We start from the raw sequence: 288,358 nt of genomic DNA on the forward strand, positions 1-288,358 counted from the left end.
CAGAGGCACAATCCTCAATGCTGAGCTCTTTGGAGGTTGAAGACAATGATGACAGGTTAAGGGAAAATATTTTTATTTACAGTGTACCTGCTCTTAACTCTCATAGTAGCAAAACAGACGATGACAATATTGTGCTTTTGGATAATGGTCAAGTAATAGAAAATAATAGCAATGAGCATTCAGTCGAGTACAGCCTCTCCCCTACAGAAGTTCCTAACACATTTCTGCACAGTACCACTCAAGCAACATGGCCTGAGGAAACCCAAAACTTCAGTGAAACAAAGGGTTTTCAAGAATCAAATAACACCCATGTGGACTCAAAAGTAGATAAAGAATTAAATGCCACCCATGGAGACCCAAACTTTTTAGAGGAGAAAAATGAATTTAATAATACCCATGTGGACTCCAAATTCTCATCGAAAGAAAATCAAACATTAAATGCCACCCATGTGGACCCTGAGTTTTCAGTAGAGGAAAAAAAGGAATTAAATAGAACGCATGTGGACTCCATATTTGAAGTGGATAATAATAAGGAAGTGAATAATACCCATGATAATATCAAAGACATGAACATAGAAACTAACCTGGAAAAGTTCAGAGAACTTTCTAGCGCCCTAGACCAACCAAACGTAAATATTCAAGAGCCCAACAGCACCAAACTAGACTGCAATTTTTCCAACAATACTTTGAATGATTCTAATACATTCTTTGATAGTGAGAGCAGAAAGAGAACAAACTTGACTCAGAATGTTACATGTTCAGCCATAGTTGCTTTTATTGACAATGCCCATAATGAGACAAGCCTAAAAGTCAGCAACAACTGGACATCCTCAGAAGAGTTCAGTTCAGAGAGCATCAAGAATAATTCCTTTCCTAATGGCATTTTCAACATTTCATCTCCAGAAAGGAACAGCTCCTACAATAATATCCTACTGCCAAATAGCAGTTCAGAGCAAGTTTTACCAGATGTTGAAAAGACTCTTAATGAAGTGATCATCTATCTAAAGGGCAACAACAAGACTATGGCCATTCTCAGCACACCTTTGGATGCACAAGGAAAGAATTGGAGCTATGATGGTAAACATGAGATGGTGCCACTGGAGTTCCCAGATCACATGAACAAATACATAACAGACAAGCATCCAAACAGTGCAAAAAAAGAGAAGAAAAAAATACATCTAGAAAGGGTAACACCAAAGAAAGGGTATGGCATGAAGACAAAAAAGATGAGGGAGTACAAACCACAACAACGTGGTATCTTATCTCCACGTAGCTTTTCTTCACTAGGAGCCACTCCACCTCTGTTAACACCAAGGGGCCATAGGCCCATACTCAGTGAAGAAGACATGGGGCCAAAATCCATAGTCATCGGTGTTCCCAGGAATGACTTCAATGACTATGAAATATATGTTCCCCATGGTGAACATGATTTTGATACTGACGACACCCCAGATGACCTAGACGAATATGAATATGTTGAATACAAATACCCATATGGTAAGCGGCCTCAAACAGAAATGAATGCACTTGATGAAGTAACTAAATATTCATTGCAAATTGCTGGCCTCAAGTCCAGGGTTTACTTCATTACTGCTGAAGAAATTAACTGGGATTATGCAGGCTATGGACAAAGGTAATCAATATTTCATCTCTTATACGTAGTACCAGAAAAACTTTTCCTGCCCAGTTAAAAAGAATTGTTGTAGCAAATGTCCTGTTGCCTAGGAAAACTATATAGAAACTTTATTACATCTACAGGTCAATAAAGTGCAATAGTATAAAAATGTAGTACATGTCATTGTGTATATAATGATAAACAAACAAACAGGAAGTCACCCTGCACATTTTCCCTAGACATTTTTGGCCTCTACACTGTACCCCTTTATTCTGTAAAAACAGTTGAGTTTTTTTTAAACTTATTTATGATTACTTAGTTTTCAAAATAATACACGTGTCTATAAAATGCACAATCTTTTTTTTTATTTTTTTTATTCTCTCTAAAGGAGGGAAGATAAAGCCTCAGTGAAGGAGAGGCCTACGCTGTTCAAGAAAGTGCTGTTCAAGTCATATTTGGACAGCTCCTTTACAACCCCAGACACTCGTGGAGAGGTTGATGAGCATCTTGGAATTATGGGTCCAGTCATTAAGGCTGAAGTTGATGAAACCATATACGTAAGATATGTAACCATATATCTGATAGTTGAATGAAGTGTTTGGATTTTTAAGTAGATAATTGTCATTTAAATCTACAATTAAGTGTAATTTGAGCCTGTCTTTTTTTCTAGATTGTGTTTAAAAATCTTGCCAGCCGCCCATACTCACTGCATGCAAACGGGGTGTCATATAGCAAAAATATGGAGGGGCTGAAATATGATGATGGCTCACCTTACTGGTACCAGTACGATGATGCGGTGCAACCTAATACAACTTTTACATATATTTGGACAGTAAATGACAAGGTGGGACCGTTAAATGGTGAATCTGACTGCAGAATATGGACCTACTACTCTGGTGTAAATCCTGTAAGTTTAAATATGGGACTGCCTTGTTGGTACTATGTAAAGCATTTTGGCATGAAGATGATTTTTGGATTTTGTTTATGCAGGAGCGAGACATCCATTCTGGACTGATTGGGCCTCTTCTGATTTGTAAGAAAGGCACCCTGGCTAAAAATTCATTAGACAAACAAGAATTTATGCTACTTTTTATGACGTTTGATGAGAACAAGAGCTGGTACTATGAGCAAAACTATGAGATTCTCAAGAAGACAAACAAAAGAGCAACAATGGACCCAAATTTCAACAACAATATCAAATTTCATGGTATTTTATTAGAGTTTATTAGTATTTTGTCACAGTTTTTTTCTAAAAATCAGTGTTTCAGTAGAACCAAATCAGCTAGTACTTTAACAGCTATTCTTTTTTTCTGCTGGATTTTTAGCAATCAATGGAATTATATACAGCCTTAAAGGACTCCGCATGTATGCTAATCAGCTTGTAAACTGGCATCTCATAAACATGGGCTCTTCAAAAGATTTCCACAGCATTAACTTTCATGGCCAAACATTTTTAAACAAGCATAACGACCCTCATCGTCAGGGAGTATATCCACTTTTACCAGGTTTGTATTTTTTCATATTTTGTAATGTTTTTCATTCCTACAATGTGTTACTGAACTCTTTTTTTTATGCAGGAGGTTTTGCAACCCTGGAAATGTTTCCCTCAAAGCCAGGGCTCTGGATGTTGGAGTCTGAGGTCGGAATCTCCCATCAGAGAGGGATGCAGACCCTATTTTTAGTGTTAGGCAATGGTATCAAATTATTTGTGCATTGTTTTTTTTATAATAATTTTAAAGATTTTCAGCTAAAATGAAATTTATTTTGATAAGAGGAAGGCTAACATCTAATTCATTTAGTATTGGAACAACAAGACCAGATTAGATTTAGTTTTTGCTATACATTTAAGACATTTACAGTTTGATGTCAAAAGTGAATTATAAAACAGGAGACGGGACCTTGCATTACTACATCTGGAATAGGCTCACTAATCTTTATTAATAATCTTACTAATAATTGTAGAAAATTTGTAGTTACTTTTTATTGCAATCAAGGGATATGTAACCAAATAATGCTGTTTGCTATAATTTACTTTAGGACAAGAGGTTGCAATACTCTTTGCTCACCTAAAATGTGGTGTGTCTGCTAGGAAAGGTGCCATATCCAAGCTGTTTAACACACAGATAGAAATAGGAGGAAAGGAATGCTGAAATTCTGATGTATCATATTAAATTCATATGCTGATCTCAAATTCAAATGTCTGCAGTTTACAGAAATAAAAGTAATGAGAGGGGACTGTGTAAATGTGGTAAACAGGGTATAAGAAAGATTAAAATAGATTTTCTTCAAATTTCTCCTATCACTAGATTGTAAATGCATTTGTTCTCATCTTTATGTTCTTTTTGTTTGTTTGCAGTATGTGACCACCCTCTTGGTTTGACTTCTGGAGCGGTTAAGGACAGCCAAATTACAGCATCAGATTCTCGAGGTATTAACATATCCATTGCATAGTTAAATGTAATATGTGTAAATATTCTGTGAATACAATACAATAATCATGGTTAAAAATTCTATTTAAATTCATTCTTTATTGAAGGTTACTGGCTTCCCAATTTGGCTAGACTGCACAATACAGGAAAATACAATGCATGGAGTACAACAAATTCAGACCAGTGGATTCAGGTACCATCACACAATGACAGTCTACAAGTTATTATCCCATAAATTGCAAAGGACTGCTAAGTAATTACAATAAAATGGTTCGTCCTGCTGTTTAGGTAGACTTCCAACGGCCAGTGGTGATCAGTAAAATAGCCACACAGGGAGCCAAACAGATCTTCACCTCTAACTATGTTTTAAACTACACAATCTTCTATAGTACAGACCGCAAAAGATGGAGTTGGTATAAGGGGGATAGCAAAACGTCAAGAAAGGCAAGTGACTGCTTTAGTGTACATTGTAATACAAAGCAAAGAAAAAAATGTAAATGCTGACTAGTTTTCTTTTCCACTTCCTAAGACTTTTGATGGCAACAGGGATGCCCATGAAGTGAAGGAGAATATATTCTTCCCACCAATTATTAGCCGTTATGTGAGGCTTTTCCCCTCACATTCATATAATTATCCAACTCTTCGTATGGAGTTCTTTGGATGCGAGTTAGATGGTAGGTGTGAACTGTACTGGCATTGTTATTATTATAAGAAGAGTTATGTGCATATTACAGATATGCAATAATTAAGGACTGACATATTTTCATTAGAAAAAGCACAAAACAATCATGTGTAAATCAAAAATTCAAAGTAAGAGATCAGATATATGTCAGGCAAACATGCATCAATTAGCTAAAAACTTTCAAATTTTTAAAAACTGTTTCATGAGTAAATATAAGGCTTGATAATGACCTGGAATATCTCACCGAGCATACAGTTCACTGTGAATGTGTGTTCAGAGTCCTTAGATACTGTGTGTAATAGAGGTGTGCACAATCCCCTTATACAAGCAGTACTGCTTTAAGACAGCTTAAGAGACAACAGTACTCTTTTCTGTATCAATAATCAGAGTATTTGTCTGAACTAATGGTAGCAATATTTTTGACCAGATCAAGTACAGTGTTGGCTACCAGACATTTCCCTTCTTGGTTAAAATGTGCATGTTTTTCCAAAGCAGACTCTGTCTTAATAGACAGGCAGGCATCTGAATTCTTTCAGTGGGAGTTTTCTATTAGTCCTGCTTCTCCTTGGGCTAGGTTGATTAACTAAAAGATAACAAAACTGTTGCATGACTTTATTGATTCAAATATTTTTGAGATTCTGTGAGCAGACTTTTTTTTCGAACAGCATGGCAAAATTTCTATTACTTAGCTTTAGCCTTGAACCAGCCACTTCTCAGAAAATGTATGTTTAGTTCTTACAAATATATAAAAGAAAAAGTTTTATTTAAAAAAAATAATAATGCTCTATCGTCGCCTGCTAAATTATGCCTTTAAAAGATAATTATGCCTGCTAAAAGATAATAACACTGCACAAAAAAAAAGAAAATTAATAAAACATACCATAAATCACCTCATATACTATAGTTAATTCCACTGAAAACCTGTTATATGTCAAAATAGTTTTGTTTATGGCTCTCTTTTTATCTGTTCTATAATTTCATGCCTTTGTTTTCTGCAATCTAAATCTGCAACCTAAATAGACATGCATTTGCATAACTAAGAAGACATTTGCACAAAATAATTTGCCACTGGTGTTTTTGTTTCACTTGTGTCAACCCAGGCTACAATAACATTAATATGCATGTTTACAGGATGTTCTGTACCTTTGGGAATGCAGAGTGGAGAGATAAGTGATAAACAAATCACAGCCAGTTCTGTTGCTTCCAACTGGTATTCTAGCTTGTGGCAGCCTTGGTTGGCCCGTCTTGATAAACAAGGATCCGTCAATGCTTGGCAATCCAAGGTAGTAAACAAAAAAAATCATATTTTGCATGCATCCATACTAAAGCCATACCATCATCAGATTCTGCAATTTTTTTTTTCTCCACAGAGTAATGACATGCAGCCATGGCTCCAGATAGAACTAAAGGATGTAAAGAAGGTCACTGGAATTGTTACCCAGGGTGCAAAGTCACTGAAAACAGAAATGTTTGTAACCACTTATGTTTTAGAGTACAGTGATGATGGCAAGAAATGGACCAAGTACACAGATAATGAGGACTATGAAATAAAGGTACCTCATCCTACATGGGCAATCAAAAGTTATTGTACAGGACTTTATACAATTATAACATCCTTTTTTTTTTTTTTTTGCAGACATTTATGGGAAACTCTGATAACAATGGTCATGTGAAAAATTATATTTACCCTCCAATATTCTCCAAATATATTAAAATTATTCCTACAAAATGGCAGAATGCTGCCACCATGAGGATTGAACTACTGGGATGTGATTTTTGAATAATGACCTTTCATCGTTGTTTTATCCTGTTGTACTAAGCCCACATATTTTGGATAATAATTTTATATATTTATATTTCTAATGTTTGTGAGTTATAATTCTGTAATAAAATTAGCAATGCATAATAAAACAAAGTGTTATTTTTGTGATCTGAGGACACAACTGAACATAATGCAGTCAGTCATGTTTATATACGACCTTATATTTCAAGATAACTGATAAAATAGCTTAATCAAAATAAAAATGTATCATGTAACCATCTGAATCAGATTGGCATGATTGATGATTGCACTATTTTAATGAATTTTCAATCAGTGGTGTAAACCAGAAAATAGTATCCATGTTCAGTGGATCATCTTGTTAAAATGCCTACATTGGCTCACCAAAAAAGTGTCATGCTTTAATATTTAGTTCAACTGCCTTTTGCTTTGATTATGGTGTTCAATGTGGGGACCAGTTCATGTGTGAAAATTATTCCACCTGGCATTTATGTGATAACCTGGTCATTCAGTACATTCAGGTCGTTGGTGCATTTAATTGCACAATATCATTGCTGAGTTTAGACATGGCCAACTGAAGCCACCCCAGATCATAACACTGAGGCCTGTACAGTGACCACTATACATGATGTGTGCATTGTTCCATGTGCTTCACTTCTTACCCTGGAATAGAGTTAATCTGGATTCATAAGATCCCACGACCTTATCCATTGGTCCATATTCCAATATTTATGCTTCCTAGCGAAGCTTTTTTCTGATTAGTTTTTCTTATGGCCACATAGCTGTTTAGTCCCAATCCTGTGACTTTTGTGAAATTTCTTACTTTCACTATTAAACATAGCTGTGATGTCTACTGTCATTTCTTTATTGATACAACTTTATCAAATAATTACCTTCCACCACAAGTTTGTTTCAGCATTGTCATTCCAGGTTTTAATAATGTGTTGGATAATTATGACCCCAATTCAAGAAGTTTTAACGATCTCTTATAGTTTTATAATAATGATGATGAATAAATATTGCTCATGTGGGGCAGTGGTAGCTCACAGCGTTAATGATTGGAAGGTCAGCGGTTTGAGTCCCACCTCCACCAGGTTGACACTGTTGGGCCTTTGAGCAAGGCGCTTAACCCTATCTGCTCCAGGGGCTTGGCTAACCCTGTACCCCAGCCCCCAGTTATGCTGGGCTACACAAAAAAGGAATTTCACTGTGCAATAATGTACATGGGACAAATAAAGGCTTAATTTAATATGATGCAGCTTAGGTCATATCATAGTTCAGTGGTTTTTAATGTGACATCATTGGAGCCCTAGGGTGCATTAAACAGCTATAGGGTCAGTAGGTTTGGTTGCAGTAGTAAAAAAAAAAAAAAAACGTAAAAAAAAAAAAATTGACTCATAATTATTTCACTGGTCACTTAAAATGAATAAGTTTAATCCATACTCCAGTCAGCCTATAAATAATGTGACCTAAGACCTTTTGTGCTCCATCGTGGAAAGTTCAGGATTTAAGTTGTGTCTCTGGTAAATGGACAAACAATTTTATAAACGTTACAATAACGCCTGTAGAATATAATGTACAAGAGTTGAATAGGATGCCTGGCTGCAAAAAGTCTCAAGAACTCCTGCCTCAGGCTATGAATTTGCCTCCACTGCACCCTTTGTAGTGAACTTCACGATCAATGGGGAGCCGTTTAGGGTTGAACCATGACTGCTCCTCACGGGGGAAGGGGTGATCGGATTGGCTGTGATTCACACATGATCCCCGTGCAAAAAATAATGCGGGAATATTTTCAATAGTCTCCTTAATGATGCTGCGAATTTTTTGTTTTAAATAATAATGTTATTTTATTTAACACTGAACTAAATAGTTAATTCACTGATTTGACAACGTGGGATAAAACATTAGGCTTATATTTACAGCTAAGAATTTGGATACGTTAAAAGACATTATTTTCATTTTTTCACACGGGCACAAAAGCAGCAAAAGTGCTTATTAAAGTCAAATAAAGGATCAAACTAAGCGGGAGTCGGAGCGCCCACCCGGGTCTGGTTTTGGGAGTGTTACTCTGTGGAGTCTGTGGGAAGGGGAGAGGGATTGAGGGAAGTTTGCAACCCTGAGATTCAGACGCCATTATAACCCAAGGACTGCCCTCTTCTTTATCCGCACCGACCACCACAAAGAAAGATTTCTCTCATGGAAAATGCACTCAGATATGTTTGTAATTTCTCCTGGAAAAAAAGTACAAACCGGACTTCTGCCATGTTCTTACGGGACGTTGGGAGCCTGAAGCATCTCTCTAGAGGTGAGGAGACTTTATATGTGCTGACCCTACTGAGAAGAAACTTTAATTTCTTTATATACACAGTGCTGCTAGCTAACGTAGCTAACGTTACTTTAATCTGTACCTAACTTCTCACCTCTCCCTCTTTCTCCTTCTCTCTTTCCTTCTCTCTCTTTCTTGCGCCGAGAGGCGAGTGCTGTAAAGGAAGTAATTTATTGTTAATTAGTGGTTTTGCTTTTCTTATAAAACCAAACACAAAATTGTGTCTAAAGATTAATGCAAGAAGAAGCAGACGCAAACGTAAATAGCGTCCCCCCCTCCTCCTCCTGTTATACAGTGCCATCACAATGTTGCGCTAAAAAGCGCTAACCCGGCTAATTTGCTAACCCATTTATTTACACAGGATTTTCTCACTACACGCAAAAGTTAAAATGCTAGCAAACACTTTACACAGTATTTCTGTAAATTATAATATGTGCAGAATTAACCAGGCTACTTTACAGATAAATGAAATGACTCATATAATTTAAAACCATTTACATTAAATGACAGTTTTTATCCTTTACTTCTTGAGTTTATTCGCTGGAGCTGTAAGGCTTATTAAGTCGCTAATTAAATGGCCAACAGCAATGTTACATCATGCAAACAGCTTGCTGAAAACGATCACACCGTTCTCCAAAATGACATAATACTCCGCACTAGGTGATAGAGGAATTTCTGAATTTGTCCTTATTTTAAAATATTAGTTTAAAGTTACTTGTATAATACATCTTTTATTTCCTTATGGATAACTGTTACATGGACTCAAATCCATTTATTGTCTATACCAGAGGGCCTGGAGCCTATCCCAGGGAACTTGTGGCACAAGTCAGGGTACACTCTAAAAAGCATGGACACACATGCACATGTTGTTGGTCTTTCGGCTGCTCCTGGCAAGGGGTCACCACAACCGGCTATTAAGTCGGCACATACAAGCTCGGCACAGGTTTTTATGCCCTTCCTGACGCAAGCGTAATCTGGATGTCTTTGTACCATGGGAGGAAACCAGAGTACCTGGAGGAAACCCACAAAGCACAGGGAGAACATGGACATCCATGCAGACCTGATGCAAGAATTGAACCCAGACCCTGTAGGTGTGAGGCGACAGTGCTAAACACTAAGTGTGTGTGTGTGTGTGTGTATAAAAAATATATTTAAAAAAAGTTCTGTTTAGCCTGCCAGCTGGTGTTTTTTTTTTTTTTCATTCCTCACCGACTGTAACAGTAGGCATTATCAACTTTTATCTCATACTGTGAGCATATCACAAGCATTCCACATTAAATGTAACATTAGGTAGAGCATATGACGGGCAGAATTTGGGGCTGACAAAATGTTGGAGAAGCATGAGGAGTGTTAGCGAGTTGACCGCACACTCCTTTCGCAGGTAATGGTAGCATGCAGGTGTCAGGATCTGCATTTGGGCGGAGTGATATAAATTATTACTATTACTATTTATAAATATATAAAAGTTAATTTAAATAGGATAATGGAAATAAACAAGATCTGTAAATTTATGCACCTGATAACATGGATTTTGCTGTCCTTTTAAGGAAGTTAGACTATTAAGTATTTATAAAGAACAAAACAAAGAGAAACCAAACTTTTACAGCTTGTTCTTGTGTCCTAAAACTTTAACTGTTATCAGTAAAATTAAAAGAAAACAAACAAATTTTAAATTGAGATCAGGCTGCACATTGGCTTAGTGATTAGCACCGTCACCTCACACTTCCATAAAACTAAACAGGATAAGCGGAATGGAAGATGGATGGATATATATTACAATTAGATCGGGTTAGAGTTGTTCGTAGTAGGAACTTTGTTTTTGTGTGTGTGACTCTGTTCTGTAACCCTAAAAAGCTTTGAGATACAGGAGTAATTTTCGTGAGCTAATTGCCTCTTATTAGTCTGGGAACGAATGAGCACTATACAAGCAGAATATTAAAGCTTGGGGTTACAGAAAACAAAAGCAACTTTGTATAGCCATAAGTAATCCGCAGGGATTTTTAATAAACTGCATTGGCAGGCACTGTGAACTTATCATCTACTTGAATAATTTGGCATTTCATCTAAAACTCTAACACTAAATACAAAAGGCTTTCAAAGTTTAAGCGCTGGTCATTGCCTGATTGGATCTTTTTCTTTCAGGTGCATAACAACTTTCCACAATGAACAGCAGTAAGAATGGCACAGCGTTGGAGGGTTTGGGTGCGAGCGGGACCATGGTGCTTGAGTCAGCTTCAATCATTGTTATTTCTTTGCTCATCTGCTTGGGAAATCTGCTTATTGTGGTGACACTTTATAAGAAGCCTTACCTGCTGACACCCAGCAACAAGTTTGTGTTCAGCCTGACCTTGTCCAACCTGCTACTGTCAGTGCTTACTCTCCCTTTTGTCATAGCCAGCTCCCTGCAGCAAGAGTGGATTTTTGGGGTGGTGTGGTGTAACTTCACAGCCTTGCTTTATCTGCTTGTTAGCTCCGCAAGTATGCTGACACTAGGAGCCATTGCTATTGACAGGTGAGTTAATGTGTTTTTTTTAATAATAATGGCATTAGACATGTATGAATTCAGTGTACAGTGGAACCTTGGATTGTGTGTAACTTATTCTGCGAGACAAGCAAAATTTTAAAATAAACTTTAACTTGTTAAACGAATGAGGTCTTGATGTACAAGTATTATAGTTTGCATGCGCTTTGTCTGCCGAGTGTCACATAATCACAACTGAGCCAATGGTTCTTCTCTCTTGCTAGATGCAGGATTGTGGGTAATTGTCTCCCATGCTCAGCCTCAGTGCCTGCGTCACTGAGACTGTTTTATCTGAAAAATTAGCAAGGAACATCGCTATTGACACTTGCGTGAGTGCATACTAACGGAATCACTGCTGTAAAGTAAAAAACCTTTGAAAAGTATTGTGACAGAGCAGAGTTTTTGTAGTAAACTGAGAGGGGGTTTTGTAAAGGCGAGAGAGAGTGTGTTGGTGTATGTGAAAGAGCACGGTGTCAAATTACGCGCGCGCGCACACAACAACTAACGACTGGCTGATACAGGGAGGGAAAGATGAAATGGATCTTTAACCTTACTAATGAGACTTGTTTTTGCTTTATATGCGCGCACATACGTGTGCTATAAGAAACAGTACACCCGCGCTGTACAAACACGCGCGCACACACGTGGTCAGTGTTATAGTAAACAGTACATGCGCGCACGGACGTTGATTATACCAGTAAGAAACGAGCACTAAGACCGAGCAGGGGAGAGGATTACCCACAATTCCGCAGTGCAAGAGAGAGAAAAACCGTTCGCGTGACGCTCGGCGGCAAAACAAGAAGCGCATTCGTGATACATGATATTCAGTACTCGTAAACCAAGACTTGCTCGTTTTTTCAAGTCAAAATTTATTAAAAAAAAATTTGCTCGCCTTTGCGTTACTCGCAATCCGAGGTTCCACTGTATAATCATTTTGTTTAATGGCTCACTTTGTTCCTCGTGACATTTTATGTTTTCTGATACTACTGTACATTTTTAATCTTAGGTACTATGCTGTACTGTACCCTATGATCTACCCCATGAAGATAACAGGAAATAGGGCTACAGTGGCCATTGTCTACATTTGGCTTCACTCTTTAGTGGGCTGCCTGCCACCCCTCTTTGGTTGGTCATCATTTGAGTTTGATAACTTCAAGTGGACCTGCACAGCAGCCTGGCACAAGGATGTTTGGTATACATCTTTCTGGGTAACTTGGTGCTGTTTGCTTCCCCTGGCAGCTATGCTAGTGTGCTACAGTGTTATTTTCCGTGTGGCCCGTATCAAAGCACGTAAGGTGTATTGTGGGACCGTGGTGGTAGCCCAGGAAGAGCCTGGTATGCAGAAAAATGGTCGCAAGAACTCAAACACTTCCACCTCATCTAGCAGCAGCCGCAAGAGCCTTGTCTACTCAGGCAACCAGTGCAAAGCTTTCGTCACCATCCTGGTGGTGATGGGGACATTCTTGGCCACCTGGGGCCCTTATGTGGTGGTGATTGGAACTGAGGCATTATGGGGAAAAGGTAGTGTTTCTCCACAGCTGGAGACTCTAGCATCCTGGCTGTCTTTTACAAGTGCAGCATGCCACCCATTAATCTATGGGCTGTGGAACAAAACTGTGCGTAAGGAGCTGCTGGGGATGTGCTTTGGGGACCGCTACTACAGAGAGTCATTCGTCACCCGTCACAGGACATCACGACTCTTCAGCATCTCAAACCGGATCACTGGTCTGTCTTCATTAATGAAAACAATCTGTGCATGTGTTGCATTTTTCCTAGTGATGTAATGTATTTTAATTGCCCTACATTGTAGAAAACTTAAACCTGCTAATTATCTCAATTAAATGTCACCCTCAGACCTAGGGATGTCTCCTCACCTGACAGCCATGCTAGTTGGAGGAGGGCAGCTTTTAGGACCTGAAAGTAGCACTGGTGATACTGGGTTCAGTTATACTCAAGACTCAGGTATGTGCATGCAACACGCATATACTGTACTTGTTCACAAATCTCAAAGGGTTAGTCAACAGAACCTTTCTTTAGAGCACAACTAACACTGTAACCTATGATTACTGGTGACTCTTTTGACTTTTTTACACTGGAAATAGCACTTCCAGTGTATATATAATATGTATGTGCCCATGTGTGGGATTAAAATGATTCCTATACTTAATGCAGCTTGTAAAGATGTGATGAAACATTTAATGTATTTAGACATATGGCTGAATCCTCTGTTTTCTCTATCAGCTACAGACATCATGCTACTGGATAACTATTCATCTGACACCTCTCATTTCACACACTACAGTGGCTTTAAACGAAGAAGCTCTGTCACATTTGAGGACCAAGTGGAACAACCTCGTAAAAGTATTTAAACCATTTCTGCTTTCGTTTTAATGAGTCAAACATTAGTAGGACATAATGAGAGTGTCTCATAATTTTCTTTAAAATAGCATTTACATACTGCATAGCAACATTGAGAAACCATGCATATTTTTTTGCAAGCCATGTCTTACCCATAAATACATCTTTATCCAGGTGACTTCCCAACAGTTCAAGTTACTGCAGATGTCCATAAGTCCCTTGACAGCTTTGCATCCTGTCTGGCAAAGGCCATAGAGGATGATGCCAAGCTGCAGCTGTTTGGGGAGAGCACGCCAATTCCAAGCAGTTTATTTATAGTACGCAACGCACCGAGGGGACCACGGTATCTTGATGGGCAGAGACTTAGGATGGAGAGCATTGATGAAGGAATAGTCAGAGATGATGATGATGATGAAGAAAATGTCCATGATGAATCTGTGTGATTGTTTACAAACTGCACCTTAAGTACAGTATAGAGCTGGTACACTGTGCACTATGCAGCCTTCTTTGGTACATTGCCGTCTTAGGGTACATTTCTATCCAGTTAAAATTTTGCTTAGTGTTCATGTAATTGATAAACATAGGAACCACAAGCTGATTAAAGACTTGGATATACGAGACTGAGACCTATGCACACAAAGCTAAATGTACTGTAATGGAGATGCCTCTTTGTAGCAAAGTCAGGAGACATTTGGCTTTCGGTTAAGTAGGCAGTGCTCATGTACAGATGGCACTGAAAACAGGTACAAATGAGAAACTTGTAATCAGTACTTTGTCTATGTCCTTCCCAAAAGGAAACCACAACCACTGTACTAATTGTCTGTGCTGTCTATGAGGAACAGTTAGTGCCGAGGAGGCTTGTAACTTATGTTTAGTTCAAATATTAATCTATACTTATTGTGCTTTATATAAATGACTAATTTGTATGAAGATGGTGGGTCAAAACAAATGAATCTTGTATTCCTGTTTTGAGTTAGTCTGGTGGCAATATGGCATGACATTTCTAATGTAAACAAAAAAAAAGTTAATGGTGCCTTATAATCAGTATTATGGTCAATTGTTTATATGCTAGTATTCATTCTTAATCCATAAGTCCTGCTTTACTTAATGCCTCCTATGACATGATGCCTTCTTTGAAACAGCCCATGACCCATTGCTTCAAGAACGTCAGTAGAACTGAACTGCAAAAAAAAAAAGCAGTATTAAGTGTCTTAGTACAATTGCACTTAAAAATGCTATTTGCTGTCTTGAGGCCAGGTTCTTTTTCTACTGCTACTGTTAAAATAAGGAAACTTCAAATTGTCCAACTTAACATATATTTTTAATTTAGTTTGAGAATTCCTGTGGAATGTTTTATACCAAAGTTAATATTGATTGTACTGTATATTGTTTAAAAAAGCTATAAAAAAATACCATAAACCACAAGTTACAGGCATTTCTTGTAGTGGTTTATTACAATTCCACAGTTTGTTTATATATATTAAATCATTTAAAAGCTATTCCATGTCCATAATGATCACAGCACATTCAATACCATAAATATTCATATACTCCTCTATCCCTCTGTACTTTGAATGTAGGTAAACCTTTTGTGATTCTGAAACTAGTGGCTGAACAGGAGCTAGTGCACATTCCTGAATGGTGTGCAATGACTAGTTTAAAGCAACACAGTGTGGTGAGGGAGAGCCATTTTGTCTGATTCCCTGTAATCAGTGGCCTTTCATGAGAGCACACTGGCCACCAGCTGCCTAAACAAATATCATCTGTCCTGTTAGCAGAGAAACCTTTTTAGCATTGCTCTGCCATCTATCACTAAAGAGAACCACTTGAAAAGACAACAGTGGGCTAAACTATTCAAAAGGTCTTCTTTAAAAACCTACCCACTCACACTTCATTTTAAACAAATCCATGTATGCGTCTCTCAACAACAAAACCTTTCTCGTTTGAAAACTTATGAAGTATTTGATTCCATCAGAGGTGCATGAAGAAACAAATAAGGAAATCATATTTTAAAAAGCAATGTGATCTAGATAAATCAAACTAAGAAAATTGACAACTGATAGAGTAGCCTTGTTTTAAGGAATTGAAACTTAAAGCATGATTTTGTTTGACATGCAAAATACAAGGTTAACAAAACTATAAAATTTCACACAGAACACTGATCAAAGTTAGACCATTCGCACAACGGAAATATTGCATTTAAATATTCTCAAGCCCCCATCATCTAGCTGTCTCTGTCACAATATATATTATTATAGTTATATATTTTTATATACTGCAATTTATTCATCCTTTCTCACAGATATGATTTACTCCCATCTGAAGTAAATCAGTAGTATAGTCATCTTTTTTAAAAAAAACAAAAAAAAAACATGATTACTAGAAATGGATCTACCAAGGGAATATTCTACACATCCTGTACAAATCTTAAATATTCAACTATTTTAAAGCAAATGATGCTGTTTGATTCTGGAAAAATCTCAACAGAGCTACTGCTCATCTTCGTTCTCTTGTCCAGAACCCTCGGATCGGTCTGAGATGGAGAGACAAAATAAAACATCATGTTTCTTAATTACTTAAGCAAAATAAGATATGAATGTAATTACAGTAATTTGACCATTTGTATTTATACTGAAATGTTCTTTATCATAATTGTTAGGGCTGATTTAGACATCTATCTGCATGTCTGGGCATTGTTAGCAGATGCTCATACAAAGTGAAGTATTTATTCCTGCAAGTAATATGAGTGTGTCCTCTAGAAGGCGGTACCACAGAAACAACATCAGAATTCACTGAATTAGTGTGAAATCCTAATTCACCAAATTATTGTGAAAAACCACAAGTTCTGTATTTTACTGTAAGAATAATAAATAACCTAGAAGATAACATGGGCTAAGCACCTTAATATTATCAGTAAATGATTAAATGTTGCTTAGAGTTGCTGTGATTTACACCGATCAGCCATGATCAGTGTCCATGGACAATCCATGGACAAACAAGTCTGATTCATGGAGGCCACACCCTACAACTTACAGCACGTAAAGAATCTGCTGCTAATATCCCAGTGCCAGACACCACAGAACACCTAAGAGACCTTGTGGAGTCATGCTGTTTTGGTAGCACAGGGGGAACCTACATAGTATTGGCTTTTAATGTTATGACTGATCGATGTAGCTCACCCTAACTGTGTGTTTATTGATAGCTTCTTAGGAAAAAAAAGTAATAGGAATTATCCTGCAAGATTAAAGTGGCCATTAAAATGAACTAAAGCCATTATATAACCTCATACTTAATGCAGCAACCTGCTCAACAAATTAAGGGAACACTTTGTCTTCTTGTAAAAATGTGTTTTCATGTACAATCCTAATTCCGGAAATGTTGGGACGTTTTTTAAAATTTGAGTCAAATCAAAACTAAAAGACGTTCCAATCACATGAGCCAATATTTTATTCACAATAGAACATAGAGAACATAAATTTTTAAACGGAAAAAAATTTTATCCACTAAATAAGCTCATTTTAAATTTGATGCTTGCTACAAGTCCAAAAAAAGTTGGGACAGGGGCAACAAAGGGCTGAAAAATCAAGATATTTTGAAAAGATTTAGCTGGGAGAACATCCAGCATCAGGTCTCTAACATGATTAGCTATGAAAGGGATGTCTTAGAGATTCAGAGTCTCTCAGAAGTGAAGATGGGCAAAGGCTCTCCAATCTATGAAAGAGTGTATACAAAGATTGTGGAATTTATAATACGTTCCTCAATATCAAATTGCAAAGGCTTTGCAAATCTCATCATCTACAGTGCATATCATCATCAAAAGATTTAGAGAAACAGGCTAAATCTTTATGTGTAAAGGACAAGGCAGAGACCTTTGTTGGATGCCCAAAAAATTGTCTTCGGGGCCTCAGACAACAATGCATCACTCATCAGCATGACTGACATTACTAAATGGGGCTGGGAATACTTTTAGAAACCACTTTTGGTAAACACAATCCGCTGTGGCATCTGCAGATCCCAACTAAAACTCTATGATGCAAAAAGGAAGCCATATGTGAACATGGTCCAGAAGCTCTGTCATGTCCTGTGGGCCAAGGCTCATTTAAAATGGGCTGTCCAAATTTTACATCCTTGTTGGAAATCATGGACCCAGTGTCTCCGGGTTAAAGAGGACGGAGACCTTCCAGTGCATTATCAGCGTTCAGTTCAAAAGCCGTATGATGGTATGGGGTGCATTAGTGCATACAACAGGCAGAATGTTGTGGAAGGCACTATGAAAGCTGAAAGATACAGTGCATCCAGAAAGTATTCTCAGCGCATCACTTTTTCCACATTTTGTTATGTCACAGCCTTATTCTAAAATGGATTAAATAAATTTTTCCTTCAGAATTCTACACACAACCCCATAATGACAACATGAAAAACGTTTACTTGAGATTTTTGCAAATTTGTTAAAAAAATAAATAAAATGAGAAAGCTTGTGTACATAAGTATTCACAGCCTTTGCCATGAAGCTTAAAATTGAGCTCAAGCACATCCTGTTTCTCCTGATCATCCTTGAGATGTTTCTGCAGCTTAATTGGAGTCCATCTGTGGTAAGTTCAGTTAATTGGACATGATTTGGAAAGGCACACACCTGTCTATAGAAGGTCCCACAGTTGACAGTTTATGTCAGAGCACAAACCAAGCATGAAGTCAAAGGAATTGTCTGTAGACCTTCGAGACAGGCTTGTCTCGAGGCACAAATCTGGGGAAGGTTACAGAAACATTTCTGCTGCTTTAAAGGTCCCAATGAGCACAGTTGCCTCCATCATCTGTAAGTAGAAGAAGTGGAACCACCAGGACTCTTCCTAGATTTGGCCGGCCGTCTAAACTGAGCGATCGGGGGAGAAGGGCCTTAGTCAGGGAGGTGACCAAGAACCCAATGGTCACTCTGTCAGAGCTCCAAAGGTCCTCTGTGGAGAACCTTCCAGAAGGACAACCATCTTTGCAGCGATCCGCATATATGGTAGAGTGGCCAGAGAGTCTCATCAGACCTGAAAATTTTGTTTCTCATGGTCTGAGGGTCCTTCAGGTGCCTTTTGGGATGCCATGTGCATTTTTACTAAGGAGTGGCTTCCGTCTGGCCACTCTACCATATACTGTAGGCCTGATCACTTTTTTGAGACCTGTAGCGGGCATCAAATTTGAAATGAGCTCATTTTGTGCAGAAATGTGTAAAATTTCTCTGTTTAAACATTTCTTTCTGTTTTCTATGTCTATTGTGAACATTGGCTCTATATGTAAAGTCTTTTTGTTTTCATTTTATTCAAATTTTAAAAACGTCCAAACTTTTCTGGAATTCAGGTTGTATTTATATTAACACAATATTATGATTGTAGTTTTCTGTAATTCATCTGAGTGTACAGCAAATATGGGACATGGGAAGACTTACTTGTACTCATTTATAATTGCCCGTCAGTGCAGGAGTTTTATTATAGAGGGGACATTCTTATTAAATGGCACTAGCCAGAGGAACAAAAAAATAAGTAAAATCAATAAAATTTTTACAGAACGTTTTTCATCAGTTTCTCATGAGCTGTTTTAAAAAACGCCTACACCTTGATTATAGGAAATGAAGAGTACTGGAGCTGATGTGGGAAAAAATATTACTCCCCTAACTAACTAAAATATCACTGTTGCAAAGTGTCATCAAACCATTTCCCAGTACATGAACTGACACTACTCCACAAGTTGTGTTTCCCTGGTGCACAAAAAAATACACACAAAGCGGTCTGCAGGATAGATTTACCCATAATCCCCCCCAGACAATTGTACTCACCTGTTCGGAGATGATTGAGTGAGGCCAGCATTCGAAGCATGAAGGAGGCAGGGACAGTAATGGTGTTTCTTGTCTCTTCCAGCATCAGTTCATTACGAGCTATCACCTACAACAGAATCACACCACATATAAAGGATTCTTGCTATAGTGGGTAGCTGACTGCCTAGCAGTTTCTCTACCTTAGATACTAAAGTAAAGTAATACAGGAGAATAATACAGTTAAATAAAATTCTTATGCATCATGTGAGTGAGCATTTCTATTCAGTCATATATTAACAGCAGCATGGAAGGGAGACTCTCAAAGCTGTTAAAGCTGTACCTCATACAGTACTAGCTGAGAGCTTAGACACAGTCACTTAAAATTTGACTCCATTTGCCTTGGTCTCAGGCATAGAGCCAGGGAAGTGCCCTGCATTTCTCAACCTTTACCCAACCATGACATATCCTCAACCTGATAATATTTACTCGAAAGCTCTGCTGCCCCCTAGTGCACATAAAAATAGAGCAGTACACTGTGGAACAGTTCTTAATCATAATTAGCTTGTTCTGTGGTTAAAAATTTTCATTTTAGTAATAGTAAATAGATACATTTTGCGATTAAAATTACATTTATTTTAAATGTGCTTTTCTAATACTTTATATTTTAAATTGAATTGTGGTTGCACTTATATTGTGAAAACACATCAGACCTGTTGGACAGTCTACAAAATCTAAGGCTGATAATAAATACATTTAAAAATAATTTGTTTAAAAGCAGACAAAAAGTACTTTCCAGTGTGTCTCAAGGACATCACAAGCTATACTTTTGCCTCATTAACTTCTAAAGTGATAAGTAACTTCTAAAGAGTGAAGACAAGGCTTGTGATGGAGCAAATATTAATAGCTGCTACATTCCTTAACTTTTTATAACCATATAAGAACAGCTTATTAAAAAGTGCAATTCATTTAATGGCAAATTGTTGTGATATAAAAGCAATAAAACACACTGGTATGAAAAACTAATTCACTTTGAGGTTGCATCACACCACGATGGATAACATTCTTACATCAGCATATCCTGTCATTCTTTTACTTTATCCTTGCTGCTATGGTCTTAAAAACAATCAGCAAATAAGTTTTACTGTACCTCGTCAGCAAGGTCTCGGTTAAATGAAGGTGACTGCTCAAGTGGGGACCAGATTTTGATGTCATAGTCAATTCCAGATGAGGCAAGAACTGGCAAAAGACATAAGGTAGCTATAACATCTTTATTTCTATTGACTTTTTACTTTTTTTTGGGAAGAAAAGAATTGCAATACTTACTTGGGTCATAAGGATGAGGCTGCAGACAGTTAACTACATGATTATCAGCCTCCAGAAGCATCAAGTGCTCTCCGGTATGTCTGTCCCAGATAAAAATATGGCCACAGTCTGAGCCACTCATGACAAAGTTATTTCCCCAGAAACACGACTCTTTAATCTGCACTCATAAAAAAAGGTGATTTGCTTAATAAAGTTTGACACAATCTTGTCCATTTGAAAACACTATATAGCTTTTATCCCATTGGCAATTATTAGTTCTTCTTGCACAGCACTATAAAGTAGCACACCATAGTCCTGGAGTTGCGATGACCCTTGTACATCATCTTAATCGCTGGGCGTCTGATGTTCTGGGTCTCGTTCTCTTCCATCTCGCGCCTTTCCTTTCTCCTGCGCAAGAGCTCCTGGATACGGGCTGCCGCTGAGCGCCTGGACAAAGAATAACAAAGAACATAGACTTTATTGACAGCATGATGGCTAGCAGCATTCTGACTGCATGTAAACAGCAATCAAGCCTAAACTGCCCATCACTTAAATAAGTTGTAATGTGTTTTCACACTATTAGTACAATCGTGACTAAATAAACACTCTTTATGCTCATGCTGTAGAAGTATTTTTGCTCACTGTAACAAATGCAGTGATTACAAGAATACTTGATTATACACGAGGCTCATTTCCAAACACATGCATGCCACTCATTTGCTGAGTTAGTCACTGACTAAAGTACCATTAAAACCTACCCACACATTTTTTAGCACACTCAAGCAAACAAGGTTACGGTTTGTCCCTGTAAATAAAACATTTGCAATTCCACTTCACCATGAACACATTTGCAGGGTTAATATATGCATTAAAAAAAAAGAAAAGAAAAAGAAAAAGAAAAAAAACTTGTCACTTCTCGTAGTTAGATTATTTTAGAAATGAGCTCAGCACAATACCTGATCATCCTATCACCTATTGCAGAGCCTCTGAAATTAAACCTAATAAGAAAAACAACTTCAGACGTTTATCTAAAATCATACATATTCTCACTTTTACAATTATTTCTTAAGTGTTAAAATGAATAATACACAAATTCCTATAACTATTGCACACATGTACAAAGGGAAGGCTGGGCATTAGTATTATTATGTCACAGCATCGGCTTTACAAAAATTGTACTTTAATTTCTGAGTACCAAAAGCCCATACCTTTGTCCCTGAGCTCCTCTGTACCTGGCTGAGGGGATAAGAATTGGGTCATCATCACTGTCATCAGAGTCCTGGTTACTGCGAGAGGGCTGAGTGGACCCCTGTGCGCCCTCTCCTCCTGGTTCAGTCCTCTTGCTACCTTCTGCTGCAGGTGGATTCTCTGAAATGGCCGAGTCTTGAAGGGATGTGCTTCCCTGACAGCTTCCTGATGCCCTCTCTGTGCCACTCTCTGAGCTCTTGCTCTCCCTATGCACGGACCCTGCTAATGCTACAAAGGACATGCATGGGTAAAAACATGATGGTGAAAAGTTCATGTTTCCAGAAGGAACAAGACAACAGCATTTTGGTTTGAAAGTGTTTTTTAGTACAGACTTATGTTATGGTTGCTGAAATGGCTCACCTGAATGTTCTGCGCTTTCTTTTGCAGGCTCCTGATTCTCCCTTGCTTGTGCAGGCTTTTGTCCTCCCCCACCAGTTCTGGAGCCAGATGCTAGATTACTCCTGCAAATTAATGCAAAAAAATATTGAGATGACTCTGAGATGAACTAGTTGTGGGAATTACTGTTGCAAAACAAAGTAATTAGCAACTAATTTAACAATGTAATTAGCAAACTAATTATATCAGTTTAAAAATTCTATCTTTCTCCATCACAGCTGTATGCCAGTGTAGGCACGTGTGTTGTTTGATGATTTGAATCACATATTGTTGTCTTTACCAGATTGTTCTGAACTTAAATTGAACTGGAGACTCAATCCCATCCAGCCTGTTAAAACAAGTTGTTAATTTAGTTGAGACTAGCCTCCTTTGTCTTATTAATACCTGTATTAGTACAGAAAGAGTCCCACATGATTTTAAACATGCCGAGGTGGTTTAAAAAACAAAACAAAAACTTGCTCGGTCTTTAATCAACATCCATGTATGCGTGTACTGTTTACAACGAATTATGCTCGTAACTCTGTGATCATGTATGTGCCTGTAAAACATCTTTTATTTTGTGTTTGTACAGCGCATGTGTACTGTTTAATATAACACACGTTTGTGCGCACGTGTAAACCAAAAGCAAGTCTCGTTAAATTTTAAGATCCATTTTCTCTCTCTGTGTGTCAGCCTGCTGTTATGTGTGTGTGCGCATCATTGGACACCTTTCCCTTTCACACACACACCCCTCCTCTGGCCTTTACACACACACACACACACACACACACACATACACACACATACACACACATACACACACATACACACACAGGCTAATTTGTTTTATTCTTACTTTATATTTTGTATTAATTATTTTTATTTTTTTGGGCTGTGGAACAAATAATTTGAGTTTCCATTATCTCTTATGGGAAAATTAGCTTTGATTTACGAGTGTATATGAGGCAGCTCCCAGAACGAATTACACCCGTAATCCAAGATTTCACTGTATAGACTAATCTCTAACCTTGCTTTTATCTCTAGCATTCTGGAAAAATTCATAAATAATTACATTCTTATTTGGATGACATTGGTATTTACGATAATTTCCATCAGGTTTCAGAACACATCTCGAGTCTGCACTATTAAAAGTTTTTATTGACAGTGTAATTCAGTGGTTCTCAAACATTTTTTGTCATTCCCCTCTTATGGGGGTGGGTGAATTTTCAAGCTCCACTTGTCAACAAAATTATAATGAAAACGGCCAAGTGTACTATTTATTGAACCAATAAGATCAAATAACGGCAAGTTCAAAACAGATAAAATACACGTGCAATTGTTATAACAGGCTTACTTCGTCACTTATCTAGAGCTTTCTTTCAAAGAAGTCGAGTGGCTTATTAACGTGACTGGGGTGTGTTGTCTCTAAGTGTCTTCCTACTTTGTTGGGTCTCATGCTGTCCGCTGCCAGCGGTTTAAGACACAAAACACACACAGGTCTCTCCTCTGCCTTTACCATCACCACCATGAATCCAAGCGCAACATATAGGCTTCATCATAGACTTTTTGGTTGATTAGGCTGATGATGCTGAATCACCTGCTTTTTTGTGGTCCATGTAACAAATGTATCCATTGACGTTATTATGCTCACTACATACAGTACGCTACTGACCCGGTGTTATGCTCTAAAATGCCCCCTGCCACGGATTGCCTCCCCTACATAATCTCTTTCAAATAATATATTAGAACATAAATTCATAGGTTTATGGTTTACAAATTACAAATTATAACAAACTAATGTAATTATAAAATAAGCAATATAAAAAAAATTATAGGGGAAAATATATAAATTATATATATTTTTTCATTTACAACATGTATATTTTTATATTGCTTATTTTATAATAAAAATCGTTTTCTATAATTTTTCACCACAAACAAGATTTAGTGTAATTTGTGATAAATAATTTGTTATTTGTACATTGACAAATCCCTGCAAAATAAATGTGCCATAAAATAATCATTTTTGGGGATTTGTATTAATCGTCTTGGCTGTCACGTGCCTAGGGTTAATTATAATAGTAATAATATATTTGATAATAATAAACCTTTGAATGTATGTCCTAATATAATATTTGATGGAGACTTGTGCACTGCACAAGTCACTTTTAATATGTGGATTGCACAACCATGGATATAACCATTCATTCTTTTATTACCATTTATTCGGCTGCTCTTATTGTTTTACATTTTTTCATATATTTTCCATATATTTTCTATATTGTGTATTTTGTGTACAGATCTTTTATTTTTAACTTTTATTCGTATATTTTTATTTTATTCTTCTCTAGTTAAATTTACCCTTTATTTTAATTTTCATATTTATTTTCTATTCATATTCTTAGGTCACGAGCAGTTGTCTAAGCATTTCACTGCATATCGTACTGTGTATGACTGTGTATGTGACAAATAAAATTTGAATTTGAATTTGAGAGATTACGTGTGTATGTGTTGGGGGAGCGGCAATCCGTGGCAGGTGTGTGTCCGCGGTAAAGTTAGTTTGATATTCGCATCTCCGAATTCAATATCTGCGTAAATAAACCCGCGAATAAGATACCCAGATATATTTCCTTTCTACATTGTCTTTAAGCCACATCCGCCTTAAATTATACATGTTTAAAAGCATAAACACCATTATTCTCTACGGCGCAACGAATGATTTAGGGATCATCGCAAAATGCCGTACAGCAACAAAAAGCGTAGAACGATATTGATCTTCCCTTCTGTTCAGCGCCTGAAGGATCAAAAAGCTACTTTGTTCCCACACTGGAAACTAGAAATTCCAGACTAGTACTGCCTGATAAAATATTAATGTTTAACAAAAATAGAGAAACATCAGCATACACATGGGAATAAATGAAATTACATACATAATCACGAATGTTTCCTTATATACTGTTCCTCTGCAATTAACATGCAGACGTTAAACCGTTATTGTTGCACTATGGTTCCACTTTTTCTCTGATGTTATTTTAATTTACTTGTATTAATGATCCATTTCTTTGCATGTGATTGTTTAGTTTCGAGTGTCCGATGTTTATTGTCAATAAAGAAAAGCATGAATTAGAATAGGTACTTTCCTATTATTTTCCACTAATTCCCTCCCGTTCATTGCGCCCCACCTGTCATGTCTGTATTCCCCACTAGTGGGGCGCGCCCCACACTTTGAGAACCACTGGTGTAATTGCAGTAGATGCAGAAAATGATGTTGTTCTCGTACTTTTAAATTTGACAGCAGCTTTTGATTCTGTGGACCATCAAACCCCTATAAACTGATTGAAGCACTGTGTAGGCATCCAGTGGGTTGCACTCAGGTGGTTTAAATCTTATCTGGCTAATAGAATTTTCTCATTTAGTATAAATGAGCTCTTATCTCCATTCACTTGTAGTGTGTACTACTGGGGGTCCATATTGGGTCCTACTTTCTTCACACTATATCTGCTTCCATTATGGTCTATCTTTCAGAAAAAGGGCATTCTTTACCATCTCGTGGTAGTTGATCTACAGATCTATCTTTATATCAAGCAAAATATGAATAAATATGTATAGACTTGTAGAAACAGTCTTGTCTTGTAGAAATAAAATCATAACTAGCTTTAAACTGAGGTGATTACAATTAGACCTCCATTCTTTACTAAGACTATCGGCACTTACGTTGTTCCTAAAACTATGTCTAAAGAATTTGAAAGTAATATTTGATAGCAACCAACTTCTCTGAGTGATGATGGGAGAATAATTTTAAAGGTCTTGACTAAAACAACATGCATAAGGAATCACAAAGTAGTTTTCATTTTCTTTAATGGAAAAGTACTCTAACTAGTTACTTTTATCAGAAAGTAACGCTGTAATGTAACTGATTACTTTTTAATCAGTAATTTTGTAATGCAATTATTTACTTTAAAAAGTAGCATCCCCCATCACTGCACTGGCTTCCAGTTCATTTTAGAAGTAATGTTCTTATGCTTGTCTATAAAGCTTTAAATGATTCAGTTTCAAATACCTTGTTGACTTGCAACAGCCCCATTATGTGGGCAGATAACACCCACTTACTAAGATCCCTGCATCAGCATCTTTTTAATGTACCAAAAACTTAAGTACAAGGATAGTGGTGATCAAGCTTTTACTGCGGCTGCTTCAAAGCTGTGGAATCATTTGCTTTTTGATATTTTTATATTTGCCTTTTTTCCATTCGGCTTTAGATTTCTAAAGGAAGTCAAGTTTCAGTTGTTTTCTTATGTGCTTCCTGGCTGGTACTTGTTTGTAAATGGTATCTATTTGTTATTTTGGATTGTTCTAGTGGTTGAATTAGTAGTTTACATTAAAAGCTCTTTATAAAAGGTGCTACATAAATAAACTTTAATTAAAATAAACTTAGAAATAAACTTAAACTTATTACAATTATTAAAGCCAGATCATCACAATCATAACATTTATCCAAGCATTCTTCCTTGTACATCTATTTTAAATAACAAATCCTAAAATAATGAAATCATATCCTTCTTGATATATATACAATATATATCGGTTCCCTGGTTCGGTTTCCCGGTAAGGCTGTAACTTCCCAAAGCCGGAGGTCTAGAGCTCCGCTGATGCTGGTTCCCAAGTGCCGGATGAGAAAGGAGAAGGGTTGGGCATTGAGCTAGCAACCCACCCCGAAAAAAAAAACAACCGCTACAGAAACAGCGACGGTCCTCTACAATGGAGAACTCTCGTTTCCCTATGCACCGATCGGTGCTGGTGGCCTTAAGGATATACTGTATAATGCATTTACATACATATACACACAGACACACACACAAATATATACATATATATGTTGTTGTTGGTCTTTCGGCTGCTCCCGGCAAGGGGTCGCCACAGTGGAATACCCAGTCCGCACTACAACTTGGCACGGGTTTTACGCCGGATGCCCTTCCTGACCCAGTCCGCACTACAACTGACGCCGGATGCCCTTCCTGACCCAGTCCGCACTACAACTTGGCACGGGTTTTACGCCGGATGCCCTTCCTGACGCGAAACACCTACCACTGAGTTTATTTTATTTATATAGCGATTTTAACAATAGTCATTGTCTCAAAGCAGCTTCACAAAATAAGTAAAAAAAATAATAATTATGGACTTTATCATACCGTGTATTAGAGACACTCTGTGTGATGTGTGTGGTGATGATTAGCTCTCTCACCATTCATCTGTGAAATCTAATTTGATGGTGCTGGTGGTGGTGCCCTCCGTGCTGTAGTGTAGGCTCAGGACAGGCTCAGGTGTCCCTGCTGCCGTAGCTATGCGCCCAGTGCCAGAACCCACTCCTCCAGTCCCACTGCCACTGCCAGCTCTATCTTCAGCAGCTGGACTTGAAGAGCAGGCTCCACTGACCTCTTCAGAAGCAGGACCAGAGGAGATGTTTTTAATTCTATCTTCAACAGCAGTAGTTGGAGTATAGGCTCCACTGTCCTCTTCAGCAGCAGCAGTGGTGGAGATGCCTTCACTCTTCTTTTGGGCAGCAGGAGTTGAGGACCTGGTTCCAGTACTATCATCAGCACAAGCCCCGCCGATACTTGCACTCATATCACAGCAGACATTCCCTGATGCTTTAGTGCTTGCTGAAATAAAGAAAAGGAGACCAAAGAGAAATAAAAACATGCTCTAAGGATAATTGAAATCTTTTTAAAACTGAAGCCAAGAACACAAAGATTAATTAAACTGAAGTATGAATGTGCTGATTTGTAAAAAACAAATACTTATATCTGTTGTTAGCTAATAAATTCAGCAATTATGTAAAGACATTATTGTTAATGCATCAACAAATTTAATATAAACCACCTTACACTTTATGGTGAGTTAGACCACTGAAATGTTATGTTTGCATTACAATATAATATAGTAACAGCCACAAGCCATATGTGCAGTCCAAACTGTAAAGATTCAGAATTATGTTTGCAACAAACCACAAACGTCCCGGTTCGGATAGTATAATGGTTTTTGGTTATGAATCGGAAAAAAAGAACTACATTTATTACTAAAATAATTAAAAATTACATTTTGATTGCTGCCCATCATCCTAAATGAAAACAACATTCAAAAAGTTCAATATTTAGGGCATGATAATCCCCCTCATCTCCATTCAGATACTGATACCTTCTTAAATAGTGAATAAAATCATAATAGTTGGAAAACGTATTTATTACACCGGGAATATAAATAGGCTAAATGTATATGTGCACGTATAATTGAGCTACACTAAGTATTCTAACATGTTATTATTTTACCTGTTTTTCATCAAAGTGAGCAGGTTTTCAGCACTGAATTAAAGGATTTTGGTAATATGATCTGGCAACCCACACTTGTGGCAAGAACAAAGCTTTTCACTCAAAATCGGAAACAAGTATAACATCATATAGTGGCAGTAATATTTTCTTTGTGCACAATGGTTAATATTTTAAATGAATCCAAGGTTTATCTCTGTGCAGAACAATGGGGAGTGAGTGTACCGATCAACTGCAGTCCTTTACATCACGGTTAACCGTGGTTTCCCGGTAAACCCTTTAATCAACGGAACCACAGTGCAAGTTCGAAGGGGAGCTCACAGAGTGGGAGAAAACTTTTTTCAAACATCACAGAAAGGTTAAAAGTACAATCATGAAAAGCTCATCAGCTGTGAAGACATACAGTCATGTGAAAAAATTAGGACACCCTTTGAAAGCATGTGGTTTTTTGTAACATTTTTAATAAATGGTTATTTCATCTCCGTTTCAACAATACAGATAGATTAAAGTAATCCAACTAAACAAAGAAAACTGAAGAAAAGTCTTTTCAAGATCTTCTGTAAATGTCATTCTACAAAAATGCCTATTCTAACTGAGGAAAAAGATAGGACACCCTTGCCCCTAATAGCGAGTGTTACCTCCTTCGGCTGAAATAACTGCAGTGAGACGGTTCTTGTAGCCATCTACCAGTCTTCGACATCGGTCTGAGGAAATTTTACCCCACTCCTCAATGCAGAACTTTTTCAGCTGTGAGATGTTTGAGGGGTTTCTTGCGCGTACAGCCCTTTTCAAGTCACCCCACAGCATCTCAATGGGATTCAAATCTGGACTTTGACTTGGCCATTCCAGGACTCTCCATTTCTTCTTTTTCAGCCAATCTTTGGTTGATTTACTAGTATGTTTTGGGTCATTGTCATGTTGCATGGTCCAGTTCCGCTTCAGCTTTAATTTTCTAACTGATGGTCTCACATGTTCTTCAAGCACCTTCTGATACACAGTAGAATTCATCGTGGATTCTATGATGGTGAGCTGACCAGGTCCTGCTGCAGCAAAGCAGCCCCAAACCATGACACTTCCACCTCCATGCTTCACAGTTGGTATGAGGTTCTTTTCTTGGAATGCTGTGTTTGGTTTACGCCAAACATGTCCTCTGCTGTTGTGTCCAAATAATTCAATTTTGGACTCATCTGTCCAAAGAACATTATTCCAGAAGTCCTGGTCTTTGTCAACTTTATCTCTGGCAAATGTCAGTCTGGCCTCGATGTTTCTCTTGGAAAGCAAAGGTTTCCTCCTTGCACACCTCCCATGCAAGTTAAACTTGTACAGTCTCTTTCTGATTGTAGAGGCATGTACTTCTACATCAACAGTAGTCAGAGCCTGCTGTAGTTCTCGAGATGACACTTTAGGGTTTTTGGAGACCTCTTTTAGCATCTTGCGGTCTGCTCTTGGGGTGAACTTGCTGGGGCGACCAGTCCTGGGCATGTTGGCAGTTGTTTTGAAAGCCCTCCACTTGTAGACTATCTTCCGGACAGTGGAATGGCTGATTTCAAAATCTTTTGAGATCTTTTTAAATCCCTTCCCAGACTCATAGGCTGCTACAATCTTTTTTCTGAAGTCCTCTGACAGCTCTTTTGTTCTCACCATGGTGCTCACTCTCACTTCAACAGTCAGGAGCACACCAAACTAAATGTCTGTGGTTTAAATAGGGCAAGCCTCATTCAACATGCAGAGTAACGATCTACTAATTATGTGCACCTGGTGTGATATACCTGTGTGAGATCTGAGCCAATTTAAGAGGGAATACATGTGAGGGTGTCCTATCTTTTTCCTCAGTTAGAATAGGCATTTTTGTAGAATGACATTTACAGAAGATCTTGAAAAGACTTTTCTTCAGTTTTCTTTGTTTAGTTGGATTACTTTAATCTCTCTGTATTGTTGAAACGGAGATGAAATAACCATTTATTAAAAATGTTACAAAAAACCACATGCTTTCAAAGGGTGTCCTAATTTTTTCACATGACTGTACATGTCTTAAGAGGACAAGCATCTCAAAATTAGTTTTCTTCTGAAAACAGTTGACTGAACTAAGTGTGGTCACATTAACCAGACTAATAATTAAAACCTTAGATCCCAGGCATTTGACATCATGGGTGAGGTTTAAAGGCCATGTCTGCCCATGTGAATGGAAGAAAATGATACTTTAATCTTTCAGCCATTATTTACAAAATGGTTTTCAACAGAACAGCTGGACTGTACTAAAATGAAGAAATTATATAAACTTGCAAATTGACTGATGAGGATGTTAACGTATAAAGTGATATTGCTGTCCCAATGTGACAAAGAACACGGGGACAGAAAAAAAAAGTCAGCTGAATTAATGGAATGGAAGAGAAGGGACAATAGCAGAAGAGGTGAAGTGACGCACCAGGCTGCTCATCCAGAGTCATGGATCCAAGCTGTTTGTTTACCGCAGAAGAAGGAGAATCTGGAACACAAACAAAATGTACTAAATAAGCAAATAATAAAAAGAAATGAGAAAATAAACGATGAAACTGGGATCCATACTACCAGTCTATTACACATAGCCATCATACTGCAGCACAAGCAGATTCCAAATGACAAGAAAGAAAAAATCCTGTATGAAAACAGCAACTATGTTTAGAGCAAATACTTAGTCACTAATGTCATCTGCACAGGGGTGAAAGTAGCTAATAAATCAAATGCACCATTTCACAGGCACTGTGATTGGGCATATACGTCCTTCTTTTCTTCCTAATCTTGTAGCGTTTACAGACAGTCCCTGTTCCTCACTTCAAATACAACTTGTCTGAGCTACTGTCTGTGTTGTTAAAATAAGACAGTATTTCCTGAAACATCACAACTAGTTCTGCTACTCATGGCAGATTTTGCAACAAACTTTTGTGCAACAAACATTAGTGTTTTCTTGCTGAAAGTGCTACAATAACTGGTTCTGAATATGAGTTTTGGCAGGCAGTTGCTCTCCCGTCTTTCCAGTGAACGACCACTGAATTTTTTTAGTGGTATGCAATACCATACCATACCGGCCTACTTTCACCCATGCATCTGCAGCTTAGAATATGATGCATTATAACAGGCCATCAGTTGATGGCTATAAATAAGTCCTTAGTACAGTCAGAACAATGTACACCAATACATCGCAATTAGTTTTCATGCCTGAAATGCAAGGGTAAAAGTAAAAAAAAATTGTAAACATAACAAAATATAAGAAATAATCTGGCTCATTACTGCCAGGTAAATATTCATATTTTTTTAATCAGGCTCATTTCTTGCGGTTGCAATATTCTAATTGTCACAATTACAATTAAAATAACTTTAGAACTTAGAAACCTCACACACCAAATGAGATCCACAGACACCCTTCTACGTCAATTCAGATAGCATAAGATCTGCCACGCTCCTGCCAGATTCCACAATTAAAGTTATGTAGCACAACCACAAAAGAAACTTTGCTAAACATAGTGACACATGGATGACTTAAATAATCATTATCATCAGGTTTATTCTCTTCTAATTAATCTACGTCTGTTTTCTGTGTTTATGCACATAGCTTTTGGATGATGACAACAGCCTCACCACAACACCCTTACTGAAGCACTCGAGGCAGCAATAAAGTACAAACTGTATTTTTAGTGCACAATTTTATATCTGTGCTATTGAACACATATTTCCAGCCAGCTAAGTGGCTTAGTGCAAATGTGCTTTGTGCATCTCAGAGACTTCCATAAAATGCTCTGAGCCATTTTCAATTTAATTTAACCTGCACTAAAGCAGCAGACTGAAGCTGTAATCTTGTAAAAGGCATGGATGGTATAAGGCTTGACTCAGTTTATTTGCTCTGAAATCTTAGTACACCAGAAGCTTGTAACTGAGGGGAGTGCATTGAGGGGCAAAAAAAAAAAAAAAAGCTTCCCCCAAAGAGCTGCACATAACAAGCAGTGAAATACGAATATACCATGCAAAAAATGCAGAAGTAGGACAACTCATACTAAATGATCAGTCTAACCTGTTAACAGAGAACCATTACACTTTCATACAAATAAAATCAACCAATAGGTGGCAGTATTAACATATTAATGATCAAGTTAATCTCTAATACTTTGTTTGACTGTGTACTCAGTATGAAGTTACATGGAGTAGATGCAGTGCTCCACAATTATATAGTTAGGCAGCAAACCAATGCCATTAGAGTATAAAAAGCTAGCAGAGGTGGGAAAGGTTATGTGGTAAGGGGCTGAAGCTAGGCAGGTTCATGGCTAGCTAGTGCACATGGAATGTAACCTGCTGATGGGTGGGTCTGTGCATCAGGGCCCTGGGTTCGACTGTCCGAGGCCCGAGAGGCTGATCGGTGGCCTTGCCCAGGGGGGTCAGCCAGAAGCAGCAGTCTTTGCAAACGTCTACACACTAAACTTACCGGGAGCCTGCGGGGACCATATTCTGGCAGAAAAGCAGAGACAAAAAAATCAGGAAAAATTAAGAGAGAAAAAAAGATATGGCAAAGCAAAGGCAGCAAAAGGGTAAATTTGAGATAAAAAGCACAAGAGACTAGTAAAATGCTTTAAAAATACAGATGCAGCAGCCTTAAAGATGTCCTACAAACTGCATTGATGAACTAATCACTTTTTCTCTCTGCATATTTTGTAACTGTAACCTGCGATCCAGGCAGTCAAGCCATAAACTTGAGGACAAAAGCTTTTATTCACCCTAGGCAAAAAAATAATAATAATAAAAAACATTTGGATACTGGATTCATAACTTCACAGGTATCATGTAACCATACATTTTTATGGCAATGAGGACATTTACTTTATATTTAATCTGTATTTCAGTTTATTAAAACCAAGATGACTGTCTCTTTTAATATTCTCCAAGACTACCAATGATGATATAAACTATATGGATTTTTTAATTTAGGTGTTTGAATCAGGCCCCTTATCCCCACTGAAGGGCAATCTTAATGCTTCAGAATATCAAGACATCTTGGACACTGGCCTTTTCTATTCCAACATGTTGACTGATTTGTTCGTACTGGGGGGCGTTTGTGTATCGATGTTCCACTTTACGTCTTTGGATACAATGTCATTGCAGGTTTGGCCAAATACTGTTGTCCATGTAGTGTATATAGACATATCAGTGACATTTATAAGCTTCTTATTTGTCAACTGTCATAATGCCATTAATGTGAGTGCAACTTGGGCTTTTTGCCAATAACCCTGTGAGGAAATTTCAGAAAACTCAAGACACAAGACCTCTGAAACTAAACTGTGGACCTCCAAAGTCCAGTTCCACCTCAATTTCTAAATCAATGACGGTACCACAAGCATCCGTAAAAAATATGCTATACAAATATAAAAATTGTGAGCCCCCACAGACTGCATCATTTAGAAAAGAAGCAACAACAAGAGAAGAGCAAGGAACTGTTGAAGGAGTTGAAAGCAACACGTATTAAAGTATGTACAGCCACAATTAAGGGAGCCCTAAAAAGAGTACTCTTAAAAGGTAAAAAAGGTGATCATCAGCTTTTTCAGCTAAAACAAACATTGAACTGTTTGGGCATTATAATCAGTGGTATGTATGAGGAGGAAAAAGAGTGAAGCTTAGTCCAAAGAACACCATCCCAACTATTCTGCATGGGTGTGGTCGTATAAATGTTGTGGGGGTGTTTTTCTGAAAAAAAAATTGGTGCACTTCAGAAAATAGATGCCATCATGAGGAATGAGGATTATCTAGAAATACTGAGGCAAAACCTTAAAACATTTGCCAGAAAGGGTCAAACTTGGCCCACCTGGGTCTTCCAGCAGGATAATGATCCTTAACATACCTCCAAAGTAGTTATCAAATAGTTTAGGCAATGGAATGAAAGCAAAAATAAAGTAGCCATCACAAAGACCAGAGAAGATGTGTGGACTGAACTTTTAAGGGGACCCATGGTGGCTTAGTGGTTGGCATGGTCGCCTTGCACCTCCAGAGTCTGGGTTTGATTCCCAGCCATGTTTGGTTCCTGACTTTGTGTGCATGGAGTTTGCATGTTCTCCCCATGCTTGGTCCAAAGACACGCAGACTAGTCTAACTGGCGTTCAGTGTGTGAATGAGTGTGTGAGCGTGTTTATATGTGTGTGCCCTGCTATAGAGGTACACCCTGTCCAGGGTGTACCCCGCCTTGTAGGATGTGCTCCAGGTTATTTACAAAACCTCTTCTGCATGCCATTTCTTTGTAGATTGACAATGAGTCGTCTCTCACACTTGTGTTAACAGATCTGGTGTTATGCATTTAACTGCATTTCAGATCTGTTTCTTTAAATTATCTTCCTGCTGATCTAGCCACAAGAATATTTTAAACACAGTCCTGTTTTGGACATAGGTAAACAGTTTTTGGAACAAAAAAACTAAAATAAAATGTGTACATATATACATTTCTCTCCTTACATTTTGTAATGTATGGAGACGTTTGAAACACCCTGTAAAAAAATAAGCCAATAAAATCTGTTTTTTTGTTATAAGTTATTCATGAGAAATGACCCCTTATACTAATGAACATAACACCGGAATTATTTAGAAACTAGAAACATGAAATGTATGGAGTTTTGACACATTACATTTTTATATCTTTAGCCTAGACAGGTGTAAATCTTGCCCTAAACTGTAACTGCCCACAATAACATTTATAAATAGATGATGCATGGTAACTATTTTGCATTATGTATTATTTAGACTTATTTGAGAAAATAATCTTCATATTTAAAGGGAAAAACATCCAACCAAAAACCAAAATAAAAACATAACTAAAACTCTCTGTTCTATGACTTGACTGTGCTAAACTACTATTTACTATTATAGTGGGGCTGCCAGATCCCTGTCTGCATAAAATGTGGCCTTATCAATTTATATCAATGCAAATATTATTTGCATTAGTACATACATAAAATAATCAAGTCTTTAATCAATTAATTCCACATTACAAATCTGGTTATTATACTAATTGCACATGGACCCCACAGTCCTTTTTTTTTATTATTATGTCCAATGTAGTTGCACCAACAGAAAAATGTGGCTTTGTAACTCCAAAAAGCAACATAGAGCAACATAGTTCTGAACATCCATTCATTCAAAATGTATGTGAGGTTAATCAACCGTGTTTGTGTACCTTCACACATTTTAGATCTCAACTTCAGGTTATTAATACTAATATTTAGCAGTGATGAATTGTCAGTCATGGCATTCTTACCAGACAGAACAGCCTCTGTAGAAGGGGTAGGTGTGCCTGACCTGGTGGTCATCAACTCAGTCTGGCTCTTCTGCCCTGAGTCTGGAGAGGAGAGTAGGGAAGAGGACGAGGCAGTGTTGTTGACAGAGGATGAGGTGGATGGAGGCAGGACTGTCACAGTGGATGAAGAGCCTGAGGAGGAAACAGATTTGGAGTGGGGCTGGGCTGAGGCTAACACAGAGCCTGGGCCTGGGGCTGACACAGAGCCTGGGGATGGGCCTGGGGCCGAGGCTGAGGATGAGCCTGGGGCCGGGGCTGAGGATGGGCCTGGGGCCGGGGCTGAGGATGGGCCTGGGGCCGGGGCTGAGGATGGGCCTGGGGCCGGGGCTGAGGATGGGCCTGGGGCCGGGGCTGAGGATGGGCCTGGGGCCGGGGCTGAGGATGGGCCTGGGGCCGGGGCTGAGGATGGGCCTGGGGCCGGGGCCGAGGATGGGCCTGGGGCCGGGGCCGAGGATGGGCCTGGGGCCGGGGCCGAGGATGGGCCTGGGGCTTGGACTGAGGCTGAGGCTTGGGATTGGGATTGGACTGAGGCTAAGGCAGATGGGATGGAATGGGCAGAGGTAGCAGACTCCACCTCCATCGGTCCTTCTGCCCCCAAAGTCTCCTGAGAGAGGTTCTCTGAAGTTGTAGCAGCTCCCAGTGTCCGAGCTGCCACACCTGTGGAGAAAAGGCAAATATTTGCATTTATTTCCTTAAAGGGGGCTTGTAATGTGAATTAATAAAAAATAAAATAGATGTGAATGACATTATAATGACCTGAACTTCAGTAGGATCAAAAATAAGGTAACTTTTTCCCAACCTGCTTCTAGGTTCTATATTCTAACTAGTAGCAGATGTTTTCCTTCACCGTTGTTTCCTTGACATTTTCGGGATGATCAATCATCCCGTTGTTTTCAGTTTCCAAACCATCCTTCTAAATAACACTCTTTGAGGGTACGTCAGGAAGGAAAACCATATTAATTCCTAAACTCACTCCGACATCATTAAACGAATTAGTGACCCAATAGGTTTGCACTATGAAGACGTGCTGTACGCCACCATCCTGATGAGAGTCGAGTGACTGAGTGACGGGGTAGGGGGTAAAACAGCGCAACGGCTATCTGACGCCTACCTTATCGGTCTGACTCAGGGGAACCCTGGCGTATTTAATACTGAGAAGCGGATTATAAATTGGTTCGTTCAGATTGCTTCGTCTTAGTGAGAGTAATTACAGAACATTCAGGGCCTTTTTCAAATGAATCACCCTGTTGTAGTTTAGACAACAAAACTAACAAACAAAACAGATCTTTCCTGCATGTAATTACAAGTGTTTTCTCTATCATACTTATTGCTGGCCTTTTAAATCAATGTTGCTAGATACGCCTTAGCTAAAACAAAGACAAGTTAAAATCAAAAAGGTTTTTTTCACATGTTTAAAAAATTAAGCAGAACGAGGTATTTCACGGCTAAAACGAATAGTAAAATTGTGATGTGCGTCATACCTCTGGGCCGAGTTTGTGGACGAGTTCTACTGCTCTGGGCTTCGCTGGCTTCCTCAAACCATCGTGATAACATGTCAGACATTCTCTGCATCAGTGACACATTGGGGCTCTGTTCTCCTGAGGTGTAGAAAAAAATGCTTTATAACCTCAAAAATTTACCTCAGAGTCACCCTGGAAAAAAACAACAACTCTAAAAAGCTAGCTTTTATTAGAAGACAGCTCTAAGCCCTAGCTCACACAGAAAAACAAATGAGTTGGCTCTAAGCAGATTGTGCCATGGTCAAATTCATAACAAAAAAGGCAAGACAGATTAAAACATACTTAAAAAGACAGATGCCTATATCTCAATAACGGGTATATAAAATTTTATTCTCCATAATACAAAGCATAAATTGGATTGTAAACGAAGGTGTTTCACCCATTACAAGTCTAAAGGAAACATACATATAATGTACATATACTGTTGAAGTGAGTTGTAAATTACAATAATATAATTTGTCATACTTCATTTTTCCTCTGTATAATATCAATTTAGTGTTTTAATAAACAAAACATAACTGATTCAAGATAACACTACAAAACAAAAAGTAATAAATTCATATGGCTAAACATATTTGTAACTATTTATGACTAGCTTTACAGTGCTGGGACAGGCTCCAGGCCCCCCACCATATATGGATATAGGATAAAACGATATAAACGATGAGTGAGTAAGTTTCTTCCATTCTTCTTAACAGAATTGTTTATGCTCAACCAGGTTGAAGGAGCAGGGTCAGTGCACAGTCGTTTTAAGGTCTCAGAAAGGAGAGATGCTCGCTTGGGTTCAGGTCACTCCAGGACTGTCACAGAGTTGTTTTGAAGCCACCCCTGTGTTTCCTTGGTGATATGCTTTGGGTCAATTTTCTCTATACTAACTAATCTCTCTGCAGGAAAACATCCCCACAGCATGATACTGCCACCACCATGTTTAACTGTAGGGACGGTTTTACTAAAGTAATGTGCCGTGCCTAATTTTCTGATTCCGAATAGTTTAATCTTTGTGTCATCAGAGTAGAGGATTTTGTTTTTTATGGTCTGTTAGTACTTCAGGTGCTTTTTGGCAAACTCACAGCCGGCTGTCTGGTCTTTCAGTGAGGAATGGCTTCTGTCTGGCCACTGTATAGGCTTGATTGGTGGAGTGCTGCAGTGATGTCTATACTTCTGTGAGTCTCTCCCAAATCCACAAGGGAACTTAGGATCTTATTTATAATGATCCTTGGGTTCTTGGCTACCTGTCTGACCAAGGCCCTTCATTGTCGATTACTCAGTTCGGTTGGGCGGGCAGATCTGGAAAGACTGTGGGTTCTTTCAAATCTTTTCCATTTGAAAATGCTGGAGTTTTTTATTGTATCCTTCCCCAGATCTGTGTTTGACACAATCCTGTCTCACACTATACAGATAATTCTTTTCACCTTATGAATTATTTCACTCTGACATGCACAATCTACTGTGAGACCTTATAAAGACAGGTCCATGCCTTTCCTTATTATGTCCAGTGAAGTCATTTTGGCACAGGTCGACTCCAGTTAAGTTTTAGAGGCATCGAAAGGACCACTGACAGGAGTAGGATGCACCAAAGCTTAATTGCATGTCTCCTAACAAAGGGTCTGAGTACAACGGACAGCCCTAAATAGAAATTTCATTGAAAATATCTTTCACCTGTGCTAATACCATTATTCACAGACAGATTACTGTCTGTTGTGTATGCTGTGATTGTGATGGAGGAGACCACAGCTTTTTATCTTACCGTCTCGTTCTCTTTCACTCTCTGGTCGAGCACGGGGTCCAGTGTCTGACCAGTCTCCTCTAAGACGCAATCGTTTGACTGGTGGTTGTTTTAGCTACGAGAAACACACAAGAAAAGCCAATCATGGTCAAAATGGTCTTAAGCTTTTTGCATTAAAACAGACTTCAGACTTGACTTGTAACACACCCTTTATGACTCTTATCATGCTTTCCATGATTACCTGGATACAGTCTGGATGAGATTTTTTTTTTGTAACTGTTTAAATTAATTAATTTATTTTGTGATCAGAATCAATATTCACAATGGGGGAAAATGTGATCTCAGTTATCTGGATCATGGCATGATTGTTGACAAGCTGATCTTAGTAACTGGTGTTTTACTTGGATTTTCATGGACAACAGTCTCTAGAGTTTGCCTAAAGTGGTGTGAAAAACTAAACTAAACAAATAAAATGGACCACACTGGTTCAAGTTTCCAGGACTGAGGCATTCATTAATATAATCTCTCTTTAAATCTATAGTGAGCAAAAAATGTGATCTCAGAACAGACAAAATATGAAATCTTGTTTATGAATTGGCTACAAGAGCAGACAGTATCGCGTTCCACTTCTGTTTCTTTTCTGTCAGCCAAAAACAGAAATCTGAGGCTATAGTGGGCACAGACTCACTAAAACAGGACAGTTGAAGATTAGATAAGAATCCCTTGGTCTTTTTTCAGTCTTCATGGGTCCAGTTTCATGTTCCTATTCTTAGCTGACAAAAGCAGAACCCAATGTGGTCTTCTGATTTTCAGTTTTTTATTGTTTATTATTATTAGTATTATTATTGTTATATATATATTTTTTTTTTTCATTTAAAGACCAAGTATGTATTGCCATTATGAAACTGAACTTTTCTTTACATGTGTAGAAAAATGTGGAGTATCAAAGTGAAGGAATTTTTTTATGTCTCATGTAGCACGTGTAATTATATGGATACAGATACATAATATAAAAAAATGTTTATCTGTTTCTTTGGTTAAAAAAAGGGACTGTAAACAAGTATATTAAAGCTGCAACTAATGACCATTTTTTACAGTCAAATAATCTACTGATGGATGAAATTATTAATCCAGTATTCATATTATGATTTGCATGGTTACTCAATGGTCTTATTATCTTATATTTTAAATATAAACTGAGCTTGTTGTAAGCATGTGCTAACTAACAATGAAGACATTTAGGAAGAACTGATACATTTTGATGCTAATAAAAATATATCTATAATAGCTACACAATTAAGCACATACATATCTAAATCACAATCTGGACCTATGCATTTACTTAATCGCAAAAGGTTCTAAATAAATATGGACAACTTCCTTAATAACAGGCTTAACTTTTTAACTTTTTAACTTAACTTTTGCCACTATTTGCTGGTCATCTAGGTAAATTCCAATTGCAATATGGTACATTTCATAGTTACATACTGCAGTTTAAATCTCAATCACAAAGTGTCAAAATAATCACAAGAATAGGCAAAAGCAAAGTTTAGAGATGGCAGATGACAAGGCAACTATTCAAAAAAACAGGATGAAATCTGTGGTGATGGGGGTATGGTCAAGCGCTGCTATGTGAAAAGACTGAGAGTCAGGTAAGTGGGAAATTACACACTCCTGGGGAGAATGTAACTAATTAGTCTCTGTGTGTTGCTGTGAGCTGTGAAATAATAAAGAGAAGATCAAAGAGGGAGAATGGGAGACTAAATGCTCAGAAACCAGCCAAAGCGCATGTGTGTATGCTGTATGATCCACTTAAAACAGATTCACTGAGTAGAGCTGGAAATATAAAATCAGCTCACAGCAACACACAGACTTTAATTAGCCACTTTCTCCCCAGGTGTGCGTCCTTTTCTCACTTACCTGCTGCTCACTCCCTTTACAAAGTGGCATTTCAACATGTCCCTGCCACCACAAAGTCTCCATTTCCCCCCCATGGTTGTTTTTGGCTAAATTAAGAGTAAAATACTCCCACACTTTGTAGGTTTTTGGTTCTGAAGGAGTTGCTATCTTGTTATTGTTCACTCCACTCGAGTAACTGGTAATGCTTAGCCTTCATGTCAGTGCATTCAGTGCAAGTAAGTACAAAAAAAAAACATGTGCAATGTCCTTACCAACAAACTGACAAATAAATTTGTTGGCAACTAATTTCCAGTTTGATTATTTGTTGTACCTCCAGTTGATATATGGTTACAGTTACCATATACTTCTCATGTAGATTTCTAAATGCTCGAGCTGGGCCTTGGGACTTATTTGTCAACAAGTTAGGGCTTTTTAAAGGTAATCTGTAATGTTATCTTTAATATTGTGTAATAACTTCTACAATTTCTATGTTGCATAGCAATCGGCCCACAGGAAGAGAAGATTTTTGAAATTTAAACGGAAAACGCCCTTATATCATAAAAAAAAGACCTTGAAAAAAAAATCATTACTTCATCTCATAATTCAATAGATAGCGCTGTACATTTTTTTTATATGCTTATCAATGTGGAATTTAAATCAACTTAATAAATATGATTTTACACCTTCATTCTACGCAATTTACAGTAACACGTAAAAATTTTAGTTAATTCCAAAATTCTAGTTATACATTTTTTTAAATGTGCTTATGAGTGTGCAAATAAAATTCCAGACAAACAAAGTCGCAGGCACATTTTTTCTTGAAAATGAGGTGTGCAGATTGAGATGGTCATAGCAAAACTATTCTTATGGGATTTTTTGCAATTTTCTATTCATTTTACCTAACAATTTGTTAACAATTAGGCATGCTTATTGAAAAATACAAAACAAAACAATTGTACAGATACAAAAAAATAGAAAAGCTGTAAATGTGGGCTAAAATAAAGAAAATTATTTAAAACATGCTTATTATTCACATTGAATTAAATTTGATGAGAGACCTGTGGGTTTTTCCTCTTGACTCTAAAAGTCATTGTGTGCTAAATCTATTTCTGTCCCTGCAATGGAACATAGCCTGGGTCTGATGCTCTGTTTGGAAAGGAATGTGAGCATGGGAGAATCCAGACACTGCTAGATAGAAAGCCTGAGAGACCCTGTATCTGTGACCCAGCACATTTCTTCACCTCGCCCCTGAACGTTAATCCAACATGTACCACCAGGTTTAGTTGGCCCAGTCACATGGTCTAAAGGTCAGATCACATGTCATATGCTGGTAAGTTTGCAGACATCACAGTTTTTTAATTGTTTAATTAACAATGAAAATAATATATTAAAAATATTTTTACCTTAAAAAAATACAAAATCACCAAGATCATCAATAATCAGATCAGGAGGTTGAAATCTATTCCACCTATAAACTGAGACAGACTGAGGGAAGATACTCACTCTGGACTCCTCCTTACCTCCCATGTCTCCCATCCATGGAGGTGAAATACGTCCTTAGCAGATTATTATATTAAATTATTATACAGTTATGTCAGTTCTGCTACTCACCTCTTCTCTCCTCTCCTCAGATGGACCCTTCAGCTCTCTGGCCTGGTCATCTTTGGGGTCAAACAGGTAGATGTAGTCAGAGGAGTAGCTGACCAGAACCTCCTGTCCATCGCCACTGTAGCATAAGGATGTCACACGGCAGGACTTGCTGGTCAAGTGGGCAGGGACGAATCGCACACACATACCTGTTGTTCCTCGCCCCATGTAGTTACCTGTGCATGGGTGAAGTAAAAAGTAAACAAAATGCTGCAACTTTAGTGTTTAAGGTATAAACTTCTTTTTTTTGGAAACCTTATAAATTAATACTAATGATACTGAAAGGGGCAGGAATTTATAAGCACAGTGATCTCAAACATTAGCCATGTGGATCAAAAGGATCTTTTGGAAAGGTTTTAAAAAGTAAACTTAGGACAAAACTAAAGCGTCAAGGCACCTTGTTTAAAATGGGTTAAAATAGAAAAGCTACAGCGATTTATATAATCATGGACGGCTTGTTATATTTAATTACACTTTAATCCAAATTCATAATGCAGTCTGCAAGCATCATTATATACAGCACACATTTAAAATAATATACAGTGCTAAAAACAAAACCACACTTGACTAAGCTCAATGAGTAATTGCATTTGGCATTTATGTCATGATGCTGAATGAAATAAGCAACTGACAATAAATGGTTAGCGGAATTTTATATATTGCACAAAACAGAAATGAAAATAATTTAGGCTTAAAACAAAAGTTTAGCTCTCACCTGTAGCTCTAGTACCAAGCATTCGTCGGTCATAGATTCTTACTGAACTGTCTGAGCATCCCACAGCAAGGTAGTAGGGCACAAGGGGAGAAATGGCTATGGAGGTAGCAGCTCTCCGGCAATTAATCAAAATATCCTGATTACAAACAGCCAAAAAATAAAAAAAGAGCAAGAAATAAAAGAAGAAAATAAATAAATATGTATGCATATCAAGTAAGAAGAGCAGGAAGAAAGTTAAATATGCATAACAAGTAAAATATAAAATGAATAAGGTCTGGAATTTTTGGTAGAGAAGCCAAAATGTACATCATCAGCATGCTGAAAGACAGGAGTATGAAGAAGATCCATTATACTGTATATTTTTCCAAACTAAACTGTCCGCAATCTCATGAATTCTATATTGCATAAGAGTTTAAAAGTACTACATTTCCTAATTAATTATATATTTTGCCAAATATTTAGGTTTAGCCAAAACAGAGAGAATTTCGTAGCTCTTTGTGTGAGTGAGAATATGTTCAAGAACTATTTAAACTAATGCAAATGCACCCAAACAAAACAACCTTAACATCAGTCAAAGCACGCATCATAGCAGAGTGTGAAATACAGCGTAAAAGCTGTTGCCTCCTCACAAGATCTGGCAAAAAAAGTTTGGGTGCGTCTCTTTTATTTTGTAAAAAGAAAAAAGGTTAACGTGTGTTCAGAGCTGATCAGATCAGAGCTGCTCCCTGGGGCAATCTCACTAGATCAATTCTGATGTAAGATATTTAATGAGAAACAAAAATGCAGAAAGATGCAGTTACACTGGCTGCCAAAAAACTGAAAGATTTTTTTCCTCAGAAACGATTATATAATAAAAGTTTTAGCTAACATCATGGAAGAATTCTACATTTACAATTCCATAAAATGTTAGAAATAATGGAATATATTAAGTAATAACATGTTTAAACTTCTTACATCTTTACAGTCCTCTTTTGTGCAGCTTGTCTTCATGCGCAGGTCAAACCACCTGACAGTGCCATCCTCCCCACAGGACAAGAAGGTGTATGGGTCATTTGGAACTGTCATTATCTAGAGACAGAGTAAAAAGACAGACAGAGAACATTACACACTATGACAACAGATCTTCAGCATTGTTTATAAAGGTGGCTCATCGCCTCTAACTCTCTTATTTTGGAGCATCATTTAATAGTAATCACAAAAATCACATGTCCCGCATAGCCAGAGAAAAGCATGCAGTTGGTGTGAGTGCTTGCAGGGTATGTTTTTAAGAGCACTGTTGTTGTACTGCATCAAGAGTGAGCCTTCTAGTCTGAATGCTATTCCCCTGACAGTTTATTTTACCAGTTGCAACTCTGCAGAAACATACATTAACAGTCATTTTATTTTGGCACTCAGTATCTTTTTCAATAGTACATTACAGTACAGTGTACTGTATACCATTAAAAAATAAACTGAAAGAATAGTTGAGCATGTACTCCATAAAATGCCACAATTGTTACATTTACTATGTTCATTCATGTTTCACTCTTAGATTCTGAAACAGGTCTGAATAAGTAACTTTAGCCTTATTTAACATATATTTATGTGAGGACCTTGCTCAAGGACTCTACGATTGCAATTTGGTGGAGTTGGGGCTTGAAGTGCTGACTTTCTGATCAGTAACTCAGTGCCTTAAATGAGCGGTCACTACACAAAGTAAGTGCAATCCAATATTTGTCTGAAAGTTGTTTATAGGCAATGTTAACATCACCTATAAGACAAACGTATAAATGCTGTGCCCTAATAAAATCCAGAATGACCCCCACCCAAAAAAAAAACAAAACAAAAAAATTTTTTTTACTTACGTTTCGAATTATACAGCATTGAACATAATGCATTTTCTAAAGTTTGTGCCCAAAACCTTTTGACTGGCAGTCTACCTCATCTTATTTTCAAAAAGGCCTAAGAACCACTCTTGTCAGCATATCAGGGCATATCAGTCTCACTGCTAACCACAGCATATCAGTCTCACTGCTCACACGTCACCCTGCCCTATTTTTAGCACAGTATCACGGTGTACTGCAGCTTGTATCAGTAATTTAACATTATAAATTTGAGATTTGATTACAATTTAATTACAACTGCATATCCTAAAATCCAACTTGAGTCCACTTTCTCCCTAAATAAGGACTACAGTGTTATTCATAAACAGCACCCAGCCAACAAACGTGCTGCTATGGAAAGAGGACAGTTTATATCTCATCATCATTTTAAAGGTTGTGAAATGAAATGAAGTTCAAATGTGCAGTGTAATAGTGCACAGTATAAAATGTCTCTCTTTACAGCACCTGTTTTTCATAGCACCTACTGTAGCACCCTGTGTACCCACACAAACATATACTCCCACACATTCCATGATTTAAACCATCTGAAAAGATCTTTTATTTATATCTTCTGTAAGCGTTACTACAATATCACCTGCACCATCATCTTTATACCTCATATGCAGTTCCATAGTGGCAGGTCATCTGGCACTGCCTGTTGATATCAGCGCTCTTTTCGGTGTGTGTGTAGAAAATGATGCCATCCCCTGAACAGGACACAATCTGCTGGTCGTTAGTGTGTGGCATGAATTTTGCACTGAAAATGTTGGCCCGGTGACCTGACCGGATTGTTGTTTTGACCTGTTGAAAAATGGAAAGAGTGGTTAAATACATGTCACCAACCTGAAACACAGAAGTAGTTTGCTCATTGTGCCAGGACTAACTGGATTGAACAGAATTTCACTTACAACACAAGTAACTCTCTTTAATATAAGCACTGTTTAGGTGCACAGATCAATATTACTCACGCAATATTGCGCACATTATTCATATTGGACAACCAAAATTTTGGCTTAAGTTACATTTAAGTTATTTATGTAACTTTAGCTAAGTACATTACCTCATAGCTCTAAATAACACACAAGCCTAAAATTACCTTTCTGTTGTAGGGGTTCGTGATGACCAAATTAGTGTCATCAGATCCGGATAAGATGTACTCTCCTGTGTCACTCCACGATATGGTGTTAACCTATTTAAAATCAGAGAAGAAGATATCTGTTAAACTTATGGAGGATATTTGCCGTTGATGTCTATTCACTACTAATGTCAGTGTATTTTAAGACATGGAGCCACTCTTCCACAGTTCTGATTCTGCAGTCTAAACTGAGGTAAGATAGTCCACTTAGTGAATTCAAGTGGACAACTGAGCCCTAAACCTTGCCTCTACCTTGAAAGAAATCAATCAATATTTCATTACCTTAACCTCTAAAAGGCTGTGTCACTCGGGTCCCTTCCATTTCTCAGGCCTCACGCTGACAAACCATCACGCAAACCTTTTTCTTTAACCTCAATCCTTCAGATAAACTGTCAACTAAGCTTTAATTTCTCTTTCTCACTGCAAGATTGTGGAATTACATTGGTCACCGAAGCATAAGTGATATTTTGCTGAGCGTAGAGCTGTTCTACTGTAAATAAATGAAGCGAGTCTCTAATTAGAGACTATAGGGTTGTTTTCCATTGAAAAGAGAAACTGTATTTTCCTAGGAGGCACAATTTTTTTTATTATTTCAAAATGCATAATGCACAGTGCATGAAAAGGAAAATACAGCAAGTTTACTAAACTACTGGGAGTATATCAACTAGTTATAAGGTGTTGACATAGAACTGCTTGCAACAACCTTACAAAACATGTCAAGTTTTGCAACACAGAATCACAGCATGTAAAAATGAGAGGCTGATGACTCTTATCCGCTTGCTTCATGTCATTAAAAGATAATGGGGAAGAGAACATCAGACAGAGCTTTTTGTTGGAATAAAAAACAAACAAACAAACAAACCACATACACACACTCAAAGAAACCATAAGTATAATGAACAGAGTAAAATTTACTTACACAGCCATCGTGCACTTTAAGTATAGCTTCAAGCTTCAGACGCTGCACAAATTCTTTTCTGCCTGTAGAGGAAAGGTGTTCATAAAGTCAACCATGTTGCATATAAAAATAGGTCTGATTTGTACATACTGTAGGCTTGATGATGATCTGATTCGGTCCCAACTTGTTCAAACCAGCAAAACGATATACAAAAAACTATAAAAAAAAAAAAATTAAAAAAAACTTTCCGTTGCAGTTGATAATGAGTTTACCACAGATGCGATACTTAAACAATTAAAAGGTAATTATAAGTCTAAGTTGACACAGACGTGGTTTTCACTTGTTTCACAAGCCATTATTTGTCTTGGACTGAATAGTCTGTTCTACTTTTTTTTTTTCCTGTTGTCCTAAACACCCATAGTTCTGAACTGGATGCTTCTTTCACTAAATGCCTCTAATGCCTTGTATTAACTTGCTGTAGCCAAGTTAATCATATGCATCTCTAAACTCGAGCCTATCCTCAGCTACAGATGGACAGGAAGCTGAAAGCATGGTCTGTAAAGGAAGGACATTAGCAGAGGCTTTGTGTGTGCCATTTGTAAACATATAACAGCACATTTCAACAACACTTGTAGTGCTAATTATATTGACACCGTACTAACAAGTTGCACTCAAAAGAAAAGCAGAAGCTAGAAGACAGTTGTCTGTAGGTCGTGCCTTCCTGGTTCACACTATAGCTGAAAAGATCACATGCTGAAGATTGCAGCAGAATATTCCCCTACCTTGTACAACCAAGCAATGTTAAAATGATTGATAAACACACACACACACAGAGTCAAGTTAGTGGTTTTTGTGTTTACTTGGCTGTCCACCCAGGTCAGGATTTGGGTGGCAAATGTTTCCCCCCGTAGTCTGCTTTTAACTCATTTTCAAAAGATCACATTTGCTCTTTAAACACTTTTGATCATTTTAAAGTAGGTGTTACGTCTTCACTCATGTGCAACCACTGTTGCAATTTGTGTATATTCTACAGACACCATTTAAATGCCTTTTAATGCTCTTTTTTAATTTTTTATTTTCTTTTAAATTTCTGTAAATTCTCAATCAATCAAGACATGGTAGCTTAGCATGCACACACACAATATGCCTGAACACTACCCGATAACTAGGCTAATGTTTCTACTAGATCAGATGATGTGAACAAGATGTAACCTTATAGTTTGCCTGTTTGTAATGTTATAGTGAATATCTAGCTGACGAATTAGACCAACAAAATGTAAACACAGCTCACTCATGAGAAAACAAACATGCTAGCATGGAAATGGGGCGATTTTACCACTACTGCTGCTGCTGTTACTACCATTGTTACTACTATTATTATTATTATTGTTATTATTATTAATAAAACAACACTAAAAAATTCGCCTATCATACGTTCTTATTAAAACAAAGCATGAAGGAAGAAAAGATGAAAAAAAATTAGTAATGTAACAGGAAGTACCAAACGTCTTGTTTATTTTATATAAATATCTTTAAATATATTTTTTATTCATGTTTTATGTTCGGATACAAAATCCAGCTTAAGGTGGTTCACACGAGAATATGAAATAAAATAAGATAATGTAATAAAAGATAAAAATATGAGCAGCAAATAATAATAATAATAATAATAAAAATAACAGAATAATAATAAAATAAGAAATCGCGTAGATAAGTTTAAAGTAAAATGAAATAAATTATAATGCTGTGTATAATATATAAATACTGTCTTTAGATCCTTTTAAAATAGTTTATTTTAGGTGCATTAAAAGAGCAGGCTGTTGTACTGCTTTTTTTTATTGTTGGCTTTGGTTACATGTACCCCTTATAAAGTACTAGATCTTAATAAAATAGTTTGGAACATACAAAGATGATCTAGTAGCAGTACTATAAAACCGGGCAGCAACATAATGTCTCCAGAATTGGTGTAATATGATCTCATTTGCTTTTGCTGGTTAGAACCAGTGCTGCTGTGTTCAAGCTGCAGCCTGATTACTGGCAATGCAGGAAACAGTGAATTACATTACAAATATGAGACAAGAGAAAAGCATGTGCCAACTTTTTAGCATTGTGCAAGATAAAATAAGTCTTTTAAAATGACGTTTCTTAAATGAAAGAATGTTGAGTGAGTAATTTTATCAAATGTCTAGTGTAAAGACGGATCAGAATTAATGATTGTTTGCAAGTTTCCAGCTTGAGCTTTTTTTCAGTCTGAGTTTGTATCACAGGCAGAACTTTTGTTTGGTCTTTGTTATCTTTTAGGGCGTTTTTGTTCATACAGGTAATGTTTGTCAGCAGTTTGTCCAGGTGTAATACAGCTGTTTGAGGTAATGGATGTGTAATATGGTGCATCCACATATCTGTTAATGATTTGACCCAGTGGCAACATATACTTTAAATCAAATGCAGAAGAGGGCTGAGGATTGATCTATGTGGAACACCATAAAAAAAACACCATAAAAATGTCATGCTTTTCAAAAAAAAAAAAAAAAAAGGTTCCACCTTAAAGGACATTCCCCAACAGTCCAACCAACTTCAGACCATATGGAATGGCAAAGCAGGGTAAAAAATTAATGCTGTGGTTTGTGTACATGCTTCTTCCTCTTTTTCAGTTTTTAAATGATAAATCGATCAAATAAACTGTATTATATATACAATATATATAAAAAGCATATACAAATCTGAGGTGCTGTTAATTGTTGATTTTTGAGGCGGTAATCTCCTCTGCAGCAGAGATAAGTTTTGGTGTTGCTTTCCTGAGATGAGTCTTCATGAGAAAAAGTTTCATCATGATGCTTTAAGGGTTTTGCAAATGCACTTGACAATACTGTTCTTGCAAGAACTATTTCAGAACAGCTGAAATTTATGTCTTAAAATAACAACTGACTAATTTCCTAATACCATGTGTTATTTAATAGTTTTTCAACCTTGAGAATAAACAAAAAAAATATGAATTAGAAGGTGCCTCCAAACTCATCCTGGTGCCCCGCTTCTGGTTGGAGATCTTGTCGCATGAAGAATGGTCTTCTTGGGATGCGTGTGGTGACTAGGGAAAGTTTCACTTGACCATAAAGATGGTCTTGGACTAGGCTGATGCAGACAGATGTTCTCTCATGACTTCATAATGCAGGACTGTAATTGCCATGAAACATTTTGTACCCGAGGCTACGATAACGAAAGTGGACTCTATATTAAACTAAAAACCTTTCCTGTTATACTCAAGTATGACTGCTGATTAATCCCTCTATCTGATATGACCCAAAAGAGGATAAATTCCCTGATGAGTTTCAAGGTTTCTTCCCTTCTCAGTTTTTACTTGCCACCATCGCCCGTGGCTTGCTAATCGAGTATAATACTGATCTATAAATATTTTCTCACACATTTCATAATCATTTCACAAATTTTCTTTCGAAATTTTCTTTTAAAAATGCACACAGACCCAAGATGGGAACTGAACCGGGGCCCTGCAGGTGCAAATAAAAAATAAATCTAAGATTGGATGAATTTAATTTATCTTAAATGCTCACAATACCCACTAGGAAGCTGTAATTTAGGTACAGTCACTGATCATAGTGATGTGAACAATAACAACTGACAGCTATTTAATTAATCTGAGCAGTGAATAATGCTTAGGCAAAGAAAAAAAGAAAAAAGAGGGAGGACTCATAATTCCTGTAGTTATGTGAAACTGCTTTAGTAAGATAGAGAATAAGATTTTTAATGAAAGGGACAACTAAGGTTAAATTGAAATGTTTATTTCTAGGAACACCTAGAACATTTGCACTTATTGTTATAAAACCAGAAATTATGCATATGGAGTAAGGAGTATATACAAGTCGGCACCAAAAGTCTAGATCCATTGGCATTAAATGCAATATGATTTTTATTTTTTTTATTTAATTGGCTTTAAAACAAACAGTAAAAAATTTAACAGCCAGACCCAACACTGCTTGACTTTTTTTTCCACCCTTTATCATAACTGGCATAGAACAATTGCTGCACGGAAGGAGGAAATCGTTAGCATTTACCATCAGTCTAGAGACATTAAGAAGTGCTTATCGTTCTTGTATTCAGCATAAACATAAATACTGCAAACTCACAGGCTGTCAGTTTGCCCATTTGCCGTACATATTTTTGCTTGTGAATCCAAAATGTTTGCACTTCTGTACAACAGCAGACATTTAAACATCTAACAACATAAAGCGGAATTAGTAGTCTCTCTGTGCTCATCCGAAACTAATGTTTACATTGTACTAGATAGATTTATGAACAGCAAAGTATTTGCTAGATACATAACTTCAGATAGCCACTAGATGTGGTGAACATCATTTTGTCTATTTGAACATGCATATGGAGATCTTTCAACATCATTACAAACTGCTTTCATAACCATCACTATTGCCAGTCTTCCCTGGAACCATAGCACCAATCCCACCATATGGGCTATGAATAAAAAGGATCATCTGGCGTTTCCAAAACGACAGCCACTCCTAAGCATCAGGCATGGTAAGACTCTTGATAACATATACCACAATGTCATAAGAATTTTTTTATGGAATGTTTCATGATCCCCACATTTGATTATTCAGGGGTTTTATGGAGGGGTCCCTTCCTGACGCAACCCTTCCATATTACCTGGGCTTAGGAATGGCACCAAGTTTGCCCTGCAAGCCCACTGGCAGGGTCTGTGGTATTGGGTGAGAAGGCCTTCTGCATGGCAGGCAGGAAATCTACCACTGAGCCTTTATCGTCCTTGTAAAATTAATTAATATGCCTATTAAAAGTAGTACCTACTGACAGCCTGACCATGTCTTCATTCATGTGGACAGTGGCAAGACTTGGAAAAGAGTAGTATGTATTACAACATCAATAAATGTACATGAAACAATTAGGATGTTTTATACCTAACCAATTTTTATTTATTCAGCTGCAATAACTGCTTTATTTTTGTCAGACGGAATGTGCATCCTGAGGCAATCGCAGGAACACTAGACCTCTGGCATGGTCGGAATGGGATTCCAGTCAATCTCAGAGCACTACGAGCACACTTCACAGCTCAGGGGAGTTTAGTCCCTCAAATCCACCTTTTGATAATTTTTGGGAAACTGACATGAGAACTGGCAGACTAAACACAGACAATAATCCCAGCTTAGCACCAAACCAGGGAAACAGGTTTCCTTTCACTGGTTTTTATATGAGTGAATAAACAACAATTGCTGGCCACTGTTATATCAAGCAAAGAATATTGTCTAATGTGCTGTCTAATATGCCGAGCAACTGTGAAAGAAAACACAACTTGTGCCAAGCTTGTATGTGACGACCCCTTGCCGGGAGCAGCCGAAAGATGAACAACAACAACAGCACCATGAAGTGCACATGAGCTTTGATTAAATGTATTTGAGAAAAGTATTGAAAAAGATGGAAATATGACAATGGGATTTAAAATTAATATTATGGCAAATGATTTGGGATTTCATTGGCATGCATTTGTATGTGCACAAGATGGTATCCAGGAGGAATGAAATAATTGCTTTTACTTTCATAGCTGATATTGATTGTGCAGTAGCCTAGGTATTTGTTCAGTTCTTGGTTAAAGAAATTAGGAGTGCTTTAACTTTCTAACCTGAGTAAATCTGGGTAGTGATTGCAATGTTCATTACTTTTCTTTAAGTGTTTACAAAAACATAGCTGAGTTAAGCTCTCAATAATTAAAAATAGACCTTAAATAAAGTAATACATCTAATTTAGTAATTAGTTCAAAACATCTCTAAAAAGCTACGGTAATAAAGCATGCCTCTCAGTCCATGAATGATTACTGTACACCTGGGGATATTATATATTATATTACACCCTGGGAAGTAACAGCTAGCATGTTCTGTTCAACAACAAAAACAACAACAACAAACAGCATTAGGTCAACTTTTCTGGAAAAGCACAACAACTGATAAAGCTTAAACTTTGTCCCTAAAAAGAAACATCCTCATCTCTACACAGGTGACAGCTGTCAGCTCCCCTCGTTAATAAAGCGTAGAAAATGACGTCAATAGGAAAACATAAACACGGCTGTCTCCTTACCCAAATAGTTCGATCGGAAAACGTTAGGATCGCCGTACCCGATGGCTCGTTTCCTCACATCCCAAATCAAGTTCCCAGAGCAGGACATGGTGCTCTCAAAGCTCCCTCCGCCTGGGGACAAGCAGCATTGAGAGAACGGCAAGTAGAAAGCACTTCATTAGCTAGCTGTTAGCTCATAGCAGCACCTTCTCTTTTTTTTCTCGTTAAAACACTTATTTACTCCAGTGTTTCATCGCAGCAATAAAACAAAAAGAATACAATCGTAGGGACGATCATGCAAAATCTACACCGTTGCGACGAAACGACCTACTGCCTCCGAGTCATCATAAGCTAAATATATAACAGAAATGTTGTTTGGACAACTGCTTAAGATTCTGTTCTGTGCCCAGAGCTTACGCAACGGCCAATGAAACGCGAGCTGCGCGCATGTTTCTGTCCACAGCGCTGTGGGGAGCTTTCAGGAGCATCAAGTGAGCGCAGCCTTACGCAGACAGTGTTTTATTAGCGTTTACATTGTTTACTTTGTGTTTTCCATATTATCGAGAGAATAGAGTGCAGGCACCAGTGCAAACTGGTAAATTCCTTAAGAAACAGAAAATAATCAGTAAATAACTGACTACTAATTGAATGCAGGTTACTTTTTTTTTTTTTTTACCTTATATTTAAAATTTATTAAAAGCTCCTGTTAGGTTTCTAAACAGCCTCAACAATTTTCTTCAATCTTCTTACACATTTACAACATTTGGCTGACACATTTAATTAATTAAAAGCTCCTGTTAAGTTCCTAAACAACCTGAACAATTTTCTCACATATTAACAGCATTTGGCAGACATATTTATCCAGAGCAACTTACATTTTATCAATCAATAGTCCACTAAGCTACACCAGCCCAAATTACAGATAGATTTGGTTTTACATTACCACATTTACCAACTAACGTTTTTCGCTCGTTATTTGGGAAGTCGAGGATGGCAATCGAGTGGTGCTGGGATTTGAACCTAGGGCCTGCTAATCAGTAGTCTAACACCTAACTACTGAGCCACTCTCCTACAGACCCTCCTGGGCCATACCATGAAAATATAAAAGACCTTCCGAACTATTGCAAAGACGTTACATGTCCATTAATTTAAACTCAAGGCGAACTATAATTGTGTTGTTGTTATTGAAGTAACAAGTCTGAATGGCTCATCGTGTGCCAAACATTTAACACAACTACTTAATTGCTAAACAAATGGGTTTCTAGAACCGTTTTTATAAATAATGATTTTACATCTCCCTCTAGCGGTATAAATGTTTACTGCGCTGCTAAAATAATAAGTATAATGATGATAATAATAATGATAAATCTAGTTGCAAGCAATGATGAGCGGGCGCAATCTGATTATGCGTACGTAATGTTATTATTAATAATAATCCTTAGCAAAACAATAAGGCATTCACACCATGACAACATAGGACTGATGTCATAGCGCTTGGGCAATATAATAATAATAATAATAATAATAATCAGAAGAAGAGAACCCACAACACAGAAAGAAACATATACAGTATAGTATGATCAAATGTTTGTGCTGTTGACAGCTAACCATGTGCTTGAACATCCCACTGCAGCTTTAGTCTCCCTTTTAGTCTTGCCAAATTCTTTCTGGAAGGCTAAGAAGGCCTGGGGCACAGTCAGGATTTCATACCAAAGGGGTTCATTGAAGTTGAGGTTGCTTCCACTCCAACCTAACTGGTTTGGGATCAAAATTGTAAATTTGCATCAAATTGTAAATTGTACACTTTTATCCCCCTTTCCCTCCCCTTTATTTTCATTTACATTTCTCTCAAACCTTTTATCTTTGTGTTTTTCCATTCCACCCTACCTTTATTTATTTATTTATTTATTTATTTATTTATTATTTTTTAGCTGATTAACAGTTGTATAAGCAATTTACTGCATATCACACTGCATTGTCATGTATGTGACAAATAAAATTTTTATTTGGTTTTTATTTGTGTGATGTTCAATCATCTACAAGCTTTTGGTCGTGTAGTATACCACAACAATAAAAGCAAAAGAGCATGTGACAAATTTGAGCCTAACAATTAATTATCTTTTTAAAAGTAGCACAAAGAGATTTTGGGCAACCACTCAAAATCAAATAACCCAAAAGTAAAATACAAATATTAAAACCATAGTGGCAAAAATATTTAGGTTGTAACAACCTGCATGTATGACAATTATGCAGGTGTGTCATTTATGTAACTAATTAATTTCTGGAAAGACTAGATTCTTACTTTTAAAGTCCACCCTTTTTTTTGGGCAAAATCTCTAATATAATTCCATTAATTTGCTTTTAATTCCAGCTGATCAAGGCCTTAAGAAGAGGCAAAAGTACAGTGCAGACAGACGGTCTTTAGGTCCGGTTAGAGATGGTCTGGCAAAAAGAAGGTAAAAGCATTGTAGTCTAGCGCCTCCAGATGGTTAAACCTCCTACTGAATAGACCCGAAGGCCTGTACAATATTTTGTAAGTCACAAAACTCTACGTCAAAGGCTCAATCAATTAAAATTACAGTAGAGATACTTAGCAGATTGCCATCTATAATCTGTTACGGCAACAGTAATGGAAATTCATAAAGAGAAAATGAACCTATTATACATCCTAGGGACTATATACTATCGCATGGCACTCCTGGGAAGAAATCTTAACTTTCAAGCTGCCCTGCTCGTATTGTTTGGATAAACTCCCTCTCCATCAATGTATTTTAAGGACATTGATTACATTGATAAATTTAGTTTTGAGAGAGATCATTAATTTGTTTAAAGGATCTTCATTTAGTTGAATGAATGGGTGGCTTTGTTTAAAAAGTACATGCATAAATGGACCAATCCTGAAACAGTAGGCTAAGTTAGTTTAACCAATAGGATACTTCGTATGGTGGGTTGTGCCGATACCGTGATTTCCTGGTTTAGATTTTTTATCTTACCCACATTACGCCAAATCCCGCCCCTGTATTTTTATTGGTTAGTAGTTGAGAAACCCTGGCGTGATTACCTGTTTCCTGTTCTCTGATTGGCGGACTACATTGTGCTTCTGAACACCCCTCCCCTCCACAATGTCTTTGTTGTGCAGTGAGTTTCGTCACAAAACGGGTAGGAATACGGCGAAGAGATCTTGCTAACCCTACAGGCCTGTTCGTTTCAGACCGGCATGAAGGTCGAAAGTAGGGCGATACCGTAGACCTTTATTAGGGCAAGTTTATGACTGATTTGTTTGTCTAGACAGATACTTACCTCCAAGAGCTATCTCGGGGTGAGAAGTGCGAGCATTGTGCCGCTTAGTGCCTTAAACATTTGTGTTGTCTTTAGTCGCGGTTAAGGAGCAGAGAGAGAGATCATGGCTTTGGTAGGACTGAGAGCCTCCTATCACAGGGTGCTGGGCAAGATCGAGCATTTACTGCCTGCTAAACTGAGACCCTTGTACAACCACCCTGCAGGTAACGTAAAACTGTCGACGGATTCCACGTCACTGTTTTGGATGTGTCTTTATATACGTTTAAAAGCTTGGTGTAAAAGTTAACACGCTATTAGCTTTTAGCCAGGTAGAAGAAGTTCGATGGACCCGAAATTTTATTTAGGTTTGGACACAAATCTCGAGCAGTCTGAGCAGGACACAGGAGTGTCTGTGCTGTCATGTGAACAGCTAATGGCACAGAGCATAATTAATTTGTCGGGTAAAAGGACAACGACCTTGCTGCTCTACATGCTTTAACTTATATCAGGTAGATTTATTTAGCAGAGTGTATTTTTTTTTTTATAAAAGATTTATTTTATTTTCAACTGAATGGTTGAGGGTAAAACAACTTTGATTAACTTTGCTATGAAGATAACCCTTTGCAGTGCTTGGATTTCAACTCACGACCTTCCGAACAGGAGTCCAAAGTCTTAGCCATTCAGCTACTACTGCCCTTTAACACAGATAAGCCGTGCAGTCATTTATTGGGGTTTGAAAAATGTAAAATTAATTCCTCTATCTCTGTTTTTAGTGCAGTTCTTACCAGATGTGGTAACCTTAATCTCAGCCTGTCAGTCCTGTCGTGTTGACACTCGTTCCATAAAGCTGGATGTTAGCCATAAATGTGTTTATCTCACTCGAATAAACCTTTATGCATTAATGTTTACTAATCAAAATTCACAAATGTCAAATGTTTAAGATGCCCATCCTTTTTTTTTTGTTCTCTTGTTGAAACTCCCAACAGAAGTGTTTGAGTTTGTTGCTAGTTTAGATCTGTGTGTATTGCCCAACTTTTTATGAAAGAAATTATCAGCGCTGCAGCCCTGAGGGTTTGATGAAAAAGCTTTGTCAGTGATTCTGTTTGTAAAATAAGAAAAGGCACACATTATACAGAGAAAGTATTTCTAAAGAGAACACAGAACATTTTATACAGGGTGTTGTTCCACAGAATTGGGGTTAAGGTCATTTTAAGTACAGGACCAGTATTTCTCAATCCTGGTAATTAAGCTACCTTGCATTCCACAATTCTTTGTCTTGTTAAAAACACACCCAAAAGCAGGTAACAAGAAATTAAAAGATGTCCTGTATGCATGCTGTCTTGGGTATTGAGAATTTATGTTCTGTTCTACAGTAATTTCCAGTGATATTGGCATGCTTACTAAAATGTAAAAAAACAAAAACAAACATTTAACTGTTCAAAACATTAATTAAAATGAAAGGGAGAAATTTATATTGAATTTATGAAAAGGGTCGTTTTTCTCTCAGTCCGCTTTAAAAACGAGTCAGATGCATTAATATTTTGCTAAATTTTATGAAAGTTGCCAATGGTTATGAAAAGCACTGTATATCCACTATTGGTGTATTGTGTACACGTCCTTTATCATTATTCAGTATATAACAGTGTCACATATTTGGGGCAAAGATTTAGTTATTCGGTGTACAATGAGCACTGTAAGCAGGAATTTATTAATCTCTCTCTCTCTCTCTCTCTCTCTAGGTCCCAAAACGGTTTTCTTCTGGGCGCCAATGTTTAAATGGGTACATGTCATATTCCCTGATACGATGAATGTTGTCCATTATGTCGATGTATTTTTTTTCCCCATTTTTCTACTGATTCTTCTGTTTGTGTGCTTAAAATAATATGGCATCTTGATGGTCATTTTCAGTGTATCATGCAACAATGTCCCGTATTTCCTCTCAGGGCCTGGTTATAGCTGGTTTAGCAGACCTGACCAGACCAGCTGAAAAACTCAGCACATCACAGTCTGCAGTGCTGACAGCTACAGGTATAGTTTTCTCACTAATGTGGATGCTGACTGAATGATTTTTACAATGTTAAATCTAATATAATTAAATACCTATTCTTGTCTCTGTTCTTCGCCCTGTGTTTGTAGGTCTTATCTGGTCCAGGTACTCACTGGTTATTATTCCTAAGAACTGGAACCTGTTTGCTGTTAATTTCTTTGTGGGATCTGCAGGTGGATCTCAGCTCTACCGAATATGGAAGTGAGTTCATATTAATATAAATCTACTGCATCCTTTTTTTTTCTTTTTTTTTTAAATACTAGTAGCAGTCTTTCAAATAATATCTGGTTTATGTTTGGTGCACTTTCTTTTTTTTTTTTCAAGTGCCTGAACATGTTGTGCATTTTATAGCTTGGATTTAATGTTGTTAAATAGAAGCTGTTTTTCCCTGTTATCACTTACTTTTTAGTTGCAGTTAATCTATTACCCACATAGCCTGCTTTCTCTCCCTCTCTCTTTCATATCAGTATTTCTTTTTGTCCAAACAAGATCACTTTGTTAATCCATTTATTAGTCATAGATTATGCCAGTAGTCTGCAATACAAATCCCTGTATATATATATATTATTACTATAGGACTTGTATAGAATTCGATTGTGCATTAATATTTACCCATAAGTCATGTTTTAGTCAGAACATAAGTCCCAGCTGTGTATTTGCTTGAAAAAATCACGACCATTTCCGAATTAAGAATTTAAACAGTCTGGTAGTATAAGCAAAATTAACTGTATTAATATGTGTAAACATAAAATTTGAAGTCCTCAATCTGTAGCATCCAGAATCAGTGTAAACATCAATGAATTAAATCCTCAAACAATTACAATATATCAGTTATGCAATGCAGTCTTTATATACTACCCAGTATTAACAGTAAATAATTACATGTTGTTTGCCTGTACTAAATATTATACTGCTGAAACTTACATTGTTAAAATGAACTCATTTCTCCAGGTACAACCAAGAACAGAAAGCAAAGAAGACTGAAGAGGTTTAATACTGCTGATACATCAGTGCCATCTGGTGGACTGGAAGGAAATCCAGTTTAATGCTCAGAATAGTACAGCAACTTTTTTAATTTCACATTTTAGTTATCTATTTTGTCCATTGTTACATAGTAAGGCTCAAAATGCTATCATGAAAACTAATGTCATTTACGCACAGCACATACCATTATTAATATAAATAGGAAGTCTTCTGTACATTTAGCAACTTTTGTTAAAGGAAAGAGTTGATTTTCTCAATTCTTTAGAATCTACAATCTTAGTACTTCTTATAGATACCTCAAAATTGTAATGCAAGGGATAGCTAAAAAAATATTATTGGAAAATTATTTATTTAGCAGTTGTTCACATTTAAAACCATGTGTTTAAATTTGTTATTCATGTAAGTAATAACACTTTTGTTAATATCCATGCATTTCATCACAGTCAAGGAGTAGAACTGTCAAATTGAGGTCAACTGTAAGTTAAAAATAAAACCTACATTAAAATGAACATATTTCTAAATCACAGTGTATTCTTTTATAAGCTATAACTGGGAAGTGGTATTACTAGTAAAGCAAAGAAAGAAGGCCTGCATCCTAAAGGATTTGTTTATTCAAATCTTAGATGTCTGATGACAAAACAGACATTTTAGCAAACATTTTGTAGTCAGTCATGTGAATTTTAAATAAATTATTGTATAAAATTTGCAATTAAAGGCTTCCTTTAGAATGCAGAAGGTATTGTTTGACCGAATCTCCTGCTAAATTGTATCTGACTTTTAGTGCAGTTTTATGGTTAAATATAAAGATGGCAGTTAAAAAAAAATACAAGGTTTTAATTTTTTCCTTTCAACTTGTAATAAACACTGAAAACTGGATATGTGTCCAACATATCCAATCTATTATGTATTTCTGACACAATTTAATTGAATTCTTGCTCAGTTCATGTTTTTAACCAATATAACCATATGTGTTTTTGACATGTGTTGCATCACAGAGAAGGAATATATCACATAAGTAAAATATGTGCTCATTTTTTTTACAAAAAGTATAGATACAAGTAGATCTTGGCCTGGTTTGGAAGTTCGGAAACCAAGGTCACAGTGAGTCTTATTATGCATATGCTTTGAAGCCAACCTGCCTTGTTTTATACCTAATAAATCGGCACAATCAGCACTTGAAAGTTGTCTCAAAGGTCATGCCATTTCTTAAACAATTCAGTAAAGATCACTTGCATCTAGTCACCATATAGAACAAATGCATAACTGTGATAGTCTTGATCAAGTGGTTGCTTGCTTCTGTGTTTTGTTCTTATCTAATCACATTAATCAAAACACAAGCCTAATCACATTAGTGATTGATTGCAAATACTGTCAAGTGGTCATGTTTTCTGCAATGGTTCTGTTGCAACTAAAGAGCTGGAAAGAGTTGTATTGGTTAAATGCAAACCCTAAATGTGACCTGCTGAATATTTAGAATTTGGACAGTAACACCATTTTGGTATTTTTGCTCTTCTATCTATACATTCTATTTAAAAGAAAGCAATTAAATTGTGACTAAAGTATAGATTACAGACATATATAAAGACTTGGATTAAAAAACTTTCATTCAAGTCATTTTCTCAATAACTTCCTGAAGTCAGCTAAGCAGGGACATCAACAAGGGCTGAGTTTCTTCTTTTGAGATGGAGTTCAGAAGAGGATGTCAGGGACCTTTAGTTGAGCTTTTCTGTGGAAAGAGTGCGAAGGTTTATTCTCTCCTGTGGTCGGGTGGGGGGGAAAACAGCACAGCATTTGTTCAGGTTTTTTTTTTGTATATTTTTGAGGCAAACACAACCTCAAAATATAGCAGGTCTTGTTTCTGCATGTTATATGGAAAATGTCCTAAAAATCTGGGTTCATTTTTGAACTGACAATGTGGAGTAAATAACCAATAAAAATACGATTTATTTTAATCATAAAATTTTAAGCTAACTGAAGGTAAGAATTAAATGTAAAAAAAAAAAATACATACCACAAAACACAACTAACAAAATTGCCAAAATGCCTAAATGTAAATGTAAAAATTATACTACATAACTACAATCTAAATCAAACTACAAAAAAACAGCCTTATTCCTTATAATGTGCAGGTCAATCATGTTCAATGTTTTTAGTTTACTAAAACTTGTTTATGCCATAAATATCACATACATTCTAAACAATTACAAACAGACAACCACTTAAATCAGACAGATTGAAATTTGTTAAGTGTTATTGCATTAATTAGTTTTTATTAGACATAACGAGTCACACACCTTGAGTATAGTCCCATGGTCTCTCACTTAGCATATATAAAGACCATGCATTACCAAGTGCAAGAAAAAACAAAATTAATAATATAACAATAAATGTGAAGGACAGCAAAGGAAGAACCTTTACTCCTATGTGTAAATAATCTTATCTATAAATGGAAGAACTGGAATAAATACAAGTTAACAATGATTTGTGAGATAGTTTTGAGTTTTTCCTCAGATGCAAAGTTCCTCTCTGATGTCATGGCAAAAGTTACAGCCGTTGACACAAAACAAGGTAAACACTTGCTATACTGGACACATAAGTGACAACAAAATTTTCAGCTTTCTCTCTAAACAGCTCCTACAGTATCAGCGATCTAGCTTGTGCTGCAGTGTTTCCCCAACCTCCTTCTCCATGTCCCTCCTCCCTGCACTGAGTCACCTGTACCCCTAAATCTCAGTTTTGTGAAACCACCAACCAGCCAGTGCCCTGTGCAACAGACACCTATTAGCCAGGACCTACCGACTACCACCCTAAAAACCGATGTAGTGGGTGGTAACCCTTCAGGAGCCAGAAACCCATCCTCCGTCCAGATAGACCGCCCTGAATCACAAGGTGTGGCACCTAAGACTGGAAAAAAGATGCATGTGTTTGCAGTGGTAAAAAACTTCCTTTTCAGAAATTTACACACAAAATGACATTGCTACTTTTGGACCTTACAAAAACTTATCAGCAACTCTACTTCCGCAACAAAACTGCTTTTTATAAAAAGCTACAAACTACTTTTTCACAAAAAGGATACACCTTGTCAAGTGAAAAAATTTGAAAAAAGTTTACCAACATGTTAACTACTCACAAAAGAGTTAAGGATCGCCGCCGTGCAACTGGAGAGGGAAAGCAAACCTGGGAGTACTACACAGTAAGTCTAAGACTGCACTGTATAAGATAATTTTGCATCTTATTACAAAGTCACTTTCGTATTACATTGTGCTTTTTCTGCAGCAAATGGATGAGCTATTTGGGTCCTCTGGGATAGGAAGTGGCATGGGGAACCATGCAACGGATAGATTAAAAACACATACATGACTCTCACACGGTTCTTAACCTTTCATTTATGCAACTCTTCTCCCAAATACATACTCAGGTGCTTAATGTGAAGCAAAGATTCAATAATAAATAAAAGATAAAATATAAAGCATCAAGTACAAGATAAATCATTAAATGTTTAATGTAAAATATTTAATAGGCTACATGTATCAAACACGTGACTTATAAACCCTGTTATTTGAAATTGATTAGCAAATTATTTCCTACTTCTTTTTTTTTATAGTACCAAACGTCAAATGTAAACACACCCTTACTGTACTGGTCATTTGTGACTGTTTAAACATAGAAAATAAGAACTCTGGTGCAGGTGCTCTGTTAGTGCGGGTTACTTGAACGAATGTGAACGCTGCCATCTGAATCTTGGTACACATCAAGCAAGCGACTGAGATCACTTAAAAAGATGGGTCTTGGTCTGTTTCCGAAGAACTCTGGTTCGGTTCGATTGCAATGTGAATGACCCATAGATAAAAAAGTATGCAGACGAACCAAGTCATCAACCAAGTTAGCATTATCTGATAATGATGACTGTGCCTGAAAACTTTACCTGGTCCACACTGTAATATTCAATAAAGAGGCACCGGGTGAGAAAAATGTGAACTAGGTCCAACATTCCATTCACAAAACAAACTTTGTGGCAGTTTATGGCTCTTTTTTTTTTTTTTGTGTGTGTGTGGTGTGTGTGTGTGTGTGTGTGTGTAACGCACGGTTAGTTAGCAGGGCACTGGGTGAGTTTCAAAATCATGGAAAAATTTTAATACCTAGCATCATTAATACATTTTTACACATTAAATGTTAAATCTAATAAGCATTCAAAGACATTTACCATGGACAGCGCACAAGAGCACAGGTTCTGCTCATAATAGCCCAGTGGGGCTGCATTCAATGACAAGATTGCTTGTGAAACGTTCATTAAGGAAACAACAGTTGAATGGCATAGTAAGATGTGTTTTTGAGTGCTCTCGTTATTGAACGCAGCCCTGATATTCTATCTTGCTCCCTTGCCCTTGTACCAGGCAGTCTACTCAAAATGTTGAGTAGGAGGGACGTTATGAGCAGTTTTGTGCCAAATTATCTCACGGCAGCCATTTTTTCGAACAAACACCAAGCTTTTGCCCTGCAGGTGCACGTGGCTATATGCATCACTCAACATAGCCAATAAATGAGAAAGTTTACCGTAAATGGAGTAAACACACTATACGATCATAATGCTATTACAAAGTGTATAAATCCTTAAGAAACATAAACAAGGATGGCTTACTCCAAAAAAGGTATGTAACTTTTGTAAACTGAATCTTCAAACATACATATAACACTAGTATATGCTTTAACCACTGCAGGCAGTGGTGTTAAGGCACAAAAGTGGCTAAAGTCAGTGATCGATAATTGAAACTTTATAACGCATAGAAAAGCTTTTCATGTAACTGTTAAAATGAATTTTTTTTTGAGGTAATCAAAAAAGACTTGTATCATGAAAAAAAAAATTAGATCTCGAAATACTCATGCTTTAATAAACTTTTTGAAATATTTTTTTTGTTTTCTAGACGCTTAAATTTTGAACAAACTTCAGTACATACTCAGCTGCTAGGCCATCAACATATTAGGTGATCAGCTCGTATCGTATGCAGACGAACCAAGTCATCAACCAAGTTAGCATTATTAAGGCTATGATCTCAAAGCCTTAGACCATAGTCCTGGGACCTATTTTGTGTTGTGCTATGTTATATTATATGTTATGTTATATTTTTGTGTTAATTAATTACATTTATTTTATGATATAGTTATTATGTAAATTGCCATTTTCTTCCAGGCAGCTCTAACCATTCTGGCCTTATTGTTGTTCTGACTTCTCTCATCAACAAGGCATTTCTACACACTTCTCATTTATTTGTCTACACAATTCTATGTAAACTCTAGCTCTACTGTTGTGAAATTCCCATAAGATCAGCAACTTAGCAAGATACTTAAATATCTGACATACAACCATGATTTTTTTTTATCTTTGGTGTGGTCTGAAGTAAGTATCAGCCCAGCACTGGAGCTAAAGGAGGAAATTGCCTTTTTATGAACATAAGTTTGGATACGTTATGAAATGTTCACTGTTCTTCTATTCAGCCTATACAGAGGCCATCAATATAAGAACCTGCTGTAATTTATCCTTTTACATATTTGTCCATGAGTCCAGACCCTGTGTGTATGTATGTATGTATGTACGTACACTGTGTTTTTGTGTGTGTGAATGGCAATGGTTGTATGTTCAAAAACTTATCAAGCATTTATTCAAAAACTTCTGCAAATATAAATGCAAGACATCATGAATTGGATTCTAAATGCACAGTACTTGTTTAGTTCTAGTGTTACCAAACATAGCAGGTGGGTTAAACACCATTGATAACTGTGCCATACGCTGACCAGGCGTACCTTGCCTTGTGCTCAAACTCTCCTGTGATTCCCACTATCCTGTACAGGATAAGTAATATAGTAAACTATTGAATGTGCCATAGTAAACTGTATTATATGCTGATGTGAACAGAAGGATTAACAACAGTAACATCGCTCTGATGCTATGCAGACTGAACTATGAACTATGATGCTATGCAGACTGAACTATGAATTTAATTTAATATGAAATTTAATATGAAATCTGATCTCTGTAGTAGATTTCGCACATTTCCTACACTGGACAGAGTGCCAATCCATCACAGGCCACATACACACACTTAAAAGCTTATTCACACACTTCAGGTATTTTGAGAAGAGTTAGGGTAAGGTTATTTGCCTAATCTGCATGTTTTTGCACTGTGGGAGGAAACCACCGTACCCGGAGGAAACCCACCAAGAACGGGGAGAACACGCAAACTCCATGAGTAATTATAGAATGACTTATTGTTCTCAAGTTACTACTGAAGAAACCAAGTTGCATTAGAAATCATAAAGGATGAGCTGCAAGTCAAGTCTAAAGTCTGTTAAACTAAATCAACACAAGTGCTTATTTCTGTCATATTTATAAACGACTATACACGTACAATTAAATTAAACTTGTGAACTTTGTCTATTTTTGTAATTTGTCTAGCATTTTGTAAAGAAAGAATGATATTTTTTATTAAACATAAACCTGGAAATAGGCTTGGTTTGCATTACTTAGTTTACATACAGTAAATAGGAAGCCTGGTACTAGGCTGTTTAGAGTGAAACGAGTGCACACACACACACACACACACATGATAGACAAATTTGAACAACAACCCAAATGAAACTGGTTTTGTTGTTAGGTAATTAGGGTTATAGACACTGAAACTTTCCTGAACATTTCAAAACGACCAAGTTTCACAGCATAGTTGTTGATTTTTTGAGTCATGTTTCCATTAATTTTCTTGTGTGTATGGGCAGTTCTTACACACAAATTTCATACTTGTTTTATAAACACTTAATAAATAAGAGACTGGTACAAATAACATTTTATAGCTACAGAAATATTATTTTTAATGTTACACTACTGTATACGGATTCCAGATATTTTGCGTTCCAAATAGCCTCCGATTCTTTTGGGGCACGGCTTCTACAAGATGTTAAAAATATTTCTTTGTGATTCTGATCTATATTGACATGATTGAATCACGTATTTCTTGCAGATTTTTTAGGTGATTGGGATTTATAAACATAAAAGCAGTTAAATACAACATTTGCCCTGTGACATGGCACAAAAAGATGCACAAGGTCAGCAACACTACTCCAAAAGGCTATGGTGCTCAAGCGGTTATCGATTAGGATTATTATGTGCAAAGTCTGCCAAGAAAACATGCTCTGCACCATTACACCATCTCCAGGAGCCTGAATTGTTGACGCAAGTCAGGTTAGGTTGATGGATTCATGCTGTTAGCACCACATTCTGACCCTACTATCTGTATGTCTCAGCAGATATTGAGACTTATCAGATCAGTCCACATCAGCCTTTCTTGTTCAAGATATCACACTTATCACACTCAGTACCACACTAATACTCCTCTGGCTGAATGGGCAGAAATATCCACTAGCACATTCCAAAATCTCAGAGAAGACTTTGAATTCTTCTCTGTCCCCGCACTTAGGTGGTTGAAAGGACTCACATATCATTTAGATATGTCCTAGTTATCCAAATTTAGGTGTGTTCAAACATAAAACAAAGACCCATCTTTTTGTGGAATCTTTAAATTAGCACTTTATTTACATATTGTGTCATCTGTGTGTTTTTCATACCAAACTGTTTAAATAAGGGTGTAAGCTAAATGCCATACATGCAAATGTTAAGTGTTATTGTCACATACATAATAACACAGACATAACACACAAATATGGTAAATATAGCTGCCTTTTACACACCATTATAAGTAAGAGTGAAAATGACTGATTTGTCTTTTTTTTTCTTTTTTTGCATTTTTTGAGACTCTTCTAACGGCCCTCGAGCTCATCGTTTCTAGAATGAACGACAACAGGAAAAAAACACGGTAGTGTTTAGTAGTTCGCTTCCGCTAGTGAGTCGACTCACACGAGTCACTCAATAGAATCGTTTAAAGACCGAATCTTTGGAGAGTGGCTATTTCTGCCAACAAACAGTAAGATGGCAGATGAAATAATGTAGCCGTTCTGGAAGCGGTCACAGTTTACAGCGGTGCAGCTCCTGACACTATGGGAACCGAGTTTACCGACTGGGAGATGCGGGACATCGCGTCAGGTAGGAATAAACCACCCGGCTATTTCCGCTGAAGCCCGGTTGATTGTGATCATACAAGGCCGTGTGTAAAACCGTACTTCTGAGTAGTATCTCCACCAAAGCCTACTTAATCGCATAAAAAAAAAAAAAAAAAAACTCACGTGCTGAACGTGCATGAAAATATCACGCCTCCTGCGTCTAGTATTGGTGTTTGTCTGTTCAGCGTAACGGAAACGGGTCTGGTCAACAACGCGGTGTCCTTGTCCAATTGCAGCAGTATTAACGGTACAGCAGAGCAAAATCTAATCTCACACTGTCCAACTATGGAAACGTGGAACCAAGCTGTAGTTAGTGTATTTCTGAAACCGTTCATGTCAGCTTGCTGCTGAAACTAAATGGATATATAACCTCGGGATCTGTATAAATGCTCTGGCTAGCTTAAGGTGGGATTAAGGAAACTAATCATGTGAATCATGTGCTAAAGACAATTTACAAACAAAAATTCCGAAACTATTAGTATTTGTGTTAATAAGCCGAACTAAAGCAGCACTACAAAAATAGAATTTAAACATTTCTACAGCATTTAAACTGAAAAAATTGCAGTTGAATACAGTGGTAAACATCATCTTTGAGCAAGAAATGTGGTTGGAAAAAAATCCATAAAAAACTACCTGAATGACCACATTTTTTCATCAATGGATTTTTTTCCCCTAATGGCTTGGGTAAATTCCAAGATGATGATTGTAATGTTACAGTTCACAGATTAAAGAGTAACATAAGCAACATTTTATTGCTTAAAATTGAGACCAACATTGGCTATGACATCATAGCTATGTCTATGATGCCATGGCAAGCACCACTCACATTTTCTTCAGAAAATGTGCCTCTCTAGTTGTTCTTAAACTACTGAAGAGACCAAGAATCATAAAGGATGAGCTGCAAGTCTAGTCTGAAGCCTATTAGACTAAATCAACACAAGTGCTCATTTCTGTTATATTTATAAACGACTGTACACATACAATTAAATTAAACTTGTGAACTTTGTCTATTGTGGAAGCATTTTATAAAGAAAGAATTATATATTTTATTTAAACATAAACCTGGAAATAGGCTTGGTTTACATTACTTGGTTTACATACAGTACATTAGCCTGGTACAAGGCAAAATCTTAAGTATTTCCATGGCCAAATGATCACCAACAACCCAACGTCCAAATAAAATTGGTTTTTGTTGTTAGGTAATTAGGGTTATAGATAGGGATGCACCGAAATATAAATTCTGGGCCGAAAACGAAACCGAAATATTTGGATGCACTTGGCCGAAAACCGATACCGAAACCGAAAATGGCTTCATTAAAAAACATGTTTAAAATATTTTCTTTTTGTTTGTATTAAAAAAACTACAAATTAATTAAAATTATTGCAACTTTGCTGTCCTCATCTAAAACTTTGAAGTGCTTCCAAACCGCCGACATACTCCATGTTTGATGCGTAATGACAGCGCGAAGGGAGGGGAGGATGAGAGAGGCGTGGCGACAATTTCGGCTTTTATTTTCGGCGCTTTCTTACGTTTCGGCCGAAACCGATAATGCTATTTCGGCCGAAAATTTTCGGTGGCCGAAATTTCTGTGCATCCCTAGTTATAGACACTGAAACTTTCCTGAACATTTCAAAACAACCACGTTTCACAGCATAGTTGTTGATGTTTTGAGTCATGTTTCCATTAATTTTCTTGTGTGTATGGGCTGTTCTTACACACAAATTTCATACTTGTTTTATAAACACTTAATAAATAAGACCCTGGTACAAATAACATTTTATAGCTACAGAAATATTATTTTTAATGTTACATTATACGGATTCCAGATACTTTACTGAAAATTAAATCACAATGAGAAAAAGGGTAAAGATATTTAAAAAAACAAACTATACAGTGGAACCTCGGATTACGAGCATAATTCGGAAGTGGGCTCATATTCCAAAACACTCGTAAACCAAATTTAATTTTCCCATAAGAAATAATAGAAACTTAAATTATTCGTTATACAGCCCAAAAAAATAAATCCCGGCAGATAAGCGTTTCCCTTTAGACATGCAGGCGCTGTGTATGTGTGTGTGTGTGTGAGGCTAGAGTAAGTGGAGATTCTTGCTTTCAGACCCTCCTGTCTCCCCCTTCTCATCTTACACATTAAAACTTTCTTCTCTCGTTTAAACACACTCACACACGCACATTAACGGAAAGACTGTTGTTCTCCCCTAAATTATTAAAGCTTCTCCGCTTTTTTTTATGTTGCTCGCGACAGCGTAACAGCTTGTTAATCCATGCTCGTGTAATGATGAGATCTCATCTCATTAAGCTGATCTGATGTGTGTTGGTCTGCCTGACCCCTCTTTTTTTGGAATAATTTTAAGTTACTTTGTCTTATTTGGGAAAGATTTTCTACAGTAGCTTTAAGTTCTAATTTTCTAAAATAAACACTTGATGGTTCTTCAAGATCTTGACTGTAGCCTATTTCTACAGTTTTCTTTTTTCAATATAGTTAATTTAGAGTTAGTTTCATTTCTACAAATGGAGCAAACTCTGCTAGATTATAGATAAGATTCCCATTCCCCTGCCATTCTGTGATCGGCAGTGATCGGCAATCGGCAGATCATGATCTTGGATGCTGATCGGAGCATCTCTACCCGTGACAATTGCATTAACAAAGGCACTCACTCTCTGGTAACCTAGCAACGTAGGGAGTGATACGCTAACGGCAATCATGTAACAGTATCATGTTTGGTTGCGCCATATTGTTGTCTCATGCTGGTCTGCTGGATTCCTCTTCATAAGCAGAAAATGCACTTTGCACTATTTTATTATACTCTATTAAGCATTTCTTACATTTTCTTTCATTTTGCACCTTAAATGTTAAGAGATAATTATTAACATTGTGATAATTGTTAATATTGTGACTTTAGACTTATGTTTACATTTAAATTATTTTCCATGGTTATTGACATTTCTGTCTTAATAACTGAGGGGACTATGATCAGAGGAAGGTTAAGTTTAAAATAAAAATGTTTAAATGTAATATTTTTCTCCTGCTCCTTATTTTAAATGGGTCATAAAAAATATCAATAATTATCGATATCGACCGATATGAAACACTGATATCGTGATACAGTTTTCAGTCATATCGCCCTAATCTCACATTCGCGTTCACACACACTGGACTGCATTACCCACAATGCATCTCCCGCACTGGACTACACTTCCAGAAACAGCGGTCATAAATCAACGTCTTTCTCCCGCTACACTGTTTTATCAAAAAAAAAAGCAATAAACATCGCTAAAGACACTCGTGTGAGCGCAAACTAACAGAATCCCTGCTGTAAAGTAAAACAAACAAACAAATGACCCAGTACCTTACCTCTGAAAAGATTTGCGACAGAGTTTCTTCGGAAAGCAGAGTGTGTGTCTCTTGCCTTCATTTCTGTGCGCGCATGTGTGTGTTTGTGAATGAGGGTTTCACACACACACACACAGCCGGCACAGTGTCTAATTACACTTGCGCGCACACACACACACACACACACACACACACACAGAAAAACTGTTGGCTCAGTTGTGATCACGTGACCCTCTGCGTCAAAACAAGAAGCGCATGCGTGAAACATAATACTCGGTGCTCGCAAACCAAGAAAATGCTCGTTTTTCAAGTTAAATTTAATTAAAAATCTTTGTTCGTCTTGCGGAACACTCGTAAACCACGTTACTCGAATCAAATTTTTAGGTGCATTTAAGGTACATTTAAGGTAAAATGTTAAAAAATAAGAATATACTGTTTTTATGCACATGCATTGATCAGCCATAACATTATGACCACCCGTCTAATATTAAGGTCCCATCCTTTGAAATTGCAATGGCTAGACAACTGGTACAACTCCAAATCTGCAGTTTCTGTGGGATGTTTCCAGGTGGCAGTGGGCAGGACATATCAAAAGTAATCCAAGAAAGGAAAACTGGTGAACTGGCAACTGGAGCAATTGGTGGCAAAGGATCACTCATGCTGCGAAGGCTGTAGTCCGATCCAATTGAAGAGCTACTGTAGCTCCAGTTGAGAAAAAGGTTAATGCTGGTTTCAATAGAAAGATGTCAACACACAGTACATCACTGAACATATATGTTGTACATTTCTTCTTCTGTTTACATATAAATGAGGACCACTATTGCACTTTTACAGATGGACAATACCACTGTAATATCTTTTAATCTGTAATCGTTTTAGCCCGATCTGATTCTGGTGCAAAGGGCTGCTTAAATGCAACGGTGAGCAGCTGTTGCTGTAGTTGTTGCGGTTTGCATCCTGACAGCACACCAGGGTGATGTCGCTTCAGATGCGTGGCCATGCTCGATGTATTGCCGCTTTCATGCGACTTGCTGTGCCACAGTGCCTACACATTGTAACCGTTTTGTTCACCACCCTTCTTCCATCATTATTATATTTTATGGGGAAGCCAAAATGCTCCCATACATGCGATTTGAATGATGTGGGAGACTTTTCGAGTTCTTCTGTTCCACCGCTAGCCATTGTTGTTGACCGATGAACATGCCCTGTTCACATGAAAATGACTGCTTTGTCTAATTTATTTATTAAAAAGCAGTATAGGCAGAATAATGTCTTTCACGCTTTGGTCTTTAAAAATTAAAGATTAATCTGCAAGTTTAAAAAATCAACTGTGATCAGTTGCACCCTTACAATTTCCAAGGTGCTCCATTTTGCCGGCACTTATGCCAGGATGCTGTTTGTTGATTTGAGCTCAGCTTCTAGGAATGCAATTTAGCCATACAATCAGCCCAATCCTCCAACACGAAGCAAAACACACATAATTGTACTAGCTGATCCAGGAGGACCAAAAGAGTTAAACTGATTTTCACCTTTATTTAAAATTTTAAAAACGAGCGTTTAAAAGACAGGACATGTAATCAACCCCTAAGACAGTCAAAATGCACAGCAGCCTAGAGCGAGAAAGGGTACAGTCTGCATTGGGTCAACTTGCGCAAAAAAAAGTGTGACCGCTAGATGGAGACACTGACCTTTTCTTTGCTGGAAGCTTACAATTAAACTCTGTGACATTACATTTACATTTAGGCATTTGGCAGACGCTCTTATCCAGAGCGACTTACAAAAAGTGTTAAATGTTTACATCATTGGATACATACTTACACTGGCTTACCTAGTGCCATTAGTCCAACACAACTGGGAAGAGGTTTTTTTTTTTTTTTTGGGGGTGGGGGTTGGGGTGGTTAGTCCAAGTACTGGTACATTAAATACAAAAGCAAAGATTTTTAAGTACAAAAGCAAAGATTTTTAAGTACATTAAATACCAATGGCACACCAACTGTCAACATTGCCATAATAACAATGTCAAACAGGAAACTATTACATTTACACTTAATTTTGGGCTGGGGTTGCTGTGATGATCTCCATATAGACTACACGTATTAATGAGTATACTATATAATATATACTACTATTACATTGTATTATTACATTCCTTATTTGGGGTACACACTACTGTATGATACTCAACCTTACAAAATTTTATTTCTTTGTATTAATAAGTTAGGTGAACTGAACAAAGCTGAACAAAGCATGCAATGTGCTAGGTATGTGAGAAAGCTAAACAGAGGAAATGGATGAAAACCATCCGATGTAATCAAATCCCTCTGTCCCACAACATCATCTACCTCCATCATCCGAACCAGACAGCATGAAGCCTGGTCCATCAAAGAGCCTGCAAGCGAACGGTAAGTTTATGTTAAGTATTAACATTGTGTTAATCATAGTCCCATATTATCACGGCATCTCCTGATAATTGTCCGTGGATCTTTTGTTGACATTTTAATAGCATGTAATATAATACAGTGGAACCTCGGATTACGAGCATAATTCGTTCCGGAAGCGGGCTCGGATTTCAAAACACACTAGGAAATAATGGAAACTTAAATTATTCGTTCTACAGCCCAAAAAAATTAATACATAAAAATAATTAATACAAAATATAAAGTTAAAATAAAACAAATTTACCTGTACTTTACCTTAAATTTTTTTTAAATAAATCCCGACAGATAAGTGTTTCCGTTTGTGCACGCAGGGTGTGTGTGTAAAATGTGCGTGCACACACACACACATTAACGAATAGACCGTTTTTAAAACCGTTTAAAAATTAGCAAGGAACATCTCTAGTCACACTCGCGTGAGCGAATACTAACAGGATCACTGCTGTAAAGTAAAACAACAACAAAAAACAAATTAAACAGCTCCTCACCTTTGAAAACAATCACGACAGAGAGGAGTTTGTGTGATTGTTTGGCAACCTGAGAGAAGGGGGGCTGAAGGGGGGCTCGCTCGCGTTTACGGCCCCCTTCTCTCAGGTTGCCAAACAAACACACAAACTCTCTGCCTTACACAGACACAAACACACACACACGCACACTCAAAAACACACACACGCAAACTCTCTGCCTTACACAGACACAAACACACACACGCACACTCAAAAACACTGCAAGCACTAAGACCCAGCAGGGGAGATGATAGGTCTCGGCTTTACAGCTCCCCTCCTCTCAGCTTGCCAAACAAACACACAAACTCTTCTCTGTCGCGACTGTTTTCAAAGGTGAGGAGCTGTTTAATTTTTTTTGTTGTTGTTGATGTTTTACTTTACAGTAGTGATCCCGTTAGTACGCGCTCACGCGAATGTGACTAGCGATGTTCCTTGCTAATTTTTAAATAGTTTTAAAAACGGTCTCTCTGGTAATGTGTGTGTGTGTGTGTGTGTGTGCGCACGCACATTACACACACACACATACACACACACTGTGTCTGTGTATTCACCCAGCAGGAGAGATGATTACCTACAATTCCGCTGAAAGAGAGAGAAAAACCGTTGGCTCACTTGTGATAACGTGACGCTCGGTGTCAGAACAAGAAGCGCATGCGTGAAACATGATACTCGGTGTTCGTAAACTAAGACAATGCTCGTTTTTCAAGTAAAAAATTATAAAAAATCGTTGCTCGTCTTGCGAAACACTCATAAACCATGTTACTCGTAATCCGAGGTTCCACTGTATATAGGATAATCCTTTCACTTTAACTACAAAGTTAGCTTCAAATGCTCATCGTCTTTGCTTACTTTAAGGCCTCAGATCATTTCCTTGCTCAAAATGCAACAAGCTATTAGAGTTAGAGGTACTTTCCTACTCATTATTCATTTACTTATCATTCATACTGTACATTATTAATGTATAACCTTTTTGTAGAAGCTTTTTGTTTATACCCCAATACACCTTAGAAACACTTATAAAAAGTGAGATGCTGATGATCCACATAGGGTTCCACACACAATTTCAGGCTATCTGTGAATGCTGTGACAAAATTTGGATGTTGGAGGGATTTAATTTGTGAAAGCTATTATAGTTGTAACCTTCAGTTAATTTCTTGCTTATTGCCTTTTTACTTTCTTGCAGACAGGCAGTTTGGACCAGACACAGGCGGATACCTCTGATTGAAACTGAAAAAAAAAGGCAAAAATGTGTTGTGAAAGAGCAGGAGGATGTCTCATGATATCTGGAAGAAATCTAAAATTTAGATGAAGAAGCGCTGACTTCAGATGCAGAGGGAGGAACATACTGAAAAGAGATCAAATCAAATGTTGATGCAGATTGTGGACAAACTGTTTAATTTCATGTTGGCATGGTCTTCATTTCAGTAACACACACTATCTTGTAAATATAGAAATTACCTATATTTTAATGTTTATGTTTTTCTTGCATTTGATTATTTTTTTTTTTTTTGTATTACAATACTTACTATAAGAATATTTCATTTAAATTATTAAAAAATGGACTCTTTAACCAGTATTTTGTCACTGTTACAAGTCCCTAAGATCCACACTTATCTTGGATTTTACCGTACTGTAGAACCACGGATTGCAAGTAACCTGGATTGCAAGTATTCCGCAAGACAAGCAAAAATGTTTTATAAATTTTGGCTTGATAAACAAACGAGTCTGGATATACGTGGATATTGTGGAGTTTCATCTTGCACGCATACGCTTCTTGTTTTGACGTCAAATGGTTCTTCTCTCTTCTCTTTCTCGCGCTGTAGAACTGTGCGTAATTGTCTCCCATGCTCGGTCTCAGCACGCGTGGGTCACTCCTATAGTCAACATCCGCATGTCCTGTTTACTATAACACTGATGACTGTAAAGCATCTTTTTCTCAGTTTCTCTCTCTCTGTCATAAAGCACTGATTTCATTTGTGTATGTATGCACGTGAGTGTCATTAGAGACACATGCGATTCACAGTCCCTACAGGGCTACTCTGTAAGACGAGAGGAGGGAGGGAAGGAGTCATTCCTCCTCTCATCTTACTTTAGCTTTACACACACAAACACACATACAAATCTGTCGGGATTTATTTTTTACTTCTTTCGAAGGTAAAGTGCAGGTTTATTTGTTTTATTATTAACTTTTTATTTTGTATTAATTATTTATATATATTTTTGGGTTGTGGAACGAATAATCTGAGTTTTAATTATTTCTTATGGGGGAAATTTGCTTTAATATGCAAGTGTTTTGATATACAAGCAGGCTTCCAGAACCTGTTATGCTCGCAATCCAAGGTTTACAAAAATAAAATGCTATAACAAATGAATGTTTAATAAGAGCACTTTTTCAATTTCACTGTGGAAATGAGAAAAGAATCTAGACACAGCTTAAAGTATTTAACTCTTGTCTCATAAAGGAAATCATCCACACAGAGCATGAACAGATGTTGCACAGTTTATGATGCAAGCGGTTGCTTTTTTCCTCTTTCTTAGTCTTGGTGAAAGACAAATCAACAATGTATCTTACATCACTTTCTGTATCCGGTTGTGTTTTTTATAAAAAAAATAAATAAATAAATCGGAAATTCTGATCTCATTGTTATACCACAGTTGTCTTAAGCACAGTTCCTAGAACTTCAGTTTAAGCTCCAGTTACTCACAGTTCCAGTCTGATCTTGGGCCTAATATGGGAAGTGTTTCTCTTTTTACATAAACATAAAATGAGAAGTGGACTATGACGTGTGTGAGTCTTACTCTTATGCTCTTGAATATTTATTGTATTTTTCTCTTTCTCAGGTTGTAAAAGTTCTCCTCAATGAGTTTTACTGATGGCTAACTGGCACTGTATTCTGTAATGCTAAGAATGGCATCCAGCCATGAAGAGACAAATGCACAGATTTGTGACGCTCTTTTTTCTCTTGGCACTTTCTGGGTTTATAATACTCATCTGCAACATCACATCTCTAGAGGTAAGTAGTGTAGAGTAGAGGAAGCTCTCAGTGGTGGTTTGTATAAGTAGATGCTAAGTGCCATTTTCTATCTTACACAAGAGGATAGCAAAAAGGCTTTTTAGGTACACTCTCTACTGCTGATTAAAACACATAGTACAATAGTAGTTTACACAATCCAAACTTTGATGCACACTTCAGTAAACAGAAAATTGTGATGCTACATTTTATATTAATATGCTAAAGTTGTATCCCCAAATTCTTTTGCATTTGTTGATTTCATGTAAGTTATGATACATTATCTAATTATCAAATACTAATATACTAATATTTTCTAACGTGTATTACATTTCCTTTAGCCTAACATAAAAAATAAATGCATAGATGTTTAATTATTGATAATGTCACAGGAACTGATATGTCTGGAATTGTTTCAAAATTAGAAGACACTAATGTATAACGTTTAGTTTCTAAAAAAGAACACTAGCTCTATCAAGTCTTGATTTGTGACTATTGCTTTTATTGTGTGTTCAAATCTCCTTTATTTCTCTGTTTGCAGAAGTTGAGTGGACAAGTTATGTCTACCTTCTGCCAAATACAAAATAGTATCCACACAGCCTTTAAGTCCCCTGGAATCCTGTGGCCACTAGAGTTAAACCACACATACTGTGCACACTTTGGCCAGGAGCCTACAGCAGATGAGGCAAAAGAAGAGCGACATCTGCTTAATTCGATTGCATGGCCTGGCCCCTTGGTGCAAGGCTTGCCTGTGGAGTTTAGCAGTGACCCTTCAAAAAGCTACTTTCTGATTCAGGGACCAGCAGAGCAACGCATAGGCGGTCACCTTGTGGTTAATGTTCATATGCAGAACTTCCTCGGTCTGCCTAAGAAGCATGGTGGAGATTTCCTTATAGCACGACTACATACGCCTGAACTCGGTGCTGGCGTTGCAGGGAAGGTGCGCGACCATCATAATGGCAACTATACAGTGCTGTTCCCACTGCTGTGGACTGGCGTAGTGTGGGTGGAAATTGCCATGGTGCATCCAAGTGAGGCAGTGGTGGTGCTCAAGAGGTTGCAAGAGGAGCAACCCAACCGGGTGTTTTTTAAAAGCCTTTTTCGCTCCGGCTTCTTATCAGAGACTACTGTATGCAACCTGTGCCTACCACTCAACGAACAACCACTCTGCAACTACACTGACCCTGAGACTGGAGAGCCCTGGTACTGTTACAAACCCAAAATGCTGGGCTGTGACACACGAGTAAATCATTATAAAGGGGGATACAAGAAGAACCTCATTACTGAATATGAAGCACAATTCTTCCAGAGGTGAGATGTTAACTGTGGTCCTTTTGGACCGATCCTTTTAGATATAATACTATGTAAAAATGTAAAGAAATCCTGTAATGCAGATGTTCCTTTAAAATAATGTAATTAAACATTTCTAAACTATAAAACAATAAAACAACAATATAAAAAACAGAACTATTTTAGCAATACAGTGAAACCTTAGATTGCGAGTTTGCGAGTGCTCCGCAAGACGAGTAAACATTTGTAATAAATTTTTTTGCCTTGGAAAACAAACAAGTCTTGGTTTACCGAGTACCATGTATCACGCATGCGCCTCTTGTTTTGATGCCGAGCGTCACATGATCACAACTGAGCCAACGGTTTTTCTCTCTCTTGCGCTGCGGAATTGTGGGTAATCGTCTTCCCTGCTGGGTCTTAGTGGGCGTCTCTCACTGGTATAATCAACATCCGTGCATGCGTGTACTGTTCACTATAACACTGTGACCACGTGATGTGTGCGTAAAACATTTTATTTTGTGTCTGTATACGTGTGTGTACAGCGCGCGTGTAAAGCAAAAGCAAGGTTAAAGATCCATATTTTCTCTCTGCTCAAGGCTCAGCCTGCTCTTTGTGTCTGTGTGTGTGCGTCATTGAACACCGTGCCCACCTCCCCCCCCCCACACACACAGACCCCTCCAACTTTCGCCTTCACAGACACACATACACACACTCTTTCTCTCTGCACTACACAGAAACACTGCTGTCGCAATTCTTTTCAAAAGTAAAGTGCAGGTTTAATTTGTTTAATTTTTACTTTACAGCAGTGATTCCGTTAGTGTGACGCTCAATCGAGCACACACACAGATGTCGCCATTAAGACTGCATGTGTTTTCCCGCGAGATGCCGCAATTTGGCGCGCAGCGTGCCGCGACTTGCAGCAAGCAACATTCGGGAATTTAAATAAATGTTTTGTGCTTTACTAACTATCCGCCAGATGGCACATGGAAGGACTTTATCTAAAAGCCGGACCAAGTACAACAATGAATTGTGTATAATTAGTTAGCCTAAAACAATGTTGTTTCCAATGCTGAAGACATGAATTTTATTTTGTTTTACAACAGGTATTTTATAATGAACGTGTGTATATGTGCTTTATATTATTTTCATCATGATGAAATGAGATGCCCAAATTCGTGCTTTAAAAGTTTCTTATATAGTTTTTGCAATGTCTTAACAGGGACAAAACGATGAAAGACATGGCAATGCCTCAGTTTAAATGGTATTGAAATTAATTTAATTATCTGATAGTGTTAACTATGCAAATGTCCTGATTCGTGAATATGCCAACATATCTTACTTAAAACGTAAAAATCTGTCGCCATCATCAGAAGACATGAATGAACAATATATTACAAAAGGCAGCGTTTTTATCAAAAGGCCGATAAACGTGTGTTGTACAGTATATACAACGCGACAGCGCGCTCAGTTACAGTAATTCCCCTTCATGTAGATGTGAAGTTATCAAACAGGTTTCGCGGATGGGGGAATTGGCAGAATTGAGATGTTTAAAACGATTTAACAAGACCGAGCAGACGTCTCTGCCTAAAATGTGTTTTGCCAGCTATAGAATAAATAGAAATAAAATGTTTAATGGTACCAATTAAATCAGACTTCATAATTACTTTGAGTGTAATTCACAAATTTACTGAATATATTATGTTTTTATGCGTATACAGTATGTGTTTGTATGTGATTCTATTATATAAGTATGTTTTTGTGAGCGTGTCTCATGTAACATTCATATAAAATGCAATTCATGATAAGTGTATGTTGTTAAAGTAGTGTGGATATGTATGTAACGACGCGGCTCACGCGAGGGGCAGAGTGAGAAATGTAAAGGGGGCATCATGTGTACACATCATGTTCGAGCACTGTTTTTTTCCCTGTGCTTATAGTAACAGTATTATCCTTGCTGAATTGTGTTGTTTGCTGCATCAGAAGCCTGGAGAAGTGGAATGCACTTTGTCAGGCCTCTACCTTCAGACCTGTCAAACTTGGGTTTCCCACTTGAAGACTAAGCTCCTGCTGGTATAGCTCTTAAGGTCACTGAGGCACGCAAACCCCCTGACCACAATAAGGTGGCCATCCCTCAGGGGGGAGACAAAAAATTAAAATTAAATAAATTAAACTGAATAAAATAAAATATCCTTAATCCAGATTTTATCAATCAACGACATAACATTTATCTTAGCTGGATGTTCTAATTCCCAAAAACATTTAACCTAAAGTAAAAACTTAACTTAACACACTATATCTAGAATATTTACAAAACTGAAATGTTGTCTTATGAATAATAAAAAAACTAGATAAAAGCAGGCTATAAAACAGATCATATTATGTTTTTATATATTTTTTTATATTTTTAGTAATTTTTTTATAGTAAATAAACAGCTCTCTTCTCTCCAATCCACTTTAAAACAAGAGTCTCCTATTTCCCTAAGTGTGCGCTGCAGAATGTGAATGAATACACGCAGTGGAGGGACATGAGGGAAATCTAACTTTCCGCTATTTTTCCGCTACCGCAGATAATTTTATCAACTTGCAATATATTCATTTTGTGAGTATATTAACATGTGATTTCTTGGTTTGAGGGGGCAAGACATGTATTTGAGGGGGCGCTGCCTCCTCTTGCCCCTGCATAGAGTCGGCCTTGCTCACAACTCCTTTTTCACTGATCCCCTCTAAAGCCCTGCGTCAGGGCTCTTATAATCAGTAAAACATCTTTTGATGTGGATCTCCACACCGCACCCCCTAACAATATAATTAGGAGAAAAATGTAAATTAAGGATGTCTTGAAACATAAAGCAGGAAACTCTTTATTCATTTGAACATGGTAAAGATGTTATTGTTTTGTACATTCCTTTATTCATCCTTTCTGTTTGTGCTTAGGTTTCACTGTTTTGCACATACATACAACGTTTGGACAACAGTGTTTTGAAAGCGATATTAAATAAGGAAAACACACAATTTTGTTTCAATACAGTTTTATTAGATATAGAATATTTTTATGTTTTGCTGGCAAAATACATTTTAGGCAGAGACTGCTCTGTCTTGTTAAATCATTTTAAAGTCCTTAATTCTGTGAATTCCCCCATCAGCAAAACTGGTTTGATAACTTCACACCTATCATGAATGAAAGGTAAGAAGAGGGATTACAGTAACTGGGGTTCTGTGGGTGTCACCTCGGAGCGTGCTGTCGCGTTGTATTCAGATAATAGACTAAAACAGAATCATGTTTGCTTCAGCATTGGAAACAATATTGTATTAGGCTAACTTTATTAAAGATTATTCACTATTGTATTCTTTGTATTCATCTTTTTGTACATACGCGCGGGCATCTTTAAATTTGAACAGAAAATAATAGTGGGCTGGTAGGCACGTTATTTTTCATATAACTTAAACGGCTGAATGAAGTTAAATATACACAACTGCGTTTGCTTTACATTTGAGCACTCAAAATGCAAAAAAAAGTTGAGCTTTTTCATTTTATATACTACCATATCATATATTTGTGTCTAATACTGTTTTATTTATATTTTACAACATTACATGCAGTTTGTAATTTACTTGCAATTGTACTTTTAAAATGGGGACGCACCGAAATGAAAATTCTGGGCCGAAAACGAAACCGAAATTTTTGGATGCACTTGGCCGAAAACCGATACCGAAACCGAAAATGGCTTCATTAAAAACATGTTTAAAATATTTTATTTTTGTTTGTATTAAAAAAAATGTTGCACATTGCAACTTTGCTGTCCTCATCTGAAACTTTGAAGTGCTTCCAAACCGCCGACATACTCCGTGTTTGATGCGTAATTACAGCGCGAACGAGACGGGAGGATGGGAGAGGCGTGGCGACAATTTCGGCTTTTATTTTCGGCGCTTTCTTACGTTTCGGCCGAAACCGATAATGCTATTTCGGCCGAAAATTTTCGGCGGCCGAAATTTCGGTGCATCCCTATTTTAAAATGTAACCTACAGTACGTATCTACAGTATAAGCATATTTACCTACTTCAGCAGTGAATGAGAAATTTGGTCGGTCTGGCGTTTAGATAAAGTTCTTATTTGATATAATTTTATTATTTAATTAATTATCTTATTATAAATATGATTCTTGTCTGAGTATTGTCCTTCAGAGCAAGCATTGTGTCAGAAGATTCTGCGGAATCTCTTCTCACCTTTCATTCACGATAGGTGTGAATGCTGGCAAATACTGTAGGTGAGTTTTAGATGAATTGAGAAGAGAGCGGATGTCTCTGCCTAAAATAGATAAAAAATAAATAAATAAAAATGGTTTATGATAGCAATTGAATCAGACTTAATAGTTGGATTTGATACTTTTCTTTTTATTTACTGTATGGACAATCGTATTATGCTTTCTCTATGTTATTTATGTCTCTATATATTCTCTAATTATGACTTGAATAAATCGGCTCACATCGGAGCGTGCTGGCGTGTTGGAAAAGCCAGCGCTTATCTTTCAAGTAGCCTACATATTTGGGTTTGTTGGTTTTCTGGGGGGGTTTATGTCTGCATTTTTATCGATAAATCGCACACATTTATCATCCTTTTGATCAAAACACAGCCTTTTGTTAAGTAAAAGTGCGAGCCGCAGGTTTATACACGCCGATAAATAAAATTTAGATGGATTTTAAAGCATCTTTTTTAGGCCTAAATATTCATTTTTATTAATGGCCAGGTGTATTACGAAGTGAAAACCTGTTTTTCCCTGCACTGTGTATCTGCACAGAGAGATTGTGTGTGTGTGCACGGAGAGTTTGTGTGTGTGTGCACGGAGAGTTTGTGTGTGTGTGCACAGAGAGTTTGTGTGTCCGTGAGCGCGTCTCATACTGTACAGTAGGTGTGTATGCACGGAGAGTTTGTGTGTGTGTTTGTGACGTTATCTTCTCCTTCAAACATGCTTCCAACCAACCAACCCTGGCCTCCAAACTCAGAAGTCTACGTGTCATAGCCGATAACTGCTCCTTTAATCTGCTGGTTACGGCGGGGCATCGACTGCTGATCAGTGTAAAGTAGCCTGTACAAGCCAAGCTCTTCCCCAAAAATAGTGTAAATGTCTGCAACACTAACCATTAAAATGTTAAGAATTTAATTAAACACAAATATATATATTAGATTTTCTTTATAGGGATGCACCGAAATGAAATTCTTGGCCGAAGCCGAATAATAATGAAATGCTTGGCCGAAGGCCGAATACGGAACGCGGTGTTTCGCATTTTTTTCCATTTATTTTGCCAATTTATATTAATTATTTATTAAATAGTAAAAATTTGCTTTTTACTATTTTGTGTTGCTTTTCAGAAAAATAAATCAAATAACAAAAATACAATTTCAAAATATTTATTTAACTTTTTTTTTTTTACATTCCAGCAGATATTATACAAACAAAGCACAATATAACTTAAAATAAATAAATTAGTAAAATAAAAATATATTTTTATTTGGCCATCTTTGAAGCCCCCCTTCTTGAATAGCCTAATGTTAGGCCTATAACTGACTGCTGAAAGAATGTAACTCTGTATGTCTACAACAACAAACGTGCATTAAATAGTGCAAAAATGTGGATTCGCTGCTGCTGTTGCCGTACCCGCCCGTCTTTCTCATACTGTGCATGATGTTCGGGGTGTCATGATTTTAAGTGATAAATTAAAGTGCTGTACGTTTTTGCAGATGCACCCACTCTGGACAATTCAGCAGAACCGTGTCTGCAAACGGCCGTTTTTGCCTCTTTCTCTGACACTTTAAAGTGCTTCCACACTGCTGACATGTTTGCTGCATAAAGCACGCGCCTCTCACTCTACGCGGGTTACTATTTGATCGCGTCATTAAAAACGTCATTGTTCGGCAAAATTTATTCTGCCTTTTTACTTAAACACCGAAAGTACTTTTTTTGGCTATTTTCGGCCGAATAATTTCGGTTGCCGAATATTCGGTGCATCCCTAGTACATAATATTTTCATTATATATCAACTCATGCTAGGATACTTTTACTACGCTGAAGTACCATTTAATGCTATTTATTCATTTCTCTTTTATTTGCTTACTTACTTACTTACTTACTTACTAACTAACCAGAGAATGCTTAAGTAAAGGGCTTTAAAACAATGGCAGTATGAATGACTAAGGAATATTACAGAACGTGCGAGTTGACGCCCATGCACCAATCACTAACCATTAAAATGTTGGATTTAAATTAAAATGCCACTTACATATATATTCGTGTTGAATTAAATTCTTAAATTATCGTGTTCACCCATGGGGTTACTGCATATACCCCAGAACAAAGGGGAGAAAACGGAGAGGTTTCTTTTTCCGTTTTTTTGCCTTGAGTTTAATCATGCAGGACTTTTAGTATTCATAGCAAAAGTAACCCAACAGTGTGATTAAAGTACCCAGAATTTTGACCCAGCATAAACAACTCAACGATGTGTTTACAAAAACCCAGCATTTTTACTAATAAATGGAGGAAGCGCAGTCAAAGCCCGGGGATTCTGCATGCTGTTGCGTTGTATTTAGTGAGTAGCATATATATTTTTGTTTGTTTCATTTCATGTCTGTAGTTTTATCAATAAATCTGCTCATATCTGCACACGCGTTTATCAGCCTTTTGATCAAAAAGCCGCACGCGCAACCCACTTTTACTTTGCACAAGGCAGTGTTTATTGTTTAGTTTATATTTAAAGCACATAAACACAATAAAACAATATTGTTTTAGGCTAACATATCCTACATTTTTGTATTAATAGTTGTACTTCGTCTTTTTGCACACACGCGCGGGTTCGTTACAATAATAATAAGATTAATAACAATAATAATAAATTCAGAGCACTACTACTAATAATAACACTGAATGGAGAAAGCACAGTTAAAGAAGTATCATCATTGAAGGAGAAGAAAATGAAGAATAAATACATATCATTATTTACAGTTTGAGCTTGACACATTTATGAGCTCTGTCGCTTGCTGTCAATGGGCGCCTAAGAAAGATAACACATTTTCGGCTTTAGTAGACACACAATACTTCAGACTGAAACACGACTGCCCCCTACAGGTAATGAAGGGCATTTTCACAGCTTGCCGCACGTAGGCGCGCCAAGTCGCGGGATCCCTTTTCCCGGAACGTGCGTTTTTAATGGTGACATCTGTACACAGCGCCTGCGTGCACAAACGGAAACACTTATCTGTTGGGATTTATTTTTACTTTTTGTATGTAAAGTGCAGGTTCATTTGCTTTATTTTTGCTTAATATTTTGTGTTAATTATTTTAATGTTTTTTTTGGGGGGGGCGGGGGGGGGGCTGTGAAACGAATAATTCTTCATTATTTCCATTATTTCTTATGGAAACATTCTATTTGGTTTACGAGTGTTTTGGAATATAAGCTCCAGAATGAATTATGCTCATAATCCAAAGTTCCACTGTATTGTACAAGCATTGTGGTATACTGAATATTGGCACTGCTTTCACTTGGCCATAGGTATGAGGCCATAAGCTGAGCTCTGCATGTAATTATTTTCCAAATAAATGGGTTTTCAAATTCCAATTGAAATATTGTAAAACTATTTTACAGTTAGGCTACACTCACATTACCAGTCGGATGTGACTCAATTATGATTTTTTAAAAATTATTTTTATTGATTTATTGATTTTTTTTTACAAATTTAGTCGTGTCCAATTCTTTTTCCCCGATTTTCTCCCCAATTTAGTCATGTCCAATTCCTTTCCGTCACTAGGGGGGCTCCTACATTAAGGCTACTTACTACCACTCAGCCAGGAGGGCCGTGGGCTGTCATGTGTTTCCTCCAAACCATGTGACACCAGCCAACACCTCTTCTTTTCGAACTGCTTGCTCACTTTACCACTACCCCACTCGGAGGCAATTATAAATTTTTACCCTAATGTGACACAGATCTGATTTTGTATGGCTGTCTGGATCACTTTTGTATGTGTTCGTAGACTGGATACATACTGTATCTGATACTTGTTCACGCAACTTGTATGAGAATCGGCAAACTGGAATTCATGCGTGAGGTGCTCACTGATGTCACTACTGCATGAGCAGTAGTTCATTATAGCTACAGCTGCTAAAACAGCCAATGCGAGGCATCTGGCATTCTTTTGTCTTCTGGACCTCAACAAATACAGCCAACTTACTACAGTACTTGCCATCCTCCTGAGCAAAATCCCAAGTATATTTTTACTAGAATAGCATCCATTGTTTAACAAACTCATGACATGTTTTAACTCAGATGGCACAAGCAATGCGTCCACATTAGGTCAGATAAAAGTAACTTTGAATAAGAAATGTGAACTGGCAGTTTCACGAGAAGCACGTTAAATAAAAAAAAAAAGTGTGAGCTACTGAGCCAGCTAGGGGATGGCTATAAAGGAAGCCTAGCTTTTTGTGGATCTATTTCTTATAGTGGAGCCATATTGTGTCTGAAATGTCAGTTACTCAATATTTGTCTGTCTTTCTGTTTAAAATTTGTAAATCAACCATGAGTGGTTGAAAGTTTGTAGGATTTATATGGAATTGTCATTGTAACCAGCAGATGGAGTGCTTAGATTTAATATCAATATCAGTGTTAATATCAAAATCTTATCTTTCTTCGTGTAAGTATATTTTAAAAGAAATTTCTGGCACACAATTTAGTACAAAGAACAGTGTTATCATGTTATTTTGTTAAATGACATAAAATACAAAAAGACTTTATGTCTGTATTTACTTTAAAGCACTTTTTGGAAATCTAAAATGGTTTTATGTCCTAGTAATGCACTTGTCATAAACATGATGCAATGTAAAATTTGTTTTTAAAAAGGTTTGATAAAAATGACTTTCACACAGTATTGAGACCTTTTCGTAAAAAATTGGGTATAATTTATCTTTTACTAAAGAAATTAGGGTAAAAAAAAAAAAAAGCAAAAGTAAAAAGTAAAAGTGTTATCTGAAATTTTATACCAAAGAACAAAAATCATGCCTTACTGTAAATTTATGTCTGTATTAATGAATTATGTCTTTATAATTAATGTATGTCTTGTACTAAAAATATATAAAACAGTCTATACAGCCAAATAGTTATGTAATTGTTTAGTAGTTACTAAATACTTTTGTTTTAGAAACTATTATGCTATTATATGTTTTGCATTTTGTTTCAGTGATGTAAATATCAAAGTTCCTATACATGCATCTGGGATGGACAATGTGACAATATTGCCTGCAGAGAAAGGTAATTGATTATTTTTTTTAATTCGCTGCTTATGCAGCCTTAATTTAAAGTTAATAATTTTGTCCACAAGAAAGTCTTTTTGAAGTAAGTATCCAGCTATAATGTAGGAATCTTGCTTTCTGTAAGCCAAGTTACAATAATCGAAGCATCAAAAATTTTTGTTTCTGATGCTTCAGCATTCTTCATCTCACACTAGATCGATTACTTAATTAAACCAACAGTGATGGTACTGACTGAAACAGTACTTTTGGTTCAGTGGAATAGTTGCCAAGTACTCAAAAACAAGTAACCACATGGCTCTACACCTAGTAATTAATAGCCCTGGATGGACACTGAACAGTCAGAGCCATGACCTCACACCTTTTGCTGGCATTACAGCTTGCATTACACTGCAGTTCCCAGCTGAGTTGTAAAGTTGCTTATAAAAGATGCATCCTACTTCTGAAGAATTCCAGCATGTTCATGATGCACAACTGGTGCATCTGGTCAGTGGGCTTTGTTGCCTTTGTCACAAAGATATAAACTTAACCATGTGGTTACTTGTCGGCCAGCAGCTCCCAACGTTCACAGGACTCACAGCCATGTTCATTTTAGATAAAATCTTAATTTTTTAACAGATTCATTACCTCTTCACAAAGGTATAATGAAGAGTGTCTAAAACAAATGGTTAAAGTCTTTGCATAGGAAGGGCAAATAGACCTCTTTATCAAAGCTACAATAATTCATTGCTGAATTTGAGTTCCACTGATGGATCAGGACATCATCTTTTTTTTTTTTTTTTACATTTTTAACATTACATATATGTAATGTTGTAATGTAATGTTCCATGTACTGTTACACGTTTATTTTAATTCAAAAGTTCCCCTAAATACTGTCCTAAATCAAAGTTGTCAACTCTGAGTCAATAATACTTAGGATAATCAAATTTACATATCATATGCAGGTGTTTGTATTAAATTAAGTTTGAAACCACAGTCCTTTAAGCAATATACAGCTTATTTAGGTACACATGCCCACAATTAACCATTTATTACATATAGATTTGGCATAAAAAATGTACTTTAAAAGCAAAAATATATATTTATGTTTATGTATAAAGTGTGTATATTAAAATTTACATATAGATTTTCCATACATATTAGTGAATATGTCCTGTTGATAAATTATTAAATGTGCATTATGACCAGCAAACTCAAAAATATGTAATGGTTTGATCCAAAAAACATTTTTTATCTTTACCCTCAAAGCCAAAGTCAAGATAAAAAGTAAATACAATGCCGCTGGCTACTACTATCAAAATTCCTGGAGGCCTTTGAGTGGTAGAGTCATCCAGCATTTTAATGACTCCTCAGCCATAACACATTGTCTTCGAGGGAAGATCATATACATGCTTGGAGATTCCACTGTGCGACAGTGGTTTGAATACTTCACTACTTTTGTTCCTGGTAAGAGCAGATATATTAACTATTAGTCAACATTATAAGTTACAGTGGCCCCAAAAATGATATATACTGTTGAATAAAATAAATACATAAATAAAAAATATAAATAAATAAAATACTTTTGCCACACCTACTGTACAAATGTTTGAATTCACTGCATTAGCAAACAACATATCAGATTAAGAGGGATTTACTTTAAAGAAAGAGACCACAAGCACAGTACAGTATACTGTGTAAAATTAGACAAAAACATGTTTAGTGAATTGTGCCTCATTATAGCTCTTAGTTTGGAAAAGACACGATCGTGTTGGTTTTCCAACCTACTCACATGTAGTTGTTTAAATTTGGCACTTGTCAAAGTCATGCTCTGTACATTGAAATATTCAAATTCCAGTAACTATGATCTTTAATGAAGCCAATATTGAGTGTCCAAATATTATAATATACTTTTATACCATAATACTTCTGAGAATAACTAGTATATCAATAATTTTATATACAGTATATATATATTTGAGCATAATGTATTTTTTGTGAAATGTTCTGCTTGAAAAGTGTGCTTGTGGTATCTTTAAAAAAAAGAAGAAAAAAAAGAAACACCCGTAGGTTTGACATGTTGTAGTCTAACGCAGTAAAATGTATACATTTGTCTGACTTAAGTCTTTAAATTTGCTTTGGGGTTCCTGTACCTTTCCCTAGGTTTGTATGTTGTTTTGGGGGTTATTGTTTTGTGTTTTTTTTATAATTTCCTGTTATGCCTATCTCTTGCAGAACTTAAGGAGTTTAACCTTCACAGCCCTAAGAATGTGGGCCCATTCATGGCTGTGGACAGCAGAAACAACATTCTGTTAAGTTACCGGTGCCATGGGCCACCCATTCGTTTTACCTCAGTGCTTTCTGCTGAACTGCGCTATGTAGCAAATGAGCTGGACAGGATCAAGGGTGGGTCAGATACAGTGGTTCTCGTGAGTGTGTGGTCTCACTTCAGCACTTTCCCTATTGAAGTGTACATACGGCGCCTACGGCACATCCGCAGGGCCATGGTGCGGCTGCTGAACCGTGAGCCAGCTACCCTAGTGTTTATCCGCACAGCTAACCTGCAGAAGCTTGACCCAGAGAGCAGCCTATACAACAGTGACTGGTTCTCTCTACAGATTGATGCTGTTCTGCGTGCCATGTTCAGAGGACTCAATGTGCAGCTGCTGGATGCCTGGGAGATGACTCTGGCTCACCACCAACGCCATCTTTTACATCCACCTCCTACCATTATTAAAAATATGATCAACCTGATCCTCTCCCACATCTGTCCAATTGGGAGAAAAAAGAGGAGTTAACAAAAAAATAAAGGCAGATGCTATGCCGAGGTGTCCGTAGACAACAGTTCTATTTGCCTATTGGAATAGCCCATGTGGATATACAGTATGTACCCTTGTCTTCATAGGCAACTCTGCTTTAATGCATATTATGTATAGTATACAGCCGACTAAATAATCTTATTGGACGAGAGTTTGTTTAACCAGACTTGAAAGTATATGTATTGACAGAGCAAAATAACTGGTTAAATAAATTAACAAACCATTATATGTTGATAAGAACTGTAAAAAAACAATATAACACCTGAGGCTGTGCTGTTTTTCTGGTTATCAGCACGGCTCTAATGCTTTCAGACCTGAGCTGACCTTCTGCCTTTGACTACATCACAGCCATGCTGATAACCAGCAAAACAACACTACTTTGAGTGTGATATTACTTAAATCACACCCCAAACCTATTTGCATCCATTTACGTTTACATTAGGGGTGGACAAGTCCCTAAATCGAGTCCCCACGTTACTGGGTTTCCATTGGTGGACCCTTGAGCAAGGTCCTTCAACCCCAAGCGCTCAGATATAATCGGGTGTCGTGCTGTGTAAGGTTTTATAATATTGTAAGACATTGTAATCTAATAAGAAGATTCCTGTGCCTTGAAAACAGACCCCCCCACTGTGCTTTCTGATGCCTTCTGTGGTAATACCTTCTATATCTTGTACTCAGACAATTATACGTGCAAATGGCTCTTGTCTGCTAGAACCCTTTTGTTTAATCAGGAGAATGCAAATGTATTTCCTCTCTCCTGTCTATCTACAGGTCACTTTATGACTGACATGTTAATGACTAGTTATTTCTTGTTGTGTCCGCTGCACCTTGATACACTTACCGGTCCGGGCCCTATTCGACCGGGAGAGACAACACACACGCAGGCATGATGTCTGAAGACCTCAGTTTATTCTCAGCAAAGAGAGCACATTTAAACGGTGCTACCTCCCGAACATTAAAAGAACCAGACATTAACATGTCAGTCATAGAGTGAGCCGGAGACAGACAGGAGATAGGAGATATATTTGCATTCTCCTGATTAAACAAAAGGGTTCTAGCAGATTTGCACGTGTACTCGTCTGGGTACAGGATATAGAAGGCGTTACCACGGAAGGCATAAGAAAGCACAGTGAGGGGTCTGTTCTCAAGGCACAAGAATCTCAGTAGATTACAATGTCTTACAATATTATTAAATCCTACATGCTGGCAACCCAACCCTGTAAATGACTGCCACTGAAATGGCAGATGTATATTCCTTGCCTGATGTGGCATGTAGACGGAACCTTCCATCCATCCATTACATAATAAACACGTTGATTTGATGAAATAAAGACTCCATGCATCTATACAATTCTTTTCACGTTAGATTTTTTTTTCACCTACATACAGCTTATGTATAACATAAAAACACATCTAAAATACCTACTAACCCGAAACCTTTTTTTTTTCTCTTCTTTTTCTGGCATGTGTAAGTAGCTGATAGCTGCTGTGTGGCCATTCTAACCAGGGGGAAAATAAGCTCCCTAAAAAAAGAAAAATATTAGAGGCATAGGTGAGGTTTTGACTCTGAAGTATTTGTGCAATTGACATTTGTCTCATTTTATACTAATTCTAAAATTCTAAAACTAATTTCAAACCTGAACTAATTCCAAAACTCTACGTCCATGAGTCTCCCAGATCTGCTCCTTAGAGGTTAAATTACGCGCACGCATAAACATAGCGGGCTGAGGGGCTGAAAGTAAAAGTCTCCTCTTACTTTAGCTTCACACACATACACAAACACACATACACACACACACAGCGCCTGCGCGCATAAACGGAATCACTTATCTGACAGGATTTATTTATTTATTTTTAAAAGGTAAAGGTTAATTTGTTTTATTTTTACTTTATATTGTGTGTTAATTATTTTTATGTATTTATTTTTTTGGGCTGTAGCACGAATAATTTGAGTTTCCATTATTTCTTATCCGAGAATTTGCTGTGATTTATGAGTGTTTTGGAATACAAGCCCGCTTCTGGAACGAATTATGCTCGTAATCCATGGTTCCACTGTATAACTGTGTATGCATAACAGATAAACTAATAACATGCTTGTGAATTATGTTACACAGAGGAAGCATATACAGTAGAGAGAAAAATACCAGTGGTACTAAATCAGAGCCCTTTTGAACACCAAACTTTACTTTAGTACACATACAGTAAAATAGTCAACTGATAACGTTTCTTTAAATAAGACCTACAGTAATACCCCTATCTCACCTATGCGGTTTGACTCACGGTGAGATGCTGTGTTAGGCACCGTGAGCTGCCGCGTAGCCCGCCGACGATCCACTGACATTCTGTGAAGTTCTGCAAGGTCCACAAACCTCCCGGAGCGCAGACAGCCAAAAAATTAAGCATGTTTATGGGAACGTACTCACATCGGCAAAAACTTGCGCTGAATCATGATGAACCGCACGAAACTGTGTAGGTGAGATAGTGATATAAGACAGGACAGAGCTGTACCTTTTAGGTCCTACAACATTTACATTTAGGCATTTAGCAGATGCTCTTATCCAGAGCGACTTACATTTTTATGTCATTACACATCTGAGTCTTGCTCAAGGGCCCAACAATGGCAACCTGGTGGTTGTGGGGTTTGACCCTGGGATCTTCTGAACCGTAGTCCAATGCCTTAACCACTGAGCTACCCCTTGCCCATATATATATATATATATATATATCCTACAACATTTTCCGACCTGTCAAGGAGAACAGTATGATGAATGGTGTCAAAAGCTGCACTTCAAGCAACAGAAGTTCAAGCAACAGAAGCATAAAGCTAAGCAGATGAAAGCATACATGCTCTAAAGTCTCCTGGTAGATGGCTTAATTGTCTTTACACTTAATAATGACACCCAAATTCATACACACAGCCCTTATCAGAGTTCAGTAGGAGGTAGTTTACCACTTTAATAACGCTGTCTCTGTGCTATGATGAGGCCTAAATCCTAACTGATACATCTAATGTATGTTATTTCTATGTAGATATGAGCATAGCTGCTGTGCTATAACAGTTTCTAGGATCTTCAAAGGAGATTTGATATTGGATTATAGTGGGACAACTGAAAGGGGTTGAGGTCAGGTCAGTTAAAATTTGGACTCAATAAGAAACTAAGCAATCTGTTTATACTTTTTATAGGTTAGATACTCCCTGCATGGGGTGCCATTCTGTCACAGGGCACACATGCACATACTCACACACTACGGGCTATTTTGAACACCAATTTGGATATTTTGCAGGTCTTTGGACTGTCGGAGAAAACCCAACAATCATGGGGAGAGCATGCAAACTCCACACACACAGGTCCGAGGTGGAAGTAGAACCCTCATCCCTGGAGGAGCAAGGACACAGTGCTAATCACTACGCCACTGTGCTGCAAACGCAAATCTTATTACAAACATTTATATTTTAATTAATAGTGTACTTGTACAAAAAGTAGAATGAATGCATTGCAAACAGTGACATAGATTACCCTGATCGAGGATTATAGAGAAAATCAGGATTTATTAATGTACTGGCTATTCAGACAACACACTTGACAAAATTATGAGTTTAATATATATATATATATATATATATATATATATACAGTATACACTCACCTAAAGGATTATTAGGAACACCTATTCAATTTCTCATTAATGCAATTATCTAATCAACCAATTACATGGCAGTTGCTTTAATGCATTTAGGGGTGTGGTCCTGGTCAAGACAATCTCCTGAACTCCAAACTGAATGTCAGAATGGAAAAGAAAGGTGATTTAAGCAATTTTTAAGTGTGGCATGGTTGTTGGTGCCAGATGGGCCGGTCTGAGTATTTCACAATCTGATCAGTTACTGGGATTTTCACGCACAACCATTTCTAGGGTTTACAAAGAATGGTGTGAAAAAGGAAAAACATCCAGTATGCGGCAGTCCTGTGGGTGAAAATGCCTTGGTGATGCTAGAGGTCAGAGGAGAATGGGCCGACTGATTCAAGCTGATAGAAGAGCAACTTTGATTGAAATAACCACTCGTTACAACTGAGGTATGGAGCAAAGCATTTGTGAAGCCACAACACGCACAACCTTGAGGCGGATGGGCTACAACAGCAGAAGACCCCACCGGGGACCACTCATCTCCACTACAAATAGGAAAAAGAAGCTACAATTTGCACAAGCTCACCAAAATTGGACAGTTGAAGACTGGAAAAATGTTGCCAGGACGTTTCTTTTTTTGCTGAGTATACATGATATATATATATATATATATATATATATATATACACACACACACACAAGAGTTGTTTTTTTTTTTTTTTGAAAGAAATGCTGAGCAAAGACTGTTGAGCAAGCTTCTTCCCTGTTTTGTGAAACAGGGCAGATAGCCAGGGGGGCAGGGGAATGTAAAAGTGCAGTGGTGTACATTTTTTACCAAGAATAACATGCATACATGATTTGAAAACATGATGGTAATAATCAGTGGTTTCTTTATCTTGTGCTGAATTAATAAAACTATAGTTAGTGAAATTTATATATTTATATACAGTGCATCTTGAAAAAATGTAAATATCTTGGGGAAGCAAATTTTCTTTCTGAGTTTTATTTAAAAAGTGAAATTTATATATGCTAGATTCATTACATGTAAAGTGGTATATTTGAAGTCTATTTGTTTTTTTTATTGTGATTATTATGACTTACAGCTCATGGAAATCAAAAATCCTTTATGTAACAATATTTTTAGATCAGTCAAAAAAGGATTTACAATACAGAAATGTCCAACCTCTAAAAATGATGCTTATTTATGCACTCAATACTTAAGTGAGGCTCGACAGACTGAGGCTGCTTTAGCATGAATTACTGCATCAATATGGCATGGCATGGAAATCAGCATCCCCATAAAACTTAGCAGATGGAAGCATAAATGCTCTAAACTCCCCTGGTAGATGGCTTAATTGACTTTACACTTAATAATGACACCCAAATTCATTACCAACTATAGAAACATCTCATTGGCCTTCAAACAACTTGATGATGCTGTGATGATGCCTCATCAGACTGTGGGGCCTTGATTTCTAAATTAAATGCAAAATTTACTTCCATCTAAAAAGATGACTTTGGAGCACTGAGTAATGGTTTAGTTCTTTTTCTCCTTAGCCCAGGAAAAACACTGTGAACATTCTCTCTGCTTTTCAGGAGGGGCCGCTTGATACAGTTATTAAACTACAGGAATTAACAGTTGTAACCCATTTCCTGAAAACATACAGTATGTGCCAAATGGCTCCTAATGTAATGACTCCAGCCTCACTTCACTCCCAGTGAAGTTTGCCCAAGGGCTTGAATTGGCCTTGTTTGAGAGTTTCCTTTCAGTCAATTCACTCAGTACGACTCATATTGTATGGGATATCATGCCCTCTCGTGTCCTGGCTGAAGCCACCTATATTTACGCCGTAAAGGCAGGAAAACCTGTGGTGACGTTATAGGCATAACCATTCGGTTTCTTAAGGCCACCATACTCCAGTCATGCCTGTTGGTTGACCACACTTTTCCCTTCCAGTCAACCATAAATATGCTTCAATGTACTTTCTGTGGCTTACTCTGCTTATGGAGGGTGTCGATGATAGTCTTCTCGACACTTGTCAAGTCAGCCTACTTTCCCAGCAGAAGTACTGTGCAAAAGTCTTGCACATGCAAATAACTGCTGTTGAGCAAGAATTAGCTGCTTAATCTTCCTGCAGAACCAGCCACAATCCTTCTGAAGACTTTGTCGTGCCTGTTTTTTTAGCTGCTATACTAATGTTTCTAAATCAGAAATATTTTTTGTAAAGACTTAGTAATAAAGTCATAAAATAAACATGTAAAACAACATATGTACAAAAAATAAAAAAACAAATACACACAGGACGTCTACTTACACAGTACTAAAATTATGAACTAATAATTTTGATAAAATGGTTTCATTATTTTGAAGTTCAAGCAAAAGCATGGTGATGTAGCTCCTGGACTGCCAAACTCAGGTCTCTGTCCTTGTGGAATTTTAGTGTTTTTAGTGTCTCTTACTGGAATCTCTGGTCTCCGCCCACCCAAAACATGTCACTAGTAAATTGATAGTGACATGTTGATCAGAAAGTGAAGCGGCACAGTCATGCATCACTGTCCGTCCTCAAAAATTGTGCTTCTGAAAGAATGATAAAAATTTCCATAAACACACTCCTAAACCTTGTGGAATGCCTTCCCAGAAGAGTTGAAGCTGTTTTAGCTGCAAAGGTTCTGCTAACATCATATTACATATTGGACGTTCATATGCATGTGAAGGCAGGTGAGCTAATACTTTTGGCAGTAATTGAGTCTCCAAATGCAAATATTGATAAGATAGTAAATAGTGAAATAAATTACACTGATCTTTTCCATGTCTGGGCGATTATTAACCCATTCCTGATCATGAGAGTTTGAGAAAAATAGTCTTGGGTCTTTTACTTACATATATTCTTACATATTGCAGATGTTAATATTAATTTTATAATCTAAATTTCCCTATCTATTAAACTTTTCCAATATACTGACAAAAATTAGTAGATTTAAACTTTATTCAAAAGACGAATTTAAAGAAAATTAAGAATAGCTAAAATAGTAAATCACACAGCTGATCTTAAAAAGCAAAAAACAAAAGTTTTAATAAACAGGGAAATAAAATTTATGACCACAAAAATTTGTATATTTTTGGAAGAAAGTGCAGACTGTTGAGCAAGCTTCCTTCTTCTTTATTGAAACAGCCCAGATAGTCATGAGGCAGGGGGATGTACTGTAAAAGTGCTGTGGTATACATTTTAACAAGAACAAATGAATAAGATAAAATATGAATAATAATCAGAGGTTTCTTGTACCATAAAGAAAATCTCTTGAATGAATTAACCCATACAACAGTTAATGAAAATAAAAATTACATATAATCCAATCTTTTGTATTAACGCTCGTAGCATTCCAAGGTAAGGTATGGTTGATAAGGGCAGAGTGTCTAATTGGATAAATTGCTGATATTTTTTTGATTGAGCTTTAAAAGTGTGAGGAAATTGCGAGTAACATGGTTTGCAAGTGTTCTGCAAGACGAGCAAAGATTTATAATAACTTGGATGACTTGGAAAACTAACAAGTCTTGGTTTACGAGTACTGAGTATCATGTATCATGCATGCGCTTCTTGTTTTGACACAGAGCGATACGCCGGTGATTACAACTGAGCCAACGTTTTTTCTCTCTCTTGTGCTGTGGAATTGTGGGTAATCGTCTCCCCTGCTGGTTCTTAGTGCTATACTCTTTTTCTCTTATAGTCTCTTACTGGTATAATCAACATCCATGCTCATGTGTACTGTTTACTATAACACTGTGACCACATGTGTGTGTGCGTAAAACATATTTTATTTTGTGTTTGTAAACACGTGTGTACAGCGCGCATGTACTGTTTCTTATAACACGTGTGTGCACGCATGTAAAGCAAAAGAAAGTCTCATCAGAGAGGTTAAAGATCTATTTTTTCTCTCTCTCTTTCTGTTTCAGCCTGTCGTCATGCACTTACGCTACACACTTTCACCTTAATACCGCCCCACCCCCTCTCCACTTCACACACACACACACACACCCACTGCTGATTCTTTTCAAAGGTAAAGTGCAGGTTCATTTGTTTGTTTGTTTTACTTTACAGCAGTGATTCTGTTAGTATGCGCGCACGCGAGTGTCATTAGCGATTTTTCTTGCAAATTTTTCAAAACAGTCTTTCTGTTAATGTGTGTGTTTGTGTGTATGTGTGTGTGTGTATGTGTGTGTGAAATTTAAATAAGAAAGGTTTACTGTATAAGATATGAAGGGGGAGACGGGAGGGGCTGATTCCTCCTGTCCTCTTACTTTAGATTCACACACAAACATAAACACACACACACACACACACACACACACACAAACATACAAACATAAACACACACACACACACATGCATCATAAATGCACCATAAACAGAAACACTTTTCTGTCGGGATTTATTTTTACTTTCTTTAAAGGAAAAGTGCTGGTTAATTTCTTTTATTTTTACTTTATATTTTGTGTTAATTATTTTTATGTACAGTATGTATTTTTTTGGGCTGTGGAATGAATAATTTGAGTTTCCATTATTTCTAACGGGAAAATTTGCTTTGATTTACAGGTGTTTTGGAATACAAGCTCACTTCCGGAACGAATTATGCTTGTAATCCAAGGTTTCACTGTATCAATTATAATTAGTGATTTGTAAGAGTTTAAGCCTTGGTGAGCAAGTGGGGAGAGACAGTGAAAACTTCCTGAGATGATAATAAGAAAAAACCTTGAGAGGAACCAGACTCAACAGGAAACCCTCTTACTGTACATTTAGTTGATATGCTATAGAAATATCAGGAATTAATATGTGGTCATACTGTGTGCCTCGAGGCTAAAAGATTAGCATAATGGGCAAAGGTTTTAAGTTAATATGAAGTCCAGAGAGTGCCACTTGTAGCTTGAGAAAGAGAGCGAGTAGTTAGGCATGCTCAAAATCTCATAACAAAAAAGATCAATGTATATTTTGTGCAGAGTGGAAGTGGGGACTACGGCACTTTTTAGTTATAACAGCATAAATAATGGTGGAGCCAGAAGGAAAAACACAGACATATCAAATGAAATGATCCAGTGACCAAGACGTGTTGAGCAGTTCTATTTTAAGTTAAATATTCATGATGACACACACTCTTGAGATTTTCTTTGCCAGCTTCATAAGTGTGCTTCCTACAGGAGGCTTTAGTAAATCTTTACACTATGCACGAGTGGTTTCACGGTAAAGAGACCGTTTACGAGAACACAGTCCTAACCACTATGTCACAATACTGCAAAAGCTATCACAAACATTTATATTTTTATCTGTAGCTGCCCTTCGGTATCGATAAAAAACGGGACACAGAGTGCTTCAGACGGGTGCTTAGCTCTCTTTTATTTTGCAGAAGCGCCATTGAGCTTTAGTTGCGTAGCACCGTGAAACTACACAAAGAAACAATAATCAAATAAATATCATAAATAAGGTGCACATTTACAAAGAACCATAAAAAATAATAATAATTAACAGTAAAATGAATAAGAACAGATTGAAACAACTTATTAACAAGAAGAGCTTATGACATACAAAGCGAGCCAATATAACTTCGAAATAAAGTACAAAATGCAACATGTGTCGGCTTTACATACCTCGCTCCGCTTTACCAAAGGGTACTAAGTTTAAAATAAAGTTGAAACAAACTGCATTCACCAAATAACAAAATTTTTCTTCATGTACTTAGAAGTGACATAAATCTTCACGCTTCTCCCTGATGATCTAATTACTTTTCATTACCCCACCCCTCACAGCGTAATGCACGTGACACGTACAATTAATTTAAAGAGACACAACCATTTTGCGGTCATTTACACTCCCACCAATCGTGTTATGATAAATCAACAAACAAACTGCAAATGAATCAGAACATGATTTTGAAACTCAATATGACCACCCTTATTAAATGTACGTAATGACTAGAAAGCATTTTGAAAACAATTTGGTCTGATGTGAGGGTATCAACCAAGGTATTATTTACTCTTCTTCAAGAAGTACCACCAATTTCTGGATGGGCCTTTCGACGATTGTGGGTTTGGAGGGTTGATCACGTTTGCCGGTGAGTTTTCGTTGTCCTAATTTTACCTTAACTTGCCGAACAAATCCATCACTCTCTTTGACAGCTTCAATCACTCTACCCAACTGCCATTGACTTCTTGGCAGCATGTCCTCTTTGATGATTACAACATCATTTACTCTGACGTTCCGCCGAGGAGAATGCTACCTTTGTCGCGTTGAAATGTTAAGAAGATATTCTTTCTTCCAGCGACTCCAGAACTGCTCAACCAAGTATTGAACTCTACGCCATCGTTTAGTAGCATACATGTCTTCTTTAACAAATTTTCCTGGAGGTGGAAGTGCAACATCAGACTTCATAAGTATTAAGTGGTTTGGGGTTAGAGGCTCGAGTGAATTTGGATCATTGATGCCATCTACCGTTAGTGGACGGCTATTAATTATAGCCATTGCCTCATAGAACAGCGTTCTTAATGAAGCATCGTCAAGTCTCCCTGGACACTGAGCAAGTGTGGCATTAAGTACATTACGCACAGTTCGTATCTGACGCTCCCAGATGCCTCCGGCGTGACTTGCAGAAGGAGCATTAAAAACAAACTCGCATTGTTTCTCAGAGAGAAAGACTTCCAGAGCTTTGGTGTCAACTTGTTTCAGTGATTCTTTGAGCTCATTTCAGGCTCCCACAAAGTTAGTACCATGGTCACAATGAAGCTTGCGTACTGCTCCTCTAAGGCTGATGAAGCACCTCAACGCACTAATGAAGGCATCTGTAGATAAATCTTCAATCATTTCGATATGAACTGCCCGAGATGATAGAGAAGTAAATATTAGGCCATATCTTTTGTACTCCTTGCGAGCTCTCTTTACGACAAATGGCCCAAAACAGTCCATGCCACAGAATGTGAAGGGAGCAGATACTTCAGTGCGCTCAACAGGTAGTTCTGCCATTCATTGTTCCTCTGTCGGTCGTCTAAGTTTCCGGCATTGCACACATTTATGTATCAGCTTGGCGACTGACTTGCTACCTCCAATGATCCAAAATCCATTCATTCTAAGCTCCATTTGAGTTTGATTACGACCCTGATGACAAATCTTGGCATGGTAATGTGACAAAATTAGCCTGGTGACACAACTGTCTTTTGGGATGATCACAGGATGTTTCAGATCTTGACTGAGTGTTGACTTTTTCAATCTTCCACCTACCCGAAGAAGGCCTTTGTCCAATATGGGATCTAGGTTGTACAACGCACTAGAACTTGGAAGAGTGTTGTCGTTCTTAATCAGTTTTATCTCCTTGTGAAACGCTTCGTGCTGGATAAGCTTGATCACCACCTCGGCGGCTTTCTGGCGCTCTTCCACAGTCACATGATCACTGGGATATTTCTGTTTTGATCCTAATCATTTTATTCTTGCAATAACCTTCAGAAGAGTTGACCAAGAAGAAAATCGATTAAGACGACTGAGAAAATCTGTGGTGTCACTGGCTGTAGTCGCAATTGTTTGGATTGATTTAACTTCTGGGTCACCAACAAGCAGTTTGGCAGAGTCGTACGGTGTCGGACTTACTTCCGATTCCCACAGAAATTTGGGTCCTGATAGCCAAATCGATGAAGGGATGTCAGAGGCATGAAGCCCTCTGGAGGCATGATCTGCTGGATTTTCTGCTGTATTAACATAACACCATTGATTTGGATCAGTGACGTCCCTTATCAGCTGCACACGATTAGCAACGAATACATGAAACCTTCGTGCTTCATTGTTTATATAGCCTAGAACGACCTGTGAATCTGACCAGAAGAATTCTTGATCAATCTTCATTTCAAGCTCCATTTTCAGCATGACACTCATCTTTGCAGATAAAACAGCTGCTGCAAGTTCCAATCTAGGTATACTTGTGATTTTTGTAGGTGCAACTCTGGCCTTTGCCATCACTAAACAGCAATGCACTTTACTCTTATCATTTATAAAACGGAGATAAGAGCAGGCTCCATACCCAGCATTACTTGCATCAGAGAAATGATGCAGCTCCGTTCTGATGATTTCATTGAAAGTATTTGGGTGATAACATCTTGGAATGGTGACTTCCTTAAGCTTCTGAAGACCGCTTTTCCAGTCCTCCCACCTTGAACATAACTCCCGTCCTATCGTCCCATCCTATGCCTCTTCGGCACAGTTCTTGCAGGATACCCTTTCCCTGTAAAATGAATGGTGCAACGAATTCAACAGGGTCATACAGGGAGGCGATGACCGACAAGATACCACGACGAGTTAATGGCTGTTCTTTAAGGTTGATGTTGAAGCTAAAAGCGTCATTCTTTGTTGACCACTGTATACCAAGTACACGTCCTGTTGGTGCTGTCTCATGATGCAAGTCAATGGACTTAAATGTGATATCCCTTTCTGATGGGTCTATACAACAAAGAGCATCTTCTTTATTGGAGTTAAATTTATGAAGTCACAAGCCTCCACGTTTACACAGCATTTGAGCATCAAGGATCAGTTCTTTAGCTTCGTTGACTGAATGAACACTAGTTAACCCATCATCGACATAAAAGTTCTTTTCAACAAACTCTGATGCTGAAGGGTGGGTGAATTTGTGCTGCTGTGCCAGGTACTTCAGAGCGAAATTTGCACACCCAGGAGACGATGTAGCACCGAAGAGATGGACGGCCATGCGATAATCTTTGGGAGCCTTTTCCAAATCTCCACCCTCCCACCATAAAAACCTTAGATAATTGCGATCATCGGGAGGGACAAAGAACTGATGAAACATCTTTTCTATGTCACAAGTGACTGCGACAAGTTCCTTCCTGAAGCGGCATAGTACCCCCACTAATGAGTTAATCAGATCAGGCCCGGTCAAAAGTGTATCATTTAGAGATATACCACAAAACTTGGCTGAACAGTCGAAAACGACCCTGAGTTTATCTGGTTTCTGAGGGTGGTACACCCCATGGTGTGGGATGTACCACACAGTTTCTCCTTCAGATATCACTGGGGCTGGTTCAGCTTCACCTTTGTTAAATATCTCATCCATAAACGGATTGTAGTGATCATGGTATTGCTTGTTAGACTTAAGCCTTTTCTTTAAATGCTGCAAGCGGGCAATTGCTTATCTTTTGTTATTAGGCAGTGAGGGTCGACCGCTACACTTGAAAGGGAGAGGAAGCTCATAATGTCCATTATCCATCTGTTTGATATTAGCACTAAGATGATGTATGAAACGAACATCCTCTTGGGACACACTTTTATCCTCATAGCCTTTCTCATTAAAATCTAACTCTAGAATCTTCAAGACATCGTTGGGTGATGGGACAGGTATTTCTTTGACTGCAATTCTATGGACGAAACTCTGATTTCCTTGTCTGTCTAGGTGTGGATTGGAGAGGCCTATAATACTCCAACCAAGCTCAGTTCTTTGGGCAAATGGTTAATTTTCACCACCTATTATGACTTCAAGTGGAGCTAGAGCTAGCGAGCAGTCATAACCGATTAACAGTCCAACTTCGCAATTCTGAAGTGGTGGTAATTGATTGGCCAGATGTTTGAGATGAGGCCACTGCAGTGCTGTTTTCTTGGTTGGAATATAGGACTTGTCAACAGGAATGAAGTCTCTAGTATATGCTTGCTGTAGTTGAATAGAGCTTGTTGCCCGAAGTCCTCTAACTTGAAGACCACTGACCCTTTTACTTGCAGTGATGACGTCCACAGCTGTCATGGTGCTCAGTCTAAGTTGCACGGGTTGAGTGACTGCATTTAAGTCTTCAAGAAGATCTACCAGAATGAATGTAGAGTCACTTTGTGTGTCCAGTAGAGCGTAAGTGAGTACTTATCTTTGTGGCTCTTCCACTGTAGAAACGAGGACTGGCACTATGCTAGAAGTAGCAGAAGAGCTTTGTGAGAGTACATGGGCCGTAACTTTGTGAACTTCCTGACTTGCTTGAACTTCTGTAGAGGTTTTCTGTAATGCTTTCGAAGGTACTTTATCTCTTTCTTCATGCAAGCAAGTAGGGTGATTTCGGCCACATGTTCCACATTTATGTCTTCTTTTACAGTCTCTCACAATATGTCCTTTCCTAAGACACCCAAAGCAGAGGTGATTTTCCTGAATGAAAGTCTTCTTGTCTTCGATAGTTCTTTTTGCAAATGTAGGACATTGGGCAATGCTGTGTTTTTCATCTTTACAGACGAAGCATGACACCTTTGACTTGCTGGTTGTTTCAAACCTTTTAGAGAAAAAATCCTTCACTTCAGCCTTTGTACTGAGAGCTTTAGCTCGCCTTGGAAACCTTTCGTCAAAATCCTTCAGGTTCATGAAAAGTGGGGAAGTAAGGGGGTTACATGCTATTCTGGTTTCCTTCTGCATAAATTCTACAAAGCATTTGAAACTTTCCTGACTTGCTTGGTATGCGTCTTCTGAATTTCTATAGAAATATCCTTCCACCGCTTTGCGAGCTTCTCCAGCGAGGTAGTTCTTAAGGTAGAACATTTTTTCCCCAGGTGGGAGGGGCTTTCGATCAATAAGGGCCATGAATGACATCTTCCAATCTATAAATTTCAAAGGATCGCCAGCAAAGATAGTGGGTTCAGGAACAGGTAGTCGATGTGTGCTTAGTGAGTCTGCTATGGCTTGAGCTAGAGCAACATTTTCCTGAGATGGCTGTAATTCACGCTCTTCGAAGAATGTCTGCTGAGGTAGAAAAGATTCAGTTTCTGGGTTTAGCTGAAATGTAGGCTCTGTCCTTTGACAACCAATGTGAGTCCTAGGGTCTATTTCTTCATCACCACCTTCAATGATGCCTTCAAGATTGTTATACACTTTTACACGAGCTGCCGCCACCTTTACTTCTTTATCTACTTGCAACTGATGCAACCTTTTTCTCTCCTTTTCTAGCTTTAGGTGCATTTCCATCTCCTTTTGCTTTATTTCCGCAAGCATTTTAGCTTCACAACACTTCCAATCGCTCTCCATTCTGTTAAGCTTTGCTTGCTGATCATGGATTCCTTGCATAGCTTTAGCTTGCTCTTGTTTGGCTGCAAGTTCTGCCTCTGCATCAGCTCGTTTGCTTGAAATCCTGGAAGAGGTCCTTGACTGTTTGCTTGATCCTAGCGATGACTCTGAAATGACTGTGTTTGTTTTTGTGCATCCAAAGATAGATTCATACTCGTCCTTATTTAGAACTTGTCTCACTCTTTCCTTCACAAGCTCTTCATTGTAATCTTCATCTATTATTTCAAGCCGTTTACTTTACAAGATCACTGATCTCACCAGTCAGTGCGGCACAAGCATCCATACGTTTGACAATGTCAGAAGAAGTGGCATGATTACGCAGTATTGGTTTATAATGATGATAAACTAAATTATGTTGGCTTTGAATGTCTTTTTGTATTCCTTCAAGATTCTCACGTGAACAGAAAAGTTTCAGTCTCGATCTACTCTCCTTTGCGCTCTCCTTCCAATAGTTATAAGCTTTATAAAAAGCCTTCTCTTGTTTCTTGGCTTCCTGTTCGCGCATCTCCAGACCCTTTTCTGTAAAGCTTCTTTCGCGTGAGCTTGACCTGATCTGCTGCACAGATGGATTGCTTATTTCTTCCGCTCTTAGCGACATCTCTTTTACTTGCTCAATTGCTTGTGCTACAGTATCCCTTTCCATAGACTCTTCTTCATTCACAACTTCCATAATCAGGGAAGAACTTTAGCAGTAAATGATACCACTCTCACCAGACCTCTATTAAGTAAAAACTCAAAGGATATTGGAAACAAACAGCAGTATGTGTATACAAAGTTCAAACTCTAACTTGTAATGTAAATCACCAGAAAATTTTCACAAAAGTATAATTAACTTCAGCACTATCTCTTTGAATACACAATAGATTGAAGTTTCTTTAAATGATGCTCAAATTTCATTTAAATTATGAATTCAAATTTTAAATTGTGAAATAGATGTATTGCATTTGCATCAATTATTCCTTTCACGTTGAAGTCCTTTGCAATTTTAACCTTTCATTTCAAATGAAATGTTCTCTATTCCTTTTGAGTAATTCAATTTACAAAGAACAGGTTGACTTGAAGCAGCTTATGTAGAAATATGATCGTTGTAAAGCCTCCTTTTACACACTTAAAGTCTCACTCTGCATCTGCTACGTAAAACAACAGAACACCGCCACCTTTCAACCTTGCTCTTTATACCTCTGCGATGACGACACGAACCCCAGCTGCTTGCTCCCGCACAACTGGCTGTGCTGCGTTGTCGCGAAGAAGACGGTTGCGATGTAATAGTTGCATGGTTCCTTTGCGTCGAGTTTCACTGTAGCTGCCCTTCGGTATCGATTAAAAAACGGGACACCGAGTGCTTCAGACGGGTGTTTATCTCTCTTTTATTTCGCGCTTGCAGAGCGCCATTGAGCTTTAGTTGCGTAGCACCGTGAAACTACACAAAGATCATAAATAAGGTGCACATTTACAAAGAACCATAAAAAATAATAATAATTAACAGTAAAATGAATAAGAACAGATTGAAACAACTTATTAACAAGAAGAGCTTCTGACATACAAAGCAAGCCCATATAACTTCGAAATAAAGTACAAAATGCAACATGTGTCGGCTTCACATACCTCGCTCCGCTTAACCAAAGGGGACTAAGTTTAAAATTAAGTTGAAACAAACTGCATTCAACAAATAACAAAATTTTTCTCCATGTACTAAGAAGTAACATAAATCTTCACGCTTCTCCCTAATGATCTAATTACTTTTCATTACCCCACCCCTCACAGCGTAATGCACGTGACACGTACAATTAATTTAAAGAGACACAACCATTTTGCGGTCATTTACATTATCAATAGTTTACTTGTACAAGATGTACAATGAACGCAAACGGTGAGGGGATACACAGTGTACTGTACACAGTGACATAGGAGTACACAGTGATATAGATGAACCTGACTGAGGGTCAAGAGTTATTAACATACTGGCTGTTCTGAGAAAACAGTTGATCTGAAAAAAAAGAAAAAAAAAAGTTTTAGAAAATAGGGAAAGAAAAATTGTGATCACGAAAAGTTGTATATTCTTGGAAGAAAGTGTGAGTTGAGTAAGCGACTGTTGAGTAAGCTTCTTCCCTGTTTAGTAAAACAGCCCAGATAGTCGCATGGCAACGGGGATGTAAAAGTGCTGTGGTATACATTTTTACCAAGAATAAATGTAAATGATTTAAAAAAGATGATGGTGACACTCAGTGCTTTCAGTGGGATCAGTGGGATCTTGTACTAAGTGAATAAAACCACATATATCAGGTAATGAAAATAATAATTTACAAATGTAATGTGGCGTGGGCGGGGTTTCGGGTAATAACCATCATGCTCTGCGGGAGGGACTGTTTATGTGTTCACCGTGTTGGGGAAAGGTGTTTGGTTTAGTGGCTTCAGCCAGGGTATGTGTGATAGGGTGTTCTTCTTTTAAGCCCTCTCATGTGTTCGAGTTGTGAGATTGTGTGCTTGAATAAAATACTCCCAGCCATTTGCATTGGGCAGCAAGATAAGCTCGCTCGTCTCTCCACCATCCTTTCAGGCGATAAAAACGCCACATTTGGTGTCAGAAGTGGGATTATGGAGAGTCACGAGTTGGAGCGCACCCCGGAGGAAATCCGGAGGATCCAAATGGGCCGCCGAGTAGCGGAGCAGCTGCGGAGAAAGAAAACCCTCCCTGATGGGGCTAGTGCAGGCAAAGAGCGGCGACCGGAGCGGAGCGGCGCGTTCCAGGTTCCGGTATTAGACCTCGGGGAGGAGTCCTCCAGTGACGTGGCGCCGACACCGGAGCAAGCTACAGCTCCGTGCCCCGTCCGCCAGCGAAGCGACCTACAGCTGCGCCTGCCGGCCTACAACGGCGCCGGCGATCCCCACGCGTTCATCGCCCAGGTAGAGCTAGCCGCCAAATTCGCGGGCTGGTCCCCGGCAGAAACAGCCGTCCGGGTGGCCCTCTCGTTGGAGGGTGACGCGCTGCGGGCGTTGCAAGATCTCCGGGCTGATGAGCGGGACGACTGGTTAAAGCTGCAGCAGTCGCTCTGTTTCCGTTTCGGCGCAGGAGACCGTAACGAGGCCACGGGCGAGGAGCTGGCAACCCGCGTGCGGATCGCCTCTGAGCCACTAGGGGCGTTCGCCATGGACCTGCGATCTCTCGCGCGCCAGGGCTACCCGGATTTCGGACACGGCCAGCAGGAAGAGCTAGCTCGTCGCGCGTTTCTTCGGGGAATCCGGCCGTACCGCCTTCGCGAGCACCTCCGGTTAGCGGCACCGGCGTCGCTGTCCGAGGCGCTGCGCGAGGCTGAGCGCGCCGAGCCCATCTTGGGAGAACACCACGGCGAGAGAGCCGAGCGATCTTCGGTGGCTCGCGGCCGCTGGGGAGGTGAACCTAGCCGGGGACAGGGCTACCCGTCGCGGCTAGGCCTCGACCCGGCCGGCGAGTTTCCGCGACAACGCCGAGGCCAAGGATACCGCTGCAACGTTCTCCGGCCGGAGGACAGCGTACCCCAGCAGCCGTTAAACTAGCTTCGGGGGGCGCCGAGGGGAAACCGCCTCCCACAGCCATCTTTGTTCCCCCAACTGCCGGAGTTAACTTCCGGTCGGGACGTGTCGGAAATCGCGCGGGGGTCTACGTGGACTGCGGCCTGGACAACGTTTCGCTGCGGGCGCTCGTGGACACCGGCTCTACATTTTCGCTGCTGCGCGGGGGATTGTTGAAGCGCGGAGAGCGCGGTCGTGTGCTGCCGGACCCGGCCGTGAACATTCGCACCGTGTCGGGCAGTTATTTGAGGATACGGGCCTGTCGCACAGTGCGAATACAAGTAGGTGCAATCATTCTTTTTCACCCATTCTTTGTGGCGGATATCGAGGATGATTGTATCTTGGGATTAGACATTTTGGAAAGGTGGGGTGCGGTACTGAATCTCGCAGACGGGACTCTGCGTGGTAGTTTCGGTTTAGCTAGGTTGCTAGTGCCCAAAGCGCGGCCGGACGAGTTAGTAGCACGCACCAGCGGGGCGGAACTTCCGGTGGACGCGCCATGTAAACATCCGGTAGCTGTCCGAGCGAGAATAATGGCCGAGCTGATGCGGCGTAGCAGTGTAGGGCTAAATCAGACGCAGACCGACGCCGTGAAGTCCCTTTTGCACGAGTTCGCCGATATTTTCGCAGTGGATGAGCGCGAGTGCACGCATACCGATTTGGTGCAGCACCATATCGATACGGGTAACGCCGCTCCTGTTCGGTTACATCCGAGACGCCTCCCGTTAGCTAAACGAGCTATAGCCGAGCAGCAGCTGCGTGAGATGGCCGACTCGGGCGTTATAGAGCCAGCATCCGGACCGTGGTCTTCACCCGTTGTACTGGTGCGTAAAAAGGACGAATCGTGGCGGTTTTGTGTGGACTACCGGCGGTTAAACGAGGTGACGCGCAAGGATTCTTATCCGTTACCGCGAATAGATGATGCGCTGGAACACGTTGCGGGCTCGGCGTGGTTTAGCTCGTTGGATCTGCGTAGCGGGTATTGGCAAGTAGAGCTCGCCCCGGAAGCACGACCCAAAACCGCGTTTTCGATCGGACAAGGTCTATGGCAATTTCGGCGCATGCCGTTCGGCCTCTGCAACGCTCCCGCTACGTTCGAACGGTTGATGGAGAGAGTATTGGCAGAGATCCCTCGCAACCGTTGTGTCGTCTACTTAGACGATTTATTGGTACACGGCAAGGATTTTGCGGTCGCGCTAGCTAACCTACGGGAGGTGTTTCTAGCTATCCGGCGGGCGAATTTGCGGCTCAATCCCAAAAAGTGCCAGTTGTTGCGGCAAGAAACTGTCTTTCTGGGACACGTCATTAGCGCTCAAGGGATTGCCACCGATCCAGCCAAAATTGCCGCGGTACAGAATTGGCCTGAGCCGTCGAATGTGTCGCAGCTGCGCACCTTTCTCGGGTTAGCGTCGTACTATCGCCGGTTCGTGAGGGATTTTGCTACGATCGCCAGCCCGCTGCACGCGCTCACGAGAAAGAACCAGCCGTTTCGCTGGGACAGGGAGCACGCGCGTGCGTTCACACGGTTACGGGAAGCTCTGGTTACGTCGCCCGTTCTCGAATATCCGGATATAGCTCGTACGTTTATTCTCGACACGGACGCGAGCGATGTAGGGCTGGGGGCCGTCCTGTCTCAGGTTGCCGGGGACAAAGAGCGTGTTGTCGCGTACTTCAGCCGCGCGTTGTCTGGGCCGGAAAAGAATTACTGCGTCACGCGGCGCGAGCTGCTTGCGGTCGTCGCGGCCCTTAAGCATTTTAGGCCGTATTTATACGGGCAATCCTTCTTGCTGCGGACCGACCACGCTTCGCTGGTGTGGCTGCTCAGTTTTAAAGAGCCCGAGGGGCAGTTAGCGCGTTGGCTCGAACGGTTGCAGGACTATCATTTTACCGTTCAGCACCGAGCGGGAAAATTGCACGCTAACGCCGATGCGTTATCCCGCCGGCCGTGCAGCAAGGAGCGTTGTCGACACTGCGAGCGGGTTGAAGAGCGTGTGGGTGGTCACGACATCGAACACACCCCGACCCCCGTGAATCAGAACATTCTCCCTGCGCAGTCTTCCGAAGCCCCCGTCGGTAATCGGCCGTCCGAGCCGGCGTGCAGCCGAGTCACTGCGGCACCTACACCATCGCCGGTGGTCGTTTCGCCTGTGCCACAGATGGACTGCGATCAGCTAATGGTCGAGCAGGAGAAGGACCCGGCATTACAGCGGGTATTAAGTTGGGTTAACGCGGGCCAGAGACCGGATTATGCCGCAATCGCCCACCTGGGACCCGAAGAAAAAGCTCTCCACTCGCAGTTTCACCGACTAGCGTTGCGGGGGGGCTTACTCTACCGCCAGTGGGAACGGCCGTGTGGCGCTGGTGAATCTTTTCAGCTGCTGGTGCCGCGGACTTTGCGGGCATGTGTGCTGGGGATGGTTCATGGGCACGCGGGTTCGGGACACTTTGGGGTAACTAAGACACTGCGGCGGTTGCGTGCTCGGTTCTACTGGCCGGGTTGTCATACTGACAGCGAACTTTTTGTTCACAGATGCGATGTCTGCACGGCAAAGAAGGGCCCTACCCAGCGCTCGCGAGCGCCCTTGCAAGACTTTCGGGTGGGGGCGCCCATGGAACGTATGGGCGTGGACATTCTGGGGCCGTTTCCCATCTCTGATCGCGGGAATCGTTATGTGCTGGTGGCCATGGATTACTTCACCAAGTGGCCGGAGGCGTTCGCTGTTCCGGATCAGAGCGCTTCCACCACGGCTCGAGTGCTGGTGGATGAGGTGTTCAGCCGATTCGGCTCCCCGGAGCAGTTGCACAGTGATCAGGGGCGTAACTTCGAGGCGGAGGTGTTTGCGGCGGTGTGCGAGCGCCTCGGGGTGAAAAAGACCCGCACCACGCCCCTGCATCCACAAAGTGACGGCCTCGTGGAGCGGTTTAACCGAACACTCACCACCCAACTCGCCGTGCTTACCAGCAACCGGCAAAAAGATTGGGACGAGCATTTGCCTCTCGTGCTTTGGGCGTATCGCACAGCGGTGCAGGAGTCCTCGCAACTGACGCCAGCTGCGTTAATGTTCGGTCGCGAGTTGCGCACGCCTGTGGATCTGGTGTTCGGGCCCCCGCCTCAAGTGGATTTACCCACGAAACCAGGTTTGGACTATTTTTATTCATTGAAAGACAAACTGTTTCGTGTCCACGAATTGGCGCGTAGACACTTGGCGGACGCTGGGGTTAAGCAGCGCCGCGTGTACGATACCCACAGCCGGGGGCGCGACTTTGCTACTGGGGAGCAGGTTTGGGTGTATTCCCCCGGAAGGAAAAGGGGGCTCTCACCTAAGCTGATGTCGCACTGGGTGGGCCCCTGCACGGTCGTCGCACAGCTCTCTGATGTGGTCTACCGGGTGCGGTTGACGGGGCGGTCGCGATTGGTCGTGCTCCACCGGGACCGGCTCGCTCCCTACCAGCCCCACGTCAGCAAAACATCGAGCTCTGTGGAGGCCGGTCCGCCTCAGGAAGAGGGCTGTGCCCCGCCTTCCCCCGCAAAAAGACTCCGGCGTTCACAACGCCAGCGCCGCCCACCGTCACGCCTGCTAGACTGAGTTCGCCATGGTGACCGGGGACGGTCACAGCTCGGGTGGGGGCAATGTGGCGTGGGCGGGGTTTCGGGTAATAACCATCATGCTCTGCGGGAGGGACTGTTTATGTGTTCACCGTGTTGGGGAAAGGTGTTTGGTTTAGTGGCTTCAGCCAGGGTATGTGTGATAGGGTGTTCTTCTTTTAAGCCCTCTCATGTGTTCGAGTTGTGAGATTGTGTGCTTGAATAAAATACTCCCAGCCATTTGCATTGGGCAGCAAGATAAGCTCGCTCGTCTCTCCACCATCCTTTCAGGCGATAAAAACGCCACAGTAATAATATGTACTCCAATTCTTTGTATTAACTCTCTGTATTAACTTTGCATTCAATGGTAAGGTATGGTTGGTAAGAGTGGTTAATTGAAGTTGTAATCAATTCCTGATTAAATAAAATATTCAATTAACTGACCACATTCAGTGTTGGTAGCGATTTAATCCAGCATATCATTTTGTCAGGGTTAAAACGCGGACATTTACACCCACCTGCTTTTTAAACGGAAAGTAACCAGACATGATGGAGAAGAATGCTCTCTTGTTCATGGTGCTCTTTTTATCTGTGCTTAATGTCGGTAAGTTAAATCAATTAATTAATTAATAAAAATTCTGAAAAGTTCTTTGATTAGCTCTAGCTCTTTGGGTCAAAAAAAGTGAAGTCACCTTTCTCTTTAGCAAGGCATTTACAGTAGTATAGGCTTATTAATATTTTCCTCACTACAGGAATGTACCTAGTTCTGTAATGTGACAGTATGAAATGAATTATCATCCATATAGATTTACATTCTGTATTTTTTATCCAGTTCTGTTTTGTGCTTTGTTTCATTAGGTGGGGCGGCTAATATTTATATCCCCACTGGAGCTAATTACACTTTTCTTTCAACCATTACCGAAACAATCGAAGCTATTCAGTGGACACACGCTAATAACATAGTGGTTGAGTTGGATTCTTTCAATTCTAAACCTCACTGGTATCGATACAGCGAGCGAGGAGAACTTAACATTAAGACTGGAGATCTTACACTCAGGGTGGTGAAAGCGGACAGTGGTGTATTTAAAGGTCAATTCCAGGTGAAAGGTGTTCTACGATATGCTGAATACACAGTTACAGTAATCGGTAAGTCTTATTCTGTATCTTAGTCTTAGCTTCTGAAATTTATACCTCTATTGTGCTATTAAATTCTCCTGTTTGAAATTGTGGGTTAGATTCTATGACAGCATGATTCTATAACAGTCCAGCAGACATTCATGGCTTTATTCTTACCTTTCTGTAGAAACAGCTAATTAACAGTGGTGGATGTGCCACATATTTAAGCCTGTTTATACATGTTTTTAAAAATTTTAATTTAAAGATAAATTTACAATTTATCATCATTGATGCAGTGATGGGTTTATAAATAGTTTTTTATTTAACATTTATAGAAAGAGTTTTGGGTGCCAGCAATTTATGACGGTCAATAAGTTTCCACGGTCTGTTTTTTTGTTGTTGTTTTTTTGGTAAAAATAAAAGCTGTTTCTTTCATGGTTTTAAAAGGAGTGGCTGTGAGGAATATTTCCTATAACATAAGCGACACCAGAGGCTATTCTTGCAGACATTGTATAGTTATTAAATATAAACTAAAACTATGAACTTTAAAATCAAAAGTGTTTTTAAGTAATAAAATGTAGTTAGCAAAATGGTGTAATGTAAGAGCAGTAAAACATTTTGAGTTGTAGACAATTGAAGTTGTACAATGAAACCTCCAGAGCAGGCGACGTTTGTATGGTCAGGACCAAATGGGTTCTTTCATACTGGGGACAGTTTTCAAATCAGTAGCACAGAGAGTGATTTGATCTATTACTGCACTGCACAAAATGAAGTCAGCAAAGCCACAACAGAATTTAAACTTAAGGACTGCCAAGGTAATGTATTTGTTTGGGATTTTTAGCTCTTAATGCTTTAAAGTATCAATGCACAGATAGCTCTTTTTGTCAGACCAAATTCGATTACTGTGCAAAAGCCTTAGACACACAGGGTATTTTTTGTTTGTTTTTGTACAAACCTTGTTATACATGTTAATTAATGCTGTAATTATTATTTCTAAACAAACTAGGTGTAATAAGTGGGTTGAGACTAATTTGCTCACTGAGTTTGGAGAAAATGGCAGGCTATTTTTAATATGCGCAAGTTTTGATAATGTAATGCCATAAATATGTGTGTTCTGTTGCACCACTCAGAAGTTTGCGCACTTGGCACAGAATCAATTATCCAACATGGTTGGGCATTGCCGATCAAGCTGACAAGTACAGACTAAACAGCTGTATAGTCTTAAGATAACCACTTACCATTGAGGCTAATTGAAAGAAAGGATTCAGTAAAATCACTAGGGAGCATAAAGAATGGACTGGGGAATAAATTAACTAATTAATGCTCTGTGTTTAGTTTGTAGTATATTTTTATTATAGTATATTGTCTGTTTGGTGTAGAGGAAGACTTAGGCAGAGTTTTAGCAGAGCTCTGGGCCCATGTTTATTTGCACCATTCAACACAAAAACTTAAAAAAAAAAAAGACAAACTGACAGATAAGTGGCTGTCTTTTGTTTGATTTTATCTGTGCATGGTGTGCCTCCTGGAGCTTTTTTCCAGCGGACTCAGGGCACTAGGTGGGTTACACCCATCACTGCTCACAAGCAGATCCTGGTTCAAACTACATTACTAACCTGACCTGTGATTCTGTAAACAAGGAACATACAGTAGAAACTACTTACTAAACTTTACAAATTATGCACATCCCCAAAGGCCCTGTGGAACCAAATATTTATAGGCCAGAGCTGCCCTAGTGGCACAATAGAAACCCCAACCTTAGGTGGTTTTAATGTTATGGCTGATCAGTGTATGATGGTAGAATATATAATATATATATATATTTGTGAGTATGTGCATGCTTGTGCCTTGTGACTATTGGCACCTCATCCAGGTGGACCCTGGCTATTTCTCAGAGTTCTCTGAGACAGGCTTTACAGGCCTCCTGTGATCTTGTACAGGATAAGTGGTATAGTGAGTGAGAGAGTGAGAATTAACTGTTTGAGGAAACATCAACAACAGAAATGTATTATATGCTTCAAGGAGAAAAAATATGATGACTGGTTGTATGAATTTCTTGGAGTGATGGCGATGTTTTAAAATGTTGTAGATTGTACTGGATAGCATTGTGATTTTTTATTTGTTGGAATGGGAAGTGAAAAAACTGGTGCACTGCGATGCCTAGTTTTTGTGCAATGCACATGAGCTACTTCTGTAAAAATATCAGAACTTGGCATATAATACAGACATATTGGCCACGTTTTACTGTGTACATGTAAGGTTAATATTTCACTAGTCACAATTTAGATGGTAGTAATTGTAATATACAGTAAATCAGTAAAATTTCGACTGGTTCATCTGCTATTATAAATCGTCTACAATGGTCTAATGTTTACATATTTTTGCTTCTAGATGCAGTTTCTGAACCAAATGTGACTGCTGAGCAAAAGGACACAGACATAACACTGCTGTGTTCAGTGGAAACTCCAGTGCAGGCAGAATTCACCTGTACAGGACCAAATTTACGTTCTCATGATGGGAAAAGTGTTTATGTCACCAGAGGAAAAAGTGATGACTCAATCTATTACTGCACAGCAAAAAAAAAAAATGAGTCAAAAGTCAGCAACTAACTTAAAGACTCTACATAAGACAATAGCTTTACTAACGTCTTCTATACTACAGTCTTTAAAACGTTGTTATGATTTCTCTGCTAGCTTAACTCTACTGCAAATGCTGTAATGTGAAAATGATAAAATTGTGATTAACACAGTAGAATTTAATAGCGTAAGGGAAGGTTTTCAGAAATCCCAGTCATTGTACTACTGAATCAGTATGATTAGCCTCAGCAGGGTAACTTATTAAATCTTCTTTAACATTGTACTGCCAGTTAATGTAGCTCACTAGATGAAAGCTAAAGTAAACAGCCTAATAATTTCAAAAATTTACTTTAAATTTAGGAAAAAAGTATTTATACAACTAAAATAAATGCTCATCTGTAAAAACAAATCTTATTATAACTGCTGGTAATGAAATGCAGGTTAACTCAGATGATTCGTTCCACAACTCAAAAATATTCATATAAAGGTTTTAAATATAAAATATAGAGTAAAAATAAAAAAAATAACCTGCACTTTACCTTTAAAAAGAATTCTGACAGAGCAGTGTATGTATGTGTGTGTTTATTGTTTGTGCATGCACGCACACATGTGTATGGGTGAAGCTGAGGTAAGACGAGAGGAGAGGAGGAGGGTGGGGGCAACTGTATGAAGACTTTCACACACACACGCACACATGCATGTGCGTGCATAAACACATGTGAGTGCACGCACACACAGACACACGCACACTAACAGAAACACTGCTCTGTCGGGAAACTTCTTTAACAAGGAACCTCTCTAATCTCTCATGGCACTCATGATAACTTTGCTTTCTGACAGAGAGAGACTTTGGAAACTGGATTTTAAACAAGAAACCTCACTAATGACACTTGCTTTCGGATATCAAGACCTCGCTCATTTGTTAAGTTAAAATTTATTTTAAAAATGTTGCTTATCTTGCAAAATGCTCACAGATCAAGTTACTTACAATCCAAGGTTCAACTATAACATGTTAATGGGACAGAGTTTCAGGTTCACACCAAGTCTTTTTCAAGATTTTTTTTTCAATTTTGTATCTAAAAACTGACCCAAGGCCCAATACTGAACAGAACCCCCTCTTTTAATTATTATTGTTTAATGTTGGAAATAATCATACAATCTAAATCACACATCCTTCCTTACAGAAAATCAGTAATGTTAGTGTAGACAAACTATTGGCTATTAATCTAGTCAATCCAGGAGTTTTATAATTTGTGGAAGAATATGTCACAAGTCTCTTTCCACATCTTCCCAAAACACAATTTTCTGGCCTGTTTTTAGCCTTTAATATTTTAAGCTTGAGAGATCTAAATGTTTTGTGTCATGTGCTTCATTGTCATGCCTATGTATACCAAATTTACTTAAATATTTTGTCTATATTCTGTATTAAACTTGCAAGACAATAAAGCAAACATCATAACATATTTTTTTAGCTTACCATGTCTCATCAGGTGCACAAAACATTCTTAAATATCTATAATCAACTCCAGAGAGAGAAGAACCGTTGGCTCAGTTGTGGTGACGCGACGCTTGGTGTCAAAACAAGAAGCGCATGTGTTATACATGATACTCGGAGCTCGTAAACCACGACAACGCTCGTTTTTTAAATCAAAATTTATTACAAATCTTTGCTTGTGTAAGCATATTTTAATTAAATATATTTGTGTGTGCAGCAATGTAACAATATGATAATATTAATCAACATAATATTAATCTTAGTGAAATAATATAAAGGTTAAGTGAGAAAAGCAGACAGGACGTAAAACATAGCAGTAAGAGAAGGGTTAGAGTGACCCAGATAAGACAAGATAAGGTGCCAGGTGTCGGACTTGGCCTAATGAAGGATTGAAACAAGTGTTGGATATACGTATACATGTCTAAGTAAAATATAGACAAATATCCAAAAGACACACGATTACTTTTAGGAATACTGAGTTTAATAAAAGTAGACACAAAAATAAACTAGTATGTGCATCTACCAAATAAAGAGATGCTCATACATGGTCTGTCTCTTGAGAACTGTAGAATAAACCAGGAACAACCAACTGATAGAAAAAACCAAGGGCAAAGCAGGGAGGATAAAATCCTGGAAAAACCAACTAAAACCCAAGGACAGAAGAAATAATCAGGTGACAGACACCAGATAAGCACAAGAAACTAGAAACCAGATAAAAAGAGGGGCTAACGAGGTGTACGGGGAACTATGTAATAAACTATACACTGAAATTAAACTTGAAAGAATCAGGGGAATCTCCCTGCGAGACAGTGTGTGTGTGTGAAGATGGCCATGTGGGCAGACTGGACGGGCAGATAAGAAATAGGAAAAATCAGAGACACAGAGCTAGTCTTGTGAATAAAATATTTTAATAAGAGTAGACAAAGAATAAAAAGGCATATTTACATGGTAATAACATAAAATACAAAGAATAAAAGCCCAACGTAAAATACAAAACATAAGGGGCCAGGGTAAAAGCATCAATAGAAATAAAATTCCTCAGAAGGAACACGGTCTGAACTGCTCTGGCTGTCCGAATCATCCAAAGGGATGAAGTCATCAATGGAGAAGTCGCAGTTGGCTATAAAATAGAATAAAATGTATAAAAACATTGAATGGGGTAAAATAAGGCAAATAAGTAAAATAGTGTAAAGGAGATGCTTACCCATGGCTGGTCTCTTGAAAAATGAAGAACATACCGAAGAAAAAAACAAGGAAAAAGCCTTGAAAACAAGCGGCACCAATATATTTTTATAAAAAAGATATGAAAAGTGTAAAGATAATAGAAAATAATTATTAAAGAAGATGTATTATAATGGAGAGAAGTTTTGAGCATAGTAAGAGTCAGATAAGTGCAGGAAGAAGTCAAATAACGAGGTGTAAATATAAAGGGAAAGAGTTATGAGCATGGAGTGGAGTCAGATAGCGAGGTGTATGACATAATGGTACAAGATGAGAGAAATGTAATTTTAATGGAAAAATTAATTGATAAAAACTGAATTATAATGGATTATAATTTTGCTGTGGTCAAACGAGGTGAAGGTACAGGGGAGGAGACTGGAGATCCCCCCCTCTTAGAAACTGTATAAAAGGAGCCTGCTTTTGACTGTGAATTTAGTCTGGACTTGGCACTGCTTTGGTTCTGATCCAAGGCATGGCTAGGCTGGCTCATCTGGGTTCTTATTGCTGCAATAAAAGCCTGACTTACTTCATCCAGCTCTGCGTGGCGTAATCTTCTTTAATTCTTCTTTAATTCTCTTTGTTAATGACTTGTTAACTGATTGATATTTTAAATTAACAGCAACATCAACAGGTGGAAGAATTTTCTCCCACATTTATTGGTGACCCCCGACTGCGATTGCCGTTGAGGGTTGACCCCTCTGGGGACCTGGGACCACCGCGGGCTGACAGACCATTAACTTGTGCCGGCATAGAAAAGGTAAGCAGAAAACCTGTTTGATCAAATTTCTGCATTAGAAGTTCATGGTCTGTTAGTGTGCGTGTTTCCGGCTGGAGGGAGTAACTCCTAAGGTATATTGAACACATTTTGTTGAATGTTGCTAATATTGATAAAATAAGCGCTACATTTATTTTAATATAAAAAGACTGGATGAAGTAACAAAGAATTGGGAGATCTCCAAAAGTTTTTGTTTTCTGATTTTTGTTGTTTATATTCTCTTTATTATTTTTTGTGTTGTGTGACATCTGAGGTAACGCCACTGTGTTGGGGCTAGAGCCCGTATATGAGGAATCGCCAACAAGTGGGGCTGGACCCAGATGGTCCGTTTTGATATATGGTATAAGATATCTGAGGTAACGCCACCGTGTTGGGGCTAGAGCCCGTACACGAGGATTCGCCAACAGGTGGGGCTGGACCCAGATGGTTTAAAGTCCTGCAGATCACTAGGTAGAGGACGGAAGCAAATCCTCAGACGTGGCAGGTGGAAAAAGTCCTGTAATAAGCCGCTAGGTATAGAACTCATTAAAAAGCGAGGTGTTTCTAAGACGCGGAGCTGAACAGGTGGTTATTGTGAAAAAGTCCTGTAGGTGGTTGTGCTGTAATCTCGAGTCCTAGGGCTAGAACCCACTTGTGTGAGGTATCGCTAGGAACAGTGCTGCAATCACGTTCCCTAGGGTTAGAACCCATATATATGAGGTATCGCTAGGGAACGAAAGGAGATTGCTATTTGAAAATTCCTACAGGTGGTATTGAAGTTTTCTGGGCCCAGGTTGTGTTGTGTGATAAAAGGTTTTACTGTTGATGTTGTTTTGAGTACTCAAATTGTTAAAAACTGTTGTGAAAAGTAGAAAAACGCTTGTGCTGTGTGTCTTTTGTATCTGTGAGTGTCCTTTAAAAGTGTGCGTGCAATAAATTTATGTGCACAGTCCTGAATTTATGTGTATGTGTAAGAATATAGTAAGTGATACGATATTAGAGATAACTTAATGAGAAGATAGAAGAATTCAAAAACACCTTTTGGGATTTTCTGACTTGCTATAATTATTAGCATAGGCGTCGCTAGGCCAACATTTGTACTCAGCCCCCCTAAAAATTCTCCATAAACTTCACACACATTGGTGATCGCCCATCATCCTCTTCAAATTTCATATGAAAGCGGCGGCAGACTTCGGCTCCTTCAGCTCCTCCCCGTCTTTCAGCGGGTCTTCAATACGCCATCACAGAGGGAGGATTAAGGCAAGGTGTGTGTTTTTCGATAAATTGTTATATCTGCTTCAGTGCAGTCCTTTCTCATGAATACAGTTTACAAAATGTCATGAGGGATTAATCAGTTAAATCTTCGCTGTGTTTACCCTCATCACACCAGCTGTTTCCTCTAGTGAACATGAAGCCCTTAATACACACTCTATGAACCTATAGTCTACTTTATAAAACAATCATGCCGTTACTGTTTTAATTGGAAAACCTGACTGTCTATATAAAACATTGCACAGTGCATATGGCATTAACTACCATAGAGTTATGCACATAAATGATTCAAAATACTGACAGACAGCATTCAGTGCACTCGGTTTAACTGTATAGCATTATAATTTACAGAGATAGAAAAATCCTTTTTGTAATAAATGTATTGTATTAAATAATGTCCCAAATCATAAAATACATTTATTAGTCTTAGAGTAGGGTTTTTGTCACTTTGATTTAGAAAAAGTTAATTTTTAATGAATAGAAACAACAACAAAAAAAGAATGATAACATTGAAAATGATTAACAGATAAATGTTTGACACAATTGGCACCCACACAGTTTATTCCATTTTCCAGCCTCATAGGTGTGTTGTTTATTTTGCTAATCAATGTAAGTTTAAAGTTATATGCTGTTTTCTGGTTACATTTTTCAGATTGTACCTGTACATAGAAAAAGGTTTATACAGTAAACAGTGTGTGTGCATGCATGTGTGATCAGGAAGACTCATTTGAGTACTGATTATGAACAAGCCAAATATGTGTTAAACATCTATGGGGGCTGAGCCTCCCTTAACCGAAGATCCTAGAAACGCCCCTGATTTTAATAAATATAATGAATACATAATAAGTTTAAATAATAGCGTATAAAATAAAAGCACATATAATATTTATAGTATTAAAGGAAACGTGTGGTTATGGTACGCGCCGTTAGACATAGAACTCACTGTGACATAAGCTTCCTCTGTAACACAAAAGTGGTACAGGTGTTAAATGTGTCAGCATAAGTAGTATTATAAAATAATAATATTTTTGGATTAGTGTACATATGCGCAGCAACATGTAAGTTATTAATGATAAGCTTAAATAAGATATAAAAGGTACCTTTACGTGTTGTGTAGTCAACGACACAATACTAAGACCAATAAACATAGTGCATAAAGTAATAAATGCACCGAGGTTACACATAAAACAAATATTAAATATAACAAATGGAGGAGATCAGATAATAAGTGGAGTTAGAGAAATTAACTGGGATGAGCAGATAAGAGAAGAAGAAGTTTTAACTAAGCGCGAACGGGAGTTTAGAATTTTGGAGTCAGATCAGAGTGAAAGATATAGATGTTTATTGATTAATCCTGAGAAGGATTTACTTTCAGAAAAAGAGTGTGACAAGGGAGAGTGGATACATAGGCTCTCATTAAGACCTGTTGTGTTAGATCTTGACGGCAACACACACTTTATTACTTACATCATATTTTAGGATGGAGAAATGATTTTTTTATTGGGTTAGTTCTTAGAGAGATTCGTTTAAAAGTAATAAATAGTACGATAGAATTTGGAGGAATAAGTGGACCCCCCTCCACTTCCTTGTTTAACGCTCATTTCACTGCTGCAAGCATACCCAGATTTTGATATATTGCGTTTAGAGGAAGGCACGGGAGGATGGAAAGTAAAAAGATATAGACTAATAAGAGCAGAGGCAGGTCCGGTAGTGCTGAGTCATATGTGGGTGATTAATAACAATAGTGAATTTGCGTTAATACATGTGGGACCAGACAGAAGAATAATTTTTCAGACCCTTGACAAGATAGTTATGCCTCTGATATTGACACCAGTGGAATATTAATGCTTAAATATGTATGTGTTTATGTGTATGTGTATGTGTGTATGTATATATATATATGAAAAAACAAAAAACAAACAGCTATTATAAATCGGTAGCAGCTAAAAAGTACACAGTAAGAGAGCTATAGGGAAGAGGCACAGGAATTTACACCATAAATCAAGACAGAGGTGTGTGATGGGGAAGCTATTCTGCAGTAAACAAAAAAAACAAAAACAAAAAAAACATGGCCAAAGCCAGCGACACCTGCAGACATAAATTATAACTTAACATAAAGAAGATGAAAAAATATTAGAAAGGGCATGATAAATTGGCATGACGGGACATCAGGAGAATTGCAATGGCTTAAACAAGGAACTTTTAACGAAGAATGTTGTAAGGAAGTAAAAAATTGCTTAAACACACAACTACAGGAAAGGGTAGCAAGAAAAAAAAGGACATTGTTAAATGGTTTAAAAAGGAAGAATAAGAAAAGGATAAAAGAAGACAAACTGAAGAAGCAAACCAGGAAACAAACTTAGAGAAAGAGGATCAGGAGTCAGGAGGGAGCGAAGACAGGAAAGAAAAAGCTCATGAGGGAAGAAAAGAGAAACAAAGAGAGAGAGACAAACTCAGAGACCACCACTATACACTGAGGAACACATACAACAGAGGAATAGGGGAATGTACCCACTACAGGAGCTGCATGAACAAGATAAAGGAACATGGGGATGTAAAGGACATGTGGTGGAAGAAAAAGAGAAAAAAACAAAAAAACAAAAACTGATGTCATTTGACTCTGAGTGGATGCCCAGACAAACAGAAGAAACAAGACAAGAGTCAACAACTCCCAGGCATGATAGTGACAACGAAAAAGAATGGAGTGAAGAAGAAGAAACAGAGTTACACATGCTAACAGAGAATGAGGAGCTGGAGAGAATGAGAAAACAAAGTAAACAATACCTGAGGAAAAGAAAAGGACCCGGAGATAAACGGCAAGCCATATCTGACAAAGGAATAATGGAGAAGTGGAATGTGCCATGAAGGAAAGAAAAAGAGAAGAAGAAGACCTGGAAGAAAGGGAAGACACAGACGTATGTCCCAGAGAATCCTGCTCATCGCCATGTCACAAGTCTGACACAGAAGAGGTAGAAACCGAGGAGGATAAGATAATCGAAAGAGTTCAGAAGGAACGAGTGAAAAGGAAAATAAAAGGGTTCATGATCATTGAACCTAAAAAAGATGCAATAAAAAGAACAGAAAGGAAAGACCGGATGAGCACTTCAAGACGCAGCGTTTAAACATACCCAAGAGGTGGAGAACGCACGCAACGATGACCAGACTGCAGAAAAGTGACCCTGCCATTGCACTGCATCATGTATTATGACACAGGAACTCAAGATGAAGAATATGCACTGCTGTGGACCGATGTTATGGAAGACTATGACCTATATGGCATTAGGAGACATAATCTTAGGTGCCGCAGGAGCAGCCATTACTGTACATTTGACTGAACAACTGGAACACTGGCATCAAGTATCTAACACAGCACCTCACATTTCTCTGCTAGTGGGAGAAGAAAACACAATCTAAAGAACTATGACTGATGATCAAGCAAGCAGCTGAAGTGACTAGGTGGGAACAAACCTCTAATCCTTCTGTACATATTTTACAAGATCAAAGATTTTTTGAAAAAAACAAAAACAAAAAAAACATTTTTAGGATTAGATAGAATAAGGGTAACACACACAGAGATAGATGGGAACATGCTGTTGTCAACACACCCTCAGAGGGGGATGTGTAACATTCTGTTGTCATCGCACACACAAATGTCATTTAAGATGGCAGGACGGATAGATAAAAAAGAATTAGCAATAGAGGAGGAATAGCTAAAAACAATCCCAGAGAAACTATGGACAAGACATTCCACAGAGGTAGGATTAGTTAAGGCTGGAGGACAAGTGTTAATAACAATAAGACAAATGCAACATTGCCTCATCAAAGACAATATCCACTGACACCTCAAGCTATAACAGGTATTAGGCCTACAATAGATGGGTTATTAAAAGCTGGAGTATTAATGCCCACTAAAAGTCCTTGTAATACTCCCATATTTCCTGTCAGAAAGCCAAACTTAGATAATAGAGACTTGTGCATGACTTATGAGCCATGAATAAAATTGTAGAAGCAGAATTGCCTGTAATGCCTGATCCTCACACACCACTGTCTAATATACCAGAAGATACTCAGTGGCACACTGTCATAGATTTATGTTCAGCATTTGTTAGTATTCCACTACATGTGAAAATGGACAAAGCTAGTAGAGAAAAGTTGAAAGTAGAATATCTAGGCAGAGAATTGAAAGGAACATCTAGACACATATCTCCTGAACATATAGAAGCAATATTAAAAGCCCCTAAACCACGGACTGTAAAAGAGATGCTGTCTTTTCTAGGTAGGATTTAGTAGAGACTGGATTTGTGATCCATTGAGAGCAATAGTTAAAGCAGCTGAACAGACAAAAAAAATAGTGCAGTGTTAGAATGGACACCTGAAGCACTGGAGGCTTTTGAACAGCTAAAGAGAGAACTCTGTACAGCACCAGCACTCGCTAGCCCAGAGTATAATAAGCTATTCCACCTGTATGTCTCAGAGTGTAGCTGTTTTGCCACAGGGGTTCTGACTCAACAACAAGGTCCTAGCAAGCAACCAATCGCTTATTATAGTACAGCGCTTGATAATATTGGAAAAGGCATGCCACCCTGCTACCGAGCAGCAGCATTTGTTTATTGACAAGCCTCATCAATTACCATGGGACATCCAGTCGTATACCACCCACCTATTACATGCACTCCTGACCAGCCATAGTTTGTAATTACAAATGCTAGAAGAAAAGAATATTATGTAATACTTTCTGCACCTGAGTTAACTATATATATATAGACACACCAAGATTTAGAGAATCAACCTCTGTCACATACAGATTGTATATTTTTTGTAGATGGGTTGTGTTTTAGAGATGGGGATAGCAATAAAGCAGGCTATGCGATAATAACACCAGCTCTAGATGGAAAAGCATTTAGAATAGTACAAGCAGAACATGTGCCACTACCTTGTACCCAGTTAGCCGAGTTGATCGCTTTGTCAGGCACCTGTAAGATAGCAGAAGAAAAAGCATGTACAATATATACTGATTTAGCTTACGCAATTTAATAGCTTATGCTATTTGTATGGCCCCATATGGGCACGAAAGAGCGGACGGAACATCAGTAGTACATGGAGAAGCAATAGCAGAGCTCAAGTCTAGCCATAGTCAAATGTGTACAGCACATAGAAAAGATAGTACTTTTGTTAGTGATGGAAATGAAGCAGCAGATGAAGTAGCAAAGAAACCAGCAGTAAAACAGATAAACAGGAAGCCAGAATAAAAATAATGACACTAATTTATGGCAAAGTGCAGATGGGCGTTGTTTAGCTCCACAAAGGTTTCTCATAACCTTGATAAAACAAGCTCATGGTAAAGATCATGTAGCAAGAGGGGAAGTGATAAAAAGAATCCAAAGGAATGGTGGTCACCCTATTTAGGCCCCATGGTTCATCGAACGCTATCACAGTTCTGCGACATCTTTGCTAGATTAAACAATAAAAAGCACTTTACATCACCAATAGAACATATTCCAGAACCATACGGACCATTTAGACACATAATGTGTGACTTTGTAGACATGGGTGAGCCTAGGTTTCAAGATAAACGATACATCTTAGTGGTTGTCGATAGATTCAGCAGATGGGTAGAAGCTATAGCAACAGCTAAGGAGGATGCAACTGCTGTAGTAAAATTCCTACGTAGAGAAGCAATACCAAGATTTGAAATCCCAGACACCCTAAGCTCAGATAACGGAAAGCACTTTGCAAACAAGGTAATACAGAAACATCAAGCATAGATTCGGATGTGTATATTGCCCCAATCTCAGGGGATGGTAGAGAGAGAGCGAACGGAATTTTAAAAATGAAATTGGCTAAAATATGTGCAGATACAGGTATGAGCTGGTCACAAGCTTTACCGCTAGCTCTAATGTGCACGAGATCGCAAACTAACCAAAACACACATTTAACACCGTATGAAATGCTTACTGGCAGACCAATGCTGACATCCTTTGTTCGAGGACCCTATAAAGGTCCATCTCACGAATAACTACAAAGTGAACTTGATCATTATGTAAAACACTAATCTGAAATACACAAAGTTATTTTCCAACAGGTTAAGGGAGCAACAGTGCTTGATGACAACAGGCAGAGACCAGCTAACGACGCAGAGGAGACAGACGAAAGAACAGTGCTGCTAGAAGAGAAGGACCATACAAGAATGGACCCTATAGAACCTGTACCAGAGGGGGTAGCAAGGCCATATCCACAGTGGAAAATCTCCTGTACGATCTGCACCGAGATCTGGAAGCAGACTACGGCACGGACCCCCAGGAAAGATGGGACGCATTACGACATGATCTGGTCGACTGGTATCCACGCTACCCAACACAGCCTAAGAAATCCATCACCATGGCAGACGTAGTGTCTCAGGACCTCAAGTGGGTTACAGCAAAGGCACGGGACATGGTTTCCCTTGATGAGAACTGAGGACTTCTAGAGACAACATCATATCAACTAGGGAGATACCTTAAGTTTGGCTGCTGCACTACTGCAAACGGTAAAGAGCATGGCGAAAGGTATGGACCGTTGGGACGATTGAATTCGAACATGTCTATCTAACAGCATCAAAGACCATAACTAAGATACGGTTGGGAAAAGATGTTTATAAACGTTTATGCACACAACGAATGTTGGATGCATTGCCCACGCCAGGGCACTGGTTAGATCTTCTTTGTCAAGGAGGAGACAAACTGTTGGAGACGAACCGCTATCATTCCTCCTGACCTGTACAGACTTACACATCCTTGACTACACTAAGGAGGACCGCAAACTGATGATGGACGAGGGAAGTGAAAAACTGGACTCTCTATCTTTGTTCTACAGGGACCCTAATTCTATGTTCGACCCGTCTTTCAATGTATACGTATGATATTTGCTATATATCCAAAGGGATAAGTTCAGGTGATAAATACACTGTCGAGCATAAGATGCTGGCAAGGTGTGGAATTTTCCCTCTGGATTGGCTAAACTTGAGGGTTTTTCGCCCACCTCTGAACTCGTTATATATAACTGTTAATTACTCATTATATGTACCCGCTATTTACTCAAGTTTGTAACCAACATACTCATTATTACTTCTTATCTACTCACCATATGTTTACACCTGATTATACTGTATACGTTTATGCTTAATTTCAGGGTGGTCCGTTGATTGAGGGGGTAATATGTAAGAAGGACAGATAAATGTAAGAAGGACAGAAAAATGTAAGAAGGACAGGAAAAATGGATTGATAAGAAAAGTTGCAGAGTTTTTCTTTATGCGACTTAAAAGTCGCAGAGGGGGAAATATGTAAGCATATTTTAATTAAATATATTTGTGTATGCAGCAATGTAACAATATGATAATATTAATCAACATAATATTAATCTTAGTGAAATAATATAAAGGTTAAGTGAGAAAAGCAGACAGGACGTAAAACATAGCAGTAAGAGAAGGGTTAGAGTGACCCAGATAAGACAAGATAAGGTGCCAGGTGTCGGACTTGGCCTAATGAAGGATTGAAACAAGTGTTGGATATACGTATACATGTCTAAGTAAAATATAGACAAATATCCAAAAGACACACGATTACTTTTAGGAATACTGAGTTTAATAAAAGTAGACACAAAAATAAACTAGTATGTGCATCTACCAAATAAAGAGATGCTCATACATGGTCTGTCTCTTGAGAACTGTAGAATAAACCAGGAACAACCAACTGATAGAAAAAACCAAGGGCAAAGCAGGGAGGATAAAATCCTGGAAAAACCAACTAAAACCCAAGGACAGAAGAAATAATCAGGTGACAGACACCAGATAAGCACAAGAAACTAGAAACCAGATAAAAAGAGGGGCTAACGAGGTGTACGGGGAACTATGTAATAAACTATACACTGAAATTAAACTTGAAAGAATCAGGGGAATCTCCCTGCGAGACAGTGTGTGTGTGTGAAGATGGCCATGTGGGCAGACTGGACGGGCAGATAAGAAATAGGAAAAATCAGAGACACAGAGCTAGTCTTGTGAATAAAATATTTTAATAAGAGTAGACAAAGAATAAAAAGGCATATTTACATGGTAATAATATAAAATACAAGGAATAAAAGCCCAACGTAAAATACAAAACATAAGGGGCCAGGGTAAAAGCATCAATAGAAATAAAATTCCTCAGAAGGAACACGGTCTGAACTGCTCTGGCTGTCCGAATCATCCAAAGGGATGAAGTCATCAATGGAGAAGTCGCAGTTGGCTATAAAATAGAATAAAATGTATAAAAACATTGAATGGGGTAAAATAAGGCAAATAAGTAAAATAGTGTAAAGGAGATGCTTACCCATGGCTGGTCTCTTGAAAAATGAAGAACATACCGAAGAAAAAAACAAGGAAAAAGCCTTGAAAACAAGCGGCACCAATATATTTTTATAAAAAGATATGAAAAGTGTAAAGAAAATAGAAAATAATTATTAAAGAAGATGAATTATAATGGAGAGAAGTTTTGAGCATAGTAAGAGTCAGATAAGCGCAGGAAGAAGTCAAATAACGAGGTGTAAATATAAAGGGAAAGAGTTATGAGCATGGAGTGGAGTCAGATAGCGAGGTGTATGACATAATGGTACAAGATGAAAGAAATGTAATTTTAATGGAAAAATTAATTGATAAAAAACTGGATTATAATGGATTATAATTTTGCTGTGGTCAAACGAGGTAAAGGTACAAGGGAGGAGACTGGAGATCCCCCCTCTCAGAAACTGTATAAAAGGAGCCTGCTTTTGACTGTGAATTTAGTCTGGACTTGGCACTGCTTTGGTTCTGATCCAAGGCATGGCTAGGCTGGCTCATCTGGGTTCTTATTGCTGCAATAAAAGCCTGACTTACTTCATCCAGCTCTGCGTGGCGTAATCTTCTTTAATTCTTCTTTAATTCTCTTTGTTAATGACTTGTTAACTGATTGATATTTTAAATTAACAGCAACATCAACAGGCGGAAAAATTTTCTCCCACACTTGTCTTCCGGAACACTCATAAACCGCATTACTCGTAATTCGAGGTTCCACTGTATATACAGTGGTGTGAAAAACTATTTGCCCCCTTCCTGATTTCTTATTCTTTTGCATGTTTGTCACACTTAAATGTTTTTGCTCATCAAAAACCGTTAACTATAGTCAAAGATAACATAATTGAACACAAAATGCAGTTTTTAAATGAAGGTTTACGTTATTAAGGGGAAAAAAAACTCCAAATCTACATGGCCCTGTGTGAAAAAGTGATTGCCCCCCTTGTTAAAAAATAACTTAACTGTGGTTTATCACACCTGAGTTCAATTTCTGTAGTCACCCCCAGGCCTGATTACTGCCACACCTGTTTCAATCAAGAAATCACTTAAATAGGAGCTACCTGATCCAAAGAAATTCTCCAAGAACATTAAGGCTCGTCTCAATTTTGCTAAAAAACATCTCAATGATTGCCAAGACTTTTGGGAAAATACCTTGTGGACCGACCGACGAGACAAAAGTTGAACTTTTTGGAAGGTGCGTGTCCCGTTACATCTGGCGTAAAAGTAACACAGCATTTCAGAAAAAGAACATCATACCAACAGTAAAATATGGTGGTGGTAGTGTGATGGTCTGGGGTTGTTTTGCTGCTTTAGGACCTGGAACGATTGCTGTGATAGATGGACCCATGAATTCTACTGTCTACCAAAAAATCCTGAAGGAGAATGTCCGGCCATCTGCTCATCAACTCAAGCTGAAGCGATCTTGGGTGCTGCAGCAGGACAATGACCCAAAACACACCAGCAAATTTTTGAAGACTTTGGAGTGGCCTAGTCAAAGTCCTGACCTGAATCCTATTGAGATGTTGTGGGATGACCTTAAAAAGGCGGTTCATGCTAGAAAACCCTCAAATAAAGCTGAATTACAACAATTCTGCAAAGATGAGTGGGCCAAAATTCCTCCAGAGCGCTGTAAAAAAGTTATCGCAAACACTTGATTGCAGTTATTGCTGCTAAGGGTGGCCCAACCAGTTATTAGGTTCAGGGGGCAATTACTTTTTCACACAGGGCCATGTAGGTTTGGATTTTTTTCTTCCTAAAAAATAAAAACCATCATTTAAAAACTGCATTTTGTATTTACTTGTGTTATCTTTGACTAATAGTTAAATGTGTTTGATGATCAGAAACATTATGTGTGACAAACATGCAAAAGAATAAGAAATCAGGAAGGGGGTAAATAGTTTTCCACACCACTGTGTGTATATATATATACAGTAAATTTAAAATCTTCTGGATTCTACATTCTAAAATTGACACTGTTACCGTTTTTAATCCCTGGAATGAGATTTTTCTTATCATAACATGCATGTTATTATTCACTCTACACTGTTTTTAATTACTCTACAATGTTTTAATTTTAGAATTTAAAAATGTAAAAATAAATAAATAAACCAAATAAAATTATTCCATTTGTATTTACCCTTTGTAAAATAGCATTAAAAATTATAGGTTGTGTATCAAGCGATTAAAAACAATAAAAGGCATGTTATGATAAGGATACTTTCTATCTCTTCTATTCCAGTGATTAAAAAACGATAAAAATGTCCACAGATGCTTAGTGGTCTGAGCACAACGTAATAATCTTTGTATGATAAAATGACTCATGGCATGAATCTCCACAAAGGGCTTCAGTTTTAAATAATCATTCAATAACATGATAATAATAATAATAAAAAAATAATATTGTTCTTTTTACTGTTTATGTCCACCATTTAATAATTATTAATTTATCAATAATTAAAGCTGCTCACATCGCGCGCGCTTTCACACTTTAAAAAATTGCAGCGTTTAATCAGCAAGTATATGTTGCCTCTCTTTATGATAGAGGAATATTCTGACTGAAACAAAGCTGCTCATGTTGGCTCATATCGGGAGCATTTTGATCAAAGGGGAGATTTGAAGGGGAAAAGTAAAAGTGCATAGCACAATGCATGTGTGTGAATGGCCGAAATGTGGTTGTGAATAAATCTTTTAGTGAATGTAAAATGTTTGCGTGAACCCGCGGCGCGCGCGTTTATCTGACGCGCGCCCCGGGGGTTCACGCAAACATTTTACATTCACTAAAAGAGATTTATAAGAGATTTCTCTTTCCCAGAAATATAACAAACACACATTTATACATGTTAAATAAGCGCTGTCTTTGCGGCGCTGTGCGAAACGTCATAATATACAAATATGTTTTAGCTATGTAGTGGACCTCCCGCGCACAACCTCTCGCGGGCGAGCCTTTCTCTGAATACGCTGTTTTAACGGTGGGGATAAGAAACACCGCACCGGCAGTAATAGACTAATGATTATAAATGCGTTGGGGAAAACAGCAAGGACTGGCCATTTTAATAATTCATTGATAAGTTGATGTCTTTTCGTTTCGGCTGTGAGTGGATGCGCTGTAGTAATCCACGTTTCATATGAATTACATAAGCTGATTTTTTCCCATTAGTTTATATAAAAGCAGTCATTTTGCTTTCTGTAAGTATATATTTTTCACGTCTGTGAGGCGAGTATACACAGAGTTTCGGTTTATTTTCTGACGTGTTCAAGTTCACAGAAACCCTATAGAATAGCGCTGTATCCCTGTTTGCTTTCATTATTTTACAACATCATAACGTTTTCTCGTCATTGTGCGTGCACTTAAATAAAAGTAAAGTCTTATAAAGGCTATGTAGCTTATAGAGGTTTATTATATAGTTTTTGCCCATTAATCTGAGAACACCTGTGAGTTACCCACGTTTTCTGATACACACAGAAAAGAGTTTTCTGGCTACACGAGTGTTACACATGATAAAATATAAAAGCTCACTGTGTTAACATTTACTTTGCTTAAATTCGATGGAACTAAGAAACGCCTATATTTAATTTAAGTTCTTAATTTGTACTGTAATTTTAGTACTGTAATAATAAATTCGTTTAATGTTTCACTTGTATTTTATAAGGTTTTTGCCGGCGGTGATACAGCGCAACGGGGGTGCTGGGATGTAAAAATGTAATTTGTTAAAAATGTTTCATTATTTATTAAAGTACATTATGATGATCATAACAGCCTACTGCATTTACTTCTTATAATAACGCAAAAACACATCGACGTCTGCTGATGCAGTAGCACGTCCTGACAATGTTAGAATTTTTATGGTAATTTATTTTTGTTTATTTCAGTTAATAAATCTACTACAAATTTAAAGAACACAAAATATAAGATGACAAAAAACATACATGCGTAGCTTTTCTAATTACACATGAGAAAAATCTAAAGGCTCACGTTTACTTTGCTTGAATTCAATCCTAATAAGATTTAATTTAATTTAATTTCTACATTTGTACTGTAATTTTAATACTGTGATTATGAATTCATTTAACTACAATGTTTTACTTGATTTTATCTGCTACTATGTGCGGCTCTAACGAAGCGTGGCTCATTAATCCTGCAGAGAATAAACTGATGCCCTGGCATCAGTCTGTAGTTATATAGCGCCACTCAGCGGTAGAAGTCAGCAAACGCACAAACCCAAATGTCGCCACCGTGAGGCGTGGCGGTAAAACCAGAATACCGCATGAGTAACACTGCATGAAAAAAGCTATATCCGGACAAATATGGTATGAGAAATCCCAGCTAAACCTTAAGTTTGCAAGATGTATGAGGCAGCTCATTAATCCTGCAGAGAATAAACTGATGCCCTGGCATCAGTCTGTAGTTATATAGCGCCACTCAGCGGTAGAAGTCAGCAAACGCACAAACCCAAATGTCGCCACCGTGAGGCGTGGCGGTAAAACCAGAATACCGCATGAGTAACACTGCATGAAAAAAGCTGTATCCGGACAAATATGGTATGAGAAATCCCAGCTAAACCTTAAGTTTGCAAGATGTATGAGGCAGAGTGCTTGGACAGGTGGAATGCAAAGGAAATTTTGTGAAACGACCAGATACCTCATGTATGTGGATATATACGGGAATCTGTGAAACTTTCTAGGAATCCTTACAGCTAGCAGTAAGAGGTGATGGCTGTGAGGTGTAAAGGCCTTTTGTATGTTAATGACTAGCAGGAAGAGGTACTGTCCTTCTTAGCATAGCCGGGTGGGGGGATTAGCCATGGTGTGCCTTTGTCTCTTCAGTTTGAAGGTTTGAAGGAGAAGCAAGCTGCACACACTGCTCTTCTCAAAGAGGTTATACAACACATTGATGCTTGTGAGCGCAAGTTTGATGAGAGAAGACCGCAGGAAAAGTCAAGCCATGTGCATAAAAGGGCTAAGAGGGCGCATAACGTGGGCATTGCGGTAAGTTGACATTTATGTTACCTGACAATACCTTGCCAAGTTAGCCTAAGCATTTGGCTACAAATCTACTTTTTGTTACTTGTATTGTTGTAGGTGTCCAGCATATTTAAAAGTTTGTCACGTCCGAATTATACAATGTTATTTACAATGTATTAAAGCGTTTTTAATTCAACATTACAGGAAGCTGTAAGTAGCCTCCACAATTCAGAAAACAGCCCACATAAATACAATCCACACACTGGGTAGGAATGTTGTTTCTTTACATGCCATGTACAGGGTTTTACATAATCATTTTAATTGTAATTAATGATACTACTCTCTTTCCACACAGAATAAGTTCACTTCATGATCAGGCAGTGATGACATATCTGCTGGAGGAAACAAAGATGACTTTTGCAGATGCAGACCCTGAGTGTATGACGGGTAATCAGAAATTGTTATTGTAATTATTTTCATGTACCTTTATTTTTGTCCCACTGACAATTTGAATTGTTTCTGTCACTTATCAGATTTTTTTTTAATCCAGCATGTTGCAGGACTTACTATAAGACATTGCAGAAGAAATACTTTTTGTCGCGGCCAGGAAAGTTCAGCTAGGAGACTCCATTAAGACAGGGATTAAAAACCGACAAAGATAAGTAAGTGTACAAATTCATCTATATATTAAGTTTGGTACATCTAAATGTTTTTAGGGGTTAACGTATGGTGTGTTTTGCAGTTGTTGGAGTCCAGGTGTAGAGTTGTTCAAACAGGTGCAGAGAAAGAACTGTGGCAGACTGCAATACTGGAACTGATGTCCAATGAGGAGGATGCCATTGCATGCCAATGGGTGGGGTGGATAGGGATATCTACATACCTGCCCAATAACCAATCAAGTCACTAAGCTTGGGTCGGGCTAAATAAAAAAGTAGTGACTGGGTAATGTCCCAATAGATGTCATGGTTTTGGGAGTGTTTTATAAAACAACCAATCAATGTTGAGATAAGAAACCAATAGGGAAGGGCAGAGTTGGGCAAAGGTGTAAAATGCAAATGCAAATTAAAAATCTTTGCTCGTATTGCGAAACACTCGCAAACCGCGTTACTCGCAATCCGAAGTTTCACTGTATTTTCATTGTATCACGTTATCTGTAAGGGTGTAGAGGGAGACTTGGTAGGCAGGCAGAATTTAGCAGCGTTCTGGGCCCACGTGGGCTCTACAGAATCTAATGAGCTGGAGAAATAATGATGTGTTTCTATTTAAAAATGTCAGAAAATGTCATCTTATAATACAGATTTGAAAAAAGCATGTTGTGATTGACTGTGTATGTATTGATGGGTTAACATTCCACCAATCATAATTTAGATGGTTGTAATTAAAATTTACAGCAGTAGAAATGTAATCTGTTACATACAATTAGTCTTCTTTAATCTTTTTTAATTATGGTATAATATTAATATTTTTTGCTTTTACATACAATTTCCAAGGCAAAAACTGATTACTTAATCTACTATTGCACAGAAAAAAAATAAAGTGAGTTAAAAGTCAGCGGAGTTTCAACTTAAAGACTGAACGTAAGACAATAGCCCACTAGTTGCTCCATCTACAAAGGTCTTTTTAATATTGTTATGATTTATATGCTAGCTTTACTCTACTGCAAATGCTGTAATGATAAGGAGTTATGAACACAGGAGAATTACATAGCATAAGTTAAGGTTTTCAGATGTCCAGGCTATTGCCACATTTCACACAATTATCCAAAAATATTATGTTTTTTATAATATATAAATGTATTTTTCTGTTTTTATTCAGTCATTCAAGAATACTTTAAGCTTGCAAAATGGAAATGTTTTATATCGTGTGCTTTTTATTGAACCCGAATCATGCATACGTATACCAAATTTACCTAAAGATTTTTTTTTCTACATTCTATAAAATATTCACAATACATTAAAGCACATCTTGCAAGTGCAAATGCCTGAGAAGGTGACGCACAACACATTATTAAATATATTAAATATTTACAGTCAACTATTCATCTACAGTCTATTAACAAACTTACATTAATCAGACTATAACCTAATTTACTCCAGGATCCGGGTTCGATTCCCAGCCAGACTCGATTCCTGTCTCTGTGTGCATGGAGTTTGCATGTTCTCCCCGTGCTTGGTGGGTTTCCTCCGGGTACTCCTATTTCCTCCCACAGTCCAAAGACATGTAGGTTAGGTTGATTGGTGTTTCCAAATTTTCAGTAGTTTGTGAATGAATGAGTGTGTGTGTGTGTGTATTTGTATATGCCCTGCGATGGATTGGCACCCTGTGCCCTAAGCCTCCTGGGATAAGCTACAGGTCCCCGCGACCCTGAATACAGGATAAAGCGGTATAGAAGAGGGCGTAAGTGAAAGTGTATACTTTAAGCTAATACCTTTTTATTTCCGAATTATTTAGATAATCCAGGTTATGAATGTTACTATTTATGAGGGATTTATTTCAAATTTTCCTTAATATTTGATATGAATATGGCACAGTCATTAATAATGGATTTATGTCAATGTAATCTTTATGAGTGTCCTTGTTTACTTAATAAGTGTCCTTGTTTACTTAGTAATGCTCTTGTTTACTTAGTTCTCACATGATGTTTTTAACCTTGATTGTATTTTTCTTCCATAGTTTTTCCTTTCTTGGCCTTGGGTCGATGTTTACATCATAGTATAAAATGGGTTTTATATTTATATTTACATTTATGTTTGGATTTCATTGCCCAGGCTGACTGATTGACGCATGTATGCAAATTAAAACTATCTTCTCCAGCTGAACCCTGGCTCTGAGTCCCCTGATTCTCTGATCATCTAATGCTCTGGTCAGATCCATAAGATTTTATTTTTGTTTACAAAAATCCTGGTGACTCCGGTGGGACAGTGATGGTCTCCGTCTGACGACTGATCGAGGCGACAGCAACATCATCTGCCTGAGTTCTGACTCTAGTCCCTGGAGGTCCTGTGCATGACAGCACGGGTGAGTTCCATTCTGTAAAAAAATCCTTGTTGTTAGATGATTGTGGAGGAATCAGTAAAAGTCTAACGTGTAGTTTTCTCAGTACTGAATGAGTTAGCCTTAATATTGTTTGACAATATGGCGATGCGTTTTCAGGATTCTAAGTGTGACGGACAGCGGTCCTCACTAGTTTGTGAATCCCTGCCCTATGCTGATGATTCCTGTTTTAAGAAGGAATTGGGGCAGATGTTGGATAAATTGTGTAGCAAGAAAAATGTGAAGCTATGCAAATTTGAAAGTTTATTTGAAAATAATGAAAATAATAATAATGAAAATAAATGGACTAGGGAGCAATGTTTTTCTGCTTTGGAAAGGTGTGTGCAGCGTAAAGACCTTAAAGCTGCAGTTCAACTATTTATGCAGTGGCATGCTCTTCTAATACAATCACATGCTGCAGAGTGGGATTGTGAGAAGCATGAGAGTGACGAAAAGATCATTAAACTTGTGCTGGAATGCGCTAATCATAAGCGTCCCGCTCTATCTGCTCAAAAAACATGTGAGCAGTCTCAGCGCTCAATTAACTCTCTCCAAACTGAAATCGAGGTTTTGAAAAAAAACAAACAGGGAAGCTATCTGTCTAAATCAAAGCCATTGTTTTCATCTCTTCCTAATCTTGACTATGATATACAATTAGGAGAGCAGTCAGGGGTTGAGGACTCAGACACTGACTGTCTCGCTCTAAAAAAGTTGAACATTCAAAAGTAACAATCACATATAAGCCACTAAGTCCTGCTGAAGTCGATCATACAGTATGGCAAAAGACTTTAAACATCCGAGAGAAATGGGCATGGGCCCTTTTTTTAACGCAGATGCAGCGTCAAATTCAGTTGTATAATTTCTACCCTCTGGATGTGATTGCCATATGTTTCCAGGTTTTTCTGCCCTCACAAGTACTGTAGATAAGTTAAGAGCTTATTATCAGGCTTGTGAGAACAAGCAGAAGCTTACTTAGGCAAAAGCTGTGCAGAAGTGTTCTGATGACCCATTACATGGGCTGTAATGAATGCTGGCGTAAAGTTGTGGATTGTCAGCAGGCAAAAAATGAGTCTGTCGTTGAATACACTCAGCGCTATGCCCAGGTGTTTATGTTGGATGGTGGGAATGGCTTGAGCTCTACAGATGAGCCGAATTCCTGTTGTGCAGTGGGCTGATGGCTTACATGCTGAGTTACGCAAGGTGTTGCCGCTTCTAAAACCTGAGTGTTGAAAGTCCACACTTAATGATCTCTCTGACAGTCTTTCAGCATATGAAAGAAATTCCAATGTGAAAACACGTGTCTGCATTGATGTGGAAAATGCTCAATCTGTTCCACGTGATGTCTGCCGCTATTGTTATAAGCCTGGACATTGGTACAAGGCTTGCCGAAAGCGAAAGACAGACATGAAAAAGCAGAAATGTGCTTCTGACTCTAGAGGTTCTCAGCCTGACTTGAGGGGCAGAGCTCTTTCATCTGACGTGGCAGGGCAGATCATTCAGATCTTGCAACGTGCTTTCCAGGCAACATCACCTGGTTTGCCTCCTCCCCCTTTACCTCAGTCTTTTTAGATATGAAAGCTGTGAGAGCCTATTTGCAGCCAATTACCTATGAGCAAGATAACAGACTGTATGTTGTGATCACTGTTAATGGTGTGGAATGTAGCTTTTTAATTGACACAGGTGCACAAGTTTCTATAATTCCATTAAAGATGGCTAAGAAGCTGAGTCTCCATTTAACTAAATTAAACACTATCATTGCTGGTGTGACTGGGGAAAGTTACATACTTACATAACAGAGCCTGTTCGCTTATGTTTTGGCCCTAGGTCACTTGATGTCTTTCTAATGCCATGGTTCTCAAAGTGTGGGCCGCGCCCCACTAGTGGGGAATACAGACCTGACAGATGGGGCGGGAGGGAATTAGTGGAAAATAATAGGAAAGTACATATTCTAATTCATGCTTATCTTTATTGACAATAAAGATCGGACACTCGAACCTAAACAATCACACGCAAAGAAATGGATCATTAATACAAGTTAATTAAAATAACATAAAATAAAAAGTGGAACCATAGTGCAACAACAACGGTTTAACGTCGGCATGTTAATTGCAGAGAAACAATATATTAGGAAACATTCGGTATTATATGTAATTTCATTTATTTCAGTGTGTATGCTGATGTTTTATGGTGTTATATTCCTGCCACAATTCTGAGCGTGCGGTTTGACATTTTAAGAGCAGACAAAGCACTCTGTAATTTGTATAGTGCTTTTAAAATGCTCATTGTCTCAAAGCAGCTTTACAAATTAAAAGAAAATAATTATATAAGGGAAGCATTGTAAATAAAGTTGTTTTCATTTATAAATATTATAAACAAATATTAGAGTTTTTTTATTCAATGAAGTATTAGTATATACCAGTTTCGTTTGTCCATTGTGTGTTTTTATTTACTAATCTAATTATCCATATAGCTCATTGTTAGACCTCATCGACTAAAATTCAAATCGGACAACTCGGTCGCTTTACTTATAAACCTTTATTTACAACACTTCCGTTACGCGGTCAATATTGCCAGTTGATAGAGAAGGAACAGCCAATCAGAAGTAGCATGTAGAAGTCTAGTGTCTCTATTGGCTAGTTTTGTGGCAGTTTTGTAACACTGGACAATGTTGAGCAAGCGTACAAAAAATAAATGTTGCACGCCCGTGCAGGCAGAGTTGAGCGCACACAGAATCAAGAAGTCGCGCATGCACGGAGAACATGTTGAGCGAGCAAGGGGGACACTGCGCGCTCAGAATTATGGCAGACAGCACGAGAACGAACAAAGTAGGAAGACACTTAGAGACAACACACCCCAGTCACGTTAATAAGCCACTCGACTTCTTTGAAAGAATTGATGTTATCTCACGTTTAAACATGCAATTGGATTTTGAAGCAGCTGAACCTAAACTCTGTTTTTACATCTCAAGTGATGGATTCCATAATTGCTAATCACCCTATTTGGGCTAAAGATAAGAACGATTGTGGCCTATTTGAATCAGTTCGGCTCACTGGAAAACCCCCACCTATGACCAAACAGTACCCTCTTTCACAGGAGGCCATTGAGGGGATTCGGCCTGTAATCACTGATTTGGTAAGCGAGGCATTTTGATTAAGGCATATAGCTCCTTTTCCTCTCCTTTGTGGCCTGTCAGGAAAGGCGGGGCCCAGAGAGATGCAACAGGAAATGCACCAAAAACTCTTTGGCGTCTGACAGTCGATTAATCGTGTCGCCAATACATCCCACATCGAGTAGCTGACCCTAGTACTGTTTTTGATGGAATCCCTATTTTCAATTTAATTCAATTCAATTTTATTTATATAGCGCTTTTAGCAATTTTCATTGCCGCAAAGCAGCTTTACACAATCAAAAGAATTATTTAAGTTTGTATGAAATGTGAATTTGTATGAATTAAAATGGTCAGTTTGTCCCTGGTGAGCAAGCCGAGGGCGACAGTGGCAAGGAAAAACTCCCTGAGATGGTAATAGGAAGAAACCTTAAGAGGAACCAGACTCAACAGGGAACCCATCCTCATTTGGGTGAAACAGAAAGCAGTAAATGATCTGCATTTATACAGTGTGTAGGGTGGGAGGCAGTTCAGCTATAATAGCTGATGTTAATTGATGTTAATATGGAGTCCAGGTAGTTATTGAATACCCAGGTAGACTTGTAAGAAGTTCCAGTCCTGTACTATAACTATAACTATAACTGTCAAGTTCCCAGAGAAACAGTTGCCAACACCAGTCAAGGCCAGAACCATTTTCTAGGTAAAGAGAATCATCACCAGACACCAGACGCATCCCAAAGAGACACACAGGGCATCCATGTGACGAGATCTTCAGCCAGAAGCGGGGCACCAGGATGGGTCAGACAGGTCCGGAGGGCAGAGGGAGTCTGGATCACTGGCAGCTCGGGAATGACATGTGTAGCTCGACAGAGAGAGAGAAAGAGTGAAAGGGGGAGACAGGGGGAGAGAGGAAAGAAAGAGGGGGGGAAAGAGAAAAAGAGATGAAGAAGAAGAAGAGATGGCAGTTAGGTATGGTCACAGTCACACAATGTATAATGTGAATGTATATTAACTGTGTGCAAGCAGAGACTCCGGCAGGACTAAGTATGACAGCATAACTAAAAGGGAGAGCCAGAAGGAAACACAAACATGAGGGCTTCCTGAGATGTAAAGCAAACAATTACCTCACCTTTAGCAAACCTGAGTGATCAATGAGAGTGAGGAAGACAGCATCCAAACATACCAGTTCACCATAATACTCTACGTCCATGAGTTGCCCAGATCTGCTCCTTTACCTATGGCAAATCTATTTATAAAAATGCTTGGCTAAATAAATAGGTTTTTAGCTTGGACTTAAACACTGAGACTGTGTCTGAGTCCCGAACATTATTTGAAAGACGATTCCATAATTTTGGGGCTTTGTAAGAAAAAGCTCCGCCCCCCGCTGTATTTTTCATAATACGCGGTACTAACAAGCAGCCTGCATTCTTTGATCGAAGTAGGCGTGGCAGTTCGTAAGACACTAGCAGTTCGCTCAGGTACTGCGGCGCGAGACCATTTAATGCTTTATATGTCAAGAGTAGTATTTTAAAATCAATGCGAAATTTTACAGGGAGCCAATGCAGTGAAGATAAGATAGGGGTGATGTGCTTATATTTTCTGGTTTTAGTGAGGACTCTCGCTGCTGCATTCTGGACTAGCTGAAGCTTATTTATGCACCTAGCTGAACAACCAAACAGTAAGGCATTACAATAGTCCAACCTAGAGGTGATAAAAGCATGAACTAGTTTTTCTGCATCGTTTAGCGACAATATATTTCTTATCTTGGCAATATTTCTGAGGTGAAAGAATGCTATCCTGGTTATATTATCTACATGAGCTTCAAATGAAAGGCTGGAATCAATAATCACACCAAGGTATTTTACTGTTGCATTTGATGGAACAGAAAGGCCATCTAAAGTTACGGTGTGATCTAAAATTTTACTCCTAGCTGTATGCGGTCCTATGACTAGAACTTCTGTCTTATCCGGATTTAGCAGAAGGAAGTAAATTAGCATCCAATTTCTTATGTCCTGCACACATTGCTCAATTTTAGTAAGCTGTTTTTTCTCATCAGGTTTTGCTGAGACATATAACTGTGTATCGTCAGCATAACAATGAAAACTAATACCCTGCTTACGGATTATGTTGCCCAGAGGAAGCATGTAAAGGGAAGAAAGTAGTGGACCTAAAACTGAACCCTGCGGAACGCCAAACTCCACTAGAGAACATGCAGAATAATCACCATTTAAGTCTACATACTGATAACGATGGGCCAGGAGAGGGCTGTACCCTTAATTCCTACTACATTTTCTAATCTGTGAAGAAGAATAGCGTGATCAATGGTGTTAAATGCTGCACTGAGGTCGAGTAATACAAGCATAGTTACACAACCCTGATTAGAGGCCAATAGGAGGTCATTTACTACTTTAACGAGTGCTGTCTCTGTGCTGTGTTGAGGCATAAATCCTGACTGATACAGTTCATGTATGCGATTTCTATGTAGATATGAGCATAGCTGCTCCTCTACAATCTTTTCCAGAATTTTAGAGATAAAGGTGAGGTTTGATATTGGCCTGTAACTGGACAGCTGACAGGGGTCGAGGTCAGGTTTCTTAATTATTGGTTTGATAACTGCTAATTTAAAAGATTTTGGAACATAACCAATGCTGAGTGAAGAATTAATTATTCTCAACAGGGGTTCTGTTATTGCTGGTACTATCTGTTTAAGAAAATGTGTCGGTACAGGATCTAATATACAGGTTGATGAATTTGCAGAAGAGATGAGTGAAATTAGTTCATTCTCTTCAAGGGGAGTAAAGTATTCTAGGTTCTGATCTGACATGGTTAGATTAACATCTGCATCAATTACATTGTTCGGTTTCAAAACCTCAATTTTATGCCTAATATTTAAAATTTTATTATTAAAAAAGTTCATGAAGTCCTCACTATTGCATGATGTTTTTGTGGAGATTTCTGCAGTGGTCTTATTTCTGGTTAATTTGGCTACAGCATTAAATAAAAATCTAGGATTATTTTTGTTATTTTCTATAAGAAAGGAGAAATGCTTACATTAAGGCATTTGGCAGATGCTCTTATCCAGAGCGACTTACAAAAAGTGCTTTAATCTTTACATAATTGGATACATACTTACACTGGGTTTACTAGGTTAATAACTAAGTGCCATTAGTCCAACACAACTAAGAAGAGTCAAAGTCAAAAGTCAAAGATTAGTCAAAGTCTCTGATGTACGGACATCTAGAGGAAGTTCATTCCACCACCTAGGTGCCAGAACAGAAAAGAGCCTGGATAAATGCCGCCCTCGATCCCTGAGAGATGGTGGGATGAGGCGAGCAGTGGGGTGGTGTGGGAGAACTTGGGGTGGTTAAAAACGGGACGTGCTGCTGCATTCTGGATGAGTTGCAGAGGACGAATCGTGGACAGAGGCAGGCCTGCCAGAAGTGAGTTGCAGTAGTCCAGTCTTGAAATAACAAGGGACTGAACAAGCACCTGAGTAGCCTGTGAAGAAAGAAATAGGCGAATTCTTCTGATATTGTAAAGAAGAAATCGACAAGAGCGAGTAAGGTTAGCGATGTGTGGGGAAAATGACAAATGATTGTCCACGGTTACCCCAAGATTGCGGGCGGTGGCTGAAGGAGTGATTTGGTTGTTGTCCAGGGATATCACAAGGTCTTGACCTGGAGATGAGTCACAAGGGATAAACAACAGTTCGGTTTTACTGAGATTGAGCTTCAGCTGATGAGCAGCCATCCAAAATGAGATGTCTGCCAGACATGCTGAGATCTGGGTGGAAACCTGAGTGTCAGAGGGAGGAAAGGAGAGAACAAGTTACCTGCTGTAAGTTATGTCACCACGTCTCATAGGGATGGGACCAGAGCATGTTACGTCATCGGACATCACCTTCGCTAATTTAAACACCTCTATAAAATTATTCTTACTAACCTCTGACTGACGAAGGCGTATATTGTTAGCTTCAGCATGTACCACTATCTTTGAGAACCTGTGCTCTCCTAGAGCCCTAAGATTACAGTACCTGCTATGACCGGTGCTCTGGCTCCCGGGATACACCTGACCAGTGCCGCTGGCGCCCCTAAGGGCCTGGCTAATTTCACATGTCTCAGTATAGAGTCTCCTATAACCAGACCTTTTTCAGGTTTCTCAGTGGGTGCATCACTGAAGCGAGCAAACCTGTTGGACACGTGAAGTGCAGAAGAGGTGTGCTCCGGTGGGCTAGCCTTAGCGTTAGCTTTGGTTGATCGAGTATGCTGCTGAGTCATCACCCACTCGCCCCGCTGTGAGGGCTCTAATGCCGGAGTCGGGGGCTGGTTATCTCCGCCTGCGGCACCCAGACTATCCGCTACAGGAATAACGCTCTCACACTCTCTAACCCTCTCAAAAGTCTGGATGCGCTCCTCTAACGCTGATATCTTCCGTCCGAGTGCTCACTAACACACACCTATCACAAATAAAATTACCACTAACGATGGAGGAAGAATGTCTAAACATCCTGCACTCCACACACTGAACGAGCTGAATATTAGACATGATATCGTACCTGAGTCGGAGTTTAGTTGTTTGGAGCTGTATTCCGTTTGTTGTTTTTGGACGAAGAAACTCGCGCGTTCTCCAAAAAGCGCAAAAAAGGCGAAGCCAAATAGTATAAAGATCTAAAAACTAGTTGGTATTAATATAATTATTGTATAAATGAAAAAGTTATGTAATTTAAACGCTTTTACAAACGCGAAACTTTCGCGACAACGATACAAAAACAGGAAGCTACGTCACCAACAGGAAGTCCAAACAAAGAATCCCCTTTGTAAGGGTCTACAATTTTGTCTCGTGTCTTTTGAAAGCTCTTTGCTTTTGCCAATGTTGCTACTTAGTCTTTGGCTGATTGTGGGGTGCACAGGTGTCTTTATGACAGCTAACAACCTCAAACAGATGCTACTAATTTAGAATCATGAGCAGAGTGTAGCTGGACTATTAAAAGCAAATCAACAGGTCTTTAAGAGTCAAAAATCTGCCTGATAAGCGAGGGATCAAATACTTATTTGACAGAGTAATTTGAGTAGTGCACAGGTGTACCTTATACTGCCCACAATATAAGGCCAGCCTGGAATGTGCAGTTTTGTCTCACAGCAAAATGCCACAGATTCCACAAGCATTGAGGGAGCGTGCAATTGGCATGCTGACAGCAGGAATGTCAACCAGATCTGTTGCTCGTGCATTGAATGTTCATTTCTCCACCATAAGCCGTTTCCAAAGGCATTTCAGAGAATATGGCAGTACATCCAACCGGCCTCACAACCGCAGACCACGTGTAACCACACCAGCCCAGGACCTCCACATCCAGCAGGTTCACCTCCAAGATCGTCTAAGACCAGCCACTCAGACAGCTGCTGAAACAATTGGTTTGCATAACCAAACAATTTCTGCACAAACTGTCAGAAACCGTCTCAGGGAAGCTCAACTGCATGCTCGTCGTCCTCATCGGGGTCTTGACCTGACTCCAGCTCGTCGCCGTAACAGACTTGAGTGGGCAAATGCTCACATTTGATGGCGTCTGGCACGTTGGAGAGGTGTTCTCTTCATGGATGAATCTCGGTTTACATTGTTCAGGGCAGATGGCAGACAGCGTGTGTGGCGTCGTGTGGGTGAGCGCTTTGCTGATGTCAATGTTGTGGATCGAGTGGCCCATGGTGGTGGTGGGGTTATGGTATGGGCAGGCATCTGTTATGAACGAAGAACACCGGTACATTTTATTGATGCCATTTTGAATGCACAGAGATACCGTGATGAGATCCTGAGGCCCATTGTTGTGCCATACATCCATGAACATCACCTCATGTTTCAGCAAGATAATGCACGGCCCCATGTTGCAAGGATCTGTACAAAGTTCTTGGAAGCTGAAAATGTCCCAGTTCTTGCATGACCGGACATGTCACCCGTTGAGCATGTTTGGGATGTGCTTGACCAGCGTATACGACAGCGTGTACCAGTTCCCACTAATATCCAACAATTTCGCACAGCCATTGAAGAAGAGTGGACCAACATTCCACAGGCCACGATTGACGATCTGATAAATTCTATGAAGAAGATGTGTTGCACTGCATGAGGCAAATGGTGGTCACACCAGATACTGACCGATTCTGAGTCCCCAGACCCCCAATAAAGCAAAAAACTGCACATTCCAGGGTGGCCTTTTATTGTGGGCAGTCTAAGGTACACCTGTGCACTACTTATGATGTCAGATCAGCATCTTAATGTGGCACACCTGTGAGGTGGGATGAATTATCTCAGCAAAGCAGAAGTGCTCACTATCACACATTTAGACTGATTTGTGAACAATGTTTGAGAGAAATTGTAATATTGTGTATCTGGAATGAATTTTTTGACGTTATTATGCTCACTACACACTGTACGCTACTGACCCCGTGTTTTGCTCTAACCCCGTGTTTTGCTCTATGTTGTATAGGGGAAAAATACATAAATTATATATTTTTTTCATATGCAACGTGTATATTTTATATTGCTTATTTTATAATAAAATTAATTTCCTGTAATTTTTCACCACGAACAATATTTATTTAGTGTAATTTGTGATAAATAATTTGTTATTTGAACATTGGCAAACCCCTGCAATATAATTTTCCATAAATTAATCATTTTGGGGGATTCGTATTAATCGTCTCGACGGCTGTCACGTGCCTAGGGTTAATTATAATAGTAATAATATATTTGATAAACCTTTGAATGTATGTCCTAATATAATATTTGATAGAGATTATGTAGAGGAGCAATCCATGGCAGGGGGCATTTTAGCGCATAACACCGGTTTGTGTCCACGGTAAAGTTAGTTTGATATTCGCATCTCCTAATTCAATAGCTGCGTAAATAAACCCACGAATGAGATACCCAGATATATTTTCTCTCTACATTGTCTTTAAGCTCCATCTGCCTTAAATTATACATGTTTAAAAGCATAAACACCATTATTCTCTACGGCGCAACGAATGATTTAGGGATCATCGCAAAATGCCACACACCAACAAAAAGCGTAGAACGATATTAATCTTCCCTTCTGTTCAGCGCCTGAAGGATCAAAAAGCAACTTTGTTGCCACACTGGAAACTAGAAATACTATACTAGTACTGCCTGATAAAATATTAATTTTTAACAAAAATACAGAAACATCAGCATACACATTGGAATAAATGAAATGACATATATAATACCGAATGTTTCCTTATATATTGTTTCTCTGCAATTAACATGCCGACGTTAAACCGTTATTGTTGCACTATGGTTCCACTTTTTCTCTGATGTTATTTTAATTTACTTGTATTAATGATCCATTTCTTTGTGTCATTATTTAGTTTCGAGTGTCCGATAAAGAAAATGAAGATTAAATAAATCAATAAAGAAAAGCATGAATTAGTATGGGTACTTTCCTATTATTTTCCACTAATTCCCTCCCGTTCATTGCGCCCCACCTGTCATGTCTGTATTCCCCACTAGTGGGGCGCGCCCCACAATTTGAGAACCACGGCTGTATAGCAACAGAGTAAGGAATATCAAGCAATAAGTAAGACTAGTTGTCCACATTCCATTCCACTAGATGGCAGTAAAACATCTTTACGTTGTTTACCAATAAAAACATCGGTTGCGCTCCGATCGGCCTGAAGTTCCCTGCGAAAGGTGCACAGGGTATTCAGCCGTATTAAGTGCGATTCCTTACCACAGGGAGTGAATCTACTTTTTGTTCATAGGGAACTGTCATATATATATATATATATATATATATATATATATATATATATAGGGAACTGTGAACGGTATGGGGAACAAATAAACAGTGGTTCTTCACTTGACCGGAAGTGGGAAATAAAATTTTCCCATCAGCCATTGTGCCTCACTGGAGCGTAAAAAAATTGTGCTCGGAAATGGATTTATACTGTATATTCATTATTATTGAGGACATTTTTTTATTTAATCAAGAAATCCTAGGCTAGTAATCTGTAAAAAAAAAATCTATTTTTTATTTTGTAAACTAATCAAACATTTTATTTACTTAGTTATACACATTTAAATTGTGTATATTTTATAATTCTATCAGTTATCGTTTTAATAAATAGTCAGTATTTAATTTTCGTATTGTGGAATTTCCACAACAGCAGGTTGTGCTGTACGGAGGGGCTCCGTAATGCTGCAGGTATTCGACGTGCTTATATTTTACCCGGCTAACGTACGGAGGAAGTGACGTCTGCTCTAGAAGGTTGTTTCGAATGGTTGTTTCGGAATTTTGTCGAGGGAAGTAAAAGAAATGTCGAGGTTTTTGCTAAAAAAAAAACAATAACATACAACCCAAACAACACTGCCATGGAAGAGGATAAAAGGAGCAGGAGATAACAAACAAATAATAATAAAAACACCCAAGGGTGTGTGTGTGGTGTGTGTGTGTGTGTGTGTGGGGGGGGGGGGGGGCGGTAAAAGTGCATTAGAATTAGCAACTACGTAATGTTATCTCATATGACTCAGATAAAGGTAAAATTCGAATAGGTCGGAGTTTTTCTGAAAACTTATAGATACTTTCTAAGTATCTCATAGTTTTATTTCTGAATACAAGAAAGAAGGGTGTACTATTATTAAATATACATTTACGAATAAAAACTTAGCAATTAAAGATATAATTTATTATAAAATATTTATGCGCATCCCCTTTCTTGTGGTTAAAAAAACATAAATAATGTCTTTAAAAGCAAAACAAAATTCAGGAAATAAACTTTGTATAAAAATAAGAATATTTTTCCAAAATCTTTCAGTACAGTCATAGGTCCAAAACAAATGCGCAAGGGTTTCAGGAGCAGAGTTACAAAAAGAGCAAAAATATATTTATAAGGTAAAGTCCAGACTTTTTTCTATGGAAGATTGTGAACAAAACCATCCCAGTACGACATCCCTTGAGGTAAAGTTACTGTAAGTTGTTAAAAAAGTGCCCTAACTTTTTTATTGTTGTGATGAGCATCTAAAAAACATCTGACCAACAACTGTTTTGCTAGGCTGAGTATTTGAAATGTCGAGGGAAGTATCCCAGCAAAACAATTGTGGATATATTTTAAGGTGCTTGTCACAACAATAGAGTTTTTTTTTAACAACTTAGTGTCACTGTACCTCATGTGATGTCATACTTGGATGGGTTTGTTAATTATATTTTTTGGAAAAATAAAACTAGTAAAGAGTGGGTGCGCAATGTCGTTTGGTGGGACCAGGATTGGCATTCTCATTCTCAACATGAATGGACCCATTCTCCTGAGAAAACTGTGTAGGGGACTGTTGACACCCAACCTCTAAGGCGCCCACAGAAACCTGATCCTTGATATAATAATCAATATCAATGCAGAAGTTGTTTGAGATAGCACAATTAGCTGCAGCAGAGTAAAATAAGACACATAAGCATGACATAAACAAAATAAAAGACAATACAGTTGAAAAACAATGCATAAAGGGATGCTTACCCATGGTAAACCAGGAAATACAGGAGTTAGATAACGGGGTATGTGACTTAAAAACAACAAATGCTGTTTTGCAAATTTAAAGTTTAACTATGCGGTATTAACATATATACTAATTCAATTCAATTTTATTTGTATAGCGCTTTTAACGATTTACATCATCACAAAGCAGCTTTACACAATCAAAAGAATTAAGTTTGTATGAAATGTGTATGAATCAAAATTATATGATTGTCCCTGATGAGCAAGTCTAGGACGACGGCGACAGTGGCAAGGAAAAACTCCCTGAGATGGTAATAGGAAGAAACCTTGAGAGGAACCAGACTCAACAGGGAACCCATCCTCATCTGGGTGAAAACAGATAGCAGGGATTGATGTGCATAATATGCGAGACTGGAAGTTCAGTAAAGAGGAGCTGTGTAAGATTAAAGTCCAGTTTGTTTCTCGAGGCTCAGGTAGACTGTGAAAAATTCCAGTCCTGAACAGAGACTAATCATCTCTGTGTTTTTGCAACACTGCACAGAAATGGACACACATGGACAATATTCATCTGTGCACACACCCCAGTACACTGTAGACCGGACAATCATGGACATAGCATATTTGCACACATTGCACATTCACACACTTCTGGACATTTTTCATTCATTTCCAACTTTTATTGGCATTAAATTAATTTTGTTTTGTACAAATAGGTTTTGATATAGATTATAGATTTCTTATATACTTTACATTTCTTATATATTTTTGAAAAATTTATATTTTGTTCTACTTTCTTATAGTTAAGCTATTTAATTCTTGTTTCTTTTTTATTTCTCTTTCTTATTTCTTTTTAATTGTTTTTAAAAAATTTAAGGTTACAGGCGGTCGTATAAGCATTTCACTGCATATCGTACTGTGTATGACTGTGTATGTGACAAATAAAAATTTGAATTTGAATATATGTGGAGGACCTAAAATATCCCTGACACTGCTCCTTAAACCATTGCGCTTTTGTTTTGGACCTGTGATTATACAGAAAACATTTGGTCAGATATTCTTGTCCTAATTCAAAATTTGTTTCCTGATTTTGTTTCGATCTTTCTGTAAAAGCCGTTATTTTATTTTATTTTATTTTTTTATTTTTTTTGACTGCAAGAATGAGTAGGAGGATAAATATTTTTAAATAAATTGAATCTTTATAATTGCTAAGTTCTTTATTATTCATAAATGTACATTTAAAAATAGCACACCCCTCTTTCTTGTATTCAAAATGAAATTATGAGACATTTATTACTAAAGTAGTAAGTTTTTAAAAAGCTCCAAAGCTACAAAATTTTACATTTCCTACTTCTGGTCCTCCTTTGTAGTTTTTTCCAGATGTGTTTATATATATATATATATATATATATATATATATAGGTGCAGAATTGTCTCTTTTGTGTAATGTACATTTATATTATAGCACCCAGGATTTATATTGCACATAATATTTGATATTGCATATAGAGTAGTAGTGAGATTGCACACCGGATATATATAAATATTGCACAGGATTTTCATAACATTGCATAATTAGTGGTTTTGCAAGTTAAGTTGTTACGATAATATTGCACAGTGTATCAGGGCATTATAAAGTTCTAATGATTAATTCTGTCATGACAGCTCCCGAATGAAGGGGGAAGATTTACAGAGTTGCCACTGGTATAAATGACGTCCTGTGGCATTCAGTTTTAGACTTTGGTAGTCTCAGTCTGTGGCTGAACGTGCTCCTGTATGACATCAGTGGATCTTGTAGGGGATGTGATGTATTGTCCATGATACTGAGACGTTTTTTAGCATCCTCCTCTCAGATATCTAATCTAGAGACTGCAGCTCCACTCCAACGACAACAAGCTCATCAGAAAAGCGGGCTCTAAGTCTGTTGGTATGAGATAATTTTAATCTGCTACCCCAACAAACTACAGCAGAGAAGACAATGCTGGAGACTACAGAATGGTAGAACATCTGAAGCATGGTTCTGCATACATTAAAGGACTGAGAAAGTACAGGCGACTCTGACCTTTTTTTGTACACAGCATCAGTGTTCTTTGACCAGTCCAATTTATTGTCAATGTGAACACCCAGGTATTTGTAGAATATATGTGTGAAACGTATATTTGAACCGCCCTTAGACGAAGCAGTTCTTGGAAAAACTGTGCAGCTTTTCTTCGTTTGTTTTCATAATTTCCAAGACTCGTTAAATTAATCATAGACGACTCTTATGGCTGACAGCATTGTTATTACTGGACAGAAATCCAACACGCCATTTTGTCGGGGTTAATACCGGAAGTTTACGCCCTTTTATAACCGAAAGCAACCGACATCATGGAGAAGAGTGGTCACTTGCTCGCGGTGTTCCTTTTATTTAATTTTAATGTCGGTAAGTTAAATCTGCAATATGTAAACATATTTACTGTTTATGATGTAAATGTGATATAAAGCGTTATAGCAGCAATGTGTAGTTTTGGCTAAGCTTAAAAAAATACAGATTAGCACAGTTTTGGGTGGATCCGAAAAATAGAGTCGTCATTTATCTCGATCAACATTTAGATTTGAGTATTATTTTCTGTCTGTGACGATGAAGAGTTTAGTTCATTTATTTTTGTTTCACTATTATAGCAAAAGAAGGATTGCAGTAAACATCACATACGCTAGCGGAAGTTAGCTGATTAGCTCTTTGGGACAGAAAAGTGAAGTCACCTCTTCCTTTAGCAAGGCGTATAGTATAAGCTTATTAATAATTTCCTTACTTTATTCGTATATAGTATTTAGGAATGTACCTAGTTTTGTATTTTGACAGTATGAAATGGATTATGATTCATATACATTTACATCTGTATTTTTTTATTCAGTTCTGTTTTGTGCTTTGTTTCATTAGGTGGGGCGGTTAATATTTATATCGCCACTAGAGCTAATTACACTTTTCGTTCAAACATTATTGGAACATTTCAATCTATTCAGTGGACACACAATAATAACTTAGTGGTTGAGTGGGAACCTCCATATTTTCCTGAACCTGTCTGGTATCGATACGGAGATCGAGGACAACTTAACATTGCGACTGGAGATCTCACACTCACGATGGTGAAGAAAGCGGACAGTGGTGTATTTAAAGGTCAATTCCAGGTGAACAATGCTCTGCAGTATGCTGAACACACAGTTACAGCAATCGGTAAGTCTTATTCTGTATCTTAGTCTTCTTAACTTTATACCACCAGTGTGCTATTAAATTCTCCTGTTTGAAGCTGTGGGTTAGATTCTATGACAGCATGGTTCTATAACAGTACAGTACATTCATGCCTTTATTTATACCTTTCTGTAGAAACAGCTAATTAACAGTGGTGGGTGTGCTACATGTTTAAGCCTGTTTATACATGTTTTTAAAATTTTATTTAAAGATTAAATTTAAAGTTTATCATCATTAATGCAGTGATGGGTTTTATAAATAGTTTTTTATTTAACATTTATAGAAAGAGTTTTGGGTGCCAGCAATGTATGACGGTCAACAAGTATCCACGGTCTGTTTTTTTTTTTTTTTTTTTTTTTTTGGTAAAAATAAAAAGCTGTTTCTTTCATGGTTTTAAAAAGAGTGGCTGTGAGGAGTATTTGCTATAACATAAGCGACAACAGGAACTTTAATTGAAGACATTGTATAGTTATTAAATATAAACTAAAACTATAAACATAAAAATCAAAAGTGTTTTTAAGTAATAAAATGTTAGAAATTGATGTAATGTAAGAGCAGTAAAACACTTTGAGTTGTGCTCTTTTAGGTATAACCCCTACTGTTTTGACATATTTTGATAGCATATGATGATAGCATATTCCATCATGTTTTATTCTGTACATATCATATTTGTACCCTTTTTATACAACTTTCAGTCAGGCAGTATTTTACTATATTCATCTACATTGCCCAGAAATATGTACATTACAATACGTGCTATTTTGTGAAAATATTTTACGCATTTTTATTTCAGATCCAGTTCCAAAGCCTTCAGTGACTTGTGTGAGGCACAACGAGACACAAGTAACACTAAAGTGTAAAGTGAACTCTCCAGTGCAGCCTAAGTTTAAATGGACAGGACCGAATGAGTTCTCTCAAGATGGGGACAGTCTTCAAATCAGCAACACAGGAACTAGTGCGATCTATTACTGCATTGTATCAAATAATGTGAGCAATGACTCAACAGAATTCAATCTTTCGAAATGTTTCCCAGGTAATGTATTTGTTTGGGGTAAAAACATTTATATCTTAATGCTTTAAAGTAGGGATGCACTGATAACTCTTTTTTTCAGACCAAATTTGAACAAAAGTAAATAGATGGATAGATAGATATGCACTTTATTGATCCCGAAGGAAATTCCATTTTTTCCATTTGGGTACTTAAAGATGTTGAGCACCAACACAAGTACTTGGCATGAGAGACATTGGGCTGATGCTGCAAATTCAGATATCAGCGGTGAAGTTGAAGGCTGAAATTTCCTGTGATGGGCTGTAAATTTGCTTTTCAGAAAAAACAGCAGCTTTGGTAGTATTTTTTTCTTTTTTCTTTTTTAGAATATGGTAACGGTATGGTAAAATAACATCTTATAACATGCAATTGTGCTTACAAGAAAGGTCATAAATTATTACATATTTGCAATTATATCTACCAGGAAATTGCCTCCTTTACATACAGTTTTATGGTACTTCAGGTCTATGGCGGCAGCTCATAAACAACATTAGAGTCTCAACATTATTCATGAAGTTGCAACATAAACTACATAAAAATGTTTTACATTTAAAGAATTAAGATTTTTTGTTTTGTTTAATATGCAATGCCAGTTAAATGTTCGAACACAAATTTGGATTTACTTACTTCATTGTAAAACAGTACTGGATTATTCAGAACTATGAAATAACACATATGGCATTAGGTAATTTAAGTAACAACAACAAAAGTCTGTTGTTATTTTAGGGCATCTGTTCTGAAATAGTTCTCACCACAAAACTCACCATTTTACAGCACCTCAGATTAGAGCAGTGGTTCTCAAAGTGTGGGGCGCGCCCCACTAGTGGGGAATACAGATATGACAGGTGGGGCGCAATGAACGGTATGGGAATTAGTGGAAAATAATAGGAAAGTATGCTTTTCTTTATTGATTTATTTAATCTTTATTTTCTTTATCAGACACTAGAAACTAAATAATGACACAGAAAGAAATGGATCATTAATACAAGTAAATTAAAATAACATCAGAGTAAAAGTGGAACCATAGAGCAACAATAACGGTTTAACGTCGGCATGTTAATTCCAGAGGAACAATATATAAGGAAACATTCGGTATTATATATATGTCATTTCATTTATTCCAATGCGTATGCTGATGTTTCTGTATTTTTGTTAAAAATTACTATTTTATCAGGCAATACTAGTCTGGCATTTCTAGTTTCCACTGAGGCAACAAAGTTGCTTTTTGATCCTTCAGGCGCTGAACAGAAGGGAAGATCAATATCGTTCTACGCTTTTTGTTGGTGTGCGGCATTTTGTGATGATCCCTAAATCATTCGTTGTGCCGTAGAGAATAATGGTGTTTATGCTTTTAAACGTGTATAATTAAAGGCAGATGTAGCTTAAAGACAATGTAGAGAGGAAATATATGTGAGTATCTTATTTGCGGGTTTATTTACGCAGCTGTTGAATTCGGAGATGCGAATATAAAACTTACTTTACGCGGACACAAACAGGTGTTATGCGCTAAAATTCCCCCCCTGCCACGGATTGCCCAAACCCACCCCCACCACATACACACGTAATCTCTATCAAATATTATATTAGGACATACATTCAAAGGTTTATTATTATCGAATATATTATTACTATTATAATTAACCCTAGGCACGTGACAGCCGTCGAGACGATTAATACAAATCCCCCAAAATGATTATTTTATTGCACATTTATTTTGCAGGGGGTTTTCAATGTACAAATAACAAATTATTTATTACAAATTAAACTAAATTAATATTCTTTGTGGTAAAAAATTACGGTGGTGAAAAGAAACGATTTTTATTATGAAATAAGCAATATAAAAATATACATGTGGTATATAATATATATATATATATATATATATATATATGTATATATATATATATAAAATTAATATATTTTTCCCCCATACAACCTTTTTTTATATATATTGCTTACTTTATAATTTAATTTATTTATTATAATTTGTCATTTGTAAACCATAAACCTATGAATTTAGGTGGGCAATCCGTGGCCTAGGTCGGGGGCATTTTAGACCATAACACAGTAGCGTACTGTATGTAGTGAGCATAATAACATCAATGGATACATTTGTTACATGGACCACAAATAAGCAGGTGATTCAGCCCTATCAGCCCAATCAACCAAAAATCCAGCCGAAAGGAAAACATGATGAAGCCTATGTTGCGCTTGGATTCATGGTGGGGATGGGGGCAGAGGAGAGACCTCTGTGTGTTTTGTGTCTTAAACCGCTGGCAGCAGACAGCATGAGACAAAGTAGGAAGACACTTATCGACAACACACCCCACGTTAATAAACCACTTAACTTCTTTGAAAGAAAGCTCTAGATAAGTGACAAAGTAAGCCTGTTATAACAATTGCACGTGTATTTTATCTGTTTTGAACTTGGTGTTATTTGATCTTACTGGTTTAAAAATAGATTTTTCAATAAATAGTACACATGGCCGTTTTCGTTATCATTTTGTTGACAAGTGGGGCTTGAAAATTCGCCCACCACCTTAAGTGGGGAATGACAGAAAATGTTTGAGAACCACTGGATTAGAGCCTGATGAAGGCTTTACAGAGCATACAGTGCATTCGTAAAGTATTTACAGCGCATCACCTTTTCCACATTTTGTTATGTTACAGCCTCATTCCAAAATGAATTAAATTAAATTTTTTCCCTCAGAATTCTACACACAACACCTCATAATGTCAACATGAAAAGTTTACTTGGGGTATTGGCAAATTTATTAAAAATAAAAAAAATGAAAAATCACATTAAAAAAATGTACATAAGTATCCACAGCCTTTGCTCAATACTTTGTCGATGCACCTTTGTCAGCAATTACAGCCTCAAGACTATATGAATATGATGCCACAAGCTTGGCACACCTATCCCTGACCAGTTTCGCCCATTCTTCTTTGCAGCACCTCTAAAGCTCCATCAGGTTCGATGGGAAGCATCGGTGTACAGCCATTTTAAGATCTCTCCAGAGATGTTCAATCGGATTCAAGTCTGGACTATGGCTGGGCCACTCAAGGACATTCACAGAGAGATGTGCCATGTGCCTTTTACTAAGAAATGGCTTCCATCTGGCTACTCTACTATATAGGCTTGATTAGTAAATTGCTGCAGAGATGGTTTTCCTTCTGGAAGGTTCTTCTCTCTTTACAGGGACCTCTGGAGCTCTGACAGAGTGACCTTCGGGTTTTTGGTTACCTCCCTTTTTGGTCACTTTTTTCATGGTGTCATTATTGGGTGTTGTGCGTAGGATTCTGAGGGGAAAAAATATTTAATCCATTTTAAAATAAGGCGGTGACATAAATTGATGCGCTGTGAATATTTTCTGGATGCACTGTAGCAGATACTGTACATCTTAATATAAACTGTTCAAAGGAGTTGCATATTTTGGATGCACTGTTTTACAATGTAGAAAATAAATAAAAATCAGGAAAGACCATGAAATTAGAAGGTTTAGAAGATTAGTTTATATTCACACAACACACATCCAGTGCATTTTGAAAAATGTGAATGTCAGAAAAAGTATATTTTCTTTAGTAATTTATTTTAAAAAGTGAAAGTTAAAAATAAAATTTTTTTGTACGGCGGTTTATGTATTAATATTTGGAGAATTAGTCTCATATCCATTAGACATGCTTACACTAGACTCAAAACCCCACAAGTGCATTAGCCGTGAAAATTGGTTCATGGTTGTTGACAAATTTCTGCCTACACAATTCTACTGTACAAGCACATAGCACAGTTGTGGAACAATACCCGATACTAGTTTCAGTATTGGTGCATCCCTGTTTTGATCTGTAGTGTACTGTTAGTCTTGCATGCTAATAGTTTAGATGTACAGTGGAACCTCGGTTTGCGAGCGATCCGCAAGACGAGAAAAAGTGTTTAATAAAATGAGCAAGTCTTGATTTATAAGTACAGAATATCATGTAGTACGCATGAGCATTTTTTTTTTTTTATATAGAGCTTCACATGATCACAACTGAGCCAATGGTTTTTCTTTCTCACGCACTGGAGGATTGTGGGTAATCGTCTCCCCTGCTGGGTCTTGGTGCGTCTCTCACTGGTACAATTAACATCCATGCACGTGTGTACTGTTTACTGTAACGTGTGCGCGCGTAAACCATCTTTTATTTTGTGTTATTATAACACGTGTGTGCGCATCTGTAAAGCAAAAGCAAGTCTCATTGGAAAGGTTAAAGATTAATTTTTTCTCCCTCTCTCTCTGTCAGCATGCACTGATTCTGTTAGTGTGTGCGTGGACAGCGTGCCCCATCCCTCCTCCTCTTGCCTTCTCTCTCTCTCACACACACACTGCCTATTTAGTTTATAGGTTGGCACCATGTCCTCTTTACAGACGTGGTGAGTGATACAACTGTAACATACTTTGGCATACTCTTGGGCATGAGCATGAGGGCATATTGTGTAAATAAATAAGAATGTACAGAAAGAAAGAAATTTAAAGAAACAATGTCTAAACATGGGACTCCTAAGTAATGAAATAAAAAGGCAATCATTGAGCTTATGTTGCGGGTTCCATGTGTTTCACCATCAATGCTTGTTAGCTGTTACTTATTATGGAGAAGTAACAAGTGGGTGTGAAGTGGCAATTGACCATAAAGTAAATAAAGATAGGGAGAATAGAAATAAGTAGTGAAAAAATGGTTATGCTCAACTTGTTCAGACTTTACTTAGATAGTATAGATAATTGGTGTAAACATTGTTCCTTAATATGCTCTTGCTGTATTTCACTTACACAGAAAATTAGCACTGCCCAGTTTTTGGGACCTGAGCAGTATTATCAGAAATTTTTATAAAACAGAGAGGGAGAGCATGGAGTAAAGGAATTTGTTTGATTTAACTAGGTAAATTCTGAGTGAATTGAAGTATTTTAGCTATGTTGTGTTCTTCCTTATTAAAGTAACCAAGTAATTTTTTTTGCATTTGCACACACACACACAGTCTAACGGAAACACCGCTCTGTCATGATTTTTTTTTTTAAGTGAAGTGCAGGTTAATTAGTTTCATATTTACTTTACTGCACTGATTCCATTAATGTGTATGCGCACTCTAGTGTCATAAGAGATGTTCCTTCTTAATTTTCCCAAAGAGGCAGTGTTTCCGTTAGATAGGGAGTGTGTGTGTGTGTGTGTGTGTGTGTGTGTGTGTGTGTGTGTAAAAGTTGTCCCACACAAATTAGAGAGCATGAAGGGTTATTGTGTAAGACGTAAGGAGGGAGAGGGGAGAGTGCCATTCCTCTCCTCCTCTTACTTTAGCTTTACACGTGCGCACACACACACACACACACACACACACACACACACACACACACACACACACACACACATACATACTCAGTACGTACGCACAAACATTAACGGAAGCCCTTATCTGTCAGGGTTTATTCTTATTTTTAGGGTAAAGTGCAGGTTAATTTGTTTTATTTTTACTTTATATATTGTATTAATTATTTTTATGTATTTCCTTTTTTGGGCTGTGGAACAAATAATCTGCGTTTTCATTATTTCTTTTAGGGAAAAGTTGATTTACGAGTGTTTTGATAAACAAGCCCACTTCCGGAACTAATTATGCTCGCGATCCAAGGTTCCACTGTACTTTGTTCAGCACAAAGCACTTTTTTGACACGATTACTAAAGCATGTGGAATGTCAAATAATAATAATGATTTCTTATTTTAATACTATTGGTATTTTTTTGCAGATTTCAAGTCTGAGATCAATATTGCTGCTATTGTCGTACCTATAGTGATTATAGGTCTTGCTTTAGTGGGTATTCTTCTTTGGAAAACAGGAGGTATGACATTTTAAAATTAATTAAGTATTCACAAGTGTGTTTGCAATTTTGCTATCATTGCAGATATTGTTATAAAAAATATTTGCATGCCTTTAGAGAAAGCAACATGTACTGTATTACATAACAGACCTGTTTTCAGGTGGAAACAAACAAAAATCCTAATGTAAGGTCCTGGGTTTTGTCTGAAAATAGAAAGAGTAGCAAAGTTACCAGAATTACCAGCACAAATTTACAATATAAAGTTCTATAAAGATAACTAAAGACCATTTAAAATAAACATTTTTACTGAATGTGTTGGAGAATATGCCTATGTTGCTTTCTTTACAGGCATGTACAACGTTCTTTTGTAATGTTATTTATTTATTAATTTCAATTTATGTTTGGAAAATATGGTGCCTACAACTTTTGCACTGTACTCTATATATGAGACGTATAGAGACACACACAGATTATTTTTTAACATTATATATCAGATTATATTCATATATGGATTGATCTGAAACCAACCTAAATTTGTTTTGATACAGCCAGGTTATTTAACTCCCTGTTTTCTTTAGTACAAATAATAATTTCCATGTACACTGAGGTGAAGGTGGTTTTGCATCCATCTAATCCTTTGTTCAAAAATGTAACATTTAGAAAACTGATAATTCAGTCTGAAAATCTGATCATTTGGCTGAGCTGTATGAAGCTTTTGTAAATTGTTGTCCACATGTGGACAGAATGTTGGTACCATTCCACCTTTGTGGTAAACATATACTGTAAGAGCAACTCTAAAATTTTTAAATATATATAAAAAAGAAGCATATTAGACATTTCGCTTATGTCGGCCTGTACTTTCCCACCTATATAAAATCTAAATAATTTTTTCCTTCTCAGTTCAAACCTGTAGATAAGTCTGCACTTCTTGTGTGTAAGTAAACTGCTGCAGCACTGCTAAATGCTTACGCTTATATTTTTTGCGCCTATTTAGTTTATAGGTTGGCACCATGTCCTCTTCACAGACCTGGTGAGTAATACAACTGTAACATACTTTGGCATACTCTTGGGCATGAGCATGAGGGCATATTGTGTAAATAAATAAGAATGTAAAGAAAGAAATTTAAAGAAACAATATCTAAAAATGGGACTCCTAAGTAATGAAATAAAAAGGCAATCATTGAGCTTATGTTGCTGGTTCCATGTGTTTCACCATCAATGCTTGTTAGCTGTTACTTATTATGGAGAAGTAACAAGTGGGTGTGAAGTGGCAATTGAACATAAATAAAGTTAGGGAGAATAGAAAAAAGTAGTGAAAAAATGGTTATGCTCAACTTGTTCAGACTTTACTTATAGATAATTGGTGTAAACATTGTTCCTTAATATGCTCTTGCTGTATTTCACTAACACAGAAAAATAGCACTGCCCAGTTTTGGGACCTGAGCAGTATTATCAGAAATTTTTATAAAACAGTGAGAGCATGGAGTAAAGGAATTTGTTTGATTTAACTAGGTAAATTCTGAGTGAATTGAAGTATTTTAGCTATGTTGTGTTCTTCCTTATTAAAGTGACCAAGTAATTTTTTTTGCATTTGGTTTGAACAAGCTTGGCTTTAAATAGCCTTTTGTAGTAATCAGATACTGTAAGTAATCAGTCTTAAGGCAATTAAAAAAATTAAATGTTTATAAAAAGAAACGTGGATAAGTTACATTTTTTAAATATTTTGTTTAGATCTGTTTGGATTTGGTACAATTAGTTTACTTGCATTGATAACAAACATATTGCAAGCAAGTGTTAATAAAGTGCATTTTGGTTGTCAAAAGTGGGAAAGGAGGCTAAAGATAAACTTCTTGTTTTAACCAGTTGACATTTGCCTTATGTACAGCATCACAGAATTGCCTAACTTGTTGAGATTTTTGAGCAATGCATGTCGCCATGCTTTTCTATTTGCTGCAGTGATTTTTCTTTGCAGAAAATTACATCTGTCCGTTCTCAAACTAGAATTTGTATTGTGCCATTGTTTAAGCTTACTAATACTGCACTTATTAATTCTATTAACAATGCTCTATTACAATAAATTATTTTTTTTATTATTGTTTACATAAAACAAACAAATTGATAAGTATTTTTACTGTTTGCTTTTTTGTTTGACAGTGCATTGTGTATTTTTATTTAATGATTATAATCAAAAGTGAATTACCTTCTTACCTACTTACTGACTTACATACTTACAGATGCAGGGAAAAATGAAGGTGCAAAAACAGATCGGACTAACAGCCCCCATACTGAAGAGGAGGGTATGCCATTAGGTAGCTAAAATGTTGTAAAGAATAATCTGAAAACAAGAATTGTCTGGATTCACAGGAGGAACATGTTGAAGAGTCAAATTGGACCTGAGCTAAACCTGGTTTGCCAAGTTCCTCTCATCTAAATTATAATTTTTTTTTTTCAAAAATGCCTAAAGAGGGGGAAAGTTTTTTTCTTTTTTTTTAATGTATCCATGTGCAAATATGGCTTTTATTAATTGTATGTTTTTATTCTTTAGTCTAATCCTTTGATTTGATTTGAGTGTGTTTTTTCCTTTTTAGTTTGTTTTTGTTCTTAAACTCTCTATTGTCTGATGCTCACTTTTATATATTAGATGTACAAAGTGCACAGAGCGAATGTGTTTATTATTGCCCTCTTATAAGCATGTATTTAAAAATGTACAGCGCCATCTGTATTGTCTGAATGAAGAGGTCAGTTTTATTTTATGATATTAGGGCATTTTCCATTTAAATTTCAAAATAGCTTATTTTCTCTTCGTCCCTAAAATTACTTTTTCGCAAATATTTTAAATGTACAGACATGCTGACTTTAGTTATATGTATAGAACTAGTGCTAGAGAAGTTTGGAAATCTAAGAGTAACAGTGGATAGATTATTTTTAGTCACAGTTTGAAATAATGTTTTTGAAAATTTGGCCGATCTTCAATAAGTGTGGCTGTGTATTGACATTTGATGGCCAATGAAATCATCAGAGGGTTGTTTTACAGACACTAATGTTTAAAGTGTTAAAAAATAAAAAGCAGACCATTTGAAGACTGTGAGTGAAGCAGATGTATGTGTGTAGGTTTAAATGTAGGAAAACAATAAGGTTGGAAAATATCTTCATCCCATTTGGATATTGCTTCTGTGAGATAAGATCAAGCCAGGTGACGCAGTGGCATAGTGGTTAGCATTGTTCCCTTGCACCTTCTGAGTTTGATTTCCGCCTCGCCTTCCATGCTCGGTGGGTTTTCTCCGGGTACTCTGGGTTCCTCCCAAAGTCCAAAGACATGCAAAGTAGGTAACTTGGTATTCCCAAATTGTCTGTAGCTTGTGTGAGTGCGCCCTGGGATAGATTGGCACCCTGGCCATGATGTACCCCGCCTACAGATAGTCTCCTGGATTTTACCAGGCCTCCATGACCCATTTACTGAATAAGTGGTATAGAAGATAAATTAAGTTTAAGCCACCACCACAGGACATCCAGAACTTCTTTCTTTGCTCTCTTTGCTTATGTTTCTTTTTCTTTAGGCAAAAGAAATGGTTGCAGTGTTAAATATGTATATTATGTTTTGTTAAGAAGCAGGAAGATATTCTGCTTTTAATGTTTGCAGAAATTGTGATTAGATACAATAGAGTGCAGTTCAATGCTTGAAATTCTTTGATGTGTTTTGGAAAATTTAACTAGAATTATAGTCAGAAAAATCCCAAAGATTTTTCTGACTTTATCAAAAAAACAAAGTGAAAACTCTGTGCAGTCACTAATATTGCTGACTTCATTGAGGGAGGCATTGTCCTCTTGCGCATGACAAATTTCATATTATAGTATATTCCAAAAATGGTAGAAATGGAAGGGGTGATCAGCAATTACTAACAATTGTACTAAAAATGTATATAAATTTTTTTATCTAGCGTACAGTACATAAGCTTAACATGTTCAATATTTCAATGTAAATGTATTATATATTACACTTAAAAACATTGGACTACGCTAACACAGTCATCAGCTGTACAAACTGCTTCTGACACTCGAATATGAAATTAAATGTCTCCTAGTCTTTTTAATGTCTGACTTTGTCAATTAAAGTGCGGCTAATCACTTTAACTGAGTGTATAATGAGCGAAACTACAAACCAACCTGTAACTGTGTTATGCTTAATAAAGTACTACTCACTTATACACACTAAAATATATATGCCTGTTTATTAAAAAAATTAGGCCATTATATATTTACAGCAGTTTCATTCAAGTGGTTTGCCCAAATTAAATATAAGCTAAAACAATAGTGGAAAACTTTTAATTAAGAACTAATAGACAATTGGGACTGTTTTATTAAACATTTTACATTAGTAGTTTTTCTTCTCATTAAATTCCAAGAACTACTGATTTCTGATGACCACTAAGAAAACATGTCAAATGGTGTTAGGTTTGGTTCTATTTGGTCTTCTATTCTTAGTTTTGATGCCATGTTGGATGTTATAGATTTAACAATTGAATATATCTGTATATTGATTAATGTCAAGCAAATAAATGAAAATACAATATAGCTTATTTAAAGGTCAAAAGTACAGCTTTGTTTACTTTTTTTGCTGTTTGTAGCTATGTTGATTTATGTTCATAGTGTTCTTCAGTTGTATTCTTTGGCATTTCCTGGTTGAATGATGGGGGTACAAGTTGCAACCTCTAGTCAAATGAGCATAAATCCCTAATGTAGTATACTGACTATCAAGATGCGGCCTTCTTAGTTGTACAAATGCTGTGCACAGGAAGAACATGCAAACTCCATGCACACAGAGACGGGAATCATTCCTGGCCGGGAAGTGAACCTGGACCCTGGAGGTGCAAGGCGACAGTGCTACATGTACAGGGTAGGGATGGAAAATTATAGGGGGCTAGATGCAAATCTTAACACCATGTCCAGCAAGTGGGTCAAATGAACATTACTGTGCATCCTTCCTATCTTTAAATGAGTAATGCTGTATTTACAAATACTTGCTTTAGTTTAATTAATACATATATGTTAATTTGTTAAATTTACATCACTGACTGTACAATTTGTTGGTCTGAATAGCTGAATATACATCAGCTATCACAATTAGTTTGGTAGCTTCCACTTTCAAGGTAATTCAAAAGCAGCAATCTTGGTCAGAGGGCTGAGGAATGACCCTGACATGTAAGGAAGGTTTGCAGTATTGAATTACATGCGTCAAGCAGTGTGGATTATTCCAACAGCACTCAGCACTTTCCATAAACCAGATTGACTGTAAGCCACTCAGTGTCTTGGATTACAATTGAAGATTTAAACAGCTCCATCACAGAGGGGTCAATAGTTGCATATTGGAACGGATGTTCTAATGCAAGCAGTAAAACTGCTAACAATAGCTGGCATGCATCATATGTGAGGCAAGCTAACATCTCCCAGACATAGAATCCTTGGCTCCTTTTTTAAGAAGGGTAGGGAATTCCTGCTTAGTCGTATATGATTTCAGGTAATTGTTTACACTTAAAATGGCTCAGATCACTTTTTTGACTTCTTACTTTGCATACGAGTTATTATTATTTAGGCTGCAACTTTTGGGGCAGTTTCACCTGAACCATAGTGAGTGCTCAGGTCATCTACAGTGAGCTTAAACCATGTGTACATGAGAACAATCCTGCAGGATGGTTTGTTCACTTTGAGCTGAAGCAATTTACAGTAGAGGTCACCTTAGTAGATTGATAACCACAAGGAGTGCCTGTTATATTAAAAATAATATCCTTAAATATGCAGGAGGAATGGAGTCACATTTCCAGGCAGGTAAAATGAAAAAAAAAAAAAAAATAGACACCATTCACACACACACACACACATTTATACCGACAGACATAAAACATAGTATTGGTGCTTAAAAAGTGTCTCATATACAGTAGAGGAAAGACTGAAAAAAGTGAATTTTCAGATAGGATCACATAAAACCAAATTTCTCGATCCATACTTCTTTTTTTGTAAATATGCCTACATATTTATATATTTATTAGATAAAAAGAAGGGGGAAAAAACACATTTTGCGAAATAGAATTTCATGACTTTTCTGTAACTTTTTTAAATTCAAATTTTTCATTTAGTCATTCAGATGAAATTTAGATTACACAAAAAATAGAAAAGTGTATTATTTAAAAAAAAGTGTATTTTTCTAAAATGAAAAATAGTTATGATATTGAAACATGGATTTAACAAGGTTAAGGATACCACAAATTTTATCTGGGAAAAAAATTGTATGGAATGCTTTAATTTAAGCATTTTACAGGTCGTATGTTTCTGGAAGTGTACACCAATTGTAGTATCAATATTCAAAGAAATATGAATAATTAGCATTTCAAATAATTATTGTTTAAAGCGAGACAGTATAGCGCTGACAAATGATCATTTTGGAGCACATATAAAATCCTCTCTTCAAAACAGCTGAAGTTAACAACTTGAAATTTTTAGGGAAACAAGATCGGTCGCTTCAATGTTACCACACATAATGCATTTTCTGTATTATAACATAAAAAAAAAAAATTCATTAGCACCAATACTGCGATTTGAGCAATAGTTTAGCATAACCACTTCACCTATCTGCTTGTTTTTTTGAACAGTTTAAATAAACACTAAACTGGAATGAAATCCACATAAAAACTGAAAATGTGAAACACACACAGTAACCAGAATCCTGCAGATGAAGCAACAATGTTACCAACAGCACAACTCTGCTGCCCTGGATGTATGCTGATTGCATCATATCTGATTCTATGTCATATGTTCAGTAATTCTGTTTTTTTTTTTGTGCAAAGTCTATGTTTGCATGCGCAAGTGCACAAGAAATTATAATAGCTATTCTCACTTCCCTAAGTGGGGGCATTTTTTTAATTCCCTCTGTTAGTTCATGAAACAATAAATTAAAAAGAGGAAGGAAAGAAGTAGAAACATCACCCATGAGAAAGAGCAACACAGCTATAGCAACTGGCTATAAATAGAATTGAAAAGTCATGAAAGAAATCTGTCTTTCAAGAGCTAGATTTGTACTGGAGCATAAAACAATTTTTCAACCAAGTTTATAAAAGACAGACATAAGGCTTGATTTCTATACTTTCAAAACTTGAAAAACTTAATTTGGGGATCAGTGCCCTTAACTTTCCTAGATACAAAGTTCATTTTGTCCAGAGCAAGGCTAAGAGTATAAACCTGGACACAAGGGAATAATTTTCTCAAGGTTTCTTCCTGTTACCATCTCAGGGAGTTTTTCCTCACCAGGGACAATCTGACCATTTTGATTCATACACATTTCATACAAACTTAAATAGTTCTTTTGATTGTGTAAAGCTGCTTTGCGACAATGCCAATTGTTAAAAGCGCTATACAAATAAAATTGAATAGAAAAAAAATTTAATTTAATAATGTTGGCCTTAGTAACAAACATTTTGAAGATATAGTTTTTTTTCAAGTGAGTCTTTTTTGTTAAAACCTAAATAAAAGTAATTTTTATGAGTAAAGTTTTTGACCACATATCTTACTGTTCAATCCTAAAATGTGGTGACTAATAGTATTACATTATATTTCTTCAGTAGCTTTGCAGTAAATAAACAAAGATGATAATGTTCACCAAAACTGGTTCAAGGACAAAGTCAACAAGAATTATTATTAATTATCGATTATCTATAGGATACACACACTGAGCAAAACATTCAGTATAATTAAACAGCACATTATGCAGTCTTTTAAAAAGTGTATTAAAACTCTATGAATATTAAAATCTACCCTCTAGAGGGCAGTAGCAGACCATCTCATTTAGAAATGGAATCATTCATAGAATATAACTAGGTGGCAGTGTTCTATCTCAACAATGGTTTAAAAAACACACATCATTGTTCTGGTAAAACTAATTTAAACTAAATGAAAGCAGAAACAGTTTTTGTTACATTTTTAAATACTGTATCTGGTGAAACCGACCTATTATAATGATAATGAACATGACAAAAGATTAAGAAACAATATGAAACAAAAGAGAACAACAAAAATTTAACAAAATTTTCATAACATTTCCATCCAGATGGGTGTGCCTTCCTCACTCTCTCTCATTACTCCCCTTCAGTAAACTCCGCAGGAGGCTCGGCCTCTCCTGTTCCCAGACTTCAGACTGGTGGGAACTTGCTAAGGGTAGCACTGTAATTGGGTGCTATTTTTACATTCAACATGCACAATCTGTCAAGGTCTGCTCCTCAGGGATGTGCCACCAGCAGTATCCTTAAGCTGTGGAATTTCACCCAGGACAGCATTCCAGATGTGATAGAAAACATCTGGTCCCAGCTGCTCTGCCCCTAAGTACTCCATTTTGTCAACTCTAGATTTAAAAAGGTCCAGGGTAAAGGTCCAAGGATTTAAGGTAAAGTTTTCGTAGTTTCTGGCCTTTTGGCTCACAGGCAATATACTGTAGTTAATAATAAGCACAATGTGCTTAAACCAAATTGTACTGTACTACATGAAAAAAGGCAAGCTTTCCCCCCCTTCAAGATATGTATCATAATTTCCACTCCTACCATCTACACACTATTTGATAACAAAAAGTCTAACAATAACGAACTTTGATTTGCCTGACTTATTTGTCGCTTCACTTGAAAAAAAAAAAAAGCAAAAAAGGCTGCTTTTATTTTGTTGCATTTAATCATTACAGAAATAAATCCATGTCACGTTACGTTCAGGCATTGAAAAAAGACACTCGAAAAGTTATTTTCTCTTGAACTTCCTGACACAAAAAAGATGAACTAATGTATATTATACTGCAAGGAAGACGTACAGAACCAAAGAACAATTAAATTTGCACGATTTTCCCATATATCTCTCTCATGAAAAAGGATTTTTTTTTTCTGTAAAAAAAATAAATAAATTACAATCATCTTAAAAGTTTTTAATTTATTAAACACCTGCAAATGTTAAATTATTTCCCAGGGGCGGTCTTCAAAAATGTCTGGCAAGACCTTCATTAATTGAACAATACAAAATATTCACTGAAAAATAGAAAAAATCTAATACTAAGTACAGTTAAAAGCAAAGCACCCACTTTCCTGATCAGTGACAAAAGTCTAAACTGAAACAAAGTTTACCTGTGTGTTTTGGTGGTGTAGATCATACTGTGTTAGCATTCAATCATTAGAAAGTGCTATTTGACTAAAAAAAACCATCTGGATTAGTCCCAAGTAAATTACTGCATTAAAACCACCCATATTCAAGTGGTGAGAACGTGAAAAATATAAGAAATAAGTAAATAAATATAAACTTTTATTTATAGCCTTCTGCATACACAAAATAGGGTTTCCTGAAAATCATCCCTGTATAATTTAAGAATCGGCTAGTGTACACGCAGTTATGAGTATTTAGGCATGATGGGACAACTTCACTACACTTTTTATTGGGGAAAAGAATAAAAATTCTCCCTGTTGATTTCTGAAGCTAGATATCCGACTAACTAATCAATTTCCTTAAAAATCAGTCATGCCAAAAGCACTGATCAAAATCCTTACTCAAGCTGACATCACTCCATTCTAAGAACTGAGAATGTGAATCAAGCATGTTATTGGGGTTATGTGTGGTAGCTTTTTATTCTGCAAGGTCTTCCTGAGCACTCTAGCTGTCAGTTTTACAGATATTTCCTAAACACAGCAGGGTGAAGAACTAGAATCCTCTGAGAAATGAAAACACAGGATTATTGTGTAGTCTCAGGTTTGGGCTGTAGCTGTACTGCATTTTGTACAAGATTAAGGAAAAATAAGTAGTACACAATTTTACGTTTGAAGATCATTGAAAGTTTAGGTTTGTTGAGTGTACCATGAGGCTGTTGAGATATAAAATATTTGGCTCTGTAAATAATACAAGGAATGCATTATAAATAAGGTCTTACAGAAAGGATCAGTTCTTGCAAAATTATAAAAAATTGGCAATTTAGCTTTAAGATTGTGCACTGTGAAATTTTAAAAGTGTAAAGGAAAAACAAACACAAGAAAGCAAAAACAAACCAATCAATGTCTTACCCTTGTGTAAAAAAGTGCAACCTTATTTTTGTTAAGTAATAATCTGGAAATCAAACTAAAAGTCTCCCGTACAATGTATGTGCTCAGCACTTTGCCCATTGACATGAACATGCTCAGACACTACATGAGGTCAAACATCTATAGCATCATAATTACAACAGTTACCATTAATGCCTTGATTAAACAGAAATTTTAATACTACCCACCCAATACAGTGAGGAAAGCATCACCTCCTATCTCTATTACAAGGTAAATACGAGGTCTCCATTATGTACCCAAATACTGCTGTATGGAATATTTGAGTTGCGACAATGCACTGATTAAGTCTTTAAAAATATAAGATATGGCGATGATAGAACATCATAAGTCATACACAGTTTTTTGGAAACTGTTTGTTTTGGTTTGGGATCAAAAGTAAAGAGTCACAGGAATGGCACCCTGAAAGGAAGTGAAGATGGACTGGTCATTATGGGGACGGAACGGACACTTCCAGAAGCCGGTTGTTTTTACGTTTGCAGGAGACTTGATTGTTGCCCTTGGGTCCTCCGTGGATAAATTTGACACACACTTTATCCTGCTTGAACTGCACAAGGAATCTGCAAACGACATGGAGAGAATCAGGTATCACTAAAGCACCGTAAAAGTTCATTATGTTTACATAAAAACAGTGTGAGGAACACCTACTCATCTGAGATGTCAACACTGATCGGTTCCATGTCGGCTGAAGCAGCCCCTGTGCGATAGAGCTTGGTAATGATCTCAATTAGTCGATCACTGCTCAGCAGGAAGTCACCTTTGGCTGCTGATGCAGTGCCCTAAAGAGAGTGGTGTTATACTAAAATTAAGATAAAGGTCCTGATCAAACACTTTCTACACTTGAGTTACTTTATAGTATATTTTACATTTCAAAAAAATTATGCATTAAAGTAATTTAGAGGAAAAAAAATCCACCCTGAACAACCTGTTTATCAATTGCCATATGTAGTGTAGTCAGTGGCATCAAATATTTACTTTCAATTAATCTTTTTTTCAGGGCCATGTTAACATTTCACCTTAGTTAAGGTTTTTCTACATTATGCACAAGACTAGATCAGATCAGATGAGGTTTCAGAACTTTTTTCATGCTAATACAATCTTAACTATCATCATGCTTATCTTCGCACAACTGTGTCTTATAGCTGCACTGCAGTTTGTATTAGGATATTTCTCATCAACACTATGTCTATAATACACATTTCTTAAACAGTACCTGGAAAGCAAAGTTAATTTATTTTTAGGAGATAACAGTGAAATTGCACTAGCAATGACCTCCATTGCACTAGCAATGACATGAGAGCAATAACAAAAATACAATGCCAGCCCTTGAACTTGCATTATATAAAGCGCAGCAGAACTAGTTTTACATTTTACGTCCTTCTGGTTGGAATTTTTCTTTAAAAAATTTAAAATCATTTAATGTTTAATACCAGAACATTTCAGGGTTTTACCTCCTTGAGTTTAAGAGCAAAGAAACCATCATTCTGTGTGCTGACAGAAACACTGGCGAGATCGGGAAGCGGTACACTGGCCTTTAACTGACCCGTCTTCTGATCAGCCAGAACAAAGTGTTTCTTGGTGAGGAGGAAGATTCGGGAAGCACCCTTAAAATGGGACACAGCAGTAAACAGTTAATTAAGCCTAATATACATTTCAAGCCCTGACTTGCCGAGCCCCTCAAGCTGATTTCTGAAGCTCACCTTGCCATTAGCCCTGTTGATTTTATTGACCACATCTGCAAGAAGCACCTTCTCATCAACTGAAGTGTTTAGCTTCTGGTATTTAGGGTTTTTGTTAATCTCCAGATAATCTCCTTTAAAAGGCTGCCCCACACTATTGGAACAAATAAGAAACATCTTGCAGAGTGTCTTTTTGTGTGTGTGTGTGTGTGGGGATCAACATGTTTACAGTATACATGCTTTATTTCGTACCTGCTGGGGTACAGAGTTTTTTTGTCTTTGAAAATCTGACTTGCTTCCAGCTTCTCCTCATAGATGGCTTTCTTCTCTTCCGTGAACTGGCTTCTGTATTTCTTGCACTGAATTTTTGGTAAGCAGTGGGGAAGATTTATGGAGGGTTAAGTAGTGTCACTGATTAAGGATTGCCTTGTTTGGCCAAAAAGCTTCAGCAGACTAATTATTATTGGCAAAAGGCTCCTGAATAAATGCGTATATAACTTACTAAACATATTATATATGAAAAATATGCATAAAAAATGAGCTTGGGGTAAGCTATATTAGTAATGCATCTCTTGGTTAATTAAGATGTATCTATCAATTATACTTTTTATGTAGTACATCATCTGAAGTTATAGATTATAATAATACAATACAGTAAAACAAAACTTTTTTTTTTTTACATTCCACCTAGTTAAACAAGTGAAGGAGATGCTTTAACCTGTATGGCTCAAATGTAGATTTGTGAATACATTTACACATCTAATAATAAATAATTTTTAAGAAATCAACAATTAAATATATAATTTAAAGGGTAAGTACGCTTAAGGACAGCCTTGCTGTTGGATTGACTTGGAAAAACTGACCCTCCATAAATGAAAGATCTTTCGGAGTTCTTCATGTGTGCCCTCTAGAAACAAGTAAGACCTTGATGGCCAGCTCTTATCGACTGGCGACATTGAAGGCAACGTGTTCTTCAAACCAATGAAATACTTCTGCATCTGTAAATAAATGTATGTAAATAGAATGTCTTTAAACATAGCCATCTCTTTATAATGCAGAAAGTAAACGCAGGATGATTCCTAACAGACTTACTATTCTCTGGATGGTGAAGTCATAGATCTTCTTGCCAGCATTTGCTCTAAAGAACTTCCTGTATTCCCTTCGAACCTGTAAGGAAAAGCATCCAATGTATCACTGGCAATCAGTCAGACAGTTTGCACGACCGTTCTGATGAAAATCTGTGCAGTGATCCTTTCAGGAGAGAAGGTTAGTTTAAAACATTTGTTAGTAGAAAAACGGGGAATACGCATACAAAATGGGGAACCTGAATCCTTTACCAATGCCAGAAGAAATTCAAACAAATTCTGTAATGTTGCTATTCCTGTGGTTAAAGTAAGCAATTTAAGTGTTAAAAATACTATAAATATTAAGACAGTGGTCTCCTCTTTCAGGAAAGCATACAACAATAACTTCTAAAAGAATGACAATGCTAATAATGCCAAAAAAACATAATCATCATACAAAAAAGAAAATAATACCTACAAGATTTAAAAGAACACAAAAACCAAAAGTTCTATAAAACAACATGTACTAGGTTAGCTTGTTAGTTTGCAAAGCATACACAAATCAGGCAGGAGAACAAGTACATACATGGATGTAAAAAGGCAGGCAGACAGACGGACGGAAGGACGGACGGACAGACAGACAAAGAAAATCTGCAGGCAACTAGAATGGTGTCAGTGAAGATCATGGTTTTTGAAGATCCAGCATTAAAAACTACACTATTGCTAAAAAAAGGTCGGCAAAAAATATCTGCCCTTCACCAACCCAGAAGTGGCTTATCTAAATCCCTGGATTATGAGAGCAGATTTGCGTTAAGAAGCATAGCTGACCACAAACTCTCATTGCAAAAATTTTAAAATTTATCCTTACTTATTGCACATTAATCCATATCAGCCCAGAGGGATGCACAAGAAAATTATATTGTAGTCGAAGTATTTTAAGATGCTTGTGGACGTACAATCTGAACAGAATTTTATATCAATGCTGGATAACCAGCTTAGTGTTTGCATAAATTGTTATACCTAGAAATTTTTATCAATGCTAAAAGTTGAATAAATAAATGAAGTTAATGTTAAAACCTGGAACTCATTAATCTTTCAAGTTAATTTTTCAGATTTATTAGTTAAATGCCAAATTTTACCCTTTCCCTACTAGTGCATTGCAGCATCATAGCCCCATGTGAACCGGTAGTTGGGTACCTCTACCTTACCTACCTTGGATGCCACATATATAAAAAAAAAAAAAAACTGGGCAAAATTACATTTTATTAAGCAGAAATTTCCTGCAGAAATAAATGACATTCATGTCTATTTTATGGCTAGCTTTTTCATCTGACGGTGACACCATATAGTATAATTTACTTTCCCCCTTTCACAGAGTGGTTCATGATAGTACGGGGCCAGTGCACTAGTTGGCAGGTACCTTGAGTCCCAACCAGTAGGCCCAAATGACAGCGACAGCATGCTTACGCCTGGCCTCCTCCTTCAGCCGTTTTAGCTCTCTGCGTGCCTGTGAGAGAAGGAGGGAGAGTGACGAAGAATGCAGAAGAGAGTGAAGCTGTTGAAAACAGTAGAGCAGTATGAAGAGCAGGCACATAATCAGCCCAGAGCAGGAGCAAACTGGTGGGCACTCACACAAAGCTACACTGTATGTCCATTACCAGTGCGGTCAGATAAGGTGCTGGGCAGACGTTATGAATTTAGATCTGTGGGGTTATCCCTCTGAATCAAACTATTTCATTTCAAGGGACTGAGGTAATGGAGAGAAAATTGATCACTAACAGACTTTGAAGATGATCATCACACGCACACGAGCTGACTCTTACATATGCTAAAATTATACAAATTTCCTCGTATAACTCAAACGTTTGCTCTTTGTGGGTGCAGAAGTCAATCTGAGAAGCCCTAAATAATGCCTAAAGTAGCATACATGCACTATATCCATATACCTGGAAACACGTCTGCATGAGCTTAAATCCTGCCAGAGCAATGAGGCTTAAGACTGGATTCTTAAACTACAACTATCAACATCCGAGTTGATATGTGCAACGGGTAACAGTTATGAGAGTGTGAGCTATGACACAACACTAAAGCATAAAGTAATATGAAATTGGTTTCAGGGCACTGAGGCTAAAGATCCTTTTAACCTCAGTGCAATGAGGAGATGGAAGGAAAGAAATCATGGACAGCCTCATGCACATTATCAATACCTTGGATCCTTGCCAGCCGGCCCATATGATGGACACGGCAAATTTACTCCGAATCTCATGCTTTAAGCGTTGCACTTCTCTCCGAGCCTTGTTCAGATGATGTTTTTTTAGGGATTAAAGGGGAAGAGGAAGGTAAAGAAATAGGAAGGAGTTAGAAACACAGAGCATGTAAGACTTTTAAGAGAAAGTAGATAAAAGCAGATAGCATTTCACATTCTGAAAACCATAAAGATGTATGATGCAAAAAGTATGCTGCATTATTTAGATTTAAATGTATGTTTGAGTTGGGAAATACTGTCAATGCATGTCTATCCTTGCATAATACTCAAGATAGTCAAGCAAAAAAGATAAAGGCAGAAAATGCCTTTGATGCTTATCTGGGGAAAAAGAAAAGGTCATACTCAGAGCACAGGGATAAAACGCTGCTGCAGAGGGCAAAGGATGACAATGATAATGCCTTTGTCTATGCCTACGATTCTTCAATATTTGTTTTGACTATAACATAATTCTAAGTTTAGGCTTATTCATTGTGGACTAAATATGTACAATACTGTAAGTAATTATAATAAAACAAAAAAACCGTCTGCTCAGAAGGCAAATTCAGAAGGCATCATCATTTCAACCAGCAAGTATGGTACTGCTACAGAGTCAAAGTTTGAAAAAGATGTTAGTATGTTCCCAGAATCCAACTCAAAAAAATGTAATCTACACATGAGCAAAACAAAATTAGTCACACACACCAGCTATAGGAAGTTAGTGGATGCCTAGACACCATAGTTTCACTGGATGGATGCTTGGAATGCCTCAGAAACAAGCCAGCTGCTTAAATACCTTCATTCCCAACCAGGCTGCCCAAATGGCAGACACAGCACGTTTATTTCGAACCTCCTCCTTGAGACGCTGCAGTTCCCAGCGAGCCTGCAGGGGTTAGCCAATGGGGCCAGGCAGTAGCACACAGAAGGGGGATAAGGATTAGAATAGAAGAAAAGAAAGACAGCGAGAGGCACTGAGTGAAAGATAAAGAGCCCTGAAATAAGCAACAGTGAGTTTAAGAAGGAAAAGCAGTGGAGCTGCTTTCTAGACCAACTTATGTAATGTGTTGGCGGAAGTCCATGGAGGTTGGTGGATGAGCTGAAAATGAGATGTTTGCCCAACTGGTGGTTTCCCTTTGTTAATCATTTTCTTATAAAGGGGACTCATTACCTGTGTTCCATGCCAGTAAGCTGAAATAGTGGTCACTGCCTCTTTGCATCTCTTCTGGTATTTCAGTTCACGCAGCAACTTGCGAGCCTGGAAGAGACAAAGTGATAAGGGAAAGAAAATGATGGCACAATTTTCAAAGACATGGTGGCCAGAAATAACCAAAGGAAAACAGAGAACTTGTTGGTCTTATTCCTACCTTCCATCCTCTAATGAAAGACTGAACCACTATGGAGGAACTCTTGATTTTCTGGTATTTCTTTTGTTGCTATAATCAAAAACATCAAGAAAAAAATTTCCGTCAAGTTGAAAAGCTATTTTAAAACCAGAAAAAAAAACATTTACTGATAAGTAAGTCAAAACCAGCAAGGCAATAAAAGAAAATCTGAGCATGGAAAGGAAGATGAACCTACAGCATATCTGCGGTACCATGCGGCCACCACCACCTGGCTCTTTTTCAGCAGCAGGAAATGTGTACGGCATTTCCATCCACGATAGATCTTCTGGATAAGTGTAGCCAAGTCCTCCAGACACTGCCTTCTTTTCTCCTCCAGGAAAAAGAGCTGAGAGAAAACAGAAACCACAGTATAAAAAACGCCAGCTGAGAAACAGCAAATGACGTAATGATCATAGTGACCAGTACCTCAAGATTTTGGGAGTCTTACCAAATAAAGAGCATGGGGCTAAATTATTTACAATAATTTCCTGAATTTAAAAATAGTATGTCACAAAGTTAGTATCTATTAATTTCAAGTAAGACACCACAATAAACATATTTTACTATGATAAATGAATATCGAAGCCTAGAAATAGTGAATTAGCACAATTGCAGGAGGTAGCACTGCTGCCTCACACATTCAGGGCTTTCCCTCTCCCCACGTCTGTGTAGGTTTCCTCTAGGTTCTCTGGTTTTCTCCCACACCTCCATACTATGCTCATAGCTAAGCTATTAAATTAGCCATATGCATGTAACAATGTATATATGTGCAAAATGCCCTGTGCTAGACTGGCATCACAATCAAGGAACATTCTGCTTTATGCCCTGTGATCCTGGGACAAGTTCAGGATCTATCACAACCTTTTTAAACTCTGAACTTTCCTGATTCATCCTAGTGCATAAACATAATTGATCACATAATATCAAAATCCCACTAATCACCTCCACCCACATGAGGATGGATTCCCATTTTGAGTTTTCTAATAGTACTTACTAATCATATTAGGGGGGTGTTTTCCCAGGCTCATAGACTTATATTCTAATCCTCCAAAATTATACAATACTAACAATGGCTGCCAAGTATACCCCATCCCTAACATTCCTGGACCACAAAGTCGGAAAATAATACTTCTCTTTTTTTTTTATATAGACATTCACTATACAGTATACATTTACAGTATAAATCTGGAAGTTTTTGTAAAAAGAGCCCGAAAAGCTGAATATAATCCCTTACTAATACAATTTTATGCAAGCTATATGTGCCATTTTTTCACTCTGTTGAAGCCTTTAACTACAATCTGCTTTCCCATGCTAACTGGCAAACAGGAATGTATAAGCGAAACCATGTGTCTGACCTCCTCTTTTTTTTTTTTTTTTTTGGAAGCGGGCTGATAATAAAGTTGCAAAAGAGCAACTTCCTGTTTGAAAGGCTATTGCATGAAAACACATTTACATTTTATAATGGCCTGCTTCCTTGGCAATGTAATCTATTCTATTTTATTTTTCAGCATACAGTAGATCTTGTCTGCGCTTTTCTACTAGCAAAAGTCTAAAGAAACTAAACTATATCTGTGAATGTGAATCTCATATCGCATATCATACTTACGGTTCTGGGATTCCGGATAAAGACCTTGGATCGCCCATAGGAGAACTCTTCTTCGGGTACCTCCAAGTTTTTCAGGAGAACCTCGACACCTTCCCTATATTCACATAATACATGATTTACTCCCTCATATGTATCCCTCGATGTATTCATACCAGTACGAGCAACAGTATCAGACAAACATCAGCTTCAGACAAAACAGTGACATGACTAAGGGTACTGGTAGTGTGATGGGGCAAAGAAATCAGCAAAGACTACAGTCTCCCCCGCACACAAAGGTAGCAAAAGAAAACAAAGATGTCAGCATACCAATGAAAGATACAGACGGCATAAGCAATTCTAACATGTGATATGACTCCTGTCATAAGAATCCGGTCTTATTTTTTCAATGAAATGTGAGTCATGCCTGGTCGGCAGTGATGTGTGAGGATTCTGTCCCAACATGTCAAGATATAGCTGGGTTTTAAGCAGTCATGACACAACTGTCTACATGCCAGATAAGACAAAGTTTTGTCCCCAAAGAAAGTACAAGACATAACATGTCTCGGGTCATTTAGGTCAAAATTATAGTTTTGATTTACACATTGCTGAATAAAATGCTTTAAAAAAAAAAAAAACATTATGGCCCTTTTACCTCCCAAAAGGTCCCCCAGCTTATTTTTGCCCTCTCCCATTATCCCCCAAAACCTTATGGAGTGCACATACACACAGTAAAATATCATCATTATGTTGCAACATGATCCAAAAGAATGTCATTGTTGGCTCGTCTTTTTCACACCTTGGATGCACACAATTCTGGATTAGGCAACTGAACACATTTTCCATTCTAACTGTAGCTACCATTCAAGGAAACCTTACTAGCTACAACAACCTTAATCCAAGGCTTTTACCTTAATTCCTGAAGGTAGTGTTTTCCATCCATGTACAATATATTTGTTTTCCTTAAACCATGTGTTTTAGTGATAAAAATAAATGTAATTTATAGATCAGCTCCAGTCACTTTAAGCTTAGATACCTTGCAATGTTGCGGTCATTTTTATTTTGAAACCAGAAGAACTTCATACCAGTTAGCATCTGCTCTACCACCGCTGACCTAAATATTCTAATACATGTGGCTGGTGGTCTGACCTGGCAGGGCCTTTCCAACTGGGCCAGGTCTGCTTGCAGAGCATCTTGTAGCGCTCCAGGCAGGGCTCGTAAGCTTGGCGAAAGGCATATCCTGCACGTCTAACACGCACATTTTCCATCAGGCCTAGGTAGTGCACTTGATGGCACACCAGAGAATCTGTAAAGATTTGGGCTGCCTTCTTATCATTGGGTTTGATGCACCTGGAAATACATACAAACACAACACAAGGAAGATTACTAAAACTTTGCCTGTGTCTGTTCAGACTGTTAAAACGCGGCCATATGTGTGTTGGGGTGCTGCATAATTGCAGTTATACCTAATGTAGTTAGGGTTCTTGGTCTGCAAGTTCCTCATGAGTGTGCTCACTGAGGCTTTGAACTGGAATCCTGCTGTAGGAGGCCTCTTCAGGTTGATTTTGGCTGGGTTGCCCTCTGGGAAAAGAAATTTCATCAAGCTGTGGTTGGCCTTGTACATAGCCTGGGACAGGTCTCTGTAAAGCAGGTCATTGTTTTTGTCCACAAAACCCTCTACCCGATACAGCACCTAGACAAGGAATTAAATGTTAGTCAGTTAGACAGATTCTCTTCATTTAGTTTTTATCTACAATACATTGGAGTGTTTTGTTTAAGCCACAGGATATACAGTATTTTTAAGTTAAGGTTTTTCAAGGACTTGACAGATGACATTATTTTTCAAGCATGATGTAATACAAGTTTGGAATTCAGTGACAACACACAAGTATAACAAATGATGATGTAAGCTAAGGTAATATTCGAAGCAAGTGACAGACAATGCAATTGTGCATGTGTGTTTGGGTAACTAACCTTGCCAGCATAGTGCTGGATGCGAAAACAGCTATGAGGCAAACTGTGGTCTGTGAGGAACTTTGAGTTTTTGCTCAGGCGGCTCTCAAAATGCTGATGTTCAGCACAAACAGTGTTCAGCTTGTCCAAGAAAGTCTCATCCGTCACGGTTCCAGGCCTCAGACACTCTTCATCAAGCATGGCCAAGATCCCATTCTTGTTCTGGGGGTTATAAAAAAAAGATTATAAACCAACTTAAATTCTAAATAGCTTGCTTAGTGAATGATGTCATATACCAGAAAGCGCTGAGTGAAAGGATAATGGTATGTTCTTTTAGACTCTTACTCCCTTATATTATGAACATATAATTTTTTTTTTGGTGGGGGGAGACACAAACAAATTAACAAAGAAAATATTTCTGTTTAAAAAGAAGTCAGTCTGACTTACATTTTCAATGAGGTCACAGATAATGGCATTATTGAAATACTCAATGTTGGTCCATTCGATGCCCTTTAAGAAAACAAAAAAATCAAGCAAGAATTAATATTTGCCATCATTAAAACCAATATATAGTCAAACGTTTGTGGACAACTGACTACCACACCTATGTGTCTTTTATCATCATCCTATTGCAGATTTAATTAATCTATTTGCTCTTAAAATAGCATCCACTCTTCTAAGAAGAACTTACACAAGATTTTTTGAGTGTGTCTGTGGGCATTTTAACACAAGAGGATTAATGAGGTCATGCACTGATGTTGAAGTGCTAGATACGAGAGAGTCTGGACTGAAGTCATCTTTCACGTTTATCCCAAAGGTGTTCAGGGCTCTGTAAAGGCCACTCAAGTTCTTCCACTACAACCTTTGTAAACCATGTCTTCACAGATCTCACTTTGTATGTTGCAGAATAAAAATTTCTCTTCACTGGACCTAGGGGTATACTGGTTCCAGCATGACAACGTCGCTGTACAAAATACATCCTAGACAACTTTACACTTTGTGGCTATAGTTTAGGAAGACCCACATATGGGTATGAAGATCATGGTTTTACCCTTTAAATCTCTATAGTTTGTGTGTAAAATCTATACGAATATGCACAATATTAGTAAAAATATTTGGACATGCAGGCTTTTTATGATGTTAAGTATTGTTGGGGGAAAAACAAGGATGATGTTGTAATCAATTAAACAATCATTTAAAAGCACCATCTGTCTGGCTTCAGTAACAAACACAGCTCACAACATGGGTCGACTACAAATGTAATGAGCTGGAAAATTGATGTAGGCTAATTTAGCTATGTGAACAGCTTCATGAAGATGAAGTGAGTGTAAGTGGGAGGGAAAATAGTGAAAGGGGAAGCCTACAGCGTGGACTGGGTGGACATCTCCCCAGATCACTTCATTTTCCTCCCCAGTCTCTAAGACGGAGGTATTTTCCCATGTACTGGCTTGGAACTGATCCAGAAAGCTGAATATTACAGTGTGGAGGTCATGGCTGCATTAGGGCATATAGTTAGTGCTCCGAAAGCAAACACAGCCCTAAAGCCCTCAGGGACAAGTGTGTTTACCCGTGCTGTTTAAGGGAATTACTTCTGTGCAAAACTTGCAGAGTAGGGGTGAGCAGCATTCAAATAAAGTAGCAGACAAGATGATGAAAAGATGCGGCAATTAAGAGGATATTCAACTTTGTAGTAATGTATCCGGGTTGAAAGAAGTCTGGCATAAAGTTACTCTAGAAGGTAGGTTTTATAGTTGCAGAACACAACTTTCACAACAAACATACCTCACGCACATACTCCTCCTGCTCCTCACGCAAGGTGAGCTCAATGAAGATCTGCTGAAGCTTCTCATTGCAGTAGTTGATGATAAACTGCTCAAAGCTGTTGTCCTGTGGGACGAACCAGATGCAATGTAAATGTGCTTTTTATTTAAATTATTAAAAGGTTAGACACAGCAAACTTTCTGACAAATGCAGGACTGCCTATGATATCTCTATAAAACCGTGCACTCCTTCAAGCCTTCATGTTCTTTGAAAGTTTATACAGTACAGTAAATTAATTTTCTGCACATAAAACAGAAAGGATACCTTGGTATTTCTAATTAGCAATGCATTTTTATATATTAAAATGCCAAAAATATTAAAACCAAAATATACTTTAACACTTACAAACATCTAAATATATTCTCTTGTGAAATGTTAATACAGCAGTAACAGTAAGGTTATTATTTATGGTTAACAGTTAAATGATGAGTATTAGTGTTATGATTCATTTGTTACAGGTTAGATGATGATCAGATTGCCATTTGCAAAACATTTATTTGCTAAATAAGACTTTTATCTCTTTTTATGACTGGCTTTCTGTGTTCACTTCTGCCATCAGAAACAAACCTGTTGGTATGTTAGTCCAAAAGCCACTGGTGTGCTTTTGGCACCAACCAAAAGCTGCAAAACTAATTCAAAAGGCTGGATATAGTAGACTGGAAAAACCCAGTCATCTCTTTGTTTAACTTGGCACTACCAGTTTACATCTGGCCTCCCTACAAACATAACCTATTGGCTCTTCAGCCTGAAGCGAAATCGGGTTCAACAGCTGCTCTTTCAAAGTGCAAGAGTATAATGGGTCTATGGTCATATTAGCTATTCCCTATACAGCAACTACTTGGAAAGCACTGTAAATCTGGGGCTGTTTCAGCAACTCAGACCTGGAGGTACAACTTCACTACAGCCAGTGATGTAATGTCAGGTACCCAGGGTTCACTGACATTGCTATTACTGCAGCTAATGTTGTAATGTCCTCACAGCTGGTCATGCACCTTTGAAGTATAAAATTATAAATACAAAGTCTAAATTAAGTCTAGAATCAAAAGCTCTAATCCCCGCAAGCACACTTCCATATCGTATCCTCAGAGGAGTACTTACATCCTGTTGTCCAAGACACAACAACAAACAACAATAACGACATTGAGGAGAAAGGAACACAGTCAGACAGCAAGCAAAAGTAATGAACAAAGGCAAATAAACAGTGGTGAATTTTACAGACAGGTGAATATTACTGCCATATCCAGTGTTAAAACAAGCACAGTGTAACATACAGATACCTGCAAGCAAACCATTAGGTAGTGAATATAGCCATTTCCTGTTAGGCATGCTTGACATCGGTAGACTGAATGGCACCAAACAGCATAACTGATTTCACAGCTTTACAAAATATGATATTTATAATAATACAAGTATTGGTTAAATATAAATGAATTTGAAACATCTTGTTCGGTGTAGTGTTAAACACTAAATACGAATTATTCATACAGTGTAAGTGACTTGGTAGTGTCTCATAGTATTTTTTGATTGTGCCTTATTTAAAGCACCAGACATGTATTTTATTGATAGTGTTCTCTTATTTCCCTTATCCCTTATATTATTATCTACCAAGTCCAACAAGCAGATGGCTCGTAGATTAACCTTACCTCAAAGATCTCAAAACCATAAATATCCAGCACCCCCATAACCTTCTTCCGGGCTTTGGTCTGAGCCTAAACATAAAGAAATGACAAAGCGTCATTCAGGGTTTGAGCATTAAAGATGATAAAATAATAACTCAACCATAATTTTTGGTCCATACCTTGATGCTTTCGTTTATTCGATTCACCAGCCAACTGAACATGCGGCTATATAAGTTTTTGGCAAGTGCATCACGTGCATAATAGGCCTAAAACAAAAGGATAATTTTTTGTTATTTGCTTAAGCTTTAATAATAATTCTGTTAATAATTATGTGTAATAAGGACAAAATAATTTTTTTCAGTCTTATATCTCAAAAGCTGAGTGTATAAAATGAGTATTATATATATACACACACACACGCACACAAACATTTAAAAAATCCATCAATATGACATTAAGCTAATGACATTCAGATAGAACATCACCTGGATAGAACATCATAGAGATATAATCAGTACAGGTGAAGTAAAGTAAAGAAAATATCATAAAACTTTATGAAGCTAAGGGCAAAAAGAACTTGTTGGATGAATGTTAAGACCTGAAACTATGCAAATTTTCTGCTGTGCTTGCTGAATCTTGTCAGACATTTGCAAAAAGAGAGCCTGACCTTTAGAGTAACACTACAGCCCTGTGGAAAGGCTAAAGAAACCAGATCTGTTTTCCAGACTAGCAACTAGAAGTATATAATCTCATACATATTTTCTGAATGCTGTTTAAAATGGTTAAATATAAATGTAAAATTAATGTTTGTATCATTTGTGCATTTATACTCTACTGCTTAATATTTAAAGATACAATATTAAAGGAATGATTTCACTAGCATAATGTAGTGGGAACAAAACATGTATATACAATGGAAGAGTAGAAATAATAGGTGCAAAGAGGGATGAATTAAGCCAACCTGAGCAACGTTGAGTGTTGTTGACACTTTCTCCATCTTAGCTTCCACAGTGCGATAACTGAAGGCTCGTTCCAGCACTGACTGATCGATGCCCAACAGCTCACACATCTCCTTCAGATCTGGGACAGGAACAGTACAGGCAAGTTACAGAACAGAAAGGCTAACCACACTGTAATAGTATAAGATAAAAATAAACGGATGTAATTTATTCCTATCAGAGCAACAACATGATAATGGTCTAATGACTCTAGTCCTGCTGAAAGTAGAATTTCTGCATATTGAGTACTTGCGTAAAAATTCAAACAGGAAACCTTTTAAGGTGCCCCTCTGAGAGGTCTGTCAAAAGATCTGGTCAGCATCAGACCTAGGGCTATTAGACTTTGATAAAGGGACTAAAAAAAAAAAAGCATCCTTTTCCAGACTTCCCCAGACATGGGGGTGACTAAAAAAAGCATAGCATTCCTCACAAAATATTACTGTTAAGTCCACATATATGGGGACAATCTAATAATCTAAGCTAAGCGTTAGCTTTTTTATTGAGTCATAAGGACATGCAAATTATTATCCATGACAGATCTGTTAGATCAGGCATCATTAACGGTAGCCCGCAGTCCGGATCCGGATGGAGCGACAATTCTATCTGGACCCTGATTTCTGATAAATGATGATAAATACACCAGTAATCTAGTGCTTTTTTCCCCCTCAAGGTAGGCGTGGCTATACAGAGCCAATCAACAAGATAGTCTACAGGTATGGACAAAAAAAAAACAAAAACACAAAAATGAAAGCAGAGAGCATGGTTTACAAAAAAGAAAAAAAGAAGTAAAGACAGGACGTTTAAAGATGAATGGACAGATCAATAAATGTTAATTCCTCCTGTGGGGAGTTTAAAATCAATTTGTGTCATATGTTGAAGAAACCGTGGCAATAATATAAAGCACTGAGGCTACTGTATGTGTTAGACTATTGACAAATGTATTGCTCACCCATTCAATATCAGGAATAAGGTTTGCTTCCTAAATACTTATTCCTAAATACAAACAGTAGCAGTTTTAAAAACCTGTAAAGAAAATATCAACAGATGGCAGTAGAGTTTAACCAGGTGTACCAGAGACATGGTAAAGAGAGTATTAGATTTGGTCCACTGGTGGAACAGGGTAAATGTAATCCCTTACTGTAATTAAATACTTGTGTGACTAAAGTGACTGTACTTTAATAATAGTCTATCACATCATGTATTGGTGAAAGTACAGTATTTTGCTTTAAAACGTATTGTAGTAAACTAAATATAAGTGAAAAGAAAACTGTTTTTTTGTTATGTCACAGCCTTATTCTAAAATTGATTAAATTCATTTTTTTCTCAGAATCTACACACAACACCAGTTGTGAGCAAACAAAGAGGTAAGCCAGTTTTGTGCTAGTGGTGCTGGTCTTTAAGGAGGCATCTAATTTTAGCTTACAGCAGCAAAATCGTTTAGTGTCTAAGTGTTCAAAATAAATGTGTCATTACCTTGACTAGCCTAGTGTTTTGTGCCGGGCTAGTTTGCCAGGTCTTGAGCAGCTTCGTGTTACTACAACACCAGCCATTACAACAAAAGCAAGGCAGGCTAAAAGTAGTAATCACCTGAAACTTTTCCATTTCCATTCTCTAGTTAACTGTTTCACTTTAGTTTGTAGTTTAAAGCTGTTGAAACTTCCAGTTTTACTGGATTATTATTTAAACTAGGGTTTCTCTACTTTTAATTAAGTACAGGTTTTGTGTACTTCATCCACCACTGCATGAGATTTACTACACATGAATTCCTTATTCATGCAAACAGAATAACTGTATCAGATTTGCATTTGCATTAACTTGTCTGCACTTGCAAAAGCAATGGATACATAAAACCTTTTTATTGAATGAAATGCTCACCATTCTTGTCCTTAACACGGCTCTCATCGAAGCCGTTGACACGGGACTCAGGCTTAAACTCTATGTTGCCCAGCTTGAGCACAGCAGCCACCAGCTCTAGCACAGACTGCACCTCGTCCTCCATGAACCCCACAATCTGCATTGCATTCTGAATAAGGAAAGAGAATATTCCCCAGTCACTTCTGTTCAAATAATTGATTAACTGGAAGCCAAGTTTGCTTGGTAAAAAAAAAAAAAAAAAAAAAAAAAAAGTACTAATATGAGTATGCCGGATATCATGGTCATTATATAGTACACAGCAGTTTGTGTGTTTATGGAAACCGTGGGCTGATGCTGGAAATGTAAGGGCAGGAAGGTCATGAAGAGGAGGAGACCCTTAGATATGTTTGAAAGGAAGAACTGTATAAAGGAGAAAAGATTTAACCAAATTATTTAGGAACTGTGTGTTATTTTTTATCTGACTACAAGGATTACTACAGCGGGTTTAGATATATCCCTCTTCCATACCAAATGTATAAGCAAATAACATAGTGGCGAGGATTCGCACAATAAAAAAACAGATTTATACAGAGCTTTGACTATCCACTCATGTCCTCATCCTAACTTAAAAGATAAAAATGAGCATGTCATAATAATCACAGAGTAAGCCTTCAGTAAGTATAGACTGTTCTTTTTCTCCATGTTCCTCGATGTTAGAATGTAAAGCAGATTATGTAAACACAGTTTTCTGCTGTATGCAGCATTCTGAAAATTTTATAGAAAATGACCAAAACAACTGTAAATTAAACCTTAAATTGAGGGAGAGAAAAAAAAAAAACTCTAAACCTAACGGCAGCATTAGCCTGAATAAATTATAAGGAGGTAAGTATTCTCCAATTATTAGGATAAGATCTCTTAAGGAGGAGACAGAGACTTGGAGGGTAGAACTAGCTGAACTATGGTTTTCTAAATGCAGAGCAAAGTTGGGCTCCAAACTGTTGTTCAGTGTCTGCTGCAGTCACTAATTCAAACCAGTTCTGTCGGATGCAGACATCTAATGATAGTGGCTAGAACAGAACATGATAAACAAGAACAGTGTAAAGTGATAAAAAAAAGAAAATGGTGAAATATAATCTTGCCAAGACATTATATCACATTTTACTGTATGTAAGGAGATAAAGAGTAGGAAAAGCCACAGGTGGAAAACTCTGGTTATAAGACAACTGCTACTCACTTCTGTTAAGGCCTGGTGCTTGTGAAATTAAACCAAGCTTTCGTCTGGGTAAAGTGTCTTTATATATATGCAGCCACAGTGACATGCTATGAACACCTCGGACTCGATCTAAAAAAGCATGGACAACAGTAGGCCTATAGGCCTACTCTCACACTCTGGAACAGCTTTATTAGATATTAAAAGGAAAAAAAAAACTGATCTATGATGACATGGATACTAACATAGTAATTGCTTTGGTAGATGACCAAGTCATCTAAAAACTTTTACCTCTACAGTTTATGTTTTGCAAATGTTTATTCTTATTTGTGACATTTGTTTAAACACTTGGAATTTATTCATTTAAAATTCCATCAGTTGTGAGGAAGGCATATGTTCTTATTATAAAAGCCCTGAGGAATAAAGCACCATTTTTTCCCTTATAATAAAGATGCTGTTGTGTCTATAACTCTGTATATAGACATTCGTCATCCTGCATTTTTTAGACACTAGATGTTAACTGAGTAATACTGGCCTACTGGCCATGGCCATCCTACAGCATGCTTGCGGTGGTTGTTTGCAGCAGAAAACAACCTGGCAGCCATAGAGTCATCCTGGGGCTGAACCATATGTCAGCTCCTGGCAGTTAGCATTAGTCCATTAACTCTCTCTTTTTCTTTTTTTTAAATTTTATTTCTTCCCCAAAATGGAAAAATTTATGTCATTCCTTATGCTCAAAACTAGAAAAACAGTCAAATTGTTACCCAGTGTGACATCATCCAGATAACCGAGACAATGGCTTACTATGCCGAGAGGGGTCAGTCCGCTTAGTGTCCTTAATACTACTCTAAATTGCTCGAAGTTTTATCCACTCAAAGGGCTGTTTCAAAATCATCAGCTTACTAGTAAGTAGGAAATCCCAGTCCATGTTGTGGCTGTTATTGAGTGTATCTTCTCCTTTTCTTTAATATGTTGATAAAAAATATGTGACTATATAGCCGACTCACCCTAACCGTCCTGAAATTTGCAGCATCATCATGTCCATTGACTGTGGCAGAATCAAGACTAAGATAATTATATTTGCTGACGTCTCGTTCCAGCTTTAGTTTTTCTGGAAAATAAAAAAACATAGCAGATTTTTCACCATGGTGACACACAATTCTCATTTAATTCTAACATTAAATACCCCCAAAACACATTTCAGCTAGAATTACAAAGCTAGAATTACAAAGGCACACTGGCCTTAGGGTCCTACAGCTATTTGATGTCTGAAATTAAAGCCCACTATATTGTTCTCCAACAGTAAGCATGTCAACAATGGCCAGGGTGTAGTAAAACAAGTAAAAACAATAGCTGCTGGTCCACTTATCCAGTATTCTTTCTTCAGTTTATAAAAACAAAACTTTTCTTGCTTTAGCTCCCTATGCATAAAAATAACAAATGTGTAAATGTTTAAATGACAACCCTTAGAGCAGAGCATGTACATGCTTGTTGTCTCTTACTGAGTGTTTCATCTGATGCTCCAGATAATAGCTGGTAAAAGATGTGGAAATTTCTTTCTCCTCTTGGCTGCTTCACAACACGAGATTTCTCCAAAAGATCTGAAGAAAGAAAGCATTATATCATAACGAACAACAACTTTTTTTTTTCATTCCACTGGCCAGCTGAATATTCAACAAGGGCACCCCTCCAAAGTGCACGTGAAGAACACACAAGGTGTTGCTTTCCATACAAGACAAACATTTGCCTACTCAAGGTGTCCGCAGGGGATGTAGTCTCCCATTGTCTTTTGTGTTTGCACTTAAACAGGAAATTTCACAAGAGAGAGGTATCTGGAAGCCTGGGAAACGTACCTTACTACTCTAGAAAACGCAATTATTAGAGCCAACATTGTGATCATAAAGTTTTTAATCTTGTCTATCTGGAGATTTCGGAATTTCCTTTTTACTGTCAATATTCATACGAGACTTCTGATTCGCAAAGGCATGTCATATCCCTTTTCCAAGGTTACTGAGTTTTATCTCACTTTTTAAAATGAAAGAAAAAAAAAAACCAATATCACTTAAGACAGAAATCCTCATGTCCTGAAATATACAGACTGAAAGTCCAGCTTCATGGGCATTTTTACTTATAATAAACTTTTTTTTATTTTTTATTTTACACCCAAGATTGCTTTGAACCTAACCATAGACAACCGAGTAGAACCAGACAACATCTGAAGTAAGAAATAAGTTTAACAGAATCAGACCAGAACAACCAAAACACAACATTAGGTTAGATACATGAAGAAACGTACATTCTTGCATTTAATGCATGTGAAGTGCGTGAAGTGTGAGGGGCTGTACATTTAAACATTTCCTTTCATTTATTTTTTTAAATCTACTGTACTTATTCACCTATAGATCTAGACTTTTGGGCCACCCCGTATAACCTGTTCACAACCTCACTTTAATATAATTTTAGCTAATTTCTAATATAAATTGTACTTACATATATAAATTACATTTTGATTATAAACATCTTTCGTTAGATAATGCGATCCCCGGCCAGGCTCAATTCCCGTCTCAGTGTGCTTGGTAGGTTTCCTCCGGGTACTCCGGTTTCCTCCCACATTCCAAAGACATGTAGGTAACTGACATTCCCAAATTGCCCGTAGTGTGTCAGTGTGTGCATGTGTGTGTGCCCTGCAATAGATGAGCAACCTGTCCAGGGTGTACCCTGCCTCGTGCCCTAAGCCTCCTAGGATAGGCTTCAGGTCCTCTCGACCCTAATTACAAAAAGGTTAAAGCAGTATAGAAGATGAGTGAGTGAGTAAGTGTTAATGGTCAGATGGATGATGCTTGCGGAGCTGGTTTACCCATCCATTGGAGGGGACAAACCTAATCAATTACACAAAAGTCTATTGAAGGGCTCTTCTACAAACAAAAATGTTACTTAAAATGTAGAAGCCATTTTTAAGTTAAAGGTTGAGGTTTATGAAAGTTAAGTAAATTTGCCTCAGATGAAAGAGACACACGTTTGCACTTTCACCTTTTGTACATTCAATAGAAAAGTCCTACCAACAGCACACTTACATAATATCAATGTATCAGTTAAGGAAATTCACCTTTAATCCAAATTCATCCAACAATTGTTAGCAGTATCAAAACTATGGAAAGCAGAAAGCAATAAAACAGATCTCATAATCCAAAGGGCAGACAATAAAAAGTAAAGATTAAAAAAAAGAAGAGTAGAAAAAGAACAAGAGAAAGTTTAGCTGTGCCAATGAACTTTCATTGGAAAAACAAACACTGGTTCATTGATCTTATTCACTCTCTCCTCCGGCCGCACATGGAGGGCATGCCACATAATCACCAACTCAACTAAAACACAATCCAGATTACAAAACATCTATTACATAAGGGTACTACTGATGTCATTGGTGATGTTTGTGAAATAATGCGAAACATACAAGAACATGTTTAAAATATTAAGCACTGTGTTATGTTTAAAAGAGGTTTAAATTTTTCCCTTTTAGTTTAGCTCTCTCACAGTTGCAGGGAATTTATTGTCACATATCACACAACAATGGAGCAAACAGTGGCATCCAGAGAGTATAAAATTGGTTGTGTGGATACAGTATCCATGGCAAATGAACTGGGAATGCTTGAGTGTCAGACAGAGTGTGACGTGCAGGAAAGGCTAATCCAAGCCCAAGCTCTTTGGAGCACACCTTGTATTTGTGTGTTTCAACCCACTAAGATTACTGCGGGAGGAGAAGACATCTGGGTGGTTTGCAGCAGGACAGAGTTCCACTGCTGTTTGCTACAACCTTTACTCTGACCCCACATCTGGATCTGAGAACCTTGTTGGAAAAGCACTGCTTCTCTAATAGACAGTGAGCCTCAGGGAGGTGCTGTTTAATGGGCTAACCCAGTATTGATCCTGTAATTATACTCACAGTTACTGATGACGCCACCCAGTGGATCCCCTTTGAAGTCAAACTCGATGTCCATGTACTTCCCCTGCAGATTAAGAATAAAATGTATTCATAAAACAATAAAAAGCTACAAATGAAATAAACGGTGATATTTTTATACGAGCTTACATTTTAGCCCCACACTCTCATAAGATATGAAAGACAAGTGTGTCTCAGCCCTATGAAGAGATTGCACCAGGTCCTTTAATACTTCTTAGTGTCAGGATAAAAGTGAATTACCACATGTTGTGGCATTAAATTATAGAATAAAGTAAAAAGCAGAAAACCTCTAGTGACTGTAAATTGAGCTTAAAACACAAGACTTCCTCAAGAGAGCGAGTATGAGAATGTTTCCTTAACCCAGCTCACACTTAGTCAGGCTTATTCACAAAGTAGAATATAAATTTTTGCTGAAGTAATGAGTTACAAGTGAGAACAGCATGAAAGAAACTGCTCTCTATCCTGACTTAAAAGTAAAAATTAACAGTAAGTGTCCTGTCTGGAAATGTCTTTCACTCATTTTTTTCCCTCTTCAGTGAACAGCTCTTCAATGCTACAGCCTCAAAAACTGCAGCCAAATTCAATAACCGTGTGCCAGGCACGGGAAATAACATATTGCTTTTTTTATCTCCGCGGTAAAGAATACAGTACGATTGTAAAAAAAAAAAAAAAAAAAGAAGCTTTTAAAGATTTGATTTAAACATTAGCAGTAGCACATGGAATTGTGGCGTTCTCGCACAGAACATGTAGTGACTCTGGAGCTCTGCACTAATTGAAGAAGTCTGGAATCATGCAATGACATCAAGAAAGAATCTAAAAACAGCCCACAGCCCCCCACTCTCTTAAAAGCCTGTAGTGAGCGTGAGAACACTCCTGCACAACTCCATGTCCCCTCAGATCTGCATGCTGGAATCTAATGTTTTTTTGTTCCCCCTCCGGATGGACTCTCTAAATGCATTTACATGCCATGAAAAAATTATTGTAACGTTAACAGATACAAAACATATATAACATTACTAATAATACAGGTTTTTTTGCAACATTACTAATAATACCCAGGTTTGCCCCATTGTAAAATGTATTCTGGATAAATTTCAATAATATTCATGAAACCTCTCAGCAATCACTCGGCCATTTACCCTATTAAATAATGCTTATCCACTGGAAAGGCATGGGAAGGAAAAGCATTTTGAGCTAACACGTTCTCTGATCAGGCAAAAATCATCCACATGCACAGACACACAGACACACACACACACACACACAGAATAAGAGCATGTACAGATGCACAATGTTGTGCCTTGATGGTAATCTTTTTTAGTGCAAGCCGTTGTGTGCATCGCTCTAAACCTAAGAGGCATCTGCAGACACACCCAGTGAGTCCTAATGCATACATTCGTTCAGCTTGATGTAGTTGTCAGCGAAATTACAACTAGTGTTTTGTAAAATTTTGCGTTGTGCAGTACTAGAACCTATTTAAAGATTTAATTGTCAGTAGCATTTTGGACTCCTGGATTCTTCCTTATAAAACATGTTCACAGCCAGGAAAACTATTTGGGGGGGAGTGGGGGCAAAAAATGCTTTGACAGAGGTTGTTACCTGAATCAACACTCTACATGAGCTTAATCTAATGTAAACGAAAGACACTTAGTGCAGCAAGCCAGCCACAAAGCACACTGCATTATATATATAAAACAAATAATAATAATAATAAAAAAAAAATACACTTACAAATCGAGAAGAGTTGTCATTCCTCACAGTTTTAGCATTTCCAAAAGCTACAAAAGGGGAAAACACATACAAAAATTATTTACAAAGTATAGTAAATTTCCTTACTGGTAGCCATCTACACAATGTACTGTACGAGTGTGTATGTGTGTGTACACATTTTCTATTAACTATTTTAACTGTTTATGGCCCATATAGTGTTTTACCCTCTAATTAAACTTTGTTGTAACTTTAAAAGCATGACTGATAGGTTAAAACTGTATGTTAAAATTGGGAGTAATCTTGTTTTGAACTTCGTAGTACACTGCTTCAGTTCTGGCTGCACAGAGCAAGTACAGGAGTAAGGCCATGGAGTAGAAAATCTGTCGAGCTTCGGGAGTGGAGATCATTACAGCCAGCAGCTAAACTCTCACAGATGTGGAACTCGGCCGGGCACTTCATTGCTCATGGGCATTTCCTGTGCATGGCCCCACGTTAAAAACACACATTCCTGTCTGGGATCAGGCAGCAAAGAGTTTTGTGCTCCATTAACAGTCAAAGGCAAGCAGCTTAAGGAGGGGTAATACTATGAAAATGGAGAGGCAAGTATTAATCAGCACCCTGTTTTCAAATATGTTAAGAGGTGAGAGCCACTTAGAGTCATTTCAACTAATACAATTTAATTAAAAGATGCAATAGGCCAAATCTTTTATTTTGTGAGCTAGATAATCTAGTCTTTGCAGGAACCTAATGAAAAAAAAAAAAATCTAAGGTCTATTCTGTCAGTTGAATTTCATGAGGTTATTGGTGCTTGAGGATGACAGATGCTTTTATCACATGGTCACTATTGGGTGGTTAGACTACCAACAGACATAACTGAAGATGGTGTAATGAAAGTAACAGAGCTTTACACAAACCCTCTAGTACAGGATTGGACTGCAGCAGCTGCTCTTTCACCTTGTTCACCTCCTGGCCCTTTCCACACACCGCAGCCACATATGACATCACCAGCTTGCTGGCCTCTGGAACACATAGTACAATGAGAGAGGTCGGAGGTCAGAGACTTCCAGATGAAACAAGGCCGCACCCCAAAATCCCCATTACGTCATTTTGGTTCAGCTCAGCTTTCCCATCCCACCCTAACTCCACTATAAACACACTTCCCCCTCCTACAAAATTCTCTTCAGACTTAATGATTTAATATCATAGTAATAAAATGCCAATCACTTAAATGGTACAGGTCCAAATCCAAGAATCAGTGTTCAACTCAAGACTCCTATTAACTTTCCATCATATAATTACAATTATTTTCCCCAAGTCTATATTATACTGCTCTTGAGCCAATGACCGTATGTGGCAAATTCTGAAAAAAAGACTTGGTGTGAGAAATGTCCTGGATATGAACAGCAACTAAAATCATACTAGGATGAGTGATTATTGTTCCTGTACAACCCATGTGGATTTTTATTAATAAAATAAAGAAATAAAATAAACAAAATAATAATAAAATTACATTGAACAATACATAAAACAATTTTTATGGGGAGTAAATAGTTTAAACTCATTAAAAGAAAAAAAAAATATGTAATGGAAAAAAAGACAATATGACTTCACAGTACTTAATATATGAAAGTACATTTAAAGCAATCAGTGTGATGGACAAAGTTAATCAAGACTTAATCAAGTCATATTAGGTGAATGGACACAGACAGTTAATGTAGATGATACTACTGTACATCAAGTCTAATTATCAAACAAATAAAGCAAAGTATTAGTGGAAATGTACTTTTCCAAAACTGATCTATGGCCAAAAGGTTTTGTGTGGTAAAGCATCTATAAAATAAACTAACGAAAACAATTAAAAGCAGATATATTTTTTCATGAAAATAGAGGTTTATCCTAAATAACTTTCAAGCACTGCCTGCCAAAGAAGTCATCAGTTGGAAGTAAATACTTGAGAGTATTACTATGCGAGTGATTAATATGTTTTAGCTGCCAGCAATCCTCTAACCCAAACTGATACAGTGAGTAGCTTAAAACATGGAGCAATGGAAAAGGTCATGTGGTCTGATGAGCCCAGATTGATCCTATTCCAGAGTTGTGTGTGTGTCAGGGTAAGAAGGAAAGCGCACACACTCATCATTAATAGTGCCTTTTTATAAGCCTCTGGTCTTCAGTTTGTCTACTGTAGGTTCAACAGTGTTATTTGGCAATCAAATTAAGACCGCTGACTACCTGAATGTATTAATCAACAGGTTATCCAATCAAAAGATTTCTTTTTTATTCCAGGACAACAATGCCAAGATCCATCAGGCTCAAAGTAAGTGGTTCTGGGAGCATGATGAATCATTTTTACTTATGCAACTCTGGACAGAAATAAATATTGTGATGTTGCACAAGTTCTTGAAACAATACCACAGCAAATGTGTGCAGTAATCAAACATGTTCCAACAAAATATTAATATGCAACTTTTTACCCAAACTTCAGAACTAGATCAGTGCAATTTAGTTAATTGTGGAACACATTTTGATCATCAGTTAAGTGCACTTATAATGTAATTCTATTACCCACATTCTCACACACTTTTATCAGCCTGTAAACTACACAAATGTTAAGGAGATTACAAAAATCCCAAATAATCTGACTGCTTGCTCACTGGTCTACCTGCATTTGCCTGCTAATGTAAGATCAACAAAGATCTATGCAACAGAGCATATCAATTCAAGTTCCATTTAACTGCAAAACAGCAAGTGATGCTGATAAGACAATTTGCTCGATTTGGCAGACGGATTCCTGGATATGCATCAAATCATGTCTATCAGTCACTATTCTGCAAAAGCACTGTAAATGCCATCATTGCTATCATGTTCTGCAGCTCTATGGCAAGCCCAAACAAAGTGCAGCTGACCCTGTGCTAGAGTGACAGGATAAAGTGGAACATAAAACACTGACAGGTCAACATAACCTCATTCACTTTTTAAAGCTAGGCTAAGACCCTGGCAGACTGCTACATCACAGGATGCCTGAAATCATCTTACTGTGGTCCAATAAGCACATTGCATTGAAAAAGAGGCAGGAAAAGCCATAACACAGCGGAACTATTATTAGATTGTAAAAACTAACTGAGGAAGTTTATGAATAGTGTTGGATTAGGCATTGTAAACACAAACAGATATACAAGCCCTGGCCTTTAGGAGAGGATAAGATGGCCACCATGTGTGAAAATTACACGGAGGCCAGAAGCGATACCCATCCCAATAATGTGTAACTTTTTCTTTTTGATGCTCGACTACATATGGCAAACATTATCGGACTACAGACTACAGATGAGAAATTCAAAGAAAATTAGCAACTGTATCGCAACTCCCTATTCAAATTGTTACAACCTCAAACACCAAGCCAGGTTAAATTAAGTTTTTTATCTCTTAAAAAATGCAGTGCAAAAGTGTAAGCTTTTGATCACATAATATTGTGCTATGCAAAAGGTCATATTCATCACACACACATGCATCATATATCTTATAAATCAGCCTTACCAGTCTTTCCTGCACCACTTTCTCCAGTTATGAGAATGCACTGGTCCTTATCTTGATCCCGAAGAGATCGATATGCTTCATCTGCCAGGGCATAACTGAAAGACAAAATATTAATATAGAATACTTAGAGTTGATAAAACTATAGTGATAAAGACGCAAGGTTAAACTTGTGTTTGCACAAAACTGTCCTGTGAAAACCATGGACTTATTGAAGGCTCATAGTTTTACTTTGAGCATGATGCTTCCCAACCTCACTAAAAAGCTTTCATCATCTCATTCACTTCAGTTATACGAGGACAGCAAATGCAGGGTTCAGAGAGCTTGTGCACACCATATGTCAGCTAAACAACAGCACATTGCAATCCTGGGGAGAATTAGATCGCATCCGCATAATAGTCAACAAATGTGTTGAATTAGAAGATGACTTTTGATTTACTAAAATATTTTTTTCTTGGTTGATACACACTAAAAAGTTTTCATACATATCCTCATACCTTCATCATAAAATCTTCATAATATACAAGAACCTATGTAACTGCCCACATAAGAGTTAGTCACTTTCAGCTTTGATGATTACAAAATTATTTAACATCTAATTCACAACAGAATGTTGCATCCCCAGTTCTTAAATTTTGACCTCTTAGATGGTACGTTGCAGTTTCCAGAGGTGGAATAAAAGGAAAAACAGACCATATTGTCCTATAATGAGGAGGCTTTACAACAATGCGGTGATTGTGATTCATTCTCTTGCATGTTACTGTACAAACAAAAATGCCACCAGAACGATTGGATCTGAGGTAATGGAGAGAGCATATAAGTGATGACATATACTCTAACAATCACAATCACACGACCCACATTCTGTGATTTTATTTCATTTCCATTAAGCCACTTTAAACTACTCAGCCAGGCAGCTAACTTGTTCACTCTCCCAGTTTTCCCTCTGTCTGTACTTTTTATTCATATCATTACGCAGGAATGTTCCAAAACCACCACTAATAATAGCTCTGATTGTGAGGGAAATGTTGCATGTAGTTTCCCTGCTGTAAAACATTTAGAAACATATGAGATTTAAGTCTGCAGGGAATTTCTTCCTGCTTGTATATACATTATATATACGCTTACTCAAAAATGACTGCCACCACTCAAGAAAAATAAAAGTAAATAAAATGACATGCACAAGACAAAGATAGACTATTTCCTGTAATGCTTGCCAAGGTTGAAGACACTTCTACAGAAATCACTCTACCATGAAAAGCATTATAAATTATTTTTATTTCACACATTTGCTCATGTAGACTTAGCTCTTTAACTTATTCTGGTGTTTAACATTCACCAGACAACCACCACCACCACCACCACCCAAGTCTAAGCATCATTAAGCCACTACCTTATTTGTGGGTGTCTGTGCACGCTTGACTCTGCACACTTTTTTTTTCTTCTAATGAACATGGCAATTACAGAACTCTCCAAATCTGTATGTGTCTTGCCTGACCACTACCCAAGATTCCTCTAGTTTGGATGATATCTTGTGGACTTCTTTTTTTTGGTGGTTTCAACGGTTTCACTACACAATCAAGGCTTCCAGAACCTCACTTGGATGACTGAGAATCTTTATCAACATGATGATGATGATGATCTTTTTTTGGGTCACAACTGTGGATCATAGAATCTACACATTTGATTTCTGCACAGGTTTTCAGCTACACACTCTTTCTTGATTGGTGGTCTTTCGGCTGCTTCGGCTGTGGGTGTCGCCACAGCGGATCATCCAATCAGCACACGTCGACACTGGGTTAGGGAGTACGCTTAGTGCTGGCTTAGCACCTGAAAAAATATGTTGCCTTAAAAAAAGCTACAGACTATTTCTGATGCAACATATTTATTCAGGCTCCGAACCAGCACTAAGGGTACCCTGTAACCCAATGCCGAAATACAACGCACTGGCTAGGGAGTGAACTTGGGCTTTCCGCATGGCAATTTTTTAAAAATTTTACGCAAATAAATAAATGAATAAAATAAAGAATCCACAACTAAAGTTATATAAACACTTCAAAGTTTTGGTCCTTTTGAGTATTTTATATACAGTACACAAAAATATGGTTTCAACTATCAACATCCTAAATCTATGTAAATAAATACCTAATCAAAAACTATGTGCATGAATCATTCACTTCTTATTGTTAATTCTTATTCATACTCATATCACGCTACTCAAAGCAATCTAAGACAAGGGAACCTAAACTGGAATTGGCAACAGAAATGGGTGGAGGCTTAGCAAATATGGAAATAGGCAAAGTACAGTGAAAGGGTGACCGAGAGACATGGTGCATTACATCATTAAACAAATGTGCAGAGTCTAGGGAACAGATGTCTGAGCTTTGTGCGTAAATGTGGAAGTGTGACATAAGCCATAATGAGGACAATAGCATAATTACCTCAACCTTCAATGAGGAAGCAGGACAGCAAGGCAGGGCAGAAGGCAATGTGACTTCATTTTTTATAATAAATATGAAAGCATTAAATCTGAATATAAAAAAAAAAAAAACAGTCAGGTTTAAGTGGGGTCTCTCGTCACCAAACCAAAGGGAGGAAACATAAGTTAGAATTGTCATAGGCCTTCGCTTCCTAGCTTCAAGATGCACACGGAAAACAAACAAATAAACACTGAATGAGTGTTCCTGTATATTCTTAAACAGTGTCCTACTCTGATTAATACAAAACGAAGCTAGCATACATCAAAAGCAACATCTGAGAGCACCAAAGCGAGTGTTCATGCACTCAGACCTCCACATCTAGCCAGAGGCTGAAAGAGGATTTGTGTGTGGAGGATGGGGAGGTGCCTGGCACACCCACCAGCACCAGCTCACAGGAGAATGACCTGTAATTTCAGTTTCCTTGTGGCAGGGTTGAGCCCAAAAGCCACAACATGGTTCAATGTTGAAAATAGCATGTCCTTCCCACTGGTAGCCTTGAGAAAGCGGTGGTGGAGGGAAAAAAAAAAAGAAAGAAAAAAAGAGAGAGACAGAAATCAACTAAGAAACCTTAGTGTCAATATTTCTTTTCTATTTTTTTTTCTTTACTAAAATAACCCAGCAATCTAAAGCCAAAACTGCTCTTGTGATTATAAACATTAAACACTTTAAGACCGGATAATACTGCACAGCCACACAATTGTATAATGCTCCAACTATTACTACTTTTGGTGAACAGATCTGCAGGAGGAACAAAACAATTAGTGATCCAAAAGACCTGAGGAGACTAGTCAGGTCTGGCATTAGTAAGCTGCCTGAAACTGTAGCATGAAGTTAATTTGGGGGCACATCACATGCAAAATGAAGAGTAGAGATCAGGTGCAATGCCAATGTCAACCATGTCAGAAAAGAGACTACTGCCCACTGGAGACTTGTATTTGGATTCAGAACATCTGAGGATCTCATAGGCAAACGAAGTTAGAATCGTTGGGATTTTCACTGGGATGGATGGATCGATGGATGCTGCACACAACTGAAAGCAGGATAAACAGACCCGTACCCACATCTACAGCGACATCCATATATCCATCACTCTATTACATGGCCAGATGTAACCTGATGTAGCTTAATATAGATTTTATGTTAGGGAATTAATTTATATATCCTTCCTCTGCAGGTCTGGTTTTTGTTTCCTTCCCTCTATTGTAGTAGCGGAAGACAAAACCATTTCAGCCAAAGCTGGGTATGGTTCTACGACAGGTCTTTGAAATGAGACTTGCCAAGAGAGCTTCCAGTTTCCCTTTTGAAATTGCTTTTTTCCACCACTACAGGATGTGGAACCAAAGAGAAGACAGAAAAATATAGACTTCTTACAAAATCAGATTTTGGGCTTTACTGTGTAATTTGACCCAGTATACTATACAATGTGTTTGCAGAATTAACCACATAAAAAGGCATCGGTTTTAAAAAAAACAACCACCACCACCACCACCAGTGTAGAACTGTGAGGTACAATGAGCTTTGTCCAGACTTCTGTACTTGGCAGGATTTCCGCATCTTGTGTTGAATAAGGTACAGGGGAAATGAAGACATTGCTCCTGTGATGACCAGGCAGCATTGGAAACTCACTGTTACAGCAGACAATGGGATACAAATACCAAGCAGGACCAAAAGGTTCAACACACACAGGTACAATTAGCCAGGTGGCAGTACATGTGTCAGCTACTTCCTACTGAAACAAGAGGTAGTTAATTTGTTTAGAGGGACAACACACAATGAGTCTGATTTGTATTTTTAAGCCTTGGCAAGCTTCCATGAGGCTTTGTGTTCCAAACAGCCCCAATTTTTATTATTTCTAATAAGACCGCAAAAAACAACAGAGGGTTTTTCCAACTTTCCATAAGCCATTTAGCAGTTTCTATATTTCTGGTGGACAAACAAAAATGTTTTATTTCCGAGGAGATGTGTACATAGCTATATTCCATAGCTAAGTTTGTAGTTCTTTACTAATGACTGTCTGAGTGCATACTGTACTTAAACAATTGCAGAACCTGAGAGACACTTAAGGAAACCCCCTAGCTTCACCACACATACACGCGCACACACATAGAACCCTCTTCACTCCCATTCAGGAGATCAGGAAGAGCAGAGCATGAAACAGGCTTTTTTTTAGCCTGTACTTATGCGCTGGATAACCCCCAGCGCATAAGTACAGTACAGTATTTCCCCTGTCTACTCTGAGTCAGCTTTCCTGACTAAGGCAGGAGTTGAATAGCTGCAAACTGGGTGATGTGTGTGTGTGTGTGTGTGTGTGTGTGTGGAATTGGCCAGCTGACCCTGAATCAGAGCTCAACATGAACCGCTTTAGAAGTAAATACAGTACAGTACCATAGACTTGACTTGTCTGGCCACATACACTATTCGAATAAAGGTGTAGACGTGTGTCAGCTTGGGATAGTAGTTTTTTACTAAAGCGACACTAACAAGTTGCTCCCTAAATAGAGGGACCTAGTCAGCCTACTCTGTCTGGTGCAAAGCATGCATTAGTGTCTAAAAAAGTCCTGAGTTGCATTACAAGACATGATTAGAAAATGGCACCTGAATACACAAAGATTCCCCTCTTTTAGGCTGTGTAGATAAGGATGAAGAAGGTAAAGAAAAAAGCCCCAAGTGAACACTGTTTTTCAGCCTAATATTAGAGACTATTTTCTAACCATAACACACTGCTTAGAGTGTCTCTGGGGCTCTAAGAGACAATCCTTTGTGTGTTCTATTGCCCTGATGCCCCACAGTGAGAACATCCTTTCTAAAAATTTACAAAAAAAGCAGACCAGATTGACTTAGAGATATAAAATAGGAAAAAAGACATTAAATGATACACATGTACACACACACACGCGCACACGCACGCACTCACAATGCATAGATTTATAAAATTCCAAAAATAGTACAGCACTTGACATCTCTCTGGGGGAGGCATGACCTTAATGTAACCTTTTTTGGATCTAGTGCTGACGGGTATGTGACCAGTCTCTGTTAGAATACAGTTGAAGCTATTGTAGCTCATGCTGAGGGGCTGCAGGGGGAAGGCAGAAGCGAAAAACCAAAGCTTGTTTATCCAACCCCCCAGCAGGAAGTTAGGGAGTGGAGGAGGTCACCAGACTCAGACTGGGTCACCAATACCATTGCTTGGCAAGAAATAATCAATATTTAAAAAGTTCTCAATTAAATTAAACATAAAATGCAGTCACTATAATACATTTGGAAAGGGCTTAGAATAACTATGTAAGAAGAGACTCAACCAAACACATACAATTTTGATAAAAATGAATGCATTTTAATAAATACTAATGCTTAGGAGAAATAAGCAAATAACTGTAAAGACCAGAGGCATGTACACCCAACATTGACCGCATCTTCTTTTTTTCAGTTTTACACCGCTAATATGAGCTAATTTTTTGCAAATCTTTAGCAAGAAAGAGAGGGTACTTTCCAGTCATTATCTAAGCCTGCTTCTCTTGGGACTTACAGCACATCTGGAGAGCAGGCCATGATTCCTTCAGCTGTTAGCCTTCAAGCCTATTAAGATTAAACTATAGACTGCCTGATATGAAAACAGCCAATTGTTTTGGATTTGATGTGCAGGGAAAGTGAAAGGTGGGTGGCCATACTTTTGATTAAGAGAGATTCCGGTCCCTATTATCTTGCTGGCTGTAAGCACAATCCACCAACGCTCAAGGTCCAGAGATCACCTCTCATCCGCCTGCTCGAACCACTGATTGCTAAGATGACACACAACTTCATGAGTTACCAACAATTTGAACACCTATTTGAAATTTTCATCAAACAACTCCAAATCAGGGAACACAAACAGTGGGAAAACTGCTGGGCCCAGATGTCTTACAAAAATTATTTTATTGGATTAAAGACTGTTTAATCACTGTGCATTAAAGTGCATTAAAGTGGAGCAGAAATATCAAAGAGGCTTGTGCCTGCAGCCATTTACAGGAAGAAGCTAGCCAATAAAATCCTGTCGGATCAAGAGATTCTGGGAAAGCAAACAACTATACCAATTGTGTAAACAAACAGATGATAACATGAGCGCAGGTTTTTTTTTTTTACTATTGCCCCAGCTGCCTCTGGCCAACTTTCACAGGCAACAGATCACCACAACATGACACTGCAGCCGAGTATAATTTATTACATCAAGTAGCATAAGTGGTGTTGGTCCTGACCTTTGCCCAGTAGGCAGCGGTACAATCTAAGCCAATATCTGTTTGCTGATTACTGCATAGATTGTAGCATGGAGACAAGTGATGTAATTAGAACAGTTTTACAACTGCCATGAAAAGCGTGAAAGTGAAAAAAGGCAAACAGATCAGAACATACATGGAATCACATGCATGTCACATATGACAGTGACTTGATTTCAGTTAACTTTTTTTTTTTAAACTGTAATTAAAGAATGCAGGTTTCTTTAAGGTCAGGCCATCTATCTGTTATAAAGGTTTGGGTCTGGCCTAGTGCTAGAAAGACAGTCTGGGCTATAATTTCTATGAAGCTTGTCTGTGTAACACATGCATGTGCGATGTGGCAGTCAGGAACCAAGTCAAATACAAAGTTTTCTTATGTGCAGACCCCCCAACACACACACACGCACAAGCCCTCTCTCAGAGTCTTCCAGGACTTCTCACTGACCCCATAATTAAAGACCAACCCTTAAAGCTACACTGGATATTGTACACGTCTAGTAATTTATTCCTTCAAAAGAAGAGTCAGTATCTCTAAACTGTGCATATGAATAATTATAAGTAGATACATAAAGTCAAATACAAATTTGTATGTATCTATACATAATTAATTATGCATCTAAACAGAATTCTTACATGAAGCATCCAAAATAAATTGTTATAAAAAGCACTATTATCTATTGAATAGTTTCACCTGCAATTAATTGTCTGGTTGAAGATGAAACATATATATAGATAAGAAGTCAGAGTTCAGACACCCTTCGACTAAAAAACCCCAGGTGTTCAGAGCTTATTTTTCCTTGGTCCGAAGGGCATGTGCAGCCAGCTATGCCACTGAGGGCTCAAAGAGACTAAACGTCTAGATGGCAAGCAGAAATATTTTTATGCCAGACTTCAAGGTTTTGCCTTTGAGCTGCTGCAAGATGAACACTGCAATTCACGTCAAAACTGTCTTTTACCAAAGTGTCAGCTTAATAATTATGAAATGTTCATGTTAATGATGGATGTAAACTGGCTTTTCTGCACTTCCATTTCATTATGTGTTGTTTACAATTAAAGCTATTAAAACACGATTTTCTACACTTTACATTAATACACACAATGTAACAAAGGTTAGCCCTACAGAAAGGATAATGTAAGAGATTCAGGAAAAAGAGCTGGGTTAGCAGAGATTTCAATCCCCCCCAAGGCTGCAATTTACTGATTGTAGGACTGGTTGGTTCATCAGCAGGGTGTGTTCTCCACTGACACAAAGCCCTAGTGATGCTTGATAGTGGCGTGCTGGGAGAGAGATGGGCTGAGAGTGCACCCGGGTCCCATTACCTTGTTCCAAACATGGTAACACAATACTGCCCCAGAGACCCGCCCCTATCCAATGCAATCTGTGCATGTTGTTCAAGTAGCACAAACCACCTGCACCCTAACCACCCTAAACTGAAGCCGGCTTTCATATCTGCATCTCTTTGTTTCCCTCCCATTCCTATTAAAACTTAAGTTTGCTTAAATTTAAACTGTTTCATTTCTCTGAAAGCCTATTTTGTGGCAAAATGCCATCATGGATAGGGTCATAACGGCCATAGTTAATGCTCTGTGTGTGAGCAGACACAATTGATCCTAATAGCCCAGGAGGGCAGCTGCACTGTTTTTTTTATGTATTCTCTGTAGGCCTGGCTTCATTTTGGTAGTGGTGTGCCTAGGCCCCTGTGACACTGCTAAGCCCCAATGGGACAAAAAAAAGGGTGCATGTTTGGAGATGAGACTCACAATTTGGCAGCTTAGGCAGCACTAGATTTATTAATTTGATTTAAATTAAAATAGAACAGATTTTCTTGAAGTGAAAACAACATTCCAAAAATAATGCATGGATAACTGGCAACAGGGAAGCTAATAAAATATAACAAAGTAAGGCATAGCAGAACAAAAATTCCATTCTATATGAATTTGCTAAAAGTTGTATTATTATTATTAAAAGGTTATGGTTATACAACAATTTAAATAAATCCTAATAAAATCTACCAAAGAGAACATTTTCAGTAAAGTGTTAAACGTTTAGATTGCATGTTAAAGAGCTTAAAAATAAAAATGCAATTGGAAGTATTTAACCACATGCATAAACTCTGTTCGTACTACATATAGTTTAGAGGTAGTGACTAAATTGAAAAACATTAACCACTGAACTACAAGACAGTCACACAATTTATGTACACTATCGGCTGAATAAGAGTAGTACCCTAATTCAAATATAATGAAAGGTAAACAAATTTGTTTATGTAGATGAATGTAATGATAACAGACCCCATATATGCAGAATTGTACTGCAATTCAACAACATTTATATCATCATATTGTTGATTCTCTCAGGTAATGTTAATGCCATGATAAGCATGCCAAATGATGTGCTGCATTACACATTTACATCCGTGTCAGATAAAACAAATAGTGTATTTTTCCTAACTATCCACTGTGGGGAAGGAGAATGACTACAGCTGTAAATAAGGTTTGGTAAACCCTGTGCCATAAAGGCTCGAACAGACTGACTTTCCAATTAATCTTTCTTGGACTCATGTTTGGGCACTCCTATATAAACAGCAAATTATATGATTTTTGGTTCGTAGAAATTCATTGTTCCAACATCCTTTGGCAAAGCAGAAAAAGTGTCATTCTTTCCAGGTCCCAATGTAGACTATACAAGATTCTTTAGAACAGTCTAAATGATGAGGTGTCGTGTTCAGTAAACTTAAGAAAAAAAAGAAAAAAAAACTTAATGTGCTGAACACATTTGACATGACACCAATATTCTCGAGTGGAAAATAATTACTCAATATATTTTCACACCAGTTTCACTTTCATGACATTCCTGACCAAACTAAACAAGGAAATGTCTATATTAAAAGGTTAAAACAAGACTTTTCGGCTACGCTTATTGCTATTCAGGTAATGCATGCCAAGTCACCCCTGACGGTTCTGCCTGCTTTACCAATGAGTAAGAAATTACCAGAAAGTGCTGGAATTACCTCACCACACTAGCATGGCAACAGAAACCCAGAGTCAGCAATGCACTGTCTCTCCTCCCAGACCATTCAAAATGATCAGCATAGACTAAGGGGTTTTGGCAATGCAAACACTGTGGCAAGTTCAACAGTCATGGGTTCCGAAATGACAATGACAACTGTTCATTCTAGGTCATTGAATAATACTAGAATACCACAGTTTTTTTCACAGAGATAAATAAATAAATAGTGAACACTGAGCAACAGAATTAAGTGACGGAAAAGTTGATGAGCAATAATACGTAATGCAACGTAAGGCAGCACAGATCGTACACAAACCTACACACTAAGAATAGGCACAACTACTTTAGGGGCACACTGTAAGGATTTCTGTAGATGATTGAAGGGGGTTTATGACACTGCCACCATGTAATAAAGCCTCCTTTGGGTGTGACCAGGAAAAACAGACCACTGTACTCCCTTCATTATGTACATGCTTGTAAAAATTAGGCGTGTCATCACTTCTGTCGCATCACATACCTTTTTAGTTTCTTCTTACAGAAACATTAGAACTCCTTAGGCATGTTGCTATGTGACAATATGTGACTTTAAATGCCCCAGAGATGCATATGTACAACAATGGTGGTGCTGTAGCAGCAGTTCAACCAATGAATTCCCAGGCTTTGTAAGTCTTTTCTAGCTAATACTCCCCATTTGAAATGTGTTACTAACAAAAACTGAAGAATACTGATTTTCTGTACATTTTTGGATTTTCTTTTGCATAAAGCACTGGACCTAAATAGAAGATGTGGTTCTCCTCTGGACGCTTATGCGAGCTGTAGCTACTGCTTTAAAAAATTTAAGCTTTTAGTGATCTGTCTTTCTTGGCATAAAGTTGCATTTTTTTCCCATTTACATAAGAAAAAAAAAAACTTATTTTTTAGAATGGTGGCCAATCCAGTTAATTAACATGATAAATAATCACATAATTGGGCTGTACATTCCTACAAAGACATGGTAGACTTTTCCAAGAAAATGTGAGATCTGAAATGTGAGATTTAGTTTGTGCAAAATAAGCCATTTTGCACAAACTAAATAAAGGATCTTAGTACAGCCTTTTATGTACTATATGTGATTGTGCTCTTAAACAATGGACACCAAGGAACAACTAGGGCTATGTCCAAATAGCAAAGTCATGCTAAATTAAGATGCAGTGAGCTTAAAGTTTCTGATTAGCAATAATTGTTTCCTGTGGTCAACATACAGTATGATATTTGTGCCTATTACTGATACAAGCAATATTATGATTTTAATCCAGACCCACATCTTCCAGCAAGAGCTTACAGAATTCTTAACAATGGTTTATGCTTTGTCAAATGTGCTTCTAAGAACTACCAAATAACCTGTAATGTTTATTCAGTAGGAAATTAAGCTCTTTCCAGTTTATCCATCAAATACAGAGGTGAGGTAATAAACAAGCAATACGTAAGGGTGTGACTAAACTGACAAGAATATTAGACAGCCCTTAGGCTTAAAAAAAGAGCAAAAACAGGCTTCAGGATTTCCCAGAATGAATGTGACCAAAGCCAATGCAACCATCAACAGGATACTCTGTTGATGGTATCCAGCTTATGAGGTGTTGACTATAAATACAGCTTAGGGTTTTGGCAGCAAACAGAAAAAAACAGTAGAAAGCGAAGAAAACTTTTTAGATTTCCAAGTATCGTTGTGGATCAGTTATAGTTTGAACGCTGATTTTGGACTTCGCAATTGTCCTTTTGGTAACAATTTTTACATAATTTAATAACTTACATTTTTGTGTATGTCTAATGAAATAAAATAACATTTAAAAACACGCAAAAGAAAACATAGTAAAGAAAACATGATAGAAACTAATTTTGCTACTTGTCATCAATAATTTGTTGCACTGCTGATAATGACGGTGGTTATTACCCATTCTCGGCTTTTCTCTGCAACTTTTGGTTAACCGTTCATAATCTTCTTAGAGATCATCTTCTTAAGCATTATGGCTGAAGCAGCAGTTTTGAATTAGCTCTAGACTTGGCAATGGACTAAAAAGGAGGAAGCACTAGCCTCCAATTTAAGTTTAATGTGGGGTTGAAACTGGAACAAATAAGGAAGACAGCGAATGAGGATAAGCAAGTTACTTGGCACGCAAAAAGAAATGCACAATATGCCGTAAACAGAAACACGGAATCGACATATTCCTTGAATTATATTCAAGATCATACTGTGAATGCTATTAACAATTTTAGTACACGGTAAACATAAGAATCTGTTGAAGAAAAATGAGGACGTGAATGAGCAAGACAGCAGCTGAGGTGCATATAATGGCAGAAATTCTGCTGTTTGCTGTGTGGGACACTGTTGGCACTGTGCCACGGGTCTTTCACAGAGCCTGTGTGTGTCTGCTGATTTCTATAGAAAGCAGAGGCTAATTGCACAAAGCAAGCTGCTTTGTTTTGACTCTGACAGTCAGAGAGAGACAGATGGCCATTAGCTGGAGTGTGGCAGAAAAGGACATTCCATCCCCCACTTACAATTGTGGCAGGTCTCAGAGGTTACAGGAAACAGAGTTTAATCATTTGAGGTTATTTAGCATATACATGAATAACAATGACATTCATTTGTTTGTCTGACGAACAAAAATATTTTGATAAGTAAGACACCTGACTATAATTATATGAGAAGAAAAGCAAAAAGTACTCCTATAGTTTAATCATCTGTTCCGATGGAGGTGGAAATATTGCTTGTATTACTCAGGCAAGACAAGACGCAAGACAAGGTTACTTTTCTTTATCACTCACATGGTACATCAAATAACAGAGTTTGTACCTTTAGTATATGTGTGTGTGTATATATATATATATATATATATATATATATATATATATATATATATATATATATATATATATATATGGAATACCAAACAAATAGAACATTAAAAAATAACATTAAAACCACCTAGAATCTGGGTTTCTCTTGTGCCATCTGGGCATCTCTTCCCACTCAGCACACAACTCCACAAGACCTCTGCACCAGGACATTGGCTGTGGATCCTGCCAATCTATTAAAGTGGCAGGATCCACCTCTGTGGCTCAGACTTGTTTTTCCAGTGTATCCCATGGGTGCCCATTTGCTCAAGAAATGCAGTCAGAACAGATTAAATATCAAATATATTGTGTTAAATCATGCAGAATTGTTAATTAATATCAAATGCACATTTAGTTGTAAAAGCACACTAATACTTGTTTTAAACTCAACAATTTGTGTGCTTTGTGACGATGACAATTGTTAGAAGCGCTATACAAATAAAAAAAAAACGTAAAAAAAAAAGTTTTTTTGCTAGTTCTGTTACATCTGCTGTCTGCATCCGTCACTTCTGTCACCATGTGCACATTCCCAGGTGCAAGAGATGTACTAGAGGCACAATAGATGTACCGTTGATGGTACCACCCCTGCCACAATTAAAAAGTATACTTTATACTTTAAGTATAATGTACTTTTATTTCTAAGAGTGTACTGAACATTTTCTACACTATGATTAGACTGAACAAAAAGAAAGCTGGACTTACATGTGAGGACTGAGCTCATAGAAGTTCCTGTTGCGGTACTCTTCTACCTTGTCTGCTGTGTAGATTGGAAGAGACTTGTAGGGGTTCATAGAAATGACCACACTCCCAATATATGTCTGCAAAAGTATAAGTAAAGTGTTAGATGAAAGAATTAAAAACATTTCTTATTAGAATACTTTTTTTTGTGTACTGTAGGTCTTTAAAAAGTGTACACCATAAAATATACACAAAAATACAAATAAAAGTTCTTCCAGTCGGAGCAGGAGAAACATCACATCCTGGCTAGATTACATTAACTACAGAAGTGTCTAAAGTACTTTATATAACGTCACATACATGTTACAAGGTTATATAAAAAAGCTATATACAAGCCGCAGACATGTGGCCCCAAGACTCTAAAAACACTAAAACATTCGGAAGGCTGTTACACTGAGGTCAGACGAACTCTGCATCTGTTGGCATTTTTCATTTGGGAATTCTTGGTGTATTGTTCAGGCATGCAGAGGTCTAAAAGCACAAGCGAATGAAAACAATGAGAAATGTGCGGAATCCTAGGACGCTTTAAATCAGTTTCTATTCTGTCATTTCATGTTCCTCCCAAATTGCATTTTTCAACATTTCCATTTAGATCAAACCTTTGAATTTAAAAGTAAACTGGGTGGCCATGTTTATATGCTTGGAAACGATGGGAGTCTAATTCTTACAGGGCACACTTCTATTACAATGGGTGTTGCATAATCCACTCAGCTGGAGTCTCAGGCCTCCACCATGGCAACACAAGCCACAACCTACTGTTCAGTTCAAATGGGTGGCGTAATGATATCTTCATATATAGCCCACAAAATCTAAATTAAAGTTGTTTTATTGATAAATATAAACAGCACCCAGTGTATAATGGGCACAATTTAGGTAAAAGATTCATCACATAAATACAATACTGCTTGTTTTTACTGCCTATTTTTACATGCAGGAGAATGAATACATAAAAATGTCTGTTGTCCCAAATTATTCGTAGCAACCTCTCACCTTGCGGAGGGTTTTCAATTGTAGACATTATAGCGTGAGCTGAGGACATGACTAAACTCAGGAACATAAAACTCTAGGTCATAGGCACAGATAATGAGGGACATGAACATTCAAATAAGCCCTAACCTGATAATGTGGCATTATGACACTAGTTAATCATTATATATAGAAGAGCAGAAATCATAAGAAAAACTAAGCCAGTCAATGCATCCATGCACTAATCTCTTTGATATTCAAGCACAGATCTAACCAAGCCTAACTTTGGAATATAATTTTTTATTTCAACACTGTTACAGCCATCAGATGTGCTTATCTCTAGCTACAGTAATTTGAATAAAGTCTGAAGTTCAAGAACATTTTCTGATGCACTTTGTTACCTAGTGAATAATATAACCTACTAAAACTGATACTGTATCTATTGTAACTGTCTATTACACATGATAATATATCTCTTAAAAGGTTCGGCCAGTTTAGATAAACCAATACAAGGTGATCATCATGTAGGAGTCAAAGCCCTAGGGCAGGGCTCTTCAACTCCAGTCCTGGAGGGCCATTATCCAGCTCAGTTTGTAATTAATCAACACCTAAACACACCTACTGAACCTAGCAATTAACAGATGTGTTTGAGGAAAAGAAACTGTTTGGAAACTGGCACTCCAGGACTGGATTTGAAGAGCGCTGCTATAAAGGAGGTATAAGAGTATACCAAATATAACAAGTAGTCTGAATGACATCTTGATCACCTATCAGGGGCAAGGCTAGGGACAGGCTGTGCTAAAGTTGTGTGTGTCTGGACATAATTGATGGTGGTGGTGGTGGTGATGAAGATGAACCATACCCTGCTCTCAAAATAACAGTAGAAGTCTCACAACCCATGAACACTGTTTAATGTTAAATTACTGCATTCCGTCACCGATAAAATGCTCAACAATCAGTCGAATACTTAAACACCGGAATGCTCTATAATAGTGAATGTCACCTGGCAGACTGCGGTCCTCGAGCAGACATTTAGTAAATTAAACCAAGTACTTGATAAATATTTTAGCAGAACTGTTCTGAAACAGACTGTCCATGGTTCACTAACTTTATTATTATTATTGAATTAATTCATTAAAATGTCAATAATTAAAACTATTATTATGAATCTATACCTTTAAAGAATTGAGTAGAATAGCTTGGACATAAATGATTTGCTCAATTTAAGACACAATCTACTGTATATTTCATACCAATCAAATTCACTGACTGATTTGGTGTTTGGTTTCTTTTGTGAGTCTCTGCTTCTAAGACCTGGTCTAAATGAGCAGTTATGGCCACCAGAACATCATTCATTTAAATCTCAGCAGCAAAAAGCAGTTATTGTAGGGTCCTTGGGGCCTAAAATGCTCAGTTGTAAATGTCACCTATAAAACACATCTGCATACAGCAAATGGCATCTGAGCTGGACAAACCAGTACAATGTGGTGCAAAAATGTTGGAATGCATTTGTTTACAAAGACATCCAAAAATACATTCATTTGCTATATTTAATTTCACATGAATAATTAAAATATACACAATATATATTTAAAAAATTACGTATCGTCAAATATTGTAATACAGAAAAAAGTGGAATCAGTTATGTATTGTAATTTTTTTGTGCACTATGTATCAAAATCTTTTTTTCATTTATAATAGAAATGAAAGGTTCAAAGTTTTATACCTTGAATATGTAAATAAAAAGAAAATTTGAGTATTTGAACTGTGAAGTTTTACAGTGACAGCTCTATAATGGATTTGTTTCACACAAAGGCAAGGATCAGTCATGTTTCCATATATTTTCAGCACAGACAACAGCAAAAGCAGTTGCCATATGGTACATTGCCATTGTTGACTTTGTTCTGCCTTGTGACTGTATATACACACCAATAACAAAGGGAGAAACAACAAATAAACATGCCTCTTCTGCCTTCACATTGGTTTTCATCCATGATTGCCATTGCCAATTTCTGAGGTCGAGAAGGGTCCCGTATTAAATTACAGGGGAAAAAAAACAATACAATGAAATCTGATTTGCTTGTCAAAGTAAGCCGTGTACTCAGAACTTAATATAATATGTCTTAAATTATCAGCTAAAAATGTGACTTAAATTTCATTTTCTTTCACCCAAATCACATTTAAGTCTGAATACTGCCGTAAACTGCGACACTAAGTCAACACTTGAGGTGCAACTTACACTTTAGAACTTATAAAGACTGTTATTTAAAACCTCAAAACTTAAAAAGCAAAATGCAATTATAATACTGATGCCTAGAGTTAAAGCGGTTGAAAACTTTTAAGAGAACTTACATAGATCTCACTGTGCTCAAAGCGCTTCCGTAGGTTCCCAATGAAGGTTTCCTCTGAAAGGGGCTCAAGCAGGACCATGTCACCCACCCCTATCATGTTGTCAAGAAGTGATGTCTTTACCTCCATTTTGGACATGCTCCTTCTGTGGAAATGCAAAGACATAGACTTGAGTTACAACATTTTCAATGCATGTAAAGAGTTCTACATACAGCTTTAATTCTAGAGGCACTGAACTTCGACATGCATGATTTCTAAACATGGTCACTGCAAATAATCCCACACAACATATTTGCACAGCACTAGTTTGGGGCCACAAAGGCCATTATACTCAAGAGGTCTGTTTAACCCAGAACACTACAGACTTTAGAAAGTCCACTGGGAGTTATGCAATAGAAAAACACCACAGTGCCTTTTCTTGATCCCTAGTCACTGGATATTTATGGTTTAAACTCATAAAATTAATTAATCCACATTCCTACTTAACAAAGGCGCCAAATTTAGTTAAAAAAATGTTAATCAAAGGTTGCGTCCTACTTTCACCAGAATTTTGCAAACATTTTTACCGTAAACCTCTTACTGTCCCAACTAACATAACAGGGGATTGATCACAAATAGACGTGGTTGAGAAGGGAACATTTCCCTCCCCCTTACCTGTCCACAAATCCTACTGTAACTTTTAAAATCAGTAAAGTGTACATTCAAGCCCAATATCTTTACTTTTTCCAAGCTGCAAAAATTGCTTGTGTTGTAATCATACTATGAGTCTACACTGACAAGCTAGTGTAAGTGACCAGCTAGTCGCGATTAATCAATATCAGAACGTTTTTTATTTGCAAAAAAAAAAAAAGTGCTAACCTGGCATGAACAACCTGCTATCGGTATCCCAGATTGCACTTGCACAACATAATGTGACTTATCATAATATGCTTAATGACAACTTTTAAGCACAGGGTCAGGCTCAGGGCTTACGTGACATGAAAACCTTTTGAACAGCTAATTATTTAATAGATTTTTTTAGCATTAAAAAAAGTAAGAATAAGGTTTGACTATAGAACCTTTAAACAATATATAGTTACTTTAACACTAAGCAACTAATCTGTCTACCTACCTTTCCACTAATGGAGCTTTACATTATCAACCACTTCCCTAATCAGCTCTGCTTTTTTTTTTACAACTTTATTATTGCTAGTAAAATAATAAATTGATTACAAAATTCTACTGGTGGGACAACCGAATACATTGCACATTGGAATATGACAGTACTGAAGAGGAAAAAAAACTGACCAGGAATACCAGGCACGAAGCAGAGATACAACTTAACAGAATGTCAGACATCTAGCACCCTGCACACACACACACACACACACACATTTACACTTAGGAACACATTAGCATAACCAACCCACTAACCCTAAGATTGGAGGAGAACAGAAAACCCAGAGAAAACCCACATGGACATATGGAGACCACAGGAAATTTTTCAGACAGTAATGTAAATTAAGGATTGAACTGGGAACCTGGAGCTGTGTGACCTGCCCATATTGTGCCACTGTTTCAACACAAGTCTTACTGCTTCGCAAAGTATGACACCAGCTCTTCAATCAAAATTAAATGGCTAATGCACAGCAAACAGAGTTATGATAAATTTGTAAATACAATGTTGGTTTAAGGCGGTTTCACCTGCAAGTCTGCTTGGTAGACTCGTTATCCAGAGAGCCTGGAGGGTTAGGGGCCTGGCTCAAGGGCCCAGCAGTGGCAACTTGGTGGTGCTTCCCTTAACGACTGAGCTCCCACTTCCTTTTTTAAAACACAACTACAACTTTAATTTCTTAACCAGCTCCATCTGGATATGCCTAATTGCTGGTGTGTACACAGTTAAACTGGGCTAATCTTGTTAAATTGTGGTGCTTAACATCATGCAGGTGTAACCTGCATGATGTAATCTCATCATGCCCCTGAATATAATTGCTGCTCGTTTCTGATCACACCTCTGAGCACTGGGTGTTTGTGTGTATGCCGCAGCATTTCAACCAGCAGGTAAATATATCAGCAGCCTTCAGTCAACCATGATAAACAGTATTGTAAAAATCTACTAGATGACAAATTTTTACCTGGGCATGTGCTGTTCTTTGTTTGTAAAGAGTTGACTTGAGCAGCATTACTGAGCCATAAGAGAATAGAACAATAGAAATCAAAACAGGATGGAATCTGTATACACATCCTGTAACCTCCTGCTCCCCGCAATTACAAAAGTAGGAAGCTAACATGGACTGCCTATGATGACATTTTTATATATATACATATAAATAATATTTACATATACACACATATAATAAATAACATATACACACATATAAAGAGTAAAAAAAGGTGCATACTCTAAATTTTCATTCAGTCACCTTTGGTTTTGATTACAGCACACAATTTGGTGATCAGTTTGTGTGTGACACTCTTACAATTTGTTATGGACTATGCCTGTGCCATCAGGGAAGAAAACTCCATTAATGTGAAAACCTGGCCATTCAGGTTGTTAGCCTGTCTAACTGAAGCAACCTCAGATCATAACATTGCTTCCAGAGGCTTGTACAGTGTCCTTTATGCATGACGGGAATATGATGATGCATGATTCCCTGGTATAGGGTGAATCTGAACTCAAAGACCAAAGTCGAATATTTATGCTCCCTAGCAAATGCATGCTTTTTTTCTGATTATCCTCACTAACAAGTAGTTTTCTTATGAACACACATTTCACAATTTTAACATTTCTTCCAGGTTTTTGCAATGTAACCTTAATGCGTTCTTAACTCCAGCAATTTCAAATCTTCTTACGTGTTTTCTCCGCATGGTGCAGCCCAATAATTTGACCTGAAACCTTTTTCTGTTTGGCCAGGCAGAATATTTAAACATCGTAAGTCTAATATTTATTTGACGATTGCCGAAATATCAATTTATCCCTGGTTATTCATTATTTACTCGCCTCTGCATGCTTTTTCCATCACAAATAACCATTTGACTGTCACATTTTGCATAACCTGGGAGGTGTTTAAGGTCATGTGTGATGTCATCAGTAGGTAAAAATTGCTTTAAAAGGGTAGACAATCTATATTACTCCATACCATCTTTTAGATTTGAAGAAACAGTGGGAAAACTTGTAAATTCTTTAAATTTTTAACCACAAAACCACCCTTGCCATTTCTGCAGAATACATTATGACTTTTGGCCCATGACACGACACAACACATACAATCTGTGAATTACTGCACTATACCATAATGTACTATGCTGTGGATTACTGTGGAGTTGAATGATGAACTATATTAAATAACTCCAGTGTTGACTGCATCAGGCTTACTATTGTGATGCATCTCGGTTTAACTATTACAGAGATGCATCACATGGCAGGATTTCAAGACTCAAGATTCAAATAACTTTATTAATCCCAGAGGGAAATTGCTGGATATTTTTAGATGTGCGTTTGCCCTAAAAATTAAGCCAGTATAAACAGATCAGAAACTACACGTCTGGATGACACATCACACTACCTTTTGTATCGTACTTGGGCCACATCCAAAACATCACAGCTGCTCTTAATTTTCTTAACGCAACAACAATAATATATAATTTGGAATTCCTGGACCTGGGCCATGTGTAATTTTCCACTTATGCATCAGGTAAAGGAAAGTGTTCCCCTTTCTCACACTAGAGCAGAATCCACCAAACACCCTCCCCACACACACACACTAAAAAAGTGGTTTCACCAATACCACACCAATAGATTCAGGCAATCTTGAAATTATTAGCATAGCAATTAGTCCATTTTTTCCCCTCAAACTGTTTCTCTTTTGCACACTATTACTCCCCCTCCAGAGGACAATTCTTTCACTATGGTGGCTAAATCTTTGTAACATCAGTCCAGATGAAGTAGGTGTGTCCTCTGTGTCTGTCTATCCAAGCATCGGAGGCATGCCCTTCCACTTTTCACCCAAGATGATTTAGATAATCTTGAAAAAACAAATCGCACCTTTAATATTCACCTATATGGGAAAAAAAAACAAAAAATAGACAAGTAGTAAAAACTATTTTCACTTATTCTTTTAAAATCCCTGTTAATTAATATTGAAAACACAATATAGAAGTATGGTGTTTTAGCAATCTAATGTCCTTCACAGACAGATGAGCAAAAATAAATGATACTGGTGACGCAAATGGAGTGCAAAGTGCAAAATAAAGTGCCACCCAGACTGCATCCCAGTTTGCATGGCAAATGTGAGAACCTCTTAATGCAGCAGCTTTAGAAAGTCACAGACACTGTGACTATTTATGTGGACTGGCAAGCTTGCTCAGTGACCTGAAATGTAGCTTCATGAGCATCTTCCAGTGCCAGGGTAAACTCAGAGTTTTCCACTGAACTGACTCAGCACAAAAATGCACCAACTCTTCTGGACTTTTTTTTTTTTAAATAACTGCTTACCACTGATCCAAGTACCATCTCAGCCATAACACAATTCCCCCAAAGCCAGACATCATAAAGAAGTATATATTCTTAATTACCATTATAAGTAATAATCCGCACGCATGGAAATTTAAGTTTTGAAGATTTGGTGCATGATTTTCTTTTACTCTCCGGTTGTGGAGGCTATCTATCACTCAATCACTGCTCTTCTTACATACCCTGGAGGTGTGTGTGGGATCATTGTACAGTTTTAAAACAAATTATGGTCCCACTGAGTGCAAACCAGATGTGATGGCATGTCACCGCTAAATGCTAGATAAGTGTGCACTCAATTTTTTACTAAGTCACCAACAGTGTAACCAGCAAAGTACGCCCACACCATCACCCCCCTTGACCATCACCCCTCATCATGCTTCACATTGGCAATCACACGTTCAGGAACAGTTTGTTTACCCTCTCTACATCTAAACCAAAAATCTCAAATTTGAACTCATCAGATGAAAGGACAATTTTCCACTGATACAATATTTATTTCTTGTGTTTGTTGGCCTAAGCAAGTCTCTTCTCCTTGTTGTTCTTCTGAATTAATGGTTTCTTTGCCACAATTTGACCACAAAGGCCTGACTCGAGCAGTCTCCTCTGACCAGTGGATGTTAAAATACGCCCGCTGCTTGAACTCAAACAAGCCTCTATGTGCAGTAAAACTGATGGTCTCTAAAGCTGGCCATTCCAAGAAACTTATCCTATGAAGCAGAGGTAGCTCAGGGTCTTCCTTTCCCGGGATGGTCTTCATGAGAACTAGTTTCATCACAGCAATTGCTGCTTTTGGCTACTACACATGGGGACACATTGAAAGTTCTTCAGATTTTTCAGGGTGACTGGCCTCATTTCGAAAAAACTAAGGCCCACCTAACCTCTGCACAAGACAACTGATGGTCACATTGAGAGGGCAAGAAATGTCACAAAGTAAACCTTGATAAGGCATTCCTGTGAACTGAAAACCATTCCAGGTGAATACCTCGTGAATCTGATGAGAGAACGCCATGAGTATTCCAAGCTGTCATCTAATTTAAATGTATCTACATTGAAAAGTCTAAAATATAAAACATATTTTAGGTTGTTTAACTATTTTTTTTATTTATAACATAATTGTATATAATGTTATCCATAGTGTGGATGTCCTCAGAATTAATGTACTATGTTGAAAATGATAAAAGTGGAAAAAAAAAAAAAACACTTAAGGGGGACTCTCCAGACTTGTAGTGTGTGGAAAGAATACTTTTACATGAGCACGATATAGATTTAAATAGACACATAAGAAAAACACTAGTCAAATTAATTAAATATGCAAATATTTGTTGATATGTTCGGTCACTGCAGGAAGTCCTAAAATGAAATATGTTTCTATGTTGGATGTATAGCAGCCAAATTAAAACTATAGTGTGTTAAAATCAGATTAACCCCAAATGTGCGCATATGTAGGAGGAATCTACGTCAAATGCACTGCAAGTGCATCATGGGTATTTTGGTAATTGGTTTCTAATTACATGGTGAATTGCTTAAACCATTAGGGCTCTCACATTAGGGCCCGGGATTGTTTCTGAAAATACTTGACCACAAAGTCTGGTTCATATTGTTCAGTAAGAACGCCATCGTTCCAGGCATGGGAACTGCTCAATCTGTCTTCTCCAAAATCCAAAATAATCAATAATATTAAGCATAGTGTGAAAGTTAAGTTTCTTGTTTTCTTCTTCTGTTTTGTTTAATGCCAGCTCACAAACTGAGTAGGTGCATACTGTACCTGCAGTATCGGAGAGTTTAAATACACAAGATTACCTGAGAATGGTGAACAAAAACAAAGTGATTGCTGGCCAGTGAAGGAGTGGGAAGCAATCATTCCTGTGCATGGTACAAATCAAACATGCCTATTTGTGAAAATACCCTAGCCATCAAGGTATTACGCACCTTTAGGCAGGCTGACCGATTTTACCAACACCTCTAACACTGGATCCTTGCCCAAAATGGTCTTTGCATAAATCCAAGGCAATGTTAAAAAAAAAGTAAATAATAACATTTCAATGTTGTTGTGGTAAAACATATTTATGGCTTTTGAAGCGGAGGTGTCGAATTGTGTTATAATTAAAGAAACTTGATTCAAGCCTGAATGTAATTAACCTCTTTTAAGACTGTAACAGAATTCATTCACAGTGACATCCGAGGGGTTTTCCCAGACCACCACACTCCTCCTGTCTGGCACTGTGCCCAAGTTTGCAGCAACCCTTAGCTAGCCATGTGTTTGTCAATTAATGACCACTCTTCTTGCCCCCCCATTTACCCCCGCAGAGGTAATACCCCACGACGCTCTCTTGGAAACAGGACTGAGCACAATCTGCCACAACCTCAAACAGCATCTACTAATAAATCTCAATTAACACTGGTTTTGAGGCATGAGTCAACTTGTACATGCATGTAGGGGAAAGCCGTCCTGCAAGTCAAGCTAGTGCAACCAACTTGCATTTATTTTAAAAGGTATGTTACAGGTTGTCTAATATGATGAAAACAGTGGTGAGAAAAAAAGTCTCCATTTATTTTTAGTGTTTGAGTTGTAATTAATTTTCTGACAATTGTTATTTTCTTGATATGACATTTTCAACTATTAATGTTGCCATGTAGGTTTAGGTTTATACAAAGAGACAAATAGTTATGTACCTTTTACCATTTGGCAAATTTCATGTCACACCTGAGTGGTAAAAACAGCTGTATTGTTGACCCATAGACACAAAGAACACAATCTTTCTTACCCAAACAATACTACACCAGATACAGTGCGAGCTGTAATATTCCCTAAAGGCTTCATCACCTGTGGTCTATTGTCCACCTTACCTGAGAAGTGCACTACAGGTGAATTATACACAACAACACATGACCTTTCCAATATAACCCAAACTCTTTGTGTTATCAAACAACAAAGCTAGGGAAGAAAAAAAAACAGCAGATCAGAATACGGATGTGTCTGAGAGACATAAGAGCATAAAGACTGGTTTCAAGTATTCTCAAAAACACAGGCAGATATCACTAACCCGAACCAAGGAGTGGATTTACTGATGGCCGAAGAACAACACTGGGTGCGTGGCAACTAAATAACTGCTATATATGAACAGGAAACACACAGGGATGAACAATGGTATCCTAGCATTTCCCAGAAATGTCTAGTTTTCATGGAATTTATGTTTTGTAGAAAACCTAAAAAAAAAAGAAGAAAATTAAGACTATGCACTAAAAAAAATCCTCTAGATAATAAAATCAGTATAATGCATGTAGTTAGTGTCCTTAAAGATCATTGATTCATTCCCCAATCATTTAAAAACGAGCCTAAATGAGACTTTCTTCACTTGCCAAATAAACACTCATGGGGTCAAACAAATAGAATAAATAAAACTTTTGACCCAAGTAGACTACAGAGTGTAATTCATGCTTATCATAACTCTTTAAGTAGATAAGCTCTTGTGAGTAACACTTGAGAGGGAACAGAGTTTTATCAGGTCCCTTTGTCTCGGGGTGTCTCATACTGCAGCCTAACCGGCATTTACACACTCACACACACACACACACACACACACCAAAAGTAACGCAAGTTTACTGCACCCCCAGAAGTCCTCTTCAGCAAACCGTCTGAGATGATAAAAAAAAAATCAACCAGATGCCATGAAATTTCTTTAGCTGCTACTCAATTTGTAGCATTCAGACTGTGTGTGTGTGTGTGTGTGTGTGTATGTATGCAGAGAGAGTTTCAATCTAATGCTACGTAAAGGAGCTGAAAGTTTCAACGGAAAACTTTCGTCACACAATCAGGACTGCGCCTGGCTGCAGGGAAACTGATACCCTGACTGTGAATGGGAATGAAACTTACCTCGTGTTAAAAAAAAAATCCTTTTAATCCACTCCTGAAGGAAAATATACCATCAAGCCGTCTTTACAGAGCTGAAACGGAGCTTGTTCGATGCTTTCCTGCTTTTGTCCCTTAAAGAGAGTCGGGACGCGTCAGTCTGCAGTGCAGCAGCTCAGCTCTCTCCCGGCGAAGCGAAGCCTGTGTGATGTGTCCGGTGTGTGTGTGTGAGTGTGCGTGAGCGTGTGTGAACGTGTGTGTGAATGGAGGCAGCGGGAGTGGCCTTGGATCCCAAATCCGACCCCAGTTACAAACGCTGGCTCACACGGAAATGATCCTACTACTACTTTTAAATGAGCTGATCAAAGAAATCAAAAGCTTTGACCTTTAAAGTTAAGTTCTCAGTTGTTAACTGATTTGATATTTATTTACATAGAAATTTGTCGCAGCTGGGCTACTGCTATATTACATTAATGAACTTTTTTTTTTTTTTTTTTTAGGCCAGACTGCTTTTAATTGCAGAAATCTATGCGTGTGAATTAACCTAGGCTAAAACCTAGGCTATCCTACATGATATTTTTAAATGTGATGATGAATTCTACTTGTGTTTTATTAGCTTTAGGGAGACTCGGTATCGTTAGTATAAACTGCTTATGTTGCATCCACACGTCTGCACTATCATCCATTGGAATAGGCTACAATGTCGCCCTCGCGCGTCCTCTCTGCGACATTACATCTCCATTATACCACAGGCAAATCCCTGCTCCTGTTCAGGGATGGCAAAGCTCGGGAGATGGAATGACGTCATTTCACGGAATCTGTTTCGGTTCAAGGCATTCATGTTTGTTGATTCAAATTCTTTTAACTTTAAAGTTCTCAGAATATTATTCGTTGAAATTTTGATGATTTGTACATATATTTACTACTAATAATAGGAAAATTACCACCACCAACAACAACAATAGCAACAGCAATAATAATACCTCTAATTTGTAAAAACATATAAGGTGGCATGGTGGCTTGCACCTCCAAGGTCCAGATTTGATTCTGTGTGATAGATTGGCACCCCGATCAGGGTGTACTCCGTCTCGTGCCCTAGGTCTCCTGGGATAGGTTACAGACCCCCCACAACCCTGTTTGCATTTACATTTAGGCATTTTGGCAGACGCTCTTATCCGAAGCGACTTACATTTTCATCTCATACATCTGAGCAGTTGAGGGTTAAGGGCCTTGCTTAAGGGCCCAACAATGGCAACTTGGTGGTTGTAGTGTTCGAACCTGGGATCTTCCAAACCGTAGTCCAATGCCTTAACCACAGACCCCCCACAACCCTGTTTACAAGATAAAGCGGTATAGACGATGAGTGAGTGAGTCTATGTTGAAGCTTTAAAAACTGCTGATATCAATTATTTGTTTTAAGTTAATGAAAATGGCCACCAGCCTCCACCCCAAGCTTTAGGCCTGTATAAGCGATGTATGATGTTGACTCCTAACGTTGCCTTTTTGCTCTCACCAAGTCATGAAATTTGTAAGGTCAGTAACCCTAAAAATTAAACATGTCCAGCCGTATTCGTGGCAATAACTGCGATTAAACTTGAACTCAACTTTCTTTACAAGCTACTTAATAAAAATATTATCAGGTGCATAGCAAAACTGTATAATTAATTTTAAGCAGGGTCCCAAATCCAGTAATTAAGTAGGTAAGGCATTGATTAAAAAAATATATAAAACCTGGTCTATTTTTATAAATTCACAGCATGCGGTTGACTGTCACACACCATATACTTTTTGTTGTCTTTTCTCTGTTCTTTGTAAATTCTATAAATTGTCACTTTTATCTTTGATACCACATTTAGTACCGAAGCATTCGGGCACACATATCCAGACTGTGCAACAGTTTTTTTTCCCCACAAGCCATCTGTCTCCTCAACAAAAAGGGACTGAACTGATAAACACACACACATACACACACACATAAACATTATCACTCAGCTTAACTCAACTACATCAAAACATTAAGACTGGACTGACTAATCAACACAAGCACAGACACACTGACCTACACTACCAAACTATCGTACACACATATCTGTAAATGCTTCACTGTTTATCTCTTTTGCACAATATTCATTACTTTTTGCACTAATTCCTCAATTCTTGCTGCTGTTTACTACCTTAACACCATATTTTATGTTCTGTTATGTCGTTGTTGTCGCACTGTCACTAGGCCTCTTAGTTAGCTAGTTTAGCTTCTCTGTTAATTTATGTTGTAAGTTTATGTTGCATGTAGCACCTTGGTCCTGGAGGAACATTGTTTCATTTCACTGTGTACTAACTGTATATGGTTAAAGTGACAGTAAAGCCTACTTGAACTTGAACATTTTTTCACATTTTATACGAATTTTCAGAATTTTATTTTGATTGTGTAAACTGCTTAGTGACAATGACAATTGTTAAAAGCACAATAAATATAAAATTGAATGGAATTAAATCAAATTACAGCATACAAAGTAGTGGCCGGTTCATGTGTAAAAATTATTCCTCATACTCTCAGAACCACTCTATCATAGTTTTAATCCTAGAATTTGCCTGTGTCAATATATTCAGGTCATCTGCTGACTTTTGCTGACTCACTTTATTGCCATATAACGTTGCTAATCCAACACATTGCTGAAGCAACTCCAAATCAGTGGCCAATATGCATCATTTCATATGCTCCCATCCTACTTTGGATGCATTGCTGGGAAAGGATACATCTGAAAAAAACACAGGATAAATCTGAACTCATCACCTGAACCACATCACCTTTTCCCATTGCAAAATCATGCCTTTTTTTAAATTAGCCTCACTAACCAGTAGATTTCTTATGAACATAGCTGTTTAGTCCTAATCCTGTGAGTTCTCATCACATTGTGTGTGTGTGTGTGTATGGAAATTCTCTTACATTCACTATGAAACACATCTATGGTTTTTACTGTTTATTTTTTTACCCATGCAACTTTAAGTGATTCATGATTTTTATGTACACATTTATTCCACAAGGTTGGAATATTTTTCTAGGTTTTGATAATGTGTTGAAACCAGTTCCAGTAATTTCAAAACTCTTTAGTTGTTTTCTTTTTCTGATGCAGACAAATAATTTTATCTTTTTGAAATAGTGACTTTTTTTGTGGTCAGACATTGTATATACAGTACATCCATATCACAAAATAACTATTACATAGTACTATATACAGGACAGTAATTATTATTGCATTGAATAAATAATCATTTAAATTGATTCATTTGCTAAACCTGTTAGATAATACGAAATATAATAAAAGCGCTTAATTACTGATTTAATTTTATTTATAAATCTTTAACTGAATTAAATACTGTGTGTGTGTGTGTGTGTGTTTGGTAAATTCCCAGGATATTTACATTTAATTTACATTTACGACATTTGGCAGACGCCCTTATCCAGAACGACTAACATTTTCATCTTATTTTACATCGGGGCAATTGAGGCTAAGGAATATTGTATGCCCCAGATGACCAGGAGCAGTGTACTCCTAACTGAAGATAAATGAATAAATATAATAATATAATATAACGAGATAAGGTTAGTACTAAGTTTCTATAGGGACATGGGTGGGGAAAAACATTGGAGAAAAAAAAAACACAAAAATTGCGAGAAGTATATTGGCCTTAAATATTGTTTGTGAGATGTCGCCAACATTTCGAGCGATTGCGCGAACAGTTCTTGACCCGTCAGCGTTACCGATTTGATCCAGCAGGTGGCAGTAATGCAACCAAACGTTCTCCTTTCGACAGGCAGTATTTAGGTGCATTACCGGTTACTTCCTGTGAGTGGCGGAAATTCACCTAAAGCTTCCTGTCAATCGCTTAACAATAAACAAAGAAGAAACAAACGTGGAAGATACTACTCGAATTGAAGTTAAACGTACATTGTTAAACAGGCATGGACATAATTACCAAGTTTTCATATATATGCTTTGCTTTGCCTGAAATACAAATACATCCAGTTATTAATCGGATCTCGCCCTTTCCGCATTTTGACGTATAAGTCACGTGGTCTCGATCCGCCAAACACCCCCCCCCCCCCATTCTATGCCTCCTTTTTTTCCTCCTTCTCCAGTTTTTTTTTGCGTCCTATGTTCCGTGTCCTTAAATATTACATCAACATTTTTCCTTCATTGGATCCCCCACCTATTTTTAATGTTAGTGTTATTTAGTTTGTATTTAAAGTTACCGCTAGCAAAACCTTTATTATGAAGCTCGCTGTGTGTGGATACAGTTTCCCTCCAGGGGGCGGGCGATGAACCATTCGTGAACCAGTGGGAAAGCAAATGTGAAAGCAAGAGTGATATGCTCCTGAAGGCTAGTCTTGCACATAGTCAGTATAAAAATGTCTGCTTTGTCGAAAAGAGAGTCAGAAGGTTGTAGAAAACTTTTGACTCTGCTGTCAGTGGACGACTTGTTGGCTCTGAGCGATACAGTGACAAACCGGTTAATCCCTGTAGCTAGTTCTGGAGGTAAGACTGAAAAGTGTGCTAGCATGTTTGACTGTTTAGCTAGCCTGATGGCTAACGTTTCAGGTTGCTAGCTATTCGAAAGTGTTTAATAAGAGAGAGAGAGAGAGATTGAGTAAGAAAGTCTTGTGACCTGGCCAGATTTAACACTTTTTACAGTCGTTATTAATCTGTCCTGTGCCCTGTGTCCTGTGTTACCAGAGGCAATTGAAGCTATCATAGCTTACTCTCAGAGTGCCGAGGAGCTCCTCAAAAGGAAAAAAGTTCATCGGGATGTTATCTTTAAATACCTCGCTACAGAAAAAGTTGTTCTCCCTGCAGCCAGTGACAAACATCAGCTAGTAAAAAGGACTCTTGAGTTCTGGTCATCTGACAGCAAGGTACACAAATTATTGATCCTTACTCACACAAGATCTTATCTGACAGTGTACTGTTACCTATAGATTTATATATATTTTTTTTACAGAAATCACAGAACACAGTAAATGCCACTAGTGCATGCTGTACCGAGCAGACTGGAGATGGTTCGGCAGATCTGACAGCTCTGGGGAAGCAGTTTTGCCAGTGGTTCTTCCAGCTTTTGAACTCCCAGAACCCCCAGGCCAGTCAGCCGGTGCAGGACTGGGGTCCACAACATTTCTGGAGTGATGCCAAGCTGCTGCTTTGTTCCCACACCCAAACTGAAGAGTTTTTTGGAGCTGAACTGGTGAGCAAGCGTCTTTTTGCCCTCACCTGGGAGGAGAGGTTACTCTTCTGCCCCAACCTGGAGCTAAGAGGCCTGAAGTGTGTATCTACGGCACATGGGTTGGTGCTGGTGGCCGTCGCCGGCACCATCCATCGGGAGAGTGATTGCCTTGGAATTTTCGAACAAGTGTTCGGCCTGATTCGTGCTTCCCTGGATGAGAGCCGCTGGAAGATCAAATTTATGCATTTAAAAATAAAGGGACAGATCATTAAAGAGAGATTGCCGGAAGTGACCTATGATTCAAAAGAACTGACTCAGCTGTTTACTTAGTAGAACGGTTTATGTGGACCTTTTTACACTAAACAAAAAGCACTTTAATCCGTACATGATAAATTCTAAATATTGTTTTAACGTGGATCATTTCTTTTCACTGTTAATATACAGTTTGACCTTTTTTAGAATTTTTTTTTCTTTTAATTAGGACAGGTTTAAGGGTGAAGGAGTAATACCATTTGTTTACTTATTTCTGTTTGTCTTTTTGTTGTGATGCTTATAATATGGCCTATGTTCTTAGCTGAATAGTTCTATTCTAGAGTTTATTCATCATAGATCTTAGATTATCAACAGATTTTCTTTAGATTATTTTTTTACTGCTTGACATTTAAGTGAAAATTACTGAATCAGTATCAGTATTTCTTTTCCTCTCCAGTCTTTTTAAAGACTAAATGTGTCAAAGCTTTGTCTTAATTTTAAAGCAGTTCAGTAAAAGACCAAAGTTAAACTTTGCCCAAATGTGTTTGTTTACCAAGTACATAAATGTGAGTAACATATTTTCTCACATTTAAAACTCTTATTTTGCCTTTTATAATACATTGTTAATAATTTTTATGTTCATGAACCCAGTTTGAGATTAATTTTGTTTTTGAGATCCTGGAAGTAGTCATTAGAATATGGGTAAATTCTGCCAATGAAGGGATGCTCATGGTTATCAAATTGTTTGTGGACATTACTGCAGTGATTAATTTGTTGGTGTAGCTAAACACATTCCCCACATTATTGCACCACCAGCCTGGACTGTTGATACAAAGCAAGTTGGCACCAACTTCTGATTATACCATGACTATGCCTTAGCATTATTTGACTAGTCTGTTTTTTCCAGTCTTCAGCTGTCCAGTTCTGGTGAGCCTGTACCCACTTCAGAAGTGGAACCTTCTGGTCTTCTGCTGTTGTAGCCTATCCACGTCAAAGTTTGATGTGTTGTGCATTCTAGAATGTTTTTTCCATTCCCCATCACAACTGTACCAAGTGATTAACTGATTTATTGTAGCCCTTCTATTGGCTCAAATCAGTCTGGCCATTCTCCATTGACCACTCTCATCAGCAAGGCATTTCCATCCACAGAACTGCTGCTTACTGGATATTTTTCCCACTTTCACACACCATTCGGAGTCAACTCTAGAGACTGTTGTGGATGGAAATCGCAGGTAATTATAGAAATTATGCTACAGTTAAAATCTAAAGTTCCTAGTAAAGTGTCTAGGTAGTGCATAATGTATAATAAAACTTTTGTTTATTATGCATATGCTCCTTACAGCTATAATCTATCTTTTAATTGATGTTGTCAAGCCTTAACAGTGTTTTGAAATGATTTTCATTTTAATGAAAACGATTATGGATGCGGGAAAATACCTGAACCTTCTGTTATCCATACCTCTTAAAAGTTTTACTAAAATGCACATACTGTAGTCACGCACCTGTGGCCAAAGGTTTGAGAATGACACAAATATAAATTTTCACAAAGTCTGCTGTGTTTTAGTGTTTTTAGATCTTTTTGTCAGATGTTACTATGGTATAGTGGAGTTTAATTACAAGCAAGTGTTAAAGGCTTTTATTGGCCATTACATAAAGTTTATGCAAAAAGTCAATATTTGCAGTCACATTTCTTTTTCAAGACCTCTGCAATTTGCCCTGGCATGCTGTTAATCAGTTTCTGGGCCACATCCTGGCTGATGGCAGCCCAATAGGTGCCTAATCAATGCTTGGAGTTTGTCAGAATTTATTTATTTGTTTGTCCACCTGCCTCTTAAGGATTGACCAAGTTCTTAATAGGATGATGGTCTGGGGAGTTTTCCTGACCCCAAATTTAGATGTTTTATTCCCCGTGCCACTTGCTTTTCACTTTTGTTCTATGGTGAGGTGCTCCATCACGCCTGAAAAGGCGTTGTTCGTTAAAGTGTTCTTGGATGGTTCAGAGAAGTTTTTTTTTTACACCATTCTTTGTGTGCTTAAGTTAAAATTGTGTTAGCCTACTCCCTTGAGTGAGTAGCAACCCTGCACATGAATGGTCTCAGGATGCTTTACTGTTGGCATGACACAGGACTGATGGTCCATGGCCAGGAAACTCCCCAGAATTTAATTATATTGAGAACTTGTGGTCAATCCTCGAGAGGCGGGTAGACAAACAAAAACCCACATTCTGACAAAGTCCAAGCATTGATTATGCAATAATGGGCGATCATTCGTCAGGATGTGGCCCAGAAGCTGATTGACAGCATGCCAGGGCGAATTGCAGAGGTCTAGAAAAAGAAGGGTCAACACACCAAATATTGACTCTTTGCAAACTGTAAATTTAATGTAATTGTTGATTAGACTTTGGCACTTATGAACAGCTTGTAATTATACTTTAGTATAACATAGTAACATCTGACAAAAAGATCTAAAAACACTGAAGCAGCGGACTTTGTGAAAGTTTTGTGTCATTATCAAAACATTTGGCCACGGCTATATGTATATGGACAAAAGTATTTGGCCAAACCTGCAAAGGCGTACATATACTTTAATATGCATTTGGTTCCCCTTTTGGAGCTATAACAGTTTCCACTCCTTTTTGGAAGGTTGCCCACAAGATTTCTAAGTGTTTTAGTGAGAATTCATGCCCATTCATTCTGTAGAATAAATGAGGTCGGGTACTGATGTTGGATAACATCTCGCAATCACCGTTCCAGTTCGTCCCAAAGGTGCTCAATGGGGTTGAGGTCAGGGCTCTGTGCGAGCCAGTCAAAAAAAAAATTTTTTTTTTACACCAAACTCATTAAAAAAACATGTCTTTATAGTCCTTCCTTGGTGTAGGGGGGTTCATTCATGTTGGAATAAAAAAGGGCCTTCTCCAAATTTTGGCACAAAGTTGGAAGCATATTATTCTCCAAGGTCCTGAAACACCTGAATTCAATACAGTTTAAATATATTTTTGTCCATATAGTGTATTTGAGTCTACACAATGTAGCCATAATACTGAAGTGAGAGGAAAAGTTAATAAATTTAGCAAAATTGTTTACAAATTAAAATCATAAAAGTTGTGATTGGATACATTACGAAATCCCTGAATTAGTTTGGTGCAAGACATTTCAAAGGCAGTTTGAAACAAGTGATATGCCTGTTAGAAAACTTACCTCAGTAATAAGAGAATTCCATTGTGATTTCTGATAAGTATCCCAGTGGAAATAAAAACACTGTGTTTAAATCCCTAAATTTGCTGTTCTGTTTGATATGCTAAAAAAAAAAAAATTTATCAGCAGTGGCCATGGATTTTTACACTGAGGCGAAAGCAGGGTAAGTACTAAAACTAGCAGCAGGTGCAATTTTAGTGCTTATTAGCTAGGAATAAAGTGAACTGCCGACTTGGAATGCTTATAAAGGTGTTTACCTACTTGTGGAAATTTAGACATAAAATAATTTAGACCAATAAACTGTGTTCCTATTTTTTTATGAGATCTGATGAATGCAATATTACTTAATATATTGTTATATATTAATGTTATTAATATATAATTTGAGTCACAGATGACTTTTAAAGATTACTTTAAGAGACACATTACTTTAAGGGTCATCTTTAAACAATTGTCTATACAGTAACTTTTTTTTTCGAACAATTTGCTTTTCTTGTAACATAAAGAAAAACAAACTTTTCCATTGGTTTCAAGACTTAAAACTTTGACTTGTTGACCTCTTAAGGAAAAGTTAAAGTAGCTGTCCCCCACCGTGTTGAAATGCGTGTGCTGGTGCTGATAAGGAGGAGTGTCGGGAACCTCAGCAGTGAGTGGTTTTGTTGGGAAATGTGACATTTGGGAAATTATTCTTGGCACTGGCTTCAAAGGCAGAAAGTTCTGCAAGTTCTTCTCTTGAGCAGTCTTTAATGCCTGCAAGTGCCATAGTTGTGGCATAAGAGTCCACCACAGCCATTGATCTTTTCCTGTTCACCTCACAGAAAGAAAAATAACAAGCTGCCTGTCTTTAGTCTTTATGGCACTTGGCCTACCCTGTTTTAATAAGTGGTTTGGCCAGTTATGACGTACACTTTCAAAAATACAGTTCACTGGCGTCTGCGGATGACTGACTTTTAGGTTTCTTTAATGGGAATGTGTGTTTCTCATAAAGATTATGTTAGCCTCCTGACAACAGAAACTTCAAATATGTTTCAGCTGCAGTGAAAAATCTAATTGGCTTGCATTATATTTTTCTCATAAAAACATTACACCAATAGCTAAAGGATAAATACCAAATAGTAAATTGTTAAACATTGTTCTGAAAGGATTGTGAGGATGGTGAGAATCTAAAGCAGTTCCAAAGATTTAGGGCCTGGATAATGAGAATTTTTCTTATTTTTCTGTCTCATAAGTAACACTGGCAGTGCTAATATAGAGGGATAGTATTTGACAGAACAATAGCAAAAGTGATTGATCTTTTTTTTATGATCAATATATATGCCCAGTGGGCACAGAAGAAGTCACTTTAGCATCTCCAAGTCTTTATCACTACCAATATGCAATTCAAATAATGACCACAAGGCGGTGCAGCAGCTTTATTAATAGCAGGAATGTACACATTACTCACAGTCCAAGGCAAAAGCTTTTAAAGCAATTGTTTGGAAGTCATCACACTCTGTGCACTCAAGCAACTGACTATTATATTATTTCTTACTGAATTTATGATGACAAGTAAAATTTAAAGTGTCAGTTATTTTTGCTTTGACAATGTCTTGAGCAAAACACAAGCAGAGATTTATAATCTGCAAGTCACTGACCTTGTCAGCCCTGCCCATTTCTTCTGCTTAACTTTGATTTTTTAATAGAATAAAATGTAGTTTATTAGTGTAAAGTGTTATGCTGCTCAAATGACTCTGTAACTGTATGTGTGTAAGAGCATCTGAAAAATCTCAACATTTATCATCTGCCCTGTAATAAAATGTGTTATGTTTATTGGGACACTGTTGTAGGTTTAAATTTTTTATGACATTGTCGGCTTCATTGTGTGCTAAAGTCCTGCATACAAACTGGGAATGCATTGGTAAATAAAGAACTGCCTTTTATATGAAAATGTGAAATCTAATTGTGTGAGAGTTTTTTTGGGGGGGTTAAAGATTGTCTTGACAAGTTTATTTTACAACATTTTGTGAGAGATACTGCTACATTCACATATGTTTTAAGAAAATAGATTAAATACAATAATAAAATTTTAAAAGTAAATTTGAAATGAGATAAATCAAGACTCTTAAAATGAAGTAATAAATTGTGCATAATTTTAAACACTACAGATTTTTAAATGTATTTATTTATTTATTTTGTACAGCAAACTTAACGAGTATGATTCTGCTTATGTTTGTTAGTGTATGGACAGGAAGCAAACAGTGGATGCTAATAATGGTTTATCATGGTTTCTGAAAATTATAATTTCTTTAGAGTGAGCCAGCAGACTGTCAGGTTGCTTTTGGTCTCGGCTGGTGTCCACTCGCTTCTGCAGGACATCTGCTGCGCTGTGTGGTCACTCTGCATCTTAATAGTTATCTGCAGCTCACTGGTAGCCTGTTTATATTAATTGCCCTAGCCTCTTTTGCTGTTTGCCACTGATTACACTCATTAATTTCAATTTCCCTTGAGCCTCCCTTGACATCAGTGCATAGACATTTGGAGGCCATTAGTGGCTAAAAGCAGCAATGACCACTGAATTGTTTGTGCTCTGTGACTAGCCAAAACGGCGTTTGTCACTCAGCCACAATTTGTTTCGGTGCTACAAATTTCAACTGTTATCCTAAGAAAATGCACCTTATACATCCAACATACGGTATGTATGCTATATCACACACATCATAAGTTGTTATACAGTAAGTGCTGCAAAGATATGTTATGGATAATGTCATTCTTTTTGCAGTCAAAATATACAGGTAAATGTTTTTAATGCAACACATTTAGTTAAATGTCAATTACATCTGCCTGGTGAAAAAGATTTTCTTTTGATTTTGGAAAGAAAACACAGCCTAACAATTACTAATAACTAGTAGTTTTAACAATGATGCTTGATACAGTTGTTGAAGTGTAAATATTATTTATAGATCCTGATTTAATTCAGTAATTTAACAAATCAAATGATAACATACTGTAACTCCTCTCTCTCTCTCTCTCTCTGGGGTGTACAGCACAATCTGTTGTGAATCCATGTCCATGTATTAGTTAGTGTCTGCCTGGTACAGTACTTGCTGTACTTGGAAAGAAATTGGAAACTGCTCTGAATGTCATTTGTAATTATACAAATAATCTTTTTTTTATTTGTGCTCTAGGTAGGTATTTCTCACTTGCTTATTCCACTTTTGAAAAAAAAGGCAGACAATGTTTGTGTTCACTATATTTTAGAATTGAGATCATGAGAAAAATTCCAAACAATACAGAAACTGCAGTTTACAGCGTTATTAGCCTCCTCCTCTACCAGGTTTAGTTTCACCTTGGTAGCAGACAACATTGCCTTAACACTGTACAGATATGCATCATATATCATCCATTTGTGCATCACCTAACTGCATATCTTTCCTTTGCCCCATATGGCTATAGTAAAGTTCAGAAATCCTCAGAGAATGAGAAAGTCAAAACATGGAGTTAATGTAACCAGGCATAGCAAATCCGACAGCTTTTGAATGCTGGAATATTCTACCTCTGCTTAATTTTCTTTAAAGAAAATAGTACCAAGATGTGGACCATGGCTCCCAAAAACAGCAAAACCAGTGTACTTCATTAATGCTGGGGTAACTTCTGTGGCATAAACAACAGCCTTCATATGGCCATTTTTTTGGCTTCATTATTCTTTAAAAAATCCCTGAATGTATTTAATCCACACAATATATCCACTACAGGATATTGCCTCTATATTGTACCAAGCTGGTAGTTTTCCTTCACTGACCAAGTGACCGAATGAAACAATCCTGTTGGCTTTTCAAGATTGGTTGAAATAAGTTTGTCTAAACCTTGAAAGGTTTAAAAATAGGTTTAAAGGTTATGTAGTAGTTTTCAAAGTTTAAAGTATAAAGGTTTTGTTACAAACAACCTTGTCAGCCAGAAGATTGTGTGTGTGTGTGTGTGTGTGTGTGTGTGTTCGTTCTTCCCACTCCAGCCATTGAGAGCCTACCATTTTAAATATGAAGCTGAAGTGACTGAGTATAAAGGAATGATTCTTAAAGTGACTGGCCCCATGAGGGTGACACTTCAAGGGTCAGTGCCTTTTTTCAGTTTTCGCTGCGGGGAAACATTCCCAGCTCCTAAACCCTGACTTTCTATCGAAGGCCTAATCCAATTACTGCTTCTTTTACAGAGGAATAGAAATGGCAAAGTCAGGTTGCCTGTTGATATTGCCTAACTGTCTGAAGTACTTCCTCCTTTGTAGACAATTTGAAGATAATTTTCATTAGCCCTTGAGTTACCCAATAGCCCTTGAAACAGATACACCATGTCTTCTTCACAAAGTCACCCCAGCAGTAAGCTTGAATTTTTTCTGTGCTGTGTTCCCTCAGGTGGAGAGTGGCCTCTCGTCCTGCCTGGGGATAAGGGTGTTGCTCTGAATAGGATACTGAAACTGGGTGAAGGTCGTATTAATTGATCAAATATCCCATGCTGAAGTGTGAGTTCTCTCCCTAAGGAATCCTGCTGGTTGTTTGTGTGTTGGTAAAGAGCAGTCTGCTGCTGGCAGCCTTTAATAATTCGAAAGAGCAGAGAGGAAATCAATGGGTACTGCGCTCAGCTTGTGTAGCTCCAGCTGCTCACTGCATGTCTCCGCTGGGCCACATACAGACTACTGACATTGTTTATCCTAATCTAGCCCAGGATTCAACTCTTTTTAACTACTTTTAGTGCTTCTGCAAATTGAATTTTCAGTCTCAAAAAATTAATGGAAAGAAATTCTGTCAGATACTGTATTTCTGTGTGTTATCATGTAGGTTCCTTGGCTGCAGACACAATAGACACAGCTGAGATAGATACAGTATGTCCGTATATTGTTATAAAAGTACATGCAACAGACACAACATTTTTTTTCATATGCACATCTGCCATTTTTATCATATGCACACTATTTTTTTATGGCATCTGATTAAAAAAGGCAGATAGTTTTGTACCTTTTTTGACCTTATTTCCAGTAACACACATAGCACACATAGTAAGCAGTTCTGTTTAAGGCTTGATTTTGTGGACACAGCAGTTTTGTTCAAACCATGGAATGAGAACTCATTCCTGAGATGATACAATGAGTGTAAATAATACAGAAGTGCCTTTCTTAAGAAGTGGAAGAAAACAACATCAACATCTTTATATATATATATATCTTTATATATAAAGACTGTATATATATACAGTGGTGTGAAAAACTATTTGCCCCCTTCCTGATTTCTTATTCTTTTGCATGCTTGTCACACAAAATGTTTCTGATCATCAAACACATTTAACTATTAGTCAAAGATAACACAAGATGCAGTTTTTAAATGATGGTTTTTATTATTTAGGGAGAAAAAAAAATCCAAACCTACGTGGCCCTGTGTGAAAAAGTAATTGCCCCCTGAACCTAATAACTGGTTGGGCCACCCTTAGCAGCAATAACTGCAATCAAGCGTTTGCGATAACGAGTCTTTTACAGCGCTCTGGAGGAATTTTGGCCCACTCATCTTTGCAGAATTGTTGTAATTCAGCTTTATTTGAGGGTTTTCTAGCATGAACCGCCTTTTTAAGGTCATGCCACAACATCTCAATAGGATTCAGGTCAGAACTTTGACTAGGCCACTCCAAAGTCTTCATTTTGTTTTTCTTCAGCCATTCAGAGGTGGATTTGCTGGTGTGTTTTGGGTCATTGTCCTGCTGCAGCACCCAAGATCGCTTCAGCTTGAGTTGACAAACAGATGGCCGGACATTCTCTTTTAGGATTTTTTGGTAGACAGTAGAATTCATGGTTCCATCTATCACAGCAAGCCTTCCAGGTCCTGAAGCAGCAAAACAACCCCAGACGGGGGGAAGGTTCATCACTGTTCCATGTTTTTGCCATTTGTGGATAATGGCTCTCACTGTGGTTCGCTGAAGTCCCAAAGCTTTAGAAATGGCTTTATAACCTTTACCAGACTGATAGATCTCAATTACTTTTGTTCTCATTTGTTCCTGAATTTCTTTGGATCTTGGCATGATGTCTTCTCTGTGTCAGGTAGCTCCTATTTAAGTGATTTCTTGATTGAAACAGGTGTGGCAGTAATCAGGCCTGGGGGTGACTACAGAAATTGAACTCAGGTGTGATAAACCACAGTTAAGTTATTTTTTTAACAAGGGGGACAATCACTTTTTTACACAGGGCCATGTAGGTTTGGATTTTTTTCTCCCTAAATAATAAAAACCATCATTTAAAAACTGCATTTTGTGTTCAATTATGTTATCTTTGACTAATAATTAAATGTGTTTGATGATCAGAAACATTTTGTGTGACAAACATGCAAAAGAATAAGAAATCAGGAAGGGGGCAAATAGTTTTTCACACCACTATATACACACACTCTGTAAAGCCTTTATAAAAGCTCTAACCTGAGGTGCTGTTTGTTTATTTGCCAATTTATGAGGCTGGTTACTCTAAACAAACTTCTCCTCTGCAGTAGAGGTAGGTTTTGGTCTTGCTTTCCTAAAAGGGTCTGCAAGAGAGCCTGTTGCATCATGGTTGCTTGAAGGGTTTTGCAAATGCACTTGACAATACAATATAGTTCTTGCAAGAACTCTTCCTGAACAGCTTACCTGTGTATCATGAATTAACTATAATTATGTTGCACTTGTTACATAATTACCTAATGCTATATGTGTTATTTCATAGTTAAAAGAAACATAAGTCCTGATGCACATACGTCACTTTAAATATGAACCTTTCAGGCACCCCCTGGACATTTCTATTTATATTCAACTTCATTCCCACACAAAAATTGCATAGATTCTATATTTTCTATATTGTACAGCTAGGTTTTTCTTCTTCTTTTTTTCTTATATTTTTCATATATTGTATATTTTGTATTGTACAGATATTTTATTCCTTCCTGGTTAAAATTTTTCTTAGTTAAAAAACTTCTATTTTCCTTTTTCATATCTATTTCCTAATAATAGTCTTTTATTTTAAGGTCACGGGCAGTCATCTAAGCATTTCACTGCATATCATGCTGTGTATGACTGTGTATGTGACAAATAAAATTTAAATTTAAATTTAAATTTGGTAAATGAACCTAAGAATTTCTATTATTTTATTTCTCACGTGCATTATACATGACATTTCATATATGGATGTATTTTTGAAATCCGTTTTAAAAGATCATGCAAACTTAATTCTTACAGAACAAACATTGTTTTTGTTGGGAAAGCCTTTTAGCGACAGTATACAGAGGACCCAATAAAGAACCCTATTGTGTGTATAGGTAGCTTGTTTAAAGTAAAAAAAAAATGAGCAGCCATTGCATAACATAATACAGTTCTATGGTTTTTGAATAAGCAGAAAACTTACTTAGTTGTTTAAGACTCCAAAGTCTCTGGCTTTTAGGCTTATTTCAGTTTGTCTTGCTGAGAAGATGGGCCTTTGCTCCCCAGACTGCACTATCAGCAGATTTACTGCAGTGGTGTAACTAAGGCACCTACAGGTCAGAACAATGTGAAGGGAAGTCTAAAGAGATTTGCTTCTTTTACTCAGCAGCAAAAACATTTCCACCCCATTTAGAGAAAGTTTTTTAAATATATTTTTTGCTGACTAGACACACAAGAAATGAAACCAGATGAAAAGAAATTATGCTAGTCTTAAACTAAAATGATGCTAAATTAAGTGTTTAAAATTAAACATGCCCCACAAAAGTTTTAATGAATGAATTATTTATTTATTTGTTTGTTTATTTTACAATAAATGTCCAGTGTTTGGAAAATTGCAGTAGCCTGTGCCCTTCCACATTAACCCATATTCATGTTCATGGTAAAATTTAGAAGTTTCTTTCTGGGGGTCAAACTAAGTCCAATGCTTTAAACACAGAAATTAGTCAAACTGATACAGCACCAGCTTTTATATTTTTTAGTTTTTTTATTAAATTGAGCACATTTTAAATAAATTTCACATTCATTTAGGGCCCTTTGGGACCAAAAAAAAAAGGACATAAAAGGACGACAAGGAATGATCTCAGGCATGAAAACTACGAGGGGTTAAAATGAAAATCAGTACCACCTGATTTGTTAGAAGTCAGACTTCTATAATATGAGAAATGTGCAGGTAATTGATTTCACATATGGAAATATGTGAATTATGGGAAGAAATTATTCACTTCTTTTTCCAGAGTTCCACCTGTGATTAATGTTTGACGTATGCAACATGAGTGAAGAAAAACTTTAAAATGGTTGGATAGGAAGTGGCACAAATTGTTGTATTTTTATAAATGCTTAAACCAAGGTATCTTAATGCACAAACATTAGTATGAAAATTGGACTACTCATTTTTCTGTGAATACATTGCAAAATTTGTGTATGTTCAATAATATCACTAGTGTTTACAACTACAATTCTTATACTATAAAAATATAATTGATTTCTAAGTGAGTTGCAGCCAAATGTATGGCCCAGATTAAAGTACATCAGAATATGTTAAAACAAACAATCCATCCATGTGGGTTATGTATTAATGTGAATAACACTATGACCTTCACTGTTACTTTAATTAGCCTCCTCGTCACATGACATTTTTCTTCAGATGGAGGTAATTTATCTTCATTTTTCTCCCTCTCCACAGTTTGAGAAGTTCAGGGTGTTTAAGTAACTTTGTGAACTTGTGTAATTACAGCAAACTGTCCAAAATGATGTCTATCAATCATACGGTTTCACATGGGTCTTGGGTTTCTTTGAATGCTGCTTTAACTTTACTACACCTTCAAACAGTTAAAGAACTATTGTCAGACTGACAAATTTTAGGAATTAAATGTATCTTATTATTATTTAATTCTACATACCAGATTATTTGAAACTAAATCATTAAAAGGAATATAAATCGTCCACAAGCAGCTTCAGGGTGGCTACAGTGTATGAAGCCATAATTCTTAAATGATGTAATGAAGTAGATCTTATATAATGTTTGTGATCTTGGCTCGCTCAACATATTATTTATAGTTGCTTTAAAACTCTGTGTGAAATAAAGTCATCTGCACTCAGAAGGCTCATAAATCTAAAGACGTTAATGGTGTGAGTGTAATCAAAATATCAGCTTTATGCTTGATGCAGAATCAAGACTCCAGTGGCACTGATTGGCATTTTATAAAGTCACTGCATTTTAAAACTATTGATGGCATTTAAGTTAGCAACAGGTTCATTAAATGAAAGTGCTGTCAAGCCTGATGATTTCTAAGTGCTGTTAAGGAAAATATAGAGTGTTGGAGAAAGTGAGGTCAGGATTTGCTTCAGACTTTTGTCAGATCATGCAGTAGAAGATATTACACTGGGGAGTTTTCAGTTTGAATAGAATTAGAAAGCCATGATACACAAACAAAGACAGTTTGTGTTAGAATTATTTAAGGAGTAATTAAAAAAAATTAGGTCAATACTATGGACCATTTTTCTGTAACTGTAATAAAAACCATACAATCATTACTTTGCGGTAAACCATAACATTTACTGAAAATCCTAATTTCAGCTTTTTTTTTTTTGGTCCTAATTTACCATATTTTCATGTTGGCTTTAAAAATCTTTTTGGACACAAGACGAATGAACATGTCACGTTAAAAAAATTTCTGCATGAAACTGATATTTAGCCATTCTATACTTAGCCATGTAATAGTTCTAGGCAGTAGATCTTGTACTTTTTTAAATTAACCTTACATTGCTTTTTATATTGCGGGGCTTTTTGGAATTTGACAGATATCTGATGGTGGCCAGAAGCAGTATATCTTCTAATAATTAACTATTTAAAGCACATTATAGATAGTTTCAGGCAGGAGGCCCATTAAATCCTGTAATATTTCAGTACCAAGAACCAAAAGTTAAACACCAGGTCAGGGCTACTGTAGCTCAGTGGTTAAGGCATTTGACTATGTTTTGGATGGTCCCAGGTTCAACCAGTTGTCTTTTTGGGCCCTTGAGCAAGGCGCTCAACTGCTTAGATGTATAACAAGATAAAAATGTAAGTCGCTCGGAGTAAGGGTGTCTGCCAAATGCCTAAATGTCTAATATTATAAATAATATGACGAGTGATTTCAAGTGTAGGTATTTTTTCCTATTAATCTACTGCAAAAAAAGAAAAACTAAAATTAATTCTCGGGATACAGTATCTGAAAAAATTCCAAGTACTAAATAATGAAAATAATGAAATAGACAGGATCAAAATAAGGATTAAAATAATAACAGGATTGATCAGTAAACTATAAAACAATCAATAGACATTGCACCAATGTACTTTTCTGCTTTTGCATTTAAACAGCATACACTTATGCTGTTTTCTACGAAGACTGACTGTGATGTTGTTTCAGACAAAAAGTTATGTTATCATAATATAATTTTTTTATGCACTGTTTTAATCTATTTTTAATAAATACAAATTCAGTAGACATACTGTAAAAATAGGCAAATAACACTAAATCCATACAAAAATATATAAAGCAGTCTTTTGAACAATGCAGAATATTCTGAGCAAACGTTATCTTATTGTTAATTTGCTGTAAAGTATTACTGATGTGTTGAATGCCATGAGTTATGTTACTGACTTATTACAAATAAATGTAGATGTCTTTTATCCTGAAAGTGTAAATGGCACACATTTTCTTCTCAACAGACGGCCACACATGGTGACATTGGTTCCAATCATGGCCACTTACCGTCATATGTGTTTACTTAAATAAGGGAAGAAGGCGTGTATGTGGTACACATGTTCACCACACCACTTGAGAAATCTCCTGTGTGTAAATGGAGACTTTTAACAAACTCACTACAATAATATGCCTGACATTTAAGACATTTCATTAAAAAGGGGCCATTCAAGTAAACTTTAGATTTAATACTTAGTCACAGAAAGGTGCTTATCTATTCTAACCTCATGAGTGCTACGCATTTATTTTTGTACACTAAATAAACCCCCACTTGTGGAATTAATTAGGTCTGAAGGCAAAAGTAATTAGTTTTAATCTCACACACACTTTCTTTACCTTTTGTGTCTGCATGTCTAAAATATACACTGTATGTTTTAAAGTTATAGCAACTAAAAATATGTGCTTTGAAGTTGGTTTTAAATATTAACAAAACAAAGTGTATGCTATTTTCAAATTTTAGAACCTCAGAGAAATCTATTGTACTTCAAACTTATCAGGGGAGCCAAGTTACATCGGTGTTGGAATACAAATATTTGGGCATTATTATTGACAACACATTGTGTTTTGATTCACATGTCAAGTATTTGCAAAATAAATTAAAGAAACAGCTTGGTTTTTATTTTAGCAATAAGTTATGTTTTTCATTTAAGGTTAAGAAAGAAATAGTTTCCGCTATGTTTTTACCAGTTCTTGATTATGGGGATGTGGTTTATCAGCATGCCCCTTCTTATCTTCTTTTATCATTGGATGCTCTGTATTATGGAGCTCTAAGATTTATAACTGGATGTAAATTTTCAACAAATCATTGTGAATTATATAATAGAGTTGCATGGCCTTCTTTGAGTATCCGTAAAAAAATGCATTGGGATTTGTTGATATATAAAGCAATTTTGGGTTGTTTACCAATGTATCTCTGCTGTCTTTTACAAAGGACTTCTTTTAGGAGTTACTCACTACATTCTCAATCAAATTACAATCTTTGTGTGCCTTTTGTTAGGACTGAACTTGGTAAAACTTCTTTTAAATATCTTGCTACTTCAGATTTAAATCTTCTTCAAAAGGAGATAAAGTTACAGAACATTTTAAGTCTTTATTGTGTAACTTAAAATGAAATCAAATTGTGTGTGATTGTTTTTAATATGTAAATTGTCTTCTTTGTAATGTCTGTTGTTATTTGGCTGCCTATCTTGGCCAGGACACTCCTGGAAAAGAGATATTAATCTCAGTGGGTTTTTTTCTGGTTAAATAAATGAATAAATGAAAATGAAATGAAATGAGGGTGGCGAACTACATTGTGCAGCTAATTTGAAAAAAAAAAAATGATATACACACATGAGGACAATTTAGTTTACATTAGCAATTTTCCTTTTCACTGAAACATTTAAAATAGTTAAAGGATAAACAGTATAAAATATGTTTTATATTTTTGCTTGTGTTTCAAAGCTGGTGTTTAGGAGACCATGAAGATGACAGTTAAATAAGTAGTTAGTTTTTTTCTGAATTGTTTTCACACACACATACATACTTATATACATAAAAATTAGTATGCACAGGGTTGATGAAAATTAACTAGGCAATATTTAATGTCTATAGAACTTCACTCATGCACCACCCCATTTTTCTCTTACTGTGCATACAGTACATGGTTAGTCTAGCATTTTCCAGGACCTTGGTTGGGATGATGCGGAATAACCTTTCAGAAGTCCAAAGCTCTCTCTATGTGATTTTTTTACACTCCGCAATGAAGGAGTGTACAGGACAAAGGGACAAAGAGGACGTGGAGGAACATATTCAGGAGATTCCTTGCAAAATCCCAAACAACTTCCTTTAGAAGACACAAGTGCATTCCATTTTTGGTAAGTTGAGCAAACTGGTTGATGTGTATTTGCTTTCATTTGAAATGGATCTGCTTTCATTTACCCGTGTAATAAAGTCCATGTACAACTAGTCTAAATAAATTTGTATTAGAAATATGGACTTTATTACCAATTTTTGATGCCTAGTTACTTTTTACCCACCCTGAATATTGTCAAGATGAGTCAGACCAACTTCTATGGAGTGTGAGCAGCCGTTTCTAAAGAAGATGCGACTGGTTGGTGGTGCATATCTTGGAGGAAAAATTTCGCTCCCTTTTGTTGGTTTATGCAAAATGTAAAACTTTTAAGAATAAAACTTAAATCTGTAGGTTTCTATTAATATAAAAGTTATACAAAAGATAACTTGTTGGTACAATGGTAGGTGGTTTCTTCAAATTTTGGGAAGCAAAAAATCCGGCTACACTAATGTCAGAGTGAGAAAGGTATCTTCGAGAACACTGCGTTAGATGTATGGCATTCCACAATATTGTTCTAAAACAGAGAAAGATAGATAAGTGGGAAGTTTTTGGTGCCAGCCTCTTATGAGAAGAATTAGATGCTGACAGCATTCTCCATGTGATTAATTGAGGTGATAGATATCCTTGACATTTATCTGGAGAGATTAAGACCATTTTTTTCTCTGGCCTCATCCAGAAAAAGGTCACAGTCTGGGATCCTTCTAATTTGCCTCTACAATTAATAATCCTTTAAATCTGGCCATATCACTGACGGTAAAGATTTTTTTTTTTTCCTGTAGTAGATAAAAACACCCTCACTACAAAGATGAAATTGGACTAATTCTTTTCACACCCCTTTGTATGCACACACTCTCCTCTTTTCAAATAGTAAAATAGGTAAAATAAATCAAAAGCATGTCTTACACCTTTTAGACATAAAACTGTTTATTCATTTTGTTATTTGTGGAACATATGCTTTGTGCCATTCTGATTCTTCAAAAGCATAATCCATCCTATCATGACCCACTCCACTTCAATGACAAATGCCCTATTACACCTTTGCTAACTCCCCTATTGCTCTTTACAATTGCTCATACAATGTCTTCCCCTCCTTTTTTGAAGGCTGTGCTGACCAAATGGCTCCAATCTTCTCTAGCATCTTTATCAGGTCCCTGGAGGTATAAGGATCCCCTTTTGCTTTAAGCTCTCTGCCATGATTCCAGTTCCCAAGAAACCCTAAATCACAACATTAAATGAATACAGGCCTGTTGCTCTGACATGAAGGTCATGAAGTTCTTTGAACAACTAGTGTAGGCCCACCTGAAGAACCCCACAGATCACTTGCTGGGCCCCCTGCAGTTTGCGTACTGGGCAAACATATCACTGGTTGATGCAGTCAAAATGAGTCTGCACTGCATCCTGCAATACGTTGACTGCCTAGGGCACATGAAATGATCCTGTTTGTGGACTTTAGCTCAGCATTTGCGAGAACCATTCCAGAAATCCTCACTGCATCCCCTGCCATCTGTCAGTGGATCACCAGCTTTCTGACAGGCTTCTGGTATACAAACAGTCACCACTCATGCTCCCTAAAGATGTGTCCTCTCTCCACTGCTCTTCTCCTTTTACACTAATGACTGCACCTCCAAGGATCCAGCTGTTCAACTCATAAAGCTTGCAGATGTTGTGATAGTTATTGTACACATCCAGGAAAGCAATGAGTCTCCATCTTGGTGGGAGGTTGAGCAGCTGGTATTCTGGTGCAGTCAGAACCTAGAGCTGAACATGCTCAAGACTGTGAATTATAGGCTCCCATCGGCACTTCTGTCTCACACATACAAGCTCCAATGGCCCAGTGTCATCTGTGCCCTCATCAGCCCTTCAGGTTTCTGGGAACTTCAATCTTCCAAAATTTGTATTTTGAAAACAATGTCAACTCCAACATTAATCCTATATTTAAAAGGCCCCAGAACATCAGAATACATTAGTATTATATAAAAACCAGGAAACAGGTAGTAAAAAACAATACATTTCTTACACCCTGGACACAACTCCTTCCTTTGGCATGTGCTACAAAGCACTGTATACCAAAACCTCTGTCACGGGTGCCGTGTGTGGGCTTTTAGAAAGGGATATAAGCAGAGGTGATCATGTGGGAAAAGTATTTTAAAGAAAAATTGAACATAAATAGACATCTACATAAGGGAACTAAGGAACAGCAACACAGGGCATAAGAGAAACCAAAAGCTACACAAAACAGGATCTAAACTAACGAGAGCTTCACCAAATAAGAGCTTAGCTAAACAATCGCTAAACTAAGCAAGGGTTAAGGCTAAACATGAGCTAACTAGATCAGGAGTTACATTGAACAAGGAGTTACACTACACCGGCTAGACATGACAGGCTAGGAGCTGAATACAACAGGTTAGGAGCTAAGCACAATTAGGCTAGGATATCAACACAACAAGCTAAACATGACAGTACATAAACATAACAGAATTAAAAACAGGACAAACCAATGGATTAAGGAAAAAGGCATGACACCAAAAACTAGGAACATGAACACCCACTTAATTTAAACAGATGCCAGACAAAGAAACTCAACTTAGAAAGACTGTTTATAACAAACATATTTAGCTACCTTGGTTCAGGTGTGCTCTTATCACCTGAATGAGGTGCACTCTGGGAAATGAAGTCCAAACTAAAGAAAAACACAAAATGTCCAGGTCCATGGTGCCATCTGATGTTTAACCGTGACAACCTCCAGACACATTGCTACTTTGATCACCCTCAAAGTAGCTGACAAGGATCATCTGATATTTGCTATAGAATTATTAGCATATTTACAAATACTGTATTGTCACTACCACATACATTCATAACTGACACGTATCACATATATTCACATATGTTCCCATACATTCATGTCTTTACAGTATGTAATAGTGTGAGTGTGTACAGTATATAGTGTTTCTCTGAATATTTTAATATCCATATGGGATGTAAGTAATTGTTTTTTACAGTACCATACACACTGACTTAATGTATAGTGGTCATTTATATAATTTGTATGTTGCTTGTTTATTGTTAACTGTTGATGTATTTAATATTGCCTGAAAATACATTGTGCCTTATACCTTGTGTCAAGGAGAGTAGAAGGTCGTGTTCGAAAGCAGAAAGAGAAGAGGAAAGGCAAGAGTTTAGGAGTGATAGTAGGGACTTTGAATGTTGGGACCATGACAGGGAAGGGAAGAGAGTTAGTTGATATGATGCAGAGAAGGAAGGTGGATATAATGTGTGTCCAGGAGACCAGGTGGAAAGGTAGCAAGGCTAGAAGCTTAGGATCAGGGTTCAAATTGTTTTACCATGGTGTGGATAGGAAAAGAAATGGAGTAGGAGTTATTCTGAAAGAGGAGTTTGTAAGGAATGTTCTAGAGGTGAAGAGAGTATCAGATAGGGTGATGAGTCTGAAGCTGGAAATTGAAGGGATAATGTTCAATGTTGTTAGTGGTTATGCCCCACAGGTAGGATGTAAGTTAAAAGAGAAGGAGAAATTCTGGAGTGAGTTAGATAAAGTGATGCAAAGCATCCCCAGAGGTAAAACAGTGGTGATTGGTGCAGACTTCAATGGACATGTTGGGGAAGGGAACAGAGGTGATGAAAATGTGATGGGCAGGTTTGGTCTTCAGGACAGGAATGTAGAAGGACAGATGGTGGTGGACTTTGCAAATGCTTTCTTCCAGAAGAGGCAGGAACATAGGGTGACATACAAAAGTGGAGGCAGAAGCACTCAGGTCGACTACATCTTGTGTCGACGTTGTAACCTGAAAGAGATCAGTGACTGCAAAGTGTTGGTAGGGGAGAGTGTAGCCAGACAACACAGAATGGTGGTGTGTAAAATAACCCTGGTGGTGAGGAAAGCGAAGAGGACAAAGGCAGAGCAGAGGACAAAGTGGTGGAAGCTGAGAAAGGAAGAATGTTGAGGAGTTGAGACAGGCTATGGGTGGTCAGTAGGGGCTTTCAGTTGACTGGACAACTACAGCCAATGTGATCAGGGAGACAGGTAGGAGGGTACTTGGTGTATCATCAGGTAAGGGGAAAGTGGACAAGGAGACTTGGTGGTGGAATGAGGAAGTCCGGGAGTGTACACAGGGAAAGAGACTAGCTAAGAAGAAGTGGGACACTGAGAGGACTGAAGAGAGTAGACGGGAGTACAGGGAGATGCAGAGTAAGGTGAAGGTAGAGGTGGCAAAGACCAAACAAAGAGCATATGAGGACTTGTATGCTAGGCTAGACAGTAAGGAGGGAGAGGTGGATCTGTACAGGTTGGCAAGGCAGAGAGATAGAGATGGGAAGGATGTGCAGCAGGTTAGAGTGATTAAAGATAGAGATGGAAATGTACTGACAGATGCCAGGAGAGTGATGGGAAGATGGAAGGAGTACTTTAAGGAGTTGATGAATGAGGAAAACGAAAGAGAACAAAGAGTAGAAGAGGTGACTGTTGTGGAACAGGAAGTAGCAAATATTAGTAGAAGTGAGGTGAGAAGGACGTTGAAGAGGATGAAGAGTGGAAAGGCTGTTGGTCCTGATGACATACCTGTGGAGGTATGGAAGTGCTTAGGAGAGGTGGCAGTAGAATTTTTGACAAGTTTGTTTAACAAGATCTTGGAGAGTGAGAGGATTCCAGAGGAATGGAGAAGAAGTGTATTGGTGCCAATTTTTAAGAACAAGGGAGATGTGCAAAGTTGTGGCATTTATAGAGGTATAAAGCTAATGAGCCAGACAATGAAGCTGTGGGAAAGAGTAGTGGAAGCTAGGTTAAGAGCAGAGGTGAGCATTTGTGAGCAGCAATATGGTTTTATGCCTAGAAAGAGTACATCAGATGCAATATTTGCTTTGAGGATGCTGGCGGAGAAGTACAGAGAAGGTAACAGGGAGTTGCATTGTGTCTTTTTAGATTTAGAGAAAGCGTATGACAGGGTGCCAAGAGAGAAGCTGTGGTATTGTATGAGGAAGTCTGGAGTGGCAGAGAAGTATGTTAGAGTGGTGCAGGACATGTATCAGAGCTGTAAGACAGTGGTAAGATGTGCTGTAGGTGTGACAGAAGAGTTCAAGGTGGAGGTGGGTCTGCATCAAGGATCAGCTCTAAGCCCCTTTTTGTTTGCTCTGGTGATGGACAGGATGACAGATGAGGTAAGACAGGAGTCCCCATGGACTATGATGTTTGCAGATGACACTGTGCTCTGTAGCGAGAGCAGGGAACAGGTGGAGGAAAATTTGGAGAGGTGAAGGTATGCTCTGGAGAGCAGAGGAATGAAGGTTAGCCGCAGCAAGACGGAATACATGTGTGTAAATGAGAGGGACCCAGGAGGATCGGTGAGGCTACAGGGAGCAGAGGTAAAGAAGGTGCAGGATTTTAAGTACTTAGGGTCAACGGTCCAGAGCAACAGAGAGTGTTCAAAGGAGGTGAAGAGGCGGGTACAGGCAGGTTGGAATGGGTGGAGAAAAGTGTCAGGTGTGTTGTGCGATAAAAGAGTATCAGCGAGAAGAAAGGAAAGGTGTACAGGACAGTGGTGAGACAAGCAATGCTCTACGGCTTAGAGACAGTGGCACTGAAGAAAAGACAGGAGGCAGAGTTGGAGGTAGCAGAGCTGAAGATGTTGAGGATCAAGAATGAGTTCATCAGAGGGACAACCCACGTTAGATGTTTTGGAGATAAAGTCAGAGAGGCCAGATTGAGGTGGTTTGGACATGTTCAGAGGAGAGATTGTGAATATATCGGTGGAAGGATGCTGAGGTTGGAACTGCCAGGCAGGAGGTCTAGAGGAAGACCAAAGAGGAGATTTATGGATGCAGAGAGAGTGGACATGAAGTTAGTTGGTGTGAGAGAAGAGGATGCAGAGGATAAGGTTAGATAGAGGCAGATGATTCGCTGTGGCAACCCCTGAAAGGGAACAGCCGAAAGATAAAGAAGAAGAAGACCTTGTGTCAAGATTACCAATGACTGATAACCAAACTCCTTGTTAATTACCATATGTGGCTCCGCAAATCTGATTATACTTTTGATTCTGATAAGTTTACTTAGATAAAGGTCAGAGTCTATCATCATTTAAAGTGGGGTTAAGTCTTGTGCTTCACTGTAGTCCTAGATTCATCTGTTCAGGGAAGTGAACCCACTTTTAAGAGATCCACATTACTATATGCTATACTGTATCAATCTTTTTATTAGAGCTTAACATATGATGTTATAGATTTAGAATTAGTAATGTGACTTGCATATGGTTGTGCTCTGTTTATGTCTGTTAAATGACTTTCTGGAGTGCAGGACCTTTGCAGCTATCAGGGTCTAAATCTGAAGCTAAATAATTAATTTCTCAGACTGCCTGTGATAGGGGACTGTAAACAGCTCATGACACATTAAAGCAGTTCTCTGATCTTAAAGCATGGAGGAAACAGTGTGATTCAAAATGATCTTGGGCCTTAGTTCAGCTTTCGGGTTTCTGCGGGCGATATGTTTACATCAATACGTGTTGGTTTATTCATAATTTCAATTCGTTATAGGATTTCAACCATGCAGCCCTGATGATGTTCTTGCTGTATGAAAAATAAAAGGAGAATTCTATATCTGAAAATGGCACAAAACTCATATGGATACAACTAAATGTTAGTGGAAAATGGGGAAAAATGTATATAGTAGTTACTTTATGATTTATGACTAAATTAGTCATGTCTGCTCTGAGCTAAAAATTATGTTGCCTGTCAGTACCATGGGTGGCATGCATTCCCATTTTTCACAGGCATATTTTTATCTTTGCTGTGCAATTATCTAGCAGTTGGCCATTTTTGTGTAATGAGGCACTTGTCTTTTCTCTTCGTCTGCCGTCATTTAATCATTACAGCCTGTAGCTGCATCATCTGCTATTGTCTCCCTCACATGTGGTATGATTTATTGAATGTGCCAAAATGCCATGGTGTTATAATTAACCAGTACCTTTCTACTTCTCAAGCAGCTCAGACACTCTAAAGCTAAACTCCCCTGCCATGCCAGTATGTCAGCTACATTACCTTGCAGTGTGGAGGGTTCTTTTCTACTTCCAAATGGAACTATGTTAGATTTGGATGGGTAGAGGCAAGGACACACATTAAGGTTCACATCTCAGATGGCAGTCACACTTGGCAACAACCCTCATTATCACTGTCAGAAAGTGAGAGAGTATGCAGTATACACCCTACTGTGAGATACTGTCTGACACATCTAAACTTAGTTATTTTCCTCTTGCTGAGAAATACCTGTCATGTGCCCCTCAAAAGTCTAGTGATGAGAAATTTTCACTTATTTATAATGGAACACACACATAAACATAACTCTTTAAAACTATTTTATGATCTCATACAGTATGTATGGAAACTGTTTTGCACATTCGTTATACTTACATGATTTAAATAATCAAACAAATTTTATATGATGATTTTATTTATTAAGGAAAAAGCTGTCCAAACCTACCTGGCCCTATGTGACCCCTTGCTAAATCATGAATGAAGTGTGATTTTTGGATAGCTGAGTTCAATTTTACTTTCCACACCTAGGCCTGATTACTGCCAAACCTATTGAATCAATAACTCAATAACTCTATAATCAAATAAAATCACTTAAATAGAAACTGTCTGACAAAGTAAAGCATGCCAAAATTTTAAAAAGCCACATTATCTAACGAAATTTAAGAATAGATGAGAAACAAAATAAGTAACATGTATCAGTCTGGAAAGGGTTACAAAGCCATTTCCATGGCCTTGGGACTCCAGCGAACCACAGTTAAAGCCATTATTCACAAATGGTGAAACTTGAAACAATGCTGACTCTTCCCAGGAGTGACCGGCCTACGAAAATTACTTCAAGAGCGCAACGACAACTTATCCAGGAGCTTATAAAAGAACCCAGAACAACATTTAAAGAAGCCTCATTTGCCTCAGTTAAGGTCAGTGTTCATGATTTAACAATACGAAAGGGACTAGGGGAAAAATCTATGAGAGAGTTCTATTGCGAAAGCCAGTACTGCCCAAAAAGAACACAAAGGCTTATCTCACATTTGGCAAAAAAATATCTTGATTACCCACAAGACTTTTAAACAAATATTCTTTGGACTGATGAGACGAAAGTAGATTTTTTGAAAGGTATTCGTCCTGTTACATCTGGCATAAAACTAACACAGCATTTCATAAAAAGAATACCATACCAACAGTCAAACATGGTGGTCAGGGGCTGCTTTGGAGCTTCAGGAACTAGACATCTTGCCATAATTGATGGAACCATGAATTCAGTGCTAAAAAAATCCTGAGAAAGAATGTCTGCCCTTCAGTTTGTGACCTCAAGTTTATGGAGAAGGTCAATGATTTGAAACACACCAGCTAGTCCACCTCTGAATGGCTCAAAGGCCTAATCAAAGTCTGGCTTAAATCTGATTGAGATCCTTAAACAGGCCGATCATGCTCAAAAACCCTCCCATATCACTAAATTAAAACAATCCTCCATAGAAGAATGGGCAAAAATTCCTCCACAGTGATGTGAAGGACTCATTGCCAGTTATTGCCTCCTACGGGAGGCACAACCAGTTAGGTGATTACTTTTTCCACATAGCGCCATGCAGGTTTAAGTGTCACAAATATTCAAAAAAGCGTCAAGAAGGGCCAAATACTTTTTCACAGCAGTGTACTGTATACGGTTGATACACCACATAAATAATTAAAAAACTTAAGTTGATATCGTGCCTGCTTTGGTAAGGAGCCATTTATTTAACATTTTTGGAACAAGTCTCTATTGTCAGTACTTTGTAACAGTCAAAAGAAAAAAATTAACTTTAAGTTTTCTCATTCAGAAATAGAGAATAGAGAATGCACTTTCTTGGTTAGAGCGTCAAATTATTTGTAATAATAAAACTGCTTTGTTTTGTGGATGATCCTTAGCATTAAAAGTAGAGATACATTTAATAAATCAATTCAAACATTTATTTATTAATAAATTAAAACATGTAATTGTTGACATATGGTGCAATGGGAATGAAACACATTTGGACATGCAGTAAAAAAAAACTTTCTGGTTGTACCACAACACCTCTCTGATGTTTTTTTCTATAACAGCATGTCCCATTATGTTTTATTCCTTAATTATAATGCTGTGTTAAGCCGTAGGGTTGCATGAAGGGACAGCAGGTAGCTGGTGCATTTTCTAGCTTCAGGGTTTGGAAAAAACTGTTGTCCAAGACTTCTTTTTTTTATTCTTCTTGCTTGAGGACAGGTGAAGGAGTAATTTATATACAAAGTTTGGCAAAAGATGCACATCAAGGATAACAGGGTGGAGGAGATGGAGAAGTGAATAGAGAAGTCAGTCAAAAAGCAGCCTGTCACTCTTCTCTCTCTGCCTCTCCGTCTGTGAATACTGTATGGCCTATTCTGTTCTCCTAGCTCAGGGATTACTGTGATGTGTTTCTGTTTGTTATGATGTCGGGGTATATTCATGATTGGTGCTAGTTCTTGGCAGCCAAAACATCAAGCTGTCATAGCACCTTCCCTGTAGAAATAAATTAGGCATGACCACTTATGGGTGACTATAACAGTCGGGAAAAGTGAAAATGGAACACTGTCATTAGCTGCTGTGTACCTAGAGGTGACTTTGGCACAAATTTAACTATGCAGAAAATGCTGCACCACTAAGTAAGTATTTGCACGCAAACTGGTGATATTTGATCCCCCTTAGTGTCAAGTGCTTCTGTAACTTTAAAAATTAAACAGGACGAAAATCTCAAGCGGCTTTCAGTGGGCAGTTTGATTCAGATTTTACTATCTGCAATAGTTCTATAATAAGAAGGAACTGTCTTTTTGGATTAGCTATGCTTGGCAGTACTGCGTGCCTCCCTAGCACTCACTTAGTTGAAGCAAATGGAAGTTTCCTCTGCCATCCTTCCTCCTGGTGAGTGTGATGTAGATGGAAAAGAGCAGCCAAGCAGAGTTTAACCCATTTATGCCTTTACAGTCACCCAGCTGACACATAAACATTGCAACGAAAGAATGCATCAATAACTATGTAAGTAATAGACATGACAACTTTTAGATTGGTTTGTCCTATGAATAAAGGGCTTTTAGGTCAGTTAACCAAGATTAGTTTTGATGGTTAGAAATTTGTTTGTCAGATTTTTTTAATAAGATGTTTTTGGTTGTAATAATTTCTAGTAGTCATCATTTTAGGAAAGAAATCTACCTGGTGCCTGTGAGTTAAACATTTCTTTCTGCACTGCTCACTGCTGCAGAAAAAAGATTTGATACCCACGGAGAACACACGGCAGATGTTATATTTATAGATGATAGTGCATGATGTAACATACTCCACAGCAGTCTGCACTTTATTGTCTTATATTGTTATATTGCCTTTTTTACAATTATGTCAGTCTAAGTGAAATGCATACATTTTAGATTTTTTTAATTTATTGATTATACTATTTTTTTTTTTTTACCATATGATAATTTAGGTCACTTAGAAATAACAATAAGTATAATAATACTAGATTCATGAAAAAAAATATTCATAAAAATAATGAATTAGAAGGCCAAGTTTGTAAAAGTTGTTAAAACTGTAATAAAAAGAATAAATTTATGAAAAGATGGCACATACAGAAATCAACTGACTAGTAAAGCCTACGACTGTGTGGTAACATCTCACTAACTATAATTACTATAATTTATCATACATACAGCACAAACACAAATTGTATGTAATTCAAAAGGACCATAATCTTGACCAGGATCTTAATGACCATATTTTATATATATATATATATATATATATATATATATATATATATATATATATATATATATATATAAAATTTGTTTTTATTTTTATCTAGTTACACATTTAAGTAGTTGAGGGTTAAGGCCCTTGCTCAAGGCCCTAACAGGGGCAACTTGGGGGTCGTAGGATTTGAATCTGGGACGTTTCATAGTGCCTATGAAATAATGCCTTACACACTGAGCTTCCCCTGAACACTTCTATAGGATATATTGCTGCTTTAAGTGTGGATGCATTGCTAAAACTGAGCCACTCTCCAGGCTGGGTTACATAATTTAATGCTTACATAGAACACTTTCCACTGCCTTTTATGTGACAATCTAAGCTGTGCATTTATAATGCTGTAGGCTGTCACAAATATACCAACACAATCCTGTAGCTTATTATAAATACACAGGCTTTGTTGTTCAATTTTAGTTATGAAATTTTTTCTTTTAGGCCTTGAGCTGGAGATTAGGTTAAGCTTTGCAATGCTCCACATTTGCAACTGATACTTCTGAATAATGAACTACATGTACTTGTTTTACCACTAGAAAATTAGAACCATGCTAGCAATGATCTTTTTCTTTGTCATTACAGTATGCCTGAGTAACAGGGCTGTATAGTGATGCCATGCTTGACCTGCTCACTGCATAAGCCAGAAAACTGCTGTTGGAGGTCTACAGAGGTTAACCGAGGCCAGAGCAAATGTATTAGCTTGGGAGAGTTTTATTATTAATTGGCTCATGTATTATGATTTTTTCATTTAACAAATATTTGGCAGCCTGCATCTTGCACCTAGGAAAAGACAGACCCATTTAAGTTAAAACATCTTACAATCTCTGCTTTATGTGCCAGGTGGCAACTGTGCAATGGTTTGGAATGAGAGTACTTTTACTAGATGCATTTTACCCTTGCTTTGAATTACAATTGCTATTTGTATATTATTGATAAGTATATCATACAAAATTACGGATATTAAAATAAAAGGAAATATTAAAGGAATAGTTTTTCACTAAAGGTAACAGAGGCAATGCAGGCAGGAAATGTAGAATTACTATTTTGGATGAGCTGTCCAATTGTTTAATGGAAGACATTTTTTTGGTCCATAATTTATGCATCTACCTCAGTTGCATGCATGTGGCTCCTGCATTTTTAAAGGCTGGGTAGTGAGGGATTTTATGTCATGCTGTCTTGCTTTGTCCTCATCAACCAAGCTTCTACTGTCCTGAATCTGGGAATGCTGCACGCTAAACAAACATTAGGCATTTTAGTGTTTAGTGGTAAAAATTTTTATATATAAGTGTAATAAATTAAGTTTAGGTTTATAAGTTTGGAAAATGTACTGCCACTGCTACTGCTGCTATTATTAGTATTACAACCACGTCTATTGACAATAATAATAATAATAATAATAATAATTAGAATTGTTTTTTCTAAGAAATTAAACTATAGAACATAGAATATTTTTACAACTTATATTTTTACCTGAAACAACTTTAAAGTAAAAGGGAAGTAACTTTATGTTAAGCATAATAATTATAAATGTATGAAAATGTAAAAATTTCAGTATTAGAAAATTACCTCAATCATTTATAAATAAATTTGGATATGGGAAATAATAATAATAATAATAATAATAATAATAATAATAATAATAATAATAATTATTATTATTATTATTATTATTATTATTATTGTTATTATTATATAATCTGATAATATAAGCCATAATTTATATCAATATATCCACAGGGTTAACACACTTAACAAAGTTGCTGTTTTTATTATTATTATTATTATTATTATTATTATTATTATTATTTAAATTCTATTTTATATTTAAATATTTTCCATGTCTTGTAAAATGCACATATAATCTCAAAATGTATTTGTAAATGATGAAGGTAATTTTCTGATACTAAAAACTATTTACATATTTTAGCAGTTTATAATTTTCATGCATAAACCTATTATCTTTAAGTTTCTGCAAAGAAAATAAATGCCATTTTCTGTCAGTTTCAGCAGTTTTAATATGTTAAATAGGATTGTCTTTAATAATTACTTTACTTTAATTTTTTTTTAATTTTAAAGCTATTTCTACTATTATCATTAACATAACCTGGGAATTATTAACTTTCTATTTTTCTGATAGAAACAATATGGTCTCATTTAGCACCGGTGTTAAGCGTTACCCTTTTCACTAAGTCTTTTCTGCACTGTCATTTAAATTCCTTCCCACTGTTTAAATATAGGTCAGACCACAATTTCCTTCCCAAATCCCTCACCCACTCAAGGGCACAGCGACAAACGTTAGAGTCATGTTTTACATTTCATCTTACTGGCGTGCAGAAACACTCTTAGAGCAAATATGTTTGGGAGGCAGACGTTCATACTGAAACTATAGGTTGAGTAGGAAAGACAGTTCAGTGGAAATGCTCCTCACGTTTGTGCCGAATACCCTCCTCTCCGTGTTCCAGCACACACACCATATGGTTTCATTACAGCACATAATGCATGCAGATTTGCACAGGCCTGATTTCTTAGCCAGACCAAGTTGAGAATACAAGTGTACAGCATGTTCAGAAGCAGACAGGCCTGAGCTGCCACTGTTAATAAGATTTATAGTCACATGAATGACATCTAAGATCCATGATTGAGATGTGTTCCACAGTGATTTTCCTCCATGCTGTGATGGAAACAATATGCCAATCAATAGTTCCTATAAATAGCATTCTGCTAGTACAGCTGGGGGCCAATAATAAACCTGGTGTTTATGTGTTTATGTCTAACCTAGAAAATGATTGTTCACCTGATAACGCTTTAGCGAAGTTTAACTTTTGCAGTAGTACAATGCCTTTCACAAGTATAATCTGATATACAATGCAGACTTTTTTATTAATCGGTATGATAATATTTTGTAAGGGTGTAGTTATGTTATTAATGTTTTAAATATTGAAATACTATTATAAATAGTTTAGGTTAACACTGAGGAGAAATCCATCCTTTCTGCTGATTAAAAGTGTGTGTAAAGACACACAGTACTCCACTGCTATGATGAGATTCTGATGAGCTGCTACCATGATTTGTTCCCTGTAGGTGAAAACCACTAAACCACATTCAACAGCACACCAGGGAGGAAAGACTGCTGTCCAACATAAAGATGCATGTGTCAGTTGAGAGACATTAGTTTCATATCATTGGGTGAGAAGAGATAGCACATGGCACCCAGGAGACACAGGCAGACAGAGGCAGGGCTTTGCACTGTGCTGCACCTGACTGTAGGGGGTTGACTTTTGCAGCCTTAGGCTCTTCTGTCGATCAGGCCATTGACTTCATCAACCAGTCTTCAAGTAATCATAATCACATCTAAATAACAGCAGGCTTGCCCTAGCCTAGCAGCCCACAGCTGTGCTACTGGGTAGTAAAATAGACCTTCATTGCAGCAATGGAGGCCTCAGTGACCAGGCAAGTCAACAGTGTAGGTGGGTGTGGGGTCTTTTCCTTTGTTTTGCCTAATCGCATAATGCTACAGAGCATAAAATGCAATCAAGCAATGTATCTGATAGACATTCACAGAAAAGCTAATCTTATTGAACTGAAGGGAACGAATATATTACATAGAGGGATTTAGGCCTCAAGAGTGCATATATTACTACTTCTGGGATGGTGGGACTTCAATTTTTACTTAAAGAACAGGAGAAAAAAATATATTTTAAGCTTCCTCGTGTGCTTAAGACACACAAGTGTTATAAAAATATATACACTACACAATCCTTTTTGGGCTTGTTTGTACAATGGTGTTAGGTTTTTGAAATTACAAATATATATAAAAATAACCTAATATAAAAAAAAATTATAAATTGAGATACTGTTGGAAACTGTTAACATGAAAAAAATAAAAACCCATCTTATATTATTATCAGATGAATGTGTGTGTAAATGTGTGTGTGTGTGTTCACTAGCAATATTACATTACAATATCCAATGCAATGTCAATGTTTATCATCATTGCCTAAATGTAGTTCTTAATTCTATAATAATAATAATAATAATAATAATAATAATAATTATTATTATTTTAAATAAGTTATATATAGTTACATTTTATTTAAAGTTTTTCTTACAATTTTTTACTGCTTAGTCATGATCTTTTTTAATTATTGTTAAAAAGACTACACTAGTGCAATCATTAAAAAAAATTGTTCTTACCTCTCTTATTACTTCTTATCTCAGTATAGTTTAATCAGGTCCTTTGGGTGTTGTGTTGTTAGGGTCATTGTGGGTTCAGAGAGCATAAAAGTCATTAATCTCTCCAGCTGATCCTCACCAATGCCCTTAGCTTTGCCTTTACAACAATACATTTGACAGTATTGAATGGAAAACTCCTTGCATCTGTTCACTGTTTTGTATCGTCTATATCATATATCTATATCAGTGTTCAGTGTGCTGACAAAAATAGCATTAATGGGGATCAATCAATTAATGCTCCATCAATTAATGGATCATCAATTAACATTGATTTTGTTTTATGTTAAATACATGGCTAAAATTAAGGTAATAGGTTATTTCCCTTATTTTTTATAGAAAAATATAGAGATACTCTCTAAATGAAATGAGTAAATTTAATGCAAAGTAAATAGACAACAATACTGAGTCTAATAATGTCACTTTAAATAATTATCTTAAATAACCATTGTTAATAACCTATAAATATTATAAACCATCATAACATCCCGGTCTTTAAGAAACAGTGACAGAGAGTGTTTGTGGGTATTAGTGCACATTTTGTTTGGGTCATGCTGTGTTTATTGTCCAACAAGGCTGAACTCAACCACCCTCCAGATCCCCCTCTGACCCAAGCAGTCAAACCCGATCAAGCCACTGATGCAGCACTTTAAGCCACCCCACTGCGAAACTGACACAGCCATGTACACGATCATTCCACCGTGCTGTGTGAAATTACACAATCTGAATATATATCTTCAACACAACTATTTTTGGTTTATAGAAGATATTTGGGCAGCATTCTAGTATGAAAGTGGATGAGAAGTAATATAAAGAATATAAAATAAAATTTCCAGATTTTTTGGGAAAACTACAGAATGGAATAGAAGTTGACTATAACATTAACTAATTTTATGAATCTGTGAATACTCACATATAAATTAAAAATATAAATATATTTTTGAGGACAGTTTTTAAAAAAAATATTATAATAAGTGAAAAATGGATAATAAGTGATTTCTGGTTATATGTATATACAGTAGTTTTTTTCTGTTTATTTGTCTCATTTCTATTCAAAGTGAAATTTAGTGAAATGTTGAAAATGTTGACCCTACTTTTATGACCCATTCAGTTTAGGTTAGGGAGTGTTCTCTAAATGAATTTCAGCATGTTCTATGTACATAAAGACAGCTTTGTTTGTTATTCCTTCTCTGGGATAAAAAAGTGTGCCATCAAAGGCTGGACAGTTTTCCCTCCTGTGGTTATTGTTGACTGGCTGCCACCAGCACACAGTTTGGCCAGTGAGAGGGAGAGAGAGAGAGAGAGAGGTTTGGATCAGACCCATTGCATGGCCACTGGATGCTTGCCCGCCTTAAGTAATCCACTACTTGGTTCCGATTTACACACAGCTGCCAATTTAATTACACTGTTAAAACAGATTCATTTCTCTTTTCATTTTTATTATTCCTTAGCATGCCAATTATGTTTTTCATGTTTTAGGGGAATTGGATATTTTTAAGATATTTTCCAGTTGTTGTACCCAAACACCCAAATTGTGGTTTCTTGAATGGTCTGTTCATTTGCACTTTTTATATAGTTTGGATATATTATTATTATTATTATTATTATTATTATTATTGTTGTTGTTGTTGTTGTGGTTATGAATAATAATAATAATAATAATAATAATAATAATAATAATAATACATTATAAGCACCACCTTCTCCTCCTCCTCTTCCCCATCTGCCTCCTCCTTCTCCTAATTATCATCATCATCATCATCATCATCATCATCATCATCGTCATCAACAAACGGCACTAAAATAGGGTAAAAGTGTTTTTGTATTAATATGACTATATGTATTTTTTATAGAATCATAAAATGGAAATAATTTTTTACATATTTTGACTATACCAAATCAATCAAAAATATAATCATTATTACATATACTACTAAATTTGCTGCGCACATTGGTATGTTTTTCTGTACCTTTATCCACTTTTTAAAATTTAAATATGTTTAGAGAAACCTTTTATACTGTATATTGTTAAATGAAACAGTTTTTTTTATTATTTATTGTTAATATTTCTCAAGACTATATTTACAGTGAATATGCCACTTTATGGTTTTAAATGTATATTTGGTAAAAACCAAGAACTTTCAACATATAAAGCAAAAAGAGAAAAAAAATGTGTTTGTGTGTTTGTTCTTTATTACATAAATATACTGATCGTAGTCCTACATATTATCTATCTATTTATCGATCTATCGATCTATCTATCTATCTATCTATCTATCTATCTACAGTGATATATACTGTATAACACTATTTGGCTGATTTATTATTAACATCAGTACCACTGCTCATCAATACAATAATTCCAATCAGCTGAAGAATGGAAAACCATTGTCTGGTCAGCCATCTCAGTGGGCCTGTGTCCATTGTAGTCACATATTCCTTTTGTCTTACAGATGCTTTTCTGCTCACCACCATTGTAAAATGTGTTTATTTTAGTTCCTGTCGCCATCCTGTTAGTTGTCTGGCAGTCACTTCTAATCTCTTTCATCAACAAGATGTTTCATCCACAAAACCACCACTCACTGGATGTTCTTTCTTTTCCACAAGTTTGTGTAAATGCTAGAGACTGTTGTGTGTGAGAATCTCGTTATATCAGCAATTTCTGAAATACTTACAACTAGCTCATCTGGCACCGCACACTATCCCATAGTTAAAATCTCAGAGTTCTTATTTCTCCTCATTCTGAACATTAGCTGAAGCTGTCCTGCATCTACACATTTTTTTTTTTTTGCATTGCACTGCTAACATATGATTGGCTAAACAAAATTAAATAAAAATAAAAATAATAAAAATAAAAATAAAAAAAATCATGAACACAATTTTCTTCTTAAAATAATACAAAACTGGTATTTTGTTTTTGGTGGCCAAAAATGAGATAAATTAAATTAAATCCTTCTTTTGCCCGAAAAACTGTTGGAATATAAATACAGTATCACAATTTGATCTTTGAATAAAAAGGCTAGCACTTCTGTATTAGATGTTTCTTCAAGCAAGCTGTCACACATGAGTCCCTCTAGATCAATATTTTATTTTCTCACACCAAAATATTTATTGCTATTTTCTTTTGTTTGGAATTTCTCATTCATGCCTATCTGGGCTACATTAAAGCCAAATGTTTATAGGGGCAAAAGCAAAGAGATTTCTCTTGTGATATAGAGATTATCTGTATATTAATTATTAACTTGCTCCACCAACATTTCCTTGTCAGGTTCATTAGAACTGCTTAGCAAAATCAAGAAGTTGTACATAGTTATAAATGCAGAAACAATATAGAGAAAGCAATAAATATGCAGTGGGTTACACCAGTCTATCGTGGCAGAATGTGACCCTCCTGTGGGTAAAGCCACACTCCCTCACTCCTGCACAGTGACAGATGAGATTCCTGTCAGTACATGGGCATGGCCCAGGCATCCATCATGAAGGGTGCTCGCTTAGTCCCTGATTTACACTTTAGCATGAGGCAAAGACCAGCCATTTCATCAGTGTCTGGGCAGCCTTATGCTTCCCGAGCTGCAGGATTCTTTTTTCCCCCCACCTTCTCCTTGACAGCCCACAGGTCATTTGTGTTCTCCTTGTAGTCTGTGCTCTGCCCATTGGCCATCTTTTCTTATGTGGGATTTTGCTTCAAACAGCTTACAAATCACTGCTGCTTTGAAGTGCTCTTAATCCCCCCTTGTAACTTCATATAACCCCTCTCATAATACTGAGAGTGTATGATTTTTGCTCCAGTGTCCATAGCTCATGTTTTCACATTTGGTACAGAATGACACTGAAATTAACTTCCGCCATCATGTGTTTGCAATGTTACACTATGATGGATGCAAATGATCAATTTGGAATCACATAGTCAAGATCAAAGTTTATTTTTCCAATGTCTTTCCCCACTTGAGTCTTTGATGACTATTCAAGTGAAATGCTTAAGGAATTTAGGCTTGATTATAATAGGCTGAGTGTTTAATCATGTTTGATTTGAAACAGGTTTCTGTATGATGAAGCAGAGCTTAAGCTTTTGTGAATATAATAATGAGGCAGAATTCGTACTGATAGATGGTCAAAGTAGGCATTTGTGCCTAATAAAATAACAATTAGAAATGCAAATGTTTATGCAATGTATATGCAATTAGTTCAGTGGCATTGCTAAAAGCTCCAAGCTGTGTTGATATAATTAGAAACCCAACACAGAGCAAGGAAAACCCAGTGTTTATCACACTAGTTGAATAATAAGTGCCCATTATGCAGACTCCTCTGTTCATCCCTACCAGATGAGGTTAGGGCAACGTTATGGCTTAGTGGATTTGACTAAACTGCCCTAATAAAAATGTCCAGATGATTATTTAGCAAGTTGCTTAGCTCTATATGTGCACTACAGGTGCCAGGTTGCATTATTTTGCTTATTTTGCTTTTTGCTTGCTTCGTCAGTTCAAGCCAATTTATTGGTTAATGAAATTAAAACTTAAAACAAATTTTCACTTAAAAAGTATGATGTGTTATTTGTATACAGTATTTCTTAAAAGATTGCCACTTAAATTGCTTTCACCAGTCAGATTTTTTTTTGAGTAAATATTTGCCAGAAGGAAAAAACATAAATTTCATGATAAACAGAAAAACCCTAAGGATGAGAGAATTTTTTCTGAGTAGAATTCCAAAGGATGTCCAATTTTTAAAAAAATCAACATTTTAATTTAAGTGTTTTCTCCTCACTCAGTTGTGATTATAGCACCTATTCAGGAGTGATAGATGTGCAGACTGTAGAATGGAATCACATAATTATCAGAGTCCCCAAGTATAGCCTCATTTTCACATCCTTTTTACACTCTTTTAAAACTGCAACCCATCTGCTGATACCAACCTTGAGAGAAGACGCATCAGTGCTGCTATATCTTACAGATGAATCAAAGTTTGCTGTCACATCTTTATTTCTCACTTTTGCTGCTCTCTCCAAACAGGCATCTGGCAGCCTGGCATCTGTCTGAAAGCTGAAATATTCTCAGCATCCAGCAGCCAACTTACTGAAGACCATCTGACAATCTAGACATGATATTCTGGCAGAGGACTGCTGATTGATTTAAATGGTGGTAACAGCATTAGAAATGAGGATACCTTGCCTAGAAAGCAAGTTTGAAGAAATAAAAGAAAATGCTCTTTATATTGAATTGACTAAAAGAACTTGGCTGCTCTTTTGGAGCTTTGCTTTTGTGGATTCTCCCTGGGACTGAAACTCAGGATGCCCTTGGATATGGCTCAGGAAACAAACCCCGAGATTTTCTCTGCACCATGTGCAACACAGCCAAAATTCCTTTACTATATAATCAATATCTGTTTTTTCTTTTGGCATATTGGAGTCCTGATGGCTCGTCCACACAGACTTGGTACAATAAAGTAAAACAATCACAAGGACCAATATATAAACATGAAGGACTAATTATTCCAATGTTTAATATTAAGGTATAGCATGTGAGCTGACAAGCTTTGTTCTACAGTGTAATGGCAAATGTGCCAGCAAAATAATTAGAAAATATTCAATTATACAGTACATATAAAAAAATTGTACTTATACAATGTTACTCTCATAGCTGTCAACTTAAGTGGCAGATTGAAAACATTTCTGGTGCTTTAAAACAGTCACATAAGGTTCCTTGTCAGCATTCATTTTAAGTTAAAGGAAAACATGGCATAAGAGAAGACAAGAGAGCAAGAGAGGTTACCTCTGCTCTTCATTCGTTAGAGTTTATAAAATAAAATAAAAATGAACCATGCTACAGAGAGTTTATTATCACGATAAAGGCAATAACTTATTGTAAGAGGAGGGAAAATTGTGGTGTCTATAAACTGCAATGCAAACATGAGGATTTTCCCTCTACTCTATTTTGCCAGCTTCTACTCTGTCTGGCCCTGAAAAGTGCCTGGCCCTAAATAAATCACTAAAATAAAAAAAAAGCCAATAAATAAAAGTAGAGATATAGAGTTAGGAACAATAACAAAGGATTATTTTCTTTTCAATCCATGAAATCCTACATGAAGCACACACAAAAATCAATAGTGGCTATCAGAGATGATCATCCTGTGATGGCTCCATCACCGTAAGGTGTTAAAGTGCAGTTTCAACCAGAAAAACACAAATAATTTGACAATATCTCTGCGAAAAATATCGCCCATGTTTATGATATGGTTGATTAGTGTGCATGCAATAAATATCTCTAGATTTTAGATAAAATGTATGCATTGGAAATGCTATAGTAAGTTGTTGCCATGCAGGTAACAAGACTTTGTGCTAATCAGTCATTAAGGACATTTCATATCAAAGTTCTGCGTTTTGAATTTGTTATCTACAGTTATAATAAGTCCCAAAATATCCTTAAATAAAATTTGTGTATTAGTGTGTAAGGTTTATAGCTGTAAGTTACAACTAAAGATGTAATCATAGGTTAACCAGCTTCTCTTGTGTAAGCATACTGGAGACAATTGTGTAAATTGGATTTTATATCTTTAAATGAAGCATGTGTGGTAAAAGGGATACGTTATTAGCAAACTGGAAGGTAAAATTGGGGACAGTGAAGGTAATATATGAACAGAAACTGAAAAGTTGGTCAGCAGAAAAGAGCTTTAAAAACAGATGTTGATGAAATATGAAATTAGAGTATTTTACTGATGGTTAACTTTTGTTGAAAGAGTTTCTGTTACTGTTTATAGAGACATGAAGTAAAGGTGATTAAGATTGTAAAATTATGAGCTGAGTTTAACAAAAGAATGGAAATGGACCTGCTCATTGACAAAGATAACCTTTTTATTATTTCCATAGGCAAATGTTCAAAGGCTGATGTAACCCACTGCCAAATCTCCGGCAATGTGTTAGCTTGTGTCCTAATTCAAATCCTAGAAATATGGGACTACTTAAGATTGATAGTAGTCATTTTCCAGCGGCCAAGGAAAATAAACCATTATTACACAGTTTTCGTCCTTTACACTGTCTCCACTCAATCTGATGTTAATTTAGAGGTCACTGAGAGACAGTGTATGATGAGCCACTATCCTTTGCTTTTTGTGCCTGGTCTAAAGGAGACAGAACAGACAGGCCCTCTGAACTCTGGCCACATGGCTAGCATCTATCTGTCTGAGACTGACAGTTCACTGAATAATCTGGCTCCAGTCAAAAAATGCCACCAGGAATACAAACCAGAAAGTATCACCTCCATAAGCAGTCAATAAACTGATGCTACCTACAAGCAGCTTTTATAAAAACATAGGAAATAAGACAGGCTATTCTTGTTAGCTCTGGCGGTTTTAAAATGTTTACACAAAACATTAAAACATAAAAATCCTGCTGGTTAAAGCAGTGCTTTAGAAAATAAGGACCATGCACCTGTATATGAAGTTCATATATGGAGCATTAGCACTGTTTAAGAACTTTAATGATACATTAGCTTAAAATGAATTCCAGGCCTAAAGGAAGAGTCTGATTTGTTGATAGTAATAGGCAATTTTTTTTTGTGTGTACTGATAGAACACCAGAACTGTGACGGGATTGCACTACAAGAGAAACACTGTATGGCCCTTAAATCTCAACTGCTTAGCTTTGTACTTGAATTTGATTCGGTCTCACTTAAAAATTGCTTTGGATACAGTATTTGGTGCCATAATGGGATTATACAACTTAATTAAATATGGGTCTAATTAACAACAAAGTTTGGTGCATAAAGAGTTAAACTGAAATTCACAAATCTGAATTGAAATGGTGCTACTTTTTTGCCCCATATACCGTATACATGCTAGGGCTGTCAATATCAACATGTTAAGGCATGTGATTAATCTGGAAATTATAACAAATAACAATTTTTTAATGCAAATTAATCATATGACTGAGTTTGACACAAATCGCAGCATGGTTACCCAGCTGTGTGTGATACTGGCATTTTTAACACGAATAATAAGATGACTGAGGAAACATCACCACGTGTGCTGAACTAGGTGTGCTGAAGTTTCATTATAAAATATGCTCAAGCTATCTTAAAGATTAATATTTTTACTATGATAAATTAAGATTTGGGAGCGGTGGCTCAGACGGCCATGGCTCTAGGTTGTTGATCTGAAAAATCAGGTTTGAGCTCTGCTGTCAGTGGACTACAGTACACCCCATCTATTACATGCAGTGCCGGCCCCATTAAAGAAATTATGATTTAACATTTGTTAAATGTTAATGTTTGAAATAATATAAAACTGCATAATTAGTTTCCTCTAACCAGTTTGTCATGCATTTCTTTATTCCAACATTGAACATTTATAATACAAGTAAATATAAGTATTTTAAAATAATAATTAATCATGATTAATCAAGACCATGATTGGACTCACCTAGATTAAAATTTGTATTGACAGCACTTTTTAAAGTGACAAATTTTTATAGCAGCAGGTCCCAAGAGGAATCATAAATTATGGTTAAATAAGATTTTATATATATATTTCTTTCATATTTTACTTCATTTGCATGTCTTATACATTTTTGGGTGTCTGGAACAGATGATCTACATTTACATTATTTCCAAAAATGCTAAACAAATTTTTGGAAATAATGTAAATGTAGACAATCCGTTTCAGACACCCCAAATTAGGATTAAACTGATTATACAGTATTTGCATACACCGTATTTATATATATATATATATATATATATATATATATATATATATATACTGTATATACAGTACAACATGAATAAGCTAATCTAATAAGAAGGGAACTTAAATATACATATATAAAAAAATAATAATAAAATCCAATAATCAAAATAACAAGATCAAATTCAAAAAGAAATCACTCTATAGACTATATTATACTTAGAAAAACACAAATAAGCATATTCTGGTAAAATTTCAATGGGCTTTTCATATCTCATATAAATTAACACATAATTTCATTTTGTATGAGGAATAGACATAAGAAGTGAGTGAAGAGCATGCAAGGACTGAATCGGATAAGGAACATAAAAGGAGTTAATGTTAATTAACTGTTAATAAATAAAGGAAGAAAGAAAAAGACAACACAAACTCATTAGCCCAGAGTGCATGTATTTGGGTTATGGGAGGAAACCAGAGTACCTGTAGAAAGCCCACCAAACATGGAGAAAACATGCAATCATGCAAACTGAACACTCCTCCACAGACGTAAGGCAGAAATCAAAACTTCAAGCCTGAAAGTGAGTGTTACTACAGAATGTATAGAAACATATAGTACAGGTAGGTTTACACATACCTGTAAATTGCTCTTAATGGTTGTCTGTTGTCAGAGCTGTGGTGCTGTAGAAAATCTCCATTTAGGCATTTGGCAGACACCCTTATCCAGAGCAAATTACATTTTTATCTCAATTTACATGTGAGCAGTTGAGGGTTAAGAGCCTTGCTTAAGGCCCAACAGTGATAACTTGATGGTTGTGGGGTTTGAACCTGGGACCTTCCAAACCATAGGCAAATGCCTCAATGATTAAGGCACCCCTACCCTGTTTTTTTTATTTTATTTTCATTTTCATACAATTTATACAATATACAGTATTTATACTATTTAAAAAAACTCAGGATTTGGGAACTTTCGACTGAAATCATGACCCTTTATTTATTGACCAAATACATTTACACTTTAATTAATAGTAAGGTACTATACAACAGTAATCATGTGTCTTGATAATACTACTCCTACTGGTTAAATTAACACTGGTTTACTTGGTCCCTGCAATGCCAGGAACTGAAGAAGATAAATCTCATAGCCAGCAAAGACAAGCTGCTTGTAGTCACAGTCGATCTCATTGACAACGACATCCATCACCTTTCCTGACAGAATCCTGGGTAGCAGCATCCCACACACCCTTCTCCCCAAACCCCTTAATGATGACCTCTGTGATCAGCTTGAAGTTGTTAAGGGCAATCTTGTGGTTGTTGCCATGGGTTATAGCCAGTTACTTGATGACTTCATTAGATCCTTTTGCCTTGAGGATTTCACCCAGTTTCATCAGAATAGTTTTGCTATGGTCTGCAAACTTGGGGAACAGTTTCTGGGTGTCAGGATGCTCTGTGAACAGACGAGTCAGAACTTCCCCTCTATAGCTCTCCAGTTTTCTCCAGCTCCCCAGAATCAAATCACAGTCAGACATTGTCAGAAGTGTTACGAGCAACTTAGATTTGAAAACATTCTTCAGACTTGTCGTCAAGAAAATAAATCAACATCTTACCAACTAGACCTTAAAGTTCAACATCACTGTGGTGGAAATACTAATTTTAAAACACACATGCTTTTGTCACACAACAATCCCTTCAGATTGACCAGCTCTGGGAATACAATTACAAAATCTGAAAAGCAATATCAAGAGAATTATTGTCGGATAATCCTCAAGGAAACTCCAGCTGCTTGTGTACACTGTAGCATGTTGAGTGCCTGTCAGAAAGAAGATGCAAAAGGTAGGAATAATTAGTCAAAGAAACAAAAATAAGGTTATATTTCCTAAATCATTGAACATAATCTGGCAGATGCCCATGAGTACAAATCCAGTTACAGTTTTCGTAAAAAAAATTCATGTCTTGTTCGTTGCACATTTAATAAAATTCAGCATATGCTAATGTGTCACAGAAGGAGCACATTATCACTAACACCAGTGTGTCATCTCTCCAGGCACTTCTACTGTAAATCACATTTAATTACCTGAACAGAGGACGCAAGGAAATATTTTGTTCCAATTGGTTGCTAAATAAAGCAGAGGGCACCAACAGAGAGCAGAGGAGATGATCAGGGCATGAGTAACCCTTCTTTCATATCATTTGTACTGTTCTTTGGAATGTTTTAAGTTTCCATTTTCCTTGAGGTATAGTTCTGGGTGCATGTGACCCTGTTGGAAACCCCAGAGACTGTCCACAGTTAAATGTTCAAAGGAACATGTGCTTAGTAATTTTCTGGCCCATTTGTGTAAACCGGGACAATGCATTTAACTGCTGAGGTTTAAAGCTCAAATGCCAAGATCATCCATCTCTATCACATTAGGAATGTCAATAGTCATTTTGCTCTGTTACTGTAAACACCTTAGTTAGAGCCGAATGAGCCACAGTCATTGACACTGCATGCCAGCTCCATTTCAGCTTCCAGTTTCCTCAATTACAGACTAAATTTGTTAGTCTCACAGCATTTCCACTTTAGATACACTAGATCAACAGCCCCTGTGTTTGTTCAGTTGCAGTGCATTATTTCCAGTGCTGAGGCAGAGGGGCTGCAAACATTGCTGACATGTATTTGATCTCATTAACCTAGGTCAATTAGAACTTTTTCACATTTACCATTTGCTGCGAGGTCACCAGAATCACACATACAAGGAATTTATCTTGGTTTTGTGCACATAAAATATAATAAACACTGGACAATTTACACATCTACAGAAGATCTAGAAATGATAGAATGTATCAAATTATATTTAATATGTACATATGTGAAAGCTCTTTAAAGATCTATACATAATTATGTACAATACATTATGTGATAGACGTCATGCAAGTTTACTGTACAGGTCCAACGATTCTGTAGAATGTGAAGAATGGTGATGGGTTCCAGGGTAAAGTACCAATTGTCTGTCATAGTTGAAGAGGGTCTGTCTAGTTTTTTCTATTTTTATGGAGTCTTGTGCTGAAGTAAAGGAATTGAAAGAGATACAGTATAAGATGAGTTGTCTATAATCTTGCCAGCTCACTTTTTGAGCATGTGCTAAGCTCTCATTTTATTTATAACAGTAGCCTGTATAACAAATGATCTGATAACAAACAGCATTAGCTATTAGCAAGAGCATTAAACCCTGTACATTTTATAACATTACATGATCTCGCAATATATTCACTGCGAGAGAAGAAGGTAAATTTTTGCAGAGATTCATTGATAGAACATAATGGCTTTCATTTTAGATTTATATATTAGTCTATGTTGCAACATAAAACACTGACTCATTGCCTGAAAGTCTGTTTTAACAATGAAAAAGGAATGACTAATATCACTCTTGTCAAATGCATTATGAGTAGTTTTGCTCTCTATTTGGGCCATTTTGTGCATGACTTGTATTTCCATATGGATTACATCTGCTAATGAGGGCTTATGATACGGGCCTGGGGATCCCTGGAGGATCATGTCATGGAAAAGGTATGAAGCTGATGAGACCACAGCAGTGCTCTGTTTGGGCCTCTCAGTACAGCTGAAGGACGAGGGAGCTTGGAGTCAAACTGTTCAGAGGAAGGAAAATATCTCTAGATCATGAAATTAATTTGTCTTTTTCTTTCCCTAAGGTAGTCAGTGTAGGCCCCCAGGAGGAGCAGCTCCAATATTGCTACTTAATGAAGATTTCTGTCTAAGACCTTTCCTGGTGTGGTCATAAAACTGTAAGGTAATATTTAAAAATATGTACAGCATTATGTGCTCTTACTTTTATTAAACCAGCATTTGACATAAGTATGCTATTTAATAAAAGAAAATCATGATAGTGAAAACTCCCAATGATATACAGTGTCAGTGATCATAGTTTGCTATAAATATAAATGTGTCCTATATCCAGTACCTAAAAATTGGTGGAGTATAGGATTTTTTTTTTTAAGTTCTAAGCCTCTGTGAGAGATCAAACAGAGCTGTTGCCATCTCTGTCTGCAGTCTGATCCTTTCCCAGCACAAGCGGATGCAGCCAACAAGCTGAAAATCTGCCGTTACAAACCCAAATTAACATGCCACTGCTTCCCTTGCTTATCTCAGCACAATGCACAGCTTATGGGTTGTGAATAGTTCGATTTGAAATTACATCTTTATTGGGGATGCACAATATTGAACATGGATTTCTAACACTATGGAATAATTTTTGTATGTTTGGAAATGTTTCATGAGTTCATGGAAAGGTTTACAGACTTCATGGAACAACTCAAACACTGCAGCTGAATCTCACTAGTCTCACAAATATTTGTATTTAGCCTGAACATTTTATGCAGTTTTAGACTGCTTGCTACTATCCTCCCTGACTCTTTCAATCTAAAGTTTACTTCTGCAAACAATTTGTCTGTGGCTAGAGGATCAGTATTCACCACAATCTCATCATCTTTAAATTGCAAAGCCATTTAGCTTTACTTTCTCAGAGGTTAGGTGACTCAAGCTTCCGAAAGGCTTTTGGTTATTAAGACAAGAATCTAAAACAGCATTACAGTAATTTCACTAATGACTTACATAAGACTGCGTAGAGATTTCCATATAAATGATCTGGAAAATCTCACATTTAGTACCAGCTGTAATTGGCACAGATAACAGTGACAATAGTTACAATCATTTAAATTTATTAATAAGGGAAATCTTAAAAAACAGCAGCACCTATACATCCAGCCTTATTAGAAGAATTTACATTAATATTTTTTAAATATGAATTATTCTTTTATTCTAAGAGAACATTACTCAATTAGCCTTCTTAGAGCTTGTTGTTATTTATTATGGTGTTTACCTACAGTATGGCATATGTTAATTTTATCTTATAGACAACAATTTCTCATTTCACTGCAGTTTACTAATTTACATATTCGAGTATGCTATGGTTATATGTTTTGCTCTGAAGAAGTCAGCAAAATGCTGCAATTATCAAAAAGGAAATTGCAGTAAGACATTATCTTCTTCATATGAAGTATTTTTCTGTTGATTTCGACTAGAATTTTAAATGAAATATAAAATGGTTATGACTTTACATGGTTTCCACAGAGTTATTGCTGTTTTTTTTTCTTCAAGAGGTCAAAGTGTAAAAGTTCTAAACTTCCTTATAATTATTTCGTAGCCACAATAATTTAAATTAATGCTTAATTTGTTAAGGGCTAACAATGTTAATAGATTGCTGTGTGAAGAGTTAGTGCACTTTTCAACCAGTTTCACACACATGTATTGAAATAGGCATCATCATCATCATCATCATCAATGATAAACAAATCAAATCACCATCACCTACAGCTTTGAGCCTCTTTCCGTTGCACATAAAAAGGTCCTACTTTAGCTTTGTGTTTTGATGTACTCATTAAACAAGCTTTATGAACCTTTAATCCATGTCAGCGTGTCTTTTAAAACAGGTCAAAACATCAGCGTGCTTCAGTGGGGCTACAGTATGACAGGCCTCATTCTGCTTCTCTCCAATGTCAAAGCTTTAAAAGTAAAGTACTGGAAGTTTGCTTTATTCTGGGCTATTACCTACTTGTCATTCACAGGTCTGCACATATGGCCACGATTTCTCTTAATATTTCATCAACTTTTAATGAAACATTCCCTCAGGGTAGGCCTGGTAGAAACAGCTTAACAGTACAGAGTTGCTTCTTACAGCTGTGAATTAGATTTGACTTCAGTATGGCTCCCATAGGATACAACTGTCAACATTATCATTCAGAAGGGAGGACAGCATCGTGCCTCTCTCTGCTTATACCAGCCACTTTTGCCTCAGCATAATTGCATCGCACAGCAGAGCACTTAGGATTCTCTTTTGAGTGTGTTGAGTTTGGCAATGCTGTGTGGCCGGTGGCTTAAAATATGCAGTGACATATTTTGCACATGTCTTGTGATTGTGCATGTTTGTTTTCTGTGTCCAAGACTGAGAGAAAATGACTAAGACTAATTTGAGAATCTGTACATAGGGAATAGTACAGTATAAAGGCCATCTGGGGGAAACATGTACTGTTGTGTGATTTTTTTTGTCAAGATTGATAAATCAAAAAAGGAATTTTGATAAGGAAGGTATTTACAGTAAATGGTTGTAAAGGTAAGCCTAACTTCTTTTCCAAAAGTAGTGCATTATCAGAAAATAGCAATCACAGATTTGGGGTAGAGACATTGGTTTTTATGTAGATGAATTTTTTTTTACTAATTTAATTACACAGTCAAATGCTTTAAACATTTAAACAATTCGTTTTACTATTCCTAGTTAAACAGTTTAAAGATAAGTAAGTAGCAAATGTTAGTGAATTATGGAATATTTGTGACAAATCAAATCAACCATCCAAGGACTAGCTTGTAGCACACTGCATACTATATACTGTAGTACATACTCATTTTAGTATCAAATTATTCTGTCACAAAAGGTTGCTATAGCAAAAGGTTCAATTTGAAAAACGATATACAGTATTTCAAAGGTTAGACTTGTAACTCAAAAAACATCTGCACAAAATATTCTCTATAAGTTTCCTGTGTTTCTTGTTCTATTTGAAACCAATCAAATTGCTTTTATATTCTTCATGTTTTTATGTTGTCCTTATGTATATAGTATAGATGTACATGGGCTCAAACAGCTGTTCTGCCACTGATTTGCATTTTCTCACTGGTGGTTAAGGAGTTAAACAATCTTCATCTGTAGTTTAGAAGTGGAAACTCACATATCAATACACAGATTAGGTTAATTGGTGTTCACAAATTGCCTGTAGTGTGTGAGTGTATGTGAGTCTGCCCTGCGATGGATTGGCACCCTGTCCAGGGTGTTCTCTAACTCGCGCCCTAAGTCTCCTGGGATAGGCTCCAGGTCCCCGCAACCCTAAATACAGGATAAAGCGGTATAGCAGATAAGTAAATGAGACGAGTGTATTGCATAAAGAAATTCAACCTAATACAGCTCAATATGTTGTGTGATGTTATATAAAGTGTAAATGTAGGGTGTGAAAGTATCTCATACCTTACTTTATTTGATGTCAACCTTTTCTTAATTTTTTTTTTTTTGTGTGTGTGTGTGTGTGTGTGTGTGTATTTTTTGTTCTGAAAGCTCTGTCACTAAAACGAATTTCTTGTACGTGCAAGCGTAATTGGCAATAAAACTCTTTTTGATCTGATTCTGATTCTGGTAATAATAAAAAATGTAATATATTTAGTTTTATAAAAAATATTTTATATATGTTGACATAAATCTATTCACATTTTTTTGTATTATACTTATTTTAAGTTTATATTTATTATTCTTTAAAAGTGTTCAGTCTGTGACTTAACTTCATACCTCAGGAGTTAAAAAAAGAGGACTTTGCTAGGTATAATGTTGGTTATTTCCTGAAGCCGATCTCCTGCCAGTGGGCTCTGCTTAAATTAGGAAGAAAGAGCAAAAAGTGAATCACCATGATCCTGACTAGGGCTAAGCAGTGTACAGCAAAGAATTTCTAAAGATGAATGCATGAATTATTTAATAGATGATTTTAAAACATATTGATTGCAACTTGTAATGGATGTTATACAAATTTATGGATGTCTTTGTATTTAAGATTCAAATTTTAGACAGAACATTGCAATAAATCAGCTAGTGGTACATGTTGTGGGACATTGTGCATACACCAGAGACTAATGAGTCATTTCTCTTCAGTGCTTTATGTGCTTGTGCTGCCCTGTGTGAATTGAAGCCTCATTTTCCTTCCTATGCTTTTTTTTTTTAATTTGCACATTCTTACTCTGTTTTTCCAATCCACCACAATTAATTCTCTTGAGATGTTTTTCTTTAGGGTGGAATAGTGGTGCAGTGGGTAGTGTTGCCTTCTCACCATTCTTTAATCCTGGAATCAATTGTGAACTTGGATCACTGTCTGGGTGGGGTATTGGTTACTTATGGATTTTTCTAATTAAAAGAAAACATGCTGATATGGTGATTGGTGACTATAAAATGCCTTAATTTAAGTAAGTGCTTTTGTGTGGGTTCTAACTTTCTTGTGCTTAGTATTCTTGGGACAGACTCTTAGTACAGTGCTCTCCCGACCAGGATAAGGCTGATAAATAAAAGGAAGGTTTTTTTTTTTTTTTTTTTTTTTTTTACACATTTTACAAATTATTAAATGAAATGCTATACTTATCAACTTATAAGAATGAAATATTTTTATTAGACCAAAAGCAAATGTTTTTGGTAGATTTTTGGTCAAATTGTTTTGGTTAATATTTTTTATACAGTTATGTTTGCTCATTTTATGACAGATGGCATTTTTTTTTTATTGCATCTAAAGAGTTTTATTAAACTTTTACTAGGCACAACAAATTGAATATGAATAGCCTAAATGTAGCCCAGAAAACAAAAAGATAATGTACAGGTAGGAAAGTATCTGTCAGCCTTTAACTAAAAAGAAAAATGAATAAACAAAAACTCAATTAATAAATATTTAATATATTTTCAAACAATAATTTACAGTATTTGTGAAATGTACTGCTACAATGTTCTGTTAGCTGCTGATTAATGTTGGGGTTTGTATGCTTTGTATCAGTGCACCCATGTTTGTTGTTGTGAGGTAAAAGTGTGATGTTACAGTAGGTCTGATACCATTGCTCCAGGTTTTAACAGAAGCCATGTTAAGTAATTTTTGCAATTCCCAGTCCGAATGTATGTGTTTATATAAATCATATGTCCTTCTGACTTTTATTTATACACTTTTAGTCACAGAACAAGACATTTAAATGTCTTCTGACTTCTCTATGAAGAAACCTGCTCAGAATTTTAAGTCAATCTCAGCAAATGTATTTATTTTCTTTGAAAAGTATCAGACTCCCTTGAAATTGCTATATCGAGTTAGGTTGAAGAGGTCACTAAAATATCAAATATTGACATTGGGCTCTGTTTTAACTCTAGGAAGCTTAGTTAAGTGAAGTCACTGGATTTGTCAAGCCACCTTATTGGCTTTTGTGGGATTTTTATTATTGAGGTGGAAAATTAAGAACACATCTGTAAAAAAACCAAACAAAAGATGGCATCAAAGTGGCTGTCCGGGGTTAGGAAATGGGTTGATTTTTTTCCCCTGATAGACTGGCTACCACTGTGTTGGAAAACAAAGAAGGGTGTTTTTACTCAGTGAGGAATGTGGGAAAGAGTTAGGATATTCCCAAAAGTCTTGCGGACATGGGACTGTTTTTAGTCCAGTCTAATCCTACCTCTTCCCAGAGTTATTTCCTATTGTACATGTGGGATGCAGACCTCACACCTTATCAACCAAATTTAAAGCAGCCAATAAACCAACTAAAATTACAGCAATTCTCCCGGGGGGCACGTGATGCTATTATATAATATTGTTACATTACGAATGTAAAGTCAAATTTTAGTGTCAAATTAGTGACCACCATACCATTTATGGGATTTAATCTCTATAAATTTGTTTATATTTCTCAGTATTGGACTTATGAATTTAGGTCAAAATGTATCTCGAAATTTTTTAGAAAATAAAGTAAATATTCTTCATCATGCATTTTGACCAATTTCATCCAGGAGATTTCAACATGCTCATATCGATCGATTAAATCCCATTAAGGAATTCAGTTCGGCTTGGTGTATGTCCTTTTAATATAGTGCAGTGGTTCTCAGTAAAAATCAATGGTGTATGTTTCTGCCTCACTGAAATTGATGCAACCACTTTGTGTCTGAGGCTGTAATTTCGGAAGGTCATGCTGCCCTGGTCTGATCAATGGCTGAAGAGCCTCATAGTCTCTACTTTTTTTTATTACCTCATATTCTCCATTGCTATTGTTCTCACATCAACTCAAAGCATCCTGGGAGGAAGATCCTGTAGAAGACAACATAAACCAAGGTCTCAATATGCCATTGGTCCATATGGATTTTGTTTGTGAACACCATATATGGTAGCCAGCTATCAACAGGTAAACTGAAAAGTTAGGACACAACTCTTTAGGCATGCCCTTTATTAAGCTCATCAAATCTAACACTAGTTGTCACACATAGTATTGTTCATCCTGTTTCCATTACAGATATACTTTAAGATATATTTTAAACTTTCATCATATAAATGAAGATGCACCAAGCATGTTTCCAAATTAAGTAAAGAGTTCATAAACATGCTGAACTAATTGAGGGAGCTAAATGTCATATTCAATGAAGGTTTACATACAGTATCTTAAATTAAGCTCAGGAATTAAAAAATGGTTAAAAGACACTTTTTCACTGTATTACCCAATCACACTGAGCCACAGTACAAAAGCGGAAAGGACTTGGTGTTGTCTTCCTTAATATGGAATGTCCATGCTTTTTTGGACATATTTAAATGTGGTCGAAGCAAAACACAGAAAGAACTTAAAGACGCATCTGTTACTCCAGTACTTGGACTCCCCCCCCCCCCCCCTCCCCAAAAAAAAAAAAAACCTCTTCCCAGTTGTGTTGGACTAATGGCACATAGTTATTAACCTAGTTAACCCAGTGTAAGTATGTATCCAATGATGTAAACTTTAAAGCACTTTTTGTAAGTCCCTCTGGATAAGAACATCTGCCAAATGCCTGCTTGTAAATGTAAATGTAAAGCATTCGTCATATTTCTTATATCTCTTAAGTCATATCTCTTGTTATTGGGAGTTGTCAAAGGAGTTCTTGCAATGACCTCTTTGGGCTTATGCTAAGAACATGGTAGGTCCATGCCACGTTGTAGAACACCGCATTAAGTTATTAAGTTAATATCACATTCTTCTAGTGCTTGCCATATTCACGGCGCATGTGCAATTTCTCAGTGTCACATTTAGTTGACTAGTTAGTTAGTAAGTTTGGTATAAATACTGAATACCTTGCACCATCACTTCGCTATGAAAAGCACTGCTTATGTTGCAGTATTAGTGTCAGCAGTATAGCAACCTGCAGAACGCAATGATAATGTGGTAAGCGCATGTTTAGGATGTGGTGTGATCTGATCAGACATAATAATAACTTAATTCTATCTCAATGTAATATGCAGTGTATCCATCCATGTGTCAGATGGTAATGGCACAGCATTGATTTCCTTGAGATTTTGGGTCTTGAGGCTCTATTTCCCCATTGTTTACATATCTGCACATAAGTTTTGTGTGTGAAACCTTCGCCTCATTTTCTAGGCTGCATGTAATAACAACCAACATTAAAAGAAACAGATATTAGTTGTGAGATACTTTTCATATAAATATTTGTAAGTTTTGTAAGTTTCAATATGATTTTATATGTTGCCTTAATTGTGCCTTGTTGTTATTTGTCTACTAATCTGATCTTACTTTAACTACATGACATTTTTTAATTTTAAATAATATATACTGTACACTACTGTTCGAAAGTTTGAGGTCACTTGCAAATGTCTTTGTTTTTGTTTAGTGATTTATTTTCTACATTTTACAACAATACTGGGGATTTCAAAACTATAAAATAACACACATGGATTAGGTAATTACGTAACAACAACAAAAACAACAATTAGTTGTTATTTAAAGACACAGAGGTCAGCCTTTCTGTAATAGTTCTTGCAAGAACAGTATTGTCAAGTGCATTTGCAAAATCCGTCAAGCACCATAATGAAACTGGCTCTCATGAAGGCCATCCCAGGAGGGCGAGACCAAAACCTACCTCTGGAAAAATTTGGAAAAATAACCAATTAACAGCACCTCAGATTAAAGGTGTTATGAAGTCTTTACAAAGCATAAGTAGCAGAAACATCTCAATATCAACTGTTCAAAAGAAGATTAATGCATTTTTTGGACGCCCTCAGCATTCCTTTACAATGTAAAAAGAAATAAAAATCTGTAACGATTATAGAGTTAGAAAGCGCCCCCATACTTTTGAACAGTAGTGTATGTATTTATTGAGTTACACACAATCTGTTTAATTTATGCTTTTACATGAGCAATTTTTGATAAGGTTACATTTGAATCAATAGCTGATTTATTTAATAAACATGAATTAGAGAAAAATTGGAGTAGATCTGGGAGTTGAAATAAAAATGAGACTTGCCAGGGGGTTAAGGAATGTATGTGTCCGTGTGTGTTGACGAAGAAAATAAGAGAGAGTCTGAGTGAATAAGTGTGTGAACGGTTTGCAGAGACAGCTGCCCTCTCTCGAAAAGATTTTTTAAGAAAGACCAGGCCTGTATAAGGACACTAAACCATGGCAGTCTGTAAGGCCTTTAATTAATAGGTTCATTTCCTTTCAATCTAACCTTGTTCCCTCTCTCTAGGATCTAAAAGAGACTTGTCTCTGTGAAGAATACAGCCATTGGACTGTTAGCAATGGTTCACTGATGCTGTGCAATGAATGTCACTGTAGGCAGGAGCCCAAACAATGAGGAAAGATAGGAAAGTTGCATATTAAATTGCTTCTTCTTTTCCAACTATTCGCAGAACCCATGGAATTGCCATCATCTCTCCATTTTCATTGTCCAAGTTGTGTCAGGCCCAATGATGAGATTTAGGGCCATCTACATTCTGAATGCACATGAAATTACAGTACCTTGATGATTCTTATGGACAGGAAACCACTAATGGGCCTGGAGGTGTATTTTGGTAATCCCTTTTACAAACATTATTGATGGGATTATTATTTTTATCATAATGATCACACATAAGATGTCTCATCACAGCACAGATTGTATTGAGTTATTTATTACAGGGTGCCTGTTTTCATCTGTTTATCAGTGCTGTCCAAGAATGACCTTGGTTACAGAAAGATAAAGCAGTTTTGCATACATTAGATTAAATCTGGTAATGAAAATGGGAATGACAATGGCAGAAACAACATCAACTATGTAATCCCTGTCAGGTTTTTAATTGTTTCACCACATCACATATTTATTACCTTTCAGTATTTGTCTTTGAAAATGAAAGGGGAAATGACTGTTGGTTTAATATCCTCATCTTGGGAAGCATCGTTGAAGGTTAAACCATACTCATTTTGGTCTAAGCAGATGTTAATGATTATTGGACCTTATCGTTTTTGTTGCAATTTTCATAAGTGCTGGTAATAATTCAGGCTTGCTCTTTCTCTTGAGATAGGGGCTTTCAGACCATCAGTCCTGTATGGGCCACCCACATGGTAACTGGGCTGTGAGAAGATCCAGAATGACCAATGATATATAGACAGATGGATCGCTGAGCTTCTTCTGCAGGCGGTTTTACTGGTGTGCCTTTTGACGCAACAATACCCCTCAATGCTAAGACTGCCGGGTATTTGACCTCATTCAGGTTGCATTATGCTTGTCCATGCGTAAACACATCCAACATGACTCACTTTGAAAAGTCAACAAAAGATGTGATCTTCCACATTAATTATGTCTGACCTCTGTTTGCATACATTCAGTGGTTTTGAAATGAGTTTTTGACCAGGACAATAAGATAATTGTTTACAAATGTAAATTCCTAGGACCTACAGAGAGACCATATGTCCTTCATTTAGTAAATGTTTTATATATTTAAATATTTAGAACATTACATTTTTAAGCAATCATATTATTCAAGCTGGTATTAATTATCCTACAAATCAATTGTTTAGACTTCATATTAGACAGTAATATTTATAATAATCTGTTTGTCATACTGTATTTGTTTTTCATTTTGGCAACAAAAGAGCTGCATGAATGAAAATGGAATTTACAACAAATTGCATTTATACTTCCTGTTACCAAATAAAGAACTGGCCCTCAGGGAGTCATGATGCTTGAAGGTTTAAGGTACCTTAACTGAAAATTGGAAGATATAATAATAATAATAATAATAATAATAATAATAATACCACCTTCTGAAATGTCTTAAAGAGAATGCTTACTTTTTAGCTTCTGATCACAATTTTGGTTGATGCTATATGTTAAAATTCTCCATTCTCCATGAGGCTAAAATATTTAAAATTAGGTAGTTTAGAACACTTACTCTTCTAACATCATCAAAAACTACATCACAACACCAACGGTCCCTTATTTATTGTGGTTATAAACTCTCTGAGGTACAGACCTATTGAATACCTGAATGACAGAGTGAATTAAATAATTAGCCTTTGTATAACCAAGGTTAATATGTTTGTACCTGATTGTTTGGTTATGTAGACCTTGGGCACACTGGGAAAAAATTTTTTTTTTACCCCAAATCTCACAGCACTCTGATTGCCTTTAACAGCATTTTCCCACACCATTAGAATCCCACACTTCCCACACAATCCCATCTTCTCAGATTAATAAAATTGAAGAAAATGGTGTGGGATTCTGCACAGTATAACTCATTAAAATAATGATGTACTAATTATACTACATGTAAAATGTAAATGTATACTACATTTTTCTGTACACAAAAGTCACAAAAACTATTTGAATAAAAACACGTAGCAGCGATCTTTAATATATGACTAGGTATTACTGCACTCTGTGTGGTATTACTTACATGTGGTATTACTTATACATGCTCAAACACCCTGCATTCATCATTCCTGACACTCAATTTTCCTGTTGATTCACTTGCAGACAGTCCTTTCAATTGTTATCTAACAATTGAGAAAATTCAGCAGGGGCATCCAAAGCTCAAGATTCTGAATCAGAGCTCTGAGGTTGTAAGTAAAAGCCATTCCTGGTGAAGTGATCGCCTTCCCATAAAGCCTAATAGAAAGGCTGGCATGCATTTATGCTAGGGTTTAGTGTATGTAGTAAAACACATAGCAGCGGGCTGTAAATGTGGAGTAATGAGAAGGATAAATTATGGTTTCCTCTCGAGCAGTATCCGCAGCTGAGGGGCTGTAGCACACTGTACGGGTGTTCAAACTGTGCAAACAACACACACTACCTCTGCTTTTAACACCTGCCTCAACACTGAGTGGCAAATTCAGCAACTCAATTATAGCCTGGACTCTTCATTTCGACAGCCTGGCCTGTTCTTAGCTCGAGGCCAGGGTTTTAGAGGCCATTGTCCTCTTGCACCTGCTCTGTGAGGCCTTGCAGGGATCGCTTGCCCCAATTTTTGTCGTCTTTCATTACTCAAATCCATTATATCCCACTCCTCACCAACAGCGGGGGACTTGCGGGCCTGATTGCTGAGAAGATTTGTTTTCACTGGCAGCCCCAAGTGGGGGCTGCACTAAGTTCTCCACAGAGCCTGAGATAAAGAATTTAGATGAGTATCAGGACATCGTATTGCATGTATCTGTCACTGACGTGAAGAAGTACACCTATGATTCTTAATAAATTCTTATTAAAGAAGTTTTTGTTGTCCATAATATGAATATTAATGTTATTTTTTGCAGTTAACATATTTTGAGACACAAGCCTAAATCACTATTGTGATTAATTAAAGCAAGATCTCTGGACATTGAACTCATTTCGACCAACTGCCTAAGAAAATATTCTTTTTAAACAGATTATGTGACTTAGTTGCTGTTCTTTATGTAGTAGAAAAGAAGAGTTGATGTTTATTGCACATAAGCCTGCTTTAGGCCATTAAATTCCCAACAGAGTCATCTCGCTGATTGTGCCCACAGAGTCCCCAAGCCAGGAAGTGTAAATGAATAACATGCCATGGTATCCAGGTCTATGTGAGGGAAGATGTGAGAAGATTTTAATTCTGTCCCCACAGTTTCACTCACTCTGGCAGGTTTCTACAAGCCAAGAGTTCAAGGGGGCTTCCAACTGTTGGAAAGACAGATGAGCTTTTGTCTATATTTATGTGTTTTTCTGCTAGGGTGATGCTCTACTTGGGTAGGTATATCATTAAAGTCTTTATTAAAAAATGGCGCTCAATGGCTTTCAAATCCCCTTAATCCACCTTAAAACACTCTTTCTGTAAAATGAAGGCGCGTAGTCCTTAACATGCAATGTACGTTTCCTTTATCATTTGTGTGAGCACTTGTGAATGGTGTAGTTCTGGAGTGTTGATTAAGGATTGCGAGTGGTGGGTCTCTGAAAGTGTCTGCAAACTAGTAGAGAGAGAGTGAGAAAGTGTGTGTGTGTGTGTGTGTGTGTGTGTGTGTGTGTGTGTGTGTGTGTGTGTGTATCTAGAAGTGTGCAGCATAAAGAGAGAAAGACACAGGGAGATAGAAGTGATGAAGACGAAGCGGCTGGCAGCGGGCTAGGTGGGGAGTCTGCGGCTCAGAAGCTTGAGGATTCTATAGACAAATACAATGTAAATAGGATTTTACACCATGTTGTCAGGAGGAGCTTGGCACTCCAATTTGGCAGACCCTGAGTGGGAACTGGAGGCTAACAATAGCAGAGAGTGTTTTTTTTGCATAAAGAGCCACATATATTAGCCAAAACGGCAGGGTTGTGGGTTCATTGGAACTCAGCTGAACTACTCTGATGAGTTTCACCTAAAACACCCCACTTTTTAGGGCTTTATACAAATATTTGTACAAAACGTTAAACATTTGGGAAAGTGAAGTGCAGCAGACAATAGTGTGATAATAGCTTTACAAGTGTGTGAGCTGCTAAAATGAGGTAAATACTAATTAAATGAATTTTCTTATTTACAACAGAACCCCCCAAAAGCAATTTAGTTTTTTTTTTCTAATACATTGAATACTCTGAAAGCACAAGAACCTTAATGTTTATGCACCTTCTCAGGAAATTAACCAAGGGCTATAGCTGTCAATCAAGGTCCTATAGTGGGCTGTGTCGCTGAACAAATATTATGCTTGGATTACATTGTTGGAGAAGAGAAAACACTGTAGGATGGCTTCATTTTAAGATGGTCTTTTTGTAAGATAAGTACATAAATGACCTCAAACCACTGGGAGTTACTACTTCAGGATCCAGGAATTTAATAATTTGTTCTTCACTAACACTGAAAAAAAAACAGCATATATATATATAATTATACAATGGAACAGTTTGCCTGTTATTGAGGCAAAAGAAAATCATAAATTCTCACGAGACCCACAAATATAAATGGAAATGAACAGCAACTCTGGTGCCTCAGGTCTGTGGGAAACCCAATCCTACAATGGCAATCAGCAGTATTAAGTCCCACAGCTGATCACCACAGAACCGAAATGGAACCACAAAACTTTTACAAACAAACAAACAAACAAACAAACAAACAAATAAATAGTGATATAAACACAAATTTTTGACTACATTGTTGATTAACCCTAATATAATTAACCCTTTAGGAATTATACATATGTTTATAATGAGAATTATCAGTTAGAATACAAAGCTAAGCTCCAGTATAAAGCAATCACTAGAGAGGGTTATGGCTCACACTGGACATGCTGTGGAAAATCTGCTTCATCTCTGCTCTCCAGTGCACCTGAGTTATCCCCGGGGTGAAAGAGTGGGTGTTTAGACTCGGTGCTCTGGATTTACTATGGGATTACTGTATCATTTTAATGTACTGTTTTTTTAGGACTAAGTTAAAATATGTTACTTAGCACCACCAAGTGAAATGCAATAAAATCAGAACCCAGGATATAGCAAAGTATTGTGTTTTAAGTCTGCTTTCCTAGTGAACCACTTTAATATAGCACATAAAAACCAAATAATTATGCATCAACCTTAAATCATAGACACTTTGTTAATCGTAGGTTTTGTAATTGTCACAGTTAATTTCAAATGGAATGAGGTTATGTTTACAAGCTTATTAGGAGTGATGTAATGAGATATAGATTTATATTAAGAAAAAGTATATGGTTCACCCTGCATAAATAAATAAATATATGAGCAGTATCTACAGTAGGAGTCCATAGTTTGTGTTATACCTTCAGCATATAAAAATATTTAGTAAAAAATTTAGAAATTATAAAATACTATTTTTATACTGTATCAATATCAATATCTCCAATTGCACGGTTCATAATCTGTGTAATCCTCTTGCACATGACAGCCAATTTGATCACAGAACCTCTAGGAGAGAGACACTGAGCCCATCTCTATGTGACTAAGCACAATGACTAGTCCAGCCCAACCCAGCCACTCTCTTGGGATAGATTCTGTTTTGAATTTAATGAAAGAGAAAAAAAACACCAAGCTGCAGAGAGCATAAATGGGACCCAAGAGGATCTCAAACCAATCTCTTGGCTTTTAGTGATGAAGAGGAAAGCAGAGGTAGAACAGACAAGAATAAGATAGTGACATAAAGGAGAATATTAATATTGTGAGCTGTTAATTCATTAAGTGGCTTAATACAGAAGACTCAAAATGACAGTTCATCAGCTTCAACAGTCACCAAGGAGTCAAAGCCTCCATGGCTGGCCTTTATGCAAACTGCAGGAAGACTATTTTATTGTGCCATACATAACATTAGAAAAGAAACAGCAATATGCACATAGAATTTACTAAGCACAACTTACCACTTTGGACATGCTGTAATGTGCAAATTTAATGTAAATTTTCGCCAGGATCATATTTGGTTCATGAAACTTTTTAATAAAAAAAATTGATTCTAAAAATGTATATATTCTCTGTCGGTAAGAGAATATATTAATTATAGTTAACTTAACCTTTAAAAATAGTACCTTCCCTTTCTAAATTACCTAAGGAGAAAGCCTCACTTTGATGTTTTCAGATGCAAGAGAGACTTGAATTAACAGGCTTTGAGGTTTCTCTTATTGAGGTGCATTGGTGGTGACCTGTTTAGACTGCAGAGCTACAGGCCTCTGGCGAGTTCATAGTCTCTGAGGTGAACCATGCAGCTGAATAGAGACATGTCCAACCGCAACTACCTTAGCCTATGACTACTGAGCCTATTGAACTACTCACCCCTTTAGAAGACCTCCTCTCTTTTCATTATGGAAATAATAGCCTGTCTTGACACCATTTTGTAGGTCAGCCAGCAATGTGCCTTTGTATGCATGCTAAATAGCCACGAGGACCACCTCCAATTGAGCACATTAGTGAATGATAAAATGCCTGCCTTCTTGAAGATGGAATGGCAGCTATAATAAACTGTTCCTATTTTATTTGATCCTGTTAAAAACTAAACTAAAATATATTGTGAATTCTAAAGTTTAAGCATGGGTTTAAATCTCCCAGTCATGGCTTAAGTGCCACAGCTCTAGTGTACAGTACAAAGGCAGCAACAAAAAAAAATGTTTAAATGATTCAGTTGACTGATGGTAACAGGGAAGGAAATCAATGAAGGTGTCAGAACAATAACATCAGTTTAGGCAGGCTGCCGAAATGTGCTAACTTAAACATAAAGAAACCAATGAGCTCTCCAACCTTTACTTAGAGCTTGGATTTGCATCTGTAATAGAGTTCAGCCTCTTGTTTGTGTAAGCCTTTATTTGGGTCTGACCCTGTGGCACAGCCCCACATTGACACTCTGCATCCTGCTTTGGTCACATCTTGCCATTGCTCAAAGCCCCATCATGGGAAACTTCAGCAGGTTAAAAGGGTTTTTTGCAACCTGCGTGGTCAACATGTAAAGATCAAAGTAGATTGAAATTACTTGAACCTACTGTGGAACACACTGATGTTAATTAGTGGTAACAAGGCTCATCATACTCGCTCTTTCTCTCTCTCTCTCTCTCTCTCTCTCTCTCACACACACACACACACACACACAAACACACACACACACACACACACACACACACACACACACACACACACAAATAATAATAATAATAATAATAAGGAACACGGACTGATGAGAAAAAAAAACTGAAAATGCTCAAATTTCTAGGTCCCTCTGTAGTAGTGTATATATATATATATATATATATATATATATATATATATATATATGTGTGTGTGTGTGTGTGTGTGTGTATACACAATGACCTTAAAGTCAAATCAGAACTTGTAATTACATTTTTTGTGAATAGAGATTTAAAACCAACTGACATTTACAGTACAGAAAACTTCAAGCACAGTACAGCTATGAGAATAGTGCAAACATTTAAAAACAGGCCATACTTCCATTAGTAGATATTTGTTCCAAATTGCCTACTTCCCATAGTTCAGCCTTATGCCCTTTCTTCACCAGATATAACATGTACATCTATATGATGTAAGCGAAAGAATGATTCATAAGACCAGGCCACCTTCTTCCTTTCCCCCATGATCCAGTTTTGATGCTCACAAGCCCATTGTAGGTGTTTTTGGCAGTAAACACAGGTTAGCATGAGAACCCTGAATAGTCTGTGTCTACACAGTTACATACACAGCAAGCTGCAGTGTACTGTATGTTCTTACTTCTTTATGTTGTAGGCTGCATTAACTATTTTACCCATTTGTGCATCAGTAACTCCTCCATGGGATCAAACCAAATTGGTTAAGCTTTACTCCCTACTGTATGCACATCAGTGAGCCTTGGGAACCCATGACCCTGTGGTCGGTTTACCAGTTGTCCTTCCTTGGACCAATGTTGATAGCCACTAACTACTGCATAGCAGGAACACCCCATAAGCCCTGCTGTTTTAAAGATGCCTTGACCCATTTATCCAGACATCACAGTCCCTTACCAAAGTCACTACAATCCTTGTTCCTTTTTTTCTGCTTCCTTTCAACACATCAACTATTATGTATACTGTTTTAAGCTATATTATCAAATCTGCAGTAATTACTGTGTAGAATAGCTGACTGCACCAAACATAGACCTTGAATTCTGGATATTTGCCAGGGAGCATTCAATTACTGAGAGTGAGCTGAACTGTGCTGTGTGTGCAAGATAAATAACAGAGAGCTCAGGCAGTAAATGAAACAATTAAACTAATCTATAGATTTAATTAAAGAAACACATCTTGGACTGTTAGCCATGTAGACAATGATTGTTAGTAATAGACAAATGCCGTACAAATCGAAATATCTAACACAATAACTTTTAAAAGCTTCCCAATAAAACATTCTCTTAGACAAGTGGGACACTCCCTAAGCCTGATTGAACTACTTCCTAGGAAAAGAGCACTCCTACACAGGGTTGCTAACTTTAAAAGCATCAGGCTCTAGCTCATGACTGTGATTTATAAATGTGAATGAAATTATGCAATAGTAATAATTCAGTAAAAGTTTTCAAGGAAGTAACTCAAAGTTTGATTATTCTATGAGAAAACTGCTGGAATAGAAGTAACACAATACATACAGTAAAAAGTAGTTTATAACATTAATTAATTTTCTACTGTATACTGTTATTCCTATAATGGGTCGTGGGAAGCCTGGAGACTAACCCAGAAGACTTTGGGCATTAGGCTCGGTACACCCTGGAGAGGGTGCCAATCGATTGCAGGCAGTCTACCTGTCTTTGAACTGTGGGAGGAAACAGGTATACTCGGAGGAAACACACCAAGCACAGGGAGAACATGCAAACTACATGCACACAGACCTGAGGCTGGATCTGAACCCACCACAGTGCTAACCACTACACCACCTACACCACCATGTCTATAAGCATAATAAGACTTTACAATTATTCTTTTTTTTACTTTTTATTACTTTATATATTTAACGCTATAAATCTATGTAAACATGCTTTGGGAGAATATAAACAAATAATTCTACAGCCTAATACTGCATTCCAAATAATGTGTCTCCAAACATTAATTTTCATCCTTTTTCATGCATCACTATTGGCCAGGTGGGTGTTATGGTTAGGTGTTTCTGTTCTGTCTCTGTTCTTTCAAACATGTCTGAACAATCACTGTGATTTCAACAGACTTATTTCAACTCTCTCTCTCTCTCTCTCTCTCTCTCTCTGTGTGTTTA

The 288,358-nt window shown here is 37.4% G+C and overlaps 8 protein-coding genes across 20 annotated transcripts in view; 6 read left to right on the forward strand and 2 right to left on the reverse strand.

Annotated features, from left to right (window-relative positions):
* The window catches only part of f5 (coagulation factor V), a 15,307-nt gene extending 8,687 nt beyond the window's left edge, over nucleotides 1–6,620 (forward strand). For all 3 annotated transcript variants that reach the window (XM_053495807.1, XM_053495809.1, XM_053495808.1), the window contains 13 exons: nucleotides 1–1,633; nucleotides 2,004–2,172; nucleotides 2,286–2,522; nucleotides 2,606–2,822; nucleotides 2,941–3,120; nucleotides 3,193–3,309; nucleotides 3,972–4,043; nucleotides 4,152–4,237; nucleotides 4,333–4,488; nucleotides 4,574–4,718; nucleotides 5,858–6,009; nucleotides 6,097–6,279; nucleotides 6,363–6,620. The exon at nucleotides 1–1,633 is cut by the window's left edge and continues 819 nt beyond it. In XM_053495807.1, the coding sequence (XP_053351782.1) occupies nucleotides 1–1,633; nucleotides 2,004–2,172; nucleotides 2,286–2,522; nucleotides 2,606–2,822; nucleotides 2,941–3,120; nucleotides 3,193–3,309; nucleotides 3,972–4,043; nucleotides 4,152–4,237; nucleotides 4,333–4,488; nucleotides 4,574–4,718; nucleotides 5,858–6,009; nucleotides 6,097–6,279; nucleotides 6,363–6,506 (3,491 nt within the window). In that variant the 3' untranslated portion in view covers nucleotides 6,507–6,620. The remainder of the gene's footprint in view (nucleotides 1,634–2,003; nucleotides 2,173–2,285; nucleotides 2,523–2,605; nucleotides 2,823–2,940; nucleotides 3,121–3,192; nucleotides 3,310–3,971; nucleotides 4,044–4,151; nucleotides 4,238–4,332; nucleotides 4,489–4,573; nucleotides 4,719–5,857; nucleotides 6,010–6,096; nucleotides 6,280–6,362) is intronic.
* Nucleotides 6,621–8,642: 2,022 nt separating this feature from the next.
* On the forward strand, nucleotides 8,643–14,789 carry gpr161a (G protein-coupled receptor 161a). The gene is made up of 6 exons (XM_053496320.1): nucleotides 8,643–8,811; nucleotides 10,975–11,344; nucleotides 12,360–13,078; nucleotides 13,208–13,315; nucleotides 13,595–13,714; nucleotides 13,886–14,789. The coding sequence occupies exons 2-6, from the start codon at nucleotides 10,995–10,997 to the stop codon at nucleotides 14,152–14,154; spliced, it is 1,566 nt and encodes a 521-aa protein (XP_053352295.1). The 5' UTR covers nucleotides 8,643–8,811; nucleotides 10,975–10,994; the 3' UTR covers nucleotides 14,155–14,789.
* A 1,288-nt stretch (nucleotides 14,790–16,077) lies between these two features.
* dcaf6 (ddb1 and cul4 associated factor 6) lies at nucleotides 16,078–53,989 on the reverse strand. 6 transcript variants are annotated; one of them, XM_053496314.1, is made up of 21 exons: nucleotides 53,576–53,989; nucleotides 47,483–47,544; nucleotides 46,525–46,617; nucleotides 46,044–46,229; nucleotides 44,521–44,634; nucleotides 43,567–43,702; nucleotides 42,816–43,027; nucleotides 39,327–39,420; nucleotides 37,541–37,657; nucleotides 36,021–36,716; nucleotides 33,077–33,232; nucleotides 31,182–31,241; nucleotides 27,676–28,093; nucleotides 22,419–22,519; nucleotides 22,043–22,286; nucleotides 21,767–21,808; nucleotides 21,119–21,257; nucleotides 20,832–20,988; nucleotides 20,656–20,744; nucleotides 19,530–19,635; nucleotides 16,078–16,244 (listed from the first exon to the last, which is right to left on the reverse strand). In XM_053496314.1, the coding sequence occupies exons 1-21, from the start codon at nucleotides 53,661–53,663 to the stop codon at nucleotides 16,201–16,203; spliced, it is 3,354 nt and encodes a 1,117-aa protein (XP_053352289.1). In that variant the 5' UTR covers nucleotides 53,664–53,989; the 3' UTR covers nucleotides 16,078–16,200. The 6 variants fall into 6 exon arrangements, with proteins under 6 accessions (XP_053352289.1, XP_053352288.1, XP_053352291.1 ...); XM_053496313.1 differs by having other exon boundaries at nucleotides 22,019–22,286; XM_053496316.1 differs by lacking the exon at nucleotides 21,767–21,808.
* A 2,714-nt stretch (nucleotides 53,990–56,703) lies between these two features.
* Nucleotides 56,704–60,373, forward strand: mpc2b (mitochondrial pyruvate carrier 2b). The gene is made up of 5 exons (XM_053495834.1): nucleotides 56,704–57,057; nucleotides 58,573–58,613; nucleotides 58,777–58,861; nucleotides 58,970–59,081; nucleotides 59,832–60,373. The coding sequence occupies exons 1-5, from the start codon at nucleotides 56,958–56,960 to the stop codon at nucleotides 59,872–59,874; spliced, it is 381 nt and encodes a 126-aa protein (XP_053351809.1). The 5' UTR covers nucleotides 56,704–56,957; the 3' UTR covers nucleotides 59,875–60,373.
* A 7,411-nt stretch (nucleotides 60,374–67,784) lies between these two features.
* LOC128524658 (NXPE family member 3-like) lies at nucleotides 67,785–90,802 on the forward strand. The gene is made up of 6 exons (XM_053497361.1): nucleotides 67,785–67,953; nucleotides 77,106–77,278; nucleotides 77,817–78,586; nucleotides 87,784–87,854; nucleotides 89,102–89,299; nucleotides 90,068–90,802. Exons 2-6 carry the CDS (start codon nucleotides 77,186–77,188, stop codon nucleotides 90,628–90,630), a joined length of 1,695 nt encoding a protein of 564 aa, XP_053353336.1. The 5' UTR covers nucleotides 67,785–67,953; nucleotides 77,106–77,185; the 3' UTR covers nucleotides 90,631–90,802.
* Nucleotides 90,803–107,473: 16,671 nt separating this feature from the next.
* On the forward strand, nucleotides 107,474–163,044 carry LOC128523779 (uncharacterized). 3 transcript variants are annotated; one of them, XM_053495907.1, is made up of 7 exons: nucleotides 107,474–107,628; nucleotides 112,972–113,084; nucleotides 113,339–113,626; nucleotides 153,867–154,106; nucleotides 159,888–159,980; nucleotides 160,860–160,893; nucleotides 162,194–163,044. In XM_053495907.1, exons 2-6 carry the CDS (start codon nucleotides 113,027–113,029, stop codon nucleotides 160,874–160,876), a joined length of 696 nt encoding a protein of 231 aa, XP_053351882.1. In that variant the 5' UTR covers nucleotides 107,474–107,628; nucleotides 112,972–113,026; the 3' UTR covers nucleotides 160,877–160,893; nucleotides 162,194–163,044. The 3 variants fall into 3 exon arrangements, with proteins under 3 accessions (XP_053351882.1, XP_053351881.1, XP_053351880.1); XM_053495905.1 differs by lacking the exon at nucleotides 160,860–160,893 and adding an exon at nucleotides 160,954–160,989 and having other exon boundaries at nucleotides 107,475–107,628; XM_053495906.1 differs by lacking the exons at nucleotides 159,888–159,980; nucleotides 160,860–160,893; nucleotides 162,194–163,044 and adding an exon at nucleotides 157,074–159,877.
* Nucleotides 163,045–169,174: 6,130 nt separating this feature from the next.
* Nucleotides 169,175–221,901, reverse strand: myo1b (myosin IB). 4 transcript variants are annotated; one of them, XM_053496206.1, is made up of 32 exons: nucleotides 221,702–221,901; nucleotides 213,339–213,480; nucleotides 209,985–210,100; nucleotides 196,672–196,766; nucleotides 194,052–194,156; nucleotides 193,159–193,205; nucleotides 191,410–191,473; nucleotides 188,972–189,070; nucleotides 188,477–188,580; nucleotides 186,281–186,428; nucleotides 184,369–184,487; nucleotides 183,587–183,673; nucleotides 183,432–183,497; nucleotides 181,750–181,854; nucleotides 180,415–180,477; nucleotides 179,989–180,189; nucleotides 179,481–179,707; nucleotides 179,164–179,364; nucleotides 178,039–178,132; nucleotides 176,629–176,778; nucleotides 176,415–176,483; nucleotides 176,219–176,305; nucleotides 175,847–175,933; nucleotides 175,016–175,102; nucleotides 174,229–174,315; nucleotides 172,837–172,911; nucleotides 172,608–172,742; nucleotides 171,997–172,103; nucleotides 171,766–171,898; nucleotides 171,517–171,669; nucleotides 170,714–170,844; nucleotides 169,175–170,625 (listed from the first exon to the last, which is right to left on the reverse strand). In XM_053496206.1, the coding sequence occupies exons 2-32, from the start codon at nucleotides 213,471–213,473 to the stop codon at nucleotides 170,496–170,498; spliced, it is 3,507 nt and encodes a 1,168-aa protein (XP_053352181.1). In that variant the 5' UTR covers nucleotides 213,474–213,480; nucleotides 221,702–221,901; the 3' UTR covers nucleotides 169,175–170,495. The 4 variants fall into 4 exon arrangements, with proteins under 4 accessions (XP_053352181.1, XP_053352178.1, XP_053352179.1 ...); XM_053496203.1 differs by lacking the exons at nucleotides 175,016–175,102; nucleotides 175,847–175,933; XM_053496204.1 differs by lacking the exons at nucleotides 175,016–175,102; nucleotides 175,847–175,933; nucleotides 221,702–221,901 and adding an exon at nucleotides 220,872–220,886.
* Nucleotides 221,902–226,018: 4,117 nt separating this feature from the next.
* Nucleotides 226,019–228,658, forward strand: c5h3orf38 (chromosome 5 C3orf38 homolog). Its single transcript, XM_053495978.1, has 3 exons — nucleotides 226,019–226,212; nucleotides 226,411–226,589; nucleotides 226,676–228,658. The coding sequence occupies exons 1-3, from the start codon at nucleotides 226,086–226,088 to the stop codon at nucleotides 227,222–227,224; spliced, it is 855 nt and encodes a 284-aa protein (XP_053351953.1). The 5' UTR covers nucleotides 226,019–226,085; the 3' UTR covers nucleotides 227,225–228,658.
* Nucleotides 228,659–288,358: the final 59,700 nt, after the last annotated feature.

This window comes from Clarias gariepinus, chromosome 5, assembly GCF_024256425.1.
Source record: "Clarias gariepinus isolate MV-2021 ecotype Netherlands chromosome 5, CGAR_prim_01v2, whole genome shotgun sequence".
In the NCBI taxonomy this organism is placed as follows: Eukaryota; Metazoa; Chordata; class Actinopteri; order Siluriformes; family Clariidae; genus Clarias; species Clarias gariepinus.

Coding starts and splice junctions, on each gene's coding strand:
- LOC128524658 (XM_053497361.1), top strand. CDS start 77,186: ATGAAGAGACAAATGCACAGATTTGTGACGCTCTTTTTTCTCTTGGCA. Junction 78,587..87,783: donor GAAGCACAATTCTTCCAGAG/GTGAGATGTTAA, acceptor ATTTTGTTTCAG/TGATGTAAATATCAAAGTTC. Junction 89,300..90,067: donor CTTCACTACTTTTGTTCCTG/GTAAGAGCAGAT, acceptor TATCTCTTGCAG/AACTTAAGGAGTTTAACCTT.
- gpr161a (XM_053496320.1), top strand. CDS start 10,995: ATGAACAGCAGTAAGAATGGCACAGCGTTGGAGGGTTTGGGTGCGAGC. Junction 13,316..13,594: donor CAGTTATACTCAAGACTCAG/GTATGTGCATGC, acceptor TTTCTCTATCAG/CTACAGACATCATGCTACTG. Junction 13,715..13,885: donor AGTGGAACAACCTCGTAAAA/GTATTTAAACCA, acceptor ATCTTTATCCAG/GTGACTTCCCAACAGTTCAA.
- myo1b (XM_053496206.1), bottom strand. CDS start 213,473: ATGTCCAAAATGGAGGTAAAGACATCACTTCTTGACAACATGATAGGG. Junction 174,316..175,015: donor CCGGCTGGCAAGGATCCAAG/GTATTGATAATG, acceptor CTTCTCTCACAG/GCACGCAGAGAGCTAAAACG. Junction 170,626..170,713: donor AGTGTTGACATCTCAGATGA/GTAGGTGTTCCT, acceptor TGTCGTTTGCAG/ATTCCTTGTGCAGTTCAAGC.
- c5h3orf38 (XM_053495978.1), top strand. CDS start 226,086: ATGTCTGCTTTGTCGAAAAGAGAGTCAGAAGGTTGTAGAAAACTTTTG. Junction 226,213..226,410: donor CCCTGTAGCTAGTTCTGGAG/GTAAGACTGAAA, acceptor CTGTGTTACCAG/AGGCAATTGAAGCTATCATA. Junction 226,590..226,675: donor TCTGGTCATCTGACAGCAAG/GTACACAAATTA, acceptor TTTTTTTTACAG/AAATCACAGAACACAGTAAA.
- dcaf6 (XM_053496313.1), bottom strand. CDS start 53,663: ATGTCCTGCTCTGGGAACTTGATTTGGGATGTGAGGAAACGAGCCATC. Junction 22,287..22,418: donor AGAAAGCGCAGAACATTCAG/GTGAGCCATTTC, acceptor TGTCCTTTGTAG/CATTAGCAGGGTCCGTGCAT. Junction 19,636..20,655: donor ACCGAGACCTTGCTGACGAG/GTACAGTAAAAC, acceptor ATTCTGTTGTAG/GTGATAGCTCGTAATGAACT.
- LOC128523779 (XM_053495905.1), top strand. CDS start 113,027: ATGATGGAGAAGAATGCTCTCTTGTTCATGGTGCTCTTTTTATCTGTG. Junction 113,085..113,338: donor TTTATCTGTGCTTAATGTCG/GTAAGTTAAATC, acceptor TTGTTTCATTAG/GTGGGGCGGCTAATATTTAT. Junction 159,981..160,953: donor TCTTCTTTGGAAAACAGGAG/GTATGACATTTT, acceptor GCGCCTATTTAG/TTTATAGGTTGGCACCATGT.
- mpc2b (XM_053495834.1), top strand. CDS start 56,958: ATGGCTTTGGTAGGACTGAGAGCCTCCTATCACAGGGTGCTGGGCAAG. Junction 58,862..58,969: donor TGCAGTGCTGACAGCTACAG/GTATAGTTTTCT, acceptor CTGTGTTTGTAG/GTCTTATCTGGTCCAGGTAC. Junction 59,082..59,831: donor CAGCTCTACCGAATATGGAA/GTGAGTTCATAT, acceptor TCATTTCTCCAG/GTACAACCAAGAACAGAAAG.